General features: G+C 47.9%; 2 protein-coding genes across 2 annotated transcripts; one reads left to right on the forward strand and one right to left on the reverse strand.

The window, feature by feature from the left end:
• Positions 1-31,921: 31,921 nt before the first annotated feature.
• On the reverse strand, positions 31,922-115,061 carry LOC147706628 (cell adhesion molecule CEACAM6-like). Its single transcript, XM_086929640.1, has 7 exons — positions 114,961-115,061; positions 112,186-112,305; positions 74,394-74,744; positions 52,488-52,766; positions 51,576-51,839; positions 32,871-32,956; positions 31,922-31,969 (listed from the first exon to the last, which is right to left on the reverse strand). Exons 2-7 carry the CDS (start codon positions 112,250-112,252, stop codon positions 31,922-31,924), a joined length of 1,095 nt encoding a protein of 364 aa, XP_086785766.1. The 5' UTR covers positions 112,253-112,305; positions 114,961-115,061.
• Positions 115,062-142,317: 27,256 nt separating this feature from the next.
• LOC147706629 (cell adhesion molecule CEACAM21-like) lies at positions 142,318-188,829 on the forward strand. The gene is made up of 3 exons (XM_086929108.1): positions 142,318-142,443; positions 156,852-157,202; positions 188,299-188,829. The coding sequence occupies exons 1-3, from the start codon at positions 142,374-142,376 to the stop codon at positions 188,310-188,312; spliced, it is 435 nt and encodes a 144-aa protein (XP_086785234.1). The 5' UTR covers positions 142,318-142,373; the 3' UTR covers positions 188,313-188,829.
• Positions 188,830-247,256: the final 58,427 nt, after the last annotated feature.

Consider the following 247,256-nt stretch of genomic DNA (forward strand, 5'->3'; position numbering starts at 1 on the left):
GTATGCCCTTAGGCTGCATGGGCATTTGGCTTGGCGACCTAAGTGTAATCTTAAACCTGGCGGCGAGTTAAATGCCACTTTCTTAATGCCAAGGTGGATTGGCATCGGCCATTTCCAGATCAGGCATAGTCCGGAGCTTGAAGGAGCTCAATTATGTGCGTTCTTTTGGGCAGATCTCAGGGGAAGGCGCTTTCATCTGTTTAAGTGGCCCAGTGAGCAGGGGTCTTGCCTTCAAGTTAATAAGCGAGTTAAAGGGGGGCAGGAACAGCTTCAAGTGAACTCCAATGATCACTCGAGGTCCCAAGCATCAGCCATCTTAGGGCCAGGCATCCCCAACCGAGCCGATCCTGGGAGGAAATTCAGCTCTTTACAAAGCTTCTGACAGGGTAAAGCAGGGGACTCACTGTGAAGTCCAGGGGAGGAGGAGGCGCACTCCAGCTTCAGAAGGAACAGCCTGATGTGCTCTTCATTCGGTCATTCAGGTCCTGGGGGTAAGCCATTTTAGGGCCAGGCATTGCCATCTGAGCCGACCCTGCGAGGGATTACATCTCTTTAGAAAGCTTTTGTCGGGTTAAAGCAGGGGACTCACTGAGAAGGGCAAGGGAGGTGGAGGCGTGCTCCAGCTTCAGAAGGAGCAGCCTGATGTGCTCTTCCTTCAGTCCTTCAGGTTCCAGGTGGTGGCCATCTTGGGGCCAGGCATCGCCTTTTGAGCCCTCAGTTCTTGCAGTCTTGTAGCTGTCCTGGGTCCCACCGTATATAGCGGGTGGTGGTGGGGAAGGAGTCGTGCCCCAGCCCTTAGCATGCTCCGGGGTGAGGGGGCAGCAGAGCCGAGCCTCACATCACCAGCAGTTGGCAGGCGCGATATCTCCGTTCCATGCGTTGGGGCATCGGTGGGGGAGCGATGTACTGCAGTTCCGATCTCCCGCGGGTCAGCTTGCATGGCCCTGGGGCAGGTCTCTGAGCCTGGCCGCTTCGTCTTCGTGTCCCAGCTTCGGAGGGTCACCGATGGGACTCCCAGCTCCCGCGAGGCAGATCAGCCGGAGGGCAGGGGACGTCTTCCAGGAGTTGCCAGGCACCCGGATCGGTAAGTCCTAGGCAAGAGAATGATGGCTGTGGTGGGGTGAACGGGCTGGGTGGGGTTTACACTAGTTAGTGATCCCAAACCTGAGAGCCCGTTTTCCCGATCCTACCTCCGCGATCCTACCTCCACTGAGGTATTCCCTTCCTGTACAAGGTTTCTCTTCCTGTACAAAAATGATCACCCCTGCAACGCAGGCACCCTTGCACCATGGTGCAAAGGTGCCTGCATTGGCGCAGGCAGCCCACTGTGCACCAGTGCAGGGAAAAGGATAGGAAAGCGCTGTATCTTATATATACGGCGCATTCCTGCCCTTTCCTTTTGCTGTATGGGAAGTGCATCAGGAAGGCCTGCTGCTCTTCCCTAGGCAAAACCTCATAAATGAGGCCCAGAAAGTGTGTAGTGGGAGCGAGTTAGAGAATGGGGGTAATGGGTCCAAAACGTTAGCAATCCTACGTTAATGGAGCATGTATGGTGTGGTTCACTTGTTCTTGATAATGGGAGACCCTTTCTAAGCTTTAGGATGTGCCAGAACAAGGCAAAGTAATCACTCCATTGTATTGCTTTCTTAAATAGTATTATGATGCTTAAGGATTCCGAGTCATGCACAGAAGAGACGGGTCATAGATCCCCGAAACAAAAAGAAACATTTAACAGCCAACACGTATTTCGCCCCTTACATTGGCCGTCTGGCCTGGAGCTTCCTCAGGGCATAGTACGGGCTACAGTGTAGTGAGAGCGGGGCCTGATTAGGTTGCAAGTGATGGACGAAAAGGACATGGAGCATGCGCAGTACAGCAAGATCCGGCTGCGCTTTTGCATGGCAAAAACACTTTCATCTTGTTACTCAACAAAAACCTCCCTTCAAAACTATTATAAAATGCAGAAAGTAGAGTGAAACCGACCCGAAGGTCTCATAGCACTTTGCAGGAGCACGGGTACTTGACAAATAAATATTTGCCTAGCGTCACAAGCTGTGATTTACCCAACACAGCAAGGTTGGCTTTTGGATTTTCTGGAGTTTTCATATAGCGCTAAAGCAACTCAAAGTTATTGGAGCGCTGTACGTGCCCAATGGTTCCATTACCCAAACAGAAAATCTACCCCGAAATAGACTGGAATTGGGGGTGGGACAATAATGCCCCCATCTGTAATGTGCCCCCAGGCAAACGGTTCCATCCGGCAATACAAGGACCCGGACACATGAGTGTCATGAAACATGGACCCGTGCTGAGGGTCCGAGAGCCCATAGAAGCCCAGATTCACAACCTGGGCTTCTATGGGGATTCACAAGGGCATATTATCGAGCCTATTATCGCCGCTTTAGCGGCAGTTTCCTGCCGCATAAGCGGCGATAATGTTATGATAACGTTCCGAGTGCCCATCTTACAGTCTTGACCGATGGCGCTGCATGTCTGCCCCTCGCAACACAGGAGGTGCCGGCCGAACGGGTGCCAACCAGAGATAGGAGTATTGACCCCCTAGTTAACAAGCCTATCCCCAAAAGGAGGGGGGGCTGCAAACTCATCGCTTTACAGGTAGAGCACTGCATCCAGACCCCATGTTGCACGCTCAAATCCCTCTGCCACAGGGGCATTAAACACATTCTCCCACAGCACGTGTCTGCTTTTGGCATTTGGAGTGACATAGATGGACTCAAGGCAGTAAATTGGACACTGGTCAACAAGCGATGTCCCAAAAGCAACACCCTTCTACACTCCTTCCCTGTGCGTTTTTCAGGTTTCTCTTTTCCAGTTACTTTGTAAAGACTCTAATTTATTCTTGGCTGGTGGATCGAAGTCTCGTGCTTTCCTTGTGAGCAAAACACAGCTCATAACTGCATGCAGATAGCGCTTAAAAAAACAACAAAAACAAGCGTCATGCCGCATTCTGGTTAATGGCAAACAACTCGCTGGTCACCATTAAACACCTGCATTGTATAATTACAGTAGTCATTATTTATGTTGCCAGACAATAAAAGCCATTATTTAAAAAAAAAATGCAGATAAAATTCAGTGGCATCCCACATCTACACAAAAGAATAACTAGCTACCAGGTATCATGGGAAGGATGTGGCGTTACTGCCAGAGCTGCCAGCTTTAGAACTCTGGAGGTAAGTCCGAGTCCCAGCTTCGACTCAATAGCCTGTCATTCTGAAAAAACTCCTTATCTTCAGATGGGTAAAAACAAAAAAACGAATCTCACCTTGTGTAGTGTAACACATGCTCATATAGAGCGCTTCAATGCCCTTGGGCCGAGTTCGCATTACATAGAACCGGGGTACAAGTCCTAAAAAAAGAAGTGGGGGGGCTAATCTAGTTACGCAGAATGCAAGGTGACATCACGGCGCATGACAAAAAACACAGTTGATGGACAGAATGCAGAACAATGTCTTACATTCACCCCAGTACAAAGATCTGGCCCTAAATCCATCGTTTTTTTGCACTCCACACCACCCTGGGTCAGACAATGGCTGTATGCAAATCAGCCTTGAATCTGTGCCTCATGGGAACAGTCCATCCCGAACTGCCAAGCCATGTCTTTCCTGGACCGGAATCAAGCATCCAAGGACCGGTTTCTGGCTATCAGCCTTCTTCAGCCTGGATAGCTTGACTCCAGTGATGTGGAGAGCCTGCATGACATCACGGCGCACAACATCACGGCACAGTCCGTAACAACATGGCGCATGACATCATGACGCACGACATCACGGCGCACGACATCACGGCACATGACATCACACATGGCATCACAGGAATTTACATCATAGAAAGTGGCATCACGAGAAAAGACTTTACAGGAAGTGGCATCACAAGAAGTGACATCAGATCTAAAGCCCTCACATATGTGTTTAGCAGGTTTATCATGTGTACATTTGAACGCATTGCGAGGATAATAGCACAGTGAACTATGGAAGATGATATGTGACTTCTACACCTTGCAATCCCCCAGTTTTAAGTAACACATCCTGTACATTCATTTACAAACATATATAATTTATTGTACATGTAATATGCACATTCTGATTTAAAGTGCTCATACACCCTGCATTGTGATGAGTATGCCTATACAAAAAAAATAGTGGTACTTAAATTATTACAACACCTCCTCAGGGGTAGTAAGCACTATATAAATACAATTTGCTTTGTGTAAATACTGGGAAAGACCAACTCATCTGACTTTTTTTTACAGTGCACGGATACCTCCTAAACAGGGGCTGAACAAAGTGAAAAGCTGCCTCCCTTAAGTATGTGTGAAGTGCTAAGAAGGTGTGAGCCTTTGTTTCCCCTCCAAGAGACTCGAACAAAAGGAGGCCTGATGAACCCTTAAATGTGGCCTTTTTTATGGGCGCAGCAGGATAAGAAAGCCCTGTCCCGCCTGCAGTTGTTGCTTGTTGCAGATGGAAAGCAGACAATGTGCAGGCGCTGCTGAAAGCGTCCAAGTGTTTGGAAATGACACCAGGAATAGTTCTGCACATTATTCAGTGGGGCCCAAATTCTTGGCAGGGGGACGTTCACCCTGTGACAAAATTTGGTGTACGCTGTGTACCCCCAACTGGTGCCCGGCATAGAACAGCAAAAATAAAATAAGTCTGACAATACAGCAATAACTATACATCTTTATTTGGTGTTCGTTAAAGATGTTGCTTTTAAACAGCGGTGTTCCTAGTATCCGCATCGGAAGGATGAGAGGCAAGGTGGTTTTGACGGTGTTCCTGAAGTAGAACCAGGGCTCGAGTTGAGGTACCACGCGGGTGGACGGCGTTCCCCCACTTATTTTACCGGGAGCTCGATAACTATAAACTGCAACTGAGTGCAAGCCACCTTTCGTGACATCACTTCCTGTCAGACCTCAGCGTCCCCTCACTTATTTTTTTAGAACTTGTGCCCTGAGTAGAATACAAGCCCTTCAGGATTTATGACAGCAGAGCTGCTCTTCAAGGAATCCATCCTTCTTAGGGGGGTGCTGCACTCACTATGTTGCCAGCAGAGAGCATTCCGGTGCATTGAGTTGAGATGAAGGGGGGGGGTGCAGTGTGGGGCGATGGGTGTAATGGTCCAACTAAGAATGGGAGGAGTTGGGGGTTGGTTGAGATGGGGCACTAATCTAATTTAGCCCCGATCTAATTTAGTATGCCATAGAGGCCAGAAGTGGGGGGGGGGGGGGGGGGCTCACAGTGCTGGACGCCTGATTGTAGCCATGTGCACAGCCGTGTATCCCGGTATGGCCTGATAGTAGCTTCAGCTGTGTTAAGAATTATTTGAGCTTGTTTAAAGCTTAGCAATGTGTCGTAGGCCCTAGGGCGAGGAAGGGGCCGATCCCCCAGCCACTGTTTGAATTGTAAAAGACAACGATATTCAGGGTTGAATGGGCCCCTTTGACACTGCACTAATGGAAACTGCACCCCTGATTTTGTATAAAAGACAAACTTTCCATGGCTGCAGGATGCCCTTCTCTGCAGTGAGAATGTTAGCACTTTTAAGAACGCGTGCCGCTCGTTCTAGTCCGAAAAGCCACGTAATCTGTGTCCTGCTCACTTCGACCGCGCTGACCAAATGCACCTGGAAGTGGAACATGGCATTTGCTAAGGAAAAAGGAAATGAAAGTAGTTGTGCAAAAGTAGAGTTATGCGTGCGCGCGAAGCTTGGTGGTCGTCCACCATTGATTATTGTTTCAAAAATATAGTGCAAGAATTAAATATTGAAAGAAAAACACGTTTTTCCTCACCTGTTTTGCGGCAAGTGGTGGCAAAAAGTAACAAAGAGTACACACACACAGCATCTGAAGAGGGAATGTGTAAGGAAACTGTGATTGGCCGGTGCGCCTGAGCCTTGAAGGGACATGACGAACGGCCAAAGTGAACAAGTGAGGAGGCACCAAAGAAAAGCGACATCGGAGTGAGCCAATGGTAAGTAGGAGGCTGGAAAAACGTGGTATTATTGATGACAACAGGTCTTGCAGACAGCGCATGCGCGCTGGGATCGGATCAAGATAGGAAAGGTGCTTTAATGACACACATTAGCTACAAATAAATACTGCTCAAAACAATTAGTCATCCCCACAAACCAGTCATAAAACGTTAACTGTGTTTGCTCTTCCTATAACCTCACTTTAAACTTTAAGAGACGCCCGCTACAAAGATAGTCAATTGTGTTACTTATTAGCTGCACTCAGAACAATCTAATGTGCTTGTTTGCTGCATGATTTACATTTGACTCGTCTAGGAAATGTCTACCCGTCGTGTATTTTGGAAATCGTTTCGATGAGCTCGATCGTGATTTATTTCCTGCTTGACCTTTGACACTCAAACAGTTTAGGAAACAGACTAGGAAAAGTATCCTTTGTTTCCCTCAATAATTGCACTGTAACTTCCCAGGGTTACTGGACACATCTGTCAAGGCCCGAGCGAGCACCACATAGAGCACCACAGCTCAATGTTATTGTTTAAAGTTAATAATTTGCTCTTCATTAATTTGGCTTGCAGCCCTGAGGAAGTTGGTAGGCATGAGATAAATGCCCAACGAAACACGTGTTGGCTGCAGTGGATGTTCTTTTAAACTTGTGAAACATTTGGAATGAACTTTGAAATTCAATATACTTTTTGATTGAATTAAGGACAATTTGGATTGAACTTCGAAACTTGGAAATTAAACACGGATCAAACGCATATCAAGATTCGGGTGTCTGAATGTTCATTGGATGAGAATTGGGACTTTTTGCTCTTATACCTGTGATTTAATCTTTGATAAATATCACACTGTATGTTTTTGAATATAATAATTTGAATTAGACTGCTCGGCAGGAATCTAGAATTAGTTTACATCTTGGATTAGTCCAGGACAATTAAGGAAGTCTGGTAACCTTCCTTTCCTGCCTAGTAGCAGTCGCTTTAAATATTCTTGAACCTTAGCATTTGCCATACCCGTAGCTGTGCGCCCTTTGTCCATGTTACCATTTCTGTTTGTATACTTTACAGCTAAAACAAGCAATTTTGAGGACTTGGATGTTAGAGAAAACTACATGAGAATTAAAAAATATATATATATATATATTGTCAAATTCCCCAACGCTAATATTGTGCATTTTACTCACTGCATAACATACACCTCCAAAAAGGGATTGGAAAAAGTGAGTATTTCTGTCGCATTAATGAATGCCATACGTGTATGCATGCTGTTAATTTGACAAGTGCAAGTTGTAACTGTTAGATCTTGACAGTTTTGTCAATAACACAGGCAGGTCTAACATCAAAATATGTAAGGGTGTTAATTATGCATGCGTAAGTGACACCTGTTTTGTGTTCTTACCACTATTACTGCAGTTGATTACCTTTCAGGGGCCAAATCTGCAGGAAACCTGACGGGCGGGCACCCCCAGAATAACACTCAGACAGACATACCTCAAAAGTCAAGTCAAGAGACTGTTTTCAAAGCAACAGCTTAGCGCATAGTAAAACTTCCTTCACCTCAGAATATGTTCAGCATACAAGCAACCCTTAAAGATCTGCACTGCTCTATGAAGCAAACTTCAAGCCATTAGTTAATTTTGACATAAGGGCCTTTGCTCCTGTGTGGTCATTTACAGAAATCAGTGCGATATGAAGGAAAATCATAATACTCCACGAGTCGCTGTAAGGGATGCAGCGTGTGCTTTCTGGGCAACCCTCCCTTTCTACGTTTCGCCTTCTCAGCGCTGGGGCTGTGCTTGTGAAATCTATTGTATTCAATATAAATCTTAAAAGGGGCTTACATCCCGCCCCATTGCTCTCTGTGCTTTTCATTGGCCTCTATGTTTGCCATTTACTTTTCCTGTGTTACAATTGGCTGTAGCATACTGGTTCCTGTTGCTTTCTTGTGTTGTTCCCCATGACTTCTCTTATCAGTTTCCTGGTGCCACAGTACTGTTTACATATGCTTTTCTGAAACTATTTTTATTTCATCAAGACAAAGACTTTTGTAAACCATTCTAGTTATGTTTAGCCTGCACAGCGTTACATCATCTCCTCGTGGTTGCATACTGGTTTCACCTGACAGAGTGCCTTAACAAGTGCGCTTGAAATGCATGTAGCTACGGGGAGATTGGGTACACAAGCGCAGCGCAACTGCTTACTTTTATGTTGAGCTTATACAGCGCTTGCGCTGTGCCTGCGTACTAATCCTCCGTGGCTGCACGCATTTCAAGTGGGCTTGTGTTTTTTTCCTCAGAAAGCCATCAACAGCTGCGGATACAGACGGGGCGGGAGGTTTTTGGTGTTCATAAGGCATTTTCTACTCTGAGTTTTTGAAGCAGGAACAGGCCGGCGAAGAACCATAGGAGCATGCCAAAAATAAAAAATAAATTCCTCATTCTCCCTTCATGGGATTGGATCAAGGTAGGAACTGTGCTTTTATGACACACATTGCCTACTAATAAAGGCTGCTCAAAACATTTAGCCCTCCCCACAAACCAGGTTGCCTCTTGGCCCAGTAAAACCTCGGCGTTACTTTTAGTGATCACAGTGCACTTCTTTTCATCCAAGCAGACACCTACAAAGCTATGAATCGTATCTTTCTCAAGGCATTTTTCATTAGCACACGCAGCAATTCCAAGGGCTTCTTGGCGCACACTACCTGAGCATTCGGCCCATATTATCTGAGTCCCCTCATTCCCTCACTGGAGGGGGCCTCTCCAAGAAGGAGCTTTTGTGACCCATTGACTTTAAAGTTCATGTAATCCTCTCCTTCATTGGACCTCGATACACAGGCCCCCCTCTAGTCTCCAGCATTACCAGCACCCCCAGCACCATTCCACTGCAGTCAACAGCTTTACCAGCGCCCCAGCACCATTCCTCTGCGATCTCCAGCATTACCAGCGCCCCCAGCACCATTCCTCTGCAGTCACCAGCTTTACCAGCGCCCCCAGCACCATTCCTCTGCGATATCAAGCATTACCAGCGCCCCAGCACCATTCCTCTGCGGTCTCCAGCATTACCTGCGCCCCCAGCACCATTCCTCTGTGCTCTCCAGCATTACCACCGCCCCCAGCACCATTCCACTGCAGTCACCAGCTTTACCAGCGCCCAGCACCATTCCTCTGCGATCTCCAGCATTACCAGCGCCCCAGCACCATTCCGCTGCGGTCTCCAGCATTACCTGCGCCCCCAGCACCATTCCTCTGTGCTCTCCAGCATTACCACCGCCCCCAGCACCATTCCACTGCAGTCACCAGCTTTACCAGCGCCCCAGCACCATTCCTCTGCGATCTCCAGCATTACCAGCGCCCCCAGCACCATTCCTCTGCAGTCACCAGCTTTACCAGCGCCCTCAGCACCATTCCTCTGCGATCTCCAGCATTACCAGCGCCCCAGCACCATTCCTCTGCGGTCTCCAGCATTACCTGCGCCCCCAGCACCATTCCTCTGTGCTCTCCAGCATTACCACCGCCCCCAGCACCATTCCTCTGCAGTCATCAGCTTTACCAGCGCCCCCAGCACCATTCCTCTGCGATCTCCAGCATTACCAGCGCCCCAGCACCATTCCTCTGCGGTCTCCAGCATTACCTGCGCCTCCAGCACCATTCCTCTGTGCTCTCCAGCATTACCACCGCCCCCAGCACCATTCCTCTGCGGTCTCCAGCATTACCTGCGCCCCCAGCACTATTCCTCTGTGGTCTCCAGCTTTACCAGCGCCCCAGCACCATTCCTCTGCGATCTCCAGCATTACCAGTGCCCCAGCACCATTCCTCTGCGGTCTCCAGCATTACCTGCGCCCCCAGCACCATTCCTCTGTGCTCTCCAGCATTACCACCGCCCCCAGCACCATTCCTCTGCGGTCTCCAGCATTACCTGCGCCCCCAGCACCATTACTCTGTGCTCTCCAGCATTACCACCGCCCCCAGCACCATTTCTCTGCTGTCTCCAGCTTTACCAGCGCTCCCAGCACCATTCCGCTGCAGTCACCAGCTTTACCAGCGCCCCCAGTACCATTCCTCTGTGCTCTCCAGCATTACCACCGCCCCCAGTACCATTCCTCTGCGGTCTCCAGCTTTACCAGCGCCCCCAGCACCGTTCCTCTGCTGTCTCCAGCTTTACCAGCGCTCCCAGCACCATTCCGCTGCAGTCACCAGCTTTACCAGCGCCCCCAGTACCATTCCTCTGTGCTCTCCAGCATTACCACCGCCCCCAGTACCATTCCTCTGCGGTCTCCAGCTTTACCAGCGCTCCCAGCACCATTCCTCTGCGGTCTCCAGCATTACCAGCGCCCCCCAGTACCATTCCTCTGCAGTCTCCAGCTTTACCTGCGCTCCCAGCACCATTCCTCTGTGGTCTCCAGCATTACCAGCGCCCCCAGCACCATTCCTCTGCGGTCTCCAGCATTACCAGCGCCCCCAGCACCATTCCTCTGCGGTCTCAAGCTTTACCAGCGCCCCCAGCACCATTCCTCTGCGGTCTCCAGCATTACCACCACCCCAGTACCATTCCTCTGCGGTCTCCAGCATTACCACCGCCCCCAGTACCATTCCTCTACGGTCTCCAGCATTACCAGTGCTCCCAGCACCATTCCTCTGTGGTCTCCAGCATTACCAGCGCCCCCAGCACCATTCCTCTGCGGTCTCCAGCATTACCACCACCCCCAGTACCATTCCTCTGCGGTCTCCAGCATTACCAGCGCCCCAGCACCATTCCTCTGTGGTCTCCAGCATTACCACCGCCCCCAGTACCATTCCTCTGCGGTCTCCAGCATTACCACCGCCCCCAGTACCATTCCTCTGCGGTCTTCAGCTTTACCAGCGCTCCCAGCACCATTCCTCTGCGGTCTCCAGCATTACCTGCGCCCCCCCAGTACCATTCCTCTGCGGTCTCCAGCTTTACCTGCGCCCCCAGCACCATTCGTCTGCGGTCTCCAGCTTTACCAGCGCCCCCAGCACCATTCGTCTGCAGTCTCCAGCTTTACCTGCGCCCCCAGCACCATTCCTCTGGGGTCTCTAGCTTTACCAGCGCTCCCAGCACCATTCCCCTGCAGTCACCAGCTTTACCAGCGCTCCCAGCACCATTCCTCTGCGGTCACCAGCTTTACCAGCGCTCCCAGCACCATTCCTCTGCGGTCTCCAGCTTAACCAGCGCTCCCAGCACCATTCCTCTGCGGTCTCCAGCTTTACCAGCGCTCCCAGCACCATTCCTCTGCGGTCTCCAGCTTTACCAGCGCCCCCAGCACCATTCCTCTGCGGTCTCCAGCTTTACCAGCGCCCCCAGCACCGTTCCTCTGCGGTCTCCAGCATTACCACCGCCCCCAGCACCATTCCTCTGCGGTCTCCAGCATTACCAGCGCTCCCAGCACCATTCCTCTGCGGTCTCCAGTTTTACCTGCACCCCAGCACCATTCCTCTGTGGTCTCCAGCTTTAACTGCGCCCCCAGCACCATTCCTCTGGGGTCTCCAGCATTACCAGCGCCCACAGCACCATTCCTCTGCGGTCTCCAGCTTTACCTGCACCCCAGCACCATTCCTCTGCGGTCTCCAGCGTTACCAGCGCCCCCAGCACCATTCCGCTGCAGTCACCAGCTTTACCAGCACCCCAGCACCATTCCGCTGCAGTCACCAGCATTACCAGTGCCCCCAGCGCCATTCCGCTGCAGTCACCAGCTTTACCACCGCCCCCAGTACCATTCCTCTGCAGTCACAAGCTTTACCAGCGCCCCCAGCACCATTCAGCTGCAGTCACCAGTTTTACCAGCACCCCCAGCACCATTCCGCTGCAGTCACCAGCTTTACCTGAGCCCCAGCACCATTCCGCTGCAGTCACCATCACCAGCTTTACCAGCGCCCCCAGCACCATTCCTCTGCAGTCACCAGCTTTACCAGTGCCCCCCAGCGCCATTCCGCTGCAGTCATCAGCTTTACCAGCACCCCCAGCACCATTCCGCTGCATTCACCAGCTTTACCTTCGCCCCCATCACCATTCCTCTGCGATCTCCAGCATTACCAGCGACCTAAGCGCCATTCTGCTGCAGTCACCAGCTTTACCAGCACCCCCAGCACCATTCCGCTGCAGTCACCAGCTTTACCAGCACCCCCAGCATCATTCCGCTGCAGTCACCAGCTTTACCAGCACCCCCAGCACCATTCCTCTGCGGTCTCCAGCTTTACCAGCGCCCCCAGCACCGTTCCTCTGCGGTCTCCAGCTTTACCATCACCCCCAACACCATTCCTCTGTGCTCTCCAGTATTACCACCGCCCCCAGCACCATTCCTCTGCGACCTCCAGCATTACCAGCGAACCCCAGCACCATTCCTCTGCGGTCTCCAGCATTACCAGCGCCCACAGCACCATTCCTCTGTGGTCTCCAGCTTTACCAACACCCCCAGCACCATTCCGCTGCAGTCACCAGCTTTACCAGCACCCCCAGCACCATTCCGCTGCAGTCACCAGCGTTACCAACGCCCCCAGCACCATTACTCTGCAGTCACCAGCTTTACCAGTGCCCCCCAGCACCATTCCTCTGCGGTCTCCAGCATTACCAGCGCCCACAGCACCATTCCTTTGTGGTCTCCAGCTTTACCAACACCCCCAGCACCATTCCGCTGCAGTCACCAGCTTTACCAGCGGCCCCAGCACCATTACTCTGCAGTCTCCAGCTTTACCTTCGCCCCCAGGACCATTCCTCTGCGGTCTCCATCTTTACCAGCACCCCCAGCACCATTCCTCTGCAGTCACCAGCTTTACCAGCGCCCCAGCACCGTTCCTCTGCGGTCTCCAGCTTTACCTTCGTCCCCAGCACCGTTCCTCTGCGGTCTCCAGCTTTACCAGCGCCCCCAGCACCATTCCGCTGCAGTCACAAGCTTTACCAGCGCCCCAGCACCATTCCGTTGCAGTCACCAGCTTTACCAGTGCCCCCCAGCGCCATTCCGCTGCAGTCACCAGCTTTACCACCGCCCCAGTACCATTCCGCTGCAGTCACCAGCTTTACCAGCACCCCCAGCACGATTCTTCTGCGGTCTCCAGCTTTACCAGCGCCCCCAGCACCATTCAGCTGCAGTCACCAGTTTTACCAGCACCCCCAGCACCATTCCGCTGCAGTCAACAGCTTTACCAGAGCCCCAGCACCATTCCGCTGCAGTCACCAGCTTTACCAGTGCCCCCCAGCGCCATTCTGCTGCAGTCACCAGCTTTACCAGCACCCCCAGCACCATTCCGCTGCAGTCACCAGCTTTACCAGCACCCCCAGCATAATTCCGCTGCAGTCACCAGCTTTACCAGCACCCCCAGCACCATTCCTCTGCGGTCTCCAGCTTTACCAGCGCCCCCAGCACCGTTCCTCTGCGGTCTCCAGCTTTACCATCACCCCCAACACCATTCCTCTGTGCTCTCCAGTATTACCACCGCCCCCAGCACCATTCCTCTGCGACCTCCAGCATTACCAGCGACCCCAGCACCATTCCTCTGCGGTCTCCAGCATTACCAGCGCCCACAGCACCATTTCTCTGTGGTCTCCAGCTTTACCAACACCCCCAGCACCATTCCGCTGCAGTCACCAGCTTTACCAGCACACCCAGCACCATTCCGCTGCAGTCACCAGCTTTACCAGCGCCCCCAGCACCATTACTCTGCAGTCACCAGCTTTACCAGTGCCCCCCAGCACCATTCCTCTGCGGTCTCCAGCATTACCAGCGCCCACAGCACCATTCCTCTGTGGTCTCCAGCTTTACCAACACCCCCAGCACCATTCCGCTGCAGTCACCAGCTTTACCAGCGCCCCCAGCACCATTACTCTGCAGTCACCAGCTTTACCAGTGCCCCCCAGCACCATTCCTCTGCGGTCTCCAGCATTACCAGCGCCCACAGCACCATTCCTTTGTGGTCTCCAGCTTTACCAACACCCCCAGCACCATTCCGCTGCAGTCACCAGCTTTACCAGCGGCCCCAGCACCATTACTCTGCAGTCTCCAGCTTTACCTTCGCCCCCAGGACCATTCCTCTGCGGTCTCCATCTTTACCAGCACCCCCAGCACCATTCCTCTGCAGTCACCAGCTTTACCAGCGCCCCAGCACCGTTCCTCTGCGGTCTCCAGCTTTACCTTCGTCCCCAGCACCGTTCCTCTGCGGTCTCCAGCTTTACCAGCGCCCCCAGCACCATTCCGCTGCAGTCACAAGCTTTACCAGCGCCCCAGCACCATTCCGTTGCAGTCACCAGCTTTACCAGTGCCCCCCAGCGCCATTCCGCTGCAGTCACCAGCTTTACCACCGCCCCCAGTACCATTCCGCTGCAGTCACCAGCTTTACCAGCACCCCCAGCACGATTCTTCTGCGGTCTCCAGCTTTACCAGCGCCCCCAGCACCATTCAGCTGCAGTCACCAGTTTTACCAGCACCCCCAGCACCATTCCGCTGCAGTCAACAGCTTTACCAGAGCCCCAGCACCATTTCGCTGCAGTCACCAGCTTTACCAGTGCCCCCCAGCGCCATTCTGCTGCAGTCACCAGCTTTACCAGCACCCCCAGCACCATTCCGCTGCAGTCACCAGCTTTACCAGCACCCCCAGCATAATTCCGCTGCAGTCACCAGCTTTACCAGCACCCCCAGCACCATTCCTCTGCGGTCTCCAGCTTTACCAGCGCCCCCAGCACCGTTCCTCTGCGGTCTCCAGCTTTACCATCACCCCCAACACCATTCCTCTGTGCTCTCCAGTATTACCACCGCCCCCAGCACCATTCCTCTGCGACCTCCAGCATTACCAGCGACCCCAGCACCATTCCTCTGCGGTCTCCAGCATTACCAGCGCCCACAGCACCATTTCTCTGTGGTCTCCAGCTTTACCAACACCCCCAGCACCATTCCGCTGCAGTCACCAGCTTTACCAGCACACCCAGCACCATTCCGCTGCAGTCACCAGCTTTACCAGCGCCCCCAGCACCATTACTCTGCAGTCACCAGCTTTACCAGTGCCCCCCAGCACCATTCCTCTGCGGTCTCCAGCATTACCAGCGCCCACAGCACCATTCCTCTGTGGTCTCCAGCTTTACCAACACCCCCAGCACCATTCCGCTGCAGTCACCAGCTTTACCAGCGCCCCCAGCACCATTACTCTGCAGTCACCAGCTTTACCTTCGCCCCCAGGACCATTCCTCTGCAGTCACCAGCTTTACCAGCGCCCCAGCACCGTTCCTCTGCGGTCTCCAGCTTTACCTTCGCCCCCAGGACCATTCCTCTGCGGTCTCCATCTTTACCAGCACCCCCAGCACCATTCCTCTGCGGTCTCCAGCTTTACCAGCGCCCCAGCACCGTTCCTCTGCGGTCTCCAGCTTTACCTTCGCCCCCAGGACCATTCCTCTGCGGTCTCCATCTTTACCAGCACCACCAGCACCATTCCTCTGCAGTCACCAGCTTTACCAGCGCCCCAGCACCGTTCCTCTGCGGTCTCCAGCTTTACCTTCGCCCCAGCACCATTCCTCTGTGGTCTCCAGCTTTACCTGCGCCCCCAGCACCATTCCTCTGCAGTCACCAGCTTTACCTTCGCCCCCAGGACCATTCCTCTGCAGTCTCCATCTTTACCTGCGCCCCCAGCACCGTTCCTCTGCGGTCTCCAGCTTTACCTTCGCCCCCAGGACCATTCCTCTGCAGTCTCCATCTTTACCAGCACCCCCAGCACCATTCCTCTGCGGTCTCCAGCTTTACCTGCGCCCCCAGCACCATTCCACTGCGGTCTCCAGCTTTACCTGCGCCCCCAGCACCATTCCTCTGCGGTCTCCAGCATTACCAGCGCCCCCAGCACCATTCCGCTGCAGTCAACAGCTTTACCAGAGCCCCAGCACCATTCCGCTGCAGTCACCAGCTTTACCAGTGCCCCCCAGCGCCATTCTGCTGCAGTCACCAGCTTTACCAGCACCCCCAGCACCATTCAGCTGCAGTCACCAGTTTTACCAGCACCCCCAGCACCATTCCGCTGCAGTCAACAGCTTTACCAGAGCCCCAGCACCATTCCGCTGCAGTCACCAGCTTTACCAGTGCCCCCCAGCGCCATTCTGCTGCAGTCACCAGCTTTACCAGCACCCCCAGCACCATTCCGCTGCAGTCACCAGCTTTACCAGCACCCCCAGCATCATTCCGCTGCAGTCACCAGCTTTACCAGCACCCCCAGCACCATTCCTCTGCGGTCTCCAGCTTTACCAGCGCCCCCAGCACCGTTCCTCTGCGGTCTCCAGCTTTACCATCACCCCCAACACCATTCCTCTGTGCTCTCCAGTATTACCACCGCCCCCAGCACCATTCCTCTGCGACCTCCAGCATTACCAGCGACCCCAGCACCATTCCTCTGCGGTCTCCAGCATTACCAGCGCCCACAGCACCATTTCTCTGTGGTCTCCAGCTTTACCAACACCCCCAGCACCATTCCGCTGCAGTCACCAGCTTTACCAGTGCCCCCCAGCACCATTCCGCTGCAGTCACCAGCTTTACCAGCGCCCCCAGCACCATTACTCTGCAGTCACCAGCTTTACCAGTGCCCCCCAGCACCATTCCTCTGCGGTCTCCAGCATTACCAGCGCCCACAGCACCATTCCTCTGTGGTCTCCAGCTTTACCAACACCCCCAGCACCATTCCGCTGCAGTCACCAGCTTTACCAGCGCCCCCAGCACCATTACTCTGCAGTCACCAGCTTTACCTTCGCCCCCAGGACCATTCCTCTGCAGTCACCAGCTTTACCAGCGCCCCAGCACCGTTCCTCTGCGGTCTCCAGCTTTACCTTCGCCCCCAGGACCATTCCTCTGCGGTCTCCATCTTTACCAGCACCCCCAGCACCATTCCTCTGCGGTCTCCAGCTTTACCAGCGCCCCAGCACCGTTCCTCTGCGGTCTCCAGCTTTACCTTCGCCCCCAGGACCATTCCTCTGCGGTCTCCATCTTTACCAGCACCCCCAGCACCATTCCTCTGCAGTCACCAGCTTTACCAGCGCCCCAGCACCGTTCCTCTGCGGTCTCCAGCTTTACCTTCGCCCCAGCACCATTCCTCTGTGGTCTCCAGCTTTACCTGCGCCCCCAGCACCATTCCTCTGCAGTCACCAGCTTTACCTTCGCCCCCAGGACCATTCCTCTGCAGTCTCCATCTTTACCTGCGCCCCCAGCACCGTTCCTCTGCGGTCTCCAGCTTTACCTTCGCCCCCAGGACCATTCCTCTGCAGTCTCCATCTTTACCAGCACCCCCAGCACCATTCCTCTGCGGTCTCCAGCTTTACCTGCGCCCCCAGCACCATTCCACTGCGGTCTCCAGCTTTACCTGCGCCCCCAGCACCATTCCTCTGCGGTCTCCAGCATTACCAGCGCCCCCAGCACCATTCCTCTGCGGTCTCCAGCTTTACCTGCGCCCCCAGCACCATTCCTCTGCGGTCTCCAGCTTTACCAGCGCCCCCAGCACCATTCCTCTGCGGTCTCCAGCTTTACCAGCACCCCCAGCACCATTCCTCTGTGCTCTCCAGCTTTACCTGCGCCCCCAGCACCATTCCACTGCGGTCTCCAGCTTTACCTGCGCCCCCAGCACCATTCCTCTGCGGTCTCCAGCATTACCTGCGCCCCCAGCACCATTCCTCTGTGCTCTCCAGCATTACCACCGCCCCCAGCACCATTCCGCTGCAGTCACCAGCTTTACCAGCGCCCCCAGCACCATTCCTCTGCAGTCACCAGCTTTACCAGTGCCCCCCAGCGCCATTCCGCTGCAGTCATCAGCTTTACCAGCACCCCCAGCACCATTCCGCTGCATTCACCAGCTTGACCTTCGCCCCCATCACCATTCCTCTGCGATCTCCAGCATTACCAGTGACCTAAGCGCCATTCTGCTGCAGTCACCAGCTTTACCAGCACCCCCAGCACCATTCCGCTGCAGTCACCAGCTTTACCAGCACCCCCAGCATCATTCCGCTGCAGTCACCAGCTTTACCAGCACCCCCAGCACCATTCCTCTGCGGTCTCCAGCTTTACCAGCGCCCCCAGCACCGTTCCTCTGCGGTCTCCAGCTTTACCATCACCCCCAACACCATTCCTCTGTGCTCTCCAGTATTACCACCGCCCCCAGCACCATTCCTCTGCGACCTCCAGCATTACCAGCGACCCCAGCACCATTCCTCTGCGGTCTCCAGCATTACCAGCGCCCACAGCACCATTCCTCTGTGGTCTCCAGCTTTACCAACACCCCCAGCACCATTCCGCTGCAGTCACCAGCTTTACCAGCACCCCCAGCACCATTCCGCTGCAGTCACCAGCTTTACCAGCGCCCCCAGCACCATTACTCTGCAGTCACCAGCTTTACCAGTGCCCCCCAGCACCATTCCTCTGCGGTCTCCAGCATTACCAGCGCCCACAGCACCATTCCTCTGTGGTCTCCAGCTTTACCAACACCCCCAGCACCATTCCACTGCAGTCACCAGCTTTACCAGCGCCCCCAGCACCATTACTCTGCAGTCACCAGCTTTACCTTCGCCCCCAGGACCATTCCTCTGCAGTCACCAGCTTTACCAGCGCCCCAGCACCGTTCCTCTGCGGTCTCCAGCTTTACCTTCGCCCCCAGGACCATTCCTCTGCGGTCTCCATCTTTACCAGCACCCCCAGCACCATTCCTCTGCGGTCTCCAGCTTTACCAGCGCCCCAGCACCGTTCCTCTGCGGTCTCCAGCTTTACCTTCGCCCCCAGGACCATTCCTCTGCGGTCTCCATCTTTACCAGCACCCCCAGCACCATTCCTCTGCAGTCACCAGCTTTACCAGCGCTCCAGCACCGTTCCTCTGCGGTCTCCAGCGTTACCTTTGCCCCAGCACCATTCCTCTGTGGTCTCCAGCTTTACCTGCGCCCCCAGCACCATTCCTCTGCAGTCACCAGCTTTACCTTCGCCCCCAGGACCATTCCTCTGCAGTCTCCATCTTTACCTGCGCCCCCAGCACCGTTCCTCTGCGGTCTCCAGCTTTACCTTCGCCCCCAGGACCATTCCTCTGCAGTCTCCATCTTTACCAGCACCCCCAGCACCATTCCTCTGCGGTCTCCAGCTTTACCTGCGCCCCCAGCACCATTCCACTGCGGTCTCCAGCTTTACCTGCGCCCCCAGCACCATTCCTCTGCGGTCTCCAGCATTACCAGCGCCCCCAGCACCATTCCTCTGCGGTCTCAAGCTTTACCTGCGCCCCCAGCACCATTCCTCTGCGGTCTCCAGCATTACCAGCGCCCCCAGCACCATTCCTCTGCGGTCTCCAGCTTTGCCAGCGCCCCCAGCACCATTCCTCTGCGGTCTCCAGCTTTACCAGCACCCCCAGCACCATTCCTCTGTGCTCTCCAGCTTTACCTGCGCCCCCAGCACCATTCCACTGCGGTCTCCAGCTTTACCTGCGCCCCCAGCACCATTCCTCTGCGGTCTCCAGCATTACCTGCGCCCCCAGCACCATTCCTCTGTGCTCTCCAGCATTACCACCGCCCCCAGCACCATTCCGCTGCAGTCACCAGCTTTACCAGCGCCCCCCAGCACTATGCCTCTGTGATCTGTAGTCATGCGTGAAGTGTCCGGGCAAAGAAGCCTGACAAATAGCTCTGTCATTTTCAAAGGGCGCTAGACAATCTCTGCAGTCTTCAGAATATTTTGTAAACATAATTTAATACACAATCTGGTCTGATGTGTTTGCAAATCATTGAACTATAAAGTAAACCGTTTTGTATCACCCACTGCCCAAAATACAGCATTTCTGCATGTTTATATTAAGTATGTGGATTATGAGCTCTATTTTTGAGAAGTTGGTTTTTCTGCAAAGTTCAGCACAAAAAACTACTTTGCACTTAGGAGTACACATCTGGTGGCGCAGAATCAGACAGCGATATGAAATAAACTGTACATGCTAAACATCTGAGGCAAGCCCTCAGATGTGGTCTGAAATTTAAGATATAGTGGGTAAACTTGATGGTTGATGGACAATGTGAATGTTTACAGTTCTCAGTGGTTTCTTTACACTTGTGTTTTTCTTTCCCTTTGCAGACGCTTCTGTGAGTCATGCAGTTGTGGGTTTAGTATAGGCATAAAGATGACGTGACTCTCTGCTTCCTCAAGGAAGAATTATTTATGTTTCAGAGAGAAGTATGTTTCAGAGAGCAATACGACTAATAACTGATCAATCTATTTGTTTAGACTTTTATGATGCTGCTGTCCTTATTGTTACCACAAGGTGGAGAGGTTGCACTTCTGCTCATAAGGTAAGCTGCTTAGTTAACCGAATGGGACAGGTCATTTGGGGCAGACAGGTAGATTCATGAAAGAAAAATCGGCTCGCAAAAGCGCAATTTGTGCACTTGGGATTCATCATCCCAAATGCAAAAATCGGTAATTGCGAAATCGCATATTTGCGAGGAATTGCATTTAAGGATTCTCTATTAGAGATTCCTTAAATGCAATTCATTAACCACTTTTTTATTTGCGAATTCGCTATTTCTGGCCGCTATTTACCGCGATGTGTAACTTCGGGGTAAATAGCGACAACTTATAAAAATGCACTTAATTGCATTTTTCTAAGTGGTATGTTACACACACTTGTGCAAAACATCAGGCTACATTTGCATTTCAGGGGTGCAACAGGGTGTCCATTGGACACCCCTGCACCCTTGAAATCGCAAAATCAAAATGCGAATCGCTAATAGCGATTCGCACATTGATATGTCTTCCCATTCATTCCTATGGGCCTTTAGGCCCATAGGAATGAATGGGGAGTTATTCCTTATTTGCGATTAGCAATTAGCTAATCGCAAATAAGAAGCTGTAGGAATCGCAATAAATATTGCGATTCCTACATGAATTCCGTTTTGCGAGTCTGTAATAGCGATTCCTTATTAATCGCTATTACAGACTCGCAAAACATGCCGATGATGAATCTGGTTGAGAGTCTTTTATTATTTTAAGTTTTGCCCGCATGGGTCATTCACATACTGCATTGCACAGTGGGTCTGCCTACTTCAGCCACTGGCTAACATCACTTTGACTAACTGCATTTTGCTGTTTCACAAGGAGCACATCCACACACAACCTAGTTTCCTTCCATGCCAGAGTTTTGTTTTTACTTTATACTTACTTTGCTCATTCTTTCCTTCTGTCTTTCTTCCTTTGCTCGTTCTTTATCGTTGTTTCTTAGTCCCTAATCCATCCCTCCCTCCCTCCCTCCCTCCCTCCCTCCCTCCCTTCCTTCCTCCCTCCCTCCCTCCCTCCCTTCCTTCCTTCCTTCCTTCCTTCCTTCCTTCCTTCCTTCCTTCCTTCCTTCCTTCCTTCCTTCCTTCCTTCCTTCCTTCCTTCCTTCCTTCCTTCCTTCCTTCCTTCCTTCCTTCCTTCTTTCCTTTCTTTCTCAAAGACAAGAGGATAGCAACCAGTTCCAGACTGATTCCCTTTTTTAGGTCTCTGTTGGCTAAGACCTTTTGATTTTACTAAAATGGTGTGCATAACATTGTTACTTATCGGAGTTTCAGCCAGAAGTCTTCCATTATTCAGTGCTTGATGTTATTCAATTCACTTCAAATTTGTAATCAATGTTGCTTTCGCCCTCTCCAGCATGCATTATGGGGCAATGTATCAGCCACTTCAACCATTGGCTAAATTCACTATGAGTTATGACATGCTGCACTTTTACAAGGAATACGTCCAAACACAAAGTAGTCACCTTCAGTGCCAGGGAGAACTATATTAATGTGTTTCTTTGCGACCCAAAAAATGTTCACCTGTAGCAAATATTTTTTTTAGATTAATGAGGGCCCGGCATATTTCAAAACAATAAAGTTTGGTAAAAACCATGACAAAAATAGCAAGTATTGCCAGGAGACTGTCACAGAATGCCATACCTATTGTCTTTGCTAATGCTTCTTAATATTTGTAATCCATCCCTAAAGGAGGGTTGACTGAGCCCTAAAGCTAGCCTGCATTATATTTACAGGTGGGACCTGCAGACTCATGTTTTTAAGGTCCTAACAGTAAAAACCACCCTGTTGAAAGCTAGTATCCCCATAGGCGAGCGCAGAGTTACAGGCTGACATTGCAACCCTGCTAACTTTTGAATGGGACTTCTTAAGTTGGTACTTCAAGCTATAGAAAAAATCTGTGCATTAAATGCAATTTAGAGCCCGATTACGATCTCGCTAGGATAGCCCTCCGTACAACTCGGATCCGGAGGACTTTCAGAGCGGCACGTGCTCCAGGAGTCCAAACAAACAAGTAGGATGCTTCCCCATGCTTACAGACTCAGTTCGCTCGGAATCCCATTGAACTCTATGGAAGCCCATGTGCAGATGCGTACACAGGCTCCGATAGCAGAAAAGGGGTGGGTGGGGAAAAGCCTACACCCTGTGGCAGCCATCCCTAGGTGCCCGCCACACTGTGTATGCCTGAACAGGGGGACCCATGGGCACATTCTTTGATTGATTTGGAGGGCCCCAGGTGAAGGGGGTCCTGCTATGGGCCCCTGAAGTAGGTTTCCGATAGCCGTTTTGTCTCGCTGAGACCGAGGCGAAGCGGCTGTCCAAATCATGCATCATATTCGCTCGGTCGGAATTCGGCTGCATTGTACGGCACGATCCTGCTACGGATGAGTCGTACGGAGCGGTTCATGTCCGGAAAAGATTTGGACAGCGCTTATGCGATCTTCGTTTCGTACTTGGTTGTTCAGACCTGTGTACAATTCGGTCACATGCTACGTCATATAGCTGAAACAGCCTATTTGACAGGAACTTGTGTATGATGAAGGCATTCGTCCCTTCCTGTGTCCTGTAGCTGGGAGAGTCTATGTGACAGAGACTTGCATCTCATGTTGGCGTTTGTCACTTCCTGTGTCCTGTTGCTAGGAGAGTGTATGTGACAGGGACTTATTTCTCAAGGAGGCGTTCATCACTTCCTGTGTCCTGTAGCTGGAAGAGACTATGTGACAGGACTTGTGTCTGATGGGGGAATTCATCACTTCCTGTGTCCTGTAGCTGGGAGAGTTAATGTGACAGGACCTTGCATCTAATGGAGGCGCTCGTCACTTCATGTAAATGTAAATGTACAGGAATTTATATAGCGCAAATCACCAACTGGTCTCTAAGCGCTTGCTTAGGGAACCCGTCCTGGTATTCCCCTGTGAGATAACCCCGGCAGGGTATCCACAAGGTGAAAGCCAGGCATCCCGCCGCGAGGGGCCGTTGTGGAGATTAAGCAAGCTATTGCCCAGAATCGCAGAGTGTGAACCCGTGAGTCGAGAAGGCACCGGAGCGAGAATTGTCGAGTCCATGGACATTTTAGGACTCAAGACCCCGCCGCGTCGGGAATTGAACCCTGGTCCCGGGCTGACCTCTGCTTCCAGGTCTGCCTCCTCTAACCAGTGAGCCACACTTCTCCTCAAGTGTCCTGTAGCTGGGAGAGTCTATGTGACAGGGATTTGTGTCTGATGGAGGCGTTTGTCATTTCCTGTGTCCTGTAGCTGGGAAAGTCAATGTGAGAGGGACATGCGTCTTTGAGGCGTTCATTACGTCCTGTGGCCTGTAGCTGGGAGAGTCAATGTGACTGTGACCTGCATCACATGGAGGCGTTCATCACTTCCTGTGTGATCACTTTCTGTGACTCTGGGAGAGTCAATGTGACAGGTATGTGTGTCAGATGGAGGCAGCTTTCACATTCTGCTTCCTGTAGCTGGGAGAGTCAATGTGACCGTGACTTGCATCTCATGGAGGCCTTTGTCACTTTCATTGACTCTGGGGGAGTCAATGTGACAGGAACGTGTGTATGATGGAGGGGTTCATCACTTCCTGTAGCTGGGAGCAGTGGCAGCTCCTCCGCTTTGGCGGAGGAGCCTCACCCCACTGCTTTCAAGCAGTGTGAGAAACAAACACATTAAATGAAAATTCCTTTCAGTTATTATCATTTTAAGTTTGTGCTGGTTTGCGGGTGGGCGGGGCTGCTATGCTCTTGGAGCAGGGCAGGGAAGGAGTGGTTTGCCCACTCCTAAGTGTGCAATGACTGTTTGGCCAGCCCTCTCGGGCCGTCCAAACCAGTCATGCCCACTTTCCCGGTTCTCCATGCAAACTGCATTTCAGCCTGCATGGAGAACATGCCCACCCTTCCAGCCCCTGGCTCAGCGCTTTGTCATGGCACTCAGACCAATCACAGCACTGCATTGCAGCATTGTGATTAGCTTAGGGAAGGGAGCCTGGCTGCCTGCTTCCTGTTGCTGAAGTCGGAGGCAAGAAAGCAGGAGCAGGGAAGTGGACCCGGAGGAAAGGTACGTTTTTTATATTTGTATTTTTTGTTATGGTCCCTCCTGCATTCGTTGCCCCCCACTTGCCCCCGTGCGACCCCCCCTGCAACCCCTGCTTCCGACCCCCACACCCGCAAGCCATGCTGGCTGCCACTGGCTGGGAGAGTCTTTGTGACAGCGACTTGTGTCTCACTGAGGCGTTTGTCACTTCCTGTGTCCTATAGCTAGGAAAGTGTACGTGACAGAGACTAGCAACTGATGGAGGCGTTCGTCACTTCCTGTGTCCTGTAGACGTGAACAGCCTGGTCTTGAGTAGTGACCTGTAGTCTGAGTCAAAAGAATCCTGCACCGGCCACAGCTTCATCAGGGAGATATTCCGGTTCTGGTGGTGAGACTTCTGCCTTAGGAGCCACCCTCCTCTCAGTGTCAGATGGGATCCTGTAAGGATGGAAGTCAGGAAGAACAGACATGAGGCTGTTTGTATGAGATCCCTACACTTCATTCTTTACTGACATAATGATAAGTGGAAGATTATTACCTTTGAAGTTGTTCGCTGGGTGAATCTCCTTTTCTTATGACGGCTTCAACTTTCACTATTTCCTTTTCCACCCCTAATGTTGTCCTGCAAAACAAACTATGATGAAGTCCATTAGATTGGCTTTTGTATAGTTCATGCTAGAAGAAGTACAATGGATAGAAGACACACAGCATCCTATCTCTAGACCGTGCATCATCAACACGCTGGCCAAAATACATACAGACCCTCATGTACACAGATCAATGCCTTTACTGTCACAAAGAGCACAGATTACACACACAGGACTCCCTGTGTAGTCAGAGACTACACACAGGGCCGTGTGAAGTTAGAGACAACACACACAGGGGCCCTTTGAAGTCAAAGACAACACACACAGGGGCACCTGTGAAGTCAGAGACAACACACACAGGGGCCCCTGAGGAGTCGGAGACAACACACTTACACTCCACCATAAAACATCAAAAGATCGATTCATTAGCAAGGATGGATGAGGAGTTAGGGTGCAAATACGGATTCAATAAATCAATCAATTAGGGTTGGTAAAGCGCAACTACTCAACCGTGAGCATCTCAAGTAGGGGTGGGCGGCCAGCTACGCTCCGTGCACGGAGTGTGCGTAGTGCCGCGTACTCCGCATTTTGCGGAGCGGGCGTAGCCAGGCGGCACTACGCACGCTCCGCAGACGGAGCGTAGCTGGCCGCCACCGCCTCCCTCCCGTCCCTCCCTAAATACTTTAAATTAAAGGAGTCAAATAATTAAAAACGCACTTACCTTGCCCGCCGCGTCCCCGGGGCTCGCTATCTTCCGTCTTCCGTCTTCTTTAGTAATGCGCATGCGCGGGCGGCCGCGCATACGCATTTTCTCGTAAGAAATGCGCATGCGCGGCCGCCTGCGCATGCGCATTAGTAAAGAAGACGGAAGACGGAAGATAGTGAGCCCCGGGGACGCGGCGGGCAGTGGCGGGCAAGGTAAGTGCGTTTTTAATTATTTGACTCCTTTAATTTAAAGTATTTAGGGAGGGCGGGAGGGAGGCGGGTGGCGGGGCTGGCGGCCAGTGGTGTTTGCGGAGTGGGGCTACGCGGATTGCGGAGGTGGGCGTAGTTTCTCGCCCACTTCGCGTAGCTCCGCGAAGCCCCACTCCGCCAACTCCGCCCAGGGTTAATCTCAAGGCGCTGGGGGGCAGGAAGGCCCACTCCTTTGAGTGCTGGTATTCTCAGAAAAACCAGGTCTTGACATCCTTTCTGAACTGGGGCAATGTGGTAGACTGCCGGAACTGGAGGGGGAGGGTGTTCCAGGGTGCGAGGTTGCAGAAGCCAACAGATATCCTGGAAGTGTGGGTGATGTGACTGCGATGGGGGATGTCAAGGATCATTCTGGCTGTGGCATCCTGACAGTCTGGAATTGCGAAGGAGTTTCTTGTTGATTCTGACATAGAGAGCTTTGCCTAGTCGAGTCTGCTGCTCATGAGTGCGTGTGTGAATGACAGTTTTTCTGTCTTCGGTTGTGATCTATCTGAAAGTCTTTTGTAGCATGCAGAGCTGTTGAAACAGGTCGAGGATATGTTGTTTATCTGGCGGTCCATTGTGAGCAATTAGTCTAGTATAATGCCGAAGGTACGTGCGTGGTAGATTGCCGAAAGTGGAGGGGGAGGGTGTTCCATAGTGCGAGGTTGGAGATGGACTTATCTTCCATGCTGGTATGTGGGTCCGGTGTTGCAATCCATTTGAAAGTCTTTCGAAGCATGCAGAGCTGTTGAAGCAGGTCGAGGATACGTTGTTTATCTGGCGGTCCATTGTAAGCAATTAGTCAAGTATGATGCCGAAATTTCGTGCGTGGTCAGTTTGGGTGGGAGCATTTTCGAGGGCGGGGGGCACCAGGAGTTGTCCCATGCCGAAAGGGTGGAGACAAGAATGATGACTTCTGTCTTTTCAGAGTGAAGTTTCAGACGGCTGTTCTTCATCCACGTGGTGATGGTTTTCAGTTCATCCCTTATTGGAATTTTGTTTGGTGATGTTGGGATCGTTGGTGAGGGAGATAATCAGCTGGTTGTTGTCAGTGTAAGAGACTATGTTGAGGCTGTGGTTCCTGATGATGGTTGCGAGAGGAGCCATGTAGATGTTGAAAAGGGTGGTGGTGAGGGAGGAGCCCTGGGACACTCCATAGTTGGGGGCTCATTAGGATGACGGGCGGACTTAATTCGTGATCGCCCGCCATTAAGGCGGGGGTCCCATGGGGGGTATTAGGATATGCCCGCCACAGTGGCGGGCACATCCTACATTTACAGCATTGTGGCGGGCGGTGCTATCTGCACCGCCCGCCACAATGCTATAAATGCTTCAATGCATTTGCATAAACAAAGCGGCAAGCACCGCGTGGTGCCTGCTGCTTTGTTTATGCAAATGTACCACAGGCACCCCCCGTGTGCAGACCCTACCTCTCCTTCACTCTGGGGGCCGGCAGGGGGCCCCCAGAGTGAAGACCACATGCATTTCATTGGCAAGGCATCTCTTTGGGCCCATCATTATATGGCTGGCGGTGTCTATGAGACACCGCCACCATATTAATCCTTTTCCTCCCCGGCCGCAAGGCGACCGGGGCGGAAAAGTGGTGGACGGTCTTTCCGTCCGCCTCGGTCCCCCCGTCATTCTAATATGGCGGGGGGGAATTCAGGAGAGGGTGTCGGGCTGGCGGGGGCAATCCGCCCGACATCCTAATGGGCCCCTTGGTCTCTGTCGGTTCTGAGAGGTAGGGAGAGAGTCTGACTCCCTGAGTTCTGCCGGTGAGGAAGGAGTGTATCCAGTTGAGGGCCTTGCCGTGGATGCTGGCATCGTGGAGTCTGGTGGCTAGGGTGCGGTGGGAGACGGCGTTGAATGCAGCTGAGAGGTCCAGGAGGATGTAGGCTGCAATACCCCCTGGTCGAGGAGAGAGCGGATCTCTTCGTGGCGGCGAGAAGGGTGGTCTCGGTGCTGTGGTTGCTACGGAATCTGGATTTGGAGATATTCAGGACATTGATAGCTTCAATGAAGTTTGCTAGCTGGATGTTGACAGCCTTTTCGATGACCTTGGCTACGAATGGAAGCAGGAAGATGGGCCAGAAATTGTAGAGGTCCATTGGGTTCTCGGAGGGTTTAATCAGGAGGGGTTGGCTTTGGCGTGTTTCCAATCATCGGGGCAGGTGGCGGTCTCGAAGAAGCAGTTGATTGTCTAAGGTAGTTCAGGTGTGATGGCAGAGACGCCTCTGTGGAAAATGTGGTGTGGGCAGGGTTCTGAGAGTGCTACGGAGTGGATGCTTTCCATGGTCTTCAAGGTGTTTTCTGTCATGAGTGGGGTCCATTTGAGCAGGGTCTGTTGGGTGTCATCGCATGGTGGCGAGCTGGAGCAGTGAGGTGGTCTTGTTTGTGTAAGTTGTCGTAGATGATCTTAGTCTTATGGTGGAAGAGGGTGCTGAGTCTGTTGTAGAGCTCCTGGGAGGGTGGGACATTTGTTTTTTTTCGCTGCAGGGTTTGGTGAATTCCTTTATGATGAAGAAGAGCTCTTTGGTGTTGTGTGAATTGGTGAGGATTCTGTCTTGGAGGGATTTCATCCTTGTGGATTTGATGAGTTAGCGGTGTGCAGTGGTGGCTGCTTTGTAGGTGGTGCGTGTTTCCGGGGTATTGTTGTTCCTCCATATCTTTTCAATTCGTCCACAGGAGCATCTGGATGTTTGGAGTGAAGGGTGAACCAGCTTGCTTTCATGATGTGTCTTCCAGTGGTTTTATTGAGGGGGGCAAGTGTGTCGGTGCAGTTTGTGATCCAGCGGTGGAGGTTGAGTGTTGTGGTGTTTGTGTTTGATGTAGTCGGTGGTGGGGTGCTGACGAGGGTGGAGGTGAGTTGGTCTTCAGTGACTTTGTTCCAGCCTCTGTGGGGACGGCGGTGAGCATGCTTGTGTATGGTGGGTTTTTTGAGGGAGAAGTGGATCTATTGGTGATCTGTCCAGAGGAGTTCTGTTGTGTCGCTGTAGGAGATACTGTTTGCTTCAGTGAAGAAGGGGTCGACTGTGTGTCTCGCTTTGTGCATGGGGGCAGTGACTAGTTGTTATAGTCCTTTGTTGGCGAGGTTCTCTAGGAGGAGGCAGTGTTTGAGTCATATGTATGTGTAGATAAATGAAGGAGTGGGTGTAGGGGCAAATATGGCAGGATACAGGAACATGAGGACAAAGATAAATGGAGGGTATGAACAGGGGTTGATACATGGGTGTAGCAGCAGAGGTGTGTGTAGGAACTGACAGATAAAATGGTGTTAACATTGTTAACAATTTGACTTAATTTCGTTTTCTTGCTTTTAGTTGATTCAATGTCTTTCTTACTTTGACATCTTAGACATTTGTAATACACAATTCTTATGCAGATGAACTTTCCTGCTGCTGTGGACAAATCTATCAATGAAAACATGCCATAGTTTTTCATTTACTTCATGGGAGACAAATAACAATTTCCTACCAAAGAGATAGCTGAATAACAATCAAATTCATCAAACAACATTCAGCATCATAGCTTATTATCTTATACCAGGTTCACTGAATATCACACTAGACAGGATCGTTGTAGTCCCTAGGTGCTGGACATAAATTCCAAGGAGAAAAACTGATGGTGCATCCTTCTCCTAATCAATCTTATCCCACCTCACCCTTATTGCAAGACAATCATGTCCAGATCTTTAAAAGACACTAAACACCCTTATCAATTATGGAAATCTTGGCTGCATATTTTTAGAAGAAATATAAAAAGCTCAAACTTCATTCAATAATGTTCGTATAAGAAACTCAATATCATTATAAATCCCCTTTACGAAATGTCATCTAAATACTCATGCCGACACACACATTCATCCAACTACTCACTAATAATTCACCATACCTTAACCATCATTGTACAATGGCTTTCTGTAGACATTAGAAATATAGGGGGAAATGTAGGAAGCCGTTTGCGATTTGCAAATGCCAGAATTCGCAAACGGCATTTTGGTATGTAGGTGCCACATAGCAAAATAAGGAATCGCAAAAATTGCGATTCCTTATTTTGCTCTAGCATTTAAGGAATCGCAATTTTGCGATTCCTTAAATGCTATGAAGGGGTGCCTTTTAAATTGCGATTTTGGCTTAAGGAATCGCAAAATACCACCTACTCCAAGTAGATGGTATTTTGTTGCGATTTCCGGTAAAAATGCGTTTTAAAAAAAAATTCAAAGTGCCATGTGGCGCACAGACATGCCCTTAGAGCATGTATGCGCGCCACATGTACTTACAGGCACATTCCAGGGGTGCAACAGGTGTCCTTTGGACACCCTGGCACCCTTGGAATTGCGATTTTTAAATTGCGATTTTTTCATAGAAACTCGCAGTTTGAGAATGTATCCCCATTCATTCCTATGGGCCTCTTGGCCCATAGGAATGAATGGGACACTCATTCCTTAATTGCAATTTGCTAATTGCAATTAAGGAATTTTAGGGATTCGCAAAAAAATTGTGAATTATTACCTACATTCCATTTTGCAATGCTCAAATAGCGATTCCTTAAAAATCGCTATTTGAGAATCGCAAAATGACAATTACCTACATATGCCCCAAAATTTACAATCAGATTGCCATTGCCCTGGTCTTGATCAATATAAACTTGCCCCACTCCAAGATGTGACTTAGTTTGAGTTTATCTCTATTTGTTTCTGACCACAAGTTAGACTCCATGGCTTCCTGTCCTGGTGACAGAGCAGGTGACCCCACAAGTTAGACTCCATGGCTTCCTGTCCTGGAGACTGAGTGAAACTATCCCCTTGCAGCTCACAACCCCTATGTCACCACTTCTCACCTGTCAAAAGACACAACAGAAAATCCCCTGACAAATCACAACCCCTGTGTTACCACTTCTGACCTGTCAGAAGACCCATGGACCATCCCCTGAAAGCTCACAGCCCCTCCCTCACCTATTATGATCTGTCAGTAGGCACAGCAGACCATCCTCTGACAGCTCACAACCCATCTGTGGCCACTCCTGATCAGTCAGAAGACAAGCCGCACCATTCTCTGACAGCTCACAAGAACTCAGTCAGCCCTTGTGACCTGTGTGAAGACACACGCGCGTCCCCTAACCAACTCACAAACCCCTCATTACCACTTGTCACCTGCCAGGAGACACAACCACCCCTGGATGGCTTACTACTCCTCTGTCACCACTTTTGACCTGTCGGAAGACACAACAGAACATCCCCTGACAGATAACAACCCCTTTGTCGCCACTTCTGACTTGTTAAAAGACACATGGACTATCCCCTGACATCACACAACCCCCCTGTTACTACTTCTTACCTGTCCGAAGACACATGGTTCATCCCCTGGCAGATCACAACCGCTCTAGCAGCGATACATGGACCATTCCTTGACAGCTCACAAACCGTTCGTCACTACTTCTGACTTGCCAGAAGACACATGGACCCCCCCAGACAGCATACAACCACCTGCTACCACTTCTGACTTTACAGAAGACACACAGACCAATCTTATGACAGCTAAAAACTCCTCCGTCACCACTTCTGACCTGTCCGAAGATACGCAGACCATTCCACCAATCATGAGCTCTCCATCACTGATTCTGGTCTGTCAGAAGACAGACGGATTAGGCACACTCAATCTCCAAATACTACTCAAAGCACTTCATCAAAGGCACAATCTACATCAAGCAATCACCCAATGTATGACCAAGCACACGTACTCTCTGGCTCCAATGGAGCATAAATAACTTAAATATTAAGGTTAGGCAAAATCATTAATTCTGATCTTCACATCATTGTAAGTACAGTCACTAATCTGGTACAGCAAATCCTTCCCTTATACCAGCGCCTGACACAATCGAATGCCATGTACCCCTTCTCCCTGTGAGAATGCGCGTGAGGAGTGGCAGTGTGCCTGGCCAATGGCAATGCCCCAAGAACCACTGAGAAAGAGGTCTGATGCAGCCAATCTGGGCCCGGTGGACAGACCATCAAGGCCAGGCAGCAAAAGCTGGGTGTTTGTCAATGTGGCAAACACGCCCTACTAAGGTCCCGGACACGACTGCCCATTGCTGCTGGTACACTTTACCTCGGCAGCCGGTCGTAGATGGCTTGATCTCCATGTTTTAATTTCTGGAAGAGAAACAAGAGTTGTTAGTAATTGTAAAGATGATGCTCTCTCCTGGTTGTCCCATAGTGCTCTCTGTGAAGCCTGAAGAAGACTCAACACAACTTTTTTCCTATTTTTACTTTCTGATATGTTTGTCTCTCACGCAAGAGTTTCTTGTTTACCAGGACAATTGTTACTCTACTTCTCGTCATGTGAAGCGCGTTGATACCCACTAGGGTCATGTTCGTGTTATATAAATAAAGAACATAAATAAAATCCTGCCCTGCTTGCCAGTGGATCTAGCGCCTTGTGTTTGTTCTGAGTATGGACATGTGGTATTGTACGTTCTGTGTCTTTGTGGAGAATGCCTGAGAGAGGAACCTGAGCACACACACGCTTGCCTCTCCAGCTGTTGGATTAATGCTGAAACGGTGTCAGAGTTTGTAAAGCGACTCGCTGCATCTACCTCAGAGTGTCCCAGTCCTCCTCTTGTATTGTTAACTCGCGACTTCACTTCAAGCCACCCAAGGTGTCTCGTTTGAAGGCACCGAGAAAATACTACTGAAATGAAGGACTGAAAAGGAGGCTTGAAAGTAAATAACTATGAGTGAGTTCCATGTCTTCCACAGGTTGGTATCTTAGGATACTAGGAGACTATAGTGGCCGCCCCATGGTCTACCGTGCCGCGTACAGCTGCCGACATGCCTCTTACCAGGTATGGAGAATCCACCCTTGGGGTTTGAGTCTGTGAAAGAGAAAGCAGTGTTATTTCACATTCAGGCCCTTTGACAAATGAACAGGGAGAGTCTAGACAAGGTTCTGACCTTGTAAAGAAACATTCCACTGATTGGATAGAGAAAAGCAAACTCATAACTTTGGTGGGTAAATATTTCATGCTGAACGCTTGACCAAGAGGGCACTCACCTGAGACTGTGCACAGCTTACTTCAAAGACGGTCTCATAATGGTGTGCAGGAACCTGCACTACACTGGGGTCTGACGTCTTCTCAGCTGGAACGAGACAAGATGGAGTCATGTGTGGGTCTCAGCTCAACAAAGTGCAGTGTCTCCCTTCTAGTTCTGAGTCTATAGTTCCCTAATTCATGTCAACATACACCACAAATCAAACAACATACAACATGTATTACAGGACTGGAGGCCTCGAATAATTATTTCTCTTTCTTTACTGGCAACATTTCAGCAGCCAATGAAAAACTTTTAAACAAATTACGAGCTAAATTTCCCATGATGCTATGCTGCCTGTCCACAGTCTCTCAGTCCATGTAAGTGAGACCCATTTACACAACGCAAACCTCTTTCTTTGATGCTTGCAGCCGAGTTAAGTGCCTCACATTCCTCGCCATTGCCTGTTACAGCCTTCCTTCGTCGGGCCAGCGAGGGCCTTTTCAGGTGATCTTTTAACACAGGATTCCACACTGCTAACTAGCCTGCAGCATGGTGTGATGCTGTCCTCTGGCTGTATTAACTAGACCTTGGCCCTGAGCTGCATGCAGGCTCAACTATTTGCCTCTGGACGCCATATACCACTGGGCTGTAATAATTCTGCTACAGCTTTGCTGAGGAGCTCATGTCTGTCTACCTTTCTGGTACTGATGGCTGGCTCCCCCCTGACTGATTCCTCTGGAATACACTTGACCTCTCAGTGAGAGTTACCACTTATCTCCTTAGAATGTAGGAATTGACCACTATTGAAGGGGATGAGTGTGACTATTATCAGGATCAGCAAGGGCCCTACCAGGAGGACGAATGGTGGATGCACTAGATGCCTAGGGCCTGCAATCTGTCAACAGGGCCATTGAATTGTCTGTCCCCGATTCTGCCAACCAGGCTTTAGCGGCTCCTCAGAAACTGATTACTGCGCAGTCGGAGAGCTTCGCCAAACGCCATGGTTTGCAAACTCCAGAAGGTTCAGGTTCTTTACCAGGCCTTTCAGACAGGGCTACAAAAGCGAAAGCCAAGCCATCTACATGACCTCACACTCAGGCTTTAGGCAACCTCCCTAAAGCTCCTTCAGGGGACCACGAGTATCAGCCCCTTCAGCTTCATCAAGTGCGCCTCCGAAGCACAAAGTGGCCAGAGACAGCAACACTGATACAGATTTTTCAGACCAGAATTCTCCTCCAAAAAAGAAGAAGTAAAAAAAATCACCCAGAGTTAAGCCTTCCATCTCTACCTTACAAATCTCTGCCACATTTGATTTTAATACCCAGGACATCCTCCATCCTCCATCCTCCAACTGGTCTCCCACCCTTGAAGTTGCAGAGTATCTCCATGAGAACCTGTGTAAGAGTTTTGAAACCCTTGCGGGCTGAATGTCCCCATCCTGACATTCCCGACAAAGAAGGTGAAACTCCAGACATTGACCCTAACATGTTGCCCTTCCTAAAGAAGTTTGTCATGGAACCAAAAAAGGGTATCAACCGTGCACACTGTGGAATAAAGCTGTCCCTCTTGCAAAAATCCTAGTGATGGCTCTCATTGCTAAGGACACAGGTTCGCCTGTGGACCCTGACATTTTAACAGGCTGGACTCAGCGTGCTAACTGTTTTGTAAGAAACGCCAACTGCACCGTCTCCACCGAAAGGCACAAGTCCTTACTGATGAGAATGGAATCCAGCCTGATGGAACTTGCTGCCACGGAGGCGGGCCCCTTAGCTGAGGGTCTCCTCTTTGGGGGCAGGTTTGTTAAGGATATGTCCAAATATGTAGGCACCTTTACATCCCTTACAAGGACCAAACCAACATTAGGAGAGTCTTTCAAGCTGTCCTTTTCAGTAGGGTTGGATGAGGCAGGGGCCACTAGCCAGATCGATATTAATATCAAGGCCCTCCAAGAGGCGGCTATGATTGTGTCAAAGGAGAATAGCCAGGGGTGGTATCATCTATCCCACCAGGCAGAGGTTCTCCTGCCGTCGCTTCAACAGAAGCGGTCATAGACCGGGCTTCCAGACCCAAATTACCTCATGTAAGGATTCTCGATACTTCTTCAATTGCCTTGGGGGGTCGTGTCCAATATTTTCTCACACATGGATGTCCTTTACACAAGATGCTTGGGTTCTGCAGACAATTCAGGGCCTCCACATACATTTTTATCAGACTCCACATCAACAGTTCCTTCCCCACCAGTTAAATTGCTGCAGAAAAATGCGGTGGCTTACTGTGACAACAGTCCCAGGGGTTTCTGCAGCAGTGTTTTCCTGGTACAGAAGAGGGGAGGTGGTCACAGTTTGGTCTTGCATTTGAGAGACTTCAATCGCTTTGTCACATACAAGCATTGCAAGATGAAGGGTATCCATCTGTTTGTAGACTTACTGCTGAGGGAGACTGGATGGTCCAGTTGGAACTCAAGGATGCATACTTAACCATTCCGATCTTCCCTCCACACCGGCGCTTTCTGCAATTCCACTGGAAGGACAGATTGTTGGAATATTTGGTTTTTCCTTTCAGGCTTTTTTTGGCTCCATGGTGCTTCACCAAGCTGATGAAGCTGGTAATGGCCGACCTGAGGGAGCAGGGAATACAATTGATACTCTATCGAGGCGTCATTCTTATCATGGCTCCGTCACTACCTATGACCTACATTCATCTGCAGATGGTGATTTCCATGTTGCAAGAGCTGGGGTTCATCGTCAACAAGTCCAGATCAGTTTTTTGTCCCTCCCAGTTGATAGAATTCCTGAGGTTCCTGATCGACTCTCAGACGGCACAGTTGAAACTTCCCAAACCCAAGTTGTGCAATTTATAAGACGGAACTGAAGTTGACTGTGTCCAGGCAGGTGGTTTCCTTGCGGGCTATTGCTCGCCTAGTCGGTCTTCTTGCCTCATCAATACATGGCATTTTTCCAGGTGCCTCTTCATTATCAGGCCTTACAATGTCTGAAGATACACCATCTTCAGAAGGGTTTGTCATGCACAGGTCAAGTGTCCCTAACAGAGGATGTCAGGTGGCTGGGCCATGTGGATGGTTGGAACAGCAGATCTATCTTCGGATTTCTACCGAAAATGGTGCTAGAGTCTGATACCAGTTATTGGGGCTGGGAGGGCTCATTGTAGAGGGGTATCCACTTGGGCAGATGGTCTCTTTAGAAATTGTCTCTCTACATCATTTGCTGGAGTTTCTGGCGGGGTCCTTTGCGATTTGGACTATCGCTCCCAAGTCGGTATCTTGTTGAATCCTTCTTTGGTTGAACAACATATCAGCAGTGTGATACATCAACAAGCTAGGGGGCACGAGGTCCCTTATGTTTGTGGAAATTGCCAAGAATTTCCGGCACTATTGTCTCTCTTACCAGATTTCAGTGAATGCTGAGTACATTCCCTGGTAGTCCAACACTGTAACAGACTGGAACTCTCGACACCTGAAAGATTACAGCGATTGGTAGCTCCATCCATCATTGTTTCAGATGATCCTCTCAATTTGGGGACCTAGTGTCATTGATCTGTTCGCCTCCAGGCTAAAACGCATTCTGGAGGCAGGACCCTCTAGCAAGGGCTATGGATGCTTTTTCACTGGATTGCTCATGGTCACCCCCCCTGCGGAAATCACAGCCTTGGTTCCCAAGCTGTTGGCGTGCAATTGCCCCCTTCTGCTTCCTTGGTCCCAGACGATGCTCCAGGGCCCTCAAGGGGTGTTGCATCCACTGATAATCTTGGGGCAGCGGCCCCTGATGGCCTTGAGGCTTTCCGGCAACAGTGGACATTTCCAGGAATTTTGGAAGTGGCTTCAGGTTTCATTCAGCAGGCCTGGGCACCCTCCATCAGGAAGCAGTACTAGTCAGCCAGGCGAGACTGGATGGGTTGGTGCTTGAAATGGCACGTGGATACTGTGGAGGCAGAGTTATCTCAGGTGATAAATTTCCTTTCACACAAGGCCTCAGAGGGTCTAACTTATAGGTCAGTAACTCATTTTCCATCAGCCATTTCTGCTGGGCATGCCCTGATTGACTGTAGACCGGTAGGTATGCACCCATTGGCATTTAAATTGCTTAAAGGTATTCGGGTACCTAGTCCTCCAAAGGCTAAGTATTCTTTTTTGTGGGATGTATCTATGGTATTGGCCTTGTTTAAACAATGGCCAGCCAATTCCCAATTGTCTGGGAAACAACTGTCAGCTATGCTCTTGTGTTTGTCTGCTTGTTGATGCACCTCGGATGAGAGAGGTCTCAACTTAGCAGGTGGAGTATTCACTGAGGAAAGTGTTTCGTTTACTATTCATGCCAGAACTAAAACTTTTTCCCGTTGTATTTAATATGATGCTTTTCCTTCTAATGCAAAGGTATGTGTAGTTCAATGCCTAAAGGTGTATGAAGAATGCACCCGTCCTGTAAGACTGGATGGTTGAACAAGAGTGTTAATTGCCTTACGAAAGCCCTTTAAGCCTGTTACGTCTGCCACATTTGCTAGATGGCTGAGATCGGTCATGGCTGAGTCTACTCATTCTATTAGTGAAACTCAGAAAATCCCTCTGCACATTTAGCCAGGTCAAGAAATTTGTAGCTGTGGTTTCATTGCCCTCCCAGATTACTGGGACATCATCGATACAGAAATGGATTATAGTCAGGGCCACTGGAATATGTGATTCTGCAGCAGCAGCATTTCATTTTGATTATGGATTTTTAACATTTACCTCATGATCCATCATTTGCTGTATAATTTGAAGATTTAAAAAAGCCACCATAAATGGACAAAAGCTACTAAAAATACTGGCACGTGTTGCTGTACAATCGAAGGCCCTTCACAAAGGTTTTCTCGTCACTGTTCAGCTGCTTACTGCTGTGCTTGCATTTCAAACTGGTACTAAGAAAGTAAAACCTGTCTCCAGACAAAATAATGATGTGATACTACCTCGCATTACGATGCAAAATCTAGCCACCCCTGCTGAATATTTTGGTCCTTCCGTGTTGCGTAATTCCAGTAGCGCTGATTATAGCGTCGCTATTACCCCTGGGTCCTAAACTGATAGGAAAGAGAAGGGCGAGGGGGAGCGAGGGGAAGGTGAAGAAGAGGGATGGAAGGGTAATAGGGAGCAGTGAGAAGAGAAGAAGGGGGAGTCGAGAAGGGGGAGCAAGGTGAGAGGAGGGAGAGGGATTGTTAGACCTGGCATCTTTTGGCGTGTTTCCCCAGTCTTTTTGCTTTCTAACCTCCCAGTTTTGACTCTGTTTTTGCTGCTTTCGTTTCTTCGCGCACTTTCTCACTGCTGTTCAGTTTCTAAAGAGCAAGTGCTCCTATTGTAAATTGTGTTAAGGATTGGTATTATGATGCTTGGCCTATCTGATTTACTAGTAAGTCCCTAGTAAAGTGCACTGAGTGTGCCAGGGCCTGTAAAGCAAATGCTGCTGGTGGGCCTGCAGCACTGATTGTGCCACCCACAGAAGCAGCCCTGTAAAGGGTTCTCAGACCTGCCACTGCAGGGTCTGCGCCCAGTTTGTAACTGCCATGTAGACCTGTCAAGTGCACCCACTTGCCAGGCCCTAATCTTCCCTTTACTTACATATAAGTCCACCCTAAGGTAGGCCCATGGACACCGGTGATTTATATTGGAAGCAGCGGTTCCAGTGGAGTGATATAATTACTTGGTATAGTCACAGTAAAGCATACTAGGCAATGTAGTATAAGGGTTATATGTGATGTTAGAGAGAAAAGGCAGCTGACAGCGAAGGATTTTTGACAGTGCAATTGTATTTCCAAAAGCAAATCGAAAGATATACATTTTACAAGATTGTTACAGTGCAAAGGTGTCCCCAGCGTGTCATGAAGAACCCAAAAACTAGGCAACAATAAAGTGATTAAGTGTGACAGTATTTACAAGGTTTCTTAGCAATAATTATAGGAGGAAAGCGACCGTTCTCGATATTAAACAGAAGAGATAAACAGACACTCTATACAGTCATAAGTGCTGTCTGCAAAGCTTGTTTCCTTTTATCGTCGACGGTGTTTCGACCCTGCTGTGGAAAGAGGGTCTCGTCAGGACCATAGGTAGGGGGACATCTGGATTCAACAGTGCTTGGTCACTTGTCGTGTGAAGTGCCAACCTTGTGAGTGAAAAGAGTAAAACGGTTTACTCACAGTGAACCCAGCCGGGTTCACTGGTGTTCGTGACTGCCAGGACCAGAGAGGACATAACTGGCTTAGGCTGGGCACAGACACACTCTGCCCAAGAAAACAAAGATAAATGCAGTATAAATATTGGGGCCCAGACCCTAGAACTTTAGAGCTTGCTGGAATCAAGGAAGCTGCCAAGAAGAAGAGCTGGAAGAACTGCCAGGAGTACTGCCCCTTTGCTGTGTTGTTGCTTAGTTAGGTTGGCCTGCAGTTGCTGCTTCTGCCTTGGGCAGTGAAAGGACTGGACTGAAATGTCTTTACTTGTGCTGAGTATCTCCAAGGGCTTGAAGTAGAGCTTGTCTCCTGTTCTGAAGTCTCAGGGACCGTAAAGAGTCCACTGACCTCTGAGTACCGCCTCTGGAACCGTGGTTTCATCTGCCACAGAGGGGGGAAAGCAAACAAATCTGTTGTTGGCCCCATGTCCTGAAGGCACCGCAGAGGGCACTGTTCGCATCTCGCACCGCAACCCTGGTTCACCGATAAAAATGCTGCAGCCTCTGATCCACTGCTTGCACTGTAACCTGTGTATTAGATGCCCATGATTAATTTTAAAATAGGAGTGTAGCAGATTATATGCTCTCCATCTTTTTTCAGGACTACTTGAGTGAAAGAGTGTGATAGAGAAAAATATTGCAGTGTCCCTGAAAGGAACAAAAACCTAGGGTTAGGGTAGAGTACTGCCCCTCCGCTGTGTTGTTGCTTTGTTAGGTTGGCCTTCAGTTGCTGCTTCTGCCTTGGGCAGTGAAAGGACTGGACTGAACTTTATTTACTTGTGCTGAGTATCTCCAAGGGCTTGAAGTAGAGCTTGTCTCCTGTTCTGAAGTCTCAGGGACCGCAAAGAGTCCACTGACCTCTGGGTACCGCCTCTGGAACCGTAGTTTCATCTGCCACAGAGGGGGGAAAGCAAATAAATCTGTTGTTGGCCCCATGTCCTGAAGGCACCGCAGAGGGCACCGTTCGCATCTCGCACCACAACCCTGGTTCACCGATAAATACTGCAGCCTCTGAGCTTGCACCGTAACCTGTGGGCCCTACACTCCGCACTGCCTCACATGTCAGCTTCCCCCACCAGGAGATGGTGATGGCTTCAAATAGGGCAGTAATCAGTCCACTTCAACCCCTCTGGCTCTGGGCCAAGTATTGTAGTGTCATCCCACAATCATTCTTCACAGGCGTCCCCAACCAGGTGACCCTGCAAATTAAAAGGGCAGGTGCATGAGCACACAGCCAGTTAAGTACCGATACCACTGGGGTCAGTATTACGTTAGTTTATGCACATGCCGCCCATTCCATGACACCACATTGGGGACGAGGACGGTTGCCCACACCATACCCAAACATTGCCTCTCCAGTCGGTCCAGTGCTGCAACAGAGGGTGTCACTTTTAAACAACAAGGGACCCCAATTAAGTCAGGCAGAGACCTCGGGGAACAATTTTATGGAAACAACAGTGGTCCCATGCTTACGTAATACAACACACCAAATAAATATAGACGAAATCGCTTCTATATTTTCAGAAGGGCATGTCCAGCCGGACAGAGGTCTTTCAGGTTTACTTAATAAACAAAATTCTTCAAAAAATAGACGTAGGAATACCTTCCACAATGCCCCTATGTGGTACACAAGCCTGTGCCCAACACTAACGGGGTGATCACAGTTGAAGAAAATAGGAAAGGTTCAAGGCAAAACAAACGTTTTTCTGTTTCCATATAAATTGTACAGAAAATATCAAGCTGCACCATTACATAAAATCAACCAATCAGATTTGTATCGGGTGCATAAGCAAGTCGACGGCGTTTCGGTTCCATCAAGAAATCATAGGAACCATCATCAGGACAGTTAAATACTTTGCCTTTACATTAAACCTCAATTTTGCCTATAAGAAGAAATAAAAGTATACTTTAGAAACAAGGTACATAAAAGAATGCGTGAAGTGACTCTTTGTGTGCAGTGCACATGCTCATTCGTCAGGGGGTGATACTAGTCATAACCAGGTTGTTGAGGCAGTGCCATAAATTACAACTATAGAGCATGCGTCCAAAGTTGCTATAATGTGCCTAAGGGGCATTAGTGGTTGCATACGAATGTTGACCGCAGTGCCAGTGAACTAAGACTGTGGTAATCTTGTGTACTTAGCATTCGCCGATAAGTGAGACTATTTCAGGATAGTGGGCGCCCCGCACTGCTTACCGAGGCAGAGCGCGTTAGGGCACAGATAGTAATTACTTCCTTGATGCCCGGACCAGTCGCCCTGTAAAACGAAGGACGCATGTTAAAATAAGCCGGGGGTTTGGACAGCCCGGCGGGCGGAAGAAAGGACCATAAAAGCAATCTTACCACAATCAATGCTCTATAGTTGTAATTTATGGCACTGCCTCAACAACCTGGTTATGACTAGTATCACCCCCTGATGAATGAGCATGTGCACTGCACACAAAGAGTCACTTCACGCATTCTTTTATGTACCTTGTTTCTAAAGTATACTTTTATTTCTTCTTATAGGCAAAATTGAGGTTTAATGTAAAGGCAAAGTATTTAACTGTCCTGATGATGGTTCCTATGATTTCTTGATGGAACCGAAACGCCGTCGACTTGCTTATGCACCCGATACAAATCTGATTGGTTGATTTTATGTAATGGTGCAGCTTGATATTTTCTGTACAATTTATATGGAAACAGAAAAACGTTTGTTTTGCCTTGAACCTTTCCTATTTTCTTCAACTGTGATCACCCCGTTAGTGTTGGGCACAGGCTTGTGTACCACATAGGGGCATTGTGGAAGGTATTCCTACGTCTATTTTTTGAAGAATTTTGTTTATTAAGTAAACCTGAAAGACCTCTGTCCGGCTGGACATGCCCTTCTGAAAATATAGAAGCGATTTCGTCTATATTTATTTGGTGTGTTGTATTACGTAAGCATGGGACCACTGTTGTTTCCATGCAACAGAGGGTGTGTCCTGTAATTTCCAACTGACAGAGGACTGCTGGAGACTCCATGAGTGCCACAAAATACTCCAACTCTGCCGAGGAGAGGTTTCATCTGTGTGGAGCAGGAGAGGGGCGTGCCTTGGCCTCACAAGGTATGGAGCTGTCACTAGTGAGGGCGTAGGGTAGCACTGCCTCTGTCCACACCTGAATGGGTGGAAGAAAGAAGTGAGCACTAAAGGGCATGGTGACCCAGACCATACTGTGCTCCGTTGTGGCCCCTGATACAGCATAGCCTTGTGATGTGGATCTGAGAGACAAGCCGGGTTGGGTTGCTGCCTACAGTGGTGAGCAGAGGTACTGCACCAGCTCCTTTGCAAAGGATGAGATCCCTGCTGACACAGAGAACAGTGCAGCAGTGGGATCAAATCAAATCAAATCAAATCAGGTGTATGTTAAGTGTGACTACTCACCAGTGTATGTTAAGTGCGACTACTCACCAGTAAGGGTCTCAAGGCACTGGGGGTGTGGGGAGTGGGGTTCACAGGTTCCAATCTATCAAAGAGGGGGTCTGTTGAAGAGCTAGGTTTTGAGATTTCTTGCAAAGATGGGGAGCCATGCTATCTGTCTGAGGTTAAGCAGAAGGTCATTACAGGCTCTGGCCATGCAGAAGGAGAAGGAGCGGCCTCCCAATCTAGCCTTTCTGGTGCAGGGGACCACGGTATAGGAAAGCTAGGCTGATCGTAGGGTACTTTGGGGTGCGTGGAATTTGAGTCGGCTGTTCAGGTATGCTGGTCCGTTGTTGTGGAGGGCCTTGTGAGCGTGGGTTAGCATCTTGGGATGGAAAGCCTTATCAGGCACTTACCTACACCCTCACCAGGATCCTGCAGTCCTGCTGTCAGTCAGTGTCCGGCTCCTGATTGCTAGGCACCCAGCAGCAGTCCTGTCAGGCACTTACCCACCTAGTCCCTGGCATGATTTGTTTCTGTGGGAAAAATGGGTGAGCAACGCACAGCACAGCACTGAATCACTCCTAATTTGTTTAAAGTTGTCTATTTCAACATGCAATATTCTAATGGAAGGGTTTCTATTTTTAAGACTTATAAGGAATGAATTCAAATAATATAAAGGGATGTATGACATCACAACGCATGCTTTTACCACGCATGCCTTTACAACGCATAGTGTTGAGGGGTGCTGGATAGTGAATAGTTTAATTTACTATTCCAACTCCAGTCCCCGTGGATAGTAGGGAAGGTGTTGGATAGTAAATTAAATCTATTACCTATCCTAGAACGCCCCCCAGGGCAATGCGTTGTAATGGTTTGCGTTGTAAAAGTTGCGATGTAAAAGCACTGCGTGGTAAAAGTTGCGTTGTAAAGGATGTTTCCCAATATAAAGTGTTGCAAACAAGCAATTTAAAAGTTTAGTTGTTTGTGATGCAAAATTTGCTAATCCATGCAGAAACACCCTGAGGGTTGGGGGGAGAGTTACAATTAAACAATGAGAGATCTCCCAGACTCCAAAAAGGTACACCTGATGATAACAGAGTGAACTTACCTTTCTTAGAATTCCTGAGTCTCCTGTACAGTAGGAAAGCTGTGATGAAGATTAGGGATGTGCAGAGGAAGACCGCAACAGCCACGCCAAGAGTCACCTGCCAACCAGACGCCGGGATCCACGGAGGAGGGAGAGTCTCTGGGTAAAGATATGGGAATCAGAGATGGTCTGTGAAGCTCGGGTCAAGATATTGCCTCAAGGATTCAGCACTTTAATGTTAATAAAATCTGTTATTTTGTGACCCCTCCTATTCAGTAGAGTTGTGCCTTAGTTAATGTCAGGCGTCGTTTTGAGATGTAATTATCTTTTCCTCAGCTTTAATCATGTGAGAACATGTCAAACACATTTAAAACCAGTTGTCATTTAATTTTCATCAAATTAATGATAAATAATCTTTATAAAAATGTATCAGGTGGTTATGGTTTACAAAAAAAACTGAACACAAAGAAGTTTAGATACAAAATTTAAGAAGTATTGGAAAATAAGTTAACTATCAAGATTCAAAAGTAGGATGCAAAAACCAAACATCAGTCCATTTACAAAACAAAATAACATAGATGCGAGCAAGCATGAAGTCTTACATTAATGCATGAAAATGAGTGACCTCATTAAAACATGCACTAGGTTTCACATATGTGATTAATAATAAGCTGTTTTTGTAAGTTGTGGCTTGCTAAGTAGTTGTGCAATATACTTTAAGAAAGTTAGTTAAAGTGTTATGACTTGTTTATGTACAAAAAGGCAATATATTGTGCTGATACTAGTGGTATAGTGCGGGTGAGTAAGAGCAACATTTTGAAAAACGAAATGAAAGCGAAATATTAGAATGAATTGATGTAATAGCAATATTTGGTGTTTAGAGGAATTTGACAACTTTTGGGCCCGTTGCCACTGCAGCTGCTGCACCTTTCAAATAATGACCCTAGAGCATGCAATGCAACTGCACTTGCGACTGCCTGTTTAGTAGTAACATTTAGCAACATTCTGTGTTTAGCGGGGTCCCTAGCACTTTTGATCTTGGTGCCACTGCACCTGATCACTATTGAAATCATGGCCCTATTGCCTGATAAATAAATGCACCTGTGATTGTCTTGTTAAGAACTAACATTTAGCAATAATCTGAGTTTAGTGGGATCCCTAGAGCTTTTGGCCCCAGTGCCGCTGCACCCGCTGCACCGTTTAAATCAAGTCACTTTTAACTGCAAGGTATCTGCAATCGTGACTGCCTGTTTAATAGTCAAATATTGCAATATGATGTGTTTAGAGGAGTTCTGACTACTTTTGGTCCTGATGTCACTGCACCTGCTGCACAATTGAAATCATGACCCTGTTGTCTGCAAGGTAACTGCACCTGTAACTACATGTTAGTAGTAACGTATAGCATATTTCTTGTATATTAACTTTATTTTTAACACGCAATGTTTATTACAACATTTAGAATTTGATCATAATCACCAAATAGATTGAGTTGAAAAAAAATATCCAATAAGGTCTACAAAGTGCAAAGAAAGGTACTGAGGCATGAATAGGCAACGCCACACATGCTCCAAGGCAAAAGCATCTGATTTACACAACTAAGCAATACAAAGCAAGCATGCCAGCATACTGTTAGGAGCTGTCTGCCCTTTCTGTGGGAAGAGATCTTATCTTGACAATAAATTGGGCTTAAACAGCGTGACGAGTTTTAGTAGAATTTTTTGTAAATGCGTGCAGCCAGGAGAAATAAACAAAAAAAAGGGTCCACACGAAAGCGAATGAACACAGTAATTTGGAAAGGGAACTGCTAAGAGCCCCCTTTTAAGATAAATTAAATACAAGAGATTTCACAAGCACAGCACACGCGCTGTGCAGGCAAAACCTAAAATGGCATCTAATTGAGATACAATTCTGGATATTTCTGCTAAATAGCATCAAAGGCCTGAATCCCAAAAGGAATTCAAGTATTCGCCACAAAGGTGTGGCTGCGCATAGCCGCGGGTTTATGATTTTACTCTATCACCCTGATTTCTAAGCTTGGGACTCACTTTTCTGTAAACCCACATAGCCATAATGTCCAAATATACAGGAGTAAATGTGTTCACAACTCCACGGTCACCATTTGTCAATGTCTGGCAGCTGGAAATCCTGTTATCTGTTGTCATGAAGATTCATTTACAAGCAAAAACGGCTTTATGAATAGAGCTCAAAATATCTTCCTAGTGATATCCTTGAAAGGCTTAATTTCCATATCTTCTCAATAGAGATGTATCACTTATCTGCTTTTCAGTTTCGATATATTTCCCAATTTCCAACTACTTGGGATCCTGTTTTTTTCATCAAGTGTTCAAGTTCCAAATTAAACTACTTGCCATCCATCTCCTATTGCAAAAAATGGAAAGATGTACAATGAAATAAGGGCACTTTGTAATTTATATTCATCTGAAATGTTGTATGTTTATTTCATTCCCAAAACCATGATTGTAGCATTGACAGTGTTTATCTGAGATCCTTCAGTTGAGCTTGAAGAGGTTCCTTATTTATTTATTTTTTGATGATTCACCTTATGATGGTTTAAAGCCTATCTATTAAGGGCTTATTATGAACCAAACTAGAAAAAATCCATGCAGTGTAGTACAAAGTATATTATTTTGTTGTATCATATGCCGATGATGAATCTTAAGATAGGAGTGTAGAAGATTATATGCGCTCCATCTTTTTTCAGGACTATTTGAGTGAAAGAGTGTGATAGGGAAAACTATTGCAGTGTCCCTGAAAGGAACAAAAACCTAGGGTTGCATCGCCCAGTCACTAACAAAGTGTGATTCCTAACATTAAAATATATCCATTAGATATGTTAGGACATAATCAGTTTAAACAGTCAGAGATATGAAAGATACCCAAGACGTTGATAAGAATACGCCGCCAGAGAGAATGAATTTACCTTTAAATTTAGAACATGCCCAGATTTATAGAGCAAGTGAGTAACAAGGAGAGGAAATAAAAATAACTCACTTGAGCAGGCAAGGAGATAAAGGGATCTCAGTGGAGCAAATGAGGAATCTTATGAGCTCAGAGCATTTACCCATGCTGAACCACACAATGGATCCAGAATTCAATTTATGAAAATGGTTACTGTGACCTGTCTACTCACAGGAAATTACACATACAGGATCAATACATATCAAACAGTGGTATTGAATTGTTCTTATCACATCCATCTCGAATAAACAACTGAAACTTCCAATTTTTCCCTTGGTGTCCTTGGATCAATCAGCTTCCACAGTCCGGACATGCCTTCTCCTGCTTTAGAGACAGTAGCCAACCTCTGGAGAGAACTATCGGGACATTTTCTGAGAAATAAGATCCAGAGAAAAAGCCAGATACAAATGGGCTCATTACGATGTTGGGTGGAAAGCCTCCGCCCAACACCGACTCGGTTTGGGGACCGACCGACTTGCAGTCAGAGGTTCTGACCGCTCATGCTACTGCTGAAATAAGGAGCCTGTCAGGAAGAAAGGCTGGAAAAGCTGTCAGGAGGAACTGCCACTTTGCTACGTGCTCTGCTATGTTGGCCGTCTGTTTGCTGATTCTGTCTTAGGCAAGGAAAGAACTGGGTTGTACTTTTATCCTCCTGTGGTTAGGGTTTTCATCCAAGGGCTTGAGGTAGAGCTTGTCTCCTGTTGGAAGTCTCAGAGAGATAAAATACTTCAAAGAACTCCTTGGAATCAAGTAACCTGCCAAGAAGAAGAGCTGGAAGAACTGCTTGGAAGAGTGCTGCACCTCTGCTGTGCTGTTACTTTGTTAGGCTGGCCTGCAGTTGCTGCTTCTGCCTTGGGCAGTGAAAGGAGTGGACTGAAATGTCTTTCTTTGTGCTGATTATTTCCAAAGGCTTGAAGTAGAGCTTGTCTCTTGTTCTGAAGACTCAGAGACCGCAAAGACTTCACTGACCTCTGGGTACCGCCTCTGGAACCGTGGTTTCAGCTGCCACAGAGGGGGGAAAGCAACCAACTCTGTCGCTGACTCTGCCCTGAAAGCACCACAGAGGGCACCATCTGCATCTCACACCGCAATCCGGGTCTCACCAACGACGACAACCACTGCCGCCAAGCCACGGCTTGCACCGTGACCTGTGGGTACGGCACCCTGCACCGCCTTGCTTCACTTCACAATACTGATCTCACTGATGCTGAATGCTGGCTTCAACAACCATGACCGCATCATGGGTGGGTGCACCACTTACAAATTTTCTGACACACCGCCTCGTCTCCAAAGTAGTTTGGGCCAACCGACGCCAGCTCCCGCTAACCGGCCCTGTTGCTTGCACCATGACCTGCCAGCGGCGCAACGAGCACCGCTTCACTCTGAATCATAGCCCTGGTCTCATCAACACTAATGGACGACCATCACCAAGCCACTGCCTGCACCACACCTTGAGGGCACCGCATGTTTCCCATGCTTCACTTCACATCACAGTCGCAATGGTTGCCACGGCAGGCTCGCACCAATGTGTCGGCCACACTTAAAAAGATATTGTGTACTAGTCTGCCGACACCCCCAACTGACGCAGTCAGACAGAACTGTTGGGATCTGTTGTTTTCAGTATCGTGGTAGCCCCAGGCGGAGCTACAGACTCGTAAGAACTGGGTTTTTGAGACTTTTCTGCAAAGTATATCTTTTTAAGCACTGTATTTGGACTTTTATCGTTTGGTCTTGTATTGAAATATATAAAAATATTGGATAGTTTTCTAAACTGGTGTGGTGTTGTGCAAATGCTTTACTCACTACCTCTGAAATAAGCCTGACTGCTTGTGCCAAGCAACCAAGAGGGTGAGCAGGGGTTATTTCAGTAGTGTATCCCCCTTATCCTGACTAGAATGAAGGGTCCCTACTTGGACAAAGGTGAAAACCATTGCCAGCTAGAGACCCCCATTTCTAACAGGCACCCACAGGGAAAATAGTTCATTTTGGAATTTGAAGGAAGAGAAAGAATAACTTCTAGAGAACACATTCTAACAACCACATTAGTGAGCAAGTGATAAGAAACGGGATGGTTTCATTATAAATGGTCCGAAGAAGCTAACTATTGTTAGAGATGTGAGGAAGCATCGGGCTGACATCATGGGGAGGAATCACACAAGCCTTGAGTGTAGAGACATGATACAATACATATTCCAGAGGGATTTTCAGGCAGGATAATTGGTTGTAAAGTGTGCTGGAAGTGGGTAAGAACCCGGTACTGTGCTGCATTTCGTGACAGTGAGAGAGCAGGAGAACGCCATATCGACAGAGGTTTGGCACTTTCATCTCTTCTCTGTAGAAAACGGGACTTCTTTGCAGATGTCCTCCCACTTTCTACCCCCATTTGAACTACCAGATGCTTATTTTCTGACACTGACATTGGACTGAAGCCTGCTAACCAGGCTCAAGTACCAGTGTTCTTTCCCCAAAACAAAACACATGCTGGATGATTTCAGGATATCTTTTAACGGCTCCATGAACAGGTTGAAGAGAATGGATGAGAGCGCGGATCCCTGTGGAACCCCCTGGGTGACCAGTGAAGGATGAGACAGGGTTCACCTTGAAGTTTTGGGTTCTATTGTGGCGCAATGAGGAGAACCAGTTTAGTACAGGTCCAGACAACCCCATCCAGTGTTCCAAGAGGTCAATTGGGTTGCCGTGTTTAAAAGTATCAAAAGCTGATGAGAGGTCGAGGAGGATCAGTAGGCAAGATTCGTTTTGATCTAGCAATCTTAGTGGATCATCTACAATAGAGCGAGAGAAGTATCTGTGCTATGACCCTGGCGGAAACCGGATTGAAATTGGTCCAGGAGTCGGAATTGTTCAATGTGGTCACAAAGCTGGACATGCACACATTTGTCCAGGCGCTTTGCCAATGTGGGAATGTTAGAAATTGGGCAGAGTTGTGAAGGCCAGAGGGATCTGTGAATGGTTTCTTTAGAATAGGGGTAACTTGCCTGGATTTTAGGCAGTCTGGATTAGCACCTTGCAGACGTGAAGTATTGACAATCTTTTTCCAGAGTGGGAGTAAGAAGGCTCTGATCTCAGAGAAGAAGTTCGATGGCAAAGGGTCGTTGAAATGGTCAGATGGTTTCAGAGTAGCTAGAGTATTGTGTATAGTATTTTCATCCAAAGTTTTCAAAATGCTACAAGAGGCGTTGTTTTTGGGCGGGGGAGGGGGGCAGAGCTGAACGAGCAGGATGTCATCCGACGCAATAGAAAGGAAGAGTTAGGAGGGGCTATTGAAAGTGCTCCAAGGCAGAACATAGTTCAGCTTCAATCTTAGTAGTCTTATCAGAGAAGAAGTCAGCAAATTCATTGCAGTTGAGCTGTGGACCTAGCCCAGTGTGGAAAGGTTTGGTTCACTGTTTGATTGAAGCTTGATGAGCTCGGAAAAGCTTTTTTGGACATTTTTTTTGCATGCTCTATTTGGTTTCTGAAGAAGGTGGCTTTAGAGCATCTTATGCGTTTGTTATAGATATTTCTTACATATCTCAGCAGGTTGAGATGTTCAAGGGAAATATACCCCCGTATAATGCATGCCTTCACTCCGCATGCAATTACAACGCGGTTTTTGCAGCGACTGAGTAGTAACAACGCATACCATTACCCCACATGTCATAACACGACTTGGGGAGAGGGGGGCTGGATGTTGGAATAGTATAATTTACTATTCAAACTCCAGTCTGTGCAACAGTAGGGAAGGTGTTGGATTTTAAGTCCAACACCTTCTCCCCCCTCCGGAAGTCGTTGCTAATAATTACAGGGTAATGGTATGTGTTGTTACAACGTGGTTGTTATAACAACCGTGTTGTAATTGCACGCGGAGTGAAGGATTTGTTGTAAGGGCTGTTTACCGTTCAAGGGAGGGAGAGAACCTCCACACTCTGTCCGCTTGTCTCAGATTCTGTCTTTCAGTATTTACATACTATGGTTGTACCAAGGCTTTCAGACTTTGTAGGACAATCTTTTTAGCTGCAGTGGTGCCATTGTGTCTAGAACACTCTTCTTGGAACTGTTATAGAGGTCCATAAGGTCAAGAACGTCGGACATATCCAATGGAGGGGTCGGGGTGTTATCACAGAGAACAGTCAGATCATGCAAGTTGATGTTTCGCAGACATCTTTTCCAGTGCCTGGGGTACTTAGGCTGGACTCTGTTAGCTCTCCCAGAATCTGAGATGGGAAGGTGATGCAGTGGTGGTCACCAGTCACACAGGACAATAGATTCAAGGTGAATGGAGTTGGGCTTACCGATGACTAGACCTAAGGTAGCTCATTTGATGTGAGTAGATAAGGCAAGCAATAAACAGCAGAAAGACAGACGGAGAGACAGGTGAGGCAGAGGGTGGGGAGACAGTTGAGAGAGATGATAGAGGCAATGATGAGAAAGAACACCTCAGAGAAAAGGATCGACAGGTGTGAGAGACAGATGCAATAAAGAGACAGATTCAACAGACACCCGTGAGAGGTGGGGAGGTGGACAGGTGAGAAAGTGAAAGGTGAAAGAATGGAGATAGTTGAGAGCGTGATGATAAAGTGACAGATGAATGAAAGAGATAGAGTGGTTATAGCATTTAGGGAGAGACAGAAACAGGTTTTTTAAACAGCAGAGAGAGTGAGGGGTGAGAGATATGGAGATATGTTGAGACAGTAGACAGGTGAAAAAGACAGAGACAAGAGAGTAGGTGAAGGTAGATATAGGTGAAAGAGAGGTGAAAAGGGGGCAGAGCAGGTGAGAAAGTCATAAGAGAGAGAGTTAATAAAGAGACAGCAACAGATGAGGAAGACAGATGAGAGAAAGAAAATAAAGAGACAGCTCAGGTGAGGGTGACAGTTAGGCAAGGATCATATGAAGTGACTTCCTGTGATGTCGTTTATATCACGTCCGCTCCCCCTGGCTCTCTGGTGAATAGACATCCATTATGATGAAATGAGCATCACTGAGTAAACACCTGTGACTCTGCTCCAAGGTGTCCTGGGGGTTAAGGTGCACTGGAGAAAGACAAGTTCTGTTTCCAACTCACCCAGCACAGCGATGGACACAGAGGCGTTCACGGACCGGCCAGTGAGCTGGTTGTGCATCACACAGGTGTACCTCCCACCGTCTCCAGAGGCCGATACCTTGGGGACGATTAATCGACCATCGCTGTGATTTAGGTCCGTTTTATTCAGCAGCCATTGGTACTCCGCAGCGGGGGCGGACTCCGCAGAGCAGGTCAAGGTGAGTGCAGCCCCCGCCTGGATGATTCGACACCCAGAGGGCTCGAGCTCCGCCTTCTCTGGCCCAACTGTTATAAAACAAGATTTTGTTCATTGATAGAATATTGTAACAATTTTAATTAATTGAACAATAAAGATTAATTAATTCATTCAGAGAGGGAAGCCAGCTGAGATGAACACAGACAGGCAGGAGCTACTAAATAAGTAAGTAAATATTAAATGTCGTACACTTGTAAAGCGCACAGCTGCCCCAGCAAAGGGGCGTCCCAGTGCTATATACCGCTGGGGAACCCATCCTGGCTTTCCCTGTGAGATGGTCCCTCCTGGGAATCTCCAAGGTGAAGACAAGCATCCCCGGCGCTGATGGGGCCGTTAGTAGAGATTAAGCAAGCTATTGCCCAGAGTTGCTGAGTGGGACCCATGGTTGGAGTAGGCACCGAGGCGAGAATTATCGAGTCCGCTGACCATGGCCCAAGATCCTGCCGCGTCCGGAATCGAACCATGGTCCCAGGCCGACCTCTGCTTCTGGGTCTGACGCCTCTAACCAGTGAGCCACACCACTCCACAGTAACACATTTGTTAAAGAGCAAACATTTACCTGCTGGGTATCCTGGCACTATAAAGCTATGTAAGCTGTCAATATACATAAACTGAGAAGGACAGCTGACAGACAGAGAAAAGAACAAGAAAAAAAAGGGCACTCAGATCTGACTTACAGGCAACAGTGAGAGTCTGAGGGGCGCTCACACCGGCACCCACAGGGTTCCTGGCCTCACACTGATAGAGGCCAGAGTCAGCCCTGTACACACTGGAAAGGGTCAGGGTCCGGTTATCTGCAGACAGCTGCATCCTGACATCACCTGCCAGTGGGCGATGGTCGAAGGACCAGAGGATTGTGTCCACTGGTATGGAGGTCTCACAGGTGAGCACTGCAGAGTCCACATCCTCCACCGGGTAATGGGTACTGACTCTCACTGTGGGGCTGGACACCACCTCTGCAATCAGAGCACAGAAGAGACACAAAGGGTGTGAAATAGAGCATTGCTGACCCTGGTAGCTGCAGCATCTTGTTTCACTGCAGTGGTTACAATACATAAGCGGTAGTAGTGTATGTCAGATCACACCTCAGAAAATAATATAAATAATCAGACTGATCAATGATACATGTATTCAACTTCCCTAGTCACTCTCAGCAATGCAACAATTGGTTGTGGTGCCTCTAAGGGTAAACATTTTACCCTACTACATTAGGTACCTAACTACACAGGTACTGCCAACAATCACTGTGTGATACAGTATAGCATGATAATACCCCAGCACTCTAAACGTAATATTCCTTCCTCATGTATGACTGTTTTATATTGACTTCACAAAATTGTATCACCGATATGTCACAGGCAAACAACAGACATAAGTTTATGCAAAAGACATTCCTTTTAATGTGAACAAATATCTTGAAACATCACAATTTCAGTAAATACTGTAAGGGCCCTTATTGCAAAGAACATGTAGATGGGGAAACTTTTAAAAAGGAGTATTCAAAGCTATACAGTCTTGATCAAGATGCGTGAGAACAGCCTACATGTGTTTCGTCACATCCAGTGACTTCCTCAAGGCTTTCTAAAAAAATTATTTTCCGTAACAGCGGCCGATCCTGATTCTTCATATGTAGCAGAACACCAATACGATATGACACTTGACAGTGTTTTTCCTATTTGTCCCAAAATAGACTTCGACCTGTGTCACAGACTGGAGTTCCGTGTCGGCTGTTCTTGCACATCTTGATCAAGACTGTATAGCTTTGAATCCTCCTTTTAAAAGTTTCCCCATCTAAATGTTCTTTGTAATAGGTGTGACGCACCACGTTGTGTATGGGCAGGCCACAAGCATTGCTGGAGTTGCCTCGCGCTTGGGACACGACTCCAGCAATGCGCCAACCTTCCAACGGGAGATGCGTCCCACATCTGTTTATCCTTACGCCATAATGCGCCGCATCTTTGGTGGAGCAAGGGTAAACTTGCATGACGCATCTTATCTGGCGCTGATTTGCAGGGATGCACCAGCCGTCATAAATCTGGCCCTCGGTCCTTTTGCTGGTGGTACACTTTTGTAAAGATAACTTATAATGTTTTAGTAGGCCAATATGACAGGTTGGTAATGTCCTTAAAGAGAAAGCGTTAAGTTCTCCGATACTAGTGAGATCTCAGGTTGCATGTACTGTGTTAACCATGCATACCAAAACAGCAATTATCTGTAGATAGTAACATGTCTCTACATCTTAATTCAACAAAATAATTATCTTGGTCAAATTAATTATTAATTATTCATTCATTATTGTCAGTTATTAAGTGCTATTTATACTAAGGGGCTGATTATAATGTAATCTGGAAGCTCTTCCAACCGAATCGGTTTCAGAATAGTTTCCGACTGAATTAGGTTCTGCAAGTCCTACCGAACGATTACGATACTTCCAGAAATCGTTCAGTCGGACTTGAATTGACTTCAATGGGAGCCTGTGCTCCAAATGAGAACACTGGGGCCGATTCACAGCACTAATCTGAGACAAAATCCTAAATGTACTACTTTTGGTATTCCCAGAAGACATTTAGTAGACCAAAACTTAAGACAAACTTAAGTTTAACTTAAATTTAACTTAAGTTTAACTTAAAACAAAATCCTAACGACAAAATCCTATCTTGAGACAAAATTCTAACTTGAGACTCAATCCTAACTTAAGACAAAATACTAACTTTACTATTACTAAATGTCTTCTGTGAATACCAAAAGTAGTACGTTTAGGATTTTGTCTCATATTAGTTCTATGAATCAGCCCCACCGTCTCCCATTGACAAAAGTGATGGTTGGGGAAAACTTTACACCTTGTGACGGGCACCCTATCCTGCCTGCCACACGGTGCATGCATGGGAAGGGGGAAACCCATTGGTACCCCCAAGAGCCCAATTCAGAGGGCCCAAGTGAAAGGGGGCCTTTTATGGAACCCCAAAGTCAGATTTTGACAGTCGATCCATGTCGGCATAACCAAATCGGAAATGCTGTCCGAATCTGACATCCCAATTGCTCGGCTTGACCCCCATTTGTAGACCCCTACGATTCGACTCCGAACAACGTGGTTACTCCAAACGCCTTTTGGAACCGAGTCAGACAGTTCAAACGCTTTTCAGCATTTGTAATCGGTCGTTGGGAAACATGTCCGAGCTGGTCGCAAAGGCGGGTTTTGACCCGCCGTTCCCTTGAGTTGGAGTGGGATATGACATGTGCCCCCCTGTGTGAATACACATAAGTTACTGCACGGCATGTACTTTTGAGTCCATGCAGTGCCTGAACCTTGTAGTGGGGTCCCATTGTGGGGCCTTTTTTAAGGTACCACCACCTTTACAAGAGGACCACCAAGCCGCCTGCCTGTCAGACTACATGTTAGTCAAATCTGGTGGGTAGGTGCACTGCCATGCCACCACTCCGCTGAAAGGTCGCAATAGGCCCCAAAGAGATTTTCCTCCCCCATACTCCATGGCAAGGCACATGCTTCCATCGCTGGCTTTGGTGAAAGCATGATAACTGACAATGTTGGGATGCTGTTAAGTTAACTTCTTTAGGAGGCTCTTTTGGTAAATGTCTTTGTGGGATTGATCACATTTTCGATTAAGCTTTTTCATTGCCCAGGGTGAATGGAGAAGGCCTGTTGGAGATCGTTTCATCAGGTGGATATTTACACCAGTTCCACACTCTAGCTTCTGTATGAAGGGAAGAGTGGGCATGACTGGAGCAGTTGGTGTGCCTGATGAGGATCCTCCAGTTCTTTTAAGGTTATTTTTTGACAGGTTTGAAATCTGCTTGCACCATCCATTGTGAGAGGTGGCAAACCAGATTTTTTACAGCTATCTTGGTGTCCGAAATCTATTTGCACTATTGAGATGTATCATATCAGGTCTTTTGTCAAAATCTTCAGGTGGAGTGTTAATGTGCTTTGAGCTATTCATGACAATCTAGAGAAGATCACGGAGTCCAAAAAGAAGCTTCTGTCCTCCGCTTTGCAGCCCTGATTCACACTGCGCCTGCTCCTATGCATCTATAATCCTCAAAGGGATTTCAAGTCGTACAAAATGCAGCAGCTCGTCTGCTTTGGCTTATGCCGGGGCACTCTTCTGTTGCTACTCATCCTCAGTGGCTGACCGCTGAGAAGCGTATTCATCCTTAAACCTAATGCTTTATGCTCAAGGCCCTGTGTGGGAGTGTTCCTCCCTATCGCAGGGCACTGGTGCATCTCTACTCCTCCAAGCATATTTGTTCCGGGCACCGGCTCTTGTCCACCGTACCTTGCTATAAACTTCCACAGTAGGGTGGTGAGTCCTTCTCTGTACTTGGCCCTACGTTATGGAATGGTCTTCCCAAAAATATTCATACTTGCACCCCCTTTCTGGAGTTTCACATATTTCTGAGACTTCTGCAATCATTCCTTTAGTCTTAGCGCTGAGAAACTATTTGGGAAGCTATGCACTTTACAAAAGCAGTGATTGGTGATTGATTGATTGGTTGTGAGATTATTGAAGGTGGAGGTAAGGATAGAAGTAGATTGGCAGGAAGTTTACATGGTCTACGGCTGGTGGGGTAGCCTCTGTTTGTGCAGCATGCCATTCACTGCTTACAGCTCTGTTTTGGAATAAAAAACCTGAGGGAAGCCAGTCATTTTTAGGTTGAGCCTAGACAGCGCATGCACTGTCTGCAAGACATGCTGTATCTCTTCTGTGGGCTTTTGGCACGCCCATTGATTGCCATTGGTTGTTTTCTGTGGTATTCTGAAATGCTTGCTTTTTATTGGTCTATTACTGAAATTGTCCCTCCTTAGTGTGGCTTGTCCCCTCTCTTGGAGACTTTGCTAAGTGTTCCTTTTGGTTGTCCAACAGGAGAAGGCAGTGCCTGGTGGATGGGACCCTGCAGGGACGGAGCTTTGCTCTTCGGCGCTCATGTTTCTTTTGTTTTTGGTGCTTCCCCTTTTGTCACTCCGTGCTCCAACCCCTCTGCGTTCAGGGTTCTTCCTGGTTGTCCCAATCACGCAGCTCCCAGCCGTGTTCGGCACTGCTCCCAGCTTGAGATCTTTAGGCAACGCGAGATTAAGTGACCGTCCGGAATCAAAGGATGTTGAGCCAATGGTCTGGAACCTGGTCCCCCAGTTGGCACATCTGGTTGTTATGACACAACCTCTCTCCGTCATCATATAAGTAACCGGGTTGCATTATCCTTTACATGCTCTGTTCAAAGCACACACTGTGAAATGGCTTATTTACGTACCCCCGAATAGCACAACCTGACACAGCAGAGAAGAAACTACTGCTATTCACATCACTTGTGCTATTCATATCACGTGCAAAAGCATATTCTGTGGTATTAGATGCAACTCAACTTCCGGTTTCATTTCCCATGATACGATCACTGGGCTATGACATTGCCAGTTAACAATTTAACCAGAGGGGGGGGGGGTTGAGAGGGGGCGGAGGGAATAGGAGGGAGCATGTTCGTTTACGTCATTCCTATGCAACGGCGATGCTATTTTATAACCATACATAACTCAGATGGGACACAACAAATTTGCTGTATGCTTTATGGTTTTGATCCATACTTCCCAACTCAGCAGCTGTACGAATTACAATTTGCTGCCAACCTTTGACTTGCACTTCTCCTTCTGCGAATCATGGAGCTTTGCCACGGTACGGGAGCGAAAACAGCCAGTCCTCAGCTTGGACACAAGATGTTGTCAAAGAAGAATAGTCAGTCGGACACCCAGCGTGACCAGTGTGTGGTTATTGGACAAGGTAAACCACCTAAATCCATGCACCTATCAACTGAGCTGCATGAATACATTCAAGATTTTCCTCTGCAGATGAAGGTTTGCTGGAGTCATAACCAAAGAAAGAAAACTGACCGGAGATGCAGCTCCACATGTGAGCCACTTATTTAAAGTATAGCAGTATTGTGGAAAGTAAATTAAACCTTATAAGTTCAACACTTTCAAGGCACAATGGTTATTTTATGGGTATTCAGATAAAATACTGAGTTAAAAATATCGACATATCAAAATATTGTAATATGAAAATATTGATAACAAGAATATTCACGTCAAGAATATCGATTTGAAGGTAAGTAATATCAATATTGAAGTCATTAATATTGTTTGACAAAATATCATTATTTTGAATTATTCTTATGTATTTAGTATATATTTGAAATTTATACAATGTCATTTTTTGTATGATTGTTTACGTTTTTTAAACTATATTTGTTACATTTTTAGTAATTATTAAATTTAATTTTGTGTTTTTTCATTCCGTAGCGGTTGTGGGTTTAAAAGGTTATATCGTTTGAAGTAATTTAATTATAATCGATTTATGATTTATATTTTATTCAATATTTTTTATTTCATCGATATTTAATTTTTTTAAGTGTGTTAATATTATTTTAAGTACATTTTATGTGCCGGTTGGGGTGTTTATAGGGGTAACGGGTGGGATGTAATTTTCTTTTTAAATGAATTAATAAGTTGTGGGGGTACAATCTGGAAACACTGTTGGGGGCAAGGCAGGAGCCTACCTAACGAGGAGAAGACCACTGCAGGACGCTGGGCTGCTGATACCGCTGTTTCCTCCCGCCGCCGGCGCCAACTTCCATCCCGGCCGCCGAGGGGAGGAACTACGGTTCCCAGCGTCCCTAGCGCTCACTTGCGACCAATTCCGGTTCCGCACGCCCGGAGGCGTTTAAATCCACGGAGCTTCCACCGCGTCGCGGACGCGCGCGGGCGGCGCCGGGCGGAGCCCGGGCAGAGGGCGGGCCGTCTGTGGCCGTCAGGGGACGACAGAGGACAGGACAGGCCACGTCCCTAACATCTATATTGCAAGAATGGGTAGGAGAAAACTTCAGACCTCGATTACAGGGGGTACCAGTAAAGTTAAAATTGCACGGAAAACAAATGCTTCAGAAAACATCATGACATATTTAACATCAGCGGTGGGGAAGTTAAATAAAGAAATCGCCGAGAAAGAATGGGAGCTCGGGTTGGATGGTGCATCCGTGGACGCTAAAGAGACAACGATACCCCAGAGACAAGTGATACCTCTAGAACCCAGTATTACCATCACATTGTATGACATTGTACCTGAACACCAAAACACATTATGCCAAGAAGACCCTATAGTTGTTACTGAGGCCCCTGAGCAAGCCCAAATTCTGGAGGGGGAAGCATATAATATGCATAAAGCCAGAAAAACTGTGAGAATACACAAAACGCAAGCTCTGCGATATAGATCTAATACAAAATCACGGCAACCCCCAACTAAGCTTGAAGGTTCGATAAAGGAAATGATCGAAAGGGTTCTAACAGACACCATTGAAACTACATTGATTAAGATTTCAAATGATATTGTAGAAACACTAAAAGACTGTGTATCTGGTATACTGAGCAGATGTGATAGAATGAACTCACTGTTACTCCAAAAGGTAACGGAGCATCTAGCCCTGGACCCACAACAGTCGTTGAACCAACTAAGTCAACCTATGGAAGAGTCAAACAGTGCCCTAACTATGCCTAATTTGGTATCCTTACCACATACTTCCATTCCGGACCCCACAAACAAAACTAAAAACACTGATAAAATGCCACATACAATTTTCCAGAATGTTCCCGAACCCAAGCATAACAATAGATTTAATCCCAATGAAGAGGACTGCTCCAAAAGAACTAGTCAAAGATCGGGCAATGGTCAACGTCTTAAACCTATGATTAACTTACCCCCTGAGGCAACTCCCTTTGTGGCAGTACTGGTCAATGTTCCGACTCTCAAATCAGGAGAGTCAGAAACCCAGACAGCCCTTATGGAAAATGTAAAGAGTTGGTGTGATACAAATTGCTCGGGCCCAAGTGATATTTCAGCATCTATTAGCCTGGCAAGAAGAGTAGCTTGGTTGGGTCCCACAGCTAAATGTTTTTCTGAAGACTGTGTCATTATAAACTTCAGGAATCCCCATGTTTGCACTAGGTTATTTTGGGATGCGACAAATATTACACTTGGACAAATTCGTGCAGTTCCACTAGGTTTTTTCTATCCTCGCCCAGCACAACAAACTCCTTTGCTGATTACGAAATTAAGAAATAACATTCCACCTCATAATATCCGTCTAGCTACCTGGGCAACTCAACCACTAAACTCCCAAATGACCCATAACAACATGCACACAGTGTTTACTACCCCTGCCTTGGAACTGAGAAACAGTTTTGCTGTCTTATCAGAACCTGATGTTAATAACTGACTGTCCCAGGAGGGGGTGGAGGCACAGTCCTGCGAAATCACAGAAAGCAGAAATCTGAAATTAATGACTTGGAACATTTCTGGTCTCCGAACCAAAAGGGAAGACATATTATGGCTGGAAATTATAAAACAACATGATGTGGTTGCATTACAGGAAACTTGGGACACTGAATGTAACTTTTGGGTAGAAGGCTATGTATCCTTTTTCTTATCAGCACAAGAGTCACATAGGGGGAGAAACAGGGGAGGATTAGGGTTCTTAATTTCAGTGAGATATATGGGGGTGATGAAAATTATAAATGCAAATTCTCCCAATTATCTAGCTTTAGAGGTTCTTATGAGTACGGGGGAAAAAATTCTTTATGTACATTTTTATAACTCTATAGAAGGCACACAAGGCAGTGAAAATATCCTTATGTTGACCGATTTCTTAAATGAGTATAAAAAGAGTCAAACTACCTTTGTTCATTATATACTTTTAGGTGATTTTAACATACACTTATGTGAATTGAATTGTCAGTATGGAGTTTGCTTGGAAAATGACTATCTGGTCCATTCGCACTTTGAACACTCAGCCAAAGGGGGTGCTTTAGAAGAACTGCTGATAGATATTGATACATCAGAACCCGAATTTGTGAACCCCAAAGAAAGAGTTGCAACATATAGTGCAAGGGGTAGTAATACTATAATTGATTTCATCTTCCGGTCACCCAGTATCCTTAAAAATGTTATCTCCTACAATGCAATCCAGACAACATTTAGCGACCATAACCCGGTTATTATGGAATTAAATAATAGTAACCCAACCATAATAAATAATGGACCTCAACCAATTTACCCTACAAAAATTCGGGCTCATGACCAGGGTAGACGGGTTAAATGTCTAAGATTATTCCTGATGGTTTTTTCAATGAATTGTGTGGTAAAGTAGGAACAGAAATTAGCATTTGTAGAGATCCATTGACTACTGGAGGGAATGTTATAAACGCCTTTGAAGTTATTTGTAAAAATGTAGCACAGTCACTCACGTGTAAATCTAACCATAAGCCCCGCAAAGCGCATGGGTGGTTCAACGCCGAATGCTCAAAGGCTCATAAAATCTTGCTTGATGCCCTGAAAAGTACACCGCCTGACACTATAGAAGTGACTAGACTCAGGAAGGAGTACAAAATAATGATTGAGGCACGCAGGAAAGAAATTAAAGCCAAGGCCTGGGAATCATTATATGAATGAATGAATGAATGAATGAAACTTATATAGCGCACGACTTACCCTGGGGCATCTCAGCGCTTGCTTAGGGAACCCGTCCTGGTATTCCCCTGTGAGATAACCCTGGCAGGGTATCCACAAGGTGAAAGCCAGGCATCCCACCGCGAGGGGCCGTTGTGGAGATTAAGCAAGCTATTGCCCAGAGTCGCAGAGTGTGAACCCGTGAGTTGAGAAGGCACCAGAGCGAGAATTAACGAGTCCGTGGAATGTTTAGCCCAAGACCCGCCGAGGCGGGGAATTGAACCCTGGTCCCGGGCCGAACTCAAGCTCCAGGTCTGCCGCCTCTAACCCCTGAGCCACACTTCTCCACATTATATGACAGATTGACCTTGAGGGACAGCGCTAAGTTTTGGTCCATAGTGAATACACCTCTGTTTAATGGAAGAGAAAACGTGGGGATGGAGGTTAATATCACTGAGAACAATGGCTGGACCATTTTGAGATTATCTATGGCAGTAAGATCGTCACTAAGCCTTTCACCCCCATAGATTCTACAACCACAGAAACCCCGTTGAGAATTTCGGTGAAGGAAGTGCAAAATGCCATAGAAAATACTGCAGGTGGTAAGGCCCCCGGCCCGGACGGGGTTCCCGCTGACATGTACAAGGCACATTCCCACGTGTGGTCCATAATCCTTGCAAATATTTTTAATTTAGCATGTATGGACAAATCTAGTATACCTGCATCTTGGTCACACTCCATCATTATTCCCATTTTTAAAAAAGGCCAAAGGGGTGACCCAAGGTGTTATAGACCGATATCGTTGATCGATTCGTCGTTCAAGATACTAGGTAAAGTCATCCTAGATAAAATTAACAAATGGGAAAAAGAAAACGAAATTTTATGTAACACCCAATATGGATTTAGAACTGGGAGGGGCACTGAGGACCAGTGTCTTAATCTGTATATGACCATCAGTAAATATACTGTTGCTACTAGGGGGTCGATCCATCTGGCTTTTATGGAACTGTCCACAGCCTTTGACTTAGTAAATAGGTCGAGGCTGTGGACAGTACTCATGGAGCTGGGTCTGGACCAGGCCCTTGTAAATTTCCTAGCATATTTGCATAGAGATCTGACTGCATCAGTGCGTATGACAATGGATGGAAAATGCACTGCTGGGTTTAGATCGGCCAGAAGTGTACGACAGGGGTGCATCCTAGCCCCCATGCTGTTTTCCTTGTATATTAACTCATTGTATTCAATCTTGTCTACTGCTACGCCAGATATACCCAGCATGGGAGGGTCCCCTCTGCCCGTACTGATGTATGCCGATGATACGGTCCTTATCGCCAGAACCCCAAATGGCTTACAGTTGCTTCTTGATTCATTTGGGACTTTTATGCAGAAACTAGACCTGGTAGTGAATATGGAAAAGTCACACGTTATGTCACTGGGGAAAGGAAAGAAAACTACGAAAACGTTGCGCTGTAACGGTGTGGTGTTGTCAAAAGTTAAAATATTTACTTACTTAGGAGTAATATTCGACGACATGGGCACCTGGACTCCCCAGATTGCAAATAAAGCGATGGCTGTGCGCAGGTCGTTTGCGGCCATATTGAGCTTCGCAAAAAGGTTGGGAGGGAAACCCACAGAAGCCATACTGGCCCTGTATATAGCCAAAACTTTGGCCATAGCTAGATATGGGGCTGGGATATGGGGTTACAAGGATCTTACCCCAATACAGAAAGAAGAGAACAAATCCCTGCGCTCTCTATTGGGTCTACCACATTCTACCCCTTCCTTCGCAGTGCACACGAAACTAGGGATAGGCTGTATTGAGGATGCACTTAAAATTGCCCCATTACTTCTTTGGGTGAAACTATGGCTGAATCCTAGCTTGACTTTAAATCGTAAAATTATCAGCGATTGTATGGGGAGAGATAGAGCCAAAGATATAAAATGGTTGACACATATTAAAACCATTGCTACTCAATTGGGCCGCCCAGAAATTTATTTTCACCCCGAAACCCTGTGTAAAGATGATGTTACATGGATAAAGTACAATTCATGAATATTAGAAATATTTATCGTGAAGCCCAGGAAATTGAGAAAGCTACAGTAAGGGCACATTATTCAGTAATATCAACTATGACTATCCAGCCTTATTTGACTATAGTGAACAAACCATATCATCGATGGCTTTTGACGAAATTTCGTTTTAATCAAGTGCCTCTTTTACTGGGTGAATATATGAAATGGAGTACACCTAGGGATAATGCTCCTTGTAAATGTGATAGCTTCACTGATCAAGACCTGATACACTTTGTCTTTTTCTGTCCCTTTTTTGTTGATGGAAGAAAGAAATACATCATACCACTCTTGAGGGACAAGGGATTCAAGCAGGTGAAACCCGCATTGTTGTTTTTACAACTTATGGTGACCCCTATTGTGATGTTTGGGGTTGCAAATTTTTTGGTAGCATCGATGTGTGCTAAACGGTATAGACTGCTGAGAACCCCAATGACAGAATGTATCCAGGAGTAATTTAAGTTTAAGTTTAACTTTATACTGACAAGAGTTGTCCATTTCCTTGGGATCATGTTTCTGCAATCAAGTAACCTGGTAAATGAAATTATATAGAACTTTAATATGATAGATCTAGGGTACATGAATTATTTTTAACGTTTTTAACTGTTTCCTACTCTTTCTATCTAACTGTTTTTAATTGTTTTTACCAATTGCTTACATTCTTTATTCTTTATTAATTTATTGAATCTTTTAAAATTCAATTGTATTGTTGATTTGTGTATGTTTGTGTATTTTGTGTATTTGTATGTGTAGTATACTTTTATGATTTTAAAATAATCGAATAAAGTATTTTTGACTCTGACTCTAATAAGTTGTTAATTAATATTCATTAATTAGTTGATAATTAATTAGGTTAATTGTGTAATTCTTTTTTTTTAGGTGTGGGTTGTGAGGTTATAGGGGTAAAAGGTGGAAAGTGATTTATTTTTAATTAATTAATAATTAGAGGCCAATTAGGATGTCGTTAGGAAAGGCTCCGAGCGGCATTCGATTCCGTCGAATCCGATTCGGAACCCGCCTTACTAACCGACTCGGACACATTTACCAATGAGCGATTATGATGGCTGGGAAGTGTTCAAACTGTCCGATACAGTTCCGTCAGGCATGGAGAGTAACAGAGTTGGTCGTAGCCGAATCGTTGCGGTCTACGGAATGCATTTCCAACCAATGGCTTATGATGTATGATTCCGACAGCCTTTCAGAATCGGTTGTTCTGAAATGAATCGGCTACCGGATTCTGACTTTGGGGGATCATAGCAGGCCGCCCTTCACCCGGGGCCCTCTGAATCAGCTCTGTGGGGATACCCATGGGACCACCCATTCCAACCAGGCACAGTGTGGCAGGCACCATGGGGTGCTTGTCATATGGTATACGATTTTTCCCAACCACCCTTTTCTTCAAAGGGAGCTTGTGTATTCGGTTGGAACACAGGCTCCCATTTAAGTCAATGGGAGTCCGACGGAATTGTATCCAGAAGCATCTGGATGCATCAAAATCGCTCTCTCCGATTTCCCTGATCCGAGTAGTTCGGAAAGCATTCTGGAACCAATTCGTTCAGAGTGTTTACCTAACGACATCTTAATCAAACCCTTAGTTGTTCAAATCTATTAATTATTTAAATGACAAATAATTATTTTAACTGCGTATTTATATTTTTTTAGGCTTGAGATATGGTATTTATAAGGGTAAAGGGTGGGTAGGTAATTAATTTTAATGAATTAATAATGTGTTTTTTTATTAATAATATTTGTTTAATTGATAATTAGTCATGTTAATTGTGATTTTTTTAATATATGTTGTATTTATGTGTAGGTTAGACATTAATTCATTTTAAGTAATTACTATTTTTTAAAATTAATAATAATTCTAAATTTGATGATTAATTGTGTAAATGATTTTCTGTAAAATTGTATAAGCGTGTTGTGAGTTTTGTTGGGGTATATTGTGGGAAGTACATTAATTCTATTTCAATTGGTTTCTTGATAAATATTTATATTAATAGTGTGAATTATTTTCTTTTTTTAAGGTACATTTTAGGTGCAGGTTGAGTGTTTTGTGGGTTATAGGGTTGGAGATATCTAAATAAAACGTATGTGATAAATCGTTTTTTAAATAATTTTTAAATAAAAAAGTTTATTTGTGTGAAGATGATGATTGTATTTTATTTATATTAAAATTTGTAGGTATTTCTGTGTTATGTATTTAACATTATAATATGCTTTTTATATTATTTATTATTATATATATTTTATTTTATTACAACTTATTGATATTCTTTTACTTTGTTTTTGAATTAATTTTATTTTGTTCAACATAATTTGTTTGTTTTTATTGTTGCACTGATTGGAGTTCGAATAGTAAATGTAACCCCTCTGCAATCCAACACTTTCCCTCCTGTTGTACTTACTGGTGTGGGAATAGTAAGTTTTACCCTCCCGCTATCCAACACCTTCCCTATTGTTGTATTGGCAGTATTGGGAATAGTAAATTGTATTCTGCTACCCAACACCCTTCCTCCTGTTGTACAGTGTGGAGTGGGAATAGTAAAATTTACCTCTCCGCTATCCAACACTTTCTCTACTGTTGCACTCATTGGAGTGGGAATAGTAAATGTTACCTCTCCACTTTCCAACACATTTGGTACTGTTGAACATATTGGAATAGGAATAGTAAATATTACCCCTCTGCGATCCAACACTTTCCCTACTGTTGTATTGACTGGAGTGGGAAAGGTTTATTGTATCACTCTGCAATCAAACACTTTCCCTATTGTCGCAGTTTCTGGAGTGGGAATAGTAAATTTTATCTCTCCGTAATCCATCACTTTCCCTGCTGTAGTGATTGGAGTGGGAATAGTAAAATTTACTTTTCTGCTATCCAACACCCTTCCTAATGGCCACCACATCATCCATGTTCTTACAATTAAAATTCAGAGAAAAATCTTCATTTTTATACCTCTGGACCTACAAAAGACGGTTGTCTTGGCGCTCATTGTATCTAAGTTAGACTATTGTAATGCCCTTTTCATTGGTCTTCAAAAGGGTCTTCTTTGTAAACTACAGGTTCTCCGGAATACAGCTGGTCGTCTACTATTAGGGATCCCCAGACACTCTTTAGCTAAACAAGTTCTCCGATCCCTTCACTGGCTTCCTGTGGAGAAGCGGATTGACTTCAAGGCCCTTTGTACAGCCTTTAAGGCTCTTCACAATCGCGGACCAGAATATCTAAAAGAACCCAGATTCTGGCTTTCAAACTGGGGGGCAAAAGCTTTGATAATGTAACTACAACACTACAAGATTACTCTAATATCCTTTAAATCTGGGTCACTGGATGACCTCTGCCCCCCACAGATTTAGGTCTCTAATTGTAGTGCTATCAATTCACTGCTTAACCATTTCTTGAATCAATCAATTCAGTCGCCACAGTGCGTAGTGGTTGTAAACAAATAAATTTAAAAAACCATCGGCTGATAAAACTAGTATTCTTGCTAACTATCGCCGTATCTCACTGCTCCCAGCCTTCCCCAAGATATTGGAGAAACTCATTAATACACAGCTTTCAGCCTTTTTAGGGCATAACTAGATACTTCGCCAGTCCCACTCGGGCTTCGACCCTCGCTTCAACATCGAACCCACTCTATTAGAGGTAGCAGACACAATCAGGCTAGTGGTGGATCCGAGGAAACATGTTGCACTGTTTCTCTTACACTCTGCTCTTTAGCAGCATCTCGGTGTTGTAGGAGTGGTTTCGCCTTGGCGTGGCTGAGTTCCTTTCAGGTGGAGAGGTTTCAATCAGTGTGGGTGGCCCCTATGCTTATGAACCCAAGGCATTGGGTTTGGTGTTCCCCAGGTTGGCTTTGAGCATGACACTGTTTAATGGATGTATGTCGTTACAACGCATTCTTTTACAACGCATACCTTTACAACACATTTTTTACACCGCAACATCCATTACAACGCATTCCATTACAACAAAATCTTTGAAACTACCTTTACAACGCATTCCACTACAACGCATACTACATTTACTACGCATACAAGTTCAAGTTCAAGTTCAAAAATTTGTATAGCGCACTACTCACCCAGAGGGTCTCAAGGCGCTTGAAGGAGGGAGGTGCTTTACATATCGAATAACCAAGTTTTTATTTGCTTTCTGAAGGAGAGGTGGTTCTGTGTAAGGCGGAGGTGAGTGGGGAGAGAGTTCCAGACTTGGCCGCCAAGTAGGAGAAGGATCTTCCTCCCATGCTGGATCTGTGAATTCGCGGAATTGCGGCGAGGGCTTGATTGGACGATCGTAGCTGGCGGGAGGGGGTGTAGAAGGATAGTCGCGTGTTGAGGCATTCGGGACCTAGGTCGTAGAGGGCTTTGTGTGCGTGGGTGAGGAGACGGAACGTTATTCTCTTGTTGACGAGGAGCCAACGGAGATCTTTCAGGTGGCCAGAAATGTGAGCTTGTCGAGGGATGTCCAGTATGAGTCTGGCTGAGGCGTTTTGGATGCGTTGGAGTTTTTTCTGTAGTTTGGCTGTGGTTCCGGCGTAAAGGGTATTTCCGTAATCCAGTCGGCTTGTGACCAGTGCATGGGTGACCATCTTTCTTGTTTTGGTGGGGATCCATCGGAAGATTTTTTTTGAGCATGCGTAGGATGTTGAAGCATGATGATGAGACGGCGTTGACTTGTCTGGTCATCGAGAGGGATGAGTCCAGTATGAAGCCCAGGTTACGTGCGTGGTCCGTAGGTATGGGTGCGGTTCCCAGGGCCGGTGGCCACCATGAGTTGTCCCAGGCAGAGGGGGATGACCCTAAGATGAGGACTTCCGTTTTGTCCGAGTTAAGTTTTAAACGGCTAGTCTTCATCCATTCGGCTACTTCTTTCATTCCTTCGTGTAAGTTGGTTTTGGCGGTGTTTGGGTCTTTGGTGAGCGAGAGGATCAGCTGGGTGTCGTCTGCGTAGGAGATGATGTTGAGGTTGTGTTGGCGTGCGATGGATGCGAGGGGACTCACGTATACGTTGAAGAGGGTGGGACTGAGTGATGAACTATGTGGTACGCTGCAGATGACTTCGGTGGCCTTTGATTTGAAGGGGGGAGGCGGACTCTCTGGGTTCTTCCGGCAAGGAACGATATGATCCATTCCAATGCTTTTCCTTGTATTCCGACGTTGCTGAGTCGTTGTATAAGGGTGCTATGACAGACTGTGTCGAAGGCTGCGGAGAGGTCAAGTAAGATGAGGGCAACTGTTTCTTCGTTGTCCAGTAGTATTCGGATGTCGTCTGTTGCTGCGATGAGGGCGGTTTCGGTGCTGTGTTTGGCTCGGAAGCCAGATTGTGAAGGGTCGAGGGATTTGTTGGATTCTAGGAAGGCGGCGAGCTGACGGTTGACGGCTTTCTCAATGACTTTGGTGGGGAATGGGAGGAGCGAGATGGGGCGGTAGTTCTTAAGTTCGGTGGGGTCTGCTGTGGGTTTCTTCAGAAGGGCGCTGAGTTCGGCGTGTTTCCAGATTTCCGGGAAGGTAGAGGAGTTGAAGGAACAGTTGATGACATCGCGGAGATGGGGTGTGATGATGGAGCCTGATTTGTTGAAAATGTGGTGGGGACATGGGTCGGTTGGCGATCCTGAGTGGATGGAGTTCATCAGGCAGATGGTGTCTTCAGTGGTGATTGGGTTCCAGGCGCAAAGGTTGTTAGAGGGCTGTGTTGGTTCGGAAATGGGTGGAGTGGACATGTCTTCGAACTGGTTTTCAAAGCTGTTACATATTTCGGCGATTTTGTTGAGGATAGAGAGTCGCAGAGTCTTGGGAGGGGGAAATGTCGTTGGTGCCGGCGGTGGGGTTAGTAAATTCTTTGACGATGTTGAATAGTTCCTTGCTGTTTTGGGCATTGTTGTCAAGTCGATCCTTGAATGCTGATTTCTTGGTGGATCGGATTGGTTGGTGGTGTTTACGGATGGCGTTCTTGAAGGTGGCTATGTTATCAGTGGTTGGGTTTTTTCTCCAGGTTTTCTCGAGAGTACGACAGAACTTCTTGAATTTCTTAAGGTCATCGTTGAACCAGGGGGCTTTTTTGCTACCTTGTTTGATTAGATGGTTTTTCAAGGGTGCAAGTTCGTCGGCGCTATGGGTGATCCATTGTGTGAGGTTAGTGGCTGCTTGGTTTGGGTCCGATGATTTGGTAGGGGGGTTTTGGTGAAGCGATGTGAAGAGTTGTTCGGTGGTGATTTTGTTCCAATTTCTTCGGGGAATAGGTTGTGGGTCGTGGACTTTTTGTAGTTGAAGTGAACGCAGCTGTGGTCCGTCAAAATGGAGAGCTGTGGTGTGATCGAAGGAGATGTGCTTGCTGGAGGTGAAGATAGGGTCGAGCGTGTGTCCGGCGTAGTGGGTGGGGGTGTCTACAAGTTGTTTGAGTCCTAGATTGGCCAGGTTGTCCAGAAGGGTGGTGGTGTTGTTGTCGTTTTTCTTTTCCAGGTGGAAATTGAGGTCTCCCAGTAGGATGTAGTTCTCGGATGAGAGGGCATGTGGGCTGATGAAGTCAGCGATGTCTTCGCTGAATTGTGTGCGGGGTCCTGGTGGTCTGTAGATGAGGGTGCCTCTGAGTGTGGTTTTGTGGTCGGTGTGAATCTGGAAGTGAAGGTGTTCGGCGGAAGCGAGGTTATCATCGGAACTGGTTGTGATGCGGATGGTGTTCTTATGGATGATGGCGATGCCTCCTCCTGTTTGGTTGGTGCAATCTTTTTGGATGATCTTGTAGGATTCTGGGATGGCTATCGCAATGTCGGGCGCTGATGAGGCGTTCATCCATGTTTCTGTGAGGAAGGCGACGTCCGGCGATGTAGTGTCGAGTAGGTTCCAAAGTTCAATGGAGTGCTGTGGACTGAGCGGGTGTTGATCAGGATGCACTTTAGGTGGTTAGTGTCTGAGCTCTGTTTCGAGTATGTGGATTTGGTGTGGGTCCTGATGCAGTCGAACTTGCAAGAGTGGCAGGTGAAGGGTCCATGGGTGTGTCCTGGGGCGGCTTGGTAGCAGTCTTGGAGGCGGCCGGGGTTAAGTGCTGAGAGGGTAGCGTTGTCATACGTTATGCGGGTGGAGTGGGTTTTGCGAGGACCAGGGGGTCTGGCGCTGGGCGCGGTCCAGGCGCGGACGGGCGTAGACGGGCTTACATTTGGCGCACCTTCGGCGCGACCGCTGCGCGTGAACGCTGCGCGCGAAAGCATCTGTCATATGTGGATTGTGGAGGGGGTAGGGGCGAGGGAGGAGCAGCAGGGAGGCGGGAGCGGGGCGGAGAGCCGCGCTGGGAGTCACAACAACAACAACAAAATGGCAGCAAGCCAAAAGGCAAGCAGGACGAGATTGGGGCCCAGGTAAAGCTAATGGCAGTGAAATGGCCAGTGAAATCGGCACAATCAGGCCCAAATCGGCAAGCAGGCAAAGGCAGCAATGTACAACAATAAATAAACAATGCGCAGTCTAGCAGCACAGCGCTACTATAAAATCGAACTAAGCAATAGCAGTGCGAGTAATGCGACAATGCTTCCAGGTCACAGAGCAGCTTTAATCAAATCGAGTTCAGCAATAAAAGTGCGAGCAGCGCTACGATACCAGGTCAAGTACTGGGCTGGGAGCAGCCTGGTGAGCGACCGCCTTCGAGGCGCTCAGGACGGTCATACCATTACAACGCATACCATTACATTGCATGTATGGTAAGTATTGGATAGTGTAGGGGTAAAAATTACTATTCTAACTCCAGGGGGTGCAACAGTAGGGTAAGTGTTGGATAGTGTAGGTATGCGTTGTAGTGACATGCGTTGTAATGGTTGCGTTGTAAAGGTATGCGTTGTAGTGGTATGTGTTGTAGTGACATGCGTTGTAATGGTTGCGTTGTAATGGCATGCGTTGTAATGGATGTTACATTGTAAAGGTTTCCTTGTAAAGGTAGTGCGTTGCAAAAGTTGCGTTGTAAGTGTTGTTTCCCCTGTTTAATGTGTGCAAGACCTCCCCCCGGCTATGGCGATTGACTCGTTTGGTGTACATATTGTCTCATACTCTGATGAGATGCAACTTCTTTTTACATAGGATCGCAAATTTCCCAATGCTGTTAGCAATTCTAAGCGTTGTCTGACGACTGAATTTCAGTAGATGCATAACAGCAGTCTCCAATGCAATGCTTGCAAGACTGAGATTTTGCTGTTGAGGTCCCCCACCCCGACCTGGTACACTGATCTGTTGCCACAGCATGCCCCTCCCCACCTCCTCTGGCAGTGGTGGCATGCACTCCAGGGGTGAAGTTGGATAACTGTGTGCCTTTTGTGCCTCAGGTGACTGGAGTAGTAGTCACCTGTTTTAGCCTGTTAAAAATGCTAAAAGAATTCTTGCCATTGCTCCCTCTTAGGCCCTTGGACATACGTACGGTTGTGCTGCCCGGCGTTTGGTGACTACGATCCTTTTTGGCTTGGCGATTTATGTCTTAGAAGCATATTAGGAACTCCCTTGATTTGGCTCAGGGTGATTTATTTTCCCCGGCTTGTGGAAGAATATATATATTCGGACCGTGTTTTTTGAGACCCAGATATCTTAATCTAGAGGAGGGACCGACTTGTGCACACCTGACGAGGAGGCTTGCTTTGTCCCCAGGACTGCGTCCCATGGGGGGACCACAGTAGTCTTGAAAGTACCCCTGTCCTGATGAAGCCAAAAGAAACGTGACCGCGACTGCGTCGACACCTTTTTAAGGAGTCCAATTATACTGTATATTGTTTGAATGACGTTAGTCGCCTTGATTAATCATTATTTTTGCTTGTGGTTATAAGGAGTAACAACTTAGGCGCTATAAGGACTTCCTTGATTGTGATACTCCACTCAAATCGAGGAGTGGGTATTGACAGAAAATTGATTTCCTTTTATTTTTTCTCTATGTTTAGGGTACATTGTTGTATATATAATGTATATATTGCATTTGTAGGTCTTTGTCTATTGTGTATATTTTGACCCAAAACATTTTTTTTTTTGCCCACCTTGTCTTGTGATCCGTATATATGTCCTTCTTAAATTGTACCATTTAATGACGATACAAATAACTGTATAAAACAGGATAATTAAACGTATCTTGTTTTGAAGAAACCCATATTTTATTGATTCCTCAGTACCATTTTTTCTACTTTTTCATCCTTTCCCAGGAATGGGAGGGTAATTTGGGCAGAACCCCTGTATATTGTTGTAGTTTGCTCCCTCTTAAGCAGCAAAAATAGGTGGGTCAAGCTTTGATCACTTCTACGTTGCACCACGACAACTCACTTTACTGGGGGTTGCCTGCCTATCTCCTTCGGTGACTGCAACTAGTGCAGAATGCTGCACCCCTACTGTTGTTGCATCTACCTAGGAGAGCTCAATTCAACCAGCCTTGAAAGATCTACATTGGATACCTGTAAATATCATGTCAGGTTTAAAGTCTTAGCCCTCAGTATCTGTCCGACAGATTCATTCTGTACCACCCGACGAAATCTCTTCGATCCTCCAATTCTCAGTTGGTGGTCACACCTCGGTTCGAAAGGGAAAAAACGGGGCAGCAGTTCTTATTCTTACTTGGCCCCCAAGGAGTGGAATGGTCTCCCCTTACAACTATGGGCCACTGAGGATAATTTGCTTTTTAAAAAAACTACTCAAAACCTGGCTCTTGGGGTCTACTTTTAAATTGCTTCTTTTACCAGTCTACACTATACTATTTGCGTTGAGACACTCTTTTGAGTAACCTTTGGGCTCTATATATTCTTAAATAATATTAATACTAAAGGACTTACCGTAGACTCTCAGCTGCCGTGTGCCTGTTGTTGGCGATCCGTCGTGTAGTATCGTGGTCGCGGTGTACTCTCCGGTGTGGTTGATGAGCAGGTCCCTGATCTGTAGGGATCCGTCAGCCTGTCCTCTCTCCGCTCCCGTGTACTGGGGGCCATCGTTCTGGGTGGATGTTGATACAATGTAACTGAAGATCAGTTCTCTGGAGGTAACCACTGGCCCCCTGTACCAGGAAAACACCAATAGATTTAGAGAGACCGGGGCGAGGAGTGTGACTGTCTCTCCAACAGCCCCAATGGCATCTAGAAGGAAAGGTATGAGAATGTGCGTGAGCATGGGGTTTCTCTCATGCCTCTGTGCTTCTTTTGCAAAGTAAAGTGAGCGAGGCCGGATCAAACCATAAATGGCCATGAAGGGGCTCCTGCCTGAGCCACCACAGCCACAAAGCACAAAGTAGAACAGCATTGTCTGGTGGAAGCCTCCATCGTCTGGTGGAAGCCTCCATCGTCTAGTGGAAGCCTCCATCGTCTGGTGGAAGCCTCCATCGTCTGGTGGAACCTTCCAACGTCTGGTGGAAGCCTCCATCGTCTGGTGGAAGCCTCCATCGTCTGGTGGAACCTTCCAACGTCTGGTGGAAGCCTTCATCGTCTGGTGGAAGCTTCCATCGTCTGGTGGAAGCCTCCATCGTCTGGCGGAAGCCTCCATCGTCTGGTGGAAGCCTCCATCGTCTGGTGGAAGCTTCCATCTTCTGGTGGAAGCCTCCATCGTCTGGTGGAAGCTTTCGGACAATACAAAGATACAAATGGCGCATCCTTAAATATTAGGGGGATAAAAACATTTTCTTTCTTGACCTGCCATCAGATTATATCATAAGCAAAATGTCACCTTTGCAGAAGGAAAGAAATATCCACAGGACTCAGATAGCAGTGTCTTGGAAGGATATATGGTGAATACAAACATTTCTCCAACAAACGTACTGGATAGTACTTTTGTTTTAGAAATATTTGCACGAAGTTAATCAAATGTTGGTGACAAACGCATACACTGTACTATTACCCACCATTTGAAAGTTTAACCCTTGAAGTCCATGTGCGGCACAGTTTTGCCTCTGCTGTGAAGGCAGCAGATAAGGAAGAATGATGAGTTTTAGGGGTGAGTGGAAGTCTAGATCAGCCCTCTCTCTTCTTTAGCCAAACAATGACAAAGATGGATCTCATGACAACTTACCGTAGACTCTGAGCTGCCTGGTGGCTCTCACTATACGTCCATCAGTGTGTGTCGCGATCACTGTGTAGTATCCTGTGTAGTTTGTCAGCAGGTCTCTGATCTGAAGGGACCCGTCTGGTCGTCCAACCTCTCGACCCGTGTACTGGGGTCCACTGTACTGTATGGCACTTGACACAGTATAACTGAAGATGCTCTGTGTATCATCATCTGCTGTCCCTCTGTACCAGGAAAAGACTAAGACATCTCTCGACCCTGCGGCACTGAGGGTGGCTGTATGCCCTACAGCAGCGCTGGTCACATCTGCACCGGAGCCCTGCCCCGCCGTCCACCTAGTACACAGAGTCAGCCAGACTGCAGGAGAAGGATCAAAGAGGGAGAGATACAGGTGGACAAGTTACTGAACTCAGTCTGTGGTCAGCCCAATGCCTTCTGTGGTCCTAGAGAGGTTCTGTTGGATGCTGAGCAGTATTCATTGCCTTAACTTTACTTTAAATGCTATTTATTGATTACATATCCATCAACAAATCATACAACAGCAGAGGACAAGTGCATTGTACAGAATACAGTGAGTCACAATGCGATCAGCAGTACCCAATGTATCCTGCAGCTTTTCAAGATAACTTGCAGTCAGAGAGTCCTAAACAATAAAGGAACTCCCCTCTGGTGTCCCTTCCCACCCCTCGTGTCTGGTACCCTCAGAAGGGTTTGTGCAGAAGGAAGTAATCTAATGGTGGCTGTAGGAGAGTAGGGTCTGCTATCCTATGGTCACCCCAAATGTTTGCTTTTTGCTTCACTGGTTTATGACTTAATGTGGCTGTGGGCCTGCTAATCAGACCCACAGCCTGCTGTTCTCTCTCTAAATTACTGCCAATGCACTTTAGGTGCATTACGAATTGGAACTGGTTCACCTTATTGGCCCCTGTAACAGTGTACCCTAGGTACCCAGGGCATAGGTGTATCCAAGGCCTACCAGGGGCTGCAGCATGTATTGTGCCACCCCTGCCTGGCCTCCATATTTGACACAACTGGCTGATCACTCAGCTGGGGTAAGTTGGTGTAATCACCTCTTACTTAGATATAGTATCCCTATATCTACCCTTAAACTGGACACCTATGTTCCTATCAGCCACTCCTATGGAAGGCCTCATCAATCCTGGAGGCAGAGTGCTTGGAAATATGTGAGATGGTGCTCTAGCATGAGCTGAGCCTGTCTGCAGCTGTCGGGAACCACTCCCTAAGCTGTTCCGGGATATTGCCATACCATATACTCTTAAGTGCATTATAATCCTCGCGGTTAAATGCTATCTTTGGTTTGGCTTTATCAAAACATGTCGAGTAAGGTGTCATACGAATTGGAATACTATCCCCTCGACAGTTCTGTCGACGGGGATAGCATTCCACCCTTCTAGAGGGACACGACATGTGTGTAGCCTTAACCCCGGTTAAAGTTAACCCGAGCCTCAGCATCACAAAATGGATGCTGCCACCACAGACACGAGTCTGGCCTCCTGCTGCTGACCGAAACTCGGCAGATGGTGGCCTGGACAAAGGGTTTCCTGCCTTGGGAGGTGCGAGCACCACCCCAGACAGGGTTTTGTGTATTGGGTAGGACAGGGCTGAATAGAATCAGACATGCCCGGGGCACACAAGGTGTCCCGTGCATAGGCCAGTCCAAACCGGTCCTGGGACTTTCCAGACCCAGGCCTGGCGAGGAGCTGGACAAAGGAAAGGGGGTGTAACCGCCCCCCTTCCTGGTTCCTCCCAGAAGAGGGACCTAGTAGGTGATCCACCCCTCAGATTGGGAATAAAAGTGGGAGCAGTGCCATTGCACAGCAGATCATCCTGAATCAACTTTAAACAAAGAAGAAGACTGGACTTTGACATTCTGCCGCTCAGAAGACTGAAGAGAATCTCCCTTGTGGCCTAGGAGTGGCCACCCTGTGAATACAGGCACCAACCAGCAACTCGACGTCTGCTTTGCCGCCGCCTCCTGCCGGAGCCCGAGCCCAGAGCCCAACAAGAACCAGACCCCCAGACCTCTCAGAGCCCGATCCACAGTCCCTGCAAAGAAGGGACCCGTGGAGGCACCGAGTGACGTGGGACCGGACCTCTTGGAAGACACTCGAAAAGCTGACTGCGCAGCATCTGAGGCATCCTCCACGTTGTGCTTTGGGGACTGAGAACCCCCACCACCGAGCAGCCCTTGCACCGAAGAAGAGCCCTCCAGCATCTCCAAGATCTGCATGGGGCCTTTTTGCATTGTGCCACTCGACGCGCCATCCCGGCCACTAGCCACGTGGTCAGCGGCCATCTTGGCAACGAAACCGACAAACTACACAGCGGGTCTGATTGCTCCAGACTTACCCAAGCTCCTGTGAAAAGGAGCACTCGCTCTGACCTTGCTGGTCCGAGTGTTAAGCATCTTTCGATTCCTGCGTGGCTTGCATTAGCCAAGGCCTGTTTGCTTCGATCAGGTCGCCGACACCGCCAACAGGTAGAAGCCTGCGTGGGACAGCTCGTGACCGACTCCTGGACGTCCTCGACCCCCGGTGTCTACGTGGCTGCAGAGAGAAGCTACCCAACAACGCCTGTTTGCACCCGACATCGCCTGGTTCCAATCTGGTTCCACGGTAGTCACTGGCTAGTGACTTTGAACATTATCCCCTCTGCTTTCAGGTCTTCACAACTTCAGATCCACCCTTGGATCCACCGGAACTCTTCACATCGAGCCGCCTGCAGCATCTTCAGCTCCAAGCACCATCGACCAGCGTGACGAAACCCGACACTACTTCGACCCTGTGCACCCGCTTCCTCTGGGTGAGGTAACTCAGCTCCGCCGGTGTTCCTACACTGGTACACATCTCAAGGGCCTGTGTCTTAAGTTTCAGCATTCTAGGTCACTCGGAAGGTTCCTAACTATCTAACTTTGTACTTTTTACGCACCATAGACTTTACATTGGAAAGTGCGTGCACTTTGAACACTGCACCCGAGTCCCGCGGGCCTTTCCCGACTTAGTCACTGCTAGTCTCGAATAGCTCCAGCGATTCCCAAGGCCCTAGGCCTGTTCCCTTTCTGATTGGTATCTCTTATACCACTTTCTTAGTATATGGTTTAGGTGGCCCCTAGGGCTCATCCATATTGTGCAACTTTTGTGTATTTTAAACTGTCTTGTGATTTATCGCTTGTGCTTCTGTGCTCATAAAGAGTCCAGGGGATTTTATAGTTAATAAATCAATATATATTTTCAATATATATCTGTGTGGTGTCCTTTCATTTGGTATTCAAGGGGGTTGTGCATGGTAATACAGCTGGCTTCACATGCCTTTCAGAGTTTAGCCTAAGACTGCTTTGTCCACGTTACCACTAGGATAACTGGTCTACAAGGTTGAATTACAACCAATCTTCATAAGGGTTGCTTGGCATGGTACAAGGTGATCACTAAGAATTAGTGAGCATTATATACCAGGCCAACGTCTCACAGTGGCACTTCACTGGAAAGAAAAGAACCCACCTGTTCCAGAAGATCACAAAGGCATGACTTCTAACACAATATAAGAAAATTACAAAACATTTTACAATCATTCGTAACAGGTTCAACCTTGCTTCCTACTGTAAAAGCTGCCATTCCTCAATTCTGGGCGTCTTTGAACCTTAACCTCTAATCTGTGTCAGTGGCTCCGGATTGAAAGTCTGAAGTATATGAACATTGGCCAGAGCAGAAGATTATGGTTGGTCCTACTGGAGTTCTGGACTTTTTGGTTCCGTCCAGAGGTGTCAGGGAACAACACCCAAAGACCCCGGAGTTCCACCTGCCTTGGTGCGCAAATGAACAGAAACACGGGCTTCTCGATGGTGGCGTCAAAGACCAAAGGTTTATTACTGCAGGGACACAGAAGTCATAGATACTACACACGGTCAGTACCCAGGAGCCTGTTCGATTTGTACATTGAGGGTTGCTCCTTATATACCAAAATTTATGCTCTAGGCAAATATTTCACATGTCGGTACACTCCCAAACCTTTGTGTCTCTAAACAATAAATATTTGGCGTTACACAGGAACTGTCGATAATATCTGATACCAAACATCACGAAGAGGGGTTCCCACTAGTCCATCACAATCCCTTGTCAATATTGCATTCAAGAGCCGGACCGCCTCATCGTAAAGTTCGTTACCTCCCCCTAATAAAGGCCCAGAAGGAAAGGAGCAGAGCCAGGTGCAAAAGATAGGAAAGCGGGATAAGAGATGTTTGTGGGTTGTAAATGGGCAAGGCTACCGGCTTCGGCCGCCTAATCATGATCGGGACAATGGACACGAGAACCAGTTCAGGTGGGCTGGCCTCGGGCAGAGGAGGCAGCCTTTGTCGAGTCATGCAGCTTCAGCGTGATCTGGTTTAAGGTGCACGTGTCATGTAAGAGGTGAATCTCCGGTTAGGACTACGTGTCCTTAATCAAAGTGGAGTGAATGAAGTGATCAGAGGCTATTGCATATGTGAGGGCAAGGAAACACAAAATGGCGGCCATGATCTAAGATGGATGCCATGGGTAGATCAGAAATGTGTTCATAACAGGAGTGCTCTTGCTCGTAACGTAGCGAAAACACCAGGATATGCTAAATGGATCATTTGCGGTTCGCTGATACTAATGTTATGTATTTCCGACAAACTTGAAAACACGGGTTCAAGTCGTCACGGAACCGTCACGGAACCTCAGACCCTCCTTTTGCCCTTACATAGGCAATTACTCAATCTATGTCTGAATCTAGTTCTATGCTCATCAGGTCAGTGACATGCTGTTGTATCATCATCCTTTCTCGTGCCTTTTCTCCAAATGCAGGTGGTTTCCTAAAACAGGTTGCAGCACAAAGACTACACAGAGCAGGACCACACTGGATAATCAGACAACATGAGAATAGGAATACTAAGATGATACCAATGACCAGTAGAACCTTCCATCCCCACGCTGAGATCAGAGTCCAAACCCACTCCATAAAGGACCAGTTTCCCTCATCTACATGTATGGAATCCGAAATATTGTGCAACTTAGAGATCGCCTCGTAAACTGTTGGAGCATTATTAGGAATAAAGACACAGCAGCTCGATTGGATCATTCGGCATACCCCACCTCGGTCTGCAAGGATAACATCTAGAACCATACGGTTCTGCAATGTCATGAGTCTATCCGCCTGAAGCTCAGCTGTCAGATTGCTAAGGGCACCAGTAGTTTCGGCAATAGTAGATTCAACTACCCGTGTTAGCTGACGTATGTTTCTACTATTGGCCATAGGCCCCCAGAACGGAAGGAAGCCTTTGAAGAAGTCTCCAGCTTCCTGACCAGCGGTATCTTCCTTGCTGAAAACACCTCTAGCTACTCTTGTTCTGTAATAATCCGGCGAAGCAGTGTATGTTGGAGGCAACAATCGAGCAATATAACATGATCCTGAGAAGTCGGCAGGCAACCATGTATAAGCTCTGTCTTGACAGATGAAGTAGGTACCCCTAGCAGTAAGGAAGGCAGGGGAAGAGTTAGCCGGAAACACATAAGTCTCTACGCACTCACTTCTCCCTAGCTGAGCTCTCGGATTTCTCCCGTTACCTTGCAAACAGACCTGACCTCGGTGAGGTACGACCCAGATTGGAGTTGAGCTTTTACGCTTGCTTTCTCCTAAACTAAGGCGATACTCTGAAGTATTCCAACTTAAATATACTCGCAATTCGTCTCTAGGGTAAGATGGAGTATTATTGACGTCCTTGATCATGTCAATAATTCCCTGGACTAAAGCTTTGTTGGCAGAGTTATATTTAGTGGAGCGTGGTGGACGTGGAGGATAGGTTTCAAGGGCATAAGCAAAGATGGTTTGAAGGGCCTGAAATGATCCATTGTAGCTAAAAGGTAAAACCAGATAGGGAATACCTTTATCCATAGTGTGAGGTATTAAGCCACACACCCAGCAGTCTGTAATGTTAACTACCAGTTGGTGTTGGTGCAAGAGCTGTACAAAAGTGTTGTTGATGAATTCTGAGCGTCGAGCTTGCTCATGTTCCGGAAACGAGTGAAAAGAGTGTATAGAAGAAACAGTAGAAATAGCAGGATCAAGGGGAGGCACTGTAGAAACTGGCACAAAAATCAAGTTTATGCTAAAGACAATTCCACCCACCAATGTTGCTAAAACAATCAAAAATGTAATGGCACACTGCATCAAGAAACATTTGCTGTGAAGAATTCTATTTAGTCTGTTTCTGCGAACGTAAATCACATTCTTTCGTTGCAGCGCAGGAAGTTCCATCTTCTACAATCCGCTCGCGACCACTGATGATGTGTACGTAGATGAAAATGCCTCTGTCAGCCCTGGGAGTTCCCAAAACTAACAGAAAGATCGACCTTGTGTCAGACCCCTGCAAATTCAAACTAGGCACACAGCCACGACCCTACGGCTACCCAGACGGCAAGGCAATTTATTAAAAACAATAAACAATAGCAAACTTCCTGGCTGAAAAGCAAAAAAGTCCAATGTATATAAATATCAAAATCACAATATGCAGTTGCCTGCTTTATTAGTTCGTTTTATGGCTTCTAAGGTTGTATTTCTGCTTCGCTGATACTGTCTGATCGGAAAATAGTGTATCACTAGCAGTTGTTGTAGAGTTTAAGTTCGCAGATGGCAAAGTTTCTTTTGATGCTGGAGACAAATGTTCAATGTTCAAAACAGTCTTTTCAGGAGGAGAGTCAAGTTTCAAAGTGTCAGAAATCAAATTGGCATCGCTGAAAGGGACAAATTTTGGAGTTAATTCAGATTCGGAGGCACCAATTCCCTTCTTCACCCAGTCGTCGTAGGGCAGCGGCAGTGGAACACGCTTTACATGAGAAGCGTGGATCCAGTTCTTCCGGCCAGCAACACGTACAGCTGTCCTCGTTGCCAGTAGGATTTGGAAGGGGCCGATGTAGCGAGGCTGAAGATTCTTTGTCCTCGCGAAGTTCCGGACCACTATGAAGTCACCCGGTTTCAGTTGATGCCCTGGACTCTCCGGAGGCTTTGGCAAAGCATCAAAAACCTGTTGATGAATAAGACTTAATTTAGCAGTCAAGTCGTAAAGGTAGTCTATCAACATAGGATACTCAATGGAGCAAAATTGTTTAGGCCTTGGCACACCCCAGACATTTGCCGGGCGGCCAAAAACAATCTCATATGGAGAAAGCCCTATTCTAGAATGCACTGTTGCTCTCGTTGATAACAAGGCCAAAGGAAGTGCGTCTGGCCAAGCCAAACCTGTGGATGCTTGTATTTTGGCTATTTTAAGCTTGAGGGTGCCATTATAACCCTCCACTAGACCAGCTGACTGGGGATGGTTCGCACTATGAAATTTTTGTTTCAATCCTAGACCAGCACACACACTCTGCATAACTTTCCCTATAAACTCACTTCCGTTATCTGACCATACAATCCGTGGCATTCCAAATCTAGGGAAATATTCCTTGAGAAGAATTTTGGCAGTGGATAGAGCAGTATTGTCCTTTAGTGGGTATGCTTCTATCCACCTGGAAAAAGCACAAACCACCACTAGGACGTATTTTAAATTGTTGCAGCGTTCCATGTGAATGAAGTCTAACTGAATCACTTCAAATGGACAGGAAGGAGGAGCGAAATGACCAGCTGGAGTTGGAGTACCCTTGCCAGGATTATGCATCAAGCACACCATACAGTTTTTCACCACTCTCTCTGCACACTTACTGATTCCCTCATTCTTCCAAACCGGAGCTAACATCTTACATATCCCTTTAGAACTTATGTGCGCCACTCCATGCGCCATCGTCACTACTGCAAGCACATACGCATCAGGTAACATCCAACGCTGCTGTTCTGTCAAATCGATCCAACATCCATTCGAGTCCAATTTGCCCGTACTTTCTCTCCATACGCGTTTCTCTTCCTCAGTCGCTTCTTTCTGAATCTCTTTCACACTTTCCATTGTGTCTTCACACATTCCAGACTCAGCAATCCATCTTGCAGACGTAGCAACATACATTCTACTCATCATGTCTCTAGCTGTCTGTTTAGCTGTTTCATCAGCAAAGGCATTTCCCCGACCAACATCATCCGTGATTGCTTTATGAGCACTGCACTTCACAATCGCAACTTCAGTCGGTAAGGTTAAAGATTCCAACAAGTCGTTAACTAGCTGACCATGTTGAATCTTAGTCCCATGGGACGTAATGAAACCTCTTTCTCTCCACAACCGGCCAAAACTATGGGCCACGCCAAATGCGTACTGACTATCTGTAAACACATTCACTCTCTTTCCCTCAGCTAAAACACACGCTCTCGTAAGAGCTATTAATTCTGCAGCTTGGGCAGAATTCTGACTCACTCTTGCAGTCTCCACAATCGTCTTCAAAGTCGTCACCGCGTAAGCAGCAGTCACATCACCATTCTCCAATTTAAAACATGACCCGTCCACATACAGCGTACCATCCGGGTCGGATAGAGGAGTATCTCTCAAGTCGATACGACCTTTTGTCTCTTCCTCCGTCTTGAAATAACAGTCATGTGGCTCAGAATCACTCGACTCTAGATCAGTCGGCAACAGTGTTGCTGGATTCAATACATTGCATCTTTTGATCTGAATATGACTCGCTAATAACGTCAGCTCGTAACCAGATAATCTCGCACTAGTAAGGTGTTGTGTCTTCGTTCGGTTCATGAGTGTATCCACTGCATGAGGAACCATGACCACTAGCATATTGTTCATCACCAAACCAGCAGATTGTCGAATGGAAGCCGCAGCTGCCGCTGTAGCCCTCAAACAACTAGGCAATGCTCTAGCTACCGGATCTAATGTTGATGAGAAATACGCACAAGGGCGTTGTTTATCACCAAACTTCTGTGTCAGGACACTCAACGCGCAACCTTCTCTTTCGTGAACGTAGAGCGTGAATGGCTTACTGTAATCAGGTGTGCCCAATACAGGAGCTGAACACAAGGCTTTTCGTAATTCAGTAAAGCTCTCTTGACATTCATCAGACCATGGCACCGGACTCGGAACATTTTTCCCAGTCAAAGCTACCAGTGGCTTTGCCAAAAGTGAAAAATTTGGGATCCATTGCCTACAGTAGGAGGTAATACCTAGAAAGGCACGTACTTCCCTCTGTGTGCGTGGAACACTCATTTGCGTAATTGCTTTTACTCTTTCTGGGGTCAACTTCCTTCCCTCCTTTGACAAGAGGTGACCTAGGTAGGTTACTTCTTGGCAGCAGTATTGCATTTTGGAAGGTGACACCTTATGATTCAAATTAGACAAATGATGCAATAGTGAAATCGTAGCCGCTTTGCAAGTTTCCTTGTCATCGGCAGCCACCAAAAGATCGTCTACGTACTGTACTAGGGCAGAACCTGGAGGAAGGACAAAAGAATCCAACTGACTTTTTAAAGCTTGACTGTAAATGGATGGACTTTCACAATAGCCTTGTGGAGCGCGTTTAAATCTGAAGCTTCGACCTCCTAGACAGAAGCCAAAAATATCTCTGCTTTCCTCGGCTATCGGAATGCTGAAAAAGGCATTCTTCAAGTCGATGACTGAGAACCAATTGGCTGTAGCGGGAATCAATGTTAACAAGGCAGTAATGTCTGGCACTACAGGAAACTGCGGAATTACAATCTTATTAACTTCTCTAAGGTCTATGACAAACCTATAGACTGGAGGCTTTGTAGGATCTGTTCGTTTCAAGATCGGCAATACAGGACTATTACAAATATTTCCTCGCGTTTCTTCAACCACACCTTTCTTAATCAAATCTTGCACAATCAGTAAAAGTGCACGTTCTCCTTCACTCGATATTTTATATTGAGGAATTCTTGGAAATTTTACATTCGCTTTCAAAGTTACTACATATGGTGGAATTTCTAGTAGACCTACATCATTGGGACCAGTCGCCCAAAGAGAATCAGGGAGTGAACGTAGCTCCGGCGGGAGTGCGTCCATTGACAAGTACATCGGAGAGGTGAGTCTTTTACCCAAAGTAAGCTGTACTCCTTCCGGAGAACAGTACAATGTCGCATATAGTCTTTTTAACAAATCTAAACCAAGCAGATTCTCATTACAACCTGTCGTCAAAATTAAGGGTGCTTTCAATTGACACGGTCCAACAGAAATAGACAAAGGACCAGATATCGGGTTGTACACAGGGGCGCCTGAAAAACCTACGGAAACATTTGTTGAGCCAGACAAAGGTGCGCCAGGGAGTTTCGCATGAATTATAGAACTTTTCGCGGCACCAGTATCCAACAGAAACGGTTCGACTACACCTGATGTTGCTACTGCGACATAAGGCCCACTCTGATCCACTGGAACTGATACTACTCCCTCTCTCTGTCCATGGCTGTCCTAGTACCCATTTTGTTGAAAACCCTCTTCAACTTCACAATAATCCTCAACAAGATATTGCTGAGATCTATTCTGTTGAGCTGACTGTACATTTCGTTGATCAAAGTGATTAGAAGGACGATCATTCGTTTGCGGAGGCATAGCACCTCGTCCTCGTCCTCTAGAATTTTGTGCATAACCACCACGACCTCTCTGAGCTGCTGCCGCATTATTTTGCGCCAAGATTTGACAATCATTTTTATAGTGACCCTCTTTCTTACAGTACGCACACTGATTCCACTGGTATTGAGGCCTGGTCGAATTATAATCTGTTTTTTGATACGAATTCTGTTGCATATTAGCCTGATTCGTGCGAGGCGGATATGCCTGCTGTAAAAGAACTTTAGTTTTTAAATCTTTCGTTTTCTTCTCTGATTTTTCCTTTTCCTCTTTATCCCTATTTTCGTAGTACTGCGCAGTCGCAAGTATTTGCGCTGTCGTAGATACAGCCCACGCACTTTCTGAATCCTTTAATTTATTGCATAATTCAGGTAACAAATTATGCACAAATTTATCGACAAACAATCTCTGTCCTCCTTCAGTGCTCATATCCTGACCACTATGGTCTACAAAAGTCTCTTCGAACCTCGTGAAGAAGTCGGAGACACTTTCGTCTTTCTTCTGCTTGCATGCGGATAATTTATCCCAATTAACACGCAATGCTGGCATCAAAGTCTTCATTAAATCAATTATTCTACCTGGCAGATTAGCAATTAGGGGTTCGGGTTTTGCACCACCTATTTGTTGAGCATCTGCTGCAGTGATAGCTGCCCAATCACCACCTAAAGCAGCCTGATGATCCTCTCTACGAATTTTAGCCCACACTGGTTGTGGAACTACATTACCAAACAACATATCAATGTCGGCTAAGTTCATTATACAAGCCTCAACTGTCTGTGTCAATTCCTTGTAATATCCGGCTGGATTCTTACGTGGATCTGGTAAGGCCTGTTTCACTGCTAACACTTCTGCTCGCTTCCATGGAATATGTATCCACACCCGTTGGAACTGTGCTGGAGTGGCCACAATACCAGCAACCGCATCAGCTTGCACAGCTTCGCGCCAAATTGGAGGAACCTCCCTCATAGGATATTGGCGACTTAGCTTCATTCTACCTTTGTCTAAATCTCTCGGTGAACGAAGAGATGGATCATTCCTAAAACTTAAAATAAGTTCCATCGCTTCTTTTATATTATCACCCACTATCATTCCAGCAGCAAACTCTTTTTGCACCTTAATTAAATCCTCCAAGTCTGATTCAACATCATCTTCCTCTATTTCCTCACGTAACAACGAGCACATCTCATCAAAAACGTATCGTTGCGTTGGCTCTTTCCATTGCATAAATGTATCTAATACATCTCTCGTACTATATCTTCTACCCTTCGAAATCCATCTGAGAGCCGTGGAGTCTAAAACTCCCCGTTCTTCAGTACTTGGAAGCTGACTCCGTCTCTGAACAGAGTCAGGAGTAGGAGTCTTAATCAAGGTTTTATATATAGGAGACAGCATATTAGTAACAGAATCAGTGATTCTTCGACGAACAGAAAGTGGAGTTAGTACACTCGCAGACATAGAGAATGCAGTCGAGGTAGGAATAGATGACGAAACAGTAGGAGTATCGAAGAAAATAGTTTGAGGATCAGTAGGTACAGTGGTAGGTATAGGAGCGGGCAGTGCAGGAAGAGGAGGAGCTGTAGGAACATTTACATTCACCACAGGAGGTACAGGAACTTGATTCTGAGGAACAAGAACACCAGGTTGTCCAGCAACCGGCAATTGAACATTCGGGATCAGTGGAGCCGTAGCACCTTGTGCATACGGTGGAGGCGACCGTAACAGATAAGATAGCAGAGGATCGTTTTCGGAATCCTCCAGTATCTTAGCCATTTTCGATGGCAAGGCAGGATAGCACTTGTCAATCGCTAAGTTATGCTCTCTAATGGCTACATCTATGGCCTTCTCACACTCGTTAGCCTGCAACTGTTTAGTCGCTTGCTCTAGAGTTAACTCCTCTTGCTCTTTTTGTTCTTTCTTCAACCTTTTCATTTCTCTCTGTTTGGATTCTTTTCGCCAATAACGGAAAGAATCAAACATTGCCGGCCGGGCTTTCTTCCTAAACAATTTCGCTTCTAAATTATCAAGGATCTCGGGTTCAAAACTACCATGTAGTGGCCAACTAAGGACACCATCCTTCTTACAATAACGGACCCATATTTCATTATAAGTTATAGGACCCACACCATACTTACAGTATAAATCATAAAGGGGAGTCCCAATCGGAGGAACCAGACAAGAATCCTCTAATTGTGAGTCACTGTTGCAACTAAAACAAGACAACATTTTCCGACTTACCATTTTCAGTCTGGAACACAAAACAAACAAAACACGAAAACAGATATGTGCACTTGAACCAAGAACTTAGGCCTACCAAAACCAAACTAATGTATCGATACCCAAAACTGAACCAAATAGATTATCGTAACCAGAACAACTAGTGATAATCTTACGAAACTAAACCAAACCAAGAACCGATCAAGGATTTTTAACAATCCTCACAAAGTAACCAGCTAGCTATCACTAAATACTTAACTGAGGCACTGAAGACGTCACCAAGGAGAAACCCGTCACGTTTCGCTGTACTAAGACTGCACCTCGGGTCCAAGACAGGGCGACGGTCAAGGCAACGGCCCACTGCAGCCGTCCTGAACGGGAACCCTCGTGGAAGAGAACTTCAGGGCCACTTTTGCGATATGCCGGGATCGATGAAGTGGGGCGCCTCCCTCAGGAATCTTCACACGAAGCTTCTCGAACTCTTCGGGCTTTTGGACCGGTACCGAATGACGTCACCCCACGTTGGGCGCCAATTGGAGTTCTGGACTTTTTGGTTCCGTCCAGAGGTGTCAGGGAACAACACCCAAAGACCCCGGAGTTCCACCTGCCTTGGTGCGCAAATGAACAGAAACACGGGCTTCTCGATGGTGGCGTCAAAGACCAAAGGTTTATTACTGCAGGGACACAGAAGTCATAGATACTACACACGGTCAGTACCCAGGAGCCTGTTCGATTTGTACATTGAGGGTTGCTCCTTATATACCAAAATTTATGCTCTAGGCAAATATTTCACATGTCGGTACACTCCCAAACCTTTGTGTCTCTAAACAATAAATATTTGGCGTTACACAGGAACTGTCGATAATATCTGATACCAAACATCACGAAGAGGGGTTCCCACTAGTCCATCACAATCCCTTGTCAATATTGCATTCAAGAGCCGGACCGCCTCATCGTAAAGTTCGTTACCTCCCCCTAATAAAGGCCCAGAAGGAAAGGAGCAGAGCCAGGTGCAAAAGATAGGAAAGCGGGATAAGAGATGTTTGTGGGTTGTAAATGGGCAAGGCTACCGGCTTCGGCCGCCTAATCATGATCGGGACAATGGACACGAGAACCAGTTCAGGTGGGCTGGCCTCGGGCAGAGGAGGCAGCCTTTGTCGAGTCATGCAGCTTCAGCGTGATCTGGTTTAAGGTGCACGTGTCATGTAAGAGGTGAATCTCCGGTTAGGACTACGTGTCCTTAATCAAAGTGGAGTGAATGAAGTGATCAGAGGCTATTGCATATGTGAGGGCAAGGAAACACAAAATGGCGGCCATGATCTAAGATGGATGCCATGGGTAGATCAGAAATGTGTTCATAACAGGAGTGCTCTTGCTCGTAACGTAGCGAAAACACCAGGATATGCTAAATGGATCATTTGCGGTTCGCTGATACTAATGTTATGTATTTCCGACAAACTTGAAAACACGGGTTCAAGTCGTCACGGAACCGTCACGGAACCTCACTACTGAAGGACAGCCACGAACACAGCTCACGGAGGGATAGGTGGAATGCTTGAATGAATCTCAGCGACTGGTAACTACCAGGGCCATCTTCCAGTCCGCCACTTTCCAGATGTGGGTCCCTCTTTCGCTGAGCCACAAACCTGAAGCTTTGCCTCACTGACTACGCCCAGAAAGCGTGACACATGCCTGAACCTTCATTGCCACATTCAGACTGGACTCGGCCCAACCGGCCACATGGGCCTCATCCTAGCGGGGCAGGGCGGGCCTAAGAAAGATTTGCATAAAGTTGGTCCTCCTCGCTAACGTGGCAGAGAACAAAAAAAATGATGTCAATTATAAGACATTGATTTTCTTGCAGACACTGTGATACTGCTAATAACTCCTCTGAATAGATGTTCTCACAAAGCTTCAATTGTTATTGTAAGCTGGGGCACAATTTTAGTTATGTTGGTGAAATTCACATATATTGCATTATTATTTTTTCTTAATCCTTGGCATTCCACACTGTCCATCGTTTCTTTACTCAAATGTGCACCCTGCATGCACAAACTTGTGCTTCAGCAGCAGAGGGCTGCTTCACTTAGAAAGTGCCTCCCCAAGAGACATTTTCTCTCCTTACCAGGATCCTGCTGGGATCTCACATGACTTGTTTAAGGGAGGTCCATGCTCGCATAAAAAATTGATGTGAGATATTGATAAACCACATTTTGATACATAATTGAAATTTCACAAATTTTCATGCAATTTCACTAAATTTAAAAAGAAAAAGATTACCCATTTCACTCATCTCTGAACTGCAGATACCATGGCAAGGTCAGGAGGGGAAGCAGCATTTCATAGCAGACCCTCATTGCTTCAGCCCAGCAAGCACAATGTGCCCAGAAAAGCATGGATGACTTACATGCCAAGAAATCATTTTGACTCAAAGGTTTTGAAGTATTATCCTAGGCAAGTCTCTTGAAGGGAGCTGTATTTGTACCAAATACTTCCTTGCACCAGGTGCCCAACTTATGTAGAGCAATCATAGTATCCAGGAGCAGATACCCAGAGAATATTAAGTCATTAGAGGATCATTTTCAATCCCTAGATTCTGAAATAATTCAGCTATTATGTATGGGACTCTCCGCTGCAGAGTTAGGTAATTTTAGTATAAACTGTTTTTTGTACATAATAAGAATGCCAGAAAGATTTGCAGGCAGTTCCTCACGAAAGATGCTTATAAAATATTGAGAAAGCAAATGTTTGTTCTAGGAAGATTACATTTCCCTGGGCCTACTCATGAACTTTCTTACTTACTTGCAGTATTTACTTTCCTTGGTGGGTTGCCTGGGTGGTTTTGACCTTAGTTGGTCTTAGCCTTCCATTTAGGTTCATCATTTGTTTCATGTGAGATTATTGAAACAATGGGTTTATGAATGGACAAACATATTTTGTTTGTATACCCAGGTGATTATAGCTTGCTCAAATAAGCCCCTAATGTTTTTCAAGACAGAAAAGGAATTATTTACCTCAAGCGCAGGCCTGGGTGGTAAATTCCGTTCCGCTTGATTATTTTTGTGGACTTTGGGTAATTGTGCGTTCTGCGGAGAAAGAGGAATTGCCAAAAATTCCACGATCCGGAGCTTCATGTAATTTTTTGCTTGTTCGCTCTTTCAAAATGCGTGTTCGCGAGTTATTTCCCCCAAAGCACGCAAACAGCATTTGCGAACAGGAAAAAAGCATCGCGAACGGGTGGAACAAGCAATTCCGCGTGTTCGCGGACCTTTTGCATGCTTGCACAGATTTTTTACCGATTTGCGGCGCTTTGCGTAGCGCGACTACGCAAATTACACTCGCCCCACCTGGACAGGCAATCCATTAATTCAACTGCACAAACATTTTACACTCTCAAAAATTTCCTTCAAAATGTGAGTATTTGCTTTTTATTCTAGTCACTGAAAGATATAGTACTAGTAGAAGAATAAGGATTGGGGTGCATCAAGGAGAGATAGAGACAGGAAGATTCAAGAAAGGGTCTTAGCGAGATCATAGTAGTAGAATGAGGTTTGGGATGAGTCAGAGAGTGGTGGTAGTATATATATTGAGAAAGGTATAGGAGGAAACATAGAGCGACCCCTGACCCAGTTTACAGGTTAGGCCGCTCCCCACGCCGCACAGTACCACCTGCGTGTCGTGCCCCTCAAGCCCCACTGCTGCCGCTGCTGGAAGTTCGAGACCCGCTGCTCACTGCGCTCGTTCTGCTGTCTGTATCTGTGCCCTGCCTGGTATTGTTTATTATTTGTATTTTGCCACTGTCCTGTTTCCTGTATTTTCCTGCCCTGTTTTTCCTGTTTTCCTGATTGTGTACCTTTTTTTGTCTTCTGTATCCCACTTCCACCCATTTCCCGCTCCTGCGTCCTATGCGGCCCGCCCCCCTGCTCACCCATTTCCCGCCCGCTCCCGCTTCCCAGCTGCTCCTACCTCCCACCTCCCTTATATGGCGACCGCTGCATGGTAAGATGAGCGACCCCTGTCACTGTTCACAGGTTAGGCCGCTCTCCACGCCGCACAGCACCACCTGCGTGTCGTGCCCCTCAAGCCCCACTGCTGGAAGTTCGAGGCCCGCTGCTCACTGCGCTCGTTCTGCCGTCTGTATCTGTGCCCTGCCTGGTATTGTTTATTATTTGTATTTTGCCACTGTCCTGTTTCCTGTATTTTCCTGCCCTATTTTTCCTGTTTTCCTGATTGTGTAGCTTTTTTTGTCTTCTGTATCCCACTTCCACCCATTTCCCGCTCCTGCGTCCCATGCGGCCCGCCCCCCTGCTCACCCATTTCCCGCCCGCTCCCGCTTCCCAGCTGCTCCTACCTCCCACCTCCCTTATATGGCGACCGCTGCATGGTAAGATGAGCGACCCCTGACACTGTTCACAGGTTAGGCCGCTCCCCACGCCGCACAGCACCACCTGCGTGTCGTGCCCCTCAAGCCCCACTGCTGCTGGAAGTTCGAGGCCCGCTGCTCACTGCGCTCGTTCTGCCGTCTGTATCTGTGCCCTGCCTGGTATTGTTTATTATTTGTATTTTGCCACTGTCTTGTTTCCTGTATTTTCCTGCCCTGTTTTTCCTGTTTTCCTGATTGTGTAGCTTTTTTTGTCTTCTGTATCCCGCTTCCACCCGTTTCCCACTCCTGCGTCCCATGTGGCCCGCCCCCCTGCTCGCCCATTTCCTGCCTGCTCCCGCCTCCCTGCTCCTCCTACCTCCCACCTCCCTTATATGGCGACCGCTGCATGGTAAGATGAGCGACCCCTGTCACTGTTCACAGGTTAGGCCGCTCTCCACGCCGCACAGCACCACCTGCGTGTCGTGCCCCTCAAGCCCCACTGCTGGAAGTTTGAGGCGCGCTGCTCACTGCGCTCGTTCTGCCGTCTGTATCTGTGCCCTGCCTGGTATTGTTTATTATTTGTATTTTGCCACTGTCCTGTTTCCTGTATTTTCCTGCCCTATTTTTCCTGTTTTCCTGATTGTGTAGCTTTTTTTGTCTTCTGTATCCCACTTCCACCCATTTCCCGCTCCTGCGTCCCATGCGGCCCGCCCCCCTGCTCACCCATTTCCCGCCCGCTCCCGCTTCCCAGCTGCTCCTACCTCCCACCTCCCTTATATGGCGACCGCTGCATGGTAAGATGAGCGACCCCTGACACTGTTCACAGGTTAGGCCGCTCCCCACGCCGCACAGCACCACCTGCGTGTCGTGCCCCTCAAGCCCCACTGCTGCTGGAAGTTCGAGGCCCGCTGCTCACTGCGCTCGTTCTGCCGTCTGTATCTGTGCCCTGCCTGGTATTGTTTATTATTTGTATTTTGCCACTGTCCTGTTTCCTGTATTTTCCTGCCCTGTTTTTCCTGTTTTCCTGATTGTGTAGCTTTTTTTGTCTTCTGTATCCCGCTTCCACCCGTTTCCCACTCCTGCGTCCCATGCGGCCCGCCCCCCTGCTCGCCCATTTCCTGCCTGCTCCCGCCTCCCTGCTGCTCCTACCTCCCACCTCCCTTATATGGCGACCGCTGCATGGTAAGATGAGCGACCCCTGACACTGTTCACAGGTTAGGCCGCTCCCCACGCTGCACAGCACAACCTGCGTGTCGTGCCCCTCAAGCCCCACTGCTGCCGCTGCTGGAAGTTCGAGGCCCGCTGCTCACTGCGCTCGTTCTGCCGTCTGTATCTGTGCCTTGCCTGGTATTGTTTATTATTTGTATTTTGCAACTGTCCTGTTTCCTGTATTTTCCTGCCCTGTTTTTCCTGTTTTCCTGATTGTGCAGCTTTTTTTGTCTTCTGTATCCCACTGCCACCCATTTCCCGCTCCTGTGTCCCATGCGGCCCGCCCCCCTGTTCGCCCATTTCCCGCCCGCTCCCGCCTCCCAGCTGCTCCTACCTCCCTCCTCCCTTATATGGCGACCGCTGCATGGTAAGATGAGCGACCCCTGACACTGTTCACAGGTTAGGCCGCTCCCCACGCCGCACAGCACCACCTGCGTGTCGTGCCCCTCAAGCCCCACTGCTGCTGGAAGTTCGAGGCCCGCTGCTCACTGCGCTCGTTCTGCCGTCTGTATCTGTGCCCTGCCTGGTATTGTTTATTATTTGTATTTTGCCACTGTCCTGTTTCCTGTATTTTCCTGCCCTGTTTTTCCTGTTTTCCTGATTGTGTAGCTTTTTTTGTCTTCTGTATCCCGCTTCCACTCGTTTCCCGCCACTGCTTCCCCTGCGACCCCACCCCCAGCTTGCCCATTCGAAGCCCCACTTCCACCTCCCAACTCCCAGTTGCTCCTCCCTTATATTGTGGTAGCTGCGCGGATGAGCAGCGGGCACGCCGCTGGCGCGCTGAAGGCATGCCTAAGGCAAGTCCATCTGCGCCTGTTCGTGCCTGGACTGCGACCAGCGCCAAAACCCCAGGCCCCCACGAGCATCATGACGCCCGTCACAGCTACGATGCCAGCACTCTCCATGCACTCAACACCGGCTGATCACAAACCTGCTTCCTGGCTGCCCCGAAGCGCACCGAAGGACCCTTCCCCTGCCAGAACCGCAGCTTCACCAGCAACCGATCTGCCAATCCACCCACCGTGAAAAAACGCAACCACCTCAGATGCATTCTACTCAACACCCGCTTCACCCGCAAACATGCCATCGAACTCTGGGACCTACTCGACTCAACCTCCCCAGACGTCGCCTTCCTGACGGAGAGCTGTATGAACCCCTCCTCGGCACTCGACATTGCCATAGCCGTCCCAGATAGCTACAAGATCACCCGCAGGGACCGCACAAACGGAACCGGAGGAGGAATCGCCATCGTCCACAGGAACACTCTCAGAGTCTCGACCAGCACCGACGACACCCTCAGTACCGCCGAAGACCTGCACTTCCATATCCACACCGATCCCAACACCACCCTCAGAGGAACCCTTGTCGACAGACCCCCCAGACCCTAGCCACAGTTTAGCGACTACATTGCCGACTTCGTCGGCACAGTCGCCCTCGCCTCCACAGACTACATCCTCCTCGGTGACCTGAACTTCCACCTCATGAACAACAACACCAACTCCACCACCTTGACTGACAACCTCGGACTCAGACAGCTTGTCACAACACCCATCCACTCTGTTGGCCACACGCTTGACCCCATCTTCTCCACAAGCTCCCACGTCTCCTTCAGCCATACCACCGAACTCCACTGGACCGACCCTCGCTGTATCCACTTCACCTTGCGGAAACCCACCATGCACCACCACACCCAACAGATTCCTCGCCGCTGCTGGATCAAAGTCACCGAAGACCAGCTAACCACCACCCTCACCCGGAGCCCACCCGCCGATCCCACTGACCCCGACACCGCCGCCCGCAACCTCAGACAGTGGATCGACGACTGCGCCAAAAATCTCGCCCTGATAAGGAAACCCTCCAGCAGACACACCAACAAGAAACCCAGCTGGTTCACCGAGGACCTCCAGGCCTCCATGCAAACCTGCTGAAAACTAGAGAAGAAATGGCACAGTGAACAGACACCGGACAGTTACGCAGCCCACGAGAACGCCACCAACAGACACCATCACCTCATCATATCCGCCAAAAGGGAATCCTTCAAAGACCGCCTAGACAACACAGCACACAACAGCAAAGATCTATTCAACATTGGGAAGGAACTCTCCAACTCCAGCTCCAACACCAATGACATCCCACCTTCGCAAGACCTGTGCGACTCCCTTACCACCTTCTTCCATCGCAAGATCGCAGACATCCACAACAGCTTCAACTCTATGACCGCCCCAACAGCCACTGAGACCTACGACCCCACGGGCACCATCCGCACCGATCCCCTGCGCTCCTGGACCAACATAAACGATGACAACTCCATAAAAATCATGAACACCACCCACTCCGGCTCTCCGTGAGACCCATGCCCACACCACATTTTCAACAAAGCCAGCACCACCATCGCACCCCATCTCCGCAAAGCCATCAACATCTCCTTCGAGACAATGACCTACCCCGAGAGCTGGAAGCACGTTGAGATCAACGCCTTACTCAAAAAACCCAAGGCCGACCCTAAGGTCCTCAAGAACTTCAGAGCCAGCTCCCTGCTCTCAGTTCCGGCGAAGGTCCTCGAGAAGACCGTCAACAGACAGCGAACCCGCTACCTCAAAGAGAACTGCATCCTGGACCCGTCCTAGTCCGGGCTCCGCAGCAACCACAGCACCGAAGCCCTCATTGCTGCTACCGATTACATCAGGGCCCTGCTGGACAGCGGCGAAACTGTGGCCTTCATCCTCCTCGACCTGTCAGCTACCTTCGACACTGACTGCCACGGCACCTTATGCACACGCTTCCACAACACTGGGATCCTAGACAAGGCTCTGGGGTTCTTTCCGCCAGAACATAGAGCGTCAGCCTCCCCCCTTTCTGTTCCGAAGCCACCAAGATCATCTGCGGCATACCCCAGGGCTCATCCCTCAGCTGACACTGTTCAACATCTACATGGCACCGCTCGCCCATGTCGCCCGACTGCACAACCTCAAGATCATCTCCTACGCCGACGACACCCTGCTGATCCTCTCCCTCACCAAGGACCCCCTCACCGCCAAAACTAACCTCCACGCATGAGGGAAAGCTGTGTCCGAGTGGATGAAGTACAGTCGTCTGAGGCTGAACTCGGACAAGACAGAAGTCTAGAGGACTAGTAATGTGGGTGGCAAAATAAGTGCTGCTGGCCGCCCACTGATGGTATTTCATTTACAGTCTCTGGATATATGGTATACCGCTCCACAAAGGACTTTTAGTTAATTAAATCTTTCAATGAGGTATATGGCAATCAGACCAAGTTTAGGGGAGTGAGCACAAGCCCCTTAGCATTGGTTAGCAGTGGTACAGTGTACAGAGTCACAAGGCCAAGAAAACGAATGTTAGCAAAATTGGAGGTGGGTTGGCAAAACGTTTGAGAAGCAGCAAATTCTGAAATCCTGTATTGAAATACTAGTGACCAGACCAAATTACTGGAGCTGTGGATGCTATTTTGCGAAAAATGGAGCACAAAAGAAGACCATCCTTATTGGCAGCAGTGTGATGTTGAGTATTTAGGCCTAACCCAGGCAGTTTAGCCAGAGATATAGCTGCTAATCCCGATGGGGGTTCAAGTCAGAGTGTATAGCTCTCCACAAAGTGCTCATTAGTGTTTTAGAAAATATGTCCAAGAAAGTGTGATCACTTGTTGTAGGAGAGTAGGGTCTGCTATCCTATGGTCACCCCAAATTTTTGCTTTTTGCTTCACTGGTTTCTGACTTAATGTGGCTGTGGGCCTGCTAATCAGACCCACAGCCTGCTGTTCTCTCTCTAAATTACTGCCAATGCACTCTAGGTGCATTACGAATTGGAACTGGTTCACCTTATGAGCCCCTGTAATAGTGCACCCTAGGTGCCCAGGGCATAGGTGTATCCAAGGCCTACCAGGGGCTGCAGCACGTATTGTGCCACCCCTGGCCTGGCCTCCATATTTGACACAACTGGCTGATCACTCAGCTGGGGTAAGTCGGTGTAACCACCTCTTACTTAGGTACAGTATGTCTGTGCCTAACCCTAAACTGGACACATATGTTCCTATCAGCCACTCCTATGGAAGGCCTCATCAATCCTGGAGGCAGAGTGCTTGGAAATATGTGAGATGGTGCTCTGGCATGAGCTGAGCCTGTCTGCAGCTGTCGGGAACCACTCCCTATGCTGTTCCGGGATATTGCCATACCATATACTCTTAAGTGCATTATAATCCTCGCGGTTAAATGCTATCTTTGGTTTGGCTTTATCAAAACATGTCGAGTAAGGTGTCATACGAATTGGAATACTATCCCCTCGCCAATTCTGGCGACGGGGATAGCATTCCACCCTTCTAGAGGGATACGACATGTGTGTAACCCTAACCCCGGTTAAAGTTAAACAGAGCCTCAGCTTCACAAAATGGACGCTGCCACCACAGACACAAGTCTGGCCTCCTGCTGCTGACCGAAACTCGGCAGATGGTGGCCTGGACAAAGGGTTTCCTGCCTTGGGAGGTGCGAGCACCACCCCAGACAGGATTTTGTGTATTGGGTAGGACAGGGCTGAATAGAATCAGACATGCCCGGGGCACACAAGGTGTCCCCGTGCATAGGCCAGCCCAAACCGGTTCTGGGGCCTTCCAGCCCCAGTCCTGGCGCGGAGCTGGACAAAGGAAAGGGGGTGTAACCGCCCCCCTTCCTGGTTCCTCCCAGAGGAGGGACCTAGTAGGTGATCCACCCCCTAGATTGGAATAAGAAGGGGAGCAGTGCCATTGCACAGCAGATCATCCCGAAATCAACTTAAAACTAAGAAGAAGACTGGACTTCGACATTCTGCTGCACAGAAGACTGAAGAAGAATCTCCCTTGTGGCCAAGGAGTGACCACCCTGTGAACACAGGCACCAACCAGCAACTCGACGTCTGCTTTGCCGCCGCCTCCCGCCGGAGCCCGAGCCCAGAGCCCGACAAGAACCAGATTCCCAGACCTCTCAGAGCCCGATCCACAGTCCCTGCAAAGAAGGGACCCGTGGAGGCACCGAGTGACGTGGGACCGGACCTCTTGGAAGACACTCGTAAAGCTGACTGCGCAGCTTCTGAGGCATCCTCGACGTTGTGCTTTGGGGACTGAGAACCCCCACCACCGAGCAGCCCTTGCACCGAAGATCAGCCCCCCAGCATCTCCACGATCTGCGTGGGGCCCTTTTGCACTGTGCCACTCGACGCGCCATCCCGGCCACTAGCCACGCGGCCAGCGGCCATCTTGGCGACGAACCCGAAGATTTAAACAGCAGGTCTGGTTGCTCCAGACCTACCCAAGCTCCTGTGAAAAGGAGCACCCGCTCTGACCTTGCTGGTCCGAGTGAACAGCATCTTTCAACTTCTGCGTGGCTTGCATTTGCCAAGGCCTGTTTGCTCCGATCAGGTCGCCGACACCGCCAACAGCGAGAAGCCTACGTGGGACAGCTCGTGACCGACTCCTGGACGTCCTCGACCCCGGGTATCCACGTGGCTGCAGAAAGAAGCTACCCGACAACGCCTGTTTGCACCCGACATCGCCTGGTTCCAATCTGGTTCCACGGTAGTCACTGGCTAGTGACTTTGAACACTGTCCCCTCTGCTTTCAGGTCTTCAACTCTTCAGATCCACCCTTGGATCCACCGGAACTCTTCTCATCGAGCCGCCTGCAGCATCTTCAGCTCCAAGCACCATCGACCAGCGTGACGAAACCCGACACATCTTCGACCCTGTGCACCCGCTTCCTGTGGGTGAGGTAACTCAGCTCCGCCGGTGCTCCTGCACTGGTACACATCCCAAGGGCCTGTGTTTTAAGTTTCAGCTCCGTAGGTCACTCGGAAGGTTCCTAACTTTCTAACTTTGTGCTTTTTACGCACCATAGACTTTGTATTGTAAAGTGCGTGCACTTTGAACACTGCACCCGAGTCCCGTGGGCCTTTCCCGACTTAGTTATTTCCAGTCTCGAATAGCTCCAGCGATTCCCAAGGCCCTAGGCCTCTTCACTTTCCTCCTGGTATCTCTTATACCACTTATTTAGTATATGGTTTAGGTGGCCCCTAGGGCTCATCCATATTGTGCAACTTTTGTGTATTTTAAACTGTCTTGTGATTTAACGCTTGTGCTTCTGTGCTCATAAAGAGTCCAGGGGATTTTATAGTTAATAAATCAATATATATTTTCAATATATATCTGTGTGGTGTCCCTTTCATTTGGTATTCAAGGGGGTTGTGTATGGTATAACAGCTGGCTTCACATGCCTTTCAGAGTTTAGCCTAAGACTGCTTTGTCCACGTTACCACTAGGATAACTGGTCTACAAGGTTGAATTACAACCATCATCATAAGGGTTGCTTGGCATGGTACAAAGTGATCACTAGAACTAGTGAGCATTATATACCAGGCCAACTTCTCACACTTGTGTACTAAGAATCACCCATAGTTATTGGGATCAATTATTGCCCCTCTATGTAAACATGGGAGGTGTCACCGCCAACACCAAACACATTGACCTGGGACTTCATTCCCCCTGGGAACAGAGATCCCACACAAACTGTAACTCACAGGGGGTTATTTACCTCATTAAATGCCCCTGTAACAAACACTATGTGGGCCTGAACAGTAGGAAGGTCAAGACAAGAATTACAGAACATCGGAGTACTATTAGATGTGGCATATCTAATACCAGACTCACAGCACACTTCTTAGAGGTGGGACACACCTCAGAAGATTTCAGGTGGACTGTAATAGAGAAATTACAACTGGGTAGGCACATGGCAGATGATCAACGTACCTTACTCCTGCGTGAGCAAAAATGGGTCTACCGACTCAGGAGTCAGATTGTGGGACTCGATGATATACCGTGGCAAGCTCTGGGGAGATAACGTACTGCCCGATGTCTTTTTGCCAGGAGAGTAGACCCCAGACTGTCCTCCTCATTAAACATACTAGGGGGTCATATATACTTGTTGTAAATAGAAGTCCATGAGCCAGGTATATTTTAAGTTACTTTGAAAACCCACAGACAGAAAAGAGACAGGCTAAATATAACAATACTGAAATAAGATAGTTAGAGCTGGGCTTTGTCCTGTCAACAGCTACAAGGGCCCACAGGGGCTGTGCGCTCTTCATCCTGCACTGTGTCTTCCCCTTCCCCTACTAACTGTGTGGTTATATTTTTCAAACAGATTGATTTTCCCCTCCCACGCTTTCCCCGGTCTTGTCTGTTTTTTCTGGAGTTACTTACATCGTTATTGACCGTTTTTTTCTGGTGTGATTTACATCGTTACTGGCGCAGATACCACGTTTATTATAGAGGGAAGGCTGATCCCCTTTCTTCAGGAATCCTTGCTCTGGCGGGGTTATTATCCGTGGTGGGGTGTTTGTCTGTGGTTAGGTTTTGACTGGCCATGCGCTTTGCGCATGTGCCAAAAAACCTCTTGAGTTGTGTGTGTGGGTTTGGGTCGGCCCTCGTCATTCATTGGCTGGCTCCATAAATGGAGCCTAGCCATTGGACGAGGGGCCTGTCCGTCAATGCCGGACCAGACACGGGGGCGTTCCCGACATTCTTTGGCTTTTGCCGACGTCACGCGACGCCGGGAACGCCCCCGAATCTGTCCCGGCATTGAGCCGGCACCCTTTCCTGCTTGCGTGAGTGCTTTGCCGTCCGTGTCCCCTCCCGCCCCCCGTAGAGTCCGTAGCTCCCTGCTCCGGCAGGCTCCCTCTCGGCGCTTCTCGCTCTGCGCGCTCCTCTGCCCTGTAACCTCCCACCTCCCTGCACTCTCACTCCCAGCTCGCCTCCATCCAGTCTCCCTCCTCCCTCTACCCTCCCGTCCCCAGCAGTCTCTCTCCGATCTACCCATTCCTCTCCAACCTGCCGCTCTCCACTCGCTCCCAGCTCTCCGCCCTCTCCCTCTCTCTGCCTTCCGTCTCCCCTCCCGTCCCCTGCAGTCTCCGTCGCCGGCCTCCAGTCTCCTCCTCCCCGCAGCGCCCCCCGCGCTCCCGTCAGCCGGATGGTTGTCTCCGGGGCCGGCGGAGGCGGGCCCGGCATGTTCCAGGGATGATGCTGGGCTCCGGGCAGGCTCCGGACAGCAGCAGGTTCCCGCTGCATCACCTGGTCTGGAGGAACCGACCCCTGGAGCTGGAGAAGGAGCTCAGCACGCGGCAGGTGGGTGAGCGCGAGGGGAGGGCGGGGCGCGGCCACAAGGCATGGGGGGGGAGGAGGGGGGGGGTACTTGGGAGGGTGAGTGAAAGCAAAACTGGTGGGGGTAAAGGGATCAGAGGGTACAAGGAAAACTAGGGTGAGGGTTGAGGCGTGTGTGTGGAGAGCACAGGTGTACACGGCATGGGCAGGAGGAGGGCTGGGGGGGCTGAGCCCGGAAAATAAAGTCAAGGGGTGAATACGCTGCCGGTGCTTCCGTGCCCATGGGTGGCGGTGAGGACGTGGGCAGCAAAGGCACGAACTGGGTGAGGCAGAGGCTGCAGCGGTTCCAAAGACATGTCTTGGTGCACATCCGGGCTGGGTACACAGGGAACTAGGTAGTCACCCAGAGCAGAGTGACTGGTGTTAGAGCTGTTCTGGATTAGGGGCTAGGTTCCCCGGGGCTGAGCGTCTGCTGTAGACCCGGCTAGATGAGAGACTGGGTTACCCAGGTGGGTGTGTCTGGCTAGATGAGAGACTGGGTTACCCGGGTGGGTGTGTCTGGCCAGATGAGAGACTAGGTTCATGGGTTCATGTGTGTCTGCTGTATATCTGGCTAAATGAGAGACAGGGTTCCCCGGGTGGGTGTGTCTGGCTAGATGAGAGACTACGGTCATGGGTGCGTGTGTGTCTGCCGTGGCTCTGGCAAGATGAAAGACTAGGTTCCCTGGTAGCTGTGTGTCTGCTGTGGATGTGCCTAGGTGAAAGACTAGGTTCAGAGGTTGTATTCTGGGGGTCTGGCTAGATGAGAGATCAGGTCACGGTTGAGTTTGCTGTAGACCTGGCTAGACGGGAAACTAGTTTCACGGTTGAGTTTGCTGTAGACCTGGCTAGATGAGGCTTGATTCACGGGTGAGTGTGTTTGCTATCGATCTGGCTAGATGAAAGACTAGGTTTAGAGGTGGTCTTCTGTATATCTGGCTATATGAGAGCGTGTGCGCACAGAGAGCCCTTCGGAGCGCACGTGCGCAGGGGGCGTAGTTCCGCCCGGTACTAAGCACCGGCCACACATCTAACCTAGGATAGGATTTGGTGTTTGAAGGTCTTTGTGTGAGGGCCTGACGGCCGAGCTGTGGTGTGTGGATGTAGACCGTGGAGCAGCTCACACGTGTGCGGCTCGGTGCCTCTGGTGGGTTTGTGCGGGTGTGGCACTGGCGGGGATGATGGCTCGATGCAAAGCAGTGGTGCGCGGGTGTCTGATGACTGCTGGTGTCCGCGGCTCCGCACATCTTGGGAGGCACTTGCCTGGTTGGTACAGAGTTGGTCGGAGGGCCTGGGTGTGCAGCAGCAGTCTGTGAAGTGACTTACAGAGACGGGCAGTGGGGGTGCTGTGTGCAGACGTGTGTGTGTGTCCATGTGCAGCTGGCCTCGTGTGATCGACCAGCGCAGCCCTGCTCCGTGCGGCAGGGTGTGCGCTCCGCTGCTGTGTGTGTGGCAGGGGTGAGGTCTAGAGGTGCTCTGCATAGCTCAGGGAGTGGGGGTCAGATTGAGGCTTCTTTGTTTGGTGTCTGAGGCAGAGCCGCGCTGTGTTGGGACTCGGTGCACACCTGCTGCACGTGGGCGACAGGCTGCCTGGCACGCTGGTGCACAGCTGGGATGGTTGGGCGAAAGGCGTCTGGTGAACAGCATGCTGCCTGCCACGCTGGTGCACAGCTGGGATGGATGGAAGGGTGGGTGTCTGACATAGAACAGTCTGGCACGCGGGGTGAACAGCTGGAGTGAGTGAGTGGGTGTCTGGTGTGGTGTACATCAGGCTGTTTGACTCACAGCTAACCCTGGGGTGGGTGTGTCCCCGGTGTAGAGCCAGCGAGAAGCCGGGTCCACAGCTGGGGTCGTGTGTGTCTAGCTTAGAGCAGTTTGAAAGAGAAGCCGGACGAACAGCTGGGAAGGGTGGGTCTCTAGTGTAGAACAGTTTGAAGGAGAGGTTGGGTGCACTCCTAGGGTGGGTGGGAGTCTGGTGTAGAGCGGGTTGTAAGAAAGGCTGGGTGCACAGTTGGGGTGGATGTCTGGTGTGGAACAGTTTGAAGGAGAGGTTGGGTGCACACCTAGGGTGGGTGGGTGTCTGGGGTAGAGCGGGTTGTAAGAAAGGCTGGGTGCACAGTTGGGGAGGATGTCTGGCGTAGAACAGTTTGGAAGAGAGGTTGGGTGGAGAAGTGTGGCTCACTGGTCAGAGGAGGCATACCCTGAAGCAGAGGTCAGACCCGGGACCAGGGTTCAATTCCCGACGCGGCAGGGTCTTGAGCCCAATTGTCCACGGACTCGATAATTCTCGCTTCGGTGCCCACTCTAATCATGGGTTCACACTCTGCAACTCTGGGCATTAAGCTTGCTTAATCTCCACAATGGCCCCCCGCGGCGGGATGCCTGGCCTTCACCTTGGGGATGCCCAGTACGGGTTATCTCACAGGGAAAGGCCAGGACGGGTTCCCAATGCAAGCGCCGAGATGCCCAAGGGTAAGTCGAGCGCTATATAAGACCTCACAAAAAAAAAAAAAAAAAGATACGGTGGTTCGTGGTTGGGTGACTGGTGTAGAGCAGTCTTGTTTGACAGGTGTCTAGTGTAGGGCAAGATGGGTGCCCCTGTTGCCTGCTTGTGCCTCTGTGGGCCCCTGTTGCCTGCTTGTGCCTCTGTGTGCCCCTGTTGCCTGCTTGTGCCTCTGTGTGCCCCTGTTGCCTGCTTGTGCCTCCGTCTGCCCCTGTTGCCTGCTTGTGCCTCCGTCTGCCCCTGTTGCCTGCTTGTGCTGTGTTGGTGTGTGTGGAGGGCTCTGTGTGGCTGTGTGTGTAGGAAGCTTTGTGTGGCTGTGTGTGTGGAGGGCTCTGTGTGGCTGTGTGTGTGGGGGGCTCTGTGTGGCTGTGTGTGTGGGGGGCTGTGTGTGCGGGGCTCTGTGTGGGGGTGTGTGTGGGGCGGCTCTGTGTGTGTTTGTGTGTGTCATTTGCGATAGATAAAGCTAGTGGCATTGTAAATGACAATGCCATTTATTTATGTTAAAAAAACATAAATAAAAATAATGTCAAGAGCAATGCCAATAGCTCTAACTTTAACAAAGGCAAAACCATTGCATTGTAAATGCTTGTTTGATCCGTTACCAGGACTGACTTGGACTCTGTGAGGGGGGTTCGGTTTTTAGAGTAACCCGCAGGAAAGGCTGTTGATTTACGTGTCCTTGAGGGACTCCCTTTCCCGGCATGCTCGTGCGCCCCACCTGGTGAGGTCGTCATGTCAATACGTTTCTGCCGCGAGTCACGAGGGGACATCATGGCGAGTGTTGACGGCTATGGCTGCATATAACTTGGAGTCTCCGGAGCCGCTACAGGCTTTGCGTCGATCCGGAAACAGGCAGTTGTGAGAGGTTACTGCTCCAGAACAGTAAGGAGTTGTGTTGGTGGGGGATTGTTTGGGGACTCTGTGCCTTTGACGCTCGATATTTTGGTTGTATGTTCACCAGACAACGTTTGTTTATAACCGCCATTGTCAGCATGGATGACCTCACTATGGGAAGTTATTACATCAGCTTCACAGCCAGTGGGGCTTGGCTCATGTTAACTTTTCTTTATTCTGAAACACAGGTTGCGTTCTTGGGAGACCTCCCTGCCGGGCGCCACTTTGAGTTCTTAATACTGATAAACTCGGTGAGTACATGGTCGGAGACTGGTCTAAGTGATTATACAGATTCAGTGTATATGTATGCTTTCTTGTAAATATGATAGACTTGAGGAAGGTGTACATACAGTAGGGTGTGGTGACCGATTTTACGCAGCATTAGACATTGTATTATTTTTCTTTCTTCTTTAAATAATACGCGGGGTGGTATATGCGATCACCATCAGGGTGATGTAGTGGCTATTAAATGCTACAAGTAATCCTATAAGGGGCACATGGTAGACACAACAAAATTGGATACCTAAGAGGGGATTCCTTATTCTGGCACGTATATATAAGAAAATATATTATTATGCTTCTTTCCAGTATGTTCTATCCCGTGTTGTTGGGAATCTCCACCACACGTGGCGATCGAATTATGATCACGAGAGACTAGTTTATTTTGGCACTCTGACCGAATTGTGGTTGGGCCGATACCAGGACTGGGAACGATAGACGTCATGAAGAAGACCGGGGTGACCTTTGAGACACAGTAAGTTGGTCGAAACATGTTGGCACAAGCAGTACCAGGAGGAGTGTTTTTAGAACCTAATATTCTCTTCCAATTAAGACCCATCCTCATTTCTTTTAATCCTGGTTGTGGAATCTATAAATAAACGTCTGATTGGTATCCACAAACCAATTTTAGAGCACTTTCCCATTAACTGCACTTTGTCATATCACCATTCTTAGTCACACGGTGATATTCACTGTTCTATTACTTTGTTATATTTGTGTTGTGTCTTGTGATTTCTCATTTTTTATTTCCTACCCCCTCCTTTATGCCTGCCCTGAGTGTGGCTACACCAGGCCGTTTTTTCAAGTAGACCCGATGATGAAGCATGTCACACACTTCGGTGTGCGAGTGAGGGCACTTTTTCAAAACAGATGTCTTTTTTCTGTCTCGTGTTGTTACACGTGTACTCTAATCTCTCCACCCCTTCTTGTGTGTATACGTCGCCTTGGGGGTTTGGGGTGGTGGAGTTGTATAATCTTTTAACCCTCTCCCCTCCTTTGTGAATAGTGAGGTGTGTTCTCTAGACCACGTGTGTGGGATGCACCCTGATTGGTGGGTTGCTATGAAATGTTTGTTTCTTGAATGTGAGTTGTGGTTGAATACCTCGTTAGTATTTTAATTGGACGACTGTACTTTTAGATGATTCTTTTTTAATCCCCTTTAAAGAATTCCTCCAGTTTAACTGGTTGGGATTAGAAATGTGGCAGTTTTAATTTTTTCAACAGGTTAGATATATTTGGAGCACTATGAGGGTTAGCAAGTGTAGCGGTCTAGTGCTTCGCAGGTCTCGGCCGAGGCCTGGAAGCAACTCCACACAATGTATCACCTTCTGGCCAGGCGTGGCCAGAAGTCTATAAATAAAGGGATGGGAGTTGCACGTGACTTCCAGTCCGTACCAGCAATCCATGTGTATGTCTTCTCATTGTGTGAGTGCCCCGCATGCTGTTGGCCATAAAGATTGGTCTACGGCCACATGTAACTCCCCAACACTGGCGACGGAGGTTGGGATTCTATCGAGAGATCCAGCAGAAGAAAGAAGAAAGCCTTACCGAGACCGTCTGCAGTGCGGCTACTGGTACTTGAAAGGCTGTCGAGGGATCGGAGCTGGTAAACCCTCCGGCGGAAGCCGTGGCCGCGACGAGTGAAGCCGGTAAGCAGCGTGAGCGAGAGCTGCATGAGGGACCGGTGAGTGTGAGGCCGAGACAGGGAGAAGACGCGGGGAAAAGCAGGCCCAGTGACAGAGAGGCCCGGCCGACTGGATATGAGGAGCGCGCATGTGCGAGTGAGCGCGAGGCCAGCCCCAGCATCGGAAACGCGCGAAGAGGCTTCCTTGCAATGCGGAGGCAGAGACAGCAGCAAGGGGTGTGAGGAAGAGCCCTGTGGCACACGTGTGCATCAGCCGCACACGGAAAAATAATAAGAACCGACACTGCAAGTGAAAAAAAAAACGAGCAAGCATTGGCCCAAAACAATAAATCACGCAGGTTTATGAGCGCAGTGAGCAAAATAATAAAGAGTAAAGAGCATCAGGCGCAGAACAGGCCAAGAGGCAGAAAACAATGTCAAACCCACCAAATAATGCCGCAGCAGGAGGGGCGCAGCAGGTAGTGGCCCCAGCACCGCTAGTACAGCCTGTGGTACAGCAGTCACCCCACTCGCAGATTCACATGATACCGCCATTCAGTGAGCTAATTGATCCGGGAACGGCAGCACCAAGATGGACAGTGTGGTTGAGCCGATTGAATAACTATTTTGTTGCGACCAGAGAAAAGAATGAGGAAGTAAAAAGGTCATTGTTATTGCACTTTGGAGGGGATGAACTTTACAAGTTGTTTACACACCTGCCAAATACAGGAGCAGCGATAGATTATAATGCAGTGGTACAGGCGCTAAATGCTCATTTTGACCCACAGTTGAATCCCCACTATGAGCGTTTCAAATTTAGGCAGTCAAGACAAAGGGAAGGGGAAACAATGGATGCCTTCCATGCACGTCTAAGGGGGTTAATAAGCATGTGCCCGGATGATGACCAAACAAAAGAAGTGACGGCGCAGTTAATTCAAGGGTGTCGGAACAAGCACCTAAGAACGCTGATACTGAGGCAACCCCGGATCACTTTAGACGAGATATTGATCCTAGCGAGGTTGCATGAGTTGTCAGATGTTCGAGCCACAGCGATGGAGGCTGCTTTCAACCCTCAAGCAAACGCCGGAGTCACGGTAAAGACATAGAGAGTGGACGCGGTACGTAGCAGTGGCCGAGGAAGACGAGGAAGATGGCCGACCAGAACACCGCATCGGACGCCATGCGGATACTGCGGATATGACGAACACAGCCAAGATGGCTGCCCGGCACGTGGCAAGGCGTGCGCCAAATGTGGAGGACAAAACCATTTTGCCAGCGTCTGCAGGGGTGGTTCTTGAGGAAGCTTTCGAGGACAGGGCACAGCAGGAAGGAAGACGGTGACCAGAGCCATCAGGCAGCTCACCTTAGATGACGTACAACAGCCAAGACTGGACAAAGTACAGCCCCGTCATCAGGCACGGCTAGACGACTCCTCCACTGAGGACGACGAGGAATGCTCTTATGTCTCATTTATGAATGAGCTGAAGAGAAAAAGAAGGCCGCAACCAAAGTGTCAAGTTCAGATTGATGGGTCGACAGTGACTGGAGTCATAGATACGGGAGCCACCATAAATGTAATGGGCATTCAACACAACAAAGCTCTAAAACCCCGCCCACAACTAGTACCGTCCAAGGTTCGTATTCTAACATATGGCAGCCAAGAACCGTTACCCCTGCGAGGAAAAATGACAGTACAGGTAAAAGCTGAAGACGAAGAGGTGACGACAACGTTTCATTTGGTCGACAAAGAGGCAGATTTGCTAGTAGGAAGTCACACTGCAGAAGATCTCAAGCTGATCGCATTTACGAATGCGGTCAGAGCCCTACAAACGGAAGAAATACTTCAAATGTTTCCGTTGTTATTTAAAGGCTTGGGTACCATCAAAAGACCGCCACATTGATAAGGCCATACAGCCTATAGCACTCAAGCATTGAAGGATTCCGTTTCACCTCCGAGCAGCAGACGAACAGGAGCTCAGGCAACTAGAAGAGAACAAGGGGTAATAGAGAAAGTAACGGGCCCGACACCATGGGTTTCGCCGATGGTGATCGCCGAAAAACCTCGACAGCCAGGTAAAATACGGATCTGTATTGACATGCGGATGCCCAACAAGGCGATAAAAAGGCATCTCACGCCTACCGTGGATGATATTTTAACGGACCTGAATGGAGCACAGTGGTTCTCCAAATTAGATCTTAATGCGGGGTACCACCAGCTGAATCTGGCAGAAGAAAGTCGTTATATCACAACGTTTTCAACACACCTAGGATTGAGGAGGTATAAGAGACTCAATTTTGGCATAACATCGGCCGCCGAAATATTTCAAAATACCATCAAAGAAATATTGTCAGGTTTACAAGGGGTGCTAAATCTCAGCGGTTACATTCTCATACATGCAAAGACCAGTGAAGAACACCATTGGAGACTGAGAGCCATGCTGCGGAGACTCGCGGAGTACGGAGTCCCGTTGCACAAAGAGAAATGCCAGTTTTTCAAGAAGTCCATAGAATTCTTTGGATACGTATTTGACTCAGACGGAGTTAAAGTGGACCCCCGGAAGTCATCAGCCGTCAAACACGCTCCGGCCCCGACAACGGCGTCAGAAGTTAGAAGTTTTATGGGCATGGCCCAGTATTGTGCCAGATTTATTCCTCAGTTGGCGACTATTGCAGAGCCATTGCGGAATTTGACGAAGAAGGAAAACCCCTGGAAGTGGTCCAAAGTGGATGCAGAAGCATTTGACAAAGTAAAGACGGCTTTATTGGATGGTACGACCATGGCATATTTCAACACGGCAAGGCAAACAGAAATACTGGTGGATGCTAGCCCAATAGGTTTAGGTGCACTGCTTACGCAAGAAGCGGAACCGGGAGTGTGGGTTCCCTTAGCCTTCGCGAGTAAGGCCCTCACTGCGACAGAGGCGAGGTATTCACAGATAGAAAGAGAAGCGTTAGCGGTGAAATGGGCCTGTAATCACTTTCACCTCTATATCACCGGACATCCTTTCCGGATGGTAACGGATCATCAGCCGTTGTTTAAAGGCACAGCACCGCATCCGCCGCCCCGGATTGAAAGATGGGCTATCCAAATCCAACACTACCAAATGGACCTGGTGTACAGGCCAGGGGCAAAGAACCCAGCAGACTTCTTGTTGCGACATCCGCCAGTAGAGGAACATCCAGTGCTGGATCAGGAGATGCAAACAGAGGAGTTTGTAAACATGGTGTCACAGTTGGCCTGCCCCCAGGCGCAAGCAGCAGAGGTTATCATAGCCCAGTACGACAATGATGTAGTGATTCAAAGAGTAAAAGAGGCGATAGAAGCGGGCTTGTGGGAAATTTTCCTGCACAATGTCAGTGGATGGCACGAGGCGGACCGTGGACCATTGGCGCAGTTCTGGGAGATACACAAGGAACTCAGCAGAGAGGACAATGGCCTCCTACTTCGAGGATCTTGGGTAGTCATTCCCGTGAGTCTTCAAGACCAAGCGACCGTGCTGGCCCACAAAGGACACCAGGGGATCAGAAGAATGAAGGCCAGAATGCGGGAAAAAGTGTGGTTTCCCAACATGGAAGACAAGGTGGACATGGTTGTACGGAACTGCCGAGCGTGCCAGCTGACCAGCATGCCGGATATTACTGAGGAACCTGCTCCATCCCCGTGGGCCTGGGTCAGCTTAGACTTTGGTAGTTTTCCTGATGGAAGAGTGAGGGTGGTGTTGATAGACAGTTACACCAAATACCCGGTGGTCGAAGTGGCGCTGTCCACCAGCTTCGCGAACGTGCAACCTGTTCTCAGCAAGGCATTTGCAATGTTCGGTATTCCACGAGTGATTAAGACCGACAATGGACCACCATTTCAAGGAGGTAAGTTTAAAGAGTTCCTTCAGAATTTGGGAGTGAAGCACCATAGGATCACACTTCAATGGCCTCAGGCCAACGGAGAGGCAGAGCAATTTATGAGGACTGTGAATAAGATCCTGAGGATAGCCGTGGTGGATGGAGCTGACCTGGAAGGGGCATTGCAACACTTCCTGAGGGAATACCGGAGCACACCGCACAGTACCACACAAAGATCCCCCATGTCACTAATGCTAGCAGGGCCCCGGAGAGACTTACTACCAATGGCAGAAAACTGGGCGCCAGAACCCTATCTGCCTGCGGCCACCCAAGAGACAAGGAGGAGGACGAATGATAGGGCGAGCTGGAAGAGGCGTGCACGAGAGAGGGAGCAAATCGCAGGAGACTCAGTGCTGATCCGAGCACGAAGACCGGGGAGGAAAATTTAGGACCCCGTTTGAAGCGGAACCCTGGATAATCAAGACTAGCAATGGCACTGCAGTGACAGTGCAGCGGAACGGAGAAGAAGTAACCCGGAACGTGTCGTGCTTTAAGCGCATCCCATCAGCGCCTGAGGTCCCAGCGGCTGTTGAGGGGTCCGTGGCGGAGGGCGCTGGTCGTTCTAAAGATACGACCGGTCAGTCGCCGATGAATGCTTCGGTCATCGTGCCGTCTTCTCCGGTGTCAAGAGATCCAGAGCCTTTGCCAGCCAGAGGCAGGAGCCATCACAACCTCAGGCCGAACCCCCGGCCGAGTCAAAGACTGGCAGACTTTGCATGTTGACTTTTGAACCTGTTTGATTTAAAATACCAAGTTGGAAAGGGATGTAGCGGTCTAGTGCTTTGCGGGTCTCGGCCGAGGCCCGGAAGCACCTCCACACAATGTATCACCTTCTGGCCAGGCGTGGCCAGAAGGCTATAAATAAAGGGATGGGAGTTGCACGTGACTTCCAGTCCGTACCAGCAATCCATGTGTATGTCCCCTCATTGTGTGAGTGCCCCGCATGCTTTGGGCCCCAAAGCTTGGTCTAGTACGGCCACGTGTAACTCCCCTACAGCAAGGTGGTGGCGTCCCAGATATGTGAAACATTTACACGTAGCACAACGAGCCCTGAGTCTCGGAGGACACAGTAACACCGCAGTCTTCCTTGTTTCATGGCTCTGTGCAGAAAGGAGGATCGGTTACAATGACCCTTCACATTAATCCGCAGTTAGTGAATCTCTCCCTAGGCCAGACCTCCGATAACCTCTGTAATCATCGCCCCACAGTGGAAGCTTCTGAGTTTATACACAATATTTCTGCCTCCCACTGGCTGAGAGCTGCAGATACACGCGCTTCCAACAGTAAGAGTACACTTCTACTCACCGTTCAGGGTTCAACAGCCACCTACCGACCTGTGAAGCGCCTGGATACCTTCACAGGTGATTGGCGCGCTATACGAAGGGACAACCTGACATGACCCAATATCACCCTTCATGAGCCCCAGGTCAGCTGGTACGGGGTGATAAGGGTTCACATATCAGCAGGTGCCTGGGCAAAGGGGCGCAGATGGCACGACAGCGCATCCTGCCCCCTGTGATGGAATTTCTTCTAGCTGGCAAGAAGACCGACGGAGTTAAGTGCTCACAGCTGACGTCTGTTTTTCACATAAAGATCACAAGGCTGAGTGCTGACAGAGACAACTCAGGCCCGATTCAGAAAGGTAAACTACACTTTTGTGTAACTTCACAACTTTTAGGTATTCACAAAGGTAAACGTAGATCAAATGAGTAACTTTACTAGTGCTAACTCATCTTTGTGAGTACCGAAAAGTAGCAAAGTGAGACTTTTGGTCTCAGTTTACATTTGTGAATACCGAAAAGTAGTGAACTTACACAAAAGGTAAGTTTACCTTTGTGAATCGCGCCCTTAGCGTGACGTTGAAAATCCAGTGTCATCACATTGTGCAATAGTAACACCTTTTCTGTCAAATGCTCAAAAGTGTCATAGTCTGCAGTATACTCCCCATGTAAAGTTAATTTCATGTCATATCTAAGTTTGGTTCTAGAGCAGCTTTCTAGCCGTGGACTAGGAGCAGCCCTTGTGTTTGCTGTTCTGCGTCTTTCTTTACATTTAGTTTAATTCACATAAATGTGGCAGTAGTTCTGGTCTCACCCATGAGGACAGGTCTCTGAAGGCTGCCGCGGTCTCTGTGGCCTTGACCTGGTGGGAGTCGAAGCATCTTGTGTTCAATGCTCTTCCTTCAGGGATGCTGAGAAGCGCCTGGTGCTGGTCCTGGTCAAAGAAAGAGGTGGGGTTAATCCACACTGGGTCCCTGAAAAGAATCATAATATATTGATGGAAATCAGTGCGCTGCTCAGAATCAATAACAGTGACATTCTATAGTGAGGAGGCTGGGTGAGGGGCAGAGGGTGGGTGAGGGGCAGAGGATGGGTGAGGGGCAGAGGGTGGGTGAGGGGCAGAGGATGGGTGAGGAGCAGAGGGTGGGTGAGGGGCAGAGGATGGGTGAGGAGCAGAGGGTGGGTGAGGGGCAGAGGGTGGGTGAGGGGCAGAGGCTGGGTGAGGGGCAGAGGCTGGGTGAGGAGCAGAGGGTGGGTGAGGGGCAGAGGCTGGGTGAGGAGCAGAGGGTGGGTGAGGGGCAGAGAGTGGTTGAGGGGCAGAGGATGGGTGAGGGGTAGAGGGTGGGTGAGGGGCGGAGGGTGGGTGAGGGGCAGAGGGTTGGTGAGGGGCAGAGGGTGGCACTGTCCTGTGTGAGGCCATCTCTGATTCGAATAAAACAGATCATCACAAGACCTGTGATCCCGTCTCACAACGATCAGAAGCCGTATGTTGTCCTGTTGGAGGGTCTGAATGTCTCGCTCACTGGGCGAACTCCACAGCCCTAATGCCCTTTGAGAACTGATAGGGTGGTCACTAGTAAAATTTAAAAAGTCACAAAAATGAATGTAACCTTTCCTAAAGATCAACAAACGTCAGCAGATTAATAGCTACATGTCTCTATTCAAGAGGCTTTGCTGAGAAAACCTGCTTTGCCTTCTGTTTTGGGTTTGGGTTTCTCAGGACATGTAACATTGACTGTCAGATGACTCACAGCCACTAGACATGTAACGTTGAATGTCACATGGCCCAAGTCTCAGCACATGTAATGTTGGCTGTCACATTAGCCAGGGTCTCAGCACATGTAATGCTGGCTGTCACATGAGCCAGGGTCTCAGCACATGTCATGTTGGCTGTCACGTGAGCCAGGGTCTCAGCACATGTAATATTGGCTGTCACATGAGCCAGGGTCTCAGCACATGCCATGTTGGCTGTCACATGAGCCAGGGTCTCAGGACATGCCATGTTGGCTGTCACATGAGCCAGGGTCTCAGCACTTGTAATGTTGGCTGCCACATGACACAGAGACGCCAGTGGCACTGAACGGATGTCTCAGGGTCCAGGGAGTACAGATCATGCCTATGAAGGGGGTCAGATGAGTGCCTGACCCTGAGGGAAGCCCACAAGGACACACGCCACACCCAAGCCCAGCTCCAGAGCCACATGACCTCTGCATCTCAAAAGGGAGCAGTCCATTATAAAGAGCTGAAATCACTCACTTCGCTGGGGTACGTTCCTGCTCCTGTCTCAGTGCCTCTCTGTCTCTGTTCTTGATCGACAGAGAGTGGCTCTGTCACTTCCCTGGGGTACGTTCCTGCTCCTGTCTCAGTGCCTTCCTGACTCTGTTCTTGATCGACATAGAGTGGCTCTGTCACTTCCCTGGGGTACGTTCCTGCTCCTGTCTCAGTGCCTCTCTGTCTCTGTTCTTGATCGACAGAGAGTGGCTCTGTCACTTCCCTGGGGTACATTCCTGCTCCTGTCTCAGTGCCTTCCTGGCTCTGTTCTTGATCGACAGAGAGTGGCTCTGTCACTTCCCTGGGGTACGTTCCTGCTCCTGTCTCAGTGCCTCTCTGTCTGTTCTTGATCGACAGAGAGTGGCTCTGTCACTTCCCTGGGGTACGTTCCTGCTCCTGTTCAGTGCCTCTCTGTCTCTGTTCTTGATCGACAGAGAGTGGCTCTGTCACTTCCCTGGGGTAAGTTTCTGCTCCTGTCTCAGTGCCTCTCTGTCTCTGTTCTTGATCGACAGAGAGTGGCTCTCTGCCACTTCCCTGGGGTAAGTTTCTGCTCCTGTCTCAGTGCCTCTCTGTCTCTGTTCTTGATCGACAGAGAGTGGCTCTGTCCCTTCCCAGGGGTACGTTCCTGCTCCTGTCTCAGTACCTGTCTGTCTCTGTTCTTGATCAGCAGAGAGTGGCTCTGTCACTTTATAGGGGTATGTTCCTGCTCCTGTCTCAGTGCCTCTCTGTCTCTGTTCTTGATCGACAGAGAGTGGCACTGTCACTACCCTGGGGTATGCTCCTGCTCCTGTCTCAGTGCCTCTCTGTCTCTGTTCTTCATCGACAGAGAGTGGCTCTGTCACTTCCCTGGGGTACGTTCCTGCTCCTGTCCCAGTGCCTCTCTACTCTGTTCTTGATCGACAGAGAGTGGCTCTGTCACTTCCCTGGGGTACGTTCCTGCTCCTGTCCCAGTGCCTCTCTTTCTCTGTTCTTGATTGACAGAGAGTGGCTCTGTCACTTCCCTGGGGAACGTTCCTGCTCCTGTCTCTGTGCCTCTCTTTCTCTGTTCTTGATTGACAGAGAGTAGCTCTGTCACTTCCGTGGGGTATGTTCCTGCTCCTGTCTCTGAACCTCTCTGAGTCTGTTCTTGATCGACAGAGAGTGGCTCTGTCACTCACCAGGTGTGTGTTTCGTCCACCGATAAGAGCGGTTCTGTCGTACCCTGGTTCCCTGCCTTTGCCCCTGCCTGAGGCCTCTGTCACTTCCCGGTCTCTGTCTGTACCCAGGACAGACTGACGCTCTGTCTTCTCCTGGCTAGGAGAGAGGATCTGTCACTTACCTACGGTATGTCTCTTTCCGAGGCCCCATCTGTCACTTCCTGGTCCCCTGTCTGTGCCCAGGACAGACTGACGCCCTGTCGCTGCGGGGCTTTCACTCTCTGGGAGCTGCGCAGGTGTGCACCTTCCATCCTCTTGGGATGGAGAGATCCACCCCCCCCCCCCCCCCCGAGGGGGCGAGGGTTCTCTCTCTCCTCCGATCTGCTCAGGTGTTGGGGGGGGAGGGGGGTGGGGGGGGGAGGGGGGGCAGAGTTGGGCACACACCCCTCCACTGGAAAGAAACCCTGAGCTCTTCGTCCCTCTCAGTGGCCGCTAATAATCCTTTTAATAAACCAGAAAATACTTCCTCGTGCACAGAACAAAGCGACGAGGAAGTTCAGAGAATAAATAAAACAAACATTGGCAGTGCCAACCGTTTTGGTATTAGTGTGGTGAAAAGGTGTTTGTGACGCTTCGCTGGCACTCAACACAGGAGCAGCAGAGATCAACAATGCTAAAAAAAACTAGGGCCTTTTCCAAACTCTTTCATTAGCAATGGGTGCTGAGCAACAGCAAATCGATCCAAATCCAGGGTCACTGCCTCATTTAGCAAATCCGACATGAATTGGAAGAACTTAGAAGAAATACTGAAAAATATCTTAGTATTCACTCATGTGCACAAGATCACACGGGCTGAAGTATCGAAAGTGAGGTAAACAGAGGCCGCCTCATTTACAGTTTGGCGGACTGGGACTGGCTAGCACATAGCGCCAAGACTGTTATCCGAAGCGCTTCCTTGTTGCATCTGTTTTGCAGTTTTATCTGACACGGACACTTGGCGCAGGACAGCTGAACACATGGAGGGGCACAATTATCAAAAACATCATACAGCGCAGCAAATCACCTCCCTGGCTGCGTGGGGGTGAAAGGGCAGGAAGGCGCCATGTTTTACTTTACATGGCCCATTCCTGTCTTTTCCTTATGCTAGCGCACAATGTGCTGCCTAGCGCCAACGCAGGCGCCCTTGCACCGTGGCTGGAGGAGAGACTGATATTAACATGAAACTAGGGGGCATATTACCAAGCAATAGCGATAATTATCGCTATTGCTTGGTTAGAGACAAACATTTACCGCTGAGCTGCGGCGATTTTTACCGCAAATAAACCTTGGTAATACCAAGGTTTATCGCAAATGCGATAAAAATCGGCCGCAATGTATGAATATCGCTGAAAAGTCAGCGATATTCATGCATTAGCGAGCTAATGCTCTTAGCCATGTTATCCACCTCCCATTGGATAACATGGCTAAGAACTGCTCAGGGCAGGTGTTAGCTTTTGGAGATATTCGCACTTAGCGCGAATATCTCCAAAAGTTGGTAATAGGAGATAGCGATGTTAGCGACTGTTTTCAGTCGCTAACATCTTGGCACGCCCACTTTGCATGTCATTAGTGATAAATATCACTGACATGCAAAGTGGGGCTCAAGATGGTCGCTATCTCCTATTAGCTGTCGCTAACTGGTGTTAGCGACAGCTAGGTAATAGGGAGATAATTTTATCTCCGCTTTCTTGGCTTTTAAAGCCAAAAAAGCGGAGATAAACCCCCTTGATAATATGCCCGTAGGACCTTATTTGCGGAGGTTTGGCTTAAGTTAGTGCATAAAGTCATCTTGCTGCACTGCCCTATTCCAAAGTGAATTGCGCTGTTTTTGTGCAAACCGCAACACCCACAGATCGCCTCCTGGGCGCAGAGTGGGGCGACGCAGCGATTTACGCAGCATTGCCTACTCATGCTTAAGAGGCCACTCAAAGCCATGCAGGGTGGCTTTGAGTGGTTCCAGAAATCTAATTGAAATGAAATGAAATACCAGTATTTGTAAAGCGCACAGCTACCTCCGGAGAGGAGTCCCAGGGCCCTCGAACCTGCCGCCGGCACCGGTGATCGAACCCTGAACCCCGTAGTAGTCCGGAGTCAGGCACCCTGGCCACTGCGCCACACCTCTTCCACACAGCCCGCATCATGCATGTACCACGTCATGTGGTGCAAAAGTGACGCGAGGCTCTCATAAATATTTTGTATTTTTTTCAAGAAAGACATTTTGAGATTTATACATATATTGTGTTAGATTTACTTAACATGTGATACTTTCACTTAACTCAACATTCAACTCTCCCTGTGCGGAGTTGGATACTGTGATGAGCAGAAAACTCTTTGGGCCGATTCACAGAACTAATCTGAGATCAAATCCTTCACTTACTACTTTTGGTATTCACAGAAGGCATTTAGGAGTACTAAAGTTAGGAATCCTAACTTTACTACTGGTGAATGCCCTTTGTGAATACTGGGTCGTAAAGTTATGATTTTGTCTCAGATCACTCTTAGTGTACCAGGGCGCCAGAGTGAATGCTGAGTGAGTGAGTGTGTTGGGTTGAATGCATCTCAGAATGAGAGCACTGGTTATGAGGGGAGTCGACTGATGCTTGTAATTGATATCATGTGATTTTATTGAAACAAAACTAACGTGTTTTTGATTTGGAAACAATGATTGTGTCACAATACATAGAAAGAGTCGCTGAAACATACATGTAGACTGTTCTAACAAATAAACTGTTTTCTAACGAATTTATATTGATTTAGGGACGATTTAGTAAAACAAACAAGAAAAGAAGATACAATAAAATTGATCTCATGAAAAACTATCCACATCTTTAAACATTATCAGTAATGGGACAAAACTAACAGCATAAATTAGTTTAGTGGAAGAAATACAGGTCTAGAGGGTGCTCGTTTCTCTTTCTTCTGAACTCAACATTAAGCAGTGACCTTTGCTGGTAGAAAGGAGACAAGGGTTGTTCCAGTAGCTAAACTGTACAAGGTGAAAGCAGGAAAACTGGGTCCAATCCCGACTCCCCCATCTAACCAAACTGTATAATCCTCTGCAAATAACTTTACTTCGCTGCGATTCTTTTTTTATTGAGCTATTTATGGGAAACCGTATTGAAGAGAATTGCCACGCGAACACCACACTCGCACTCAGTTTAATCATTTATTTTTAAATAGAAATCATATTTACCATATTTTTACTTGATGTTTGCCCTGTTCTTTACATGGCAAAGTTTGAGATGTTCGGCTCGTGTTCTGGCTCTTAGACCCTCATACACGCGGCTCGGCTCGTGTTCTGGCTCTTAGACCCTCATACACGCGGCTCGGCTCGTGTTCTGGCTCTTAGACGCTCATACACGCGGCTCGGCTCGTCTTCTGGCTCTTAGACGCTCATACACGCGGCTCGGCTCGTGTTCTGGCTCTTAGACCCTCATACACGCGGCTCGGCTCGTGTTCTGGCTCTTCGACCCTCATACACGCGGCTCGGCTCGTGTTCTGGCTCTTAGACGCTCATACACGCGGCTCGGCTCGTGTTCTGGCTCTTAGACCCTCATACACGCGGCTCGGCTCGTGTTCTGGCTCTTAGACGCTCATACACGCGGCTCAGCTCGTGTTCTGGCTCTTAGACGCTCATACACGCGGCTCGGCTCGTGTTCTGGCTCTTAGACGCTCATACACGTGGCTCGGCTCGTGTTCTGGCTCTTAGACCCTCAATACCGCGGCTCGGCTCGTGTTCTGGCTCTTAGACCCTCATACAGGTGGCTCGGCTCGTGTTCTGGCTCTTAGACCCTCATACACGCGGCTCGGCTCTGGCTTGTGTCTCATTATTCATTTACTGGCTTGCTTACATATTTCTAAAAGCAGTTTCTTGGTATAAAGGTATTTTCTTGCTGAAGGTTATAAAGAACAGAGACAAAGGCACATCTGGTTAGATGATAAATAAAACATGCATTGAATATAGGAAAACAACTAAAGGGTCATTATAAAATGGAAGGAAATGGATGACAGAACGCGCCCAGTTGTGAGCGAGGGGAGAGGCTGCAGAGCTCAGTAGAGTGACATGAGTGAGAAGGGGGCTCCTATCAGCCCCATCTCCTTCTTGAGAGGTGCCCAGACCCCGTGCTTGTGACCGCCCCTGAGGCAAAGAGCATCCTTGGAAGTGTACTGGGGAGCCTGGCTCCCCCCTATCCAGTGGGTCCCACCAGCTCACAGGAATGCAGAAATACACAAATCTGTCTGGGAGGAGTCCCCTTTCTCCTGGTGCTCCTGGAGTCTGCACCGGGGTCTCCCAATATGGAACCCAGACTTGTCCATTAATTATGCCATTCACAGGCGCACATACACCAAGCACACGCATGTAACATGCTTGCACTGCACAGTACTGGATTATCCCTGTATTGTATCATTCACAGGCACACATACACCCAGCACATAGATGCCACACATGCACTGTGAAGCACCACACACCAAACTTAGGTAGACGAAGGGTAGGTTAAGCGCAGAGCAGCAGAGCTTAACATGAGTGACCCTGTCAGCCTCACTCCAGGGACACAGGTAAAAAGGACTTATTAACTTCTAAGGATCACTACACAGTACGCTACCACCACCACACTTGTGCTGATTCTGGCGAAAGAAGCAGCCTTTCACCATTTTAGGGTAGAGACTTGGGCAAGGCCGGACTGGCGGTAGTGGGCACCGGACATTTCCCCCGTGAGCCGCCAGGGTGGGGGCCGGTTTTGGGCCCCTGGGTGTCAGTTTTTATTACCAGGGGCCAGCAATATCGCCCCCCTGTACCAAAATCATCCGAAACCGTTCCTGGCAAACAGCTCGGCTGCACCATGGGGGGTGGGGGGGGGGTCGGCCGAGCAGTTTGCCAGGGCTGGTTTCAGTTCCCAGTCCGGCTCTGGATTAGGGTGAACCTCCCTGTCCAACAAAACCACAGTCCGTGAGACAGACCTATGTCATGGTGCACACGCATGATCTGAGTTTGCCGATAACAAAAAAAAACAGTATTTGGGAACCAGACATCCTTACAGCTGGTCACTTAGGGCAGGGGTGTACATCACTCACCATGCAATGGCCTTTTCCATCCCAACACAGGGAGAAGAGGGAGCGAGCCCTCGGAGCAGCATAAAAATACACTTCCATCGAACACAACACAACAGAGCTGCTTCTGGCTTTCAGCATTCCTCCCAACGTAATAAAGACAAAACCGAGCACCAGACTAGTCAAGGTAGTGCGGCTGGGTCCACTGACTGGGACAAGGACTAGTAAGACTACTTATGAGGAATACCAAAACCCCAGTCCAAACTTGAAATGAATAACCAGAGGCATCCGAAGTCACAATTCAACTATGACTACAACTAAGAATGGGTCTCCACGAAAAAGGACAAAGGACACCTTTCCCTGCCATCCATCTCTACCCCAAAGTGTCAGGCATATAAAGAAAGGAGGCTTAAGACGGGGCCAGAAATACGGTACACCCATTGCCTCCGGCCCAAGCAGGGGAGAGCATACTGAAATTATCCAGGAAACCTCAATAAGGGAAACCAAAACGAGAAGTGCTAAACAATAGTGATAGAACCACGGAATCAGTGAATGTATATAGAGTTCTAAAATCACCACACAGAGGCTGTGTTGGGGGGTATAAGTATTTATTCCCCGGAGCGCCGGGAACCACTTCTCTTCTCTACGTGGTAGGCGACAATACACAAGATGGCCGCCTTCCGCTTCCTGTCCCAGCCCCTTCCGTGTCCGGGTGACGGAACACTAGAACGTCACCACATATCTCCCCCCTTTATGCAATAACAGATAACAAGGTTCTAGTCTTTTACTTGCGGTTCATCTCAAAGTCCTTGAACTTCCCTGGCATCTTTACGACTCTCCCAGCTCTCGTCTTCGTCACTCCGTCTCCTTCTTCGCTCTTCTGTACCCACGTGTCACTCCTATCTCCAGTCCCTGCTGGTTCGCTTCTCACCATGTCTCTTTCCGATCCTTCCTTGCACCTGTCTCTCGCTCCTTCTATCTCTCCCTTTCCTTCGTCTCTTCCTGCTCTCTTCTCATTCACCTGCTGCATGCCTTCTTCTACTTCCTCTCTGTTCCTTCCGCTACTTGCTTCTTCTCCATCATCTACATACTCTGCTCCTTCTTCAGTCTCTTCTCCCCATTTCAGATTCTTGCTGCATTTCGCCATTCTGTCCTGTGACCACACCTTTCCGTCACTAAGCAGGGCCGGCCTGGCGTAAGGTTCTAATACTTGCAGGGGAGGCGAGAATTTGCTCTCCCCCTTCCTTTTGAGGATTGCCAGCTTCACCCTTACCCATTCGCCCTTCTCCAGTGACACTCCCTGCACGTTATGTTTCTTGTTGTAGTGTTAGGTGTACGCCTCCTGTGCCTTTTCCACATTCCTCCTGACCACAGCTGGCGAACATTTACTTTGCACCACCATTTTCCTCCACACCGTGTTGTCCTTTGTAAAAGCATCATCTCTCCCTCTCAGAACCTTGAAGGGACTGTACCCCGTGCTCCCCGGGGTGATTCGGTAGGCCCATATCATCTTCGGCAACTCTTTCTCCCAGTCCAGTCCTTCATTTATGGCGGCTTGAATGGTGCCCATAATCACTCGGTTGAAGCGTTCCACTTGTCCATTACCCGCCGGGTGATATATGGGGGTGTGTTTAACTTCTATCTCATTCCTAGATACAAATGCCTCCCATTTCGCAGACGTGAACTGTGGCCCATTGTCACACGTGATGATTTTTGGGATTCCTTCCCTGACGAATATGGTGCGCAAGAAGTCTACCACCGCGTCAGTATCAACGGTCTCCTTCACTTCTACCTCCGGCCATTTGGAATACTTGTCAATGAGAACCAGAGCATACTTCTGAATCCCTTCTTTGTTGAGGATGGGTCCCAATATGTCGACGGAGACCATTTCCCACGGTCCATCAGGTACTGGGAACCTCCCCAACGGTGGCCTCAACATACTCTGGGATTTGTCCGCCTTGGCACACAACTCACATTGTCTCACATGTCGTTCCACCTGGGCATCGATGGCTGGCCAACAGTACGCTTGCCTGGCCAGGGCCTTGGTTTTCGTGATTCCCTGATGCCCTTTGTGTAGTAAGGCCATCAAGTGATCAACTATGCCTTGCGGTGGAATCACTTTGTCACCTCTTAGGAGGAACATCGGATTTTCTGCCAGTGACAGTTCATCTCTTACCTCCCAGTATCTTCTTAGTGCTTCCTTGAGGTGTCTCTTTTCTGGCCACCCATGGACGACATACCCTTTGATAGCTTCCAAGTCTTCATCTGCTCTGTACGCCTCTTCCCATTCTTGTGCACTGATTACTTTCTCCATATACTGGATGGTGGCTACTACATATCCTTCCCACCTTGGGTTCTCTTGCTTGTCCGCCTCTTCCATGGCTGGGCTCCACTCAGAAAGTCAGCCACCTTGTTTTGCGGCCCTGGTATGTGCTCTACCTCATACACAAAGTCCAGCAAACGCAGTGTCATTTTGGCGATCCTTGGTGTCGCATGAGCATGGCCACTGGACGTCAGCACTTTGACCAGAGGCTTGTGGTCTGTTCTCACAAGGAATTTGGCGCCCAACAAATACTGCCTGAATCTCTCCATTGCCCACACCACAGCCAGCATCTCCTTTTCTATGACGCTAAATTTTTCTTCGTTGGGTGCAAGAGACCTTGAGGCAAAGCTGACCGTCAATGTCTCACCCTTCTCTGACCGCTGCATTAGCACTGCTCCCAGGCCACGGTAACTCGCGTCAGTAGTCAGAATGGACTCCGCGCTCGGGTCAAACACTTTCAGGGGTATGGTCTCGCTCATCTCACGTTTCAGGGTGTCGAATTCTTCCTGTTCTTCTTGGTTCCACTTGAATCTGTTCTTTTCCTTCAACAGCTGGCGTAAATAGTGCATCTTGGTGGCAAAGTGGGGAATAAATTTGCTGTAATATTCGGCCATTCTCAGGAATGACCGAATGTCCTCTTTCTTTCCAGGGGTAGGTGCCTCCAGAATGGCTTTCATGTTGGCTCTTTTAGGCTTGATACCCTTCTCACTCACTTCGTGGCCAAGGTACGTGACGGACTGCATTCCAAACCTGCATTTTGACCATTCTGCCGTCAATCCGTTTTCATGCAAGGTGCGTAGTACTGTGTGCAGTTTCTCATTGTGTTCCTGTTTGGACTTTCCCATGACCAGGATGTCGTCCTGGAAGAACTGAACACCTTCCACGTTCCTTAGGATTCTGTGCATCATCTTCTGAAATACTGCGGCTGCTGAGGCCAGGCCAAACGGCATCCTCACGAACTCGTAGCAGCCGAAGGGTGTGATAAACGATGTGAGGTGGCTGCACGATGGATGTAGTTTCACCTGGTGGTAGGCTGATGACAGGTCCACCGTGGAGAACCATTTGATGCCTTTAGTTTTGGCCAGCATCTCATTTATGCGGGGCAGGGGAAATTTGTCGACCAGGATGTTTTTGTTCAGTTCCCTGAGATCGACACACAGCCGCACCTTTCCATTCGGCTTCTGTGCTACCACCAAGGGCGAAAGCCACTCCGCACTCTCGATGGCCCTTATCACACCTTCACCTTCCAGCCTTTCAAGTTCTGCTTGTACCGCTTCCCTACATCGGAAAGGGATGTTCCTCACTTTGTGAACGTTGGGTTTCGCTCCCTCCTTCAATTTTATGAGGTGTTTGTACTTGGTCAGTTCGCCTATTTGTCCACTGAACACCTTGGGGTATGCCCTGTGCCAGGCTTCAACATTGTCTCTTTCCTCCATGACCATCAGCAAGATTTTTTCTATGCCTCCTGGATTGAGCTGTATCCCTAACGCCCCTTGGTCCTTTCAGATGAGCACTGACGGGCCCTTTTCAGCAATGTACAACTTGCAACTCGCCTGACGGCCTCTGAACTCAAACAGTAAGGGGCAGTATCCTGACATGGGAATCCTCTGTCCCGTGTATGTAACGGGTCTTAAGTCCATTGGACGCAACTCCTCTTCTATCTTGGACACGAATTTCTCCTCCCACACTTGTCTCTGTATTATGGAGATGGGCGCTCCACTGTCCGCAATCATCTCTATGGGCACACCTCCTATGTGCATGTTCAACTTGGGCTTTTCTGACTCAGCCCCTTCCATTTCCAGTATCTGGACGTCAATGTAGAGGACCTCTTCCAGGTCATCTTCCTCTTCTTGGTTCTCTACTTTTTCCTGGTGTTCTTGATCTACATATCTGACCATGGCCCCTTTGGGTTTTCGGCGGCATACTTTTTCATAGTGCCCGAACACACTGCAGTAGGAACATTTCGCCCTGAACGCCGGGCACACTTTGTCGTTTCCCAAATGTGATATACTTCCACACCTGTAACAGCACGGGCGTCCGCCCTTTCACGTCCTTTGGTCTGTGTGGCTGGTCTGGGAGATCCGTTTGCTGTCTTGGCTTCTTTGTTGGTCTCTCTGTTTCGTTCGTTCGCCTCTCATCGGCGTCATGATCTTGCAGACCGTCTGCGTCCCTCCTGCCTCCTTCCTGGCGGCTTGCGCGCAGCGCTTGGACAATTCCGCCTTCTTCACTAAGGCCCAGACTTCTTTTAGGGGGGCATCCCCATTGACCCACAGTTTCTCCTGGACGTGGGTGCTGGATGTGTGCATGATGATCTGGTCCCTTATTAGGTCATCATGTAGCGTGCCAAATTTGCATGTCAGGGCTAATTTCTGTAGTGCTACCACATACTCGTCCACCGACTCACCACTCTTCTGCTTTCTTTGGAAGAAATTGTGTCGTCGATCGCCATGCATACTACTGGTCTGTAATGCGTGTCGAGGTCTGCGATAGCATGGCTGAACACATCTGTGTCTGCTGCGTCCCTTACGCCTTTGACGATGGTGTCATATACTCTAATCCCCTCCGGGCCCAAATTGTGCAGTAGTATCTTTTTCCTCCTCGGGCTTGAGAACGGTGCCTCACCTTCCTCTTCTAGCGCTTCCAGGTAGTTGAGGAAGTACAGTTTCCAGTCTTCCCACTGCATCTCTGGCTCCCCACTCTTCGAAAGGAATGGCACCATTTGGGTGAGGGAGGTGGACTGAGTAGCCATCTTATTTATTCCTCTTGGGTTCGCTTGATTAGGGATAGCCCGACCAGGTGGGCTCCCCGGCGTCGGTTTTTCGGCCGTGTCCTCGTCACTGGGTTCGCCGTCTTCCGCTCCCCCTTTCGCCACCACTTTAGGGCTTGGCAGAGCTTGCTGGCCGTCCCTTTCTGCTGGGTCCGCCGTGCTAGACTCTCCCTCGCGTCTGTGCCGCGCCGCCAGCGTGCTGTGTGCGGCCTTTGCTCTATGGGTGGTGAGTTTCACCTAGGGCTGCGTTTCTCCACGTGTTGGCGCTCAATCTGCTACTCTGCGCCGGCACTTCATTTTCGGTGCACCCCGCGGTATTGTGTGTCTGGCGGGCGTACCTCTGTGCTCTTCGCGATCCCCTGGTGTGCCTGTACATTGTTGTGCCTTGGCTCGGGACAGCCTCGGGTCCACTGCCATGCTCCGGGTTGCTGGTGAGTCCGTTTTATTTATTTTCGTTCTTCGCCTTTTTTTTTTTGTGGTAATTGGGGAGAGTGGTTGTTAAAGCCCATGCCTCGTCGCCATTATAGAGTTCTAAAATCACCACACAGAGGCTGTGTTGGGGGTATAAGTATTTTTTCCCCGGAGCACCGGGAACCACTTCTCTTCTCTACGCGGTCGGCGCCAATACACAAGATGGCCGCCTCCGGCTTCCTGTCCCAGCCCCTTCCGTGTCCGGGTGATGGAACACTAGAACGTCACCACAATGTAGACTAGGCCTGGGTGTAAAGCTCCACTCCGCTCACGGACTTTACGGAGTTCGGCAACTCCGCATTCCACGTAGAACGCAAAGTTACCGATAAACTCTGCACTCCGCAACAGAGCAGAGGGTTTTTTTGTTAGCAGGGTCATAATGTCCTTTCACTTGTGTGGAAGTTACTTGCCGGGCACTCGCGATTGCCCATGAAATTTCAGAGCCATTCAGGAGCGCCACGAGATTTCTGTATATAGTGTATCTATGTGTTCATGCACCACACAAGGGACAGTGGTGCATACTGGGTCAGTGCTGGCATATGTGGTTTGTGTGTGCCTGTAGATTGTGTCTTTGTGTTCATGCACTACACAAGGGCCAGTGCTGCATGCAGGGTCAGTGCTGGTGTATGTGGTCTGTGTGTGCTTTTAGATTGCGTGTCTTTGTGTTCATGCACTGCACAAGGGCCAGTGCTGCATGCAGGGTCAGTGCTGGTGTATGTGGTCTGAGTGTGTGCTTTTAGATTGTGTGTCTTTGTGTTCATGCACTGCACAAGGGCCAGTGCTGCATGCAGGGTCAGTGCTGGTGTATGTGGTCTGTGTGTGTGCTTTTAGATTGTGTGTCTTTGTGTTCATGCACTGCCCAAGGGCTAGTATCGCATGCAGGGTCAGTGCTAGTGTATGTGGTCTGTGTGTGCTTTTAGATTGTGTGTCTTTGTGTTCATGCACTGCCCAAGGGCCAGTGCTAAATGCAGGGTCAGTGCAAGTGTGTGTGGCCTGTGTGTGCCTGCATATTGTGTGTCTTTGTGTTCATGCACTGCTCAAAGGACAGTGGTGCATGCATGGTCATTACAGGTGTATGTTGTCTGTGTGTGCCTGTAGATTGTGTGTCTTTATGTTCATGCACTGCACTAGGGCCAGTGCTGCATGCAGGGTCAGTGCAGGTGTGTGTGGTCCGTGTGTGCCTGTAGATTGTGTCTTTGTGTTCATGCACTGCACAAGGGCCAGTGCTGCATGCAGGGTCAGTGCAGGCGTGTGTGGTCTGAGTGTTCCTGTAGGTTGTGTGCCTATGTGTGCATGCACTGCACAAGGGCCAGTGCCTCCTGCATGGCCAGTCCTGGGTTTCCTTAAGCTGCCTCCACCCCTTGGCCTGAGCACCAGGAAGTTTCACAACATTTGTTTGTAGGATTATTAACTGTCCTGCCAGGAATAAAGCTGTCAGGGGCTCTGTCCACAGATGTGAGCTCACCACATCTCACCACATGCAGCAGAAGACGCCACTGTCTTCTTGAGACTGAGGCTGCAGGAACCTCACAGGAAGCCCCTGACCCTGCCGCACTCCCAGTACTGGAATCAGACTCAGTGACGGCCACTATCTGTCAACCGCAGGCACAGGGGACGCCTTAAGAGACAGGTCTGCAGGCAAGGACAGGAGACCAGGTGAGTGACTGACCCACTTTAATACAGCACCTGAAGGAGACCAAATGGTAAGAGAAAGCGCTGCTCTCAGCAAGGAACAGGGAATGACATATGGTCAGAGAGCTGCTCTCAGCCAGGAGTGGAGAGGGACATGTGTAGGTGAGTGAGCTGCTCTCATTCAGGAGTCAAGAGGGACATTTCTAGGTTAGAGAGCTGCTCTCATTCAGGAGTGGAGAGGGACATGTGTAGGTGAGAGCTGCTCTCATTCAGGAGTGGAGAGGGACATGTGTAGGTGAGAGCTGCTCACATTCAGGAGTGAAAAGGGACAACTGTAGGTGAGAGAGCTGATCTCATTCAGGAGTCAAGAGGGACATGTGTAGGTGGGAGAGCTGCTCTCATTCAGGAGTGGAGAGGGACATGTGTAGGTGAGAGAGCTGCTCTCATTCAGGAGTGGAGAGGGACATGTGTAGGTGAGAGAGCTGCTCACATTCAGGAGTGGAGAGGGACATGTGTAGGTGAGAGAGTTGCTCTCAGCCAGGAGTGGTGAGATACATGTGTAGGTGAGAGAGCTGCTCTCATTCAGGAGTGGAGAGGGACATGTGTAGGTGAGAGAGCTGCTCTTAGCCAGGAGTTTAGAGGGACATGTGTAGGTGAGAGAGCTGCTCTCAACCAGGAGTGGAGAGGGACATGTGTGGGTGAGAGAGCTGCTCTCATTCAGGAGTGGAGAGGGACACATGTAGGTGAGAGAGCTGCTCTCAGCCAGGAGTGGAGAGGGACATGTGTAGGTGAGAGAGCTGCTCTCATTCAGGAGTGGACAGGGACATGTGTAGCTGAGAGCTGCTCTCATTCAGGAGTGGAGAGGGACATGTGTAGGTGAGAGCTGCTCTCATTCAGGAGTGGAGAGGGACATGTGTAGGTGAGAGAGCTGCTCTCATTCAGGAGTGGAGAGGGACATGTGTAGGTGAGAGAGCTGCTCTCATTCAGGAGTGGAGAGGGACATGTGTAGGTGAGAGAGCTGCTCTCATTCAGGAGTGGAGAGGGACATGTGTAGGTCAGAGAGCTGTTCTCATTCAGGAGTTTAGAGGGACATGTGTAGGTAAGAGAGCTGCTCTCAACCAGGAGTGGAGAGGGACAAATGTAGGTGAGAGAGCTGCTCTCATTCAGGAGTGGAGAGGGACACATGTAGGTGAGAGAGCTGCTCTCATTCAGGAGTGGAGAGGGACATGTGTAGGGGGGAGAGCTACTCTCATTCAGGAGTGGAGAGGGACAAATGTAGGTGAGAGAGCTGCTCTCATTCAGGAGTCAAGAGGGACATGTGTAGGTGAGAGAGCTGCTCTCATTCAGGAGTGGAGAGGGACAAATGTAGGTGAGAGAGCTGCTCTCATTCAGGAGTCAAGAGGGACATATGTAGGTTGGAGAGCTGCTCTCATTCAGGAGTGGAGAGGGACAAGTGTAGGTGAGTGAGCTGCTCTCATTCAGGACTGGAAAGGGACACATGTAGGTGAGAGAGCTGCTCTCATTCAGGAGTGGAGAGGGACATGTGTAGGGGAGAGCTACTCTCATTCAGGAGTGGAGAGGGACATGTGTAGGTGGGAGAGCTACTATCATTCAGGAGTAGAGAGGGACATGTGTAGGTGGGAGAGCTGCTCTCATTCAGGAGTGGAGAGGGACATGTGTAGGTGAGAGAGCTGCTCTCATTCAGGAGTGGAGAGGGACATATGTAGGTGAGAGAGCTGCTCTCATTCAGGAGTGGAGAGGGACATGTGTAGGTGAGAGAGTTGCTCTCAGCCAGGAGTGGTGAGAGACATGTGTAGGTGAGAGAGCTGCTCTCATTCAGGAGTGGAGAGGGACATGTGAAGGTGAGAGAGCTGCTCTTAGCCAGGATTTTAGAGGGACATGTGTAGGTGAGAGAGCTGCTCTCATTCAGGAGTGGAGAGGGACATGTGTAGGTGAGAGAGCTGCTCTCATTCAGGAGTGGAGAGGGACATGTGTAGGTGAGAGAGCTGCTCTTAGCCAGGAGTTTAGAGGGACATGTGTAGGTGAGAGAGCTGCTCTCAGCCAGGAGTGGAGAGGGACATATGTAGGTGAGAGAGCTGCTCTCATTCAGGAGTGGAGAGGGACATGTGTAGGTGAGAGAGCTGCTCTCATTCAGGAGTGGAGAGGGACACATGTAGGTGAGAGAGCTGCTCTCAGCCAGGAGTGGAGAGGGACATATGTAGGTGAGATAGCTGCTCTCAGCCAGGAGTGGAGAGGGACATGTGTAGGTGAGAGAGCTGCTCTCATTCAGGAGTGGAGAGGGACATGTGTAGGTGAGAGCTGCTCTCATTCAGGAGTGGAGAGGGACATGTGTAGCTGAGAGCTGCTCTCATTCAGGAGTGGAGAGGGACATGTGTAGGTGAGAGAGCTGCTCTCATTCAGGAGTGGAGAGGGACATGTGTAGGTGAGAGAGCTGCTCTCATTCAGTAGTGGAGAGGGACATGTGTAGGTGAGAGAGCTGCTCTCATTCAGGAGTGGAGAGGGACATATGTAGGTGAGATAGCTGCTCTCAGCGAGGAGTGGAGAGGGACATGTGTAGGTGAGAGAGCTGCTCTCATTCAGGAGTGGAGAGGGACAAATGTAGGGGAGAGAGCTGCTCTCATTCAGGAGTCAAGAGAGACATGTGTAGGTGAGAGAGCTGCTCTCATTCAGGAGTGGAGAGGGACATGTGTAGGTGAGAGAGCTGCTCTCATTCAGGAGTGGAGAGGGACATGTGTAGGTGAGAGAGCTGCTCTCATTCAGGAGTGGAAAGGGACACGTGTAGGTGAGAGAGCTGCTCTCATTCAGGAGTGAAGAGGGACATGTGTAGGGGGAGAGCTACTCTCATTCAGGAGTGGAGAGGGACATGTGTAGGTGGGAGAGCTACTCTCATTCAGGAGTCGAGAGGGACATGTGTAGGGGGAGAGCTACTCTCATTCAGGAGTGGAGAGGGACATGTGTAGGTGGGAGAGCTACTATCACTCAGGAGTAGAGAGGGACATGTGTAGGTGGGAGAGCTGCTCTCATTCAGGAGTGGAGAGGGACATGTGTAGGTGAGAGAGCTGCTCTCATTTAGGAGTGGAGAGGGACATATGTAGGTGAGAGAGCTGCTCTCATTAAGGAGTGGAGAGGGACATGTGTAGGTGAGAGAGTTGCTCTCAGCCAGGAGTGGTGAGAGACATGTGTAGGTGAGAGAGCTGCTCTCATTCAGGAGTGGAGAGGGACATGTGTAGGTGAGAGAGCTGCTCTTAGCCAGGAGTTTAGAGGGACATGTGTAGGTGAGAGAGCTGCTCTCATTCTGGAGTGGAGAGGGACATGTGTAGGTGAGAGAGCTGCTCTTAGCCAGGCGTTTAGAGGGACATGTTTAGGTGAGAGAGTTGCTCTCAGCCAGGAGTGGATAGGGACATGTGTAGGTGAGAGCTGCTCTCAACCAGGAGTGGAGAGGGACATGTGTAGGTGGGGGAGCTGCTCTCAACCAGGAGTGGAGAGGGACATATGTAGGTGAGATAGCTGCTCTCAGCCAGGAGTGGAGAGGGACATGTGTAGGTGGGGGAGTTGCTCTCAACCAGGAGTGGAGAGGGACATATGTAGGTGAGATAGCTGCTCTCAGCCAGGAGTGGAGAGGGACATGTGTAGGTGAGAGAGCTGCTCTCATTCAGGACTGGAGAGGGACATGCGTAGGTGGGAGAGCTGCTCTCAACCAGGAGTCGAGAGGCACATTTTTTGAAAATATATGTTTATTGGCATGTAAAGTTATTGTCTAATACAGTACAGTTGCAATATTCAATCGTTCTACAGTATAGTTTTAACATTCCAGCCTCTATTAGCCACATATCTTATTGTACATTATCAGTGGTTGAAGAACATTGCAGAAAACAGTAACATATATATACATCAGTGAGGTAAAGAGTCATCATTTCTAGCAGTATAGTTGTTCTATAGAGTGTAACCTATGAGTGTTCATCCAATGTCTTCTGGTTAGAGGTTTTTGGTGTGTCATTCAAAGAGGCAATCAGCGCCACCTAGTAGAACGCATTACTTGGTGTTCAGATAGAGGCTATTAGTGGGGGGGGGCACTGGGAGAAAATCATGATCCAAACCATGAAACTGAAATAGAATGGAGAAAACTAAGGAGGGTCTGCTACTATGCTGCTGGGGGTAGAGGGGGCAGTGTCTCTATTATGTCTGTGGGTTCAGGTGTCAGGCAGGCGACTCAGGTTTTGCGTTAATGGTGTCTGGCTTGCATAGGTCCAAGGTGTGGGCCTCATGCATCAGAGCTCATGCCATGGGTGTGATCAGTGGAGGTGTCATAATACTGGTACCGCCATCCACCTTTTCCTGTCTGTTTGCTTCATGTTTCTCATGGTCCCTCTCTCCACATTTTACATGCCTTCTGGTTCTGTATCTCAGTCTGTACCCAGGTGTTTCCAGTTGTCCAAGATCTCTTTCCATAATGCTGCCAGTGTGGGGGTCACCATCTCCGCATATTCTGGCAAAATGCCCCCTTCTATTGCACTTCTTACATGTGACACTTTTGGCTGGGCATTGAATATTGTTGGCTAAATGATTATTACTGCCACACCTAAAACATTAGAGGTACCTTTTGTTAATGGGAGGTTTGTTGTGCAAACTTCCCTTTCCTTTTATTTTACAAACTTCACTTTTCTCCTCAACTTCCTCAATGCTGGCCACTTCGTCAGCGGGGAACTTCATTTCTTTAATGCACTTAGCTGTGTGTTCCACTGACTGAGCAATGGCAACTGCTTCCCTAAGACTTGGGTACTTGGCTAGTAGTTTTTCTTGTATACGCACATTGTTAGTGCAACATACTTATTGGTCTCTTGTAAGAGAATCCTTGAGGTTCCCAAAATCCCATAATTGACTTAGAAGCCTCAGCGCTGCAATGTAGTTAGTATCAAAGCTTTATTTCGATATAGAAATATCTTAAAAGCACAAAACAATAAAAATACAATTCATGTTATTAGTTAAAACACTTATAAAATAATTAAAAAACACGAGATAAAACAGCATTAAACCATTTACAGCTTTGAATCGGTTAGAGAAAAAAAAACGGGGAATTGCCTAAGAAAAATTCATCACATAACTTTGAATCTGATCACCCATGCCCAGCTAAGGAATTTAGCTACCCCACAGGCCAGTACTGTGTTAGGATCAGATTGTAAAATTCTTAGCGCTGGGGCATAGCCTCTGGTCTCAAGTAGGCGGCAGACTGGTTTTAGCCATTTGGATCTGGGCTTATTATAGGCACTGAAAACAAAAAAGACATGAGGGATGGTTTCCAGTTCAGCGCTACAGTGCGGGCAGGTGGCAAGCGTCTGATAGGGGGGTTTCCATTTAGAGGTGCGTTCACGGACTGGTAGGGTTCCCATTCTAAACTGAACATATAAGGCCCTATCTTTGGGTTTTCTAATGAAGTCCATATAGGGTTCAAGCAAGGGTACTGTCTTGTGCAGACGAAACTCGCCAGTGAGTCTACCCAGGTTATCCGCTCTAGATTCTTGGGCGTCGACCCACAGCCAGTATGCCCGCTTGACCTCCAGTTTAGATATTGAAGCACCGGACTCCCATACGACCCATAAGCCAATGACCGTAAGGAGCTCCTTCACTTTAGAGAGCCAGACAATTTTGTGAGCCCCCTGCAAGTTCATAACTTCTCTAAGGCCGTCTGCGTAGCTCTCTAGCTCTGATGTGCGCCACAGGCGGGCCCAATAGAGAAGCGGACGCAGAATTATGAGATCTTTGATAGATCTGTGTCCAAGATCGTATTGAATGGGTTTGCTTGGGGTACTCCTGGGGACCGACAAAAGCTCCTTGTAAAATTTGTTCTCTGCCATTACGAGGGAATCAATATTATTAAAACCCCAGAGCTCTGCTCCGTACAGTGCACTGCCTACTGCTTTAGCGGAATTGATCTCTAAAGCAGGAGCTATGGGTCTAGATACTGAGGATCTATGTTCCCTGCTTATGACGCCCACGACCCGTTTGTGGTTTAAAGACATTTTTTCAATGTGAGAGTTCCATTTAAGTTGGTCGGATATCCTAATCCCAAGATAGTCAAACATTTTAACCCGTTCTAATGGCTCTTCATTAAGAGTGAGCGTGCGATTAGCTTTCCTACTGGGATTAAAAATAAAGGAGCTTGGTTTTAGAAGTGTTAATAACCAAGCCCCTTAGATTACAAAAAGCACAAAACCGATCCAGTAATTTTTGGAGCCCCATGGGCGTTTTGGAGACTAGTAGTGTATCGTCAGCAAAGAGCATGGCGGGGACTTTCACACCGGCAAAACTAGGGGCGTCAGCATCAATATCAGATAAAAAGGAAACCACCCCATTAACAAATAAGGAGAAGAGGGTCGGCGCCAAGACGCATCCTTGGCGGACACCTCTGTTCACCGGGATTTTTGCAGTTATCTGCTCCTTCGTTCCCCACCGAATGCATGCGTACGTTCCATCATGCATGCGGGCCAACAGGTTCAGAATGGGCAGAGGGAGCCCCATCTCATGAAGAACCGCCCACAGGCGCCCTCGGGGGACCAGATCGAATGCGGTCTTCAGATCTATAAAGGCCAAGTACAAGCCACCCTTACCAATCGAGACTGTCTTCCAATGGAGCAGTAACAGCCTGAAAGCCTGATCTACAGTGCTTGTGCAGGCCCTAAAACCCGCCTGGAAGGGGGAGATAATGTTGTTCTCCTCTGCCCAAGAGAGGATCCTTTCCAGAAGGACTCTGCCAACCACCTTCTGGCCAGCGTCAATCAAGCTGATCCGACGATAGTTGGCAGGGTCACCCCTTGGCCCCTTCTTGTAAATAGGAATCACTTCAGCCCCCCTCCATGAGTCTGGGACTGGAGACCCAAGGAGGAGGGCATTAGTCAAGAGGGAGAAGTACTTGGCCCATTGCTTAGGGCTGGCACGGAACAGATCACCCGGAATACCATCCTGGCCCGGGGCCTTGCCTTGGACAGTTTTACTGATCGCAGACTCAACCTCACTCTGCGCTATAGGATCGATAAATGAGGGTGTATCGTACTGGGGTAATATACATTCTGCTGTCACTTCGATGTTCTCGGAAACCCCTACCCCTGCGTACAGTTTCCTAAAATGATCAAACCATTCCCTATCCGTGATATGGTTGGGTAATAGGTCTGAGCCACCTTCATTATTTTTTCTTACTGAAGCCCAGAATCGTTTACCGTTCCTGTTTTGACTGGCCAGTTTTAACTCTTCCCAGTGGGAATCATCCCAAGCCCTCTTTGCCACTAATAGTGCACGCCTGTACACAGCTCGGGCTAAACAAACCTCGGTTGGATCTCGGGTTTTGATGGCACAAATCAATTTGGACTTAGCCCCTCTACACTCGTGGTTATACCACCTGGCTGTGGGCTTCCTACGCTTCGATTGGCTTGCCCCACATCCGTCAAGGAAGAGAGCGGCCATCCTGTCGATTGTCTCCACATAGACCGTGTTAACCTGGACAGAACCGGGATCATCAGTACAGAGTTCAAAAAGCTTCAGGTCTGATCTCTTACGATCTCCCCCAGGGCATTTGTCTTTTGCTCATTGATGGCAAATTTATGCCATTTAATGAACCTTTTACAATTCGAGGGTACTAATTCTCTGGTCGCCATTGTTAATCTATTGCTGGGCAGGGGATTCCCCACAGTTATCAGGTTGCACAGGCTAGGGATAGTGGGTTATCAACACTATGGATAGATGGAATAACTACCATATCTGACACATATCTGACACATATCTCCACAATCTCTTATCAACCAGGATGTAGTCAATTCTGCTGGGGCAACTAACCCTATTATAGGTACCAGCACCATGGAAGTCAGATGGCGTGCGCCCATTCACTGCTACCAGAGCATGCTCCAACACCAAGGCATTCATTTGGATAATGACAGGTGTCCATTTTTTGATTGGCACAATCGCCAATTGCTGGATTCCCCATCTCGCATCTTCCTCCAATAAACCTACCGCGCCGTCGACAGCCAACGGTTCGAAGGTACAATTGAAGTCGCCAGCAATTAACGGCAAAGTATCTGGGGAGCAGTTACGAAGTGAGTCTGCAAGTAGGGCAATGGTTGGGAATTTATCACCCCCTGGTATACCTCTAGCATAGATGTTAAAAACTTCCAGGATCACTGGGGCTTGGGGAACCCGGATCATTAACCTCATCATATGGTGGGAGATATTGGGGGAGTATGAGATCTTACAGTTTAAAGAGATTTTAACCCAGACGAGCAGGCCGCCAGACGGGCGACCCCGTCTAGAGGAAGTAGCTGGGACGTGGAAGGTGGAGTAACCAGGCTTGTACACCGGTTCCAAACACCATGTTTCTTGAAAGATGCACAGGTCATACCTTCCAATTAGTTCATTCCAATCGGGAAGTGCTGTTTTATTCCCAAGACCTGCGACGTTCCAAGAGACAACACTCAAATGTCTATTCTGGCCGTTGATATATAGTGTAACAGGTTCGTTTCCATGGCCATCGGTGGAAGTCGGGATGCTGGGGTTAGCGGAAACTATAAGCTCCTTATGCCCAGAGTTACCAGTATCCAGCGGGGCAAAGTGGTCCACCTCGATTCTCTTGCACGAGGTACGGTCAGTACCCTGTGCCTTGTGATTGACATCCCTGTTTGTCAAAGGAGAGAGCTCTGGAAGTGGCTTACCACAATTTACATGTAACCTATTTGGGCTACTGGCTATGTTTTCTGTAGTCGGGGTTGGAACTATAGAAGGCTGGGAGAGTCCTGGGGATTCCAAGAGTCAATCGACAGCCTCCAGTGCGCTATACCGATTGTGACAAGGGATAGGGGGTTGAATAAACTGGGGGCCATACCATTCATCACTACACTGGTTACCGCCATAGTTAGGCCTTCTTCCTCTTCGCTGTATCAAGTTCCATCCTTCTACTCCCCGCCACCTAGGGTGAGGCAGTTCAAGTCCCTGCGCACCTCATGCCTCCTCCCTCCCCAGACATTATTGGTGTCCCTCATCCAACTCCAGCCATTATCCAGCTGCTCCCCGGGCATGTAAAAATAGGACAATGGTCTGGCCACAATCGCGGTACCGTTGGTTCCAAGTTTCCCCATGCAAATGTGCTCCACAGTTCGAGGATCCTCGAAAGTCACTACAACACAATCCCCCTGCACTACTGCTTTCCTATTGAGGCCCACCCAGGGCGCTCTCTCAACCATCAAGATGTTACTGCGGGTATTAGGTGGCAATGGGTGAATATTAGCTAGCCAATGGCATACCTTGTTTTTGAGCGCCCAGAAAGGTTCTAAGGATAACTGGGCCAATTCCGGTACCCCTGTCAGAACGATCACATAGCGACAGGCGTCTGGCGGTAAATTGATATTTCGACGCTTCTGGCTCTTTGCGGGATGAGTTAAATCCGATTTTGGGGTGGGGGCAGCGTGTCTATTCATCTTAGCTTGGTTAGTAGACTCAGCTAGTGCATGGGACTGGACACTCCCTTTTTTGGACTCAGGATTGGGGCAGGTCAGCAGTGGAGTCTTAGGTGTGTTATTTTTTGCTACTGCTAGTCGTTTGTTAACTTTTTGGGGGTTACTGGCTGGGACAATTGCATGGGTTGCCCTATTAGCAAGGTGAGTTGCCTGTGGTCTTAAGTCCTTATGTAATTCCTGAAGCTGTTTTTCAATTCCATGAAGCCTAGCTTCTAGGGGAGCAAGTAGGGTTTTAATAATATTAGTCAGGGCGTGGGCTAAGAGCTCATCCCCACCAGCTATGCCTCCTGATCTACCTGCTCCCGACCTGTCAACTTTAGGGCTATCTTCGAGGATGACAGCCAGGGTGTTATCCAAAATAGTGTCATCAAGTATACTCAATGGTAATCGTAAAGTCTCAGGTCGGGCCTCTTCCATCCTAGTGTTGCTCCCAACGGATTCTATGTTAATTTCCCTCACCTCTTCTATGCTGCCTCTCTCCCTAGTGTGAATGCCAGTGCTTCCGAGTTTTACTACACTGGCATTCTTGGTGATAGGGATAATGGTGTTGGGACTGCCTACATTTGGGGATAGCCCCCTCCCGCTTCCCCCTCTTTCGAATAGTGGAATTCTCGGTTATGGAATCAGCCAAGGTAGCTGTTAGACTAGAGTCAGATTGGGTTTGGGGCTGGGCGTCAGAAGGTGTAAGGTCTGGTGCTGCTGACTACCTGCAGATGACATTATGGAGCTCAGCGTGGGTCAGCACAGAGTTAGTAATACTTAGGGAGGTGTCGGGAGTACGCACAGAACCAATATGGCCCAAGGATGACCTTTTTGCTGCTACTAGTTCTTGGGAAACCCTTCTTTCCATTAATACGATTCCTTGGTCTATTAAAGAGTTAGTACGAACAATGAAATCGTCAAGAGTTCCAGTCAGTTTTTTTCTAGCAACCGCCGCAGCCATACTTCTAGTTTCGCGGCATTCCATTGACTATGCAAGATGCAGAAAAGGGTAAGTCTGAGGATCAGCAAAGACAGGTCCCACTTTAGATACCCTACTGCATTAGTAATAAACAATAAGGGCTCAGCCAGAAGCTACCATAGGGGCATAGATATAACCAATGCAGGCTTACAGTTCTGATGAATAACAATCGGTTGACAACCAGGGGCTAAGGCGCAGTCCAGTCTCTTCAGGCCTCTGAGGGCCACAGATGGCCTGCCCTTTGCCCGGGCTTAGCCCCGGGCGCTCCCGCGACGCAGGGGGTGATAGTCTTTTTAAAGCGCCTCCGTGCGCTCTAGTAACGGCGTCAGGGTGCGCGCCGCAGGTGTACACAGGATAGCGAGTCCTCCGCTCGGCGGCCGCTAGGGTGTAAAGAGCGGCGGCGGGAGGACTTGCGGTGCAGGGCGCTGCCCGGTCCCGTTAGGATAAATCCAGCAGGTATGGTCTCTGGTCCCAAAAATACTATTTCCAGCTAAGGAGCAATGTAGTTGGTTACTGTCTCTTGTTTTTCTTGCCCCCACAGAAAAACCTGTGACATTCTAAAACCACATTGTTTTTGTCCCCAAAATGTGTTTCCAGTTTGAGCATAGTATTTGCAAAGATGTCTAGTTCTTCTACTTCACTTTCTCCCTGAATTTCTGGTTCAGGCAATGTTTCATAGATTTTGCACCCATGCACTCCCAAATTATGAAGAAGAATATGTTGCTTATGCAATGCTGTGAATTATTCCCCCCTGATGGCGATTAAATACAACTCAAAAAATGTGGCCCAGTCTTTCCAGTATACTTCAGGTTCTCCATTCTCATTAAGGAAGGATGGGGGTTGACTCATGCTCGCCGCAGCCATCATAATGAAGCAAGGTAATGGTGTAGGAAGGTCTTTGGAAAGTGGATGTTGAAGTGAGATGCAGGCTCGCAAAAATACAAATGCAGTGGTAGATCTGGCAGTCAAGGGGGGTCCCCAACACCATGCACTCAAACATATCTCTCCACCAAATGGCTGGTGGATGAAGTTATGAATGAGAGGGACTCCCAGACAGGCTGCAAATTAAGCTGCAGTAATGCTACCAATTCATGTAGTCAAGGGGCGAAAAGGACTCAGGCAACAAGGCTGTGTCTGCACACAAATGTGAAGGCCCACCTTACATGGTGCAAATAGTCATATAGGTGAAATAGCCGAAGTAACAGGGAGCCACTCACCCAGGCATTTGATGAGGGAGAAATGGTGAGAACACAATGTTTTGAATGCCTTTAGAGCCACTAGTAGTGAAAACTGACTGAAATACCCTGTATAGACTGGGCTCCTCAGCAACCGTGAAAAAGAAGAGCCAGAAGAAGAGAGTAGCGTATCCTAGCAGCATCGTGCCAGAAGCTCGCTGAGGTAACAACAGATTTCAGGACGTTGGGTGTACCGCTTCTGCAATAAATGGTCCTGGTGGTCCCACGCCGTAGTGCAATGGCCACTGGAGCTCCACACTGACACGTCGAGTCGCACGTCCAGGGCACAATGCTGGCAATTGAGAGAGTGTGAGGCCGACCACACTCGAGCAAACTGCTGCTGAGGAGGAACTGCTGGTACCACACATCAAATCTCCTTGGGACACCAGTGCCAGTAAAGATGGGCCCACAGGCTTCCAGGACTACTGGAGTCTCAGGCTTAGTGAAAGTCACAACTCCACAATCCTCAAGTGCACAGTCAATGAGAAGGGCACCGACACAGCATCGCTGCACAAGTACACACACGATGCCTCGCCAGCTCCAAAACTGCTGAAAAGAGTGCTCTATAGAAACAATCTGCGGGCCACAGGCACTGAAGTACAACAGGTTCAAAAGGACAGTTGGTTCTGCCAATATTGTTCAGCTCCGCAACAAAAATAACCTTGCGATGGTGTGGCGGACGATGTGCAGCACAACCAGAGTCCAGGATCAGCAAAGAAACAAGCGAGGAGCAACTTGAAGTTCCTAGCGCAAGGCTGATAAGGGTGACGACCAGAGGAAAAGCTTCCTAACCAGGCAGGTGAAGAGTCCTATCTTCCTATAATTACATGTACGTTTTTTCAAAGAGGATGGAGAGAGCACTTAAAGGGGAAACGGCCAAAACTGCCCTCTGCGCAGTGGTTTGTCGCCAGTGTTGGAAGTACAGAATCACCAGGAAACCGAGGTAAGTTCCAGAACTAGTTTATTGGCCATCCACTCTCCTCAACTGGAGAACACTGTCAACATTTTAAGGTGCACTCTGGAGAGAGAGTCCAAGAGGGGGAAAAGGGTGGGGGTGGCAGGGATGTACCAAAGGAAAGAGAAAAGAGGGAAAGGATGATTACAACACGTGCAATTGGCCCCACCATCTACGGCGCAGTTCTTCCACACCCATTAGATGCATTTCTTGGAGCATAGCAATATGCACTTTTCTATGTCTGAGATAACTGTATATATTATGCCATTTGTCAGCAGTCCCCATCCCTCAGACATTCAATGTCAGATATTTAAAGTCCTGAGCAGTTGTTGCCATGATTGGTGTATAGGTAATGATGGCCGTCTAACATATGCACTTGAACTCGCAGCCCATTGCATCCATCCCAGTCCCCAGCAGGGACAAACAGAAAAAATTGTAAAGCATTCCCCAAGCTTCAACTGCCTCTCCCCAGGGCAGATCAGCAATGGCAGCCCATCCAAACTTCACACAACCTTGCAAACTTTGACATTAGCAAAGTACCACCAGCCTCCAAGTCCCCACTCATTCCTCACCCTCTGCCTGTTTCTCTCATTCCTCACCCTCTGCCTGTCCCTGCTCATTCCTCACCCTCTGCCTGTCCCTGCTCATTCCTCACCCTCTGCCTGTCCCTGCTCATTCCTCACCCTCTGCATGCCTGTGCTCATTCCTCACCCTCTGCATGTCTGTGCTCATTCCTCACCCTCTACCCTGCCCTTCTCATTCCTCACCCTCTACCCTTCCCTTCCCATTCCTCACCCTCCACCCATCTCTTCACATTCATCACCCTCCACCCATCTCTTCTCATTCCTCACCCTCCACCCATCTCTTCTCATTCCTCACCCTCCCCCATCTCTTCTCATTCCTCACCCTCCCCCATCTTTTCTCATTTCTCACCCTCTACCCATCACTGCTCATTCCTCAGCCTCTTCCCATCCCTGCTCACTCCTCACCATCTACCCGTCCCTGTTCGTTCCTCACCCTCTATCTGTCCCTGCTCATTGCTCACCCTCCACCAGTCACTGCTCATTCCTCACCCTGTACCTGTGCCTGCTCATTCCTCACCCTCTACCCATCCCTTCTCATTCCTCACCTTCGACCCATCTGTTCTCATTCCTCACCATCTACCCATCCCTGCTCATTCTTCAAACTGTCCCTGCTCATTCCCCACCCTCTATCCGTCCCTGCTCATTGCCCATCCTTTGCCCATCCCTGCGGAGTACCCCAAGGATCATCGCTCACCCCCACGCTCAAAATCTACATGGCTCCCCTCACTGCCATCTCTGTCAGTGCATGCATGGACTCAGCATAGTATCCTATGCCGATGACACCCAGCTCATCCTCTCCCTCACGAAGGAACCCAACACCACCGTACTCAGCTTCCAGGAAAGCATAAAAGACAATGCATCCTGGATGAGCAGCTGCTGTTTGAAGCCTCCACTCGAAGAGGACAGAAGTCATCGTCCTCTGGCCCTCCCCCTCAGCACGGGACAACACCTGGTGGCCCACTGCCCTCGGCAACCCACCCACCCCCACGGACCACACCCAGAACCTTGGCATCATACTCGACTCCTCCCTCACCATGACCCAACATATCAACGTTGTTGCCCCCACCTACTTTAATACCCTCAGCATCCTTCAAAAGACTTTCAAATGGGTCCCCTCTGAATACAGAAAGACTGTCAGCCACGCACTTATATCAAGCAGGCTGGACTATGTAAATATCCTTTATGCCGGAAACAACAAATCCCTGGTACACAAACTCCAGACCATCCAGAACACTGCGGCCAGAATGGTCCTCTGCATCCCACAACATGAACACATCACCCAAAACCTGCAAGACCTCCACTGCATCCCCGTAGAGAAGAGAGTAACTTTCAAGCTACTCTCCCACACCTACAAATCCCTCCACAACAACTGGACCAAATACGTCAAATAAAAGACTTCCTTCCAAGTACCCAAGAAAAACCTCCGCTCCACCTCCCTCACCGAAACCCCACGCAGCCACAGAGTCAGAGCGGGTGGAAGAGCATTTTCCTACATCGCGGCAAAGACCTGGAATGAGCTCCCGATCAACATCCTACACTGCCCCACTCTGCACACCTTCAAAGACCCTCAAGACCCGGCTCTACGGCTGACCCAGAGCTGCACCCCCCACCGCCAGCGACTTGAGACCCTCACGGGTGAGTAGCGTGCTTCACAATTCTCTGATTAATTGATTGATCCCTGCTCATTCCTCACCCTCTCCTGCCCACCATGGTCTGCTTGTTCTACATAACCGAAAAACGTGTTCTCCCCTCTCTCCATTGTTTCTTCCCTTATTTTTACCCGTCTTGCCCCCCTCTAAACCCTGATGTGTTAAACACTCTAGTTTGACATTGGTTTTTATCGTAATCATATCTCGCATATGTGGTTAAAGTTCCCTGCAAAGCGTTGTAATGCACAGTCCTTCTTTAACTAGAAGCTGGCGGTGCCTCCCGCCCTCAGATCACCTTTGTGAATAATTCTTGCACCAGATGAAAGAACGCAGCAACATCTGGCTTTCTTGCATCTCTACAGGTTCTAGACCACATTATCCTCCAGTGAAATAAGAGCATTACTGAAAGAAGAAGATGATGAGGACCCTCCTCTCCAATCAGCGATGTGGAAGAAATGGCAGCCTCCAATGGTTCACCCTCACAGGTGAGATAGCAGGTGATGCACACCTCAGCCCATGTGGATGTCAGGGAAATGTGTACAATCTGAGGGGCCTCCTAGGAGCTGGCCCTGACTTGGATACCATCCCTGGCCAAAGATAAAGTAACACGTTTTAGCACTTTACTCTAAGGACAGGGATAACAAGCATTCCAAGGCTGACAGGTGGAGATGCTGTGGACTAGAAACTGAGAAGTTATAATGCAGTGCACACCAGTGGCGTGACAGTGGCCCGGTGCCCCTGCGGTGAAGGGGGGGGGGGGGTGTGGGGGGTGCCTCCAGCACTGTGCAATTTCAGAGAGGTACTGCTGGAATTGCAGCTCAGCCTGAGACATGGATCCTGACTTTGGGACACCACTCCTTCTTGAGGGGCTTTCTTGTACATTGCTTGCCAACAGGTTGCATTGTATATATTGATGGACGCAGACCGCGGATTGACTCCATCTTCCTCGACTGAAATTCTAGAGACTGATTTACTCTATATAAGTCTTCTGCATCATTTTATTGGACCATCAAACCATATGCCAATGGAATTTCATGTTACACATTTGTTAACCATGAGAAAGTGTTGGCTGCATTGGACATATCTGAACAACTGTGTTTCTGATTGCATTCTTATATCCTTACCCTGTATTAGGGACAGATGCAATTCACATTGTGTGTTGGATTACTAAACACGTCCTATCCATCTGTTTACTCTATTGGACACATTTGTACTACATGTTTGCTATAAAAACCTCTTTTGCTATGTTTTAAATCATGCTATTGTTAACAAATCCGTCATCCTTGCCATCAAATTACGTTTTGATTGGATTTACTGAAATGTGTCTGGTGCTCAAGACACTCATTTAACGAAGTTCCACAACTTATTCAGGTGTTAGGTGCCTGAAGGGCAGGATTGTTCCCTCCACATTGAGCAGTCGCTCAGTCCACTAGCTTGGCCTCCACATTGACCAGTCGCTCAGTCCAATAGCTTGCCCTCAACATTGAGCAGTCGCTCAGTCCACGAGCTTGTCATCAACATTGACCAGGTGCTCAGTCCACTAGCTTAACCTCCTCATTGACCAAGCGCTCAGTCCAATGGCTTTCCCTTCACATTGACCAGTCGCTCAGTCCACTAGCTTGCCCTCCACATTGACCAGTCGCTTGATCTAATAGCTTGCCCTCAACATTGAGCAGTCGCTCGGTCCAATGGCTTGCCCCTCCAAATTCACCAGTAGCTCAGTCCACAAGCTTGTCATACACATTGACCAGGTGCTCAGTCCACTAGCTTGCCCTCCACATTGAGCAGTCGTTCAGTCCACTAGCTTGCCCTCCACATTGACCAGTCGCTCGATCCAATAGCTTGCCCTCCACATTGACCAGTCGCTCAGTCCACTAGCTTGCCCTCCACATTGATCAGTCGCTCAGTCCACTAGCTTGCCCTCCACATTGAGCAGTCCCTCAGTCCACTAACTTGTCATCCACATTGACCAGGTGCTCAGTCCACTAGCTTGCCCTCCACATTGAGCACTCGCTCAGTCCAATAGCTTGCCCTCCACATTGACCAGTTGCTCTGTCCAGTAGCTTGCCCTCCACATTGACCAGTCGCTCAGTCCAATGGCTAGTCCTTCACATTGACCAGTCGCTAAGACCACTAGCTTGCCCTCCACATTGACCAGTCGCTCAGTCCAATAGCTTGCCCTCAACATTGAGCAGTCGCTCAGTCCACGAGCTTGTCATCCACATTGACCAGGTGCTCAGTCTGCTAGCTTGCCCTCCACATTGATCAGTCGCTCAGTCCACTAGCTTGCCCTCCACATTGAGCAGTCACTCAGTCCACTAACTTGTCATCCACATTGACCAGGTGCTCAGTCCACTACCTTGCCCTCCACATTGAGCACTCGCTCAGTCCAATAGCTTGCCCTCCACATTGACCAGTTGCTCAGTCCAGTAGCTTGCCCTCCACATTGACCAGTCGCTCAGTCCACGAGCTTGTCATCCACATTTACCAGGTGCTCAGTCCACTAGCTTACCCTCCTCATTGACCAGTCGCTCGGTCCAATGGCTAGTCCTTCCCATTGACCAGTCGCTAAGACCACTAGCTTGCCCTCCACATTGACCAGTCGCTCAGTCCAACAGCTTGCCCTCCACATTGACCCGTCGCTCAGTCCACAAGCTTGTCATCCACATTGACCAGGTGCTCAGTCCTCTAGCTTACTCTCCTCATTGACCAGTCACTCAGTCCAATGGCTTGCCCTTCACATTGACCAGTCGCTAAGACCACTAGCTTGCCCTCCACATTGACCAGTTGCTCAGTCCAATAGCTTGCCCTCAACATTGAGCAGTCGCTCAGTCCACGAGCTTGTCATCCACATTGACCAGGTGCTCAGTCCACTAGCTTACCCTCCTCATTGACCAGTCGCTCAGTCCAATGGCTTTCCCTTCACAATGACCAGTCGCTCAGTCCACTAGCTTGCCCTCCACATTGACCAGTCGCTCGATCTAATAGCTTGCCCTCAACATTGAACAGTTGCTCGGTCCAATGGCTTGCCCCTCCACATTCACAAGTAGCTCAGTCCACAAGCTTGTCATACTCATTGTAAGCATGGGCGGAAAATCCGTTCCGCTCGCGGATTTCGCGGATTTTCGGTAAATTCGCAATCCGCGAGATTCGCGAATTTCTCGCAAAATCCGCGAACGGAACGGATTGGGTCAAAAGTTCAAGCTGACTTTTGTAACTCTTTTAGAATGGTGCCGGAAAGCTGCCAGAGCCATTCTAAAATAGTTACAAAAGTCAGCTTCAACAGGAAGCTCTAATAGATAAAGTAAAGCAGGTGCTGCTCAAATTCAGTCACACAATCATTAATCACCCCAATCTTGGGCTGATTAATGATTGTGTAACTTAATTTGACCTTCAACTGGAGCACCTGCTTTACTTTATCTATTAGTGCTTTCTGTTGAAGCTATTTCTAGCTATTTTAGAATGGCGCTGGCAGCTTGCCGGAGCCATTCTAAGTGGGGCTGAGGGCAGAAGGGCACAAAAGTGGTACAGAGGGCAGAAGGGGACAAAAAATGAGTGGGGCAGAGGGCAGAAGGGCACAGAAACGAGTGGTACAGAGGGCAGATGGGCATAAAAACGAGAGGGTGGCAGTGATTAAGCAGGCAAAACCCCCCCCGAAATTGCAAAGCGCCTCGCGAACACGCAAAAATAAAAAAATCTGCGAATTTGCGAATTTTGCGGATTGCCAATTCGCAAATCCGCAAATTCGCAAATTGCCAATTCGCAAAATTCGCCCATGCTTAACAAATTGACCAGGTGCTCAGTCCACTAGCTTGCCCTCAACATTGAGCAGTCGTTCAGTCCACTAGCTTGCCCTCCACATTGGCCAGTCGCTCGATCCAATAGCTTGCCTTCCACATTGACCAGTCGCTCAGTCCACTAGCTTGCCCTCCACATTGATCAGTCGCTCAGTCCACTAGCTTGCCCTCCACATTGAGCAGTCGCTCAGACCATTAACTTGTCCTCCACATTGACCAGGTGCTGAGTCCACTAGCTTGCCCTCCACATTGAGCACTCCCTCAGTCCAATAGCTTGCCCTCCACATTGACCAGTTGCTCAGTCCAGTAGCTTGCCCTCCACATTGACCAGTCGCTCAGTCCACGAGCTTGTCATCCACATTGACCAGGTGCTCAGTCCACTAGCTTACCCTCCTCATTGACCAGTCGCTCGGTCCAATGGCTAGCCCTTCACATTGAACAGTCGCTCAGTCCACTAGCTTGCCCTCCACATTAACCAGTCGCTCAGTCCACTAGCTTGCCCTCCACATTGACCAGTCACTCAGTCCAATAGCTTGCCCTCAACATTGAGCAGTCGCTAGGTCCAATGGCTAGCCCTTCACATTGACCAGTCCCTCAGTCCACTAGCTTGCCCTCCACATTAACCAGTTGCTCGATCCATTAGCTTGCCCTCCACATTGACCAGTCGCTCAGTCCAATAGCTTGCCCTCAACATTGACCACTCACTCGGTCTAATGGCTTGCCCTCCACATTGACCAGTAGCTCAGTCCACTAGCTTGCCCTCCACATTAACCAGTCGCTCAGTCCACTAGCTTGCCCTCCACATTGATCAGTCGCTCAGTCCACTAGCTTGCCCTCCACATTGAGCAGTCGCTCAGTCCACTAGCTTGCCCTCCACATTAACCAGTCGCTCAGTCCACTAGCTTACCCTCCACATTGACCAGTCGCTCAGTCCAGTTGCTTGCCCTCCACATTGACCAGTCGCTCAGTCCACAAGCTTGTCATCCACATTGACCAGGTGCTCAGTCCACTAGCTTATCCTCCTCATTGACCAGTCAATCAGTCCAATGGCTTACCCTTCACATTGACTAGTCGCTCAGTCCACTAGCTTGCCCTCCACATTGAGCAGTTGCTCAGTCCAATGGCTTGCCCTCCACATTGACCAGTCGCTCAGTCAACAAGCTTGTCATCCACATTGACCAGGTGCTCAGTCCACTAGCTTACCCTCCTCATTGCCCAGTCTCTCGGTCCAATGGCTTGCCCTTCACATTGACCAGTCGCTCACTCCACTAGCTTGCCCTCCACATTGAGCAGTCGTTCAGTCCACTAGCTTGCCCTCCACATTGACCAGTCGCTCGATCCAATAGCTTGCCTTCCACATTGACCAGTCGCTCAGTCCACTAGCTTGCCCTCCACATTGATCAGTCACTCAGTCCACTAGCTTGCCCTCCCATTGAGCAGTCGCTCAGTCCACTAACTTGTCCTCCACATTGACCAGGTGCTGAGTCCACTAGCTTGCCCTCCACATTGAGCACTCCCTCAGTCCAATAGCTTGCCCTCCACATTGACCAGTCGCTCAGTCCACGAGCTTGTCATCCACATTGACCAGGTGGTCAGTCCACTAGCTTACCCTCCTCATTGACCAGTCGCTCGGTCCAATGGCTAGCCCTTCACATTGAACAGTCGCTCAGTCCACTAGCTTGCCCTCCACATTAACCAGTCGCTCAGTCCACTAGCTTGCCCTCCACATTGACCAGTCACTCAGTCCAATAGCTTGCCCTCAACATTGAGCAGTCTCTAGGTCCAATGGCTAGCCCTTCACATTGACCAGTCCCTCATTCCACTAGCTTGCCCTCCACATTAACCAGTTGCTCGATCCATTAGCTTGCCCTCCACATTGACCAGTCGCTCAGTCCAATAGCTTGCCCTCAACATTGACCACTCACTCGGTCTAATGGCTTGCCCTCCACATTGACCAGTAGCTCAGTCCACTAGCTTGCCCTCCACATTAACCAGTCGCTCAGTCCACTAGCTTGCCCTCTACATTGACCAGTCGCTCAGTCCACTAGCTTGCCCTTCACATTGAGCAGTCGCTCAGTCCACTAGCTTGTCATCCACATTGACCAGGAGCTCAGTCCACTAGCTTGCCCTCCACATTGACCAGTCGCTCAGTCCAATAGCTTGCCCTCCACATTGACCAGTCGCTCAGTCCACAAGCTTGTTATCCACATTGACCAGTTGCTCAGTCCACTAGCTTATCCTCCTCATTGACCAGTCACTCAGTCCAATGGCTTACCCTTCACATTGACCAGTCGCTCAGTCCACTAGCTTGCCCTCCACATTGAGCAGTCACTCAGCCCACTAGCTTGTCATGTACATTGACCAGGTTCTCAGTCCACTAGCTTATCCTCCTCATTGACCAGTCACCAAGTTCAATGGCTTAACCTTCAAATTGGCCATTTGCTTAGTCCACTAGCTTGCCCTCCACATTGAGCAGTCGCTCAGTCCAATGGCTTGCCCTTCACATTGACCAGTCTCTAAGACCACTAGTTTGCCCTCCACATTGACCAGTCGCTCAGTCCAATAGCTTGCCCTCCACATTGACCAGTTGCTCAGTCCACGAGCTTGTCATCCACATTGACCAGGTGCTCAGTCCTCTAGCTTGCCCTCCTCATTGACCAGTCACTCAGTCCAATGGCTTGCCCTTCACATTGGCCAGTCGCTAAGACCACTAGCTTGCCCTCCACATTGACCAGTTGCTCAGTCCAATAGCTTACCCTCCTCATTGACCAGTCGCTCAGTCCAATGGCTTTCCCTTCACAATGACCAGTTGCTCAGTCCACTAGCTTGCCCTCCACATTGACCAGTCGCCCGATCTAACAGCATTGACCAGTTGCTCAGTCCAATAGCTTACCCTCCTCATTGACCAGTTGCTCTGTCCAATGGCTTGCCCCTACACATTCACCAGTAGCTCAGTCCACTAACTTGTCATCCACATTGACCAGGTGCTCAGTCCACTAGCTTGCCCTCCACATTGAGCAGTCGTTCAGTCCACTAGCTTGCCCTCCACATTGACCAGTCGCTCGATCCAATAGCTTGCCCTCCACATTGACCAGTCGCTCAGTCCACTAGCTTGCCCTCCACATTGATTAGTCGCTCAGTCCACTAGCTTGCCCTCCACATTGAGCAGTCACTCAGTCCACTTACTTGTCATCCACATTGACCAGGTGCTCAGTCCACTAGCTTGCCCTCCACATTGAGCACTCGCTCAGTCCAATAGCTTGCCCTCCACATTGACCAGTTGCTCAGTCCAGTAGCTTGCCCTCCACATTGACCAGTCGCTCAGTCCACAAGCTTATCCACATTGACCAGGTGCTCAGTCCACTAGCTTACCCTCCTCATTAACCAGTCGCTCGGTCCAATGGCTAGCCCTTCACATTAACCAGTCGCTCAGTCCACTAGCTTGCCCTCCACATTAACCAGTCGCTCAGTCCACTAGCTTACCCTCCACATTAACCAGTCGCTCAGTCCACTAGGTTGCCCTCTACATTGACCAGTCGCTCAGTCCACTAGCTTGCCCTTCACATTGAGCAGACGCTCAGTCCACTAGCTTGTCGTCCACATTGACCAGGAGTTCAGTCCAGTAGCTTGCCCTCCATATTGACCAGTCGCTCAGTCCACAAGCTTATTCACATTGACCAGGTGCTCAGTCCACTAGCTTTCCCTCCTCATTAACCAGTCGCTTGGTCCAATGGCTAGCCCTTCACATTAACTAGTCGCTCAGTCCACTAGCTTGCCCTCCACATTAACCAGTCGCTCAGTCCACTAGCTTACCCTCCACATTGACCAGTCGCTCAGTCCAGTAGCTTGCCCTCCACATTGACCAGTCGCTCAGTCCACAAGCTTGTCATCCACATTGACCAGGTGCTCACTCAGTCCACTAGCTTATCCTCCTCATTGACCAGTCAATCAGTCCAATGGCTTACCCTTCACATTGACTAGCCGCTCAGTCCACTAGCTTGCCCTCCACATTGAGCAGTCGCTCAGTCCAATGGCTTGCCCTCCACATTGACCAGTCGCTCGATCCAATAGCTTGCCCTCCACATTGACCAGCCGCTCGATCCAATAGCTTGCTCGCCACATTGACCAGTCGCTCAGTCCAATAGCTTGCCCTCAACATTGAGCAGTCGCTCGATCCAATAGCTTGCTCGCCACATTGACCAGTCGCTCAGTCCAATAGCTTGCCCTCAACATTGAGCAGTCGCTCGGTCCAATGGCTTGCCCTCCACATTGACCAGTCACTCAGTCCACAAGCTTGTAATTCACATTGACCAGGTTCTCAGTCTACTAGCTTCCCCTCCACATTGACCACTCGCTGGGTCCAATGGCTTGCCCTCCACATTGAGCAGTCGCACGATCCATAGCTTGCTCGCCACATTGACCCGTCGCTCAGTCGTATAGCTTGCCCTCCACATTGACCACTCGCTGGGTCCAATGACTTGCCCTCCACATTGAGCAGTCACTCAGTCCAATAGTTTGCCCTCCACATTGAGCAGTCGCTCAGTCCAGTAGCTTGCCCTCCACATTGAGCAGTTGCTCAGTCCAGTAGCTTGCCCTCCACATTGGGCAGTTGCTCAGTCCATTAGCTTGCCCTCTTCTAAAACCCAAACAACCTGGTGAAATGAGGGTGTGTGTGGACATGCGACGGTTGAATGTAGCCATTAGGAAAGAGAGACATGTTATCCCAACTGTGGACAATATTGTCAGTGAGCTGAGTGGGGCGGATGTTTCGCGAAAATAGACCTTCGTTCTGGCCCCCCAGGTTCAAGCGCCTAAACTTTGATATCTCCAGGGCAGCCAAAGTGTTCTGGTCTATACTATGTTGGCAGAAGAACACATTGCCAGGCTGAGGAAGGTACTGTAGAGACTCAGAGCTAGCACCCTAACATTTCAAAGGCAAAAGTGTGAATTCTTGGCGGATCAAATCCACTTCTGCTATTGATTCTCTGCCAAAGGTGTTGCCCCTGACTCTGCCAAATTCTGAAATCTCAAAATAGCTCCAACCTCATTATGTGTCTCCAAAGGCTGCAGCTACCTAGGGATGGCAAACTATTGCAGGAGATTTATTTAAATTCTTAGCACCCTCACACCACCCCCAGCTTGCCAAGACCTCCATGCCTTGGACTTGGGATACACCCCAATATGATGCATTCCAGTGGACTACCGAGGCGCTGTCAGCTAACACCACTCTGGTGTACCTCTTTCAACCGAAGGCAACTGACCTGTTGGTATATGCCTACCCCACTTGAACAGGGTCCATACTGTCTCAGAGACAAGAGTGTGGTGAGTGGGCACCTGTAGTGTATGCTAGTTGGGTGCATACTCTCACCAACAAGCACTACTCACCGACCGGATGAGAAGCGATTGCCATTTACTGGGGTGCCGACACTTTCACCTATACATCTATGGGCATCCATTTGTAGCACACACAGGATACTGAGGGGTGCACCCGACATGTGATGGAGCAAATTAAGTAACGGATGCCATTCGAACCAGAACCACAATGGCAAATGAGGGCGCTCCATGGTACTATGGTAGCGAAGAAGTAACGAGGAGTAGGTCTTTCTTAAAAAATATCACAGTGTCACTCCGGTGCGGCAAATTCAGACTGAGGATAGTAAGGTGGCGGCAAAATTGACGTGGAAATGGACAGCCAATGTCAGAGATCGCTTCCAAGGGTGGCTGTCTTAGATAAGGAGGCTGTGAAGCACTCAGAAAGACATTTTGGTACCACCCCTGAAGCTCAGACTGTCCAAGGAAGTAGCAACTCCACCCCAAGTGCTTCTCAGGGCATCCAATCCTGTTATCTGTTGAGACAGAATCCTGCACCCTCTATGCGCCACTAACCCTTCATGGTGTGACTTGCAAGGGCCTAGATTGCTAGTGGTCAAGGAACATTTTGCTTTGGTTGTGTTTGAAGTTTAAGTGGTTGAGTAGGAATGTAATGTTGTGGTGCGCTCTGGGAGTGAAGGGAGTGTACCAGTGAGGAGAGAGTTCCACGGTCAACCCTACCTGGAAGTTAGTAGGTGATCCCAGATGAGAAGTGTTAAGGGAATACAGAGGCCGCCAGGTTCCCGGGTGGCAGTAAGCAACACACCAGTGTGTTCTGCGGTGGTCCATTACTGTCTGTGTGTCCATCTAGCAGCACTCAACAAGTCTCCCCACTCTAACAGTTATAACCATTATAAGCTGCCAATGGGTTGGATAAAGATCAGTAGTTTCCTCTAAAGTTGACTTTCATAGGGGCTGCCTTGTTTTATTTCAGTGTGCCACACTGTCTTTCTGAATGCAGAACATGTTTATGTGGAATGCATATCTGATTTCCCTGGGGTTCTAACTGTATGTATATATTATACCTGTACTTTACCTGAACCATGATATTGTAGGGTCTGCAGCAGTGTTAAGGTGCTGCCACACAACGGTGCGTAGTATTATTGTGTGAGGGCACCCTCAAGATATCTTGCATGGGACCCACTAAGGTTTAGTTATGCCCCTTCTAGTGATGTTTGTTCTGCATGGGTAAGCATAGGAGACAGCCCTATGGGAGGGAACTGCACTGTGACTTGCCCTCTGGATACTGCAGGTGCCACTGCTCTGGCATCACCTCCAGCTGCTGAACTCAGCAGCACCAACAGCCATAAAGTCTCCCTGATTCTCTCATCCTCAGAGACTTGCACCAGAAGAAACAACAGGAAGCGAGCAGGGTCCTTCCTCTCCCCTGCAAAAAAACTGGAAAAGGCAACAAAACGTAACTGCAAGCAAGTAGATAAGGAAATGGTGCACCAGCAAGGAGCCCACAGACCAAGCCACCATCAAGACTTCCTTTAACCAATACTACTGACTCCTGAAAAAGACCAAAAGGAGCTAAAAATTCAGCAATTAGCTTACCACCATTTTTAGCATTTCCATCACCACAGCCACCTTCCCTGAAGAATGGAAACACACTTAGGACAAACCTCTTCTCAAGAAACCATCCACCAACACCAGCAAATTCAAGAACTACTGTCCCAACTCTGCTCTGCTTTCCTGCCAAAGTCATCGAGAAGGCCATCAAATGCCAACTCACGACCACCTGGAGAGAAACAATCTTCTGGACCCTTCCCCATCCGGACTCTGCAACAACCGTATCACCGAAACCGCCCTGATCATGGCCACCGACAACATGAGCATCCTCGACTGAGGAGAAGTATTGCCCCTGATCTTCCTCAATCTCTCGGCAGCGTTTAACTCCATATCCCACCACACCCCTATAAAGAGGCTCCATCACATTAGAATCCAAGGAGACGCCCTCACTGGAAAAAGCCAGTGTATCCTCCTACAACGTTTCATCCCGTAACCCAACAACATAATCTTCTCCGTCCCTAATGGCTCGTCCCTCAACCCTATACTGTTCAATACCCACATGACCCCCTTAGCCAATATCATCAGAACCCATGCACTACACATCATAATTTACACCACCCAGCCCATCCTTTTGCTATCAGAAGACTCCTCCACTACGATGGCAAACTTCTACAGGAGAATGATGAGTGTTGCTGACTAGATAAATGGCAGCTGCCTAAAACTCAACACAGACAAAACGGAAGTGCCGATCTTCTGGAACAACACCTCCTCCTGAAACAAAGCATAGTGGCATTTCAATCTCGGACCCTCATCCACTCCAACAGACCATTCCTACAACCTTGGCATCATCCTGGATAGTAGGCTTACCATGAAAAACCAGATCAAAGCAGTCTCCTCTGCCTGCTTCCTCACGTTTTGCAATATCTTGAAATGACTCCATGTCAACACTAGACATACCATCGCTCAAGCCCTCGTCACCAGCCAGCTGGAGTACAGCAATGCACTTTACGTAGGAATCACCTGGCACCTCATTAAGAGACTGCAGACCTTTCAGAACTCAGCAGCAAGACTTATACTCAACATCCCCAAATGGACGCACATGACTCATCACCTCAAGAAACTCCACTGGCTCCCTGTTGAGTGGAGATGTCATTTCAAAATGCTGATCCTCACCTAGAAAGCCCTACACAACCATGGACCAGGACACATCAAACTGCCTGAACTTCCACCAGCCCTCCAGACACCTGCACTCCACCTTCCTCTCTCTCAGCCACACCCCGGCATCCGCCGAAGTAACAATGGAGGACGCTTGCAGCAAAGTCCTTTGTTAACCACCCTCTTCACCTCTGGACCTCTTCATCTCTGCTGGAATTCAGGAAAGGACTCAAGACCCGGCTGTTTCAGCCAAACAATCCCTAAGCAACAGGGTTCTCAGAACCTCAATACTCTCTCAGGTGATTGTTTGTGCTTTATAAGAACTGTTTGCTTAATTGACGTCTCTTTCTGCCAGAGAGCAGAATGTGCAAGTGAAGGAAGGCAAGTCCCACCAAGGGACCCCCCCCGAGTCTTTCAGGCAGCCATGGGGCAATGCCCAGGCTCTCCATTTGCACCAAGGAGAGAGGAGTCCGATGTGTTTCAAGACTTCCAGTAGGCTGAGACCACCCCCGACCCCAGCCAGCACCGCATCACCAAAACAACAGGTTATCGCCTTGTGTTCTACCTGAGGCGAGGAGAGGTACTCTAAATGTGCAAAAATACATTTCAGTGGATTGCTGTGTTCTCTAGCCTGAAATCGTAAAACTCGTAGGGCTGGTATTCATGGCACAACCACCAGAGGGACTAGGTAGAATGACTCATTGAAACTTGGTAGCCGATTCACAAAGGACCGCCACCCTCGTGGCAGAGCCCCGCAGTCATGGTGCGATCTCAGCAATCGGTAACTGAAGTACAGAGGTCCCACTACAAATGTGGGGCTTCCGCTTTGAGTGCAGGGACTCCCTCACGACTGAGAAGCCCCTGCCAGAAGTGCAGAGACTACTCTATGACTGCAGGGCCTATGTCACTGGTGCAGAGACTCCCCCCACTACTGCAGGGCCTCTGCCACAAGTGCAGAGACTCCCCCACAACTGTGGGGCCTCCAACAAACTGCGGGGACTCACCCACAGCTGGAGGCATCTGAAATGAGTGCAGAGACTCCCCCTACTACTACGGGGTCTCTGCCGTGCGTGCATAGACTCCCCCACAAGTGCAGGGCCTCCACCACAACTGCGGAGACTCCCCCACGACTGTTGGGCATCCGCCAAGAGTGTGGAGACTCCCCCACCACTGCGGGGTCTCTGCCTTGAGTGCAGCGATTACCCCACGACTGCAGGGCCTCCACAACGAGTTTGGAGACTCCTCTATGACTGCAGGGCCATCACCACAGATGCAGAGACTCCCTCCACTACTGCTGGGCCTCAAAAACAACTGCTGAGACTCCCCCACAACTGTGGACCCTCTGCCACAAATACGGCAACTACTCCATGACTGCGGGACCTCCACCATGAGTGCGCAGACTCCCCCCACTACTTCAGGGCCTCAACCACAATGGGTAGACTCCCCTATGACTGTGGGGCCTCTGCCATGAGTGAACAGACTCCCCCACAACTAAGGGGCCTCCAACACAACTGCGGAGAGTCCCGCACAACTGCAGGGCCTCTGCCATGAGTGCAGAGACTCCCCCATGACTGCGAGGCCTCTGCCACGAGTGCTGAGAAGCCCTAATGACTGTGGGGTCTCTGCCACAACTGTGGAGACTCCCCCACGACTGTGTGGCCTCTGTCACAAGTTTGGAGACTCCCCACAAGTTTGGAGTCTCCGCCATGAGTGCAGAGACTCCCCCATGACTGCGGGGCCTCCACCACGAGCGCAAAGTCACCATGACTGCGGGGCCTCCACCACGAGTGCAAAGTCACCATGACTGCAGGGTCTCCGCCATGAGTGCAGAGGCTCCCCCATGACTGTGGGGCCTCCGCCACGAGGGCAGGGACTCCCCCATGACTGCGGGCCTCCGTCATGAGTGCATCGACTCCATGACTGCAGGGCTTCCACCACCAGTTCACCAGGACTCCTTCATGACTGGGGGGCATCCGCCGTGAGTATGGAGACTCCCCCACCACTGTGGGGTCTCTGCCTTGAGTGCAGCAATTACCCCACAACTGCAGGGCCTTCACAACGAGTTTGGAGACTCCTCTATGACTGCAGGGCCATCACCACAGATGCAGAGACTCCCTCCACTACTGCGGGGCCTCTGCCACGAGTGCGGAGACTCTATGTGAATTGAGCCCAGAGTTTTGCCATGTCAGACTACTGCATTTCATGGTGGTACTTCTCTATCCAGTGCGTCCCTCAATGTTACATCACTGAAGTCAGATGGATTGTGAAAAGCCCACGCTAAGAAGTGTAAAGAATGAGCCACGCCCATTCAGTACGAGAGTGGTGAGGGCATGGCACGCAGCCGGTGGTGCATTTTGGAGCACACCGTCACAAATATGTTACTAAAGCCTGGCGTAACAGCGTTCTGTCATTTACACACAGCTCATTTTTCATTGAAATGGCAATTCAGAATTTTCAAAAACGGTGCTTTATTTGTGCTTCAACTGTGCTTTTGTAACTGTTGATATATTTGGAAATATTTGTGTAGTCCATTTACAGGTATTTAGATTTTGTGATGTTTGAAAACAATTGACATCTTACTGCTTTTGCTATCACGCTCCCTGCACCCAGCAAGATTGTCACAAAGTTGACTTCACAAAATCCTCTCACTTTGAAAGTCAGAGGAAGTGAACACCAATCTCAGTGAGAAATGCATGAACAGCTTTTTATCAGAAAACATAGCCTGGCCTCTGACCTCTGTCTCTGAACGCACAGCAAATGTGACAAGAGCAAGACAACATTTAAAGGCATCTTTATTGCTCATTCACCTTCTGAACTCCAGTATGCAGCACTGCAGCACCCCTATCACCCCTAGCACCCCTAGCACCCCCAGCACCCCTGCTTCCAGGACCCCTGCTCCCAGTACCCCTGCTTCCAGCACCTCTACTTCCAGCCCCCCTGCTTCCAGCACCTCTACTTCCCCCCTGCTTCCAGCACCTACGCCTCCCTCCGTCTCTTTCTGGTTGGTGGTTTTGGAACGTTTTGTATTTACATTTCTCCTTGGTCTCTATCCCTTCTAGCCTGGCTGAGTGTCTGGATCCGGGTGACGGCGGGGCTGGGGTCCAGGGCAGAGGTGGTCAATGCTGTGGCGGGGCAGACCGCCGGCCTCACTGCCCCGGTCACTGCGGATATACTGACCTTTTCCTGGTTCCGAGGGACAGCGGTGGCTGATGCTCAGCGGATAGTCACATACATTGTGCCGACTTCCATACAGAACAATGGTGCTCTGTCCACAGGACGTGAGTCCGTGGGGCATGATGGGTCCTTATGGATCAGAGACCTGCGTACAAGTGACACCGGCAACTACACGGTGCACCTAATACCATATGTTGGACTACCATCAATGGTCACCCGGCAGCTAAGAGTCTACGGTAAGTTCTACTCATTGCCTTATCCACCTTCACCACCTCCTGTACAATGAACTGTGGGTTGTAGATGGGGCTTGTGAGAAAGAACCTCAGAGGAGATGAAAGAGCAAAGATCTACATCCCACCCCCTTCCAAAATCAGGTCAACCAGGGCTACGGTTGAAAGGAGCCCAAGGGCGGGCTGAGAGCCTCATCCTTACATGATCCCAAACTGCTCTTCGGAATGTGTAAAGATGCTCCCCCACAGCATGACAGGGGCCAGAACTCAGCCAGGCAATCACCTTCATTCAATTTACACAGGAGGAACCCTGACAGTGATATATGAAAACAGAGAATTACTATGTACATCAAAAGTGCACATACAACGCTCTACAACAGTCTCGGTAGGAGTAAAAGAGGCCACATCTATGCTGCAGACTTCCATAAAGAGCCCTGCCCCACAACCAATGAAGAGTAAAATAGAAGGTGCTAGAAGGCGATGAACAATCTCCCATTCTCTTCTTATGCAAATAGTAGGTCAGACATACACTTGAACAGGTAAACCTGCCTCTGTCGGCTGTTGGTGTTGCAAGTACACTAAGGCAAGTCCACAGAGCCTGAAGTTTAGACAGTCATGGTTTAATAGAACTTGACCTCGGGACATCAACAACGTGCAAAAAACCATCTAGTGCAAGGTGAATCAAGTGCATGATGACTGAAGTGCATGGTGAATCAAGTGCATGGTGAATCAAGTGCATGGTGAATTAAGTGCATGGTTAATCAAGTGCATGGTGAATCAAGTGCATGGTGAATCAAGTGCACGGTGAATCAAGTGCATGGTGAATCAAGTGCATGGTGAATCAAGTGCATGATGACTGAAGTGCATGGTGAATCAAGTGCATGGTGAATCAAGTGCATGGAGAATCAAGTGCACGATAAATCAAGTGCACGGTAAATCAAGTGCATGGTGAATCAAGAGCATGGTGAATTAAGTGCATGGTGAATCAAGTGCATGGTGAATTAAGTGCATGGTGAATCAAGTGCATGGTGAATCAAGTGCATGGTGAATCAAGTGCATGGAGAATCAAGTGCACGATAAATCAAGTGCACGGTAAATCAAGTGCATGGTGAATCAAGAGCATGGTGAATTAAGTGCATGGTGAATCAAGTGCATGGTGAATTAAGTGCATGGTGAATCAAGTGCATGGTGAATCAAGTGCATGGTGAATCAAGTGCATGGAGAATCAAGTGCACGATAAATCAAGTGCACGGTAAATCAAGTGCATGGTGAATCAAGAGCATGGTGAATTAAGTGCATGGTGAATCAAGTGCATGGTGAATTAAGTGCATGGTGAATCAAGTTCATGGTGAATCAAGTGCATGGTGAATCAAGTGCATGGTGAATCAAGTGCACGGTGAATCAAGTGCACGTTGAAATAAGTGCATAGTGAATCAAGTGCACAGTGAACTAAGTGCATGGTGAATCAAGAGCATAGTGAATCAAGAGCATGGTGAATCGAGTGCATGGTGAATCAAGTGCATGGTGAATCAAGAGCATAGTGAATCGAGTGCATGGTGAATCAAGTGCATGGTGAATCAAGTTCATGGTGAATCAAATGCATATCAAGTGCATTATAAGTAAAGTGCATGGTGAATGGACTGCATGAAGTGCATGGTGAATGAAGTGCATGGTGAATGAAATGCATGGTGAATGAAATGCATGGTGAATCAAGTGCATGGTGAATCAAGTGAATGGTGAATCAAGTGAATGGTGAATCAAGTGCATGCTGAATCAAGTGTATAGTGAATCAAGTGTATGGTGGATCAATTGAATGGTGAATCAAGTGCACTGTGAACCAAGTGCACAGTGAAGCAAGTGCACAGTGAATCAAGTGCACTGTGAACCAAGTTCACAGTGAATCGAGTGCATGGTGAACCAAGTTCATGGTGAATCGACTGCACGGTGAATCAAGTGCACGGTGAATCAAGTGAGTGATGAATCAAGTGCACGGTGAACCAAGTTCATGGTGATTCAAGTGCACGGTGAACCAACCAAGTGCACGGTGAATCAAGTGCATGGTGAATTGTTTTCAAGTAGTGTCACAGGGAGGGAAGCATATTCCTTTTTTGGACCAGCCACGCCGCTTTGGGAAGATCACTAACCAGTCCACCACATTCCTTCTCAACCTGGTTAGCACAAATCTATGCTAGAGATGTAGAACGTGCCCCCAATATGGTTGTAAGCCTTCGGCGTTGGGGGACACTCATTTTATGACATTCATTGTTGTATTTTTCCTCTTCAAACATTTTGAGACAAGATTTAAATTCCTCTTTGCGAATCTGAGTTAATAACTTTGAGTCGCTGAACAAATGAGGGCTGTCCATCTTCATACAAAGAATATGCCTCAGCCAGGAGGTGCGCAGTGCCGGGGGCAGAGTGAGACAATCCTGTGTTATCGCCCTGTAGAGTTTGGCTTCCTCCCTAGACCACACCGAGTGCAGTAAACCAGGGGGGGAATTGTAACAAGATCCTCCAGAAAGGAAAGACCCAGCTCTTTATGCAACAGAAATGTGGGCACAGCTAGCATTCTGCAAAGACAAGAATGTCCTGACCTCTGAAATTTCTGCAGCTTTATGTGACCTCAAACCTCTACCCATGGGTGGCCAGCGCTATACACTACACCCAGTAAATTATACTCTTCTGCTCCAGGGGTTTCATTCCTAACTTTAAAGAAGCATGTGAGCCTGCTCTTGGCACGGTCTTTGCCCAGGCTGCACTCTGGCATCCCCCGCCAAGGGTCCCACCTGTGTCCCACACAGCGTGTCCCAAGCAGCAGGAAAGTCAAGCACTTTAAGTGCCACGTGCCAATTGCACCTCCCTCCACAGAAAAGCCCCAGTGAGATTCTGGACAACAGATTGTTCAAGAACTCACTTGGTGGGCTCCAAGTCAATACTTCAGGTGAAGATCCATGAAAAAATTTCACAAAATGTGAAGCGATACTTCAACTCCAAGCAACATTGTAGCTTCTGAAGCCTGCTGCCACCATTGCACAAACTAAGTACAGTTTACCCACTACTATCATATTTTACAAAACTCATGCCCAGATCCTAGACATTGTGACAATAATTCCAGTATGAGCTTGTAGGAAAGTAGGATCTACTTTCAAGGTCACCCCCACTTGTTGCTGGAATCGTTATGTTTTACTGACTAGTCTGACTGAGATCCTGCTAATCAGGACCCCGTCTCTGCTTCTCCCCTAAATTGGACGTGGTGAGTACTTAGGTACACCCCAGAGTGGCTACTGGTGTTACTGGGTTACCCCTAGTAAATGGTACTAAGGTCCCCCATGGGCTGCAGCATGTACTATGCCACCCATGAGAGACCACTCAAACTGTGACTACACGCCTGTCAGTGCAGCCTGTGTAGGCTGATGTGAGCTCCACTTACGACAGATATACGTTTCCGTATATCTAAGGTCACTGCACTTAAAGCCTATAAGTCACCCCTAAGGGCCTTTCAATCCTGAAGGCAGGGTGGTCGGTTCTAAGTGTGAGGATGCCCCTGTATGAGCAGGACACCCCTACAAACCACAGAGTCCATTCTCCCGGGTTGTAAGTGCATCAGCCATTATGATACTTAGAGTGGCCATGCATCATTACATGATGTCTAACTCTAAACTGGCTTAACAAAACCTGTTGTGTTTGGTATCAAACATGTTGAAATCATACCCCAACACCGTAAGTGGTGTTGGAGGTATCATTCCATGCACTGCAAAGCTCCTCGGAGAGGCCCTCAGTGCTCCCGGTAACAGTCTTCCAGACCCATACAGCAAACTATGGCTGCTGCAGACCAGAGACACAATTCTGCCCTCCTGCTGCTGAGCCAATCTCAAACAGGGGAAGGCTGTACAATAGGTTTCCTGTCACGGGGAGGTGTGACCGCCTCCCAGACAGGACTTAGTGTATTGGGAGAAGGTGGAGACATGGGAGAATCCTCCCCACTGTCCAGCCCATTCTGTGGGAGCGAACCCTAAATTGCCCGAACCCTTTGCTTAGGGTACTTAAGGGCTTACCTTTGGGTGGTTCCTTAGATTTGTCATGGAACAAGATTCAGATCTGCAACCACTTCATCTTCAACCATCTGGGCACTTAGGACTTCACTGGACTTCGCTTTGGGAACCAAGACTGCAACTGGGAACACTCCCGCTTCGCCTGGTCTCAACATCCTGCCAGTCTTCTGTGTCATCTGTGCCTGTGCTCCATACAGGTTCTTCTACAGGCCGGTGGACTTCCAAGACACCCAAAGGAATCTCCCTTGAAGTGAAGGATTCACTTCCCTGCACCTGCAAGCACCACAATGAAGCTGACCGATGTGCTGTTCCTGAGCTCCTAAAGACTCTGAATGGTTCTTCAACAGCTGTGGTGGTTCTGCAACTCGCCCGAGGCCTTCACTGTCTGCGCAACAGGTTCTCTTGCGACTTCTGTGACGTCTGCCCGTGGTCCTCTTGAGGGTCTTGTTTGGCTCCAGTGGGCTCCCTTTCTTGCTCAGGGCCTGCCCTGACTTACCTGCTTGTGTTGAGCCATTTGGACTTTTGCTGGTCCCGACATTGCACCTTTTTCATCTACTACGTTTGTTGCCGTTGCCAAGGATTATTGGTGCCCCTGCTGGACATTGACCCCTTGGCTCTTGACGTCTAACGTGGGATAGATCATGAATGGCTCCTGGTCTTCCAAAGCATTGCATGGTCTGCACTGCTGCAGCGCCAAGGTCACCATCTACCCTCCTGCATCTTGCAACATCAGTGGGCATTCGTCTTCTGTACCTGTTGGTCACTTCTGAGGGGCATAGACTCTGTCCCCTCTGCTTGCAGGTATCTCTCATCTTGAATCCACCTTTGGGTTCCACCGGACTCTTTCACCTTCTTCACAAGCAGCAGCTTCACTGAAGTCCTCCACTCCATTATGGTCTACAGGAGTTTCCAATGCAACTTCGCACTGTTGCACCCAGCTTTCCTAGTGTAGGTATCCTGGCTCCCGATGTATCCATGTGTGGGGTGACTCTCCAACCTTCTATCTTCCATGAGGTTTCTTCAGGGTTCTCTGGGAAGGGTCCTTCTTAAAAATTGGAACTGAGGCTTACCGATTGACTTGTATTGAGCACAAGGTCTTGTTCCCATGCTGCACACGGCCTCTGAGGGTTCATGGGTTCTTACCTTGGATGATTCCTTGGGTCCCCAGCTCTTCTACGTCTTCTGGGTCCAGTTTCGACTTAGGTCGTGATTCGCATTCCACTTTATTAGTATATGATTTGGTCTCCCCCTGGTGACCACTGTGTATTTGTGCTGCTTACGTGTTCTATTACTAAAGCTATTGTTTGTATCGTGATTTAATCTCCGGGTAGGAGATATTGCAATGTGTTAGTGAGTGTTTAAAATAAAGAAAACTACACTGTGTGGTTCTTTTTCACTTGGCCTACTCAATATGATAAGTCCTGATAAAACAAGCTGCTTCGCACAATGATGCAATGCAGTTTTGTGATTGGTCAGGAGAGCTTGGGTCCATACCAATCACAATGCTGCATTGGTCAGTGGGACCTGGCTGTGTGTTCCAAGACGAAGGAGATCAGGAGCAGAAACGCTGGACCCGGCAGCAAGGTACGTTTTTTCTTTATATTGCGCACCCCAACCACCCCGCGTGACTCCCCTCCCTGCACCAGGCTCCCCTGCCCACCACCCGCAAGCCTTGCTGGCCGCCACTGGATTAGTAAAACCAACTCTTGTGTAAACAACCAAAAGCCGGATTGAACAATGTGTACTGCTTTAAAAAATATGTGCTTCTCTAACTGACGTGGATTATGGAGGTCTCCGAGGGCAGACATTCAATGCAGATTCATGAAATAGATTAGTGCAGATGAAATATATGCACTTCCAGCCAGAAAGGCTGCCCTGCGTGTCCTCTTTGAAAACTGCTGAATGCTCCTTAGTAGATGTCGCTGTTGAGTCAAATGAAAATGCTTGATAAGTTCTTCCTATTGTTAAGGGGTTGTCGCTTCAACACATATGTTTACAAATACAACGTTGCTACACTAATGCCTTCTGCTCATTTGTTTACGCTAAATAAACATTTTGTAAGAAATTGGGTTATTGGTTGAAGGAGGTAGTAGCCCCACTCGGCAATAACCACAATCTTTGTTAGTGTGAATCACAAAATGATGCTGTCCTTAACTAGCTGGTACCTTGGCATAAAGCAGGCAGGCTTAAGGTAGTGGCAAAGTATAAAGTAATTAGGCAGCACACAAACAATATAAAGTGAAAACACAACGCAACAAAGCTTACAAACTAATTTAGAAAAATGTGAGTTAATTTAAAAAAATAAGATGATGAACACTAATCCATTCAGTAGAAACGGAGATGTTCAATTTAAAAGATTTGGGTACAAATAGCGTCTTTAAGCACAAAGCGCCAATTTGGTCAATCTCTTTGTGTTTGAACGGGGGAAAGTCACGTGTTCAGGCAGACCACAATAGAGTGCGGGCCAGATATAGGGACCAGGTTTGTCTTGTTAAAAATGTTACATTCTCAAAGTACCGAGTGAAGAGTTCCATTTGCTGTGCAGGAGGCCGTGAGGAGCTGGAAGAGTTTTGCAGATAGTCGTCATAGTAGCTTGGAGAGCAATCTGGGTGGTGGAGGCTGTCCTCACTGTAGAATAAAGATCCAGTTGAGGGCCGCGGACAGCCATTGCTGGAGCTTTGTGTTGGCAGTCACTGTGGGCTGTTGTTGCTGTATCGCAAATAAATTAGTTCAGAGGAGCTTCACTTAGAGGCTGCCACCAGTGGCCACGTCTTGGCACTGATGGGCTTGTTCGTGTTTGCAAAGAGCCCAAAACTTCAGGATTTTTCCATTCCTCAGAGGAAGAGCTCAAACCTTGGAATCCCTTAGGTTAGCCTGGGTTGAAGAGAGCAGATCCAGTCTTCCTTCCCAGAAAGCAAGGCAGAGCTCAAGCAGCATGGTGGTACTCTGATAGCAGCAAGGTAGTCCTATGGGGGAAAGGCAGTCCTTCTTCTGGAATGTCCAAGGTCCAGGAGCGTATTGAGGAGTAGTTCCAATATCTATACCTGATGTCCGCCTTTGAGGTAGGGGAGTTCCCTATACCACCCCCACATCTCGTTATGAAAAGTTCTTCCCTTCTGCTGTGAAGGCTCCAAGAAGTCTGGTATGACACCAAACTAGTATCAGGTTCCTTTGTGTGTGCTGGAGGCAAGCCCCTTCAAGTGTAAGTGAGGCAAGGCACAGCTCCACCCTCAACCATCCTGGCAGGATGGCCCGTCCAGCCAACACCTAGTCTCCTTTGTGTCACTGTCTTGAAGGAATATGCAAAATCCAACAGGAGAGTCATTCATGTTCAGATGACTTAGCAGTAGGCATAAATAGTTGGGACCTTTTTATGACAGAATAACAATTGCACAAAACATGGGTGCCTTAACCACGCAAGTGGAGCCACGACGATGCCTGCACCACAAAAGTGTTTAGCACGCACGTCAGAACGACGCAAATAGATGCTAATATATCAACTGCATCTAAAGCATGCATTCCATAAGCTTCTGCTTTCCTTGTTCAGGCTGTTTGCCAAAGACACATACTCCTGCTTGTTGGCAGATATACGCACCCATAAGTGGTCAATACCATCCAGGTCAGAGCTTTCTGCGAGCCTTTCTGTGCCCAGTAATTTGAATAAATCTATATGTGTGGAGATTTCCCACCTTGAACAGGGTGATATATGTTTATTTCAATCTAAAGAGCTGCTCTGAAAAATAAAATCAGAATTTTGAAATCGGCCACTGGACTGTCCAAAATATACATACATTTGATCCAAGGTCAAAACCTATTTTGCTTCGTAATTATGCAAACCTATTGGGTGCATTCTGGGATAGAAATGCAATGGATTTGTGAAGTGATATTAAATTTCACTAATTTAACACGCACCAGGGTCCTGTACCGGAACATTTATATTGTAAATCAGTGAAGATACCCACCCTTGCTGCTGCACTAATTTTGATGGTTATTTTTACAAATAAGAAGCTTGGAAGAAAAATAAATGTATTAAGGGGCGGAAACAGTTTCATCCTAGGTAACACCGAACGGCGTGCTGCCCAAACACTGGATTACTTCAGTTTTGCGGCTCTCAAATGAGGGAAACAGCCCGAACAACGAAATTAGAAGCACACAGTACCTTAAGCAAATACTGCCATCTAGCTTTCATTGTAAATATTTAAGGAACACCTATTTATTTTCCTCTTTCAAATTATTATTAGTGTATGGATAATCATGCATAATACATCATGTACTCACTAATGTGTTGTTCAGTCGTCAGTGGTTAAACAATTTGCGTACTTAAACCATGCGCGGTTAAGACATGTAAATGCTAACATTCTAAGTGGCATTTCCAGAACTGTGACTTAAAATCCGACTTTACTATTAAAGCGGAATTTTAAATTACAATGCATTTGAGTGTAAACAGCACATTTGTATCTGCTCTCAATCATAAGTTATCACTTATTTAAATGTAATAAGGTAATCAGGTGTTAGATAATGGGAGAGATAAGTGTTACAAAAGTACTGATAAATGACTTTAGGGTTTTTTCACTGCTAGGACATGTAAAACTTGAGCACACATGCCTTCTTTTTAAATACATTGCATCCTGCCCTGTGAGCCTTTAGGGCCTACTTTTAGGGCAATCTATAGTTTTTGGCCTGTCAAAAGGTTTATTTTGCAATGTTGGAATGACAGTTTAAAACTGCACAACAGTCTGCAATGGAAGACTAGAGTCTTGTTTTAAAGTGCAACTTTAGTGGTTGGGACAATGAGTGCTGCTGGCCTACTAGTAGCATTTTATTTTACATGCCTGGGGTGCATGTAGAGCCATGTTCTAGGAACTTCCATGTAAAATAGCTGTGTCAAACGGGTGCAAGCCAATATTACCATGTTTTAGGGAGAAGGCGCACGCACTTTAGCATTGGTTAGCAGTAGCAAGCAAAACAAATCCAATAAAACAGGGTTTGTGAAGGAAAAGAGTTTGGTGGAAGACCACATGAAGGATATCAGGTCTAACACATTCAATGAGTCAATATTGTAGCTCACAATAAATGCCTGATATGTTATGTAGTGTTGACCCAAAAAGTACCCTGTCATGCAGGACCTACGACGATTACCGATAACATATACTGTGGGTCTGGTGGCAGACTGCTCTGTACACCACCGCCACATATATTAGCCTATGATTCGCATTAGCTAGCTCGCATTGCCACTAGACTCTTGGAGTTCTGGACTTTTTGGTTCCGTCCAGAGGTGTCAGGGAACAACACCCAAAGACCCCGGAGTTCCACCTGCCTTGGTGCGCAAATGAACAGAAACACGGGCTTCTCGATGGTGGCGTCAAAAGACCAAAGGTTTATTACTGCAGGGACACAGAAGTCACAGAAACTACGCATGGGCAGTAACCAGGAGCCTGTTCGATTTGTACATTGAGGGTTGCTCCTTATATACTAAAAATTGTGCTTCAGGCAAATATTTCACATGTCAGTACATTCCTAAACCTTTGTATCTTAAACAATAAATATTTGGCGTTACACAGGAACTGTCGATAATATCTGATGCCAAACATCACGAAGAGGGGTTCCCACTAGTCCATCACAATCCCTTGTCAATATTGCATTCAAGAGCCGGACCGCCTCATCGTAAAGTTCGTTACCTCCCCCTAATAAAGGCCCAGAAGGAAAGGAGCAGAGCCAGGTGCAGGAGATAGAAAAGCGGGATAAGAGATGTTTGTGGGTTGTAAATAGGCAAGGCTACCGGCTTCGGCCGCCTAATCATGATCGGGACAATGGACACGAGAACCAGTTCAGGTGGGCTGGCCTCGGGCAGAGGAGGCAGCCTTTGTCAAGTCATGCAGCTACAGCGTGATCTGGTTTAAGGCACACGTGTCATGAAAGAGGTGAATCTCCGGCTAAGGCTACGTGTCCTTAATCGAAATGAAGTGATCAGAGGTTATTGCATATGTGAGGGCAAGAAACACAAAATGGCGGACATGATCTAAGATGGATGCCGTGGGTAGATCAGAAATGTGTTCATAACAGGAGTGCTCTTGCTCGTATCGTAGCGAAAACACCAGGATATGCTAAATGGATCATTTGCGGTTCGCTGATACTAATATTATATATTTCCGACAAACTTGAAAACACAGGTTCAAATCGTCACGGAACCTCAGACCCTCCTTTTGCCCTTACATAGGCAATTACTCAGTCTATATCAGAGTCTAGTTCTATACTCATTAGGTCAGTAACATGTTGTTGTATCATCATCCTTTCTCGTGCCTTTTCTCCAAACGCAGGTGGTTTTCTGAAACAAGTTGCAGCGCAAAAACTACACAGAGCAGGACCACACTGGATAATCAGGCAGCATGAGAATAGGAATACTAAGATGACACCGATGACCATTAGAACCTTCCATCCCCACGCTGAGATCAGAGTCCAAAACCACTCCATAAAGGACCAGTTTCCCTTGTCTACATGTATAGAGTCGGAAATCTTGTGTAGTTTAGAGATCGCCTCATAGACTGTTGGAGCATTATTAGGAATAAAGACACAGCAGCTCGATTGGATCATTCTGCATACCCCACCTCGATCTGCAAGTATAACATCTAGAACCATACGGTTCTGCAACGTCATGAGTCTATCCGCCTGAAGCTCAGCTGTCAAATTGCTAAGGGCACCAGCAGTTTCAGTAATAGTAGATTCAACTACCCGTGTTAGCTGACGTATGTTTCTACTATTGGCCATAGGCCCCCAGAACGGAAGGAAGCCTTTGAAGAAGTCTCCAGCTTCCTGACCAGCAGTATCTTCCTTGCTGAAGACACCTCTCGCTATTCTGGTTCTGTGGTAATCAGATGAAGCAGTGTATGTTGGAGGCAACAATCGAGCAATATAGCATGAACCTGAAAAGTCAGCAGGCAACCATGTATAAGCTCTGTCTCGACAAATGAAGTAGGTACCCCTAGCAGTAAGGAAGGCAGGGGAAGAGTTAGCCGGAAACACATAAGTCTCAACGCACTCACTCCTCCCTAGCTGAGCTCTCGGATTTCTCCCATTCCCTTGCAAACAGACCTGACCTCGGTGAGGTACGACCCAGATTGGAGTTGAGCTTTTACGCTTGCTTTCTCCTAGACTAAGGCGATACTCTGAAGTATTCCAACTTAAATACACTCGTAGTTCGTCTCTAGGGTATGATGGAGTATTATTGACATCCTTGATCATGTCAATAATTCCCTGGACTAAAGCTTTGTTGGCAGAGTTATATCTAGTGGAACGTGGTGGACGCGGAGGATAGGTCTCAAGGGCATAGGCAAAGATAGTTTGAAGGGCCTGAAATGATCCATTGTAGCTAAAAGGCAAAACCAGATAGGGAATGCCTTTATCCATAGTGTGGGGTATCAAGCCACACACCCAGCAGTCTGTAGTGTTAACTACCAATTGGTGTTGGTGCAAGAGCTGTACAAAAGTGTTGTTAATGAACTCTGTGCGTCGGGCTTGCTCATGTTCAGGAAACGAGTGAAAAGAGTGTATAGAAGAAACAGTAGAAATGGCAGGATCAAGGGGAGGTACTGTAGTAACTGGCACAAAAATCAGATTTATACTAAAGACGATTCCACCCACCAATGTTGCTAAAATAATCAAAAATGTAACTGCACATTGCATCAAAAAGCATTTGCTACGAAGAATTCTGTACAGTCTGTTTCTGCGAACATAAATCACATTTTCTCGTTGCAGCGCAGGAAGCTCCATCTTCTACAATCCGCTCGCGACCACTGATGATGTGTACGTAGATGAAAATGCCTCTGTCAGCCCTGGGAGTTCCCAGAACCAACAGAAAGATCGACCTTGTGTCAGACCCCTGCAGATTCAAACTAGGCACACAGCCACGACCCTACGGCTACCCAGACGGCAAGGCAATTTAAAAAACAATAAACAATAGCAAACTTCCTGGCTGAAGGCAAATGTTCAATATATCAAAATCACAATATGCAGTTGCCTGCTTTATTTGTCCATGTTACGTTTTCTCAGGTTGTATCTCTGCTTCGCAGGTATTGTCTGGTCGGAAAATAGTGTATCACTAGCAGCTGTTGCAGTGTTTAAGTTCGCAGATAGCAAAGTGTCTTCTGATGCTGGAGACAAATGTTCAGTGTTCAAAAGAGTCTTTTCAGGAGGAGAGTCAGATTTTGGAGTATCAGTAATCAATTCGGCATCGCTGAAAGGGATGAACTTCGGTGTGCTGTCAGTTTCGGAGGCACCAATTCCCTTTTTCACCCAGTCGTCGTAAGGTAGCGGCAAGGGTACACGCTTAACATGAGACGCGTGCACCCAATGCTTGCGGCCAGCTACACGAACGGCTGTCCTCGTTGTCAGTAAGATCTGAAAGGGCCCCACAAATCTTGGTTGAAGGTTCTTCGTCCTCGCGAAGTTCTTGATGACAACCAGGTCTCCTGGTTTCAGCTGATGCCCTGGACTCTCCGGAGGTTTTGGCAAAGCATCGAAAACCTGTTGATGAATAAGACTCAATTTAGCAGTCAAGTCGTAAAGGTAGTCTATCAACATAGGATATTCTATAGACTTAAATTCCTTAGGCCTTGGCACACCCCAGATATTTGCTGGGCGGCCAAAGACTATCTCGTATGGGCTAATCCCCACTCTAGAATGTACAGTTGCTCTTGTTGATAACAAAGCCAAAGGAAGTGCGTCTGGCCAGGCTAAACCTGTGGATGCTTGTATTTTAGCTATCTTCAGCTTAAGGGTACCATTGTAACCCTCCACTAAACCAGCTGACTGGGGATGGTTCGCACTGTGAAATTTTTGTTTCAAACCTAGGCCTGCACATACACTCTGCATAACTTTCCCTATAAACTCACTTCCGTTATCTGACCATACAATCCGTGGCATTCCAAATCTAGGGAAATATTCTTTAAGAAGAATTTTGGCAGTTGATAAGGCAGTATTGTCCTTCAGTGGGTATGCTTCTATCCACCTGGAAAAAGCACAAACCACCACCAAGACATATTTTAAATTATTACAGCGTTCCATGTGAATGAAGTCTAACTGAATCACTTCAAAGGGGCAGGAAGGAGGAGCGAAATGACCAGCTGGAGTTGGAGTTCCCTTGCCAGGATTATGCATCAAGCACACCATACAATTTTTCACCACTCTCTCTGCACACTTACTGATTCCCTCATTCTTCCAGACCAGAGCCAACATCTTACATATCCCTTTAGAACTTATATGCGCTACTCCGTGCGCCATTGTCACTACTGCAAGCACATATGCATCCGGCAACATCCAACGCTGCTGCTCTGTCAAATCAATCCAACATCCATTCGAGTCCAACTTGCCCGTACTCTCTCTCCATACACGTTTCTCTTCCTCAGTTGCTTCTCTCTGAATCTCTTTCACACTTTCCATTGTATCTTCACACATCCCAGACTCAGCGATCCATCTTGCAGACGTTGCAACATACATTCTACTCATCATGTCTCTAGCTGTCTGTTTAGCAATTTCATCAGCAAAAGCATTCCCACGTCCAACATCATCCGTGATCGCTTTATGAGCACTGCACTTTACAATTGCAACTTCAGTCGGCAAGGTTAGAGATTCCAACAAGTCGTTAACTAGCTGACCATGTTGAATCTTAGTCCCATGGGACGTAATGAAACCTCTTTCTCTCCACAACCGGCCAAAACTATGGGCCACGCCAAATGCGTACTGACTATCTGTGAATACATTCACTCTCTTTCCCTCAGCTAAAACACATGCTCTCGTTAGAGCTATTAATTCTGCAGCTTGGGCAGAATTCTGACTCACTCTTGCAGTCTCCACAATCGTCTTCAACGTCGTTACCGCGTAAGCAGCAGTCACATCACCATTCTCCAATTTAAAACATGACCCGTCCACATACAGCGTACCATCCGGATCGGATAACGGAGTATCTTTCAAATCGATGCGTCCTTTTGTCTCTTCCTCCGTTTTAAAACAGCAGTCATGTGGCTCAGAATCACTCGACTCTTGATCAGTCGGCAACAGCATTGCTGGATTCAATACATTACATCTTTTGATCTGAATATGACTCGCTAGTAATGTCAGCTCGTAACCAGATAATCTCGCACTAGTAAGGTGTTGTGTCTTCGTTCGGTTCATGAGTGTATCCACTGCATGAGGAACCATGACCACTAGCATGTTGTTCATCACCAAACCAGCAGATTGCCGAATGGAAGCCGCAGCTGCCGCTGTAGCTCTCAAACAACTAGGCAACGCTCTGGCTACCGGATCTAATGTTGATGAGAAATACGCACAAGGGCGTTGTTTATCACCAAACTTCTGTGTCAGGACACTCAACGCGCAACCTTCTCTCTCGTGAACGTAGAGCGTGAATGGCTTACTGTAATCAGGTGTACCCAATACAGGAGCTGAACACAAGGCTTTTCGTAATTCAGTAAAACTCTCTTGACATTCATCAGACCATGGCACCGGATTCGGAACATTTTTCCCAGTCAAAGCTACCAACGGTTTCGCTAAAAGAGAAAAATTTGGAATCCACTGCCTACAGTAGGAGGTAATACCTAAAAAGGCACGTACTTCTCTCTGTGTGCGTGGAACACTCATTTGGGTAATTGCTTTTATTCTTTCTGGGGTCAACTTCCTTCCCTCCTTTGACAAGAGATGACCTAGGTAGGTCACTTCTTGGCAGCAGTATTGCATCTTAGAAGGTGACACCTTGTGATTCAAATCAGACAAATGATGTAATAACGAAACTGTAGCTGCTTTGCAAGTTTCCTTGTCATCGGCAGCCACTAAAAGATCGTCTACGTACTGTACTAGGGCAGAACCTGGAGGAAGGACAAAAGAATCTAGCTGGCTTTTTAACGCTTGACTATAAATAGATGGACTTTCACAGTAGCCCTGTGGAGCGCGTTTAAATCTGAAACTTCGACCTCCTAGACAGAAGCCAAAAATGTCTCTGCTTTCCTCGGCTATCGGAATGCTGAAAAAGGCATTCTTCAAGTCGATGACTGAGAACCAAGTGGCTGTAGCAGGAATCAATGTTAACAATGCAGTAATGTCTGGAACCACAGGGAATTGCGGAACCACAATTTTATTAACTTCTCTAAGGTCTATGACAAACCTGTACACTGGAGGTTTCGTAGGATCAGTTCGTTTCAGAATCGGCAATACAGGACTATTGCAAACATTTCCTCGAGTTTCTTCAACCACACCTTTCTTAATCAAATCTTGCACAATCAATAAAAGTGCACGTTCTCCTTCACTAGATATTTTATATTGAGGAATTCTTGGAAATTTTACATTTGCTTTCAAAGTTACTACATACGGTGGTATTTCTAAAAGGCCTACATCATTAGGACCAGTCGCCCAAAGAGAATCAGGGAGTGAGCGCAGCTCTGGCGGGAGTGCGTCCATTGACAAGTACATCGGAGAAGTGATTCTTTTACCCAAAGTAAGCTGTACCCCTTCCGGAGAACAGTACAATGTCGCATATAGTCGTTTTAACAAGTCTAAACCAAGCAGATTTTCATTACAACCTGTCGTCAAAATCAAGGGTGCTTTCAATTGACACGGTCCAACAGAAATAGACAAAGGACCAGATATCGGGTTGTAAACAGGGGCGCCTGAAAAACCTACGGAAACATTTGTTGAGCCGGACAAAGGTGCGCCAGGGAGTTTCGCATGAATGATAGAACTTTTTGCGGCACCAGTATCCAACAGAAACGGTTCGACTACACCTGATGTTGCTACTGCGACATAAGGCCCACTCTGATCCACTGGAACTGATACTACTCCCTCTCTCTGTCCATGGCTGTCCTAGTACCCATTTTGCTGAAATCCCTCATCCACTTCACAATAATCTTCAACAAGATATTGCTGAGATCTATTTTGTTGAGCTGACTGTACATTTCGTTGATCAAAGTGATTGGAGGGACGATCATTCGTTTGCGGAGGCATAGCACCTCGCCCTCGACCTCTAGAATTCTGCACAAAACCACCACGACCTCTCTGAGCTGCTGCTGCATTATTTTGCGCTAAGATTGGACATTCATTTTTGTAGTGACCCTCTTTCTTACAGTACGCACACTGATTCCACTGGTATTGAGGCCTGGTTGAACTATAATCTGTCCTCTGATACAAATTCTTTTGCATATTAGTCTGATTCGTGCGAGGCGGATACGCCTGCTGTAAAAGGACTTTAGTCTTTAAATCTTTCGTTTTCTTCTCTGATTTTTCCTTTTCCTCTTTATCCCTATTTTCGTAGTATTGTGCAGTCGCAAGTATTTGCGCAGTTGTGGAGACAGCCCACGCGCTCTCTGAATCCTTTAATTTATTGCATAATTCAGGTAACAAATTATGCACAAATTTATCGACAAACAGTCTCGGTCCTCCTTCAGTGCTCATATCCTGACCACTATGATCTACAAAAGTCTCTTCGAACCTCGTGAAGAAGTCGGAGACACTTTCATCTTTCTTTTGCTTGCATGCGGATAATTTATCCCAATTAACACGCAATGCAGGCATCAGAGTCTTCATTAAGTCAATTATTCTACCTGGAAGATTAGCAATTAGGGGTTCGGGTTTTGCACCACCCGTTTGCTGACCATCCGCTGCAGTGATAGCTGCCCAATCACCACCTAAGGCTGCTTGATGATCCTCCCTACGAATTTTAGCCCACACTGGTTGTGGAACTACATTGCCAAATAACATATCGATGTCCGCTAAGTTCATTATACAAGCCTCAACTGTCTGTGTTAATTCCTTGTAATATCCAGCTGGATTTTTACGCGGATCTGGCAAGGCCTGTTTCACCGCTAGCACTTCAGCTCGCTTCCATGGAATGTGTATCCACACTCGTTGGAACTGTGCTGGAGCAGCTGCAATACCCGCATTATCATCACGTTGTATTGCTTCGCGCCAAATTGGAGGAACCTCCCTCATAGGATATTGGCGACTTGGCTTCATTTTACCTTTCTCTAAATCTCTCGGCGAACGAAGAGATGGATCATTCCTAAAACTTAAAATGAGTTCCATCGCTTCTTTTATATTATCGCCCACTATCATTCCTGCAGCAAACTCTTTTTGAATTTTAATTAAATCTTCCAAGTCTGATTCAACATCATCTTCCTCTATTTCCTCACGTAACAACGAGCACATCTCATCAAAGACGTACCGTTGCGTTGGTTCCTTCCACTGCATAAACGTATCTAGTACATCTCTCGTACTATATCTTCTAACTTTCGTAATCCATCTGAGAGCCGTGGAATCTAAAACTCCCCGTTCTTCAGTACTTGGTAGCTGACTACGTCTCTGAACTGAATCAGGAGTAGGAGTCTTAATTAAAGATTTATATAAAGGAGACAGTATATTAGCAACAGAATCAGTTATTTTTCGACGTACAGAAAGTGGAGTTAACACACTTGCAGACGTAGAGAACACAGTAGAGGTAGGAACAGATAGCGAGGCAGTAGGAGTATCGAGAAAAATAGTTTGTGATGTAGTAGGTGTAAGCGAGACAGATACAGGTATAGAAGACGGAAACCCAGGAAGAGGAGGAGCTGTAGGAATATTCACATTAACCACAGGAGGTACAGGAACTTGATTCTGAGGAACAAGAACACCAGGTTGTCCAGCAACCGGCAATTGGACATTCGGTACAAGTTGGGCCGTAGCACCTTGTGCATACGGTGGAGGTGACCGTAACAGATAAGACAACAGAGGATCGTTTTCGGGATCCTCCAGTATCTTAGCTGTTTTCGATGGCAAGGCAGGGTAGCACTTGTCAATCGCTAAATTATGCCCTCTAATTGCTACATCTATGGCTTTTTCGCACTCATTATCTTGCAATTGTTTAGTTGCTTGCTCTAGAGTTAGCTCTTCTTTCTCTTTTTGTTCTTTCTTCAACCTTTTCATTTCTCTCTGTTTGGACTCTTTTCGCCAATAACGGAAAGAATCAAACATTGCCGGCCGGGCTTTCTTCCTAAACAATTTCGCTTCTAAATTATCAGGAATCTCGGGTTCAAAACTACCATGTAGTGGCCAACTAAGGACACCATCCTTCTTACAGTAACGGACCCATACCTCGTTATAGGATATAGGACCCACTCCATGTTTACAATATAAGTCATAAAGGGGAGTCCCAATCGGAGGAACCAGACAGGAATCCTCCAATCGTGAGTCATGGTTGCAACCGAAACAAGACAACATTTTCCGACTTACCATTTTCAGTCTGGAACACAAAACAAACAAAACACGGAACAAATATGTGCACTCGAACCAAGAACTTAGGCCTACCAAAACCAAACTAATGTATCGATACCCAAACTGAACCAAATAGATTATCGTAACCAGAACAACTAGTGATAATCTTACGAAACCAAACCAAACCAAGAACCGATCAAGGATTTTAACAATCCTCACAAAGTAACCAGCTAGCTATCACTAAATACTTAACTGAGGCACTGAAGACGTCACCAAGGAGAAACCCGTCACGTTTCGCTGTACTAAGGGCTGCACCTCGGGTCCAAGACAGGGCGACGGTCAAGGCAACGGCCCACTGCAGCCGTCCTGAACGGGAACCCTCGTGGAAGAGAACTTCGGGCCACTTTTGCGATATGCCGGGATCGATGAAGTGGGGCGCCTCCCTCGGAAATCTTCACACGAAGCTCCTCGAACTCTTCAGGCTTTTGGACCGGTACCGAATGACGTCGCCCCACGTTGGGCGCCAATTGGAGTTCTGGACTTTTTGGTTCCGTCCAGAGGTGTCAGGGAACAACACCCAAAGACCCCGGAGTTCCACCTGCCTTGGTGCGCAAATGAACAGAAACACGGGCTTCTCGATGGTGGCGTCAAAGACCAAAGGTTTATTACTGCAGGGACACAGAAGTCACAGAAACTACGCATGGGCAGTAACCAGGAGCCTGTTCGATTTGTACATTGAGGGTTGCTCCTTATATACTAAAAATTGTGCTTCAGGCAAATATTTCACATGTCAGTACATTCCTAAACCTTTGTATCTTAAACAATAAATATTTGGCGTTACACAGGAACTGTCGATAATATCTGATGCCAAACATCACGAAGAGGGGTTCCCACTAGTCCATCACAATCCCTTGTCAATATTGCATTCAAGAGCCGGACCGCCTCATCGTAAAGTTCGTTACCTCCCCCTAATAAAGGCCCAGAAGGAAAGGAGCAGAGCCAGGTGCAGGAGATAGAAAAGCGGGATAAGAGATGTTTGTGGGTTGTAAATGGGCAAGGCTACCGGCTTCGGCCGCCTAATCATGATCGGGACAATGGACACGAGAACCAGTTCAGGTGGGCTGGCCTCGGGCAGAGGAGGCAGCCTTTGTCAAGTCATGCAGCTACAGCGTGATCTGGTTTAAGGCACACGTGTCATGAAAGAGGTGAATCTCCGGCTAAGGCTACGTGTCCTTAATCGAAATGAAGTGATCAGAGGTTATTGCATATGTGAGGGCAAGAAACACAAAATGGCGGACATGATCTAAGATGGATGCCGTGGGTAGATCAGAAATGTGTTCATAACAGGAGTGCTCTTGCTCGTATCGTAGCGAAAACACCAGGATATGCTAAATGGATCATTTGCGGTTCGCTGATACTAATATTATATATTTCCGACAAACTTGAAAACACGGGTTCAAATCGTCACGGAACCTCACTCTCCTCTTATCAGAGAGATTAGTTTGTGCAACTTTAGAACACAATAACCTCAGGCTTGTGGAAACAATATATTACTTTTCACCCCATTGCTCGTGCTTGCTTGTTTTAGCTCTCAGAGAGATACAGAGAAGAAACAGTCGGATGTGTTTACAATAAGAATTTATTGTACAGTTGTTCTTCTCATGTAGAATAAGTGCGCTGTTTCGACTGTAACACAGTAATAGAGATATTGAACCAGCAGTGCAGTGAATAAGAAGAAATAGTATTGTTCTACCATTTTGCAACCGTCATGAACCTATACATGAATATAGAATGCATTTATAAAATAAAGTGCGTACTCCTACGATGCAGGACAAGATGCAACTAAGTGTACCTAGTATGTGAGTAGGTGCGAAAGAGCCTAAGGCTAAGAGCCAAGAATACCGCTAGGATTTAGTCCAATCCCCATACCTGAATAGTGAGAGTGTGGGATTCCTTTCTGGTCTCAATTTGGACACCCCACAATGGATCGTCAGACCACTGTCAGCTGGAGCAATGGCATGCCGGAGCTGCAGGGTCTCTGGTCAGTGTGTTGGCCTTGAAGTCTCGGTTCCCCCCTGCTCTCTGATAGCAGGAGGTGCTGTATTCATATAGTCTGTGTGCGCGTGTTACTCATTGCTAAGTATGAGGATGATGTTTGGGGATTAAACCTTGTGCATCGATGGAAGTGGTGAAGTGTACCTCCTGGAGAGTGTACTCATTAATTATTCATATGTGCTAAGGATGATGTCTTAGCAGTATCGATCGGGCAGGACCCACCCTCATCATGAACTAGGTGAAAGGTTTAGTCCACAAAAGGCTGCAGACCTTATAAGGCGTTATGTCCATAAAAGGCAGTCTTTCCTTATTTGGAGTTATGTCCTTATAAGGCTCGTTCATATGAAATTATGGGAGCCGATGTAGAGAAAGTGGATCTATATTAGGGTACCGATATCGAATATAACAGTTATGGAAGACGACAACTTGATATACACAGGTATTACCAGTCACTGATGAATACGATGTGTCTACAAATTCTGACCCTGATGGACTATGTTTTTAGGTAACCATACACATGTACAATAGCAAAATGCAACTATTCGAACAAATCAATGGAGGAAGAGTGTTCATTGAAAGCTAGTCTATTTAAACACCTGTGCCTTTTCAGTATTAATTTTTTGGGCTATCAATATAATTTAAAAAGCAATAGTTCCTTGAGGTGTTACTAGATGTTGTAAAATGGCTATAGTAGGCTGACTCAATGTCATTATGCTGTTGCAGAGACTTAACAGCCTCTATGTAAGTAACCATTTTTGGAGGATTAAAGGCTGTTAAGATCTAAAAATGTTAAAATAAGCAGCGGAAGTGTACAACTTATCCATTAAGAACACTGTGAAACATAAATGTGAAAGGACACAACTCCTCCATTCAGAACACTGAGACATAAATGTGAAAGGATACAACTCATCCAATCAGGACACTGCGAGACAGAAATGTGAAAGGATACAACTCCTCCATTCAGAACACTGTGAGACATAAATGTGAAAGGATACAACTCATCCAATCAGAACACTGCGAGACAGAAATGTGAAAGGATACAACTCATCCAATCAGAAGACAGCGAGACAGAAATGTGAAAGGATACAACTCATCCAATCAGAAGACAGTGAGACAGAAATGTGAAAGGATACAACTCATCCAATCAGAACACTGCGAGACAAAAATGTGCAATGATACAACTCATCCAATCAGAAGACAGCGAGACAGAAATGTGAAAGGATACAACGCATCCAATCAGAACACTGCAAGACAGAAATGTGCAAGGATACAACTCATCCAATCAGAAGACAGCGAGACAGTAATGTGAAAGGATACAACTCATCCAATCAGAACAGGGCAATACAGAAATGTGAAAGGATACAACTCATCCAATCAGCAAAGTGCGAGAAAGAAATGTAAAAGGATACAACTCATCCAATCAGAACACTGCGAGACAGAAATGTGAAAGGATACAAATCATCCAATCAGAACACTGCGAGACAGAAATGTGCAAGGATACAACTCATCCAATCAGAAGACAGCGAGACAGAAATGTGAAAGGATACAACTCATCCAATCAGAAGACAGCGAGACAGAAATATGAAAGGATACAACTCATCCAATCAGAAGACAGCGAGACAGAAATGTGAAAGGATACAACTCATCCAATCAGAACACTGTGAGACACAAATGTGGAGGGATGCATATCATCCAATCAGAGCCCAGTGAGGCAGGAATACTCCTGAGTGGGACACACAATAAAGAGGAAAGACAACAACTAAGGAGATAGAAAAAAAAACATCCAATCATGACCTAGCAGAGACCTAAAAAAGGTAGTCGTAAAGAAAGAAAAGCAGCAAAAAAGTAATAAGGTAATGAGTGAAGTAAGGGAGATGAAACAAAGGGAGAAAGGGGAAATGAGGAATTGAGCCTATGAATGAGTGATGAGGTAAATTCAGAGATTAGGTAATGAGAAACAGAGATGAGGTAGAGAGAGAGGAGGTAGGGAGATGTGAGGTAATGAGATTGGTGAGACAGAGAGAGAGGTGTGTGAGAAAGGTAGAGAAATCTGAGGTATGGAGAGAAGCATATGAAAGAGAAATCTGCTCATGTCATTATTGTATCTCACTGCAAATGCATTCTCGGAGTGCTTACAACTTTGAGGACTTGGAAGACTAGAATTTACTGTCTCCTGGATGAGATTATTTTGAAATCTGTAGGTTGATCAGATGCCCCGACCATGTAGGCATTTTAATCTATTTTATTTGACTTCTTTGGTCTTCTGTGGGCTTTAAAGATGCATTATTCCAGCCTCTGGTCTAGCTATTAAATCACAATATATTTTAGATGAATCTGGAAGCTAGTGTTACCTTGACCATCCCTCTCATTACAGGTGAGTGTACAGTATACTGTTAGCAATAATAAAAATAAAATACAAAAATAAATATTAGATTACTATGTGCCATCTAATTAAGATGAAACATTTCAGATCTTTACAGGTTGGATTTTGATCCAGTTGTGGTGATTACGGTTTGTAGATATATTTTTGATCTTCAGCCGAACATTGACTGTAATGAAGCGGTGCATTCAGAATTTGTTTGGAGAAGTTCTACAAAAAAGAAGGGGGCAGATTTACGAGAAACTGACACAGCTGTAGAGATACGTACGTTTCTCTGCACCAGTCTGCAGGACTTTTGCGCCACAATGGATGCGCCATATTTACAATACATAGCGATACAAAAGGGGATGATGGACGGAGCGTTTGAGCAAATGAAACACTCACCCCCAGTCAACTGATTTGGGTTTAATCCATCACCATTCTTTAGCTCACTCAGCCACCCCAGTTCAGACATGGCCATATGCAAATCAGTCTGACCCTGTGCCTTATGGGAACAGTCCAGCCCGAACTGCACAATAAAATGATCATTAAAAGTATTGAATAGTGTTTAAAGAACAACTACTTCCTATTGGGAAAGAAGATGTATAGACAATGCAGAGGTGTAGCGATGGGGTCTTGCTTCTCCCCCAGCTATGCCTGTTTAGTGGTTGGCTGGTGGGAGGAGCAGACGTTAAGACAAGAACTTTCTTTAAAACACGGAGCCCACATAAAATTGTGGTTACGCTTTATAGATGATGTCTTTGTTCTGTGGAAGGGCAGTAATGAAAGTGCGAATGATTTTATATGTGACATCATTGCAAATCAAATTAGTTTGAATTTTACTTCACATATAAGCTGTACTGAAGTGGAATTTCTTGACACCAAGATATATGTAGAGAATGGTGGGATGAAAACAACTTTACATAGAAAGCCAACTGCTGGCAACTCTATGTTGCATTCCTCGAGTGCTCACCCTAGACATTTAATCGAAAGCCTTCCCTACGGAGAGCTTCTCCAAATTAAACTTAGATGTAGTAGTGTTGAACAACAGAATATATGTATGCGAGAAGCAATTGAAAGATTCCGTAGAAGAGGTTATACGGCACATAGTCTACAAAAGGCTTTGGAGAAAGCCAATAGTAGACCCAGGGAATCATTGTTGAGCATTAACACGGAGGAACGAGAACCACGGGAAAGTGAGGAGACTTCCAATACCCCAAGACTAATTCTATCTTACAGTAGCCAGCATCGCCAAATTCGGTCTATAATCAATCGAAATTGGGCGATAGTGCAGACTGATGGGGTCATGATACCAGAGATACCCGACAAACCTACAAAACATACCAGAGGGGTATTTCTATGAAAATTCAAATAGCTAAAAGTATCCTAGACCTTACCAGTAAAAAGAAACTGATTCCATAGCTACCTGAAAAACAGGGATTTTACAAATGCTCGTCATGTCGGGCTTGTAAATTTGGGATAACAACCAAGAAGTATACCACACCATTTAGCCCGAAAGAGTTCAACATTCAGGGGTGCTTTGACTGCAAAACCGAGTATGCAGTTTATATCCTGACGTGCACTTGTGGGCTTAGGTGTGTGGGAAGTACCAAGCAGCAAGTGCACGTCAGGATTCTGCAACACTTGCGGGCTATTGTCAATAACGACAGTACATACCCGGTTGCGAGACACTTTAAAGCCACCCACCAAAACAAACTAGCGGATTTAAAATACTTTGTCATTGCTGCGGTGAACGACAATCCGCGAGGTGGCAACCGGGAAAAGAACTTGCGTCAGTTAGAATCTAAATTCATTGTGGAATTAGATAGCAGGCACCAAAATGGATTGAACAATACAGAGGATTTACATCATTTCCTCTGATGTTCTATCCTCAAATATTCAATATCCCCTGTGTACCTCCAACCTTGTATATTTCTGAAACTTTGAAAATATAGCTCTGCCCCTTTTTTTGTCTCAATACTGTTTTTAGTCTTTCACATTACAAGTATAACTTATTTTTTTCTTGTAATTTTTGAACCCATGAATGATTTATAATTCATATCAGTAAGTAGTATATATTGAGTGAATTTAAAAAAACAATCACATTACTTTTTGCACTTTATTAAGGAAATTCCTGGATGCTGCTAAAACAATGAAAATGTGCACTTAGTTTGCATTTTTGCACATTGCGTACCTTTGCACATAAATTTACCAGATTGTCATGAGTTGATGATGTTCACCAATGATGAAATCAGGAATTCATTCCGTGACAATTGTATAGAATTTTAGAGTGTCAATATAGCCTATTACTATTTTTATATTGTATTCTGTACATATGTAGTGTCTGTTTTTACCAATTGAAAGATAATAGATATATATTTTTATATATATTTTTTGGTATTATACATTTTATCAATGTATATATTTATTTATTTATATTCATTGTGAAATATATGGTGAAAAATTCAACTAAAACATCAACTAAAACATCGACTAAAATGAAATCAATGAAATTGGTATTATATGTGCATTATGCTGTTTCACACTATACTGCATTTAGGCTGTAATGTTTTACAAATCATGTGCAATTTATTGGATGAGGTCTTCTAAACTACAAGTCCCAGCATGCATACCTGACAAGTATTTCCTTCATTTCTATACATCACATGGAGGGGGTGAAAGCATCACATTTTGAAAAAAACTGTATAAAAACCAAAAGTGGACTACGTGTTTGTAAATTGAGAAAGAATACAAAGGTATTCGAAACGCGTCTGACTAATTTGGAAAATAAAGACCTGCATTTCCACGATACTTGGAGTCTGTTGTTCATCCTTTGGCGGGTTCCGGCTGGGCACTGCAGAGAGGAGTGGAGGTATCGATATATATATATATATATATATATATATATATATATATATATATATATTCCAACAAAGTTCGCTGGAACATTAATTGGGGGGCATGACCCGCTCGATCCACTGCGAGCCCGAGGAATTGCCGGCGACATTTGCGGTGGTGATGAGAAAGGGAGCGATAAGGAGGATGATTCCTCCTAGGAGCAGGTTCTGGACTTGGCGGCATTTTGACATTTTGCTACTGCTACACATGGTTGTGCACCAGAGATCGCCAGCAACCACACTTACCCTAACAACAAGTCGGAGTTTGGGGTGGATCTTTACAACTAGTTGGACTGCACATGAGAATTCCATTCCCACTCCTGATGCATTATGGGACCTGAAGTGTGGTAGCAGTCCGGCAGGTATTTACCATCGAATTCTGGGACATTGCACACGTGGTGTACCTCTGAGGAAAGCTATTTGCTGAAACGCGTCAGGTGCTCCACTTCCGTTGCAGCCTGCGCTTTTTCAATAAAGGAGGCCAGTTGTTTCCAGAACCAGTGTTATGGCGCATTTGTTTCTTGAATATATATATATATATATATATATATATATATATATATATATATATATATATATATATATATATATATATATATATATATATATATATATACCTATATATATATATATATATATATATATATATATATATATATATATATATATATATATATATATATCCCAACACCAAGTTTCGGCAGACGCAGAGCCTCAATGGCGGCGGTCAACGCGGCAGGGACGCCACTCCAGAATATCCAAACCACTCCAGTTACTGCAAATAAATCCACACTGGTGCCGAGCCCTCTGTTAGTACACGCTTTTTATTTATTTTCAAGTACATTGAATGTTGAAAGCCGATAGCAAATAGTATTACAATTTGTAATATGATGCAAGTTACGTCTGTTCACTATGACGCCCACTACTTCAACCAATTTATTTATTTTGTATTATTGTTTGAAGCAGGCTTAACAATGCATAGTGAAATGATGCCCACTGGGGCAAAAAACTTTTCATTAATCTCATTTGCACTGCTACATCTTAACGTTTAAATGTTTCATCATAATTGCATTTAAGTTTAAAATTCACGGAACTTCACTGTTTAAGATTGCTTAAAATTAACATTGGAGTCTTTTCACTGTTCCTATTGATTGAAGGCGGAACTAGTCTCTTTCACTTTAAATGCAACATTGTATCGGCAAACCTCTACCCGTGAACAAGCTGTGACTGAAACAGCGAAACGCGCTGGGCACCCATTGCAAAATTAAATAAAAAGCGTGTACTAACAGAGGCCGCAGCACCAGTGTGGATTTATTTGCAGTAACTGGAGTGGTTTGGATATTCGGGAGTGGCGTCCCTGCCGCGTTGCCCGCCGCCATTGAGGCTCTGCGTCTGCCGAAACTTGGTGTTGGGATACTTTGAAACTAGACGAGAGCCCGCCCTGCATCTGGAGCCGTGAAAGGAAAGTAACGAGGGAATCCCTGTGCTTCGCCGCATCGTGAAGGTGAGAGGTGGAGTTGGAAGACTTCGCCAACATCGGTATCAGAGCGGGGAGGACCGGGAGACCTGTGGGAAGTGATCCATCCGCTCTTTTGTGTGCGTAAGGGGAAGCAGAGGATGGAAAGAAGCCCTAAGAAGTTGGTAGGCTTCTCGGTGTCCATTAAAGCGCATTACGAAGACGCGGAAAGAAGCGTGTTAATTATAATGGCAACGGAGAGGGTAAATAGACGCAAAGAGGGAGCTACTATGCTGTTTACAAAAACTACAACAGACACACGAGCTCGAGAAGGAGCTCAGCTGGGAACAGTTACGCCAGATGAAAAAAGAAAACTTTGGGACGCTTTATGGAAAGCTTCCAAGAAAGAACAATCGAAAGGCTGGGAAGCCATGGCATTAGGGCAATATGTGGAAGTTGGAAGGGTACCGAGAGGTCTCAGAATCTAAACTATCCCCACATTCCAGAACCCGGATCCAGAAATTATAAGTGAATGGATGGGTAATAACGAGGAATGTTTTGCAAATATGCTAAGAATCCTTATAAAATATGCTGAGAAAGAGTGTGATAAGCTCAATGAGGAAATTGAAGAAATAATGGGGAAGTTGAAAGACCTCTACAGTGCCGACGAACTGGAACTTGAGCTTAATAAAATGAATAAAATATTGTCCAAGATTGAAGAAGAAATCAAGCAAAAAAAGTCAACAAAATCTGAACGTGATGAAGCAGATTACAAGAATGGTCAAATATTGACATTCAGCAAGAAATTTGACCACCTTAGAAAGGGAAACTCGAGTAGTCCACCGGTGGCAGTAGTCACGGTTCCAACCGAAGAAACGACAGGAGGGCAAGAAGGTGTCAGCAATGTGCCAGCCTCTACAAGTGGATCTTTTGACACCAAGGACATAGAAGGGGTAAAAGAAAGATTTTTAAAGGAGATTACGCTAATGGCAAAGGGGAGAGCTCAAAATATCCAGGCCGGAAGAGAAAGCCCAAGACCAAGTCGTGGGCGAGGAGGCAGAGGAGGCAGAAGAGGAGGTCAATCCACCCACAGTACAGGAGAAACCCCAATGGGAATGCAAACAAGGGGAAAAACAGTGAAGAAATGAAGAACGACACGTCGACAGTGGTAAATCTCTCCAAATATTTATTGTCTGATACTGAGCTCGATGTTCTCTCTAAAGAATTATCCTTCTGTCCTTCGGCCAATTTTAATTACACTGAATCTCGAATTGACCTTTTCACTAGAAAATTAAAACTTAAGAAGTGGTTCACAACACACAAGAATAGATTGAACAAAGTCTCTCATGTTCCAACCAATCTCAATGTGCATGACATCGAAACACCCCAAACTGTACAAGAACTTGGTAATCAAGGGGATGTTATCAATAATCCCTTCCTTAATCTGATAAATACTGACATTGACATTGAAATGATGAGTGACAGTGGTTTTAAGCCCAAATCAATATTTTTACCACAAGTATATTGTGATGTCATAAACTGCTTTGAAAGAGGAATGATACAAGAACTTAAAAGTTGGATTCAATGAAATACAGAAGTAGACAGAATCTAAACAAAGCACAAAGGGATGCCATTGTAACATTGGAGGAACACAGAGACCTTGTAATCAAAAAAGCAGACAAGGGGGGTAATGTGGTGGTTTGGCCACTACATATTTATAAAGAGGAAGGCTTAAAACAATTGAATGATGTTACTAAGTACAGTATGGCAAGTAAATCAGAGTATGATGAGTCAAATAGAATGATTTTTGACAAACTGAAACTGTGGATGGAGCAAGAATTATTGGAGCACAGTGAATACATGTATTTATATTGTAAGGACCCAACAATTCCTGCACTATACCTCCTGCCCAAAATACATAAAAATGCCACTAGACCACCAGGTAGACCGATAGTGTCATCCAGGGGTAGCACATTGGAAAATGTATCAAAATATGTAGATTATTTCCTACAGCCATATGTGCAGAACCTACCTGGCTACATACAGGGGATTTTGTAAACAAAATCAAGGGGATACAGTGGCAAGAAGATTACCTGCTCCTAAGCATGGATGTGTGTAGCCTTTACACAAGCATTCCACAGAATGCTGGAGTTGACACTTGCAGACACTTCTTAAAGCAAAGATCATTGTCATATCTGGTTCACACAGAGATAGTACTGGATATGATTTCTATTTGTTTGAAAAATAACTTTTTCATCTTTGACAAAATTTTGTACAGGCAAACCCAGGGGACGGCAATGGGGACCTGCTTCACCCCCAGCTTTGCAGGTCTTTACCTCGGCTGGTGGGAGGAGCAGGTGGTTCGGAACATCACACTGTACCAAGACCATGTTGTACTCTGGACTGGGTACATAGATGACATCTTTTGTATTTGGAAGGGAGATCAAGTGAAAGCAGATGAATTCCTCCAAGTACTCAATGTGAATAGCTACAATCTACAGTTCACTAGCCAGAGCAGTAAAGAAAAAAGTGTTTTCTTGGATCTTGAAATTTTTATTGAGAAAAATACAATACACAGCAGACTACACAGGAAAAAGACAGCCAGCAATAGTCTGTTACTCTCACAAAGTTGTCACCCCAGAAATCTGGTTGCTAGTATCCCGTTTGGAGAACTTTTGCGTGCAAAACTCAATTGTAGCTCAATTGAGGATTATCCCCCAGCTTTGCAGGTCTTTACCTCAGCTGGTGGGAGGAGCAGGTGGTTCGGAACATCACACTGTACCAAGACCATGTCGTACTCTGGACTGGGTACATAGATGACATCTTTTGTATTTGGAAGGGAGATCAAGTGAAAGCAGATGAATTCCTCCAAGTACTCAATGTGAATAGCTACAATCTACAGTTCACTAGCCAGAGCAGTAAAGAAAAAAGTGTTTTCTTGGATCTTGAAATTTTTATTGAGAAAAATACAATACACAGCAGACTACACAGGAACAAGACAGCCAGCAATAGTCTGTTACTCTCACAAAGTTGTCACCCCAGAAATCTGGTTGCTAGTATCCCGTTTGGAGAACTTTTGCGTGCAAAACTCAATTGTAGCTCAATTGAGGACTATAATAAAGAAGAGGAATGAATGCGCAACAGATTTAGAGATAGAGGGTAAAAATAAGACACAATTTTGGCGTCAGTTGAAAAGGTAAAGAATCTTAACAGGGACGAGCTTTTAAATAAATCCAAAGAAAGTAAGGAAACAGATAAAAAACTCAGGTTTATAACAACTTACCACAACCAGGCTTGGGAGGTACGAAAAAGTTTAAATAAATTCTGGGAAGTACTGAGAACAGATGAGGACCTCAATGAGTATGTGGGATTATACCCATCTGTCACTTTCAGACGTTGTAAGTCATTAAAAGATAGTCTTACAAATAGCTCAATAAAGGAAAGGAAAAGAAAGAACCCTGTTGACGTTTTTTTTTACCTGCATGAGGTGCAAGGCATGCAAGTACAGTCAGAACTGTAAAACTGTAAAACTGAGGAAAGACAAGCCAGCCTTCAAAATTGCTAGACACTTTTCCTGTGACACTGAGTTCGCAGTGTATGCGTTGAGATGCCCCTGTGATCTCTATTATATAGGGAGCACTACCAAGAAAGTAAAATTACGAGTTCTTGAGCATCTTAGAGCAATTTCCAACAACGATAAGCAGTACCCCGTTGCTCGCCATTTCCATGAAGTACACAGCCAAAATCATAATCTCCTCAAATTCTGTGTGTTAGATTTGGTGCCCCAAAGGGAAAGAGGGGGGAATCGCACTATTGAGTTGAGGAAACTTGAGTCCAAGATGATTATAAGGTTTAACACCATGATACCCACTTTGACGAAGAATTGGCAATTCATCTGAGATAAAGAAATTAATTATTTAATCATTATCTTTTTGTTTCTGAACCTTTGCGTCTATTTGCACTTTGATGATTTTTTAACTGATTGTTTTTAATTTACCAAGAGAGAGTTCCTCTGCACTAAATTAGAAATCATATGTTGTTTCCATTGCAGAAAGAATTATATGACAGATCTGAAGATCCGGAAAATGAATTATATTTATGCTCACTTGAGCCGGACTTTATTTTCAAGTACCTTGAATGTTGAAAGCCGATAGCAAATAGTATTACAATTTGTAATATGATGCAAGTTACGTCTGTTCACTATGACGCACACTGGGGCAATACTTCAACCAATTTATTTATTTTGTATTATTGTTTGAAGCAGGCTTAACAATGCATAGTGAAATGATGCCCACTGGGTCAAAAAACTTTTCATTAATCTCATTTGCACTGGTATATCTTAACGTTTAAATGTTTCATCATAATTGCATTTAAGTTTAAAATTCACTGAACTTCACTGTTTAAGATTGCTTAAAATTAGCATTGGAGTCTTTTCACTGTTCCTATTGATTGAAGGCGGAACTAGTCTCTTTCACTTTAAATGCAACATTGTATCAGCAAAACTCTACCCGTGAACTAGCTGTGACTGAAACAGCGAAACGCGTTGGGCACCCGTTGCAAAATTAAATAAAAAGCGTGTACTAACAGAGGCCGTGGCACCAGTGTGGATTTATTTGCAGTAACTGGCGTGGTTTGGATATATATATATATATATATATATATATATATATATATATATATATATATATATATATATATATATTTATATATATATATGAGACAATCCCTGCTTGCTCTCGCCTGGAGCCCAATCCCGGACACCACTGCGCAGAAGAAGAGAGGAGACCCAGGTGCAGGTGAGCAGTGTGTTTTATTTAATCGGAAAGACGGCACACCTCAGCATGACGTTTCGGCCTTCATGGAGGCCTTGATCACATGACGCATGCTAGGGAGGAGCCAACTTTTAAAGTGCAAATGCTGGTCTTAATGTTAAATCATTGGTGGAACATGGTCACTTGCAAAATATCTTGTGGCATAGACATAGACAACATTTCAATGCTGATTGCAAAGCCCATCTCGGGATAATCCCTGATTTCAGCCTAAATCGCAATGTGCAAACAACCTGTAAGTAAAGTGCTAATGCCATACTGTCATTTTTAGCAATACAAGTTACAAATCACGGGATAATCCAAATTAAGAGATTCAAAATGCAGTGCAAAATTGGCAATGTGCAACACGTCAGTAAAGTGCAAATAGTGTTATGTAAACAATTGTCATCTCAATAAATAACAATTATATACTTGATCTACAATATCATGTTAAAATCAGGTGTAGAAAAATATATTATTTATATATATATATAAAAACATGAATGTACAAGTATATTCATAATAAATATATATACACCAAACATACACTATTTACACAATATATATATACATTTCTTTAAATTTAATTAAAACATTTATTCTTTTAAATTGCATTATTTACATTATTTTTATTTATTATTTTATTTTATTACCCTTTACACCTTACAAGTTAATCCCACCCTGCTCCCTTTAAATACCCCTGCACCTCATAATCATAACCCACCCTTACTCCTTAAAATACCCCAACACCATTAAACACTAACCCATCTTAACCCTATAAATATACCATGTACCCCAAAACCCAAACCTATCCCTAAACCTAAAAAAAACCCCTGTACCCCAAAACCCAAACCTAGCCCTGAACCCTATAAATACCCCTGTACCTCAAAACTCAAACCTACCCCTGAACCCAAAACCCAAACCTAGCCCTGAACCCTAAAAATACCCCTGTACCCTAAAAACCCAAACCTACACCTGAACCCTAAAATACCCCTGTACCCCAAACCCCAAACCTAGCCCTGAACCCTTAAAATACGCCTGTACCCCAAAACCCAAACCTACCCCTGAACCCTAAAAATACCTGTACCCCAAAAACGAAACCTAGCCCTGAACCCTAAAAATAACCCTGTACCCCAAAACCCAAACCTACCCTTGAACCCTAAAATACCCCTGAACCCTAAAACCCAAACCTAGCCGTGAACCCTAAAATACCCCTGTACCCCAAAACCTAAACCTATCCCTGAACCCTTAAAATACCCATGTACCCCAAAACCCAAACCTACCCTTGAACCCTAAAATACCCCTGAACCCTAAAACCCAAACCTAGCCGTGAACCCTAAAATACCCCTGTACCCCAAAACCTAAACCTATCCCTGAACCCTTAAAATACCCCTGTACCCCAAACCCATACCTATCCCTAAACCCTAAAACTACCCCTGTACCCCATAACCCAAAACTATATCTGAACCCTTAAAATACCCAAACACCCCAAAACATATACCTCAGTACCCCAAAAGATATACCCCTATACCCATACTTACCTTATCCAAACATTTAAAAAAAACATGCTTTTATCATTCATGCATTTACAACGAATTTCGTTGTAAATGTATGTGTGGTAAAAGCATATAAAATGTAATGCCATGCATTATAATGACATTGTGGAGTCATGGTACTTTCATAATGAAAGTATGCGGAGTGATGGTATGCAGAAAGAAAGTTGTGGAATAATGGGTGTTTACCCTCCCCCGGTAAGTACTTTGGTGGCACGGCGGCCCACATCTCCAGCAACATACTCATATTTTTTCACCACCCATTTGTAAAATGCACAGGTCTCTCTCATTGATGGCCAGCACTGACATACACCTTTAGACACACCTCCCGCCACAAGTTCTAGAATTGCGAACTTTAGAGCTGGGGAGCTACGTTCGAATCTCGGCATCAGCTCAACATCCTGTGATTCCAGGCAAATCGCTTTGTCTCCCCGTGCCTACCACAAATTAATGTGTTCTTCTGTAATGTAAATTATGCTTAAGCCATGTTGTCGAGTTTGCGCTATATAATATTGCAAGGAAAAATAAAGTAGGGAAACTCGAGTTCACACACTACTGAACGCGCACTCTTAAGGGCATCAGCAGTGCACTGTGAATCGGAGCGTTTCACAGGCCTATCACAGATAAGAAATGCTATCAAAACGAAATCCTACAAAACAATATACTACTGGCCGGCAGCAATTCATACCCGGACAACGTCGGGACGGGCTGCTAGTATACATATAAAATAAATGCAATATATTCAAATTAAATCTAATTTCAGAAAAAAATGATGAATTAATCTCTAACAGTTGCTATTCAACTGTTACGTGATATAGCCAATGTGCGAACACTCTTCAAGGTGTATTTCGGCGTGAAATCACAACTTCTTCAGGAAGAGACACAGATGGAAAAGAAATATGTAGACATATCACATGTTCAGACCCGGCCAAATAGAAATTTGCTTGCACTAGATACATTCTGAGGGATACCTCAGTAAAGAAACTGATAACAAAGGTGGTTATAGTGAGTGAGGGTAGACAGATGAGGATAGAAAATCATCCAAAATGGACCCAAATAGGGTAAACTGTAAATTTAAATTTAAAGCTACAAAAAATGATATACTGAAATCCTTATACTTATGATTTGCTAAAACTGGAAACGATTATACTATCATGTGCTTCATATGTTCAGAGAAACAAAAGAAGGGTGACATAGCATATCTCATGCAAGCTGGTTGAGAGATGGAGATATACCCTTATGGAGCTATGACTCAACAGAACCCCTGATGTAAATACCACTTACCCCGCACTTTCTAACCACTAGATACTGGCTGGAGAGTGGACACAATAGACCTATATGGCAGGAAAAAACAAAACATTAGAGCAAATAGAATGAATAAGGACGGTGGTGTCTCTATAGATGTCACATTTGTCTAAAAAAACATGTCCAGACCATGGAAAAACCACTATCTTATATATTACCTCTATGGAAGATTCTAGCTGAACTGATCAGGCCTGAATAACTGGCCATCAGTCCAGGCACCAAAAAAACACGCAATGCGGCTGAATAGAGATGTAGGGGCAGATGTATCATCCATTTTTTTTCTCGCAAACGCTGCGGTTCGCAAAAAAGCAGCGTTTTGCGAGAAAAAAAATGGAAAATTAGATATATTATGGAAATCGCATCGCAAAATTTTGCATCAGCATTTAAGGAATCGCAAATTACGATTCCTTAAATGCTATGTATGAAGCACCCAAGTTGTGCGAATTCCAATTAAGAAATCGCAAATTACCACCAACTTGTAGTTTGTGGTAATTTGCGATTTCTTTTACAAATGCACTTTTTGGCATGTGTAAAGGTGCCATGTGGCGCACATACATGTCCTTAGGGCATGTATGTGCGCCATATGCGCACACATGTAAATTTCAGGGGTGCAGGAGGGTGTCCTTTGGACATCGCTGCACCCTTTACGTGCAAGCTTTACGTGTGCGGGCACGCGTGCAGCCGCCATCTGGCTTTTCTCCGTCATGGCTCATTAAGCACATCGCTCTTTCACGGCTGAGCTTGCTTTCTGCACGCCCCTGCTTGTTAACCTTTGCTTTCTGTTGTTGCGGGGGCACGCATGCAAGTGAAACAGCTGATATTAATCACGCTGCACACTTTTTATTGTTCCCACTTACAATGCACCTGAAACACATTGCACGGTTGGCAGGGAGCCCAGATGCTCCAGTTAGGAATGCTTTGATGCTTCCACTCTTCCCGCTTTTTTTTTAGCAACAGGTGCTCTGCTTTGTAAAGGCCAGCCGCCATAATAGTATTCGTTTTTGCATTCTTATTACAGCCTTGTTAGGTCTCGCCCTGGAATTCGCATCCGAAGGATGCGTCAAGGGCAGAGACTTATAGCTATCGGACGCGGGGGAATGAGGGACAAGAAACTGTCACGAGCAGATTTGGGTGCGCGAACGCGCACGTTCTGTCCTGCGCCGCGCCGTGCACTTCCCTTCCATACTCCCAGCAAGTCAGCCTAACGCGCATGCATGCACACGCACACGCACTTACACAGACACGCAGGCACCCAGACAGGCAACCCCCACAGTCACACACGCATACACACAGACTCCAAAACACATACACACACACGTACGCTCACACACATACACAGCCCGCCGCCGCCGCACGCGCGCGCGCACACACACATGCCCCCGCCCTCGCAGCCCAGCAACAAGGCGAAGCCCCACTCACCGGCTTCCTTGGTGCAGCCAGGGCCGGCCCTAGGCATGTGCAAACTGTGCACCTGCACAGGGCCGCCAAACCCCAGGGGCCGCCACGACGAGGATCCGGGGCCCCTCAGCTGAGCCCTCCGGTAGGGAGCTGTGTCTCTCTCTCTAAAGCAGCTGCTGCTGCCTGCAGCCTGCTCCTAGGAGCTCCTCGCTCCTCATGCTGCTGACCTTTGACTGAAGAGAAACAAAGTATCAACTTCCATTGTTTCTCTTCAGTCAAAGCCACGAGCCAGGCCCGGAAAGAGGAGGGGGTGGGGGCCCTGAGATAGTGCATTCTTCTCAGGGCACTATTCCTTTGAGAAGGGAGGAGGCCAGGGCTGTGAGGGTTGGGGGAGTGGGGGTTGTCAGGGTTTGGGGGCCTACATGGGCTGGGGACCTGTTAATGTGATTGTGGCACCCTTAAAAAACTGCTTCCCTGCCTCCCCCTACAAGTTATCTAAATACACAATTACAATGTTGAAGCTGGCTCTGTTTCCACATCAGCATTTTAAAAGCATGCTTACATTTTCTGGATGATTTTAGCCGGCCCGACTACGCATGTCTAACATTGCGAAAGTGAAAGCGATTTGCACACCCCTCTTGAGTGGGCCTCGGTAAATGTGGAGAGCTGGCATGCTGTCATGTGGCGAAGACGCAGTGTTCTGCTATGTGATTGTGCACAGGTTGGCCCATGGTGAATTATAATTATTAGAAAGAACGCTCCAGATGCAGAAGCACTTCCTCAGCCACCAAGTTTGGGACAAGGAACGAGACAGTGAGTACGTTTATTTTTATTGTTGAAAGGTGAAACAGAGGTCTCGGTGGAATGGGATAACGGGCCTGCAAGTAAGGGAAGATTATCTGATCTCTGTTCAGACAGCCTGTAGGTCCTTTCTCCAACATAGTGCCTGTGTAATATAGTTTTTAATCACTGTGACATTTTTAGGAACTTTTATACATAATAGAAACTGTGTTTCCCGACAAGTCATGGTTCTTTTAAACAAAATACAATTTTAATTGCTTGCTTATCGTAGTCCATTTCACGCTCACCCTGACATCTGTTTAAGTCCTCCGTTGGTAGTTCTTGGTATTTAGTGTGTATCCTTGGCTTGGGATGGTGGCACTTTCCTTGTATAGCCAGAGTACATATGGATACTGGATGAAAACTGCAAACTGATAGTAGAGCACCTGCCATGCATTTACTAAAAATAAAAAGCTTGTCTATTAGGTCAAAATTATTTTGTTTGAAGAAAGTGATCAGCTTACGTTTTGGAGTCCAGGCGGAGGTGGAGAAGGGTGCAAGGCAGAGGGGAGAAGGGTGCAAGGCAGAGGGGAGAAGGGCGCAAGGCAGAGAGGAGAAGGGCGCAAGGCAGAGAGGAGAAGGGCGCAAGGCAGAGAGGAGAAGGGTGCACGGCAGAGAGGAGAAGGGTGCAAGGCAGAGAAAGGTGAAAGTAGAGAAGGGAGCAAGGCGGAGGGGAGAAGGGTGCAAGGCAGAGGGGAGAAGGGTGCAAGGCAGAGAGTAGAAAGGGTGCACGGTAGAGAAGGGTGCAAGGCAGAGGGGAGAAGGTTGCAAGGCAGAGGGTAGAAGGTTGCAAGGCAGAGAGGAGAAGGGTGCAAGGCAGAGAGGAGAAGGGTGCAAGGCAGAGAGGAGAAGGGTGCAAGGCAGAGGGGAGTAGGATGCAAGGCAGAGAGGAGAAGGGTGCAAGGCGGAGGGGAGAAGGGTGCAAGGCAGAGGGGAGAAGGGTGCAAGGCAGAGGGGAGAAGGTGCAAGGCAGAGGGGAGAAGGGTCCAAGGCAGAGAGGAGAAGGGTGCAAGGCAGAGGGGAGAAGGGTGCAAGGAAGAGGGGAGAATGGTGCAACGGGGAGGGGGAGAAGGGTGCAAGGCGGAGGGGAGAAGGGTGCAAGGTGGAGGGGAGAAGGGTGCAAGGCAGAGGGGAGAAGGGTGCAAGGCAGAGAGGAGATGGGTGCAAGGCAGAGAGGAGAAAGGTGCAAGGCAGAGGGGAGAAGGGTGCAAGGCAGAGAGGAGAAGGGTGCAAGGCAGAGGGGAGAAGGGTGCAAGGCAGAGGGGAGAAGGGTGCAAGGCAGAGGGGAGAAGGGTGCAAGGTGGAGAGGAAAAGGGTGCAAGGAAGAGGGGAGAATGGTGCAACGGGGAGGGGGAGAAGGGTGCAAGGCGGAGGGGAGAAGGGTGCAAGGTGGAGAGGAGAAGGGTGCCACGGGGAGGGGAGAAGGGTGCAAGGCAGAGAGGAGAAGGGTGCAAGGCAGAGAGGAGAAGGGTGCACAGTAGCGAAGGCTGCAAGGCAGAGAGGAGAAGGGTGCAAGGCAGAGGGGAGGAGGGTGCAAGGCAGAGGGGAGAAGGGTGCAAGGCAGAGAGGAGAAGGGTGCAAGGCAGAGGGGAGAAGGGTGCAAGGCAGAGGGGAGAATGGTGCAAGGTAGAAAATGGTGCAAGGCGGAGGTGAAGAAGGGTGCAAGGGGGAGGGGGAGAAGGGTGCAAGGGGGAGGGCGAGAAGGGTGCTGCAAGGCAGAGGGGAGAAGGGTGCAAGGCAGAGGGGAGAAGGGTGCAAGGCAGAGAGGAGAAGGGTGCAAGGCAGAGGGGAGAAGGATGCAAGGCAGAGGGGAGAATGGTGCAAGGTAGAAAAGGGTGAAAGGCGGAGGTGGAGAAGGGTGCAAGGGGGAGGGGGAGAAGGGTGCAAGGGGGAGGGCGAGAAGGGTGCTCCAAGGCAGAGGGGAGAAGGGTGCAAGGGGGATGGAGATGAAGTTAAAAATGTGCCCCCCCGGAAACATTTCTGCGGATGCCTATGGAACGCACACTACTTTGGGAGAGAGAGTGGGAGAGAGTGGAGAGAGAGAGAGTGGAGAGAGAGAGAGTGAGAGAGAGAGAGAGTGGAGAGAGAGAGAGTGGAGAGAGAGAGAGTGGAGAGCGAGAGTAGAGAGCGAGAGTAGAGAGTAGAGAGAGAGAGTAGAGAGAGAGAGTGGAGAGAGAGTGAGGGTGGAGAGAGAGGGTGGAGAGAGTGGAGAGAGAGTGGAGAAAGAGTGGAGTGAGGCAGTGGAGAGAGAGTATAGAGAGAGTGGAGAGAGAGAGTAGTGAGAGAGTAGAGAGAGAGAGTCAGTGGAGAGAGAGTGGAGAGAGAGTAGAGAGAGTGGAGAGAAAGAGTGGAGAGAGAGTAGAGAGAGTGTGGAGAGAGAGAGTGGAGAGAGAGAGTGGAGAGAGAGTAGAGAGAGAGTAGAGAGAGAGAGTGGAGGGAGAGAGGGTGGAGAGAGAGCGTGGAGAGAGAGTAGAGAGAGAGAGAGTGGAGAGAGAGTAGAGAGAGAGAGTGGAGAGAGAGTGGAGCTAGACAGTGGAGAGAGAGAGAGTGGAGAGAGCATGGAGACAGTGGAGAGAGTGGGCAAGAGTGGAGAGAGAGAGTGGAGGGAGACAGTGGAGAGAGAGTGGAGAGTGAGTGGAGAGAAAGACAGTGGAGAGAGAGTAGAGAGAGAGTGGAGAGAGAGTAGAGAGAGAGAGAGAGTAGAGGGAGAGAGAGTGGAGGGAGAGAGAGTGGAGGGAGAGAGAGTGGAGGGAGAGAGAGTGGAGGGAGGGAGAGAGAGTGGAGGGAGAGAGAGTGGAGGGAGAGAGAGTGGAGAGAGAGTGGAGAGAGAGTAGAGAGAGAGAGTGGAGAAAGAGTAGAGAGAGAGAGAGAGTGGAGAGAAAGTGGAGCTAGACAGTGGATAGAGAGTGGAGAGAGAGAGAGAAAGTGGTGAGAGAGACAGTGAAGAGAGAGAGAGTGGAGAGAGAGAGAGAGAGAGAGAGAGAGAGAGAGAGAGAGAGAGAGGAGGGAGTGGAGCTAGACAGTGGAGAGAGAGAGAGAAAGTGGAGAGAGAGACAGTGGAGAGAGTGGAGAGAGTGAAGAGTGGAGAGAGAGAGTGGAGAGAGAGAGTGGAGAGAGAGTGGAGAGAGAGAGTGGAGAGAGAGAGTGGAGAGAGTGGAGAGAGAGTGAGAGTGGAGAGAGAGAGAGAGAGAGGAGAGAGAGAGAGGAGGGAGAGAGAGGAGATAGAGAGTGGAGAGAGAGTGGAGAGACAGTGGAGAGAGAGTGGAGAGAGACAGTGGAGGAGACAGTGAAGAGAGAGATAGAAGAGAGAGAGAGTGGAGAGAGAGAGTGGAGAGTGGAGAGAGAGAGGAGAGAGATAGGAGAGAGAGTGTGGAGAGAGTGGAGAGAGAGTGGAGAGGGAGTGGAGAGAGAGTAGAAAGAGGGTGGGGAGAGTAGATAGAGGGTGGAAAGAGAGTGAGACAGAGAGTGAGAGAGAGAGTTAGAGAGTGAAGTGAGAGAGTGGAGATAGAGAGGGAGAGAGAGAGCGGAGAGAAAGAGAGAGTGGAGAGAAAGTAGAGAGAGAGTGTGAAGGGAAAGAGGGTGGAGAGAGTGGAGAGAGAGAGTGGGGAGAGAGTGGGGGGAGAGTGGAGAGAGAGTAGAGAGAGTGGAGGGAGACAGTGGAGGGAGATAGTGGAGAGAGAGTAGAGAGAGAGAAAGTGGAGAGAGAGACAGTGGAGAGAGAGTGGAGAGACAGTGGAGATGGAGTGGACAGAGTTGAGAGAGAGAATGGAGAGAGAGAGAGAGTTGAGAGAGAGAGAGAGACTGACTGACTGACTGACTCAGAGACTGAATACTGACTGACTGAGAGACTGACTGGCTAGGAAACTGACAGAGAGAGAGAGCAAGATTGGCTGACTAAGAGAGTGACTGACTGACTAACAGAGAGAGAGAGACTGATTGAGAGTGAGACTGACTGACAGAGAGAGAGACTGACTGAGGTAGAGAGATACTGACTGACTGAGGTAGAGAGATACTGACTGACAGAGAGAGAGACAGAGAGAGAGGCAGAGACTGACTGAGAGAGATAGACTGATTGACTGCGAGAGAGACTGACTGACTGAGAGAGACTGACTGACTGAGAGAGACTGACAGAGAGAGAGAGAGAGACTGACTGAGAGGGGGACTGACAGGGAGAGAGAGAGAGAGACTGACTGAGGTCGAGAGAGAATGACTGACTGAGAGAGACTGACTGACTGGGAGAGAGAGAGACTGATTGGGAGAGAGCGAGACTGGCTGACAGAGAGAGAGACTAAGAGAGAGAGAGCGAGAGACTGGGAGACTTACTGGCTGAGAGAGAGACTGTCAGAGAGAGATAGACTGACAGAGAGAGAGACTGACAGAGAGAGAGACTGACTGAGAGAGAGATTGACTGACAGAGACTGACAGAGAGAGAGACTGACTGACAGAGAGAACAGAAACTAAAGAGGGCCCATGGAGCTTTGTTTACTTTTCTGTTGTCTCCATTTCTTGCTCTTTCCATAACACCTCAAGCAGTAAATAAGAGGCCGTCGAAAGTCCAAGGTTAGACACGCCTGTGATGTCACTGGGTGTGAAAGGGAGTGACATGTCGCTTTTGTCACCCATAACATTTTGGCGAATCGATGTCCATGAGGGTCCGGACCCCCTCTTCTGGGGCCCCCACCTACGCTCCCTGCACAGGGCCACCATGAGCCTAGAGCCGGCCCTGTTGCAGCGGCTCTCACCGGCAGCAGGACTCTTCCTCCCTTCTTCGGCACCGGGGCGCAGGGTAGGCTCCTGACTGCTCCGGTGCTCCAAACAATCGCTGCTCTTCCGTGGGAGGCGGGGTAGGCTCCCGCCCTCCTACTTCCTGGTTCCGGTTGTCCCGCCCGGCCTGCCTGACTTCCTGGTCGCAGGCCGGCGGCGGACTGCAGCACGAGCTTAAGTTGCAAGTGAATCTCCAGTACTCTCTCAACTGCTTGTTAATTTTATAGTGACTTCTTGCAGAGGCGCCTGGTGTGTTCTGAACTTGTCTCTTTACATAGTTTTAAACTTCGACGTGAGGCAATCTTGGCTCGTGCCCAAGACAGCTCCTTAATTCTGGAGGGACGGATACAGGTGAGCACAAGCTCTGTTGCCATTCAGGAGATGAGGGCACACGAGCCTCGCTCTGTGCACAGGTTTGCACGATAATTTCCAAAGTAATGAGTTTATGTCTGTCCTACATGGCTCTTTAATTATTTTCAAATCGTATAAGCTCTCTACACTCTCATTATTTTATGCGCCTCCATTATTATGTTTCTGGCACCCCCTCTTTGAGACGCATCACAGAATTGCCCCTGAAAGAACCCTTTGCCAGTTTAATAGACAGCAAGAGCGCACTGTGATGGTTTAAGAACCGCATGTACTCGCCAGCACACTAATATTTCATTGTTTTTCAATTCAATGTGCACATCTAATTACAATGCAGCCCCATTCATTACAAAAAGCTTTGTCGATGACAGACACAAGTCAGCCTGCAGCGCTAGACATGTAGAAAACACATTTAAGCAAATAAACTAGGGGTAAGTACAGTAACATATTGAACGCATGAGTAGCAAGAAAGGGAAAGTCTGTACCAAAAATCACTTTCCCTTTGCAAATATACATTGTACCGTGATATACTTGTAGATGATTGGATGAGAGCTCATCAATAAAATAAATGTGAAACTATTCTTATTTTTTTCAGGTTAGTTTGCTGCCTTTTGAACTATGCTGTTTACTTGTAGATGTGCCTGATAAAAAGGAAACCCGACATAGATGAAAACAGGCGACGCGAGAAAAAACAACAGAATTCATTGATCTGGCTGCAAAACATCCGCAAATCTATGGACGCTGATTTGCTTTCTTCTCTCTGCTTTTTTGCATCCTGAGCCCCATCTCCAGTCCTCTCAAGCAATTCTTAATCAAGCTCCCCACAGGCCGGCGACTGCCTGCAGCAATGTCTTATTACTTACCGGTAATCTTCATTACCCCGATTAGGGTCCTCCCCGTCCCAGTCCTAACAACGTGAGGCAATCCTGCCTCCACCCAGCCAATCACAACGCCAGTATTTCTATAGTACATAAGCCCGCCCACCTACCGCCATGCCTGTTATCAACAAGACTCCGACACAAACACAGCGGGAGGGTGGGAGGGAAGAGGACTGGGACGGGGAGGCCTCTAATCAGGGTAATGAAGATTACCGGTAAGTAATAAGACATTACCCCCTCATGGGTCCTCCCCGTCCCAGTCCTAACAACGTGAGGAACTCACAAGCAGAGAACCAAGAAAGAAAACACGCAGGACACCAGGGATCCATGCAGAGTACAAAACTTTAATCAATAAAAGATCAATGAACAACAGCGTTCAAGACGCCAACAGAAAAACTGTCAGCAGAGGCATGTAAAACATCAAGCTGATAATGTCGCACAAATGTGTGATGAGACTGCCCGGTGGCCGCCCTACAAATCTCCTGGATAGAGACCCCCACCGCCTCAGCACAGGAAGCAGACACAGAACGCGTCGACCGACCCTGTACATGAGACGGAGGAGGCAAATCCAAAGACTTGTAAGATTGACAGACCGCCAAACGGACCCACCGACTGATCGTGGAAGTGGAAACCTACTTCCCTTTAGCCACACCCCCACAGGAGACAAACAGGGCAGGAGAACTCTGGAACCCCAGGGAACGTTGGAAGTAAATCTGGAGAGCCCTGCGAACATCCAAAGAAGGGGGAACAAGGGAATCCCCCTCAGCAGGCAAATCAGGAAGAATCACCTGCTGCTAATGAATGAAAACTCGAAGAAACCTTAGGCCGAAAAGCCGGATCAAGCCGCAAAACGACCCGATCTGGGAGGAACTGCAAATAGGGAAACGAAATGAGCAAGGCACCTAACTCACCCAACCTGCGAGCGGAGGTAATGGCCAACAGGAAAGCCACCTTAGCGGACAGCCACAACAAATCCGCCTCCATCAAAGGCTCAAAAGGGGGCAACTGCAGACCACGCAAAACAGTAGGTAAATCCCAAGAAGGAATGAGAACAGGAGAAACCGTCCGACAAAGCCGAAAGCCCCGAAGAAGCCGACTAACCAAAGGAGCAACACCCTCCAAGGAGGCCCCAGAACCCCGACAAGCACGAACCGCCGCCCACTGAGCAGACAACGTGGAAGGGGAAAGGCCTTTCAAAAAACCATCCTGGAGAAACTCCAACACAGAAGTAGGAACCCCCAGTACAGGATCCACCCCATGAGAAGAACACCAAGAAACAAAAGAACCCCAATGGCGGCCATAGCACTTAAGGGTCGAAGGGCGGCGAGACAACTGGATGTCACGAGCCACCACCGATGAACAACCCAAAGACTCCAAAGTCAACCGCTCAAGAGCCAAGCCATCAGCTGCAAACGATGAAGACAAGGCAGAGACAAGAGTGGAAACTGAAGAGGAGATGGACACAAAAGAAGCCGGACAAACCGACCCTTCGCCAGCTTCAGCAGGAGAGGAAACCAAATGCGGCGAGGCCAGAAAGGAGCAATCAACAGGAGCAAAACATTCACTCTCCGAATCTTCTGCAGCACCCTCGGGAGGAGGGGAATGGGAGGGAATGCATACAGAAGGCCCGAAGGCCAGGGAATCGAAAGAGCATCCACCGCCCAAGCCTGAGGACACAGCACCTCCGAACAAAACCGGGGCAGGAGAGAGTTGTGAGGGGATGCAAAAAGATCGATCCAAGGAGTCCCGAACCGAAGGCAAAGGGACAGGAACAGAGGAAGCGAGAGATGGTACAGAACAGAAGATGGAAGGTCGCGGCTCAAAGCGTCTGCATGAAAATTCAACCGTCCAGTAATGTACACCGCCCTCAAGGCCAACAGATGAGATTCCGCCCAAGCACAAATCATGGAGGCCAACATGTTCAGAGACGTGCACCTGGTCCCCCCCTGACGGTTCAAGTAACAACGAGCCACCTGGTTGTCTGTACGAACCAACAGATTCGCCCCCAGGAGAGGAACCTGAAAGAACTGCACCGCCTCCCAGACAGCCGCCAACTCCCGCCAGTTCGAGGAACGGGTGCTGTCTCCCTGAGACCACTGACCCTTGGCTTCCAAGGACCCCAAAGAGGCCCCCCAACCCCAGAGACTGGCTTCCGTCGTCGACAAAAGGGAGGACGAAGACAAAACCGCACCCCCTTCTCCAGGTTGGGAGTGCAAAGCCACCAGTCCCAGTCCTGAATCAGAGCAGGAGAGAGAGGAATCAGAGTCTCGTAATCCACCCGGGAGGGGTCCCACCGAGCCAACAGATGAGTCACCAAGGACTTGAGATGGAGGCGAGCCCAAGGAACCACAGCAGTGGTCGCATCCATCAACCCCTGGACCCGCAACCAAACACGAGCCGGGGCAGAGGGACGACTCAACAGATCCCGCAGCAGAGTCTGTAAGGAAAGGATCCGAACAGGAGGGAGAAACACTGCCCCCAGAGAGGTGTCGAACAGACCCCCGATGAACTGAAGCCTCTGAACAGGAACCAGATGAGACTTGGCCAAATTCACCTTGAACCCCAGCTCCTTGAACAGGGACAACGTAGCCTCCACCGCCAGAAGAGCCTGAGGGAAAGAGGAAGCAGAGACCAAACAATCATCAATATAGGGAAACACGGAGAAACCCTGATGTTGCAAAACCCCCTGGGAGCAGTGGAGAGGCTGAACGGCAGAACCTGAAACTGGAAATGCATCCCCTGGACCACAGTCCTCAGGAACCGCTGAATGGCAGGATGGACCGGAACGTGAAAATAGGCGTCCTCCAAGTCCAGGGAAGCCAAAAAATCTCCCTCCTGGATGAGGGGAATGACGGACTGCAATGTGACCATCCGAAAATTATCCAGCCGCACCAACTTGTTCAGGGAACGGAGATTCAATATGGGGCGGAAGGAACCATCGGGCTTTGGAACCAGAAACAGACGGGAATAGAACCCCAGGCCCACTTCCTCCACTGGAACCGGCACCACCGCCCCCTTCTGGAAAAACAAGGTGACGCCGGACAACATGGCAGACCGCCGCACTGGGTCTCTTGACAACGGGGTAGCCAGAAGACAATCCAGAGGGGGAGGGCCTCGGAAGGGAATCCGCTAACCCCACCTGATGATATCCAAGACCCATTGATCGGAGATCAGAGCCGACCAACGGTCCAGAAACAAATGGAGACGAGCCCCCACAGCGGCATAGTCACTTTTGTCCAGCACCAGAGGGAGGCTGCAGCAGCTGCTGCTGCTGTTGCTGCTGAGGCCGGGATTTATAATGGAACGCGGCCCCCGACCACGGGCCTGACCACGAAAGGGCTTAGAGGACAATACCCCCTGAAACCCTTGCTTCTGGAAAAAAGACCTTTTCTTAGGAGCAGGCTGAAAAGGCTTCAACAACTTCTTCTCCTCCGCAGAGTGCTGCACCATCAAATTCAAGGCATCCCAAAAAAGACGAGGACTCTCAAAAGGCAGCTTATGGACCAAAGACTTCTGAGCAGCATCAAGACGCCACGGCTTTGTCAACAGAGACCTCCTCCCAGCCACTGCCGCCCCAGCAGCCGATGAGAAAGCCCACAAGGAATCAAAAGTGACATCTGACTGGAATTGCGCCAAAACCTCCATTTGAGCCAACACAGGAATAGGGTCCCCATGATCCTGAAGACAGTCAAACAGCCTCTCGAAATCCTTGAGCAGGACCTGTGATGCATAGGCCGCATAAGTGCTAGCACGCACCCCAAAGTGAGAAGCGGCGTAAGAACGCTTGAGAGCAGATTCCACCTTACGCTCCACCGGATCAAACAGGGAAGCCTCCTCCGAAGACAAAGAGGAAGAGGAGGAAGCCATAGAAGACAAAAGAGAATTAAAACCTTCGGAATCGCAGGAAACTGGGAATTAAAGTCCGCCAGGCCACAGTAATGTGCTGCCATCTTCGTTGTGGATTTTCTACATCTCACATTACTCTTGTGTTCGCTAATCCTCACTTTCACGGGTCTGAGGATTAACGAACACAAGAGTAATGTCAATGAGCTACTTTGGACCATTATTGAACAGTTACCCTCTGAAACAGGCCTTTTTGAAAGGACAGACACAGAAGGCCTCAATGATGCCATACCATGGGGCCAACTGCGATAACATAAAAACCTTCATGAGGTACCTGTGAACCTATGTGACCCTCTGCATCCTCTGTCTCACAGATCTGATGAGTCTGTTATTCTTCCAAAAAATACCATGATCACTGGTATTTGGCTTAGGTTCATGTTAAAATAGCCATATTGCGCAATGACCAGCTGACTTTGGCATTTTCGTACTCTCCATAGCCATGTGCTCAATTATTAACACTCACAGGTGCTTCTTGGGCAGTAGTCTTTATTATGTACCGTTACTTTCACATTTATGCCCATTAAAACCTTTAATTTCTAGTCACAACCGGAGCGCTAAAATTTCTAATCATGCTGAATGGAGCGTTTCACCAGTACTATAATAACTAACTTGCCGATCCACGGTACCAACCGTGCATGTGCAACAGACTAGTCTTTGACCAGGGCGCGTGCGCAATAGAACGCAGTTTACTGAGCATGCACCAGAAACGAACACTGTTCAATGGCGCGTTACCGCGAACGATAAGCATAACAGCCCATGTTTGGGCGTACATCCGCCTACAATCAACCCGCTAATTGGTAATTTACAGGATAAACCAGGGTATATAAAGCACAAGCCCTCCCCACAACGGCACAACCATCGGAGCCGCGTTGAGGGGAAGAGGGCAGATAGTCTCCTGAAAAACCGTGAGTTACCAGCATATTAGACATAAAGGAAGGGTTACCAGTGGATGTAAGTAGCGGATCCTAAACAAGGTTTTCTCATGCCCACAGATCACTGAACTTAGCATGATGGAACCCCCAATAATGCGCTAATTGCTCATGAGGCAATGCAACCTAAAACACTAAGTAAGACAATTTCTACCTTGTTGTTTTTCATCCACATACTTCAAGGAACGTTTGGAACCATTACCAAATCCAACATGTGTGTTATGTATGTGTTTTATATGTGTGTCTCTGTCCTTTTTTTGTCACTTTTATCGACAGGGTGTACGATCTTTGGAGGAAATCTGCAACCCTATATATATGCATATTCTTTGTCCTTAAGGTCATTGACACCTATATGACAATCACAACTGGATAATGAGAAAGGTATTGATTATGTCCTTCTCTCCCTCCAGGTCTTGATAAAAAAGCCAAATGGGCGCAGAGACTACGTGTTGAACCACAATTTAGGTACATAACACCTATAGTTCACGTCACAATTTTTGTATAATACACTTTTACATCTACATCCATGAGAGTAAGGTGGGGATCTTTGTACATTTCCCGTCCTGAAGAAGGAGTTTCGCACTCCGAAACATGTTCATGTTGACGCACAAAAGAGGTTAATGTACATAATTATACACCAGTAACCTCACACTTCAGCCTTTTTAATAATACCCGCCGGGGGCTTAATTAAAGTCTTTTTTACCCCACGAGCCAGGTATTTTTTAAGTATCACTTTCACCACTCCACCACTCACATTTAAGTACCCCACACGCATTCACACATAGTCCACACAAAGTGCTCCCACGTAGTCATCGGTCATAGCACTCCGCATCCCATAGAGGGGTGCGAAGACCCCGATGATGAAGCATGACACCAAGGGGCCTGTTGGTGTGCGAGGGATATTTAAACAACACTGTGTGCTCCCCACCATTGTAGGGACCGCCACCACCTCCCAAGTGGATTCTATTCTGTTTAGCAAACATAGAGCGAGGTCTGGCATCCATCAATGAGGCCTGGCTCAGGCCTTTACATTCTTGCGTGCGTTATCTTATCTTGCTTGTCACTGTATTTCATTTGCATGGTGCACACACACTCAGCACATGGGCGCTGTACCTGGATGCCCCCCAGGTCACCACCTTGCTTTGTTGCTTGGTTGCAGTTGCAGCGTTATGGCCTGGAGCCCTTTGCCACTGTAAATTAGCCCTAAATTAGCCAATGTGGGCCGTCATTCGTGTAGCGCGCGAAAACGCTACCAATGACTGCCCTGGACAGCAGTTGTTGGTCAGCCTCCACAAGCTTTCCATATATGCGGGGGCTGACCTCACCTCTCTCTTTCGGCGCGGTGACGGTGATATTAGTGGTGGTGCTTGCGGGCATCCGGCCGGTGACTGACAGACAGACTGTCTGACCCGGGCTGCTTGCTGGAGAGGAGCGGAGGTCAGGAAGAGGACTCGTTAGTCACTGGTGACACTCGTCGTGTGTCACACTGCCGCTGCCGCACACCCAGGCCCCACACGCACCAGCCCTTGAAGAGACACGGTGACGCACTTCAAAGGTAGGACACCAGCCTCTGCCCCAGGCCATGCCAGGCTCAGCCGGCCCATCCGTATTTATTTCATTGTTTTTTATTTAATGGTGTTTATATATGTTCACACAGTTCACGCTCCCTCAATTTTTTTATGTATTTATGCAATGTTATATAGCGCAGACTTTACCCGAAAGCGCTTCACAATAGGAACAGTAATATACATGAGGAGGAAATTACAAGTAAACAAATTACAAAAGCAAACGTTAAGTTACATGAATCAAAAGTTACAATAGTGGGCAACCAAAATACATGAGGTAGCAATCGGTACATTACAGGAGGAAAAAGTGATATGTGTGCAGGTTACAAAAGCGTACAAAGTTAAGTGAGTGTAAGAGACAGCAGGCAGGCAGCAGTGATGACAAGGCGCCTCCTTTAATTAAGTGTTAAACACAACATCCTGGCAGGAGCGGAGGGACGCAGCCGCCGGTCATGTCATCCCAGTCACAACCCCTCAACTGTGCATATGCAAATTACCAGCTGGTGAACAGGGTAGCGCGAGGGCAGGGGACGTGCGAGGATGGGACGGAGGCCTGAGGGGGGCAAGAGGGGATGAAGGTAAAAGGCAACAACATAACACAAGAGTAATGTGAGATGTAGAAAATCCACAACGCTGTGTTGCGCGTTCTCGCGTCTTTGCCGCTTTCTGCTTCACTAGCTCTTCCGCGGTGTTGCGTGGCTGGGAGCGTGTGTTCCGCCTCCCTTGCGGTCCGGGCGCTTTGTGCCCGGAACCTTTTCATTGTGGAGTGGGAGTCCAGGGTTGTGGAGTGCTCGCGCTGCCTGCGCGAGCTCTTCCCTTGCGTTTGTGGCAGCCGGGGTCCGCGCATGCGCGGCAAGGTTTTCTGGGAGTTACCGGAGCTTCTCAGAAGGACGTCCATTGCAGCGTTAACGCCCACAGCCTCAAACTTAACCCCTCATAGACGCCGGTTGCTGAGAAAGGCTTCAGGCAGGATAATAATGCATAGGCTCTGCCTAGAGTGCTTTTTGTGCGACGGCAAGCCCTCCCTCCACCTTCTAATTGTTTTTTCATGCGATTTTTCTGCATTTAAAGGCTTGCTGTGGGGTTTTTGTCACTCCCCCTGAATTTTGCCTTCGACTCCGTTCCAGCCATCTTGTGGGCAGAATTTACACTTTTTGTGTATCATGGCTGAGTATTACTATGAAGATGACGATGATTAATGCGATGAAGCCTCTGAGCCTCTTGAACAGGATCTGGTGGAGGCCCTTGTTAGGGGTGTTCAACACTCCATGAATAAGGTGCTGGTTTGTGCTATCATTCCTCTGAAGAGGCATTTAACGACCTTTGCGCAACAACAAGGGTGGGTTCCTGCCATGCGCAAGTCTTCCTCTTCCCCTGGGAATCTCCATGGTTCAGACTTTCAGCGCCTATCTAAGTCTCTCGCTGCTGCAAAGTCCAAATCTGCGGCTATCGAGGCTGATTCTGACGACCAGAATTCTTCATCTTCCTCTAAGCACGTTCCACCGCCTCCAAAAAAGAAAAAATGCAAAGAACATTTTGTTGATGCCCCCACTCATCCGCCAGTTCTCACCTTTGACCCTACTGAGATTATCCACCCAAATTCCACGGCTTGGCTCCCATCCCCGGCAGGGGCAGAATACGTGCAACAGCACATTAGACAGCCTTTCGAGAAGGAGGTCCGTGCCTGTCTCCGTTCAGAGTGTCCTAGGCGGGATCTGTCAGATGGTTTGGCGGACACACCAGAGGTGGATCCCACCATGATTACTTACCTGCGTAAATTTGCGAAGGACCCTAAGAAGGGTCTGGACCATTCCTGGCGTTCCTGTCAGGACAAGGTCTTGGATATGCTGGGCCCTCTGACAAAATTATTAGATCTTGGTTTCAGGGACAAAGAATCATCAACAATGGTGGATCCAGACGAGCTGATAGAGTGGGCTCAAAGGGCGATTTGCCAGCTCGGAACCGCCAATTGTGCGCTCTCCAGTGAGAGGCGTCGTTCAATTCTCCTCAAACTCGACCCAAAATTAGCGGAGCTCTCAACTTCGGAGTCGGGTCCAGCGGCTCAGGGCTTGCTTTTTGGTCAGCCTTTTTTGAAGGAGCTGACCCAGTTTGTGAATACTTTCAGTGGCCCAGACAAGGCCCAGGCTACACTCCGACGAGCTATGCATCCAGTTTTCAACAAGGCCGAACAAAACAGGGGACACTCGTTCGGCCGTGGTCAGCAACAGCCCGCTCAAAGAGGCTATCAGTCCCATAGGGGAGGCAATCAAGATTCTGGCTATTCCCAAAGATCGAATTTCTACCCTTCAAGAAAAGGCCGCAGACAGTACACAAAAGGCATTCCGGTGGCAACTCCGGAGGATATCAAGATTCCGCCACTTCAGGTGAGCCTGATTCCTACATGCAGTGTTGTTCTGGGGGGCAGGATACGTTTTTTCCTCGCCAATTGGCGCTCGATCTCCAGCGATGCATGGGTGCTGGAGATGGTTCAGGGGTTCAAAATAGAGTTCTATCAGCCCCAGTGTCAATCTCATCTACCCTCTCCTCTTTGTTTTTCCTAAAAAGATCAGTTGTTTATCACCGAGGAGCTCCAGTCACTTCTCTTAAAAGGGGCAATTGTTCCGACCGTGCGTCATCCACAGGGGTTGGTCAACACGGTCTTCCTGGTGGAAAAGAAGGGAGGGGGGTTCGAGATTAGTGCTCAATCTGAAGGAGTTCAACGGGGGAGGTGTCTACAGACCCTTCAAGATGGAGGGAATCCATCTGTTGCTAGATCTTCTGCGCGAGAAGGATTGGATGGTTCGTCTGGACCTCAAGGATGCATACTTGTCCATTCCCATCTTCCGCCCCCATCGCCGCTTCCTCCAGTTCCACTGGCAGGGGACTTGGTACAAGTACCAAGTTCTCCCGTTCGGCCTCTCGTCAGCACCTTGGTGCTTCACGAAACTGTTGAGGCCGGTCGTGGAAAATCTTCGCAGTCCGGGAGTTCAGTTGATCATTTACTTGGACGACATCCTCCTTCTGGCGGATTGTCCTCTCAAACTAATGTCTCACCTGGAATGGACCATCGAGCTTTTACAGTCTCTCGGCTTTCTGGTGAATGTTAAGAAGTCTGTGTTGCGTCCGACTCAGGTGATAGATTTCCTTGGTTTTAGGGTCAACTCTCTTACATGTCAACTTCTTTTGCCCAATCAAAAGATTCGGTATATCAAGAGAGATCTGACTTCCGTTATTGCGAAACCGACTGTGTCATTGAGATCGTTAGTGTCATGCCTGCCGAACTTGCACTGACGTGGTTGGCAAAGACATGGTTGGCAAAGTTCCGCTAATAACCGATGAGCGCATGCGCAAGGACTAGCGCATGCGTGAGCAGACTATTTAGTCCTTCCTTGTTGTTGTTACGAAGCTTTGCGTTCGTTGCGGGATTAGTGCATTGCTTCCGGGTTTGGTGGCGTCCGGACCGCGTCGGGGATCGTTTGCTGTATTCAAGTCGTCTTCCCGATTGCACCCTTCGGGTTTAAAGATAAGTGCTAGTGGTTCTTTGATTTGCAGTATCTGTGGATGTGGATAACGTCCAGGGCAGGTTGCGCTGGAAAGTCTGTTTATTTTTGATCATTGTTTTACGGAGTTGGTATCCGTGTTAGTTAACCGACGGGGGTGATTTATGTTATTGTCAGGAGTGACTCATATGTAGTTTCAGCGCTCCAGGACATCTTATTGAACGTTGGTCTTAGACACTAAACAGGTACTACTGATTCCTTAAGGGGCTTCTAGTTACACGTGAAGTTCTATCGAGAAACTAAAACGTCTCCATTGTGTTTTAGGGAATCATTAGTAGAGGACCAGCTGACTTCTTGTGGAGAAACAGGGAGACATTCTTCTTAAGGCACACCAGGTATCTGGTACATTTGTATGCATTATTCATTCTATACAGTCACATTTAGGGTATGCACTTAGACCTAATATTTATTCCTTATTTACAGGAGTGTTCTTTCCACTGCATATTACTACCGACTTCTTCTGTGAAGATAACAGAATCCAGTCACGTCTAGGTAGATGCATTGCTCACAGTGTCCAGGTAGCCCATATTGATGTTTAATGAGATACATATAAAGAGAGCCACTTCAACGTCTCTATTAATCAGTCCTCTTAATTACAGGAGAAGATCCTGAAGACCATAGAGTGGGTTGTCCAGTTCTCTACGCATCCTGGATTCCTGATTCCTGTGTCTTCCCCGCGTTTCCTTGTTTTGTTTCCCTGCTTTCCCTGCATTGGCATCATCTCTGTTCACCAGTGTATATATATTCCTTGGTATAGAGTGAACCGGTGTAGGGGAGTTGCGGATAGAGCTTCAACTCCGTGGTGTTTCCAAGGCATCCTACTACAGGACACGACAGTTAGCACAAGTTGCCGGTCTCTTGGCTTCGTCTCTTCAGGCGATCTTCCCGGCCCGCTACATTACAGGGCTTTGCAGCGCCTCAAGATTCGCCATCTCCAAAAAGGGCTCAGATATTCGGATCAAATTCCACTCTCGGAGGATGCGAGGTCGGAGATGCAATGGTGGTTGGATCACATGGAGCCTTAAAAAATGGTCGAGACCTGTTCGGATCCCTGCCAGAGGTGGTGATCGAATCGGATGCCAGTCGTTGGGGCTGGGGGGCCAGGTGCGGTCCGGTCTCGACGGGGGGTCGTTGGTCTCCCCAAGAGATCTCCCTTCATATCAACTGTCTGGAGCTCCTGGCGGGCTCCTTTGCGATTCGTTGCCTCTCTCCTCTTCGGTCGAACTGCTGCATACTCCTCAGCATGGACAATGTATCAGCAGTCCGTTACATCAACAAACTAGGGGGGACTCGATCCCGGTTACTGGCGGAGATTGCCAAGGATTTCTGGACACTTTTGTCTGCAACAAAAGATCTCGGTTATTGCAGAGTATCTCCCCGGTTGCAACAATCTCATTGCGGATTGGAACTCGAGGCATCTGAGGGACTTCAGCGATTGGAGGCTTCATCCTCGTGTGTTCCGTTATCTTCTCCGGTCCTAGGGACGTTGTCAGATAGATCTTTTTGCATCCCACCTCAACACTCAGCTCCTGCTGTTCTACAGTTGGAGGCTGGATCCAGAGGCTCTCGCCACGGATTCTTTTCTCCAACCATGGCCGACAACGTTGTGTTATGCCTTTCCCCCGTTCATGATGATTCCCAGGGTCCTGGCTTACACGAAGCGCTACCAAGCGGAGTTGATTCAGATTTCTCCTCTGTGGAGAGCTCAGGCATGGTTCCCGGTTCTCATGGAGATGGCTTGTGCAGTACCGTTGCTTCTTCCCCTGAAGTGGAATCTCCTGCTAGATCCTCTTCAGAATCCGCATCCCCTAATTAAGTCAGGATCTCTCCTTCTTCTGGCGTGGCGGATTTCAGGGAACTGTGGTAAATAAATTATACCTAATCATTTTTCCATATAATTATCAATACAAGACAGCTCATTCAAATGAGAGGCAGAGTCCGTGGAATCTGAGTCATACGGGCTTTAATATAATGCTTCGAAGCATGGGACATCGGGTTCCATCACCACTCAGGTTCAGGAAGGGACATTCTCACTTTTTATTAACAGTACACATTATATATAGTAAAACGGTACAATTGGAGCCAATACAGTAGGCGTAACAGGAGAAAAGAGAGAGATAAGAACACATGTACGTAACAGGAGGCGTGTAAGAAGGCGTACACATGGGCGTGCACTGGACATGTCAGAGAAACGTAACATGAAACGTCACAAGTGGGTGGATGCATAGAGAAATTTGCAGAGTCGGCAGAAACTTCTAACCTATATGCGCGCGCAGCTGAGCATGACGTGTAACCGGGGAGAACTGGGGGCTTTGACTTTTGCACGAGTAGAGTAGAGGAGACTGGTGTCTGGGGTGTAAATGTAAATGTAAATGTAGTTGAGCTTATATAGCGCACAGCTACCCGCAGTGGGTGTCCCGGCGCTTGCTTAGGGAACCCGTCCTGATATTCCCCTGTGTGATAGCCCCAGCAGGTATCCACAAGGTGAAAGTCAGGCATCCCGCCGCGAGGGGCCGTTGTGGAGATTAAGCAAGCTATTGCCCAGAGTCGCAGAGTGTGAACCCGTGAGTCGAGAAGGCACCGGAGCGAGAATTATCGAGTTCGTGGAATTTTTAGCCCAAGACCCGCCGAGGTGGGGAATTGAACCCTGGTCCAGGACCGATCTCAGCTTCCGGGTCTGCCGCCTCTAACCCCTGAGCCACACTTCTCCACTGTCAAAACGACCTGTACCTATAGCATATCTGATATCGTATGTTTTGAGGATGTAGTGTCTGGAGTAAAAGGTCTCTCGGGCAGAGGCCGTTCAACACTGAATGCGAGTGCGTGCAAAGGGATCTTCATGTAAAGTGCGGGGGTCATGGGCCTACCATGGTAACGGGAGCAGTAAATTACTTGCATGGAGACAGGAAGGCAGGGCCCTTTGCTCTGCAGCCGGGAATATGTTTACCTATTTCACTAGACTGGAATGTGTTTTCGAGGAGGCTGGACAGATAACTTGTAGGTAAAACATCATCTTGGCAAGCGAACCAGGCCGAGCCGAGCACCGCTCGCCTGAGGCAGGAAGTAAGGCAAGGGTCAGGGATGCATACAGCTTTCAGAGACAGGAGAGATGAGACTCGGGGCCTCGTTTAAGGGCCTAACTCGACTGAGCCAGAAAACGTGGACGAAAACGTGAAAGTGTTCCATGTAAAGACGTTGGCACCGTAGGTCTAGAAACCTAATTAACGGGATATTTATGCATGGCTGGATAGCTGACATGTTAACGTTGGACGTAAATGTATTTGCGTCTCTCTAGCATGAACAGGAGAGAAGTTACACGACATACAAGGAACATGGGTGCATGGATAGGGTGCGGGTAGGGGGACACTTTGGCTACCTGAAAATTTCTATTACCTCATTCCCTCCTTGGCCCCTACTTCACCCTTTAGGATATATCTATATTCATGAGACCATCTATCTGTTCATATAACATCATTTGTTCATCTTTTATCATTCGGGAACGGGAACTTGGACCTGGAATACAGGCTGTGGCGCACAAGGCGCAAATCGCTGGCCCACATTGCAGACAGAGACAACAACTGAATACTATAACCAATATTATACCTAGGAATGATAGCAATTTCCATCCCCAAGCGGATGTCACACTCCAGAGCCAACCGGACCAAGTCCAGGTGCCTGGATTCTGGTGGATCAGGTGAGCTATTTCATGAAGCCTAGTAATAGCCTTATACACGGATGGCGCGTTATTAGGAATAAACACGCAACAACTGGATCCGATGACTCTACAAGCCCCGCCCCTATCGGCCAGGATGACGTCAAGGACAAGGCGATTTTGAAGAACAACAATTCTCATAGCAGATTGCTCTTCGGTCAGGTTACCTAAAGCAAAAGTAGTTTCGTTCACTACCACTTCAAGTGTGCTTGTTAACCTGCGTATTAATTTACTGTTCTGGACAGGACCTATGAACCAGAAATATCCTTTAACATAATCCCATGGAGAACCAGAAACATCAATAACAGGAGGTAGGTCTCTTTTATGTCTGATATTCACAAGGCGTGAATTCCTATGATAATCAGCTGGGGCTAGAAAAACAGGTGGCAGGAGAAACGCAATATAACACGTCCCATCCCAATCAGGGGGCAGATGAACATAAGCTGTATGTCCACAAATAAAATAAGAATGGCGTGAGGCTTTGAAAGTAGACTTTCCTTTGTCACTGAATTCGACCACAGTATTACAATCACTGTGTCCTAGATGTACTGAACCATTCTTTCTGACGCATAATTCACCTTTCACTGGTAAAACTGAAATAGACGGCAAGTCCGAATTAGTCTCAGACTGCAAATTCAGGATCATGAGGTTAAGTGTAAAATTACCTAATCCATACACTTCATTTTCTAGATCGGTCCCTGTCCTTTGGGGAAGACCTTCTTGGTCTGGGAAACATATTTTATTCATGACTGTATTCAGGTTCCCCCATATCCAATTACCTTGGGAAACCTTGGACTTACTATCTAGGGAAGACATCAAAGCAAACCATGCACCACATGAACCATTATGTGTGAACGGGTAAGGAAAGAGAGGCAGAGCTCCCTTGTATTTCTGGTAAGGTGGGAGTCGGCCACATACCCAGCAATTAGTGGCATTGCTGGTCTGGTGAGTATGATGTAACATACGAATGAATGTATTGTTGCGCATTGCTAATCGATAGGAAAGTTCATGGGGAGGCAGGTCGCTGAAAGTGTGCTCCACAGTGTCATTAGAGGAAGCATGTACATGTGAATCAAGAGGGAAAAAGACATGTAACATTAAACTTATGCATATTACCGTAAGACTCAGAAGAAACATGGAAAATAAGGCGATTATGCATCCACTGTGCAAAACTTTACAGTGCTTTTTTCTTTTCTCGTTACGCCTATCTCTCTGACTACTTGGGTCTATCTTGTTCATGTCAGAAACCTGTCTAACCGCTTCACCCAGGGGGGGACTTAAACAATTAAACGCTGTCTGACTTACTAGACCTCAGCTTTAAACGATACTCCTCTTGGGGAGTTTTCTCTAGCAGGGGAAGTTTAGAGTCAATGTCCGGGAGGGGGCAGTCCTTAATCACAGTGTCTGGACACAGTCCATGAATCTTCTTTATGTGGCTGGAATGCACCCAGCCCTTTCTTCCTTCCAGCTTGACCGCAGTCCTCGTCGTCATCAAAACCAACTTAGGCTGTCTCCACCTCGGCTCCAGCGGACTTTTCCTATCGAAATTTCTCACGAGGACGTGTTCGCCGGGGACCACTTCATGCGGTTTCACTTGGGTGTTGTCTGGGAAGGCAGCGGTGACCTGTGAACGACAAGATTGTAGTGCAGACATCAAGGAGGCCGAGTAATCTGTCAGCATAGTACTGTCAACATCTGTGATTTTCTTTGGCATAGGCGTACCCCACATATTGGGAGGCCGCCCAAAAATTATGTCATAGGGAGACAATCCTGTCCTAGAATTGGCTACCATACGCATATAAAAGAGTGCAACTGGCAATGCTACGATCCAATCTACACCTTTCTCTGCACATATTTTGGCTAATCGGGTTTTCGGGGTCTGATTGTGTCTCTCGACCAAACCAGCTGCTTCAGGGTGTCGTACGCAGTGGAACTTCCACTGGTAACCTAACAGGAGTGATACCTGCTTCATGAGCTCGGACGAGAATGGCTGTCCATTATCTGAATACACGACACGGGGCAAGCCGTATCGTGGGAAGAATTCACGAACCAACTGCTTGGCAGTGGTCGCGGCAGTGTAATCTGGAACTGGATATGCTTCTGTCCATCGGGAAAGGGCACATACAACTACAAGTACGTATTTAAATCCTCTACATCGGTCCATCTGGATATAATCCATCTGGAGGACTTCAAAAGGATGATCGGGAGGGTGGAAACCACCTTGTTCCACGGGAACACCTTTGCCTGGATTGAACTGACAACAGATCATGCAAGTACGCACTTTCTGTTTTGCTGCTGCTCGTAAATGTTTATTGAACCAGAGGTTTTGAATGCTGTCTAACATGGCTTTTTCTCCTAAGTGTGCTGGACTATGTGCTGTATTAATGATAACTTGAACCATAGAGTCGGGGAGGAACCATGTGGCCCTTCCCTTCGTCATCCATCCCTGATCTGTGTGGATCCCTCCTTGTTCAGTCCATTTCTTGATTTCATCGGGAGTAGCATGTGTCTGTATGTCGAGCACGTCTAGAATGGGATCCTTCACTGTCATACAATGTGTCTGTGATATTACGTCAGTCTTTGTCATGTCCGTTGGGATGTCTGTCTGAGCTGTGAGTTTGGCTGTTCGGTCTGCCAGGTCGTTACCCTGGGAAATAGTGTCGGTGACTTTAGTATGTGCTTTGCATTTCATAACGGCTATGGCTGTAGGCAAGTGTATTGCTTCTAACAGAGCTTGAATAAGGGGACCATGTTGGATCTTGGTACCGTGAGAAGTTAAAAAACCTCTTTCTTCCCAAAGAACACCGATGTTGTGAACGACTCCGAATGCATACTGTGAATCTGTGTATATGTTTACTTTCTTGTTCTTGGCTAGTATACAGGCTTGGGTCAGAGCGATGAGCTCTGCTGCTTGGGCAGACAGTGTGTCAATGCGATGTGTTTGTAAGACTTCAGTTTCAGTGGTCACCGCATAGGCGGCCACTAACTCCCCTGTACTTGTTCTCATACATGAACCATCCACGTAAAGTGTCAGGTCTGGATCGGGTAATGCAATGTCTGTCAAGTCTTGTCTGGGCTTCGTTACTGTATTGATGACTTCTACGCAGTCATGTGGTGTCGGGTCAATCGTGCTCGAGGGTAACAATGTGGCAAGATTTAGTATGTTGCAGCGTCTGATTTCTATGTGTGGCTGAAACAATGTCAATTTGTATCCAGTCAGTCTTGCTATGGTCAGATGCTGAGTCTGGGTTCGGTTCAAAAGGACTTCCACGGAATGTGGAACTTGTACTGTCAGGGGATGTCCTAACACTATTGAATCGCTTTGTCTGATCGCTAGAGCTGTTGCTGCAACTGATTTGAGGCACGCAGGCAGAGCCTGGGCTACTGGATCCAATGTACTCGAAAAATAAGCACAAGGCTTAGGGTGTCCTGCCTGATCTTGTGTGAGAATAGATAATGCTGTGCCATCGCGTTCTGTAACAAAAAGTGTAAAAGGCTTGCTGTAACATGGTGTCGCTAAAACAGGTGCTTGACATAAGGCTTTCTTTAACTCGTCAAAAGCTTGTGTGTGTTCCTGAGTCCACGGGAGGACAGTCGAAGTCGCTGCCTCCTGTGTTGTTAACTGTATGAGTGGTTTAGCTAGAAATGCATATTGAGGGATCAATTGTCTGCAGTACGAGGTGAGGCCAATGAAGGCCCGTACCTCTTTTTGTGTCTTGGGTTGTGGCAGATGTGCAATTAACTGGATACGTTCTGGTGTCAGTTGTCTCCCCCATTTGGACAGCAAGTGCCCAAGGTATACCACTTGCTGGGCACAGGATTGTAGCTTCGAAGGGGACACTTTGTGCCCCTTTTCGCCCAAGAAACATAGGACAATCAGTGACGCGTGCTCGCAATCACGTTCGGTCCGTGCAGTTATCAATAAGTCATCTACATATTGGAGCAGAGCAGTGTCAGCAGGCATGTGAATACTGTCTAGTTGTCTTTTCAGGGCTTGACTGTAAATACTGGGACTTTCCGTGAACCCTTGAAGTGCACGCGCAAATTTAAAACTTCGGCCATTTAATGAGAATCCGAACAAAAATTGGCTTTCCGGATGAATGGGGACAGTAAAGAAGGCGTTCTTAAGATCAATTACAGTAAAGAACGCAGCTTCGGAATCAATGGCAGTCAACAAAGAAGATATGTCTGGCACTACTGGGTACTGGGGAACGATGCATTTATTTAGCTCGCCAAGATCGATCACCAGTCTATAGACTGGAGGTGCATTTGGGTCTGTTCGTTTAAGAATCGGGATGATTGGGGAATTACATACATTGGAGTCAGTTTCTATAACTACTCCTTGGGCAATCAATTAGTCAATGATTTTCAATAAGGCCACTCCTCTGGGGGCAATTTGTATTGTCGGATTCGGGGCAGTACAACACCTTGCTTGAGAGTGACACGATAAGGTGTGATGTGCATACATCCTACATCAGTTGGACCTTTTGCCCATAAATGTGCTGGTACATTTTTCAATCTTGGATCAAAATCACGTAACACATAGTGACCCTTAAAGTCACGTAAGAACAATCTCACTCCTTCCGGAGAACAACATATGACAGCTCCTAAGGCTTTCAACGTTTTAATGCCAAGCAGATTTTCAGGGCATGCTTTCGTAAGTAACAGGTCAGTAGTTCGGGACAATGGACCAACTTCAAGAGAAACTGGCTTTGATACTTCATTAACAATAGGCTTTCCTGAAAAACCCAGGGAAACATTCTGTGAGCCTGAGAGGGGAGCCCCTGGAACCTCGTCATGACTAATGGTAGTTCTACTTGCCCCTGTGTCAATCAAAAATGTTCTGTCTTTCCCTAATACCTAACTATGTACATAGGGACCATCTTGATCTACAGGAACCTCAATAAGCGGCAAGCCAACCTCCCTCTCTAGGCTGTTTCATGTGTACTGCTGGTAATCGGGGTAATCTGACTGTGCATACTGGTACATTTGTTGCGTGACATGTTGAGTGGCAGCAATAGGCTGTGGTTGCGGTTGGGGTTGGGGTACAGCTGCTGTCTGTGAAGCTTGCTGTGGTACGTGTTCCTGTCTAGGAGGACGCGGTCTCTCTTTCGTTTTACCGGTAGCAATATTGTGCTTCAAAACCAAACATTCATTAATATAGTGACCTGGCTGTTTGCAGTAATTGCAATTCCCTTTTACGGGAGCTGCAGACTGACCTGGGGGTGCTGTACCCTTTCTTTGACCGTCTGCTGGAACAGTCTGGGCTACTAGTACTTTCATTTTCGTGTCTTTCATACGTCTCTGTTCATGTTCGTGTTCCTCTCTAATTCGGTTCTGGTGGTACTGTAACATTTGTAACATTTGGGAAGGTGTATTTGCTTGCCATGTGCTCTCGACTTTCAGGACTCTATTCTTAACCTGGGGTAAGGAATTCTCAACTAATTTGGTCACAAAAAGATGTGGATATGACTCGCTACTTGTTTTCAGGCCACTATTAATGATAAAACATTTCTCGAATCTGGAATAAAAATCACTAGTATCTTCGTCTTGTTTCTGTTTGCAGGCTGAGATTGCATCCCAGTCTTCCTTTTTGGTTGTCAATAACCTCGGCAAAACCTGTACTAATAATCCTGGTAATTCTTTGGTTTTGTCCCCAAGACCTAAACCTGGGGTACGTCTCGTTTCTTCGTCTTCTAATTCAGTCCAGTTAATCTTTTTATCTCCCACCTCCCATTCTTTTTCTTTGAGTTTCTCGTAAATACCTGCCTGTAACAATACTTTTAACATTTTCATAATATCGGGATATGTGTAATCTCCCATGAGTAACATGTCTTTTAATTCACGGTGGAACCCTGCTGGATCTTTATCATGACAGGGCACTATTTTCTTCATTTCCAATAATTCCATTTTACTTAAGGGTGTGTATACAAATACGCGTTGAAGTGCACCCCCTGGAGACGTCTGTACGGGATGAACTTCTCGTAAGGGATTCTGTCTGTCTATGTGAAAAGGATGGTTTACTGGAGGTGGAACGGAAACAAAATGTGGAGTCAAAAATGTTCTGTATTTATGACGTTGTTCAAGAATCACATTAATCAAATCGGTACCTAGGCCTCTCCATCTATTCAGGAGTAATTCATCCAATATATTGTATAGGGGACCTGGATCAGAATGCTGACTCTCATATAGCATAATGATATGCTGGATCATGTATATACCAGCTAAACGTTGTTCAGTTGGAGTAAGACTCAAAAATTTTTGCGCTACTGAATCATCTTTATATACACTGTTATTATCAGCCCACTGTACTGCGGACCGTGCTAGTTCTTGTTCACGCATTGTACTAAGTTCGTTGTAACCTATTCTTTCTTTTAGGATTTTATCAGTGGCTTGGAACAAATGTTCAAGAGAACATTGCTCTGGTATTGGGGAAAGGAAACGTTTCTTGTTTTCTAGACGAATGGGTCTGTCAAAAGGTCTATCCAAAGAATACTGTTTAGGGAGTTTCACTCTACCTACGTACGCTATCCTGTCTGTATTCTCTACTGGAGTCTCTATTTCTTCCTCCTCCGAGGATTCATTCTTGTCTGACTCGGCTTCCTGTTCAGCCTTCTGTCTGTTATGTATTGCTACTATTTCTTTACGGATCTTTCTGGTCATGGCATCTATACAAGTTTGTTTATCATGTTTACAATCTGCAATATTTTGACTCCATTTAGTCAGTACATCCATCTCTTCTTGAACAACACCTGGCCGATCTTGTTCCCTTATCAAACCATTAATTAAGAATCTTAATATTAACCCTTGTGTCTCAACTTTCTGATATGCCATGGCCTCACGAATACATTCTGGTCTCTCCCCAGTTCTAATAAAATGATATATTTTGTCTAGATGGTCTGGCATTTCTGGTAATAGCAACAAATAATCTGTAACACGTCGTAGACGTAACGAGGCTAACATCATGTCTCCTTTCTTGCCAGGTACTGGATCATATCTACAATCCGTAATATACTGTTTAAGCTTTTCATGTGGCATCGCTTTCGGAGTACGCTGCGTTGCTAATTCTCTGATTGTCATTCGTTGTAATTGTGGCGGGGTGTGAGGGTGGCTTCCTGCGGCACCTCCTGAAGCAGAAGCGTGGGCATGACCTGACGTCATGGCGGGTGGAAAAGGTACATGTGATGGGGTTGGACTCTGGGTTGCATCTGTCCAAAAAGGATTGTGAGGACCAATAGTAGGGGTGCCAGTAGCAGTAGTAGCAGCAGAAGGGGTGCCAGTAGCAGCCGCAGCAGCAGAAGGGGAAGTGACAACAGGCGTGGGAAGCGAGTCTTGGCGTGGAGGGGTCGTGGCTTGAACAGACGGAACAGGCTGCTGTGCATTATTAACGGGTAGTACGGGTACATTGGTATATGCTGGAGCTACATCATCTAAATAGGAAGAAAGGAAAATGTCTGCTGCGGTCTGTTTGTGACGGAGTTTAGTCGGAACCAATGGTGGTGGCAAGTTACGTGGTACTTCCGGGGTCGCCTTGGGCAGGCCCTCGGCTAGAACTGGATACAGTCCTGTAATAAGGGCATTTCTCTGTCTGTCTTGTTGTTCTATTCTGACTCGTTCTCCTTCTTCTAGTAACTCTTTCTCTCTAGCTTTTTCGGATTCTTCTCTACTTCTTTCTGCTTTTCTGATTTCCTTTTCATTTTGTCTATGAGCTTCTTTACGCCATAATTCTATGGCATCTTTCTGGGATTGTCTGGCTTTCTTTTTCCACAATGCTTCTTCTACTCTCATGATGCAATCTGCATCCCATGTCCCTGAGACAGGCCATCTATACTTCTCTTCCAGACCCTTAGTGTAGTCTGCCCATAATTCTAGGTACAGTATGGCATCTAAGCCATGTTTATTATACATTAAATGACCAGGAGTGTCCCTAGGGGGGACAGGAACTGCTTCTTCTAATATCCCTTTCCTAGTACCTATCTGACGTCATTTTGAGAACAGCGGCATGGTCGGATTACTTTAATCGTGGACACAGTAAAACACAGTAATGAACAGAAAAACAATCATTCATACCACAACATTAAAACACATTAAAAGCATGTTACCTAATACATAGAGAACACATAAAAGCGAGACTGAAACTCGAGTTGTAACACTAGAATACTGAATCACTGGGTTACTAGATGCACTGCTAAAACAGTACAGACCGGTCCCATAAAGAGACACGTCTGACCGTATCCACCTAAGTGAACACGTACGGACCAGGTCTGTGTACCCAGACCTGTCTTGACCGGGAACAAATTAATGAACCCGTCTAGATGCGTTCCCAATAACGGTACTCACCGGGAAGCAGAAACTGAAGGCCTCGGAAACTGGACTGGACTGCGTCAGGTGACAATTCTCCTACGCATGCGCTTCGGAACAGGTGGGCCTCTGGACACCTCGGACTTTGCTCTCTCTGCTAGGGGCTCTGGTTGGGATCCTCCGCATTCCTCACCGCCTCGTCTGGACGCCGGACCGCAGTCTCCGTCTCCCTCGTGGGCCCGAGGGAAGATAGCAGGAAAACCCGCAAACGTGCACGGTTTCCGTCGGGGCTGTAGAAGGGGTCAAAGGCCGCGTGACTTCACCGGCGAGTGGGGAAGGGGGGGGGTCCCTGTTCGGGCGCCAAATTATGTGGTAAATAAATTATACCTAATCATTTTTCCATATAATTATCAATACAAGACAGCTCATTCAAATGAGAGGCAGAGTCCGTGGAATCTGAGTCATACGGGCTTTAATATAATGCTTCGAAGCATGGGACATAGGGTTCCATCACCACTCAGGTTCAGGAAGGGACATTCTCACTTTTTATTAACAGTACACATTATATATAGTAAAACGGTACAATTGGAGCCAATACAGTAGGCGTAACAGGAGAAAAGAGAGAGATAAGAACACATGTACGTAACAGGAGGCGTGTAAGAAGGCGTACACATGGGCGTGCACTGGACATGTCAGAGAAACGTAACATGAAACGTCACAAGTGGGTGGATGCATAGAGAAATTTGCAGAGTCGGCAGAAACTTCTAACCTATATGCGCGCGCAGCTGAGCATGACGTGTAACCGGGGAGAACTGGGGGCTTTGACTTTTGCACGAGTAGAGTAGAGGAGACTGGTGTCTGGGGTGTCAAAACGACCTGTACCTATAGCATATCTGATATTGTATGTTTTGAGGATGTAGTGTCTGGAGTAAAAGGTCTCTCGGGCAGAGGCCGTTCAACACTGAATGCGAGTGCGTGCAAAGGGATCTTCATGTAGAGTGCGGGGGCCATGGGCCTACCATGGTAACAGGAGCAGTAAATTACTTGCATGGAGACAGGAAGGCAGGGCCCTTTGCTCTGCAGCCGGGAATATGTTTACCTATTTCACTTGACTGGAATGTGTTTTCGAGGAGGCTGGACAGATAACTTGTAGGTAAAACATCATCTTGGCAAGCGAACCAGGCCGAGCCGGGCACCGCTCGTCTGAGGCAGGAAGTAAGGCAAGGGTCAGGGATGCATACAGCTTTCAGAGACAGGAGAGATGAGACTCGGGGCCTCGTTTAAGGGCCTAACTCGACTGGGCCAGAAAACGTGGACGAAAACGTGAAAGTGTACCATGTAAAGACGTTGGCACCGTAGGTCTAGAAACCTAATTAACGGGATATTTATGCATGGCTGGATAGCTGACATGTTAACGTTGGACGTAAATGTATTTGCGTCTCTCTAGCATGAACAGGAGAGAAGTTACACGACATACAAGGAACATGGGTGCATGGATAGGGTGCGGGTAGGGGGACACTTTGGCTACCTGAAAATTTCTATTACCTCAGAACGCTGGTCGGTCCCAGGCCTTTCTGCGGACGCTTCCAGATTCATCAGTGACGCCTGGTCTCCAGGTACCCACAAGCGCTACAGAGGCTCGTGGAAACATTGGAGTGACTGGTGTGTTCATCGGCAAGTTGATCCCACATCGGCTGATATTTCTGTGATGGTCAATTTTTTGGCCTCATTGGCTTCGTCTGGTTTGGCGTATCGAACAGTGAACAATTTCCGCTCAGCTATTTCTGCGGGTCACCTCCGTGTGGACGGTAAGCCGGCAGGTGAGCATCCTTTAGTGGCTAAGTTACTCAAGGGTATCCGTCTTGCGAACCCTCCTCGTCCTAAGTACGTTTCACTATGGGACGTGTCTATTGTTCTGTGCTTTCTGGAGGCTTGGCCGGTCAATTCTTTGCTGTCCCGCAAACAACTATCTGCCAGGCTGACGATGTTGTTGTGCCTAGTTTCCTGCAAACGGGTATCTGATGTGCGTGCTTTGGATCTTGCTGGGCGCAGTTTTACTCCTGAGGGCGTCACATTCCGTCTCTCTGGGCGTACCAAGACCAGTACCTTGTTTATTTCTTATCCGTCTTTCCCTGCACATCCTAACCTTTGTGTCGTTCAATGTCTCAAGGATTACGAAGTAAGTACTTCTTCTTTTCGTTCTGATATGCAGGGCCAATTGTTGATTGCGTTGCAGAAGCCTTTTCGCCCCGTTACCCCAGCTACGTTGGCTAGGTGGGTACGATGGCTCACGGCGGAAGCTGGCATTGATGTGTCTGTGTTTGGGGCTCATTGTGCCCGAGGAGCTATGGCCTCTAAAGCCTTCTCATTGGGAGTTACTTTGTTCGATATTATGAAGGCCGCTGATTGGTCCTCTGCTTCTGTTTTCAAAACTTTTTACTTTAAGCCTATTGATCATGTTGCTTCTGTAGTGGTGGATCAGCTTTGAACAAGCATAATCGGAGCCTCCTGCCCAGAAATAGAATTCAAAATTTGCAAACATACGTGACAAGAATTTTCAATTCTATTAAGGACAAGGAGGCGAGGATTATCCCACCCATTGTATATGAGATATTGTATATAAGATATTGTTATTGTACAAGATGTTCATGGATTTCTTCCTGTTGAACTGTTGTCATTGCTTTATTTTTTCTACCCACCCTTTTGTATGCTCATGTTTACACGGAATGTGTATTACGGCTCTGTGTCTCTTTTCAGGCTCTGATCCCAAGTGACGATTCTACGGCTCCGTCCTCATATGAGGTGTGCTGCGAATTTCTCCTCTTCGTTGGTCTGCTGTTCTTCCTGTGGCTATGGGAGGTTCCTTCGTCTCTACATCCGGATGATGACTTCTCCGGTGGACGTCCTTAATGGATTGCTGGAGTTACCGTTGTTCTTCCTGATTGGTTCTGGACAAAGAAAGAGGAAGTGGTTACCTCTATGACTCTTTATATACTGTTTGTGTACTCTATGGTTACCCAGGGTTTATGGGTAATGTAGTTTTCGTTTTCTTTACTGTGTTCTGATTGGCTGCTGTGTTTCAGTAAAGAAATTGAGATAAGCATAATCCTCGCCTCCTTGTCCTTAATAGAATTGAAAATTCTTGTCACGTATGTTTGCAAATTTTGAATTTGTGCATCATTTCAGAGTTCCTGATTTGGGCTGGTTTTTGGGCTGGAACTGGTCTGATTGGGCTTATTTTGGGCTTGTTTTTGAGCGGCTTTGGGCTTGGGCCGGGTCTAAAAATCTGGCAACACTGGTTAGGGATATTGTAACAGTACGGTGCCTAGCACGGCACCCGCTTTCATGTTTGTGCTTGTTTTTAAATCTCACAGAGCAAACGTGTGGTTACTGTTCACATGCACGCACGCATGCACAACCCACACATGTTCCCCACGTTATGTGCATATCGCCACTCTGGATTTTATTTTATGTTTTTTCCAGTCTTTATTATATAGCGCGAATTTAGCCCAAGGACATTTGACCGCTTTATACGAGCATCAGGTTACATCGCGCAGTTCGTTTCTCATTAGCACCGATGATGAGTCATTTTTTTTCTAAGAACAGGGGATGTTGAGCCGAGGCCACCACCCGAACCTCGTCCCACAGTGCAAGGCCGGCAGCTCTGGCCATTAGGTCGCATCTCCCCCCTTATACTCTTCTCTTCATGCATCGGATGCTCCTCTGTGAAGGCGTCACCCTGGGCTAGCTACTACCACAATGGTTCACTAGTCCTACTTGTGGAACTGCTATTTCCAATCCCAGCACTGGCTGGCGCTGTGTGTTCTGCTGCAGCGTCGTCTCCAGTGTGGTGCTCCACGTAGACTTCTCTCCAGAGGTTCCAGGCACCCGGTCCATCCCCAGATGAGCTGTATTCTCCCCTGTACGAGTAAAAACGTGGCAACCAGATAAAATACGTTTAAATAATAAATAATTTGACAGTTATTTAAAACAAGTAAAACATGCGTGTGTAGTCTGCATGTGTTTTACAAAAAGAGTATTGAGTGCTTTACCTCGTGCTTTTTTTCTCTTCTATAGTTTCCAAAGATTTAAGGAAACAGTTGAGATTATAAGTGGTTACATTATTAATTCACTGTACATCACAAGCACGTCACGACTGGCATGCAAAATATTTCCGATCTAGCAGCACATTCATAAATCAGTGTAATGTACGCCAGTGCCCAGGGGAATAATTGACCACAGTTAAAATGGTGCCTGAAGGTAATGATTAGCAACCAGCTTACCATACACTTGATCTGTCTTGTTGTGGGAAGATGAGGTCAGTTGTGTTTACAGTTGCTTGTGAGTCAGGTTTCATGCACATTGTTACACCAGGTTATTTGTTCTGCCCTGAAATTCCACTTTTACACCCCTTAAGATCTGACGACAATGTTCCACTCTGTGCGTCGAGCAGGTTTACACAAAGCTTGCAAAGTGTCATGGAGCTAATAATGCAACAGCCACTAAGTTTCCTTTTTCCTTTGCTCATGTTTTCCTGGGCAGTCTTAGTGCCCACACCGTCGTTCGCTCCCCCTTGCATATATACACTTGCCCATAATGATCACACGGGACACATGGTTATGGGTAAAGAACTGCTGCAGGTTTATTTTCATACAACAAAAGTATGACGTATTAGTGGGTTATCTTACGGGCGATCCAGGGCAGGCAGCCCCTCGCTGCCCCGCCCGCCTTATGAGCCAGCTGGCACGGTGGGTCGACACCCGGACAGTGCAGCCTTTGCTGATCTCCTTCGGATCACGTGATCATGACTTCTACTCCCGCCCCTTTCAGGGCGGAGCGTGGTATGGCACACCCCCGGTTGGTCAGGCCCCCCAACCGCCCGAAGGACTAACGGGGCGCCGTCACGGTTTACCCAGAACCTCCCTGCGGCTCCAGGTCTTTGGCTCAGGAACCCTTACTGTGCCAGGCAGAGGTACCCTTACTGTACCGGTCGGCCACAGAGGTACCCTTACTGTACCCGTCTGCCTCCAGATCGCCCTGTAACTCCGCCACAGCTCTGGAGGAGGCTACAGTTGATGACAGAGCCCCCCACCTCTGTGTTCCCTACTTGCATCCCACAGCTTCACGGGCATCCTGCACATCTAGGAGGAACATATCCATCCCGACTTTGCCACCTTGACCCGACAACTTCATGGTTACGTTCCTTTTATCCCTGGTGCCCGCAACGGGGCCCATCAGGTAAGCAGGAATAGTGCAAGGTGTCCCCTAAGACATTGCATATTTTCATGAAGTGCCAACCTGCAGATGGTTAGACCCTGTTAACCACTTATGACCCTAATACTTATACCAGTAATGGTGCCGGGCTACAAAATTGCGGGTCACTTGTCTAACCATAGCCCTTTCATGGTGGCTTCGCTGGGGACCCCTTACAGGCTCCAGCTAGTGTGAGCGGCTGTCCCTGACCTGTGGAGCGCCACAATGATCATCTCCCCCCTGGGGACTATCCTGCCATTCCGGCTCTGGCGCAGGTGTCATTATCTGACTTGGTTTATCTTAAGGGCAAAGGGCATGGCCCTCCATTTCTTATTGTATGCTTGCCCCTAATGTATTCGCCTTAGTCGTGCAATCCGTCTCGTGCCCAGGCAACCCTCTCGAGCATTCGTTGGATCCCAGGCGGCTATCTGGCACGCCCCTGTCCTGATGTAAAACCCAGTTGGGCAACTGGTAACACCATTACTAACTTGCTGAGCCCTTACGGGCAGTAAGTAGTCAAGTTATTTTGACCCCACGCCTCTCTCAGTTGTTGCACCACCCCCGCAATTAGCTGTGGCAGCTACCACCACTGCCTAGATCCTGGCTCTGGCGAGGGCGCTATTGACGGTCTTCGATGGGCTTGAGCCTCCGTCTCTTGGTGCATGCTTGCAACCTGCTGTAGTCGCCTTAGCTGTGCTAAGCCCCTGCTGCAATTGCCTGCCTGTGTATGCTGCCCAAGCTATCTACCGTGGTGTCCTGTCCTGAACCCATGCTGACCTCTCTATGCATGTCACTGATTTCCTCCAGCCTGCGCTTATCTACTTGGGCCTTCCTTAGCCCCGCACCATGCCGGTAAACCGTGCAGAGTACTTACTACCTCTGTCTCCTGACCATACCCCTACAATGCCTCCGATCTCCCACCTTAGTACCTGACTAACCCCTACTTCACTCTGACTCAGGGCGCACACATACTGGTGCACCAGGCCCAGGGCCCTCCACTGCCTGCAAACCCTGCAGTTCGAATTGAGACTGTTCGTTATTACCTGTCCATAACCATAAGAGGAGCACATCTTAACCCGGCCAGCTCTTGGCAGATGAGGGAAACCCCTTACAGTGATTTACTCCCATCCAACCCGCAAGGGACTCGAAAAGACCGTGGGTTGCGGCAGTCTTTGTGGGATCCTCCAGATCTTGGATTGTGCGTGCCTGAGCCGGCCATATATGCAATATTCCTGGTGGACGTCTACCCTGTGTTACTCCTCATGTCACCTATGGGCCGATGCCAGCAGCTGGCTAGAGTGCTCGGGCACACTAGGGGCAACTGCCATGGTAGTTCGCGCAATTGCTTCGCTTGGACTGGTTCCTCTCCCTACAAGCAGTCAGAACCTGGTTATCCCCCTTGGGCCCCTACCAGAACTGCATTCAGGCTCCCAGCACGGAGCCCGCCCTGGCTCTCCTGCTTACGGTACCACCTGACCTACTCAAATTGGTGCCAGTGTAAAGCGTTTTAAATTATTAGGCAGGCGTGCGTGGTTCCCTTTTGCTCTGCCACAGCTTCCAGCGAGAAACCCCAATTATTACCCATCAAAACCCAATTGTACCGGAGGGGCGTGGCTTGCGCGCCGGAGATAGAGGACGTCTCTCCCGTGAGCTCCGCTTCGGACAACCCGCGGATGCCGTGAGAAATCGTCAAAACCGCCCTTCGGACGGTTTTCTTGCCAGATATCAGTGTCGGAAGGTGGGGACTCCACAATGCAGCACTTTGCCGACCGAAAAGAGCGCATTTTCAAGGACAATTTGTATCGGTAACTATCTCTTCACTTCGTATCACGAACGGCCGCCATTTTGTATGCCGCCGGTTCGTGTGTTTTTTCTGCGCTGTTCCTGCTCTTTCTTCCTTCGCTCTGGCGCTAGTTTGGCAATGTTACTGTTTATGATCCTGAGTCACTCATGAGCTGCTGTGGACTATTTTTCACTTTTGACGCTACTACCGCTTTCCAACTTACATGCGCAAACTTTTCTCTGAGGTGAAACGTCCGTCATTTTGTGCCTTTGGATGGCTAACACTCTACTATTGCTTTGCTCAAGGAATGTTATGAATGCCTCAGCGTCACTACAAGTTTCTTGTTCTTCTGACCTCTAATGACCATCGGTCTCCTCCATTACTTTAATGCACTGTCTACGCTTCATTGTGAACGTCTTGGTGCTCTTTAATCTGACACTCCATAATGCCATGTCGGTTCGTCACAATGTCACGCCTATGAGTTAGTGGATGCCCCTTGTTTGTCCTCGTGTGGCTGCTTATTGATTCGCACACTGATAAATAGTGTGTCTCAGTGCCCTCTTTTTTGCCACAAGGTGTGCCCCTATCACATTTGGGCGTCCACACTCTATCTCATACTCAACAGCATTATTGGACATAGCTTCCTTTCTTCAACCAGCATCATGGCAAATGTCTCTACTTCGCCGAAGTTATTGCAAACAGGAACAAAACCTAAACGACAAAAGAATGACCCACCCTCCCCCATAAACTCTTCGACCAACCCTGTTCTGGATTCAATCCTTGAGGAGGTACGTGGTCTTCAACCGTTTATGACTGCTACCAACGCTAAGCTTCAGCAGATCGAGGAGCGCTGGGTGGTCATGGAAAATAAGGTTTTGAACTTAGAACAACGTGTCAGCAATGTCCAAGATCTCTCAACCCGGATTCCACTTTTGGAACAAGAAATACACAAACTCAAATTGCACACCGAAGATTTGGAAAATAGAAATAGACGCAACAACCTACGCGTTTATGGTGTTCCGGAAAATTTGGAGGGGTCCGACATGGTCTCTTTTATTCGGAAACTTCTTCAGGAACTTTTGGAACTCTCCCCATCGACTCATCCTCTCAACATCCAGAGAGCGCATCGTCTTGGCCGTATCAATTCCAACGCAACCAAACCACGTGGAATCATCATGTTATTCTTGGAGTTCACAGAACTCATGGCTGTTCTAAAAGCTGCCAGGGCCAAACGTCGTCTCCAGTGGTCTGGACACAACATCTTCATTTCCCAAGACCTCTCTTCTGCTACCAATGCTCGACGTAAGGAATTCCTGAACCTTCGTCCCACGATGAGACAACTCAACATTCAGTATGGAATTCTTCATCCCTGTTTCTGCAAGATCACACACAATGGGCGTACCAAGTCGTATGATGATCCCCAGAAACTTCGAGACTACTTGATGAGTATCACACCGTCCACCATGGAAACTGCCAGCTAATGCCCTTTCGTCTTTTAATGTTCTTTCTCTTCTAACGTTACTGCTTCAATCTCTATATATCTTCTCTTACCTTATCTCCCCTTTCTATTTTGTTCTAAATTCTCTTCTCACATCCTTGTGTTTATCCTTTCTAATATGTCCGTATATGGTTTGCTCGTGGGTCATGTCCTCTCTCTGGTGTACCCGCGTCTCACACGTTTTGGTTACTGTTCTCCTTTCAGATCAAGCCTTTGTGCCTTGACCTGTTTTCTAATTCTCTCTTCTTCTTTATGTCTCTTCCCTCTTTCTTTCTCTTCTCTTTCTTTCCTTGCTTCCTTCTTCTCAAGCTACCTCTGCTGTTTTATTCACTTCTCCGTTTCTTCCTTCCATGCTATTTCATTTCTCTTTCTCTTCTCGAAATGAGCGATCTTCCACTCCAATGTTTAACCGTTATTTTTTGTCTCCCCCTATATAGTGATCTCCCTGCTGTGTGTTGCCTCCACTCTTCGCCCATTCCTCCCTCCTTCCGACATGTGTAATTTTGTTTCTTGGAATGTTCGTGGTCTTGGTCATCCTGTCAAGCGTCAGAAGGTATTGTCTCATTTAACCAAATTTCATTCACAGGTTGTCTTTCTTCAAGAAACTCATTGCTCGGACATTGACTCTCTTAAATTAAAGAGACAATGGGTGGGTCAGGTTGTGTTTTCTCCTGCGGTCAACAAAAAAGGAGGGGTTGCTATATTATTTCATAAGGCTTTAAATGCACAAATTATCTCCTCTCAAAATGATGATGAAGGTCGATGGGCAATGGCAAAGGTTGTTATTCACAACAAGACGTTGGTCTTATTGAATATTTATGGCCCTGTTCGTCCAGATCCCAAATTTTGGAAAGACATTAAATTGCTTATTGCATCTATTGACTGTCCTAATTTCATCGTTGCTGGTGATTTTAACCAGTGGTTGGACCCTTTTTCAGATCGTTTGTCATCTAGTAAATTTCAACCTGATAAAACCCATAAGGCTTTCCAATCTGCCATTGCCTCTCGCCCTTTGTATGACTCGTGGAAAGTGTGTAACCCTGATTTATTGGAATATACTTTTTTTTCTAATGTCCATCATACACGTTCAAGAATTGATTATATTATGATTAGCAAATCCCTTCTTCCCTCCCTTCAAAAATCTGTTATTGGCTCTATTTTTATTTCTGATCATGCACCGGTCTATACTACCCTAGATCTATCCATTAGTCCCTCTAACTTTAGTCGTTGGAAATTTAACTCTTTTCTTTTATCTGATGCCATTTTTATGAAAAAATGTACTGAGTTTTTTAACGAATATTTTTCCTTCAATGACCCTGTTGATACTTCCATTCCCAACACTTGGGATGCTTTTAAAGCTTCTTTTCGTGCTTTTACGATTTCCTATGTTTCTTCCAAAAAGAAGCTTAACAAACAAAAGTATGAGGATCAACTTAAACACATTAAAACGCTTGAACATACTTATTTCTCCTCCAAATCCCCATCTGCACTTAAAGACTTGATCCATGCCAAAACAGCTCTTAATAAAATTATAACTAATGAAGCTTGTCACACCCTCCTTAAAATAAAATCTAAATATCATGGGGGTCAGAACAAAGCAGGTAAAATGTTGGCCAATTACTTGAAAATCAAATCTGAACGCAAAGCTGTAGGTCCAATTTTTAATGACACACTCAACAAGCTGATCACCTCCGATGAAGACATTGCTGAAGTTTTTCACAACTACTATCAAGCCCTATACACCGATGATACTCACCCTTCTGATGCTAACTTAACGACTTTTTTTGACGGCCTTCCCTCCCCCCCAGACCTTCCTGTTGAATTTTCACACCTAGAACGTGAAATTACCCTCCAAGAGATTACCTCAGCTATTCATTCCCTTAAGAAATCAAAAGCCCCTGGTCCTGACGGCCTGCCAATTGAATTTTACTCCTCCTTTCATTCGTTTTTTGCTCCCAAACTCCTTCAATTATTTAATTCCTTTATTTTTGAAGCTAAGGCCTCTGGGTCATTCTTGGATGCCCTCATTGTCATCATCCCGAAACCCGATAAGGATCATTCCCAATGTAAGAATTTCCGCCCCATTTCCTTAATTAATTATGACTGTAAAATTTTTGCTAAAATCCTTGCCTCTCGCCTTGATTCCATTATCCCTCGCCTAATCAACACAGACCAGGTGGGGTTTGTTAAGGGCAGACTTGCTGCGGATAATGCCCGTCTTTTTTCCAATGTCCTTTCTCACAGCAAAAATGTCAAAACACCATTAGCAGCCCTTTCCCTAGATGCTGAAAAAGCTTTTGATCGTATTAATTGGCAGTACATGTTTCGGACCCTTACCTGGTTTGGTTTTGGACCAAAGTTTATAGCATTAGTCAAACTCCTTTATTCCTCCCCTCGTGCCAGTATTTTTGTGAACAATCAATTTTCCAGATTTTTTTCTTTAACAAGAGGCACAAGACAAGGCTGTCCCCTTTCTCCTTTATTATTTATCCTATGCCTTGAACCCTTTTACAGCGTATTCGTTCTAACCCCCATATCACTGGTTTAAAATTCTCCTCTGTCGAAACTAAACTCTCAGCGTATGCTGATGATGTCCTCATTTACATGTCTAACCCCGAATCTTCCCTCCCTCCCTTTTTGGATGAAGTTCACTTATATTCCTCAATATCAGGTTATAAGCTCAATTTATCCAAAACAGAAGTACTTCCCCTTAACTCTTTATGTTTTCAATATATGTTTAACAATACTGATTTTGCATGGTGTCCCTCTAAAATTAAGTACCTCGGCATCTGGTTTTCTTCCTCTCTAAAAGATACCCTTAAAATAACATTTGATTCGTTAATTAAGAAAATTCAATCCCTTTTGCAGATTTGGTCTCCCTTATTTCTTTCTTGGTGGGGCAGACTAGATACCATCAAAATGATGATTACCCCTCATGTTTTATATACAGTCTCTGTGCTCCCCTTCAAAATCCCTAAATCCTATTTTTCCCGTATCAACTCAATTTGCACAAAATTTTTGTGGAATAATAAACATCCCCGTATTGGATTGCATAAGTTGGTTCGCCCTAAGAATGAAGGTGGTGTTCGTTTCCCTGATTTTGGCTCCTATCATTCTGCCTTTCTTATCAAGCAATCCTTCTCCTTGGCATATGATTTCCTTGATACTCCTGTCCCTAAGTGGGTGCTCCTGGAACGCTCTTTTTTAAAAGATTTCTCATTTCAACATGTTCCTTTCATGTCAAACTGTACCTTTATATCCAAGTATCCTATTTTGAAATATTGCCAATCTACCCTGCAAAGTATTTTTTCCTCTTCCCTTTCTCCTCTTCAATGTTTTCTATCATCTGTAGTTTGGTACAACAAATTTCTTAGATATAAAGGTAAATCATTTTATTTTAAACACTGGAAGGAAAAGGATATAATGTTTGTACATCAATTTTTTCTTGATTCTACCCTTCTTTCTTTTGTGGATCTACAAAATAAGTTTAACTTACCCTCCTCTTTTCTTACTGAATATTCTATTATAGTCTCTGCTATTCAGTCTCATTTAACTTCGTTATCCTCTTCCTCTGATTCTTTTTCCTCTTTCACCCCTGTCACTCCACTTTACCCTCTTTTTTCTACTCAACTACCTAAAGCTGCTCTTGTATATTCACTTTTAATATCTAATTGTTCTGTTCGATCTAAGTCTACAGTGGAGACTGCTTGGGAAACTGATTTGGATGTCACTTTTGATACTACACTATGGGATCGTATATGGTCTCGACTCTTCAAAGTTTCTGTTGCTGCACGCATTACCCAATCCTTACTTTTTATTTACCACAGAGTTGTTATTACACCGGTTACTATACATAAGTTTTCTCCAACCTCCTCTCCTCTATGTTGGTCCTGTTCTAAAGATCCTGGTACTCTACAACACCAACTTTACTATTGTTCCCCAGTTTTATCTTTTTGGACTGATGTTTGGAATATATGTATGAAAATGTTATCTCTTTCTTCACAGTTGTCTTTTACACACATATTTTTAGGCTCTTTAGCTGATGATATTGATATTAGTACACCTTCTTCTGCTAAGTTGTTAGACCTTTTTATTGCACTTGCATTTAAAGTTATTTTATCGTGCTGGAAAGATAATTCTAAAATCTCGGTCCACACATGGTGGAATTATATATGCGACGAACATAGAATTTCTATTGCCTCTTCTACCTCTATCCCTTTGAAAATTAAATCTGACTTATTATGGCTTCCCTTTACTTCGTATCTCTCCTCCAATCCTCCTTTCTTACCGCGTGCTCCTTGTCCCTCATGATCCCTTACTATTTCTTCCTTTTTTTTTTTTTCCTCTCTCTCCCTTCTCTTCTTTCCCTGTCCTCTGCTTTCTTCCCTTTCTTTTCTCCTTTCCAATCCTTTCCTTTCTTCTTTCTCCTTTCTATCTTTTCATACCTTTCTTTTCTCTATATAAATTTCTGTAGATTGATGTCTTTTAATTATTATTACACTTATATGTACTCTTTCCTAAGTTTTCATGACATGTTTCTTGTATCATTTTTTAATGCTTAATAAAAATTTCTTAAACAAAAAAACAAAAAAACCCAATTGTACCAACTCCATAGGGATTCTTTCGGTTGGAACGTCACACTAATGCCCAGGGGCTTCCTAATATGTCCCCACCCGGTAACGGCCAGCGTATCACTTACATGGGTGTAACCTGTGCGCCCCACATCATCTGGGACCGAATGGCAACTGGGGAGAACATGGGTCCCTGACCCTGGCAAACTGCCCCACCTGTGCTACGACCCTTATCCTGCTGATAGCATCCCAACTGTCCTGCCCTCTCTATTATCTGCAGGAAGACCTTCATTAACGAACATTCTATTCTCCTTGACTATGGAAGTGCCTTCCCAGTGTGATCCTGCGGTATGAGAAACTGCCATATACGACTTAAATCCTTCTACCTGTGTTTCGTACTCTATATAACGTGCACACTTACTTTTCTTTTGTAACACAGTTTGCTACCTCGTGCCGTGTGTTTGGTTCCGGTTTCCTCATGTAATGCACCCAAAAGTATGTCATTGAAGGCTCTTAAAGTAGAGCCTACCGCATTTACTACCAGAGTGCAAAAGTGCACTCCCCCTGGGACAAAGCACAAGCCTACGCCTAACCAGTACTGCAACGGCAGAGTACTGTTCTTGCCAACTAGCTACTCTGACCCAACTGCTAGCACCTATATGTGCCTACATAATGGCACACAGCATAGCATAAAACCGCCTCTGTTAGAAGAGAGTACAAGTCCCAGAAAGCAGCATACAAATGAAAAAGTATTTGCAACGCGTTCAAACCGGTCGAAGGGGTGGAGAATGTCAACGGGCCTATTTCCTGTTTGCTGCCGCACTCCGCTCTGTGCTCTCAGCCTTTCCCTCGAGATGCTCTACTGACTCCAACTTCACCATTTATTTCTCCAAGATGCTCTGGCATGCTCGACAAATAACCCAGCTGACCCCAAAGTGGAAAGCAGCAGCGTCGTTCTACTTTACAAGTGAAATCGACAGGTTTGCATATCAAACACCTTACAAGAGCAAATTAAAATTGTTACAGCCCATCCATGCATGCCTACAAAAGCAACTAGCACAAGAAAGATGTAATCCTGCGTAGAGAGGAGGAGAAAGGGCTCCGGATGCATCCAATTGAGCAGGAATGGGAGCGGATGCTGGTGGAGATAGAGGATGAGGACCTGGAGCTCTCACAAGAGAATACCCCATGACCAGATATATAGGGGAAGAACAAAAAGGCAGGGAGCAGGGATATAATCACCGAATGTACAGGTTAGCCGGCCACACACAAATACAGATTTTGGACAGGATAAGGTCACCACGCCAGGAAATACAGTGCCTAAACAGTGGAGAAGCTGGGAGATGTGAAGGGTGGGAGGGATGTTGGGTGGGACAGGGGTTGGTTACGAGGCGACAATGTAATACAAACGCAAAACGATTATTGATGCAATAAATTTGAGTCAACTTAGACTTACTGTAAAATTGGGGAAGATTACATGTCAATTAGCCGAAGTTAAAGAGAGAAAACGAGAAAAGACTGATGAATGATAATGTGAATAAATGTAAAATGTAATATTGATACAGTCACGAATAAAGAGTTTTAAAAAAAAACTACCACAAGAAAGTCCAAAATGAGAAACCAGCCGAGTCTCGGACCCTGGACTCGCGAACCAAATTGACCGACATAACCACTGGGCCATATCCTCGCGACTTTGGTGTTCCTGGATATTTCTATACCTGCCTGCATCCGATGGATGATACAACTGGCCTACTGTAAACTGATGCATCACAAACGCAAGAAGTCTGCCCGCCTAGGTTCCCAGCTGAACCTGGCTTAGCCCCGCTGAATAAACGAGGGTGCACTCGTGTCATCCGCCCAGGGCCGGCGCTAGGCATGGGCAGTGTGGGCAGCCGCCCAGGGCCTCGCGCTCGGCAAAACACAGGGGGCCTACACAGGGGGCCTCGCGCCCCCGTGAAAGGTCACACGTTCACAGCTCACTACAGGGCCCCCTGCCTCACCTGATCACATTACAGGTGGGGGAAGGTGCAAACAGAATGGGGGTCGGCACAACAGCTGGGCCAGCAATTATGTTGGCTCTCAATGTCAGGGGGGGGGCAGCGCCTCGGTTAAGTATCGGCCATTCTAGGCTCTGTTTCTGCATTTTGTTTCCAGGCAACAGAGAGGCCCCTTAGTTTCTTTCGAGCACCAGCCGGACACAGGTAAGAGGAGGTGGGTGAGGGGAGGAGGGAGCAGCCAGATCAACTGGCTTTTGTTATACTTCGAATCTTGGTAGGGCAGTGTCTCTTATCTTAATTGAGCAGAATGTTTGAGACCAGAGGGTGGGGCATTTTGTTGTGTTAAGCAAAGGTGGACAGGGGCTGGGCTACCTTGGCAGGGAAGCAGCAGACAGCACAGGACTGGGACAGAATATAGGCTCTGGAACCAAAATAAAAGAGACCCCATTAGCTTATCAGATAGCTGAAAGTGTGACTCGTTGCACATCGGAGCAGTTTTGAACTTGTAAATCCAAGTTGTGATGGAGTTTTGCACTGTATGGGAGACTGCACGCATTTGTGCTTGTTGCAGGCAATGTTTGAGGTACTGGGGAAATTAACAGTAAAATTCCTCCAGACCTTAAAACTGACCCCAAAAACCAAAATAACTGGTCCGCTTACTGACCTGTTACACTGGCCCTTCTGGCACTGCTAGATTGCCCTGGTGGCCAGTCCGACTCTGGCAGCAGCTGTCGCATGTGCCGGCGATATTCGGGATTCTTCAGGGAAGCACAGAGCCTAGGTGCCTCGGTGAAGTAGCTGCTCATGCACACAGACTGGGGTCAGGGGCAGAAGGTAATACAAACCTATAGGGCCCATGCAGAGTGTGTTAAGGGGCCCGAGTCTCGCATATCTCATATTTATTCATTAGGCTTGGGCAGGGAGAGGGGTCCTGAAGGGTTGGGGCCCGCGTTAGGTCCCCTTATCAGAGGCGTGGGGGCACACCTGTACAGTTCAAACGTTTCACCCACAATAGAATGGATTCCGACCGGGAAAGAAACAGGGGTATTTACATGGCGCCCTCCAGCGCTGTATCCTGAATGGATAAAATGATTTTATTTATTTTGTGGTCAGCTTTTTGGATGGCTTGACGGCGCTCATTCGTATATTACTCTGATGCGAGTGACTTGTTACAAATAAATCTCTGGGTTCGGAGAATTTTTGTTCGAGTTTATGTGGTCGTGCATTCCACCAATCCCTCTTCAGAACGGCAAGTACTGATTTTCACTCCCATTTGCTCATTTTTTTCTTATAAATGTCAATTCTACACAACGCGATTCCGTTGCGCATTAGAATCTGTTACCCTTCAATAACCCTCATTGTCACTCCTTTTTATATTTAACGCTTAAAGACGTATTTGAGAGTTTGAGTTTGTGGGGTACGTAGAGACGGGCTGAGGAATAGGTTAAATATGCTTGGTATGTTACATCCCAATTCGGAAAAAAAAATAGGCAATTTTGGGTACGAAATGATGTTACAAATTTGCTTTTGTTTATAAGATAATAAAAGCTAAACCAAGCAATTTATATCAGCTAATGCTGTTACTCAGTCCAAATGAACTATTCTTGTTTATTTTCAGAGGTTAAAATGGCTGATGTGGTCCTGCTGGCATTCAGATGAGTAGTGTGTAGTTACAAACAGATCACTGTAACAAATGTTTTATGGCGGTGGGCTTTCTAACTTGTATCGGAACTTGTGACCGAAAGTTTACACACAGATCTCTGCAGCAGGTACACAAACCAGGCTAGTTACCCTACAGGGGTTGTACCTGTAACCTGTATTATGCATGGTAGAGCAAAACACACAAGATGATGGACGGAATGATGCACAATGGCAAAACATTCACCCCAGTCACAGATCTGGGTATAATCCATCATTGTTTTGCTCACCAAGCCACCCCAGTTTAAACATGGCCATATGCAAATCAGTCTTTACCCTGTGCCTCATGGGACCAGTCCAGCCCGAACTGCCAAGTCATGTCTTCCCTGGACCGGAATCAAGCATTTTAGGACCGGTTTCTGGCTATCAGAGCACACCTCTGCGAGCCGTATATCAACCCCTAAGCTTTAACTGGGCATGCATGTTTGCGTTATGCATGATACACAGATGTTTGCGATAGCACTCTCCGCATTGAACATTTTGATTGTGTATAGGTGTTTTATGGTGTTTGCACACATGCGTACCTACATGCAGCCAGTACATGAGCGCCAGGAGCACTGTTATGGGTATAGTATGTTGTGACCAGTAGGTGAGACTTTAACCCAAAGTAAACTTGCCGGGATCAAAATCGGTAAACGTCACTTAACCTCAGTTGCTCTGTAGCAGGTGCATTATCCAACCAAGACATTTTATTGGCATGAGTGATTGATTGATTGATTGATAAAAATTTATATTGCGCAAAACAATAACCCGAAGGTATCAAGGCGCCTATCAATAACATAAAAAGTCTGAATCAATCATCCTTACACATAGGCCTGTAGGAAGAGGCGGGTTTTTAAAACGCTGCGAAAGGTCTGCAGGGAGGGGAGGGACCTAAGATCCAAAGGAAGATCATTCCACCATTTAGGAGCTAAAGTGGAGAAGGCCCTACCACCCCATTTAGCCTTTCGCACTCGAGGGACTGAGAGAAGCAATTTCCCGGAGGAACGCAAATTCCTTCCGGGGATGTAGTGGGAAATGATTGAACCCACTCCAGAGTCACTGTTCCTTGCGATGGCTCTGTATATCATACACAGGACCTTGAACCGTACTCGGTACTCCACAGGAAGCCAGTGCAATGTTTTTCTGGCCAAAGTGGCCGAGGAACGTCTAGGAACATCCAGAACAAATCTGGCCGCGGCATTCTGGACAACCTGCAAGCGCTGCAGGAGGGTCATGTTTAGCCCCGCATACAGCGCATTGCAGTAGTCCAGGCGTGAGCCAATGAGCGCGACCACTATTTGCTTTCTGGACTGCACAGAAAGATATTTCATGATCCTTCGCAGGGTGTGGATAAGGCCCCAACAGGTGGAGATGGTCCTACTCACCTGTCTACCCATATCCAGGGCAGGATCTATCATCACCCCAAGATTTTTTGCAGATGTAGTGGGGGAAGGGCACACACCTAGCGAGTCAGGCCACCAACTGGAGGACCAGATATTTTCGTTCCCACCAAACACCATCACCTCAGTCTTCTCCCCATTCAGTTTGAGGGAGTTCTGAATCATCCAGTGACCAACCGCCTCCATACAAGATCTAAATTTGGAGACGGTCTGCACATCTGAATGGGAGAGAGAGACGAGTATTTGGGTGTCGTCAGCATAGGATACTACCTCCATCCCGAAAGTTCTTATTAATCTGGCCAGTGGGGTCACATAGATGTTGAATAGGGTCGGGCTGAGAGCCGACCCTTGTGGGACCCCACATAGCACAGGCCGGGATGGAGATAGAAACTCACCCATCTTGACTCTTTGTTCCCTCCCGGTCAGGAAGGAAGTCAGAAGATCTAGAGCTGCGCCCTTCACCCCCACATCCCCCAGACGAGATGAAAGAACTGAGGGAGAGAGGGTGTCAAAGGCCGCAGTTAGGTCTAACAGGACCAGGAGGGTAGTCTGGCCTCTATCCACTGTCGTGCGGATGTTATCGAGCACGACAGTGAGGGCCGACTCGGTGCTATGTTCCCTCCTGAATCCATGCTGAGAAGAGTCAAGGCAACCCGAGCTCTCTACAAAAGCGGCGAGATGCTTATTCAGATGAGCCTCAAGCATCTTCGCAGGGGCGGGAAGCAGCGAAATTGGCCGGAAGTTTTTCAGGACTTCCGGATCAAGAGAGGCCTTCTTTAGCAGAGGTTTTACTACTGCTTTCTTCCATTCCAGGGGGAAGACACCATCTCTTATTGCTAGGTTCATAATTTCTAGCAGTGGTGGTAAGAAGGACTCCTTGCACTGCTTGATGATCTTCAGAGGGCAAGTATCCAAAGGGGAACCGGACTTGATCTTGTTAAGCAGGACTTCAAGATCCTGCGGTTCTAGTGGTGGAAAGGAGTCCAGAGTGCTTAGAGAAGGAGCATCGAAGATGGGCGGATTCGACTGAGGCAGGGCATTAGAAACACTGATGGCAGCTCTTTGTTTCTCAAGAGCAAGATGGATTTCCAAAATTTTTGTATGAAAGAATAGGGCAATCCTATCGCATAGGTCCTGCGAAGGGATAACAGGGTCAGGAGTTTGTAAATCGACTAACGCGTCGACAATTTTGAATAGCTCCTTCGGAGAGGAGAGCGAGGTGGTCAGGGCTACAAAGTAATCTTGTTTAGCCTGCACAATCTCAGCCTTGTATTTCCTGACAAGGAGTTTGTGGGCCTCTTTATTCTTAAAGTCCCAGCTAGAATGCCAGAGCCTCTCCTTCCTCCTCACTTCTTGCCTGAGGAGCCTAAGAGAGTCGGAAAACCACGGAGCAGAGGGTCTCTTCCTTGCTCGACGTCGGGTCTGTATGGGAGCTAGCTCATTCATAGCTTTGGTCACAACCTGTTCAAAATGATGAACTGCGGTATGTACATTGTCCATACCCGTGATAGAAAGGCTAGCAGCCCAAGGCGCAAAGGAATGGTTACTGATATCCCTAAAGTTTCTAGCCGTACGCATTGTGTGAAGTTTATACACACACATTCATGCGCATCCCTGAAGCAGGTCCAGGGTCTAATCGAGGAAGCCAACACCGTGCGCTGCGTCTACATCCTGGACCCCTAGTTTGCTGGCTCTTCCTGTTATAGCATCAAATGGTTTCTCTAGTTCTATCCATTCGCTCCAGTGGTTTGTTTAGGAAGCTTTATTGAAATAGAAAGAGAAAACATGGTACAGAAATATAAAAAGGAGCATGAAGTACAAATCCAGATACATGACCTTTCCTGAATGAATCAATATCAGGGAGCCACTCGACAGGAATAATCTAGAAAGTTGGAGTTACTCTATTTATGTTTCACTGGAATTGTGGTTTTATGTGTTCATTCTCTCAACGTTGTTTTATTGCAATATTTCATTTTATCTAATTTTTATAATAAATTGATATTTGCTCACCTGTTTTCAACCCCCTCTACTTTTTGTCAATGTTACTGATATCCACATTAGTTAGCTTCCGTGATGCCAAATAAGATCAATAGTACTGCGATGTCGCTTTCTGTGATATCACTTCTTGTGACGCAATATGCAATTAGGGGGGCCTCGCATCTTCCCTTTCGCCCGGGGCCTCAGAAGGCCTAGGAAAGGCCCTGCATCCACCCTCCAAACTGGTGCCAGAGTGACCTGATCATCATTAGAGTCCCGGCGCTTCCTTACTAGTAAGTCTCTAGGATGCGCCTGTGCAGCCAGGGGGGGGCCTCCCCTAGAAGATATGAACACCTGGAGAAAGAAGCCGCGAACCCGGGGACCTAGTGATGCTGAGCAGCTCGTCGAGCGCTCCACAGGCAGTGCCAGCACCGAAGAGTGCTGAATAATTACAAGAAAAGAGTAATAAAGGATGAAGCGTTCCTAGGGACCCAAGGCCAACTACTGCAATCAGTCCGCCCAGAAGAAGTTGCAAAACAAACATGGTGCCCTAGCGCTGCACTTCTGCCCCTAAAACGGTGTCAACCAATGCCTCTTTGCGCTAGTCGGGCACCGTGGGCATCCTTAGCATTCCTACCGGTGGTCTAAAATCTCAGTTGCATAGGAAACCGGAGGCCGCCATACAATGAAACAACGCGAGAAGCGTAGGCACCAACCACTCTCCTCAGGGGCAGCAGTTCCGCGACCGCCCCCTCCCCAAGCTATGCCAAACGCTCAGCCCGAACAGGCCGCAAGCCTGTGCTACTGCCCCTTCACACAACCCACCGCCAGGCCTTGTCAAGGGACCAAGCGCCATACGAACCATGCGCCAAATGAGGGCAAACCCCATCGACTTCCCTGCCTGCAATCGCTCCCAGCGCTGTGTAATGGGGACCTCAAGGGAGTGCAGGGGCTCTGAGCACGCGACCCGGGATGCCACCGCACCCCTGATGACGCCGAGGCGACCCATGATCGGCGGGACGCTGCATCCCACACTATTCAAGGCATCTCCAAGGGACCGAGCACACTCCTGCCAGAACCACCAATGCAAGCAAGCCTGACTGATGTATGGATCTGAGATTATGTGGCCAATTGCACCATTCAAACAGAAAATATGCAGCAAGACCAGGGGGTGGACGAATACACTGACCAAGACATCCTGTACACTGGACTGTGCTGCACTCAACGTTTGGCATCAGGACGCATATCAGGCTTTCACTAGGCTGCGCACCAGGCGAGTCAACAGGCAGCACACCAGGCGAGTGAACAGGCAGCACACCAGGCGAGTGAACAGGCAACACACCAGGCGAGTGAACAGGTAGCACACCAGACTTGTGACCAGGCAGCACACCAGGCATGTGAACAGGCAGCACACCAGGCGAGTCAACAGGCAGCACAACAGGCGAGTGAACAGGTAGCACATCAGGCGTGTGACCATGCAGCACACCAGGCAAGTCAACAGACAGCACACCAGGCATGTGAACAGGTAGCACACCAGGCGTGTGAACAGGTAGCACACCAGGAGTGTTAACAGGTAGCACAACAGGCGTGGGATCAGGTACCACTCCAGGCGTGTTAACAGGTAGCACTCCAGGCGAGTCAACAGGCAGCCCACTAGGCGAGTCAACAGGCAGCATACAAGGCGAGTGAACAGGCACCACACCAGGCGAGTCAACAGGCAGCACGCCAGGCTAGTGAACAGGCAGCACACCAGGCGAGTTAACAGGCACCACACAAGGCGAGTCAACAGGCAGCACACCAGGTGAGTCAACAGGCAGCACACCAGGCGAGTGAACAGGCACCACACCAGGCGAGTCAACAGGCAGCACACCAGGCGAGTCAACAGGCAGCACACCAGGCGAGTCAACAGGCAGCACGCCAGGCGAGTCAACAGGCAGCACACGAGGCAAGTGAACAGGTAGCACACCAGGCATGTGACCAGGCAGCATACCAGGCGATCATTCAAAAAGGGATGTAAGGGGGAGGAAGGCTATATAAGGCAGCCCCCCACTCAGCAAATATGAAACAAAAAGCCTTATTCAGCCTGCATGGTTTAATTCTCAAACCCTGTAACTTCTGGGGCCACACCTCTTATTGGCTCACCAAGATGAGTTTAGTCACTGTTGCATTACAGGTCCGGCCATGCCTTAAAATATGAAAAGCTGTGTACAGATTCACCCACATAGAGAAAATATGTGAGAAAGCAAGGAAAGTACCTCACGGACGTAACACCCGATGGGGTTCCCGGTTAGTTAATCACCGGTATACCCACTTCTCATCATCGGTTACTTTCCTTGCTGAGAGGATGAAACATGTGCAGAGAAGATGTGCACAAGTGAGAATAGAAAAAGAGACAGACAAGGAGTGTACAAATACACTACCTAGTAGGACAGAAAAAAGTGCTTAGAAAAGAATAACAAGTACCTACACCCAACAACCAACAAATATAAAACGTGAGGTTTGGCTGGCTGAGTCGATATTATTCTAGTGCTGCCAAACTCCACCTTTAAAAAATGGTTAAGTTAATACCATTCATTTTTGTGACTGGTCCGACATGTTTCATTGCCTTGTCATTGGCAACTTCGTCAGGGCACGTAGTTGGGTCTCTATTCTCAATCCTCCATTATTTTATGAGGACCTGTACACATACACACCTTCTGCTCGATTGTAGTGGTCGTACCGTCGAGCATCACAAGACGGCGTGTCAAAGATCACTAGACGGCGTGTCAAAGATCACGTGTCCGTCGGGGAAACTCCTAGATGTGAGTAACCGCTGCCGAGTCCCTCCGGCGCTTCCGACGTCTCGCGTACCAGGCGAGTCAACAGGCAGCACACCAGGCGTGTGAACAGGCAACACACCAGTCGAGTAAACAGGCAGCACACCAGGCGAGTGAACAGGTAGCACACCAGGCGTGTGACCAGGCAGCACACCAGGCGTGTGAACAGGCATCACTCCAGTCGAGTGAACAGGCAGCACACCAGGCGTGTGAACAGGCAGAACACTAGGCGAGTCAACAGGCAGCACACCAGGCGAGTCAACAGGCAACACACCAGGCGAGTGAACAGGTAGCACACCAGGCTTGTGACCAAGCAGCACACCAGGCGTGTGAACAGGTAGCACACCAGGAGTGTTAACAGGTAGCACAACAGGCTTGTCAACAGGCAGCACGCCAGGCTAGTGAACAGGCAGCACACCAGGCGAGTCAACAGGCAGCACACCAGGCATGTGAACAGGTAGCACACTAGGCGTGTGAACAGGTAGCACACCAGGAGTGTTAACAGGTAGCACAACAGGCGTGTCAACAGGCAGCACGCCAGGCTAGTGAACAGGTAGCACATCAGGCGAGTGAACAGGCACCACACCAGGCGAGTCAACAGGCAGCACACCAGGCGAGTCAACAGGCAGCACACCAGGCGAGCGAACAGGCACCACACCAGGCGAGTCAACAGGCAGCACACCAGGTGAGTCAACAGGCAGCACACCAGGCAAGTGAACAGGTAGCACACCAGGCGTGTGACCAGGCAGCATACCAGGCGAGTCAACAGGCAGCACACCAGGCGTGTGAACAGGCAACACACCAGGCGAGTAAACAGGCAGCACACCAGGCGAGTGAACAGGTAGCGCACCAGGCGTGTGACCAGGCAGCACACCAGGTGAGTCAACAGGCAGCACACCAGGCGTGTGAACAGGCAGCACACCAGGCGAGTGAACAGGCAGCACACCTGGCGTGTGAACAGGTAGCACACAAGGCGTGTGAACAGGTAGCACACCAGGCGTGTGAACAGGTAGCACACCAGGAGTGTTAACAGGTAGCACACCTGGTGTGTGAACAGGTAGCACACCAGGCGTTTGAACAGGTAGCACACCAGGCGTGTGAACAGGTAGCACACCAGGCGAGTCAACAGGCAGCACACCAGGCGTGTGAACAGGCTGCATAACTGATTTTTGGCTAGGCCACACACAAAGCTTATGACCAGACAAGGCTTGTGACTAAGCCACACACCAGCCTTGTGACCTGGTCACACACGAGGCTTGTGATCATACCATACACTAGGCATGTGATCATGACACACACCAGCCTTGTGACCAGTCTGCACAGCAGGTTTGTGACCCGGCTATATAACAGACTTGTGAGCAGGCCACACAAGGCTTGTGACCAGATGAGGCTTGTGATCAGGCTGCAGACCAACCTTGTGACTAAGCCACACATCAGGCTTGTGAACAGGTAGCACACCAGGCGTGTGAACAGGTAGCACACCAGGAGTGTTAACAGGTAGCACACCTGGCGTGTGAACAGGTAGCACACCAGGCGTTTGAACAGGTAGCACACCAGGCGTGTGAACAGGTAGCACACCAAGCGAGTCAACAGGCAGCACACCAGGCGTGTGAACAGGCAGCACACCAGGCGAGTGAACAGGCAGCACACCTGGCGTGTGAACAGGTAGCACACAAGGCGTGTGAACAGGTAGCACACCAGGCGTGTGAACAGGTAGCACACCAGGAGTGTTAACAGGTAGCACACCTGGTGTGTGAACAGGTAGCACACCAGGCGTTTGAACAGGTAGCACACCAGGCGTGTGAACAGGTAGCACACCAGGCGAGTCAACAGGCAGCACACCAGGCGTGTGAACAGGCTGCATAACTGATTTTTGACTAGGCCACATACAAAGCTTATGACCAGACAAGGCTTGTGACTAAGCCACACACCAGCCTTGTGACCTGGTCACACACGAGGCTTGTGATCATACCATACACTAGGCATGTGATCATGACACACACCAGCCTTGTGACCAGTCTGCACAGCAGGTTTGTGACCGGGCTATATAACAGACTTGTGAGCAGGCCACACACAGGCTTGTGACCAGATGAGGCTTGTGATCAGGCTGCAGACCAACCTTGAGACCAAGCCACACAGCAGGCTTGTGAAC

The sequence above is a fragment of the Lissotriton vulgaris genome, chromosome 7 (genome assembly GCF_964263255.1).
Source record: "Lissotriton vulgaris chromosome 7, aLisVul1.2, whole genome shotgun sequence".
Lineage (NCBI taxonomy): Eukaryota > Metazoa > Chordata > Amphibia > Caudata > Salamandridae > Lissotriton > Lissotriton vulgaris.

Coding starts and splice junctions, on each gene's coding strand:
- LOC147706628 (XM_086929640.1), bottom strand. CDS start 112,252: ATGCTTCGACTCCCACCAGGTCAAGGCCACAGAGACCGCGGCAGCCTT. Junction 74,745..112,185: donor TCAGAGACCTGTCCTCATGG/GTGAGACCAGAA, acceptor CTTCTCCTGCAG/TCTGGCTGACTCTGTGTACT. Junction 32,957..51,575: donor TGTGTCCATCGCTGTGCTGG/GTGAGTTGGAAA, acceptor GTCTCGTTCCAG/CTGAGAAGACGTCAGACCCC.
- LOC147706629 (XM_086929108.1), top strand. CDS start 142,374: ATGATGAGGACCCTCCTCTCCAATCAGCGATGTGGAAGAAATGGCAGC. Junction 142,444..156,851: donor CCAATGGTTCACCCTCACAG/GTGAGATAGCAG, acceptor TATCCCTTCTAG/CCTGGCTGAGTGTCTGGATC.